Source organism: Paralichthys olivaceus, chromosome 16 (assembly GCF_024713975.1).
Source record: "Paralichthys olivaceus isolate ysfri-2021 chromosome 16, ASM2471397v2, whole genome shotgun sequence".
Classification (NCBI taxonomy): domain Eukaryota; kingdom Metazoa; phylum Chordata; class Actinopteri; order Pleuronectiformes; family Paralichthyidae; genus Paralichthys; species Paralichthys olivaceus.
In genome coordinates, this window is record NC_091108.1 from 22974423 (window position 1) to 23203801 (window position 229379).

The following is a 229379-nucleotide window of genomic DNA, read 5'->3' on the forward strand; positions in this document are numbered from 1 at the left end:
TAGACAGTTCCTTTTTATCTGAAAAACAAATTACAATGATTAGTCATGTTTTATCTGTTTAGGAGCATCCCAAATTATAGGTATTTTCTCTCTATGATTGGTCATGGAGAGGGCCACCCATGCCTTTATTTAATCTCCACTCTGTTCCTGTTGTTCCAACTATTTGTATGCAGGGTGGAGCCATAAAATTATTTCACTCCCTCAGGCAGTTAAAAACCCAGCTGCTCAGCATTCAATGGTTGTTAGAAGAAAAGCTAATTTCAGCTCTGTCTTATTGTTTCTTCACTGGTCACCAGTGAGTTTAAGAATGGATTTTAAGATTTTACTGATTACCTATAAGGCGTTTCATGATTCAGCCCCCAGCTTCACAGGTGAGCAGTTCTCTACAGTCGAGGGTCCTCAGCTCTGAAACTCCCTTCCTGATGATCTGAGGCAGCAGAGTCTCTGACTTCTTCCTAAAACATAGCTTTAAAAAAAGCCTTTTATTAATCCTAGTACACCATTTGATTACCAAGATATTTCTGCTTTATTATTGATATTGTTAATGTTTAATGCTGCTTAAAATACTGTATTTCAATGTTTTAATTCACTATTATTTGATCCCCTGATTTTATTTGAAACTGAATTAAAACATTTCATAACTGAGGCAATCATCCAAAGCCATTTGTAATTGTGTTTTGAAAGGTACTGTATAAGAAATGTATATCAATATTATTATTATTACTGGTAGTTGTAGTATACGCTCTGAAAAACATCCACATGCTTTCCACCTATCAACTACCATGGCCATCATCACAAAATTCGGCAACCTCAAGTGTGGCTATTGGTTGGGATGAAGACAAACTGTTCCACAGCAATTCACTGGCTGCTGTTTAGCAGCATTGACAACATGCTTTGGGCAACCAGTCACAGTGAGACGAGAAGTGAGCCAATAAAATGAGAGCTGATCATGGTATTAATTCAGTTTATGTTGCCTCCTTTTAAAAATTTAAAGCAAGGACCAATTAACCCATCAAGCCTGTAGCTGCTTTCAAAGAACCAAGATGATACATTGCTGGATTATTTTAGCTGAATAGCATCATGTTAAAGAGCTAAAACTGTTTATAAGCCTCCAAATTTCAGTGAATTAAATATACATTTCACTACTGCAACCGATGAGCTCTTCTCTGATATGGTTTCCTGGAATGTCAGCAACCACTTTCAACCTGCACAGAGGAGGGTCATGAGAGAAGATCAGCAGCAGCTACTACCCACATTGCAGAAACAAAGGAGCAATCTCAGTCAGTTTCTTAACAGTTACCACACACACCACTGCAGGTGCCGCAGGCTCTTTGTGACTGACATGCTACACAGCATCACTCTGACAGAGATTGTGTTTGTCACCACACCGCCACAACACGGGTCCTTCTAAGAAGAGGAGAAAAATGTCAGTTGTTTCAGTGAAATCTGGAAGTGAAAGATTTGTCCTCTGTCCTCTATTGCCACTCTGTTAAAGGAGAAGTTCGGTTTTTTTCAACCTGGTCCTTATTTCCAGCATATGGTATGTAGATCTACTCACCCATAAAGGTTTGGAGTAACTTGGAGTCCTTCGGACGCTTTTAGATCCACACGCGATCGGCGTATATCCATACAACGCAAGTGATTGGGGCATCCACAATACAGCCTCTAAATAACGCATTTTCTGCCGCGAAACTCTTTATTTACTATGAATCGCCAGCACTAGTCCCCTGTGAGTCCAAGTTGCTTTGTTTACATCCCGGGCTTTCACTGGGGTGACGTCAACAAGGCTGACGATCAGCTGTGTTTGTTTACACAGAGTTTGCTGCTGCTAGTTTTGCGCAACATGGCAGAATACTTATCAGGTGCATTACAGTACAGTATTTTTTTAAAGCAGCTGTGTCCTGGTGCTCGGGCGTATTCACTCAGTTTGTTGATTAAACAGGAAGACAACTTGCTCTCAGTTCGCTACGCTAGCTTCGAGGCTGCTCGTTAGCCCGCTGAAGTTAGCTAGCCTTTAACCGGGTGAATACGCCCGAGCACCAGGACATAGCTGATCTACATACCATATGCTGGAAATAAGGACCAGGTTGAAAAAAAACGAACTTCTCCTTTAATGACAACTCAAAGCATTTGATGCCATTGATCTGCTTTACAAATGACACTCAATAAGTGTAGATGAATCCATCTTCATGTTACAGAGAGACGTCAGAGTGTTGGTGCTGATGGAGCTCTGATTATCAGAAATGTGGGGCCACGGGTCTACCCTCGGTCTCTTGCTGTTTATATTTAACATAAATAACCACAGACTAGTTTCAAATGTTGAAACAAACTACTACATGGTTTTCTTTACCTCAGCCAGTGTCTCTGACTGTCATTCCATACAACTAAATGGAAATCACACAGCACAGTATACAATATTATATTTAACAGTATTAAATGTAAGACAAAGTATTATATATAACATGGTATCATATTTAAAATTCAGTATTATACACAACATACAGTATTATATGTACTGTACAGAATTATACACAATATTCAATATTTTATGTAACATTATTATATGCTACAGTATTCCACTTTATATGCAGTATTATTTATATCATACAGGATTATACACAACATACAATATTTAACATACAGTATTATATATTACATACAATATTGCACACAACATACAATATTATACATTACACAGTATAATATATAATATACAATGTGTGCGGATGTCATGCAGGTGAACAGTGCAGTCATGTTCATATCGGTGTAATCCCCTCTTCAAAATGAACATGATGAGCTGTACTGTTACAGTTCAGGGCCTTGCTCTTCATTAAAATCATTCAGGTTAGGATGCTTCTGTCAGGCTAAAACAAGTTTGTTGAGTGATTTCTTCATCTTTGATTGGTATATACATACATATCTATGAAGCATGATGAATCTAATCACTTAGTTCAACTTCAGGAATGGCTCCCTTGCTCCCTGTTCAACAGTGGATAGATTTCAAAATCCTACTAACTTAAGGCCCTCAACTATCGTGCCCCATCCTATATTAAAGAGCTCTTAACCCCTTACTGCCTCTGCAGACCACTTCGCTCCCTAAACTCTGGACCCCTTGTAGTGCCTAGAGTTACTAAGAGTAGAATGAGTGGTAGAACTTTTAGTTACCAAGCTCCTCTCCTTTGGAACCAGCTCCCACTCTCAGTGAGGGAGGCTCTACATTTAAGGCTAGACTTAAAACCTTTTTTGATAAAGCTTTTAGCTCAACCCTGAACTATAGTCATCCATAGCTATGCTGCTAAAGGCCTACACTGCTGGGGGATCACCCATCAGGCACCAGAAACCAGCACCTTCTCTCTTCTTCTCTCTTTTTCACTCTCTGCCTGGTTTATTTTGTTATATCTTATTACATATCTCTAACTCCTTGGGTCTTCTCCTCCCCTCCTTGGTCCATACTGTGCGGCTCTCCGGAGCCTGTCCTGGCTCGGGTCCTGATGAGGAATGGACCTAGTGAGGTCGCCGGTCTGTTGCAGGGCTGACATGGAGGGTCACACAACCACCAGCACTCTCACCTGAGGACCTCCCACCTTTGGAGCCATGGGTCCACCTACTGCGCATGTTGGACCATGAGGGAGGCAGGAGTGCCCGGGGGGACCACCGCACCCTTGGAAGACCATGCAAATGTCCATGTTGGGATTCCCGGGCTGGATTCAAGCCATTGACCTGACACTGTGACTCAACCCCCCCCTTTATTTCCTTTTGTTCCCATATATTACTTGTTCTTTCTCCATCACCCCAACCGGTCCTGGCAGAGGCCGTCCACACCAAGCCCGGTTCTGCCGGAGGTTTCTTCCACCTGGGAGTTTTTCTTCCCCGCTGTTGCTCATGCTTGCTCGGTGTGGAAAAAGTTGGATTTTGTGTTTCTTAAGATCTTGGACTTTTGTGCAGCACCCTGAGACAACTGTTTGTTGTGATACTGTGCTATATAAATAAATTTGATTGAATGATTGAAGAACATCATGGCCTGGATGACCCAAAACCTCTTCTAAATTCAGACAAAACTGAGGTGGTTGTAATTGGCCCTAAACATCTCAGAGAAACACTGTCTGACCAGATAGTCACCTTGGGTGGTGTTAGTTTGGCCTCCAGCTCCATTGTGAGGAACCTCGGAGTTACTGTATGTTCGACCAGGACATGTCATTTGACCAACACATAAAACAAGTCTCTAGGACAGCTTTTTTTCACCTGCGCAATATTAAGAAAATTGTAAACATCCTGTCTCAGAATGATGCTGAGAAACTAGTCTATGCATTTGTTACCTCTAGACTAGATTACTGTAATTCTTTATTATCAGGATGTCACAGGAAATCTGTAAAAAGCCTCCAGTTGTTCCAAAATGCTGCAGCACGAGTGCTGACAGGAACTAGAAGGAGAGATCATATTACTCTTGTCTTAGCTTCTCTACATTGGCTCCCTGTAAAATTCAGAATAGAATTCAAGATCCTGCTCCTCACATTTAAGAGAGATAATGTAAATGATGATTTGGCGCTATACAAATACAATTGAATTGAATTGAATTGAATTATATCTTGAGTACCAGTGTGTTCTTACTTATAAAATATATATCATATGAAATAAATGCAAAATAAGCAGATAATTGAAACCATGATCAGTGCTGATGATGTGCTTGTGGTTAGATGTGGTAGCTGTGTTGGGAAACCTTTCTAGGGTCACATTTTATGTATGTTCCAGCAGTATTGGTGATTTTATTGTGATATTTTGTCATCACTTGGATTCAGTCTGAAATGCCTTGAGCCTGAACCATTTCACGGTCAGTAAGCTGCAGGTTAGAGCTTAAGGAGTAGCTGCTCTAACAGTATCAGATGGATTTTAAGCAAGAACTGAAAAATCCAGACTGTCAAAAAATCAAATGTGTGTCTGTAATAAACAAACCTATATTGGAGATTGAATAACAATCTAGAGATAAAAGTCATCCACTCAGACAACAATTCAAATTACATGCGCACTTCTGATCACCCTACCTGACTGAACTCTCATTTCTTGTTTTGTTAGTTTTTTTTCACTCTAGCTTCACTCCTTCCCATTGCTCTGTTTCCCACCACTGCTCTCAGCACACCGACACCATATCACCAATCAGTCACCCATTATATATACACCTGCTCACACATCACTTCCCTGCTACCATTAATTCCTTGTGTCACCCTCCTGAGTATGAACCATAGACTGTATATAAAGAGGTATGAACACTGCCTCTTTTCGTTTCTAAGACTGCCTATTATCTCTAATTTTTTCTGCCTTGTTTTGGTTTTGACTTTTTGCTTGTTTTTTTTTTTGCTTTGGTTTTTGATTATGTGATTGTTTTCCCCTGTGGATTCCCTGTAACCTTTGCATTGCTGACTGCCTTCCCAAGAATGACCTGTGTCTGCTTTAAAACTCAGATTGTTGATTTGAACTTTGAACTTCACAGCTCAGGAGACATTACTCCCTGGTTTGAAAAACATTGATCAAAGTGGAGCAGCCAATGAAAATGTGTATCTTATGGTTCTGCCTACTGATGCAGGTTCACATGGAAAATGTAATGTTGTGACGTTTGCAAACAATCCAATTATTTTCAACGGCTCTTTTGTATGAACAAAGGAACCGAGTCGTACTTGAGAGCCATTCTTTTTATCAGTGTGCCCTAATTTCATCCACAGCCCTAAATGAATAAAAACAACAACAGTTACTCTAGGCGATGGATAAATGCCTAATATCTGAACTATGTGTGATTTGAGATTAAAAAAAATTACGTAGGATTTTTTTTGACCTAGCATTAAGGTGACAAATGGTTGTAAAGTGAATACGGTTTCTACTTTACAAATCATAAATTTTTCGGTGATGTAAAACATCATTGTAATGGCATCACATTGTGTAATGTTTACAATGCAGATTATTGACATTAGGTCTGGCAATAGCAGTAATTTAGGGCTGCTAAACCACACATGTAAGAAGAAATTATATTAGTGGGTTTAGTTCTATATTCCTATTGGTTATTTTGCAGATAAACCTAGTAACACCCACCCCCTTCTAATGGTCATAATTCCCATCGTTGTGAAGATGGATTTATTTGGCTAACAGGCTCATGAATGGCCCCACACAAAGAAAATGGGAACCTATTAGTAAAAAACCTCTGCTGATGGTACATTCTGTGCACTAAAATATAAAGCCTATGTAAACCATGCTGTGATCCCTGCTGACAGAGGACAGATGAGCAGACTCAGAGCTTCACCCAGAGTTCGTCTCTTAGTGAGCTGCTACTGCCACCCTGTGGATGTTATTTCTTTGACTAGCCTGACGTGGGAATGATGTGTTCTAGTTGTATTAATGGATTTTGGATGTTGAGAGTTACATGTCAGTCAAAAGAAATGTGTAAAAACTGTATGTAAAAGGCTCAGTCTATACATTTTACATCTCATATGTCAAAATGAAATAAAGGATGGGATGTCCTCACAAGTAGTGTGCCCTCCTCAGGCTGTTATGTGTCCCTCTGACCATGTCACCTATTGCTGTAGGCACATACAGCTCCCTTCTGTCACAATGTCCCTCTCCAATGTCTATATCCAGGAATTATAAAAACAGAACACATGGTTCAAGAGAAGCAACTGAAAATACATTCTTTCAAAAACCATATGTGAGACATGGTGAGTGAAAAGTGGAATGACACACAGTAGTGGTTTTCACCATACATTCAGCTGTCAGATCGCCACTGCTGTTAAACAAAATTTCACAAAATGTCAGATATGCCACCCCCAAAATGACAGGCTTGTCTGTTTAGACTTATAAATACCAAATGTAGGTACAATAAAATGTAATTAACATTAGATGTATATCTTCAGTCTACAGAGCAGAATTTTTTGACGAATGTTGTGATAATTATAATAGATGTAATAACAACCTCCTCCATGACTCAACAGCTACAGTGAACAAAGAAGCCTCTGACCTAGTGTCAACATATCCAACATAACTGAATGTGTTTATTTTCTTTCACCGGCAGGGGGCAATGCTGCACAACTACTGGGGCTCCAGGACTGAGCTGACTACAAAGAGTCAGAAGATTCAGTGCAGCGTACAGGTGATATTAGGCTTCAGGTTTAAGTCACTGAGGTGTAGAAAAGCTACTCCAGATCTTCATGCTGGTATGATCAATCCCTTATACACAGAGTAGTGCTGAAACAATCTATTTGTGTAGTTAATTATGATTGATATCAGTGTTTTCAATCAACCAAATTTATTTATATAGCACGGTATCACAACAAACAGTTGTCTCAGGGTGCTGCACAAAAGTCCAAGATCTTAAGAAACACAAAATCCAACTTGTTCCACACCGAGCAAGCATGAGCAACAGCGGGGAGGAAAAATTCCCAAGTGGAAGAAACCTCTGGCAGAACTGGGCTCGGTGTGGACGGCCTCTGCCAGGACCATGGCTCCAAAGGTGGGAGGTCCTCAGGTGCCTGATGGGTGATCCCCCAGCAGTGTAGGCCTTTAGCAGCATAGCTATGGATGACTATGGTTCAGGGTTGAGCTAAAAGCTTTATCAAAAAAGAAGGTTTTAAGTCTATAGCCTTAAATGTAGAGACCGTGTCTGCCTCCCTCACTGAGAGTGGGAGCTGGTTCCAAACGAGAGGACTAAAAGAGTAACTAAAAGTTCTACCACCCATTCTACTCCTAGTAACTCTATGCACTAAAAGGGGTCCAGAGTTAAGGGAGTGAAGTGATCTGTGGGGGCAGTAAGGGGTTAAGAGCTCTTTAATATATGATGGAGCCTGATTGTTGAGGGCCTTATAAGTCAGTAGGAGGATTTTGAACTCTATCCTCTGTTTAACAGGGAGCCAGTGAAGTGAAGCTAAGACAGGAGTAATGTGATCCCGTCTTCTGGTTCCTGTCAGTACTCGTGCAGCAGCATTCTGCACTAGCTGAATGGTTTTTAAGGATCTGCTGGGACATCCTGATAATCTTGGCAGTAGTCTAGCCTAGACGTAATAAAGGCATGAGTCAGTTTTTCAGAATCCTGTTTTGACAGGATGTGTCTGATTCTCTTTATATTACGCAGATGAAAGAAAGCTATTCTGGGGGTTTGACTAATTTGTTGGTTAAATGACAGATCTTCATCAATGATAACTCCTAGGTTCTTCACAGTGGAGTTTGGAACCAGGTGAATATCATCTAGGTTAACCGACTGGTTAGACAGAGTTTCTCTGAGATGCCTAGGACCCAGGATTATGACCTCAGTTTTGTCTGTGTTTAACAATAAGAAATTCTGGGTCATCCAGGCCTTGATGTCTTTAAGACAGTTTTGAAATCGAATTAAATGGTTTAGTTCGTCTGACTTCATAGATAAATATAACTGGGTGTCCTCTGCATAGCAGTGAAAAAGAATGTTATGTTTTCTAAAAATATTGCCTAATGCTAACATGTATAAATTAAAGAGTATTGGACCAAGAACCGAACCTTGTGGACTCCATGATTAACTTTAGTGTATGATGAGTATTCATCATTAACACTAACAAAGTGGAATATATTTGATAAAAAGACCTAAACCAGCTTAATGCTGTCCCTCTAATCCCAACCTCTTGCTCTAATCTTTGAAGGAGAATGTTATGGTCAATGGTGTCAAATGCAGCACTGAGATCTAACAGCATGGAGACAAGACCCTGGTCAGAAGCTAGGAGAATATCATTTGAAACTTTTAAAAGTGCTGACTCTGTACTATGGTGCATTCTAAATCCAGACTGATAGGCCTCCTGCAGGTCATTTCTCTGGAGGTGATCGAGCAGCTGATTTACAACGGCTCTTTCTAAAAGTTTAGAAGTAAATGGGAGGTTTGATATAGGCCTGTAATTTGCTCAGATACCTGCATCTAAGCTAGGCGTCTTTAGCAGAGGCTTAATTACTGCTAGTTTAAAAGCCTGTGGTACATAGCCAGTTAATAAAGAGCTATTGATAAGATTCAATACAGTGCTGTCGACTTCTAAGAAAGCCTCTTTAAAGAGCTGAGTAGGGATGGGGTCCAGCAAACAGGTTGAAGTTTTAGAGGATGAGACTAAAGAAGATAGCTGTGAAAGGGTGATCTGGGAGAACTGATCTTTACCGTGAGTCTAGGTCTACACTTTTTTCATAGGTGACAGTTTGTGACTGAGTGTTTGGGGAGTAAAGGTGAATTTTCTCTCTGATAGTTTCAATTTTATCAGTGAAGAAGTGAATAAAATCATTGCTGTTCAATGACAATGGGATTTTTGGTTCAATAGAGCTGTGGCTCTTGGTCAGCCTGGCTACAGTGCTGAAGAGAAACCTGGGGTTGTTCTTATTGTCCTCTATTAGTCTAGAGTAATATGAGGTTCTGGCGCGTTGAAGAGCTTTTTTATACACTTCAAGGCAACTCCTCCAGGAGGTAAAATTAACTTCAGAACGGGCAGAGCGCCACTTCCTCTCTAACCTCCGTGTTGCCTGTTTTAGGGTCCGAGTCCCAGAAGTAAACCACGGAGTGAACCTCCTCTGATGAATTCACTTCTTTTTCAGAGGAGCAATACTATCAAGGTTTGAAGTGATGAGGATGTATTATCCACTAAGTTATCGAGTTCTGCAGGAGCGAGGTTCAAAAGATTATCACACGTTTCATTTACGCATGGCTACTAGATTCTCAATATCAATGCCATGTGTCAGTATAAGGTCTAAGGTGTGGTTTAAGTTATGAGTTGGTTTATCTACGTGCTGACTGAAACCAAATGAATCTATCAGAGAGTTAAACGCACCTCTAAGGCAATCATTGGCTTCATCAACATGAATGTTAAAGTCACCCATGATGATGACTTCATCTGCACTAAGGACTAATTCTGACAGAAATTCTTCAAATTCATATAGAAACTCTGTATAAGCAGCGGGTGGGTGATAAAGGATGGTTAAATAAGCAGGTTTATGTTGTTTGAGGGTTGGGTGGGAAAGACAAAGGGTGAGGCTTTCAAACGATGTAAAATGTTCTTTAACTCGAGGGGTAATTGTAGAGTTACATATTGCTGCTACCCCTCCACCTCTACCTGTACTTCTGGGAATATGTGTATTAATTCAATTAAATTTTATTTATATAGCGCCAATTCATAATTTACATTATCTCAAGGCACTTTAACAATATTAACATAGAGAAACCCAACAGTTCCCACAATGAGCAAGCACAGGCGACTGTGGAGAGGAAAAACTCCCTCATTAACAGGGAGAAACCTCTGGCAGAACCAGGCTCAATGTGGGCGGTCATCTGCCTCAACCGGTTGGGGTGAGGAAAGAAAAGTAAGGGGGGAGGAAAGGAGAGATGGGTGGAAAGCGGGGGAGAGAAGAGAGAGATGAGGTGGAGAGAGAGAGACCGGTAACAATTTGGCACCATCAAAATCAAGGCTAACCATAACAATAACAATGTATAGATCTACAACATGACTAGATATATTAATAAATTGCTGAGTTCTTGTAATAAATGAAGACAATGGTGATGGTGGTCGTTGTGGTCCTGTAGTCCCGGTGCCGGAGTTATCTGAAACGAGATAGAGAGAAGAGCCAGAGGGACTATGGGAGGACAAAGTGACACTTTGACATGATGACATGTTAAAACTAATAAATAAATAAATAAATAAATAAAGAGGTGTGGGGGGGCAGAGAGACAGAGGGAAGTGAAGAAGTGCTCAGTGCATGATGGGAGTTCCCCCAGCAGTCTAAACCTATAGCAGCACAATTAAGGGATGGTTCAGGACTCACCTGATCCAGCCCTAACTATAGGCTTTGTCAAAGAGTAAGGTTTTTAGTTTTACTTTAAATGCTGAGACAGTGTCTGCCTCCCGAACCCAGTATTACTGTGGGTTGGAGGTGTAGCTTAATTTAGGATCACAAATTCGTCCTGTTGGAGCCAGGATTCTGTTATACAGAATAAATCATTTCTGAAATTTCTGATCACTAATCAGGTCATTGATCAGTAGAGATTTGGACCTGAGTGATCTGACGTTTAGTAAGCCACATTTAATTTTACTATGTTTAGATTCTGTGGCATGGGTTGTCTTGATTTTTACTAGGTTACTGTGGACTGCAGATGTAGGTGACTGATCCAGAAGCGCAGAGAAGTGTCTGCAACTCAGCTGCCTGGTCTCGACTCTGAATTGTCAAGTTAAATAAGTTATAATATTTCTAGCCATAAGAGAGGCTCCATCCAAAGTGGGGTGGATGCCATCTCTCCTCATGAGACCAGGCTTTCCCCAGAATTTTGGCCAATTGTATATATAGCCCACATTATTGTCCAGGCACCACTTCGACAACCAGCTGTTAAATTGATGCATGCGACTAAACATGTCATCACTACTTATATTTGGAAGGGGGCCAGAGAAGATTACGGTGTCGGACATAGTTTTGGTATCGGACATCGATTTAACATTAATTTTAGTGACCTCCGACTGATGCAGGCGGGTGTCATTACTGCAGATGTGGATAATAATCGTATTAAATTTAAGCCAGCAGTTTAAGATTTGACTCTATGTCTCCAGCTCTGGCCCCGGGGATACACTTAACTATGGTCGCTGGTGACGTAAACTTCACATGTCTTACTACGGAGTCTCCAATGACCAGAGTCGTGTCCTCAGCCGGTGCGTTGCTGAGAGGGGAAAATTGATTGGAAACACAAATGTGATGGTGGTGTGCCGGTGGCTTTGATTTAGCGCTATGCTTCTTTCCTCGGACAGTCACCCAATCACCCTGACTTCCCGGCTGCTCGGGAACCGCTGGGGGGGCTGAGGAAGCTAACGCTATTGCTACTGGGCTCACACCATCTACCGAGGACAAGCTAATGCTAGCCACTAAAGGTTGTGCCTCAATGGTGCTGAGTCGTGCCTCTAGCTGACTAAGCCTCGCCTCCAACTGAATTTACTGAATAAACTACATTTAATACACATATCTTTACCACTAAAGGAGGCAGAGGAGTGGCTAATCATCAGAAACACTAAGCAAGAAAGGGCAGGAGAGGGAGAGGAAGAGGGGGAAGCCATGGCTCCCGCTAAACCTAGGAGCTTAGTTTGCTAACCGGCAAAGAAATTACGCTTCACCGATGTTTAGCGTGAGAGTGGCAGGCACGAAGCAGGAGATAAAGGTCATGATTGTGTATAGATACAGAGTTGATACGGAAACGTTTTCAGAAAAATAGAAATATAATAGGGAAGAGAGCAGTATTCAGAACAGCGACAGACACAACAGCGATAACAACAACCGGAAATGACTCCATACGCTCATTGTAGTACGTCAGCAAATGTGAACTAATGACAGATGTTGTTTTTGGAATTATTGATGTTACTGAAAACACCATTTAAGGTCTTGACCTTCTATGTAAAGTGCCTTGAGATAATGAAATTATGATTTGGCACTGTACAAATAAAATTGAATTGAATTGAATTGAATTATATCTTGAGTACCAGTGTACCTGTGTGTTTTTACATCACATGAAATAAATGCAAAATAAGCAGATAATTGAAACCATGATAAGTGCTGATGATGTGATGATGTGTGCTGGGAAACCTTCTTAGGGTCACATTTTATGTATTTTATGTAGTATTAGTGATTTTATTATGATCTTTTGTCATCACTTGTCTGAAAAAATAAAGCATTAAAATACTATGAGCTGTAATGAATCGTCTTTAATTGGGGTTTAATAAATCCCAGTTCCAGTTTGAGGCAGCAGGTGGAGTCCGATTGACATTGTCCCATGCAGTTTGTACTCCACTGTTTGACTTGACTTCTCCACAGAGAGCATGAGCATGTCTGAAGGAGAAGAGAGAGAGGGAGGGGACATTTGACTTTTATCCATCCCTTTATTGGTCTTTTTTTCATCTAAAATATGAAAAAAACACAAGCAAGTAAGTTTGGGTAGAAACATACATACTAGCACCATGTATATTAATCCCATCCATTCAATCTTCATACACAAAACAAAAAATGTTTCCACTCAAAAGTTGAGAACTCTTGATTCTTTAGCCATGTAGAAACAGTATCCTGGAGATTCAAGCTGCTTATCTCCAAGGGAGTTTTGTACAAGGACTTCCAGCTGCCTATTGGGGATGATCCTGGCACCAATTTATCAAACCACCTCGACTCCTGAACACCAGCTAGGGATGCTCTGTTGAGAACGTTTACAGTCACAGCATACAGAACAGACCCTTCTTCGGCATGCTGGGGAAGTCTGGTAAAAACAGTAAGTTTGTGAAATTTCCAACCCATCTAGATCCAGGAGAAACTTATTTGCTCTATGAGGCAGCAAAGATGCCCCAGGTGCCAGAGCAAGAGCATGGAGGCAGTAAGATTGCTATTTACCAAGGCCCTCCCCCTGTAAGATCACTGGGGTTGGACCCACGCCCATTGAGAAAATCAGGCACTGATTTTTTCAGCTAAACCCTCCCAGGTCCTACTCTTAAACTCATTGTTCCCCAGAAAGACATCAAAACATTTTATCTCTTCTCTGCTCCAATATTGGCTGGTCTTTGTTGTTTCGCTGTATATGTAAGTATAAGACCATCACATTTTGATCAGTTGACATTTGCAGAAGAAGCCTGGTCATAAAATGCGATATCTGTTCAGTTAGAATTAGAATCGGCCATCATTCTGTTTGCTTATGAAAAACGAAATGGGAAAAGGCCAACCAAGTGAGATCCTTGTCTAAGGAGGAGAGGCTCAATATCCAAAGCATATAACATCCCAGACAAGGGACATGCCTGCCTGATGCCTCCCTGAACAGGAACTGGTTGGCCGACTCCTCCCCCACTTTCAGTTGAGCTCATAAGACTTGATAGTGTAATCCCTCGTTTAATCAGCACTTGGTGATGGTTGGGGAAGGGGGAATTGCTTCACTTGGGTCTTCAGGTGGGCACCCTGCTTCACTGGTGTTTTGTGATAGGCCCACGACACCTCCACAGGGCTTAACGGCAACACCTGGCATCCCAGGTGTGCCCCCCTCCGCTTTTACCCTTGATGGTGGCTCCTGAATACAACAATATCATTTTCAAGAACTATCAACTCTATCAAAAGATGTTGATGCTCAATAGAAAAAAATCCCATATCCAGCTCCTGAAGTTTCACTGGTAGTATCCCAGTGTCCAAACAGTTTTTAAGAACTTCATAGATGTCTTTTCCCAGTAGGGTCCAGAACCAGAACACAGATCACAGCTGATCTGTTCAAATGTGATGTTGGACTCCAGTGAAGCAGACTCTGCGTTACCCAGTCGAGGCAGCCCCACTATCTCAACCACACAATCGGTGTCACAGCTGCCAGCACTGAACAGGTCATTGTTGAAATCTATTGCTAGCTTCCTCATCTCAGATGTCCCAGCTGTTACAGACTCAGTCTGGAATCAAGACTATGACAGCTAAAAATCATATCCAGTCTGACTGCACTTACCCTGTTACTCCTGACCCTTACCCATGAGCACTGTCTAGATTGTGGATGTTTAGTTCTCCATGTGTGGAGCAGATCTACTTGTGTTACAATAAAAGACAAACAAGGCTATGGGAAGACTGTGGATGGGGTTCCTCACTGGTCCACAGAAAATCTGTTTTGAAATCAATTATTCAATTATTTTTTAAACTCAGTGAAAAAGATAAGTCTCTCTGCACCTTGATTTGGAGCATATATGTCCACAAAACTGAACACTGCCTTCCTTTACTGCCCTAACAACTGAACCTTTACTACATCTGTACAAGATATAACAGTTGCATTTGTGGTTGTTCAAAACAGGATCGCTAGCCATGCGCTTAAGTTAGAGCCATGACCAACAGCATAAGGACCCTCTCACCATAAACCCCAGTCTACTTCATCTTTAGAATTGGCATTGTGTGTCTTGCAAAATTAAGACATCTATGGGTTTTTAAGTCATACTCAATTTCTTCACATAAAACCTGGCTTTTGGAGATTCTGTCCCTCATTGGTGCAGTGGCCGCAGGAGTTCTCTGAAGCGTTACTCACATGGTGCTCCTTAGACTGACTCTGTCCATATTTCCCGACTGTGAACAAGCAGCCTCTTGAACAGCAGCACCACCATTCACCACTCCCATGCAGGCAGAGCTTCCCGTCCTTAGAGACATCTCATCTTGCAGCCACCATTGGTCATTCTGATCCGCGGCTGGGATGTCATCAGGGCAAATAAAAGGACAGCTACCCTTCTGCTTCTCTCTCTTTGTAAGCGACCCAAGGGTCAGCCCAAGGATTTCAGCACCAGCGGCCACGACACAAAGTGTCAGCAGATTTTGTAAACAACAGGAGCCACAGACCAGAGTGAACATTAAGGGGCTAATTCTTTCTAAAGATCAACCAGTCAGCATTCATAGTTCACTGGACTTCGAACAGCACACAAAAGGTCCCTTTCCATGGACTTGGTATCTTACTTGGGCCTAGCCCAGCATAAAGTAATAAGGCTATACAAGAGACTGTTTTACCTTGTCAGTGTGTATTGATCCAAGTCAATGTATTCAATGAACATTATTACTATGTCTGTTATTTGTTAGTTGATGTTGGTATTTTCCACCAACACAGTACATCCAGTACTTGGTCTTGCGACTAACCTCTCCTCAAACCTGGCACCCATATCCAATTTTAACTTGTTATCTTTGAATAAACGTTTCTAAATATACATGCTGCCTGTTTATGCCTCTTTAATTGTGAATTAGCCCACTTCTACACTGCCACAAACTCAAAATCCTTCAACTACTGATACTACTGATATGGTGATTTTGGTTACTGTTACTATGCTAATTATAAAACTAAGTTTCATGATTTTATGGGACTCAATTAGTTACTTGGCAATCTTATCCCAACTTTAATATTAACTAAAATGTTTATAATTACTGTAATGTGAACATTACATATTGTTCTGATTCACATTCACATTTATTTTGAACATATAAATGCCCAAAGGCATAACAACAATGATGTGATTATCAGGCCGGACTATCCTCACTCCATGCCAGACTGGTGGAGGATGCCATTCCTTGCCAAACCACAAAACCAATATCTTGGTTCAATCTCAAAAAAATGTTTTCTCATAGGTCCACCACCACAACAGACATGAGAAGAGTAGGAAACAGTAGAGAAGACCAAAGGAGTGAAGGAGAGGGTTCAGGAGGAGAGGAGGAGACAAGGAGAGGAGACAAGATGAGAAAGGATAGGGCACAAAAAAAGAAGAGACTGCAAGAGTGAAGGAGAGGAGTCAGGAGTAGAGAAGGGACAAGAGGAGGAGAGAGATGTGGGAGAAGGAGAGAAGACAGGAGGAGAGAAGGAAAGGGGAGGAGGGGAGCAGAGGAGCATACATGAGCAGCACGGTCTGCTGCCGCTTCATTCATCTTTCCTTTGTACACGGACAGCACCGCACCGCGCGTCATGGCGCCACACCGGTACACACCGGGAAGATCAGCTATGGTTCATAGCGAGACGGTGGCTGCGGCTGCAGCACCAGGGCGCTACTATGGTGAGTACCAGAGCAGTGTGACGGCTGACAGCTTCACACAGCGACACTTTGAGTCCAGTGTTAGGACATTATGTGATACGATGAATATGCACTGCGTATTTATCATTAGTTAAAAGGGCTGATGGATTGATGACGCTTCCTTATCTACATCGGTCTACAAGCCACTTTAACAAATAACTTCCATTAGACCACAAAGCAGGACTTCAACACCTGGACCCCCACACTGTCTCAATGAGCGCTGACATGACGTGAGGATGGTTCTTGACTTCCCTCTTGAAATGTAAAAATAACTCAAAATAAAAGCAGGCGTGTGTGTGTGTGTATGTGTGTGTGTCAAGTATAGTTTTCGACTGTATTGTTTTGTTTTTCAGAGTTCAAGTTTAGTAGCAAAGACTGAAAAATACAAATATCTTTCATATGTGAATTTAAAGTTGGTTTTTACAATGAAACTCCCAACCAGCTTGTTAAGCAACAAACCTGAGAGATGAGGGAAAAGCTGATTTTAATTGATTGAACCTGAAATGTCTGCAAACCTCATTCAATGAGCCTGCATAAATACTGTAATCAAGTGAGACATTGGACAATAATTGGGTGTTGCATTGTTCCTTCAAAGGGTTGTTTAAAGCTCTGCCTCAGTCATCCAGACAGCCACAGATAAATCTGTATTCAACTCTATTTTCACAAATAAAATGTGTTTGCTGTGCCTTTGGTTTATATAACAGTCAGGGGATGCTGTATGTTTAGTAGGATACTGAGGATTTCTTATGAGTAGCTCAAAATAGCCAACAACTGCGGGGTTTAGGTGTTGGTGCATTGTAAAGAGCAGACCAAGGCTATTTTGGTCAGCAGAAAGATAAAGATTACCAGAGTATTACTTCACTAATGCCATCAGCTGACCTCAGGTCTGTTTACCTCAACAAAGATGCTGCTCACTTAGCCTGCCTTCTTTTCCACTCACTGCATGCTCACTGTATCAAATATAACATTTTGAATAAAGAGAGAAGATTTTGGCATATCAAACCAACCGACGATTATTATTAGTGATAATATTTTATTATCATCCCCTCTCTATTTTCCTAGTTTGTGACTGCTGATAAAACCCTGAGGTCAACTTATCTCTCACTGTGTGTGTTCGGGTGGGTGGGTGTGTTTACACATTCAGATGAATTCCAGTAGCTGTAAAGCGTTCACTGCCTTATCATTAACACCTCAATATCTAGCATTACAAACCTCAGGTAGAAAATAACTGCAACTTTATTCAATCATGGTATTATTTATGTTTAAGTGATATGTGGACAATTATAGTGCTATGCAGTGTACAGATTCAATATAAATGGTGCTCACTGCTAGAACAAAAATTTTAAAACAACAACAACAAACTTTTCAATAGACAGGTTTAATTTTTGCAAGCTGCTGATATTTCTGTCACTTTCAGACCTGAAGTTTGGTTTAAGTAGTCCAGACATTGTGGCCTTTTAGTGGTCTATTTCATGTTCACACTGATCTATTACATATGAACCATATGAGCACCCGGAAAATGGGTAGTGTCATGGACCAGCAGGTACCTGAGAGGACAGTTTGGGTGGAGGTTTTCCACATCATCAGCCCAACATGAAATCCTGTGTTGAATCAAATTTCAGTGAATGAAACTTAGTCAGTGGGTACCAGCCATCTGGGGACCCTGATAGAATAGATGGTATAGTTGATGGATGGATAGAGACTGTATTAGACTGTAAATTGACTACAGGTCATGAATAATGAGACAGAAGGAAAAGGGACTTTTATTGCAACACATAGGGGCAGGGCACCATCGTTGGAATTGCTTTTGACTGTTATTATCAAAGTAAGTGCATGGTGATGCATTGTAATCAGACATCACCATGGTTATCAATTGTACTTGCAAAAATAGATTTTCAGATCTTCTAAGATGGCTTTGATAGTAGGTTAACATTGGAGTTCCTGATACAATCAAATACGATAAATATACAGTGAATGCGAATAGACCACAAAAGCAAAGTGTGCTTAGCAGCTGACTCCTATTCAGATGGTCATAGTCCAGTTGTTTAATGAAACTGACAGCTTTCACAGCAGCCTAAAATCTTTGGGTCTTGAAAGAAATAATACTTGCTATACGCAAAGGAAACCATGATTATTAGGTCAGCGTTACACCATTTATTGAAAAGTGCACCTTCCTTGTCAAATCATGGAGTGAACCATACTAAACTTAGTGTTTAGCAAGTTATAATGGAAAGTTTTGAATAGTTAATTTGTGTCAATGCAGGTGTTATTGTGCACATCCATTCAGGAAACAGCTACGGTATTTGCTGCTCAGGTGAACTCAGTGGTTTAATGATGTTAGGGTCACAGCAGGGATCATGCAGAATTCAACAAGCTGTGATCTAAAAAACAGTCTGAAGTGAGTAATATCTTAAAGAATGTTTCTTTCAGAGTCATGTAAAAGTCTCCTGTCATGAGAGACAATTGAAACATTCTGTGGAGAAGATGTGCAGAGTGCAGTCATGTGCAGAATGGAGAGAGAAAACTACTCAACAACACTGATATTTAATGACTGAATATTCTGTGTTAGTACATTTTACCTTTGGTTTTAGTTTAAAAAATGGCCCCCATGGGAGTTTTTTCTGAGCTACTTTGGAGTTCTTTGACAAAAGAATTAGATTTAGCCTCACATTACGTTTTTTGTACCCTTGCATTATTTTACCTTAAAAAATGTTTAAACTTTTCCTGGACAAAAAGAATTTCACACAAAATTCCCACAGACCATTCAGGGGCTCAGTATAAATGTATAGAAGGATAAAAAAGACAAGGTAGGCTAAATGATTGCTTTCCTCTCAAATATCTTCACCCAACACTGTTAAAAAGCTGTGTCTGAAGATTTGATGAAAAAGTGTTTAGAGATTCTGAATCCTTTTAACCCACGCAGGCAGACAGCTTTCACTTCAGCACCAATAAGACACAAGTGAGAGGATCTGAAGGAGCTGACAGCCGTTGATTTTCAAACCATTAGAGAGACGAAATGGTGCAAAAACATTTAGTGATTTAAAAATCAATGAGAGAACACATCTATGTACTGACTGATTCCACGATTGTCTCGAGAACCGTTCATCACTTTCACACTTGTCATGTGTATTGTTAATGGCCCAGGGAAGTGCAGTGCTGAGTTTGGTGCGATGAGGACATGAGATATGCTCAATATCAATAAAAACAGGCAAACCAGTGCTCTATAGCAGTCAGTGTGGGGCTCAACAAGATTGATTTTATTTCAGCATATCAGGAACACAGACAGAGCACGGCTGATCATTCTTATGGCAACAGCATTCATAGATTCACTTCCAGTTTGGCAATTTGTCTTCGAAGTAAAAGCACAATGTTTGTTTTGTTGCTGCACTGCTTTATGTCAACCTGCATTACAGAGCTTTTATATGAAAAATTTGCTCTCAAGATTGTGTGCTAGGTCTCTGAAATCTCTGAAATTGCAATGTAAAAACTGCATGTAGCAAAGTCCCTTGCCAGGAGCTGTCTACCAATGCAACCAGACAAAGACGACTTTGTTCAACATGTTTATTAACAAAACCACACACATGAGCAGTAATAAAATTCAATTCATGAAAAACATTGACCAAAAAATTTTCATTGCAAATAAACCAAGTAGGATAACACTGTGGCGGTGGGGTATGGTTAGGGCGCCAACTGCTGGACAACAGGGAGGAGTGGCTCAGCCGGTGATCCGACAGCTGTGCAGAATCAGGTGATCAGGCAATCAATAAGAGCATGCTGGTAACCTGGTTCTGCTCTCTCTCTTGTAGTAGGCTGGTGTCCTGAGACCGGAGCAGCGGGCAGACATGTGTGGATGTGTGTGTGTGGGTTGAGACACCCGTGTCAATATATATGTGTGTGGTTGCCAGGAGAGGCAACCTGAATAAAGACATTTCAAACGCCATTCTCTCCTCCCGTACTTTCCTGGAGTGGGCCGAGTAATCCCACAAACACAAAGTTTTCTTATACCACTCTGCACCATAGGCTGTTTATAAAACTCTCTACACACAATGTCAAGCCTGAAAACAAAAAAATGGACAGGCCATGGTAGAACTGTTGAATTACTAAATATAATTCTGAATTAGCTCTGGAGCATTAGCACAGCCCATTTCAACAGACAAGATTGGAATGGACACTGACTTCGATATTTAAAAGCTAATAGCTTTTTTAAACCACATTCAGAGTGGATGTATCTCTTCAGGTGAGGTGGGGTGATGTTTATATTACTTGCCCTGCTCAGTGACTTTAATCCTGTTCACTGTGCATGTCATGGTAATTCTTTACCCCTGACCACAGTGGTACAGTCACAATCCTGTGAACTCACTGGTCCTCACACAATTTTTAAAAGCCACATTTTAGGGTTTTGGAGCTGTTTTTTTCACATGAAAAGCATCTTGTCCTTGTATGTTTTCCTTAGTTTTTTCTTTTTGTGAAACATTAGTAAATCAAAAATGTTTTTGCTTATCTGGCAGAAACGGGCAAACACCAGTAAAAGCAAGTATTCTCTTGGTTTTTAGTAATTGTTTACTAAAAACCTCTGTGCTTGATCTTATTCTATGATTTCTATGATTGATGGACATTTATATATATATAATTCTGTCCTCAGGAAGTGTGAAAGATACATTCTACATATAATATGTATATATGTGTGTTACTTGTAATGACTGTGGGAAGCAATATGATATTTTATTCAAACACACCTCACATGGTATCTTTTCCTCTAAAATGTGTCTGAAATGTTGATAAGTTCAGTAAGAGCATTGGACACTTTGTGTACTTTTATCCTCCAGCTGTGATTCAAATCTTGTCTGGATGGGTCTGAAGACACATCACACAGCACAGTGAGAAAGCTGGAGAGGAAAGCATGGTGTAACTTTTTATCACTCTGGGAGGGAAGTGGTCAGTCAATATTTTGATAAAGTCTGTTAATGTGAGACTCACGACAATAGTGATTTAAACTGCTGCTTGATTCTGATTGTTATGATTGTAACATATACAGTATTGTAAAGTATTCAGACAATTTCTCTCAATCGGCATTTGATCCTGTGGCTAAAATCTAAGTTTGATCATTTGATTTTAGATTTTTTTAAATGGATAAGTCAATTTTGTATATTACTAACTTGCAACAGCAAATACTTAATATACAGTACTCTGCATTAAGACACATCAATCAGCAACAATATTAAAACAGTTTAAATGTTGTGGCTGATTGATGTTTGTTAACAACATGATGAGTGTTATGGAAGGTTTCTGGAAGCTGGTGAAAGGAGAACACTATGCAGTAGATTTTAATGTAGACTTGATGCATCAAGGAGACCATAAGCAATTGTCACCACCCCGTCTGAAGATGTCTCCCACAGCATCCCCATATATCTTCCTCTACTTGCGTCACCCATTCTAACAGCACATCCATGAATGGCAAGAATGGCTGTTACTCTATATATTACATGTAGGTGTTTACATTCTATTGGATAGTTCAGCCTAAAGTATATATTCCTAAATCACATTGTCCTTACATCTTGCCACTGGTTTAATTTAGGAAAGAGTTGAAGTTGGTGCCTCTCTGTTTGGGCGCATCTGAGATAGGTATGAAAGTCCCCAAGCATGCATGCTACAAGGTACTTCTATTTGTCCCTTTATCTATGACCTGACCTTAGGCACTGCAAAGAGAGAAATGGGGGTGTGTGTGGAATTAGACAGACCCCACTCTCTTAATGGTGTACAGAAGTAATATACACTGTATACATACTATATAGTGGCATATACAGTAATGTGTGAGGATGGTCAAAAATTCCTCAACAGTAAGGAGCTGCATTTCATTTGCTCCCCGGGCGCCTTCATGGCTGCCCACTGTTCAGTGTGTGGTCACTGTGTGGATTGTGTTCCGTGTGTGCTCCGTTCACATGGATGGGTTAGATACAGAGGTCAAATTTCCCCATGTTTTCATGTTGCATGCTGTGTGTGGGACCAAAAAATAGGAATCTTAATCTTCATTTGATTCCCTACAGGATATTGTTTTATCATTGTGTCAAAGTAACATTCAGTAAAAGCAAAGAGGTGATAGTTTGACAAACTTCTTAAGTTTCATTGCAGATCATCCATAGGTGGAGTTGGGAAGGGTCTAAGCTAGCTGGTTGTGATCTGTTGATTGCTTGTCAACGTTAGCAACATTTCCACACAGGAACTTTCCACAGGAGCTAGGAACCCTGGCAGGAAATTCATCACACCACAGTGACCAGAGGCTAAATTGAATTTTGGGGAAATATTTTCACCCCCTCAAAGTCCCTGGTTAGGGGGTAATTCATTGTACTAAAGATGCCTGATTGGTGAAGCAATACACTTTTTTATTTCAGCTGGTCAGTGTCCACAGTAGCTTGTAAAATCTTTTACTGTACTTTGAGTCTATTATTTCAGGGGCTTTGAATATGCTTTTTTACTAGTGTCTGTCTCTTTTCTGATCAAGAGCAGCACATTTTGAATTACTGTTGTTGTGAACTTGCTCCATTTATATAACAACATTATATGTTGTTGTATAGTTTTCTGCATTACTGCTGCCTGGAGGACTGGAGACAAACAGCTTGTTGTAGCCATCAGTTTTTTTTAAACCTTAGCATAGTATGTTATGGTTTGTTGTGGCTGGACCTGGAAGCAGACACAGAGATGAACAGTTTGTGAATGAACAGAGTCTTTAATGAAACAAGCTCGTGACAGCCAGGCAACAGGCTGAAGGCTGGTGGAGGGTGAGCAGTAGCGAGGGCAGGCGGGTTGAGCTCTGGTGATCCTAGGTTACAGGAAAAACAAAGTTAGTTGCGTGCGGAAAAACAAGCAAGAGGTTCTTTTCTTAGAAAACACTGTAAAGCACTATAAAACACTATAAGCCTCCGAGCGAGGCTCCGCTACTCCCGCCGCCCCCTCGACAGTCTCGGGCTCTGTTTCCCCGGTGAGCACTGCAGACAACTCACATTTCCCTACCGCACGTGAGCGCGCCGCTCTCACCTGTCCCCGGAACCCTGGCCAATCTGTGCCCAAAATCAGGGGGTGCGTGAGACGGGAACTAACCCCTGCCTCGACTCTATGTTTTTTTCCCTTACATGAAATTAGCAGAGTCACCACTGGGTATTCGTGAATATCCCCATGCACACACCTCACCTTCACCCATGAAGCCTCCATCAATGCCCCTGTTCGAACAAAGCACTGATGGATCATCGTCTGATTACAGCCCGTGTCCAGCAGAGCTTGGTGTGTACCCCCCTGTATACATACCGGTATATGGTACGTCTCTCCCGGGCCGTGGGAAGAGGCTGGCGCCCTGCAGCTGCCTCACCTCCATCAGCAGGCATTCCCTGCCGAAAGTGGCCCGACTGGCCGCACCGCCAGCACTCCTGCCCCGGCGTTTGAGGAGCCCCCCATGGTGCCGGTTGACAGGATGCGTAGGCTGGGCCCTGAGGAACAGCCTGAGCTCTTTCATTCATCATCAGTCCACCGGGCAGGGCTGTCCCGCCTGGTGCTGGGGGGACTTGCTTTCTTGGGGCGGGTATTGGGCGCCCCGCCGGGATTGACTGCTGCCGGGCTTCCTCCTTCTGGCTCCTCCGGGGAAGTGAGAGGTGGTCCTCCGCCAGGATGATCGCCTGTTGGATGTCCCCGGGGTGGTGGCACTGGATCCAGTTGGCCGTGGAGGTGGCCAAGCCGGCGATGAATTGCTCCAGCGCCACCGGCCCCACGATGTCCTCCGAGTTGCGTCCCGGCTGGAGCCATCTTCTCGCCACATCCAGGAGCTGCTGCACGTGGGAGAAGGGGCGGCCGGCTTCCTCGAAGGCGAGGCTCCTGAACCAGCATCGGTGTCTCTCTGGCGTGCAACCCAGCCGGTCCAGGATTGCCCTCCTCAGTCGGTGTTAGTCATGCCAAGAGGAAGCCTGCAAACTGTGGGCAGCCAGCTGCGCAGCACCGGTGAGCAGTGGCAGCAAGCGCACAGCCCTCTCCTCCAATGGCCACCCGCAGGCCTCTGCCGTTCCCTCGAAGAGGTCCAGGTACGCCTTTGTGTCGTCTTCATCGGTTCATACGTTGTAGGGCCACCGTCGGCGGCCACTTTGGGATTCCTTGGCCCACTCCGGGAAAGTACAGGAGGAGAGAATGGCGTTTTAACACAGTCTTTATTCTGGTGGCCTCGCCTGGCAACCAGACACACATATATACAAGGGTCTCTCAACCCACACACACATCCACACACGTCCGCCAGCTGCTCCAGTCTCAGGAACCCAGCTTACTGCAAGAGAGCAGAACCAGGTTACCAGCGTGCTCTTATTGATTGCCTGATTACCTGATTCTGCACAGCTGTTGGCGCCCTAACCATACCCCGCCACCACAGCATTTTTCGGACTCTTCCAATTGAGGTAAATGACAATCAATTCAGGGAATGGGACAAATGGATTTCTCGGTTTATTTGGCAAGGAAAGAAACCGAGGATCTGATTTAGTGCCTTACAGTTAGGGAAAAGAAAAGGGGGTATGGCGCTTCCTTGTCTAAGAAATTATTTTTATGCTTCACAGCTAGCTCCTCTGTTATATTGGTGCAACTGGGAGTATGAAGCCAGATTGAAGGAATTGGATTTTGGAATGTCTAATAATTTTTTTCCTGACAGGCCATAATTGCTGATAGAGGACTTGGAGAGAGCTTGGGACTTGGGAGCTGGAAGAGATGCAGGATCTACGATTTGTCAAAATCTTTTAGATGGTGTGCTTATGATAAAGAATTTTTTCCCAACAGAGGGGATAAAAGATTTAAATCCTAGATAGGAAAGGGGCTAATAACCTATCTCTCATTTATACACAAGGGGGTGCTGAAAAGTTTTCAATCACTGCAAGAGGAACAGGGCCTACAGCACATTTTTTATAGATACCTCCAAGTACGACATTATTTCAATCAGAAGTTTTCTAAAATTCTAAAATCAGCCTTTAGTTCAATACCACATAAGTCAATAACTAGACTATAATTCTCTCTTTAATGCTAAAAATGAAAACACCCTGTATGTCAAAGAAAAGTGGGCAAAAGAAACTGGAAAGGGAATTTCTGAAGAGGCTTTGGGGGAAATATGCAGATTTCAGTGGTCCTCCATTGATTCCATGGGTTGCAGAGAACACTGTTGGAAAAATATGACAAGATTTTTTAAGACCCCCTACCAGGAATAATACAAGAATATGAATTTGGCATGTTGGATAAAATGTGGCTCATAGAAGGCAAATCATTTCCATATATTCTGGGACTGTCCCAATTTAAAATTCGAGACTCTTTATTTGGGACAAATTTTGTTTTTGTATCAGAGGAGGGATATAAAGCTGTCGCAGGCTCTTCTGGCAGCAAGTAAAAAGTCAATAACAAGAAATTGGCTAAATCCAGGACCACCTATATTGGAAGATTGGCACAGCATAATTTTGGAGATATTGAAAATGGAAAAACTAACCTACTCTTCGAGTGTCCAAAAACACAAATTTTACAAAATTTTGGATAAATAGATTGAATTTATAACCCCAATGCGAGCAGACTTCATAGAAGTATTTTTTTCTTTTTCTCTTCTCAAAGCGAATTGTAGAAATGTAATGGTTCATTTCTTTATAGATGAGTTTTTAACAATGGGTGTGATGGGCATATGTAATAAGGTGAAATGTAAAAGCTGCATACTGATTGAAGTAAAATGGTAAATGGTTGTATTTATATAGCGCTTTTCTAGTCCTCAAGACCACTCAAAGTGCTTTACACTACAGTTTTTCCATTCACCCATTCACACATAGAGTGCTTCTATAGCTAGCACTTTTTGTTGTTCTATTGGGCAGTTTGGGTTCAGTATCATGCCCAAGGGCACTTTGGCATGCAGATGGGAAGACTGGGGATTGAACTTCTGACCTTCTGGTTGGAGGACGACTGCTCTACCCCCCTCAGCCACAGCCACACCAAGTAGCAATACATACAAGTAATTAAGATGATACATATGTTTCTATCATATAGATGTGTGAAAATATCAAATGAAAAAATTATTGAAAGACAATGAAAACATTTGCATATAATATGTTATATTGCCTTTTCCAAATAACATTTTAAAAAGAAAGATATACATAGCAATATAATCAGGATAAACCACACTAGAACTAGGAGATCACATAATATCACAAATGTAATGTAGTGATTAAAATGTGAGACTAAATCCTGTGCAAATTCCACGTGTTTGTTTACCAGGCCAGGCCCTTGAGTAAATTAAGTTACTATAATGTTTATAGTGTGTGGATGTGTCAATATGGTGAGATGTATTTAAATCAAGTACTTTAATAACCTAGATCCTATCAATCATCCAGCCCAGAGAGAGTGCTAAGGCACCCATAGATATAGAGTGATGCATTCACACCAACTCAGTTGTCCACTTCCATCTCCCAAAAACCATACACAAATGAGCAGAAAATGTAAATGTAGAAATCAAAGTACAACCAAAACCAAATGCTGTGGAAGCCATGGGGGAGGGGTAGACTGGCTGAATATCCATGCTTATATTCTGCAGCCAACCAGACCTTATCAGCTGCCAGGGTCCACTGGAGTGGAGATCTCTGGGATGTGAGGGCTGTGAGAGGGGCGACCACTGAGCTGTAGTTCTGGATTCCAGATATTCAGGAGGGACTCCTAAAAGGCCATACATCTTGAGAAAAGTGTGAGATTTATAGTAGAGGAGCAAGCAGAATGAAGTCACACAGCATGGCAGAAGTTACTCCACTGTAATACAGCCCCAGTCTCCCATTCTATGTGAGGGTTGTGTTTCTTCAGCCATGGATAGCCCCAAGTAACAGGTTGCTGAGGATCACTGGAAATCAGTGGAAAGTAATCGTCTTGGTGGAGACCGAGTGGATCGGTGAGGTTGACCCTGGGAGCAAGCGAAGCCGGACCTCTCCTTCTGCCATTCAAAGAGATGTCTGTCAGTACGGATGGGGAGAGCAACTAGGGCATCCATATCCACTGGGGGCTCCCGTGCCGCCAACTCGTCCTTAATGCCTTCCAACAGTCCATTTTAAAAGGCATCAAACGTGAGGGTGCATTCCACTTACTCACGGCTGCACAACACTGCGGAACTCGATGGAGTAGTCTGTCACTGTATGCACGACCTGGGTGAGGTTCAGCAGAACCCATGCCTCTCTATCAGGGAGTGGTGTGGTCAAAAACCTTAAAAGAGCTCAATGGAGAATAACTCGACCATGGCACAGGAAGAAGAATGTCTCTCACACTCAGCGGTTCCCCATACCTTGGCTCAGCTGGAGAGGAGCAATATATGAATGCTACTCGTGATTGTTCCGTGGGGAGGGAAGAAGGGCGGAGGTGGAACATAAGCAAAATATGGACCAGGAATTACCAACAGGCTCCAGGAGACCTGAATAGCATTCTGGGGGCGGTAATTGTGCCTCTGAAGCCGGAGATGAGTGAGCTGGCCAACTGGTTGAAGAAGGAGGAACAGCAGCAGGCTCGGAGATGGTGAGCCTCTGTAGATGGTCACGGACAGATTCCAGGCTGATGTTGAATAGTCTCCACTTGAGCCCTCAACTCCTGCTCGAGAGGGTCTGAGTCAGCTGGGTTCATACTGGCCAGATTATTCTGTGACGACTAGAGACAGAATTGAACCCAAGAGCATGACAGCAGACAATCTTAGGTGCAGAAAAGGTGATTTATTCACCAGAGATCAAAAAAATATCCAGATAAAAGTAGAGGTCGAAACCAGAATATCAGCCCTACAGCAAATAAATCTGACGGGGCAAGTGAAAGGGAATCCAATGTCCGAAAAGCGGTAGTAATCTGATCACGAACGGTAGCAGAATACGGGAAATTAATGATTGAGAGCCAGGCGGAGAGTTGCGACCGAACCAGTATAAAGACACATTTGGGGCAGCTGTGGGAGTAGAGTGGTTGTCCTCCAACTAGAAGGTCAGCAGTTCAATCCCCAGTGTGACAAACCATCTGCTACACACCTACACTTACATATTTTGTGTCTTCTAGGAGAACCGCACAAGTTTGATCCTTCCTTCAGAGGTCCAGTCTGCAGAAGGTAACTACCTCCCCCCTTTTATTTACATAAAGCAGCAGGGTTTATGGATTCTGTCCTGAATAACATGATGTTTTGCCCAGCTCATTCATGAAATATTGTCTTCACCATTATTGCCATAATATTTTAGAAAGGTCACTCCTTATTGTCTTCTTAAGGGAAAAACAAGCTGTGCAGTACATCTGGTCTGCAGTGATTCATACCATCTGTCGTCTGCTGAGTCTCAGCTTATTAACACCCATCAGTGATGCCAATGAAGAATTAAACTAAGAAAACTATTGAATTATCTGAATTTGTGTATTTTCTTGTATCAGTTTTTACATTTCCATTCCATCCTGTGCAGATATTAGGTTTACCAGCTAAAAATGTCAAAAAACTGGAAAGATCTCTACTGATCTCCACTAATGTTTAATGATGTCTTATCATGGTTAATGGATGAAATACTTCTACAGCTTTTAGTTTTAGTGATAGATAGTGTTGTTGGTTAAATGTATATAAACACTTTGTATCTGAAGTCAGTTAACTTTTTCTGTATTAAACTGGTCACATTTTCACAATTACTCGTTTGGATCTATAATTGCATCTTTAGGGTTAGATGTGACTAAGATGAGATGTTTAATTATCTCTCATACTATCTATCTCATGCTGTTTTCTCTTCACAATCAGCTTGTGATGATTCTCAATTCTAGTCAGTATGTAAACACTAACTGATAGTTATAATGGACGTATAGAGACTTTTTAAAAATATATTTTCTGCTGTGGTTTACAACTTGTTTCTTGTCTGTCTCTTTAGAAGCTGCACTGATGTCTTGTGTTGTTTGTTCTTCGTTATTGTCATCCTCTCATATGTGGCCCTGGGGATAGTGGGTGAGTGTACACCCACACACACACACAAGAAAAACATGCTCTCTGGTTAATACACACATGGTCTTTGTTGTTTCTTCTTGATCTCAATCATGCTAAGCCACACACAACATAATATCACTACTGTGTTTGTATACACTTCAGGAACAAAATTTGTTTAGCCTTGTTGCCAAATGAATATGTATCAACTGCTATTTCCAAGGTTACAAACCTAAACTACACATTGATATTATTCTACCAACAATGAAAAACAACAATGTGTAATGTAAAAGAAGTTGCTCATAGTAATGAAACAAAGGACAACTTGAAGCACAATAACACAAAAGAACAAATAAAATGCAGAGGCAGTTATCCCTCTAACCTGACGCACACAGGTGTACTGCACATTTCATTGGAAACTTTATTAAAACTTTATTGGAAAAAAAGAGCGAGCGGTTTTTAAAAGTTCTTGGCAGGTGATTGGATGAAGCATTTGTGTATGGCTGTCTGCCAATTAGCAGTAGAGCAAAAACATCTTTTCTATCAAGAAAGGCCTTCAGTGTTGTTTTCTGCTCTTCTTTCAATTAAGAAATACTCCCCAGTTCTGATGTAATTGATGTTGGAACAGCAGCTTCATCAACCTCTTTAGGGGCTGCCATGTTTGTTGTCTCTTCCTGTTGTAACACCTAAGATATGCCCGTTAGTGCCAGTACTTACTCTGTCACAGGACAGTGGTCTGAACCACAGCATTATCTTTCTCTGTGTTCACTCTGAACTGAGCGTGCCAATTTAACTTAAAAAGGCCACCATCAATGTAGCTACATCAGATTTTAAATCAGATTTCAATCAGATCTTGATGAACACCGAAGACACATATCATAGGTGTAACTGTCTACAGTGAACTTGATCTCGGTTTCTAGGACATGAAACCCAGAGACAAATTCAAGAGATTCCCCCTAACTGATGGTCATAATAATTTATCAGATGTTGTGTGTAAGGTTACAGCTCCACCATCCCCAAATGAAATTGATTATTGCTGCTTCAAGTGTTGAGATCTAAAAACGAGAATGCTGCTTGTTATTCATATCACAGAAGAACTATCCAGGGTAATTACCACTGTCACCCAGTGTCCTCAATGATCTTACTTTTCATTGGTTTACTTAGGTATCAGAGCAGTGAAAAAATACATATTGTAATGTAATTACTGATCATGTGTCTGATCATATTGAACAGATAATTAAGAATTACTCTCTTTTTCTGTCCTTCCATTCTCTCTCTCACTTACTCGTTTTTTTATTGTGGGAGCTGGTTTCCCAGCTTTCTTTCCTTTTCTTTCTTTTTCTTTTGTGCCTCAATCACATTGATTGTATTAGTAAATAGGCGTTTGGTAGGAGGGAGAAAAAAAGACAGGAGAGAAAGCAAGAGAGAAAGCAGGGAAGTGAGAGGACTCACATCACTGCAAGGCTTTTCTATGTTTTGCCCTGAGACACAGAGAGAGCTCACAAACTAGGGCTCTATTTTAACAATTTGACCTCATGGAGTGAATGCATTTAAAACATGGGGGCTGCACACCCATATTCCACTAGCATAAGGATGAGATCATCTTTGTCTCAATAGCCAAGCATTAAATCTCATTTTCTAGTATGATATCAAGGTGGAGTTAGATCATGGAGCTTCTTTCGTACAGAATTGTTGAATCCTGACAGTCTGAATGAGAAAACCAAACACTCAGATCTGTGCATGTATCAACCTATATCAGTTTGATTTGTTTAAGTTCCACCTAAACCAAGCCTCAAACTGAAATAGCGTGCTTTTCCTTAACCTTGTCATGTCAGTGAAAAAATAACTGAAGCTACTGATTGAAACTGTCACAAATAGAACTGAGGACATATGTACCTACATTTTTACGACGACCTCTGCAAGCCAGCAGGTGTGATTCCAACTACTCCAATTCCTTTTACCTTAAGTGGTCTCATTTTCATATGTGTGTATCTGTGTGTGTGTGTTGCCTCATATCCAAGTATGACCTCATTCCTTTGTTAGTACATGGCAGATGCAGTTACACAGCAGTCATCCATTTGTGTGTGTGTGTGTGTGTGTGTGTGTGTGTGTGTGTGTGTGTGTGTGTGTGTATGTGTAAGGGGAGGGGGGTTACTGGTGACATCATCCAATAAATAGGATTTGAACCCGCAATTCCTACTTTGTACAGACAAGCATGCACTTACCACACAAGTCTTAATTTCTACACATACTCCAACACGTGCACACATACACACTTGCATATGTGTTCTTATCTTGTGTGTGATTGAATGGTAGTCTGAATAGAGTGCATGCACACAGAAACACACATAATCACACTAACAGGTGCACACACTAAAACAAAGACAGTTTCTAAAACCCAGCTCTGCTACTACCAGACATGGATGACATCATTCCTGATGACATCAGCCTCATTCTCTCATGCATAGCCGCTGACTGTACTTTGTACTTATACCCCATCTCCTTTATTCCTCATTCCTCCCTCCTTCCATCAGACACACACCCATGCACACACACACTCACTCATGCATGCATACTTGCACGCAACCACACACAAATCCTTCTCTGTTGTGTTGTGCAAATTCAATAAACAGTAAGAAGCAATTATTTTTCTAATATTTTTCTTTTGACATTTTAGTATCATAAACATTTTCAATATCAACATAAATGTGTAATTAAATATATAAATATTAAGATATCAGATAGTTCGCAATAACCACACTGTGTAAGTGCTTATTTGATGCAGACTGATGCAAATACACTGTATCTTCTGTCCATCTGCCCAGCCTGGTTACATGGGGACCCCAGGAAGGTTCTCCATCCAACAGACAGCTATGGCCAGTTCTGTGGGCAAAAAGGAACTCCCAATGCGTAAGTCAATGTTTTTACACCCTCGCCGTTTGGTTCCACAGTCTTTTAAACAGCTGTGCAGAACATTAATATCATTATAACCTGACTTGTTTCAACCTGACTTGTTTCATAGGTTCACATGAAGTTACTCAAGACATAAGGGATAAGAGATTAGTTTTATTCTGTACTTTCCTGAAAATGTGATTTAATTTAATGTAATTTTATTCTGTGTCGACAGAATTGTAGTGTGAAGGTTGAATTTGGGAAATTTGGGACACATTAGCTGTACACTTTTTATTTCCTGGTCTAACAAAATCTAGTCAAGAGCCCTTCAATCCTCCAATCGGTAAGCTCCCCAGGACAGAGATGTTTCAAAAAGCATAGAAGAGTGTCTGTCCTGTGGCCTGCATCCATTGGTTTCTCCAAATATGTGGAGAAGACCATGGGGTGATCGTTTCATTCCCTTAATAGCCCTAATAGAATGGCAAGTTAATGAATGAATGATCTGTTATTGTAGCTGATTGAATTTTAATAATTGTAGTTGATTGAATTTTAATGAATTGTTTTTAGTTTGATACACCTTTACTGTAATAGAAAGTTTTAAATGAATACTGCAGTTTCTTTATTTAGGCTCGTGTTCTTTATGAAGGGGGCACGTGTTTAAAGAAGGTCAAATAGATTTCAAATACAATATTAAACATTGTTTCAAATAACAACATACATAAAAATGTATCTTGTGTGTTAATAATGAGTTGTGAGATTGGGGGGGGATGTTGGGTCGTTCAGTGGATCTGAGGCTCAGAGTGAGCCTGTGCCCAAATAGGCCTTTTTCACAGCAGACATTTTGACAAGGCATTGAAGGAAAAGCGCATGTGAAAACATTAAATATGTCTTTGTTCACTTCAATAATATTTTTTATGATTTACACCAGAGCTTGTCATGCTGTAATTGAGTGAATTTAAAATGAAACTCAAATGTACAGTTGTCTTCTCTTCTTTCTCGTCCACATACTTTAACAAGAGATACTGATTCTCTTTGTGACAGGTCCAAAATGAAACTTCTCCTCATGAATCTGATGCAACTACAGTGATGAATGAGACTGTTTTGTTGGTGGGCTGCAGGAGAGCGATAAGTGTGTTTTTGTGTGTGTGACTAAGAGATAAAGACACACATCCTTTTAGAAGGTGCTTCCTTTTTGTGACAGACTGAAGGGTTTGCTCTATCTATTGAAAATATTCATATGATATGAACAGTAAGTGGCACAGCACAGGAGTGGGTGGAGGCGGAGCTCCGGGACCTGTGTGTGTGTGTGTGTGTGTGTGTGTGTGTGTGTGCTTGTGTGTGTGTGTGTCTGTCTGGGAGCACACACATTTTCTCTTGCTCCTGATATTTCACATGATGGCCCGATACGTCGCTCACATTCACATTCATCGTATATAAACTGACTCATTCAGTTTATTGTTCATAAAAAATATGAACGTGTTCATGCACATGACAGCTCTTCTTGAATGGCAAGATGATAGGCAGGGCTTGATTAGACCAAAGTTCAAACTTGGACATCAGAGATGAGTCACACTGAGGTGCCAGCTGCAGTCATCGGGCTCTGATGGGTTTAAAAGTACGTTAACTGCCTTGATGAGTCATAATCATGTGCAGCATGCTGTTGACCATGAGGTTGTTGGAAGATTTGAATAGTTGAGTGAAATGTTGCTGTTGTCAGTGGAATGATTTGCTAATAGATGGTTTGGTGTCTATGGACCCAAGAAGGGGAGATTATATTGGGGTCAGCTCGACCTCTGAAAGAACAATGTTGTATCACTTGTTTTGACCAAAAATGGCTGCAGTATGGGAAATACCAATTCCAGCATGTGTCTTTATCTGGCCAAAGAACATATGTAAACACACACACACACACACACACACACACACACACACACACACACACAATGACACAACAGTACAAGTTCTAACCACTAACATGTAGCAGCCAGAAAACTGCAATCTATGTAATGAAGAGATAAATATGGAGGAATGACTTTTAATGGAGAGGAAATGCAGAGATTTTGGGAATGATGTGAAGCTGGGGGTCAGGCCGTGCAAAGAAATGTAGGACTTAATGTGACTTCTTTTGAATGTACAAGTCCCTCATTATAGTTTCTAAAATTAATTAGTGTCTTAAAGGGATAGTTCACCAAAAAATGAAAACTCACTCATTATCTACTCACCACTATGCCGATGGATGGGTGGGTGAAGTGTTCGAGTCCACAAAACACTTCTGGACACTTGAATGACATCACATGAGCAGTATGGAGGCATGTAATGTTTTTTCTGTTGGTTTATTACGTCTGAAGAAGGACTCACCATTGACTTCAATAGTATTAGATTCTGCTCTAACAAAGTATATCCCTGAGACTCCAGAAGTGTGTTCTTTTTATTAATCAAGGGCCTAACCAAGCCTTGTAGTTGGCTGATGTATTTTTCTTTTTCTCTAGATAACTGGCTACAGTGTAGTTTGACAGTGGCTCTACAGCTTTTCCTTTTACACAAATCTACAATGAATGTTTTTCTCCAGTTTTCACTCTCACAATTGGGCACACTACAGTTTAGCAGTGAGATATTTTGCTAATTTACCTGTCAAACTTCTTATTTTGCCCTTACCTTACCTAGATGATTTTGTATAATGAAGAAAACACAGTCCTGCTTGTTCCAATGCCTCAGTGAAAGAAATTATATATAATTTAATGTCTGTTTGCACCCAGCTGCAAGTAGTCACACAGCAGCTATTAGGCTGTATTTCTTGGCATTGGTGCATTTTCATCAAAAACAGCAGAGAGAAAAGAGAAACTTATGCAATTTGCCACTTAATAAGCACCATATAGAAGTGGGTGACATCTGCTGCCACCAGGTGCTTTTGAGCTGCCTATAGGCAGTCAGATGAGGATGTATGAAGAGTGACTTAGTTTTCAGACATAGTTGGTTTATTATTTTCAGTTGCCATTTATAAGTTTAGGCAACAAAACTAGTTTGTTCGGTTTAGGACCAACATCTGTGACCAACATGTCATTCTTACGAAATAGGAGGTCAGATCACCATGTTTATAAAGGTATTACCCTGCTAAACAAAAATTTCTTCTTTCTGCTCTGCTATTGCTTGCAAATATAGAAAAGTGAAGCAGCATTGTTAGAAATAGGCTAAATAACTCTGGCCTTGTCAAAGGTCACAGAATGATCACATATGGTATTAAACACTTTTTTTGCAGGAAGAAACCCATCCTATTCTACTTCAACATCTTAAAATGTGCCAACCCAGCTATACTCATCAACCTGCTGTGCCCCACAACACAGGTATCTTCACATAATACCACACACAGCTCCTGATATATCATATCAGTTAAACATTAAGATAATTAACCTGAGGACTCAGACACAGAGAGGACTCCATACCTAAAACACAAATTTGAGGCTGAGCTAAAGTAGCTTGATGTTTATGACAGTGCACATGTCCATAACAATAGCTAGATATCTTCCTGAATGCATTAGCAAACTTAACTATCTGTGTTAATTTCATTCCAGATGTGTGTGTCACAGTGCCCTGACAAGTTTGCCACCTACAGTGAGACGCAGCTGCAACACAAACTCAACAAGAGTTACTGGGAATACTATAAACAGTTCTGTAAGCCTGGATTTAATAACCCTGAAAAGGTACTGATGCTGATATAAGTCATGCATTTATCATTAAGACACACATGATAAACTATTGTTTAAAAAAGCATCTTTGCAGGTGATGTACTTAACATTCATACCAGCAGCTCTCTCTTGGAACTTATGTTTTAAATTATTTTTCTCCTTTGTGTTGGTGCAAAACGCACAGAACACATCAATTCACAAAGACCAGCAGAACACACACACACACACACACAAAAGCATGCACAAACAGGTTGTTATTCTCACTTTCCTGTCTGTCCTGTGTTTTCCAGCCAGTATCTCAGGTTCTAAGAGATGAGGACTGCCCCTCCATGATCATACCCAGTAGACCATGTAAGGATTAGACAATCTCCCACAACTAATGCAACATTTCAACCAATTACTGTATGTCAGTGTTTACATTGAATGGTAGGTAAGAGAAGTCCACATTTGACAAGCCAAAAAATCTAAATAACTATCTACTCACTCAAATAAATCCTCACTATTATAGAATGTATTTACATAATGGATGGATTTGCTTATCAGCTTAATATTTCTTCCCCTGGTATAAAAGCAGTTTCAGAGGAGTCATCAGAGTTAGACAGTAGGAAGTTAGACAACATCAGTGTGCTCACAGTGTATTAGTATCACTCTCATCTTTGTGTATTTATGTTTGTATATCAGTTCTCCAAAGATGTCTACCAGACTTCACCACTCTGAATGGGACTGTGACTATAGCAAACAGAACTAGGTTTAAAGATGCTCTGGAAATTCCACACAGTGTCAGTGAACTCCAACATGCTACCAAGTACTGCAACTTATTATTTTACTCATTCATTCATTTTTATGAACTCATATACAGACTTCATATCTACAGATTAAGTAATTTCTCTCTCCACTGAGCAGGACTATAACAGGACTTGTGGACACTAAGGAGATGGGCATGAAGATAATGGAGGATTATTCTCAGTCCTGGGCATGGATACTCATGTAACTACAAAAACAATATACAACATTTGTGGAAAACCCCACCATCTACTCTGGTCTCAAGTGTATTTAGGCCACATTTAATATTTTGCCTGTATGTACACTGTTAGTCTTTGAACATACTTATAAAAGTCAAATTTCAGAAGCAGTTCTCCTTATGTCTACTATCCTTATAAAGTTTTTACAGTTTTCCAAGTACCCACCATCATTTACTTGTCACTGATAGATTTACATTGTAAATTTACCTGATTTGTTTTTATACCTGATGGTCAATAAATGTAATGCAGAGACTGTGGTCCTCCCCTGAGACAAAGCTTGGAAAAAGACTCCTGAGTTTGGTTGAATTTAGTTTCTTGATGCCTGTGTCATGATGACTGTGATCTGATTCCATAGGCAATCGACAATTGAGCAAAACATACAAGACAGATGTTAGCATAATAGCATTCACTGCTTGTTATGATAGTAACAGTAGCTAGTAGTTGCTGTTGAGCAGAGGTTACGTTAGCCTTTATTAAACCATATGATTTTTCCCTGCACTTTAAAACCTGCTGACAGAGGTCTGCTGATATCCCTGGCTGTTAGTCTGATCTTCATCCTGCTGCTGAGGTTCACAGCTGGGTTGCTGCTGTGGACTACCATCATCACTTTCATACTACTGCTGGCATATGGTGTGTACTCTAGTAGTTTTTAGAATCTGGCTGTCGTTATCTAATCATGCTGGGAGTACATGGGCTTAGCATCTATTAAAATTAATTGTAATGTGTGTGTGTGTGTGTGTGTGTGTGTGCATGTGTGTGTACAGGTATTTGGTACTGCTCTATGGTCTGGTCCCAGCTCAAACACACACCAGGCTCTGATGTTGCCATTACAGAGGTCGGCTTGCAGACTGACCTACAGGTCTACTTACAACTCAGACAGACATGGATCATATTATGTGAGTCTGTGTTTCGTCAGAATTAGGAATAGAAACTGCTCATAAGAAAACTTTTGTGTAGTTTCAGTGTTCTTAAAGGTCCAGTGTGTAAGATTTTGGTGAAAGGGAACTATTGGCAGAAATTTAATGTAGAATAATCCTCATGATCTTTTCACTAGTTCTTTTCATCTAAATTGTATGAAGTGTAGTTTTATTTATCCCAGAAAAGGCCCTGTATATTTAAATACTTTATATTTACATTGAGGGGACATTCTCTACGGAGGCCGTCATGTTTTTTCATTAGTCCAGACTGGACAAACTAAAAACCTTTTGAGTTTTTATGACAACTGAAGTCTACCACAGATTCTTTTTCATGTTTGGAAGGAGAGGGTGAGGTGAGGGATGTTCAGCTGCAACATGCAATTTCAACACTAGATATCACAAAATTCTACACACTGTACCATTAAATTAAGATCCTAGCTTAAGAACTTCACATCTCAGGTACAAGGTACAACTCTGGAGAAGATCCCTTTTCTTTAAAGTAAGATGAGTTCATGTGCTCTCTCTCCATCACTTTGGTGACTGAGCAGCACATATGTATCAATCTAATCACCTTATACAGTTAAACAAGAAATCAAATGTTGATGTTGTCTTCCTTCTTGCACAGTTCAAATTCAATCCTGTTTAATGCAACTGACTGCAGAGAGGGACTGCTCAGAAGTGCCAATAAAACAAATACTTTATTTATATATTTTGTTTCCAATGTGATTTCTTTTCAGTGTCCATCATTTTTTCATTTTAATGGGACTGAAGTATCATTTAACACCAACACACACTCTTCAAAAGACTGAGAAGCAGCACTTGTGATTAGACCAGTCTGCTTTACTCATGTCGTTTTGTTTGCAACAACACTGCAAGAAGTTGTAACTTTATTACAGAATTTATTTAAAAACTGATTTATTTGAAACAATGCCTGTGACTTCATAAAAAAAAATGTTTCTAGTCTAATCATTTCCAATGATATAATAAAATACATACAGTATAATCATTTGCATGGGCCTACATTTGTCTCTGTTGTTTAACTTAGAAGGTAGCTGTAGTTATTCAGAAGACGGTCACAAAATATGTTTAATGTTAATCAAATAATTTGATGCAAATACATTTGTTTTTGTCAGTGGTGTCTCTGGCAGTGACTGAAGCTTCCATCTTGACAATGTTGATCTTCCTAAGGAGACGAGTCCGAGTGGCCATTGCCCTGCTCAGAGAGGCCAGCAAGTATGATGAAAAATCATTAAAAAATGACAAATTATTCGCATTTTTTAATCTGCATTATGGTGATGGTTGTTTTCTTGATCTGATCTTGCAGAGCTATCGGTCACATCATGTCCACACTGCTCTTTCCAGTTGTCACCTTCCTCTTGTTGACTGTGTGTGTCTCCTACTGGGCAGTTACTGCCGTGTATCCTTCATTCACATTACAACATTTCTTGTTCAGAGCTTAGTGATTTATTTGAAGGACTCACACCAATTTTCATATGCAGTGTTTTTGGATTTTTATATCATTAGCTGTCCAACCAGCCTATCAGATGGCTCTTTAACCACCACTGTGAAACCAGTTATCTTGCATCCTCAGGTGAAGCCATCTACAAAGTGATGTCTCCTTATGTGAGCTGCCCCTACACCAACAGTACATGCAATCCTGAGGTACAATATATTGTGTTTGATTTAGTTTCTTTATCGCTTTGCCTTTTGTAGTCAAAATTGTCATATACAATATTTAGAAGTGAGCGGATTCATAAAGGTGTTAGGACCATTCAGTAAACTGAACAGTCAAACTGCATTTTTCCATATTTCCAAGATATCTACAGCCCATTTACACTGATAAAATGTCAAGAAAGCAGCTAGAAATTTTGTTTCTTGGCTCATGCTGTATACATCAGACTTTTCACCTTTGAAAAAAGGCAGCAACATAAACTCTGTGAAATTTGGTAAAGCTTTGTAAAGCTCAAAAACACATTTGCTAAACGCATGTCCTGAAGACAGGAGGCAAAATGTATTACATTTTTTCGCTAGTGAATGTAATTGACCTGCTGCAAAATCATTAATAAGTAAAGTTCATCCAATAAAGCTCTGTCTCTGTCAGTGACTATATTTATTGGACAAGAAGTTGCAACAAACTATTAGAAAGATATTATTTATATTTTAATACATTCATATTTGCACATACTGTAGGAAAGGTATATGGTGTGTCTTGTGCAACCGTTCACATTAAGACAACACACACCCTCAGTCTCCACACTATAAATAATAATATATTAATGGCTGAGATGTGCATTACATACATTCACTGAGAGACTGCCCTGTGTTCTCCCCTCACGTCTCTGCCAGACCTTCAACAGAACCAACATCTCCACATCAGTGTTGTGTCTGGGTTCTCAGTGTCAGTTTGCCTTCTACGGTGGGGAGACGTCCTACCACCGCTACCTCTTCCTTTTGCAGCTGTTCAACCTACTTGTCTTCCTCTGGCTGGTCAACTTCAGTCTGGCCCTGGAGCAGTGCACCCTGGCAGGGACATTTGCAAACTACTATTGGGCCAAGAGGAAGCCTCAGGATATCCCAGCATGTCCACTCTTGCTGTCATTCATTAGGGCTGTCAGGTCAGGACATTCTCTCAGGACCATCGTCTGTCAGACTGTATGGAAACAAATTGGTCTAATCCAAAGCTGGAAATAAGAGTCTTGTGTTTGTCTATCTGCAGGTATCATATAGGGTCTCTAGCTTTTGGCGCTTTAATTCTTTCAGTTGTCCAACTTCTGCGGATCATCCTGGAATACCTAGAGCAGAAACTAAAAGGTTTACAATTACACACATACACACACACACACACACACACACACACGTATAGGTCTATATGGTGAAGTAATACCCTAGCTTGCCCTCCTTCTGACTTCGACACTAAAATAAAGTCTCAACTCTCAAACAGCCCTTAAAAATCATGAGGACTGACCAAAATATCCTCTCAAGGATTGTTTTGAGCTAAATGTAGACATGTAGACTCAGACACAGTTTCTCCTTACTTCCCTACTTCTATAACTGCTACTACAATCACTGAAATGGTGCTCTGCTTTTATCCTTGCAGGTATTGACAACAGCCTGTCCCGGTTCATGATGTGCTGTCTAAAATGCTGTTTCTGGGGTCTGGAGAAATTAATTCGCTACTTGAACCATAATGCTTATATCATGGTAAGCTGGTTGAAGACAAACAAACCTTTTTTAGCAGGAGTATTATGAATAGCACCGATGCACTGTTCATTTTGTCAACAACAATATCAACAGTCTCTTGTTGCTGGGACCACTGTTTTGTCTTTTTTTCCACCAGGTGGCGATCTATGGTAAAAATTTCTGTACCTCAGCCAAAGAGGCCTTCTTCCTACTGATGAGAAATGTGGTCAGGTAAGGAGATCAGTTCACTTGCCTCGGTTTTTGGTGTGGATGCATTTTGCTGTTTAGGATAAGTGATCCTGTGTGTTGCTTTCAGCTATAGACTGTATATAAAGATGGATGACATGACACACAACTCTGCAATGGGGAAGCCAAATCATCTTGATTTGCTGCAGTACTGGTTAGCAGATGGGACATGAAAGTACATGTTGAATAAGTTTTCCCAAAGATGATTTCGGTCGGTTTGTGATTGGTTTGAATTTGTTATTTTAAGCTATAAAAACCTGCTGAAGAGGAATGATTGACAGCTTAAACTGACTCGCAATTGGTTGAGAGTGTGTTTCGGTGGGACCTTGACACCACGTCCACTACTGTGCAGACTCTAAATCCAAATGATGTTCTACGCTATTTTATCCTGATTTAGCTTAATTTCAGACTATAAGCAGAGGTCATGTCTGTGCTGATTTTCACCGTGTGGATCATGTGTTAGACGAGTGGTCAGGCTGAAATTTCTCACTCCTCCAACAGGGTTGCAGTTCTAGACAGAGTGACAGATTTCCTGTTGTTTCTGGGCAAATTGCTGATAGCAGGAGGAGTTGGTAAGTAAAGTCTTGCATCAGTCATACCATGCTCAGGTTAAATGTTACAGTTTAAATAGTCAGTTGACAGTGATGATGTGTTATAGCTGCATCTTAAGGTGTATGTTTGTATGTGCGTGCGTGCATGTGTGTGTGTGTATGTGTGTGTTTTACAGGCGCAGTTGCCTTCTACTTCTTCACTAGGAAGATCCCTGTTATCCAGGAAGAAGTACCCCATCTCAACTACTATTGGGTCCCCCTACTGGTCAGACTCTCTCTCTCTCTCCCTCTCTCTCTCTCTCTCTCTCTCTCTCTCTCTCTCTTTCTCTCTTTCTCTCTTTCTATATTAAATGTCTAAACATTAACCTAAAACTGATTCTTAGGTGAACCCTTAAATCTAGTCTTAAACATTTGAACTTGTGAGGACCAAATAAAATGTCCTATGGTTTTGAGCCACACATAGGAACCTACCAGGTCAGTGTTGATTTGTGTAAAAACAACACCCAACAGTGTCTGGGTTAGATTATTTCTATTTTGGAGCATGTTTATTCAAAACTAATACAGGGTTTCTGCAGGTCATTAAAAAGCATTAAAAGTCATTAAATACATTTTGCTAAAATTAAGGCCTCAATGGCATTAAAAAGCATTAAATCAGATTTCCAGAGGCATCAAAAAATTTAAAAAATACTTCAGATATAGGATCTACCTTGACGAAAAAAGGAGCCGTGCACGGACTTAAGAAAAAAGCATTGGAAGATGAGCTGGGAGAACTGAAAAAGAAAAAGGCAGTGTTGACAGAGATGTGCGCCAGCCTTCAGAAGGATGCTGATCAACTCACTGAGAAGGCCGAAAACAAATCTGGCACACTCATGGCTCAGATGATCACAAAATCTAATACTCTAATGAGGAGATACAAGAACAAATGCCTTGAACTGAAAAATGTTGAGACAGAGTTGGAACTAAAAGCGAACGAACTAAGGCACATGCACTAATTATCATGCAAAGTTAAATCCCAGTGATTTCTTTGTTATGTCAAGTACTGAACTTGATGCAAACGTTATGTTCCAGCCTTCAAGTTGAAAGTTTCAGTTTTTTCCTTCACTCTCCAGACAGATCAAATTGTGGGTTGTGTATTCAGTGTCAGGACAATTTTTTGAAATTTGAATTTTTGAAATATGTGCAAATAAATGTTGACATTGTAAGCTGTCTCATGAGCCATTTCAAATTCTTTATAGAGTGACAGTTTATGTCAATTATTTAGATTCTCAAATATCTTATATTATCATTGTCATATGAAATGCTTGCAATTTAATTCAGAGTTGGATATGGATATTTTGTGTGTGTGTATATAGGTAAGTATGCACAGGTATAGTATTTGCAGTTAGTCATGGGCATTAAAAATGTTTGAAATGGCATTAAAAAGGGCATTAAAAAGCATTAAATTAGATTTGCTGGTACCTGCAGAAACCCTGTAATAAGAATTCAAAAAGATTATGTTTAAGCTTTCTTATCATGATGAGATCTGCCATCAGAGCAGCCCCTCAGCCCTGTTGTAGCTTCTCTGAAGTATATCTCTCACATTAGACTGTGGTGATTGGCGCCTACCTGATTGCACACGGATTCTTCAGCGTCTATGCCATTTGTGTGGAAACACTCTTCCTCTGCTTCTGTAAGTACAATACTGTCATTGTGTTTCCAAGTACAGAACATACCTATATCAATTCATACTGTCAACTGAAAACAAACTGGTTTAACATGTTCCAATGGTTGTAATGGCACCATATTAATAAAACAAAATATATATACCACTTTATCTTTTGAGGGCCAAATTCACAGCTATGGTCAATTTAGGGTCTTCAATTCACTTAGCCCATATCTGCATATCTCTGGGACAGGGAACCTTCTTGCTGTGAGGCAACGGTGCTAACCACCACACCATCAAGCTGCTCATGTAGATAACTATGTTTTACATACTTTATTTTTAAATTAAAATTAAGTATTCAATTTATGAAACCTTCACACCAAAGGAAACAGTGCACTTAGTAAGCGTAACAAGGTGTGTAACATATCCATAATTTATTTATAGTTTGTTTTAGTCATTCTCTGCAAATTAGTTATTTTCAGAAGACAACAATATGCAACAACAAAATACCACAACATACTTATAGCGACAAGATTATGCAGATAGATCTCAAAGTGATAACAATTCTCGTGGGAAAATTTTAATTAGACTTTGATAAAAATTTGCTCTGCTGTAGTTTCACATCTGCAACTCCTGCATAGAACCAACACAATGACACACACACACACACAGAGAGAGAAAGAGAGAGAGAGACTGGGGCACTGAATTAGTTTACGCGGTATTATCATCGGTGACACCCCTACACTGAAAACAGTGCCAATTAGTCTTATGCAATTATAGTGGTATCTCCATCCAGAATGAACAGTTTTTCAGTGTCAAAATGAGTCCAATCACATATAGATATACTTATTTACTGTGTGATGTAAACCATTGGACCTGACAAGAAACACACAAACTATTTTAAACTGTGTAACTGTTTTTCATTACAATTGTCTTAGAACATTTACAGTACCACTGATGTGCCCTTTGGAACTTATCAGTAGCCTAATTTAGCAGGAAAATCACACACGGTTTAAATGGTTAATGTGTTAAAATACCTTGAATTTTCTTTTCAAAATATTACTGATACATGCTTTCCTCTTATGCTTTGATTGGATGTTTCAGCCTATGTTTCAACAAGTCACACATTCTACAACTGCTCTGATTTGACCAAATCTTATAGCGTTTTTCATCTCTTTTACACCAAGCTGTTTAACAGCACTAACCTCTGCTTCTCTCCTTGTTTCCTCTTCATTTATTATCACCCTGCTGTCCTGCTCTTCTTCCTCCCCTCCATATATCTTTATGTGACGTTGAACCTCAATCTCAACCATTGATTCTCCCCAATTCCATCCATCTTTCCCTTCATTAATCCCTGCTTATCCTCCCATGCTTTCTCTTGATCCATCCATCCATTTATTGGGCCAACCAGGTGATGACTTGGAGAGGAATGACGGTAGTGCAGAAAAACCTTTCCTCATGTCTCCAGAGCTGCATAGAATCTTGGGAAAACCCAGTCCGTTTCGATGATATCCCTTCCTCCATATCCACTCCATCAGCAGCCAGTCTGCTCAGCTTTGGTTGGCTGGTCCCTATATGTGTCAAGATGTAGCAACGTGTTTAAATGTCAGAAAAATAGGGATGCAAAACATTTAAAACCTAATTGATACTAAAAAAAATTATAAATATAAGTTGAGATTCATTTTTATTTTGTACTTAAGGCAGCTGCTTGCATATCTGTACTAGAGGCCTCTGACGTGTCTCTGCTGCACCACTGCAGTGCAGTTACTGAAACGAATGAATTTTATGACTCTGTGCCATTATTGGTCTGACAGGGTCCTTCAATGGAATATTTCAACCCTTGAATGAGAAGGGTTTTTTGTATAAAGACTCAGTGTGTGTGTGTTTGAATAATTCTTATTTATACCTTTATGTGTTATGAATGCATGTTTTAAACTGGTTTGTAAAAGCTAAAGTGTGTAAAAAACTGTTGAGATGGAAAAGAATGTGGTCTGTGCAAATAGTTTCACCTGACATCAAAGTCCAGAGCTCGAAAAGGTTGTCTCTGTCACATTTAGATAGTAAAAAAGTGGGCAGTTTCATGCCCATCTGCATGGAAGACAAACATACTGTTAATGCAGTTCTGTTTCCAACCAATAACCACACAGTTACAAACTATATGTTCTTCATTTTTGTTAGTAGTATACCCATGAGGTCATCAGGAGTTTGTAGTTCTGGATAGAAGTGCTCATTTTCAAGGCCTGCTACTTATTTTATGATGTGACAAAGGCAGTTGAACAAATTCTGCTTAAGAGATGAATTAACACAAAAGAGTCATAGATGATTATTGATTGTCCATATTTCACAGCAGCAGGAATGAGATGAGAGAAATAATGTTCAGTTTCCCTCACTATGGGTAAAGATGGGTTAGGGTTAGGGTTTTTTTTCTATGTAAAATCAAGGTTAATGTATTGACATCTCACTATTTATACTCCCTGTTCATTTTATAAGATTGAATAATTTTGTATTTTGAATGCAAGTTTTTTTTTTAATGTGTGAACTGATCAAAAATAGAATATCACTGTCATTTCTTAATTTAAACAATGTCACTAACGCATTTGTCCTGACAACTTGAATGAATGTATATTTTTTAAATAGCTCCACAATGTAATTAAAAAATAATCCGCCCGATTTTTTGAAACTATGAAATCCACTTATATCTAACACACAAGATCAATGCTATTCCAAAAAAGGCAATGCACAAGGCGTTTTTCAAATCTTTAAATCCATCTTGAGTGATTTGATGTGAAGTGAACAGCCTGGCATTAGAATGTGTCTCCACATGTGTTTCCACTGATCACTTGTAATCAGATCCCACTTCCCTGTTTTACCTGCAAATAAACAAGTTCATCATTTCGATTTGTTAAGACCAAATTATGCTGTGTGTGGAGGGGGAGGGGGGCAAGGAGTGGCAAAGCAAATGAATGCAATGTGTTCAGTGAAATAAGTTTACTCATTTAAAAAAAACTGAAAATCAATTTGTGTTAATATTGCAGAATCAAATAATTCAATGTAAGTGAAACAGTGAGTAAAAATACATTGGATTCATTCAGTCGGAGGACGTCAACTGAGTAGCCTTCATATGTGGCCCAGGACACTTTAACATCCACACATCTAGAAGACTGTGACCACATGCCACCCAGACCACTTCCAGATGTCGTTTGAGAAATGTTTGCAGGGTTGTTTTTTGTTTGTTTTTTTCATTGTAGTGCTGGACCAGGAGATGAACAGTGGATCATTGGCTCGTCCTCTTCAAAGACATAAAGCTAAAAGAAAATGTCATACACTTTAATTGAGGGGTAGAGTGGTCGTCCTCAGGCCAGAAGGTCGGCAGTTTAATCCCAGCCTTTCCCATCTGCATGCCGAAGTGTCCTTGTGCAAGATGCTGAAACCCAAATTTCACCTCATAGAAAAAACCCTCCAGCAATCAGACACACATGACTGTTTGGTCTAAATGCACAGTGCATTCACATACCCTTCAGTGCACTACAGTCTACATACTTTTATACGCTTATATATATACATGCGCTAAACCCTCTGGTATCCCCAGAAGGAATTCTGGGAAACTCCTGAGCCGCTCACTCGTTTGTGTTCTCAATGTCAGGATGTCAGTTGATTATGTGGAGTTCTGTACATGTCTAAAGCAGCTATCCCTAGTTTAATATTATCAACCTCACCACCCTTAGGACATATAGCTTCTCTTACAAACTGGATGCTTAAAGATTTTCTCCACCTCAATTTTGATAGAACTCAGGTCCTTGTGATTGGCCCTGGTGGGGTTTTTTTTGTTTGTTTTTGTTTATCAACACCAGTCTCATTTCATATCAAGTCCAACTTCAAAAACCTGTTTATTATATATTATAATTATTCTTGTTGGCTGCCTTTTTAAATCAGCTGGTCAAGGCTTATTATCTGCTCCCTGTTGCTGTTTTAAACCCAGGTGACCATGTACCTATAAATGTGTGTATTTTATTACATCAACTTTTGGTCTCATCTCAGTTTACTTGGAACCTCAGCAGAGGTGATATCAAACAAGTACTTGGTACCAGGTACAATCCAAAACTCAGGAAATACTTGTGTTTGTGAAGCACAACCATTCGAACATTTTGATTTCAATGTATCTAAAAAGATTAACTTTCACGGATGGAGAATCAAACCCAGTCTCCTATGTGACAGGCAGGGGAAACTCACTGCTATACTTGGGATATATATTATATATACCTTATAAAGGAGATGAATACTTTGTCCACCACAACATAAAAGGCAGACTAACAAAAATGATTATGTAGAAAAGAGAAAACACTGAACACATAAAACCAGCCCAATACGTTTATAAGTAGTGTTGCAGGGATTTGGTTATATGAAAGGCTCCGTAAAACCAATGCTTCAGAAAGTGTACATGTGTTTATTTCCATATCTTTTTTCACACTGTATGATTTGAAAAAAGCATCATGTTTACATAAATTATTATTGTAATCCTTTTTTTATAAATGGAGGCTATTAATTAGCTCTCTTAGACTCTGTCCAGGAGGATAATATTGTGTTATGATAATTTTGCTGTTAATGATTACATAAATAGCCTAAAAAGCATATTGCAAATATAATGATCAATTTTGCCATGGCACATTAATTTGTGCACTTTGTAGGCCTAATGTCACAGCCAAGGAGGAAAATGGCCCTTAAAAGTCTTAATTGTTCATGTTTTTAGACTGAGGAATTTGCTAACAAGGGGGACCTCTGCTGGTCACTTTCGACCATTTTATCACTATTCGGGAAGGAGGACACGATTGTTTTCTTAAATATTTAAAAAACGATCATTCAAATTGTACTTGCATATTCATTCACAATTTGCCTGAGATCTTAACAAGGTGCGCACTCCTGCAGACGTTACATTCATAGAGTTAGGGCAGGGGTATTTGCTTTCTAGATACAGTGGTAAAAGTGGGACTTTGGATATTATCATGCAGTGATAACGCCCAAGTGCCTAATACTGGTTTCAGTGTATATTTTTGAACCAGTGGCTTTCCTCAAAATGTCAATATTAATATTTGGTTGTTAGGTATTGGTAGTAGATATGAACCAACTGACAAAAAAGTAAGCATGACCATTATCTGTACCATCTCCACTATGGCTAAAACATGTATGTCTAGTGCGTGTGTGTGTGTGTGTGTGTGTGTGTGTGTGTGTGTGTGTGTGTGTGTGTGTGTGTGTGTGTGTGTGTGTGGACCCCCGTGCAATAAAAGCCCAATTATCACGTGACAAAGGCGCGATAGTATGGTCGTCATGGAAACGAGCTGCTCGTCTGACAACGTCTGGGCTCGCGACTGCAGCTAAAGCGACTGAGCCCAAGGAACCCAGGATTTATTGGACGTAGTTTCCTCTGCGGTGAGTAAAGATATCCACGGTGTGAGTGAATTGAGCGTCGTCGAGAAAAATAGGGATGCCTGCTAATAAATAAGAATAATAGCTTCTAGGGGTGGTTGTGTTATCGGCCTCATCATTACCAGTGTCACTGAAAACAAATTATGGCAGGACTTCCGTTCAGGCTATTCAGATTAAAATTAAGATTCACATTGCTGAATATGTAAGATCGTGCACATTTGTGTCCGACGGGGGTGAGGTGGTCAGTGGTGGGGTGGTGAAAGGAAAACATTTAATATATTAATAAAATTGCGAAAGGGTGATTATATTTATACATACCATTTTCAATTCACCTTTTATTTTGGAGGAAGTGATCTTGTACCATAGCCTTGTACTAGATAACTTCATGATGCTGCAGCTGGAAGAGCGTCTTTAGAAACTGTATAAGACCGAGCTGTGTTCCAGAATTCAACAGACAATACAGCGAAAGGTTTTTAAAAGACAAACCAGCAACTAAGTGCATTTTGAGAGGCCTTGGTATAACACAAATTTCAGTCCAGCTAACTGTTGTTACATATTCGCTCTCAGGTCGTCATGCAGGAGTACAGAAATGGAATAATGTCGTTCCCACCACCCATCAGCAGAGACAGGGCCATCTGGGAATTCCCAAAGGTAGAATCTTTGCTCCAGTTACATCCACATCCTGTCTGTAGTTAAAACGGTATAGGAGGTCCAGTCTGGAGGATGTTCAGTGTATTGGGAAAGTGTGACTTCTATACCTACACTAACTAACTCTGTCAGATTGTTAAATCAGATCACAGCGCAGGGTAATTACTGTGCATGCTGTTACAATCAGCGACCCAATCAAAGCCTCTGTCAGCATGTCCTTCTGCTCTCTGTCTTCATTAAAATTTTTTTACAGCAGTTTAGTTTGTTAGGAGGAATCCATGATGTTTGGTAATGCTGGTTCTCAGAGAAACTGTTATTCGCCTGAGAACCCTGCCACTATAGTCTGTAACAATTGTCATAATATATATATATATAAATATATATATACCTTCCATTGTTACTGACATATTAAAGTCTAAAATTGTAGATGCTGAAAGAGAATACTATTAGCAGGTCAAATTAATGCTTACGTCTGTTTTTGGGTGACATACAAATCCACCCACAGTGTTGTGTTCCTGAGTGTGAGAACCAGAAGTGAAGCAGTTTTTGAGGCATCTTAAGTGGTTTTCTTGTAACGATGTGAGTTAACCCAATTTATCCTAACCCAGTTACACTGTAACATTCCCATGTATGAATATAAAACAGGCACAACTTGTGGAACCATGTTAGGAAATAAATTGCTTTCCATAGGAACATAAAGTACTGACCAGTCACTTGTTCACTTCATTTGCATTGCTTCTCCAGCTGTTCATTACAAAATAAGTACCAGATGTTTTAGCCATAGTGGAGATGCACAAATATGGTCATGTTTATTTTTTGGTCAGTTGGTTCATAAATTCGGTCCAGACTGAAATTTCTCAACAACTAAATAAATAAAAATATAAAAAATACAACCATTTAACTATTGGATGCATTGTCAAGAAATCTAAAAAGACATTCTTGGGCCACAGAAAATTAATCTTCCAGACTGTGGTGATTTCTCGACTGTCCTTTAACACCACCTTAAGGTTCACATTCTTCATCTCAAATGGAAGTGTCGAAGTGGTGATTGCAGGGATCACCATTAAATCTAATACAGATCTGTGTTGCACAAAGGAGGGATGATTTCTGATGATTTTGTTGAATCCCTGAATTTAAATGTTGTTTAATGATAACTTTTCAATTATCCTTGAATATCTCAGTCTCTACCTGATGGATTTACACACAATTCTGTACAGATATTGATTAGTTTGATAACCAAGAGATTTGGTACAAACATGTCTCCTCAAGACAGATGGTTATACACTTTTCTTTGAGCGCCATCATCAGGTCAAACCTTTAGTTTTACCACTGAGTTGTTTGCATAGCAGAGCTATTTAGTGTTTTAATAACATGCATTAAATGACTTTGTGATCAGTAAATCATCCTGTTCTTTTCAGTGCTACACACCTGAGGCCTCTATGCAGCTGAAAAAAGACTGGGATGTTCAAGCTAAAGTAGCCTGTAAAGACAGAGCTGCCAGGCATCAGCCGTGAGTCTCCTGTATTGGTTTGATGCATCATTCTTATTTTTTCTCAATATCATATTTCAAAATCATGTGTCTCTTGTATTCTTCAAGGTGGGACAGACAGAAAATGTCAAAAGTGGTGGTTGTTGGAGACCTCAATGTGGGGAAGACCTGCCTCATTAATAGGTGCTAAATAGATATTTAGCCAGTTAAGACCTACATAATTATATTTTTTAGATCACAATATGAAAATAAGAAAACATATAATATAATTTAAATCATAATAAAATTGCATGATAAATGTGGTGGACAGCATGTGCAAAACATATATATATTTGACTTGGTTTTGCTGTTTTCAGGTTTTGCAAAAATGTATTTGAAAGAGACTACAAGGCCACTATAGGAGTAGACTTTGAAATTGAGAGGTTTGAAATATCTGGAATACCTTTCTCCCTTCAGATGTAAGTAGTTTGAATTCCCCTTTCATAGAGTATGTAACCTTAGAGTGCTTTTTGTTTTTGACATCCATATTTAACATACTTTTTTTTTTTTATAGATGGGATACAGCTGGGCAGGAAAAATTCAAATGTATAGCGTCTGCATACTACAGAGGCGCTCATGGTAAGACATTGCAGTATTAAGTTATATAAAAAAATAAGAAACTAATAATTCTGAAATGCATTGTTCATCTTTTTCAGTCATTATCACAGTCTTTGACATGGCAGACATTAAGTCCCTAGATCACACACGGTAGGTATGATTATAGCTTAATCTCTGGGCTTATTCTACTAGTGTAGGTCTATAACTAATTTTAAGTAGCTACATTTGATTTGTTGACAACTTTTATATAAAATTGGCGGCCAGTAGTGATGAACCTAGTACAAATTTGGACAGGTACACATTTTTGTCCTTCAGGTTCGGAGCTGTAGCACATTCAGTTTGAAATAACTTTAATAATATATAAGAATTTTTTTTATTTTTTTTATTTCACATCTGAATCATCCAAATCTGCTGTAGCTTTTGGTCCAGTGTATCAAAGTTTTGTGTTTCCTACTCCCTGAGTTGCCAAAAATTCAGTTTAATTAGCCATGGAAAACACAAGCAATTCACATAGTATAGAAGAAAGAACTGAGCTTCAGCTACAGAAAAACCTGTTCCTACTTTCTGAGCCTCTCTCTAATTATATTACACTGCTCAAAGCTAAATTACATTGAGCAGTTTTTTAATTGTAAATTTGAACCATAAAATAATTAAAGTTGCAATCAAACCACACGCAATAATGTCTCTGTGTAAAGCTCTATCTGTGTGTGTGAAAAAAATCACGACTTCACTTATTTCCACTTATATTGGAGCTTTCAACTGCATCTCATGTGGCAACACATCAGTCAGGAGAAGGTTTCATCATATGTAGCAGTAATCTTGCTACTTAGAGAGAAGATGTGACAAAAAAAGCTACAGTAAAAATGTATCACCTCACTAAAGTACCTGCAAGAATTGTAAATATCCAGTTAGAATTTCTTGTATAGGTCAGGAGGCTGATAATCAGGTTAATGTTACATTTCACTTAATTCAACCATCAGTCATTTAAACAGCTGAACAACCTGGAGAGAGTTAAAAAGTTTCATTAGCTTGCCAAAAGATTTTGCACAGTTTTTGTTAATCATTGTCTGCACTGCAGTATATGTAATTTAAAAAAATAGCAATTAATTTTGTTAAGGGTAACTGTAGAAAACTCATACAAACAGTAAAACTGCAACAACTGCAAGACCTTGTTGCAGTGTAAGATAATGTTAAGTTGTTTTTCAGCCAATGGTTACAGGAGGCCATGAGAGAAAATGAGCCCGACACATGTCTTATCTTCTTGGTTGGCACTAAGAATGACCTGCTGGTGAGTATATTTTATATTACATTTAAGTTTTGCAGATTCAAAATTTTTCTTTCTAATACCCAATTTTCTTGTTTTTCAGCCCCCAGAAGAAAGAGAGAGAACAGAGAAAGATGCCATTAGACTAGCCACAGAAATGCATGCAGAGTTTTGGGCTGTTTCGGCTAAAACAGGTATAATCAAGAGCTGACACTTCAGTTGTTGTTGTATGGTACTTTGAAGTGCATCCAAGAACAGCAGAAAGCCACTGTAAGAACCTTTGCTCTTTTCTGATACTCAGGGGAGAATGTACAGGGGTTTTTCTTCAGGGTGGCAGCTTTGTCTTTTGAGAAGTGCATACTGAAGGACATGGAGACTGGGATCCCTGCTAGCATCGGACGAGGAGACGGTATCAGTAAGTAATGACTCTTAACTTCCAACAAGCAGAGATGAATATTATAATGTCTTGAGGGTATCTCAATATTTTTCTTAATTTTTTTTTTTTATGACAGTGTCAGATTATGCAAAACTGGACGAGGCCACATCCCAAGACACTAAGAAAGGCTGCTGCTGATGAAAAGAGGGACTGAGAAATGTTAAAGAGAGCAAAACCAGGCAAAAGCTGTGTTCTGATTTTTAGCTGCAGTCGTCAAAATGACAAACCATTGGCCAGACTGAAATGTGCCTTAGTTCTGTTTTCAAAATAGAACTTAACAAAACAGTCATGTACTCTGACGTTTGCAGAGGGTTTGATTTGTGTGCATTCTTAGAAGTCATTGTATGAATGTATTTGGACTGAAACCGCCATTAATGGATTATTTTGGTTGATATTAAACATTATGAATTTGATTCTTTTCATAGCATAAAAGTCCAAAATATGTTTAGTGGAACAAAATGTTTAGACCTTGAGAAGCTTTCCATACAATTGTTATAACCAATATTTGATTCTGATCATGTTGTATTGTTCAGTTCTGCAATGTTTGGAACAAATTCTATTGCGTACATCATTTAAGATGTAGACAGTATTGCCTAGGCAGATAGCATGAGGGACATAAGGCCAACGTCATCCCTGGTCAAACCGTTGAATGGTCACCTATAGCAGTGGTCCTATAGGATTGTCTTTATGACTGTAGTATATATATAGTTGCCTATTGTTGTGGAATATGGTCTCATCCACTATTATAGGTTGTACCCTGATAATTTTAGAGGGTTGAAATCCGAGAGGAGCTAAAACAAATGTTCATGTTTCCTGTCAAGTAATAAAAGTGTAGATGAGTCTGCTACAAACACATCTTGATATAATGGACAGCTGATGTAAGCAACTGTGCATTTATAAGACCAGTATTTTGTCAAAGCCCACCATTATTTAATAAAGCAGTTTATAAGCCGATTGGACTCTTCTGTCTGGATAATATTTTAGATTATTAGGAATGAGTTTGCAAAAACATACGGACTCAGGCTTGGTTTTACGTGATGCATTGGTCCAGACCTCTAAACCAGAGTGATTACACACAATAAGCATCATCATATGTTAAATTTCAACTCGAAAATAACACTGTCAGAACAGCATTTATTTTGATATTGTATATATGTAAAATATGTTTAATATGTTCACATATGTATACATATATATTAGTAATTTCGGGTAATTTCAGTGTATGCTGGGTTATAAGTAACAAAAACAAAACATGCAGTTGAATCCGCCAAAAGAAGCGAGGGTGGAAATGAGCGGAGTGAGTCCTCTTGCTTCGCCAAGATACTCTTTGAAAAGACGCACACCAATCACGTCACATTTCCGTCGTTCAGGAGGAAGTAATAACACTTGGCAACTGTTAGCCAGCATACCGCCTTGTATTCCCACGCTATAAACGGTAGTTCGATCTTATTTCGCCATATTGGTGTATTTTTCAATGCAAGCATTTATTTGTGTCGCTATCTGTCGATATGTTTAGTTGACTTGGTCCCCTGGCTGTAAGTTGTCTCAAATTAGCCACATGCTAGGCTTGTAAACGTCAACATCCAGTGGCAGGTCGAGCTGTTGACGAGAGACTGTTCAGCTATTGTTGACTGGTATATGTGTTCACTGGCTCTACCAAGTCTGTCTTCGTCCATTAAATACTTACGAATAATTATATAGTATTTACACATGTCGTGAATTTCTCAGAGCTACAGTCTGTCAGGCAGCTCATCCCTGTTCAGATTTATTGTATCGTGGATATTTTGGTGTCAGCAACTTTAGTTGAAACAAATCAATACTTTCCAATGACAAAGCGTCTTACCAACTCCACTGTAAGACTGAAAGCAAAGCAAATCAAATGTATACCACGGAGTTACAACGCTACATGTAGTAATTTAGTAATATCGGGACAATAAACTAATTTATTAAGTATATACATACCATGGCTGGTGTTAGTTTGAGAAGTCAGACATGTTTGTGTTCCTCAGGAGCTTTATCATGAAGACCAACAAGTCATATAAGCTCGTGCTGCACAAGAAAGGTTTTGCTGGAAGTGGTAAGTGGTAATTTTCCCTACTATTAAATTAATCTTTTCTTTTTGAAAGATTTATATAAGGATTGTATTCATTCTTCTCATATTGTTTCTCTCTGAGAAGATGATGAGTTGGTTGTCAACTCAAAAGTTTTCCCTCAAGTCAGTCTTGGGGATATAATTGAGATTGCGCACCCCACAGATGAATACAGGTGAGCTTGCATGATGTATTGAGTTGTGTATACACACAACAGGCATGTTTCAGCCTACTTATGCTTCCATCACTGAGTCTTAGTAAACTTGGTTATTTTGAATCTTCCAGTCCTCTCCTGCTGCAAGTGAAGAGCCTTAAAGAGGATCTACAGAAAGGTAACTAATCTAACTCTATGTAAGAACATGTCTGCCATATTTCAGGAACTAGATTAGGATATTTCGAGTTAAACTAAGGATCTTTGGGTCCCTACAGACAACTGGTTGTTGCTGCAACAATAGAGCTGCAGAAAAAGCAGTCCAGTACAACAGCCCTACAGCTCATCCTGCCTTTGTGACACTGATGTACAGTGGTTCTTTGTGGCTAGAGATGTGCACTCAACCCTGTGGTCATTTTGAGACTGTAGTTGGTATTGATACTGTTTTTGTCGCATTAAATAGTAGTGTGTTTGTGTTATTTTGTTCACACCCACTCAAAATACAGTAATTGGATAACCATACAATTACTATAACTGTTTGATATTGTAACTGGAAAATGTAAAGGTTTTTGATTGTTGCCTTACCTGTTCAGCACCTATGATGGATATTTTATTTATTCAGAGACAATCAGTGTGGACCAGGCTGTAGCACAAGCCTTCAAACTCCGTGCATACCAGGATGTCATTGTAAACATTGTCGACCCAAAGGTACGTTTACTCTATGAGAACTCTGCAGCTCCTCCACAGGTCAGTTACTGTAAAGAGAATATCAAATAGTTGTGTCTGTGCAGGATGTAACACTAGACTTGGTGGAGCTGACTTTCAAGGACCAGTACATTGGCAGAGGAGATATGTGGAGACTAAAGAAGAGCCTGGTAGGGCATGTAAAAGTGTACATATCTGGCTAATGTGTGATAGCAAATGAGGATATAACTGTTTATATCTTTACGACAGGTCACCACATGTGCTTATGTGACACAGAAAGTGGAATTTGCAGGAATCAGGTATTAAACATACTCATATATACTCCTTTTACATAAATACATTCAGTAGGAATTGAATATAGAATCAATTTGAGTGTAAACAAAAAGAGTGGAAATGTATGCAGATAAGACATTTAAGGTGTTCCATCTCAATCTTCCCTTTAACCTTTTTCTCTATTATCATGTAACATGCATGTTTTTGATTCTTTAGAGCCCAGGCCAGTGAACTCTGGGTAAAAGGAGAGAAAGTGACCTGTGGTTACATCAGTGAAGACACCAGGGTAAGAGTCTCAATAATAAACGGTTTTGAAGGCAGATACTGATGTTCTTGATTATACATAATTGATTACTAATACTGAGCATTCAAAATGTTTTGATTTGGCCTTTTCATACAACAAGAAGTTGGAACTTACTCAGTATTAGGGCTGCCACAGTGAGGAATTATTTCCAATCATAATAAACTCATAACAACAGTGGTATTACAGATTACAACAGACATTTTAGAGGAAAAAAACATGTTGGTCCAGGATCTGTAGATCACTTACTGAGATCTTTATTGTTTCTGCCGAGGGCTGTTTTCCATTAATTGAACAATTATAACTCACTTACATAAGTCACCACAGTCTTTACCTTGAATGATGCCCTCATTTCCCCTCTCATATCTTTGAGACCATATATCAACAAAGTCATGTGACTGACCTTAGGAGTCTGGGCTCGCCACCCATAAAGCACCCCGGTGAGCATGCCTGAACGCCTCAGCCCGTTCTGAGTGACAAGAGATAGTGACGGTCATCATTCGGTCTCATAGATCCATAGTTCCATGTTCCATGTGTGGCTGTGGCTGAGGGGTAGAGCGGTCATCCTCCAACCAGAAGGTCGGAAGTTCGATCCCCAGTCTTCCCATCTGCATGCCAAAGTGTCCTTGGGCAAGATACTGAACCCCAAACCGCCCAATAGAACAACTAGCTATAGAAGCACTGTATGGGTGAATGGAAAACTGTAGTGTAAAGCGCTTTGAGTGGTCATCAAGACTAGGAAAGCTATATAAATACAACCATTTAGTTATAGTCATAACTTATGATCTATTTCGACCTCACTCAGACCGTCACCCAGTGGCGGTTTGTCAATAGTGGGCGTACGGCAAAGTAAATTTGGCCAATCAACAGGGCGGTACACACGAAACAGCATAGCAGCCGCCAAATTCGGTACAATCTCTTCTCCAACCTCCATTCGAGAGGAGAACTTTGGTTGAAAAAGTCAGAGTTGTCTGCACCAACCAAATCTGCCTCTGTGACATCATGGCAGATGATATAGCTGCACCAATGTCCCTTGTAAGTTGGGAATGAGTGACAAAGGCAGTCTATCACGCTTATGCTGTCCTGGTCCTCAGCAGATTTCCTAAGAGTGCATTGCCCAAACGGGCTGCTTGTGTGGCTGCATTATAAGTCCGACACAGCAGTCATTCCGACTTATCACATTCTTTCAGTGGACAGCTCTGGACCCTGAGGCGTTAAGGCTTAGACTCTCAAAAAGGGAATTTTGAGCATAGAGAGAGAGACTAAACCACATTCTCCTCCTGATAGGAGGGTAACATTAGATTACATTTCATTTAGCTGACGCATTTATTCAAAGCAGCTTACAAGAAGTGCATCAACCATGAGGGAACAAACTCAGAAAAACAAGAATCAAGTAAGTACAATTTGCTTAAAAAAAGCCAAACTACAAAGTCTGATCATGTAAGTGCCATATAAGTGCAACTATATATATATATATATTATATTTTTAGGGGAGAATTGGTTATTAGACATCATCTTCGTCACCAAGGTGTAGTCGGAAGAGATGTGTCTTAAGTACTATTTTTTTTAAATGGATGCAGGCAGCCACTGGTAACCTGTGAAGGGAGCGGATGCCCAGAGTAGTGTGAGTGAGTTTAGGTAAGTTAAAGACCAGTCGAGCTGCTGCAATCTGGATGAGCTGCAGCGGTCGGATAGCACTAGCGGGTACACCAGCAAGGAGGGAGTAGCAGTAGTCTAGGCATGAGATGATCAGAGCCTGGACAGCAGCTATGGATAGGAACTAATAAACAGGATGCTCACAGCTGGCCACAATGGTGAAATAAATGTAATTCATCTGAAAAAAACCACTGTTGCCTGCAATGAAGGGAGGAGAGAACAAAAGCCCAGCCACTGCGAACAGGGTTTGAGGGAAATAAAATTAGCTGACTGTATTTTATGCAGTGAAAACAAGTAAACAAGTTTTTATCCAGGGTGAAAAAACTAAACAAGAGAGCACAGAGGTGAAAAGGGGAAACTACCTGGGTTCAAATTCTGTTTTTGGGACAAATAAAATGAAAGGTTAAATCAAAACTCACCTCTACTCCTTACTGTGCGCAAACACTTGAGGGGGGGTTAAAGAAACTATATCTATTCTATATCTCTTCATAAATTGCCTTAAGGAAGAGAATTTAGCAATCAAGTTTCCAAACTTTGAATTTAACTTACTCCTGTAAGAGAAAAACTGTATGGAAACAAACAGCGTGAGATAAAAAACACTTAAACGAGGCTGCAAGCAAGAGTAGTTAATACATGGTGAAAAAAATTCAGCTGCCTGAAACAAAAGAGCAGATATTTAAAACCCTCTGACTCTCTCTTAGAAAGGCGGAAAACCACATTACATTCTCAGGGACACAAGGCACATGCACAAAAGTGACAGATTAATAAAAGTGGAGTCCCAAATATATACCACTTACCTGTAGGTCTCGGATGAGGCGAGTGAAACAAAGAGGAGGTGTGCTCAACGGGGAGCTTTATGGGCGGCAAGCCCAGCCTCCTAAGGTCAGTCACATGATTTTGTTGAAATATGGTCTTGAGGATAGGGAGATGAGGGACTCATTCAAGGTAAAGGCTGTGGTGACTGAGGTCGAAATAGGTCTTTAATTAGCACCACTGTTTACTAATGGGAAATGGATGTGAAGTGATCGAGCAAGCAGAGCTCTATATGCTTCAAAAACTGGCTTTTATTTCTGCTACAATGACTGATTTCTCTGAAATCTCTTGTGATCCTATGACACAGGTGGTGTTCAGATCCACATCTGCAATGGTGTACATCTTCATCCAGATGAGCTGTGAGATGTGGGACTTTGACATCTATGGTTAGTTAAACCTCTCTGATTGGTTCTTCACACTTTCTGAGCTGATATTGTCTGAATATATTAGTTTTTTATTGAGATACAGGTTCTCATGTAGCTCTGAAGGAAATGTTCTTATTTGAATGTGTCTGTCTCAGGTGATCTATACTTTGAGAAGGCTGTAAATGGTTTCCTATCTGACCTTTTTGCCAAGTGGAAGGTTTGTGATCTCCTTTTATTTGTCTTCGCAATTCTTAAAGGTTCAGTGTGTAAGATTTAGGTGAAAGGGATCTATCGGCAGAAATTGAATATAAAATAATCCTAGTGATGTTTTCACTAGTGTGTTTCATCTAAATTGTATGTTTGTTTGTTTTTTTACCCTAGAATGGGCCCATTACATTTAATCACTTGTTAGGGTTATGTGAGGAGTATTCAGCTGCGACATCCAACCTTATCACTAGATACTACACACTGAATCTTTAAACATTTTTGTTATATTTTATTGTTCAAGTTATTATGATTAACAAAGCAATGTTTAATTTTAATATAGGAGAAGAATTGTAGCCATGAGGTGACAGTTGTTCTTTTCTCACGAACATTCTACAATGCTAAAAGTATAGGTGAGTCTTCTTTCTTTATCACCACAATGAGGCGTGATGATGTGGGGATGTTCATTTATCTGAGTTATCATGTTGCTCAGATGAATTTCCAGAGATTTTGAGAGGCTCCATCAGACAGGATCATGAGGGACAATTTTATGAAGACTTCTATAGGTAGGCATACTACCACAGTACTATCAGCTATGAATTAGAGATCAATAGAATTACAGACTATACAAAGTAACTTATGATGACAAATAACTGTTTTGTGGTCAGGGTCGTGGCTCAGAATGAGAGGCGGGATGAGTGGACCTCTTTACTGGTCACGATCAAGAAGCTTTTCATCCAGTACTCTGTCCTGGTGCGACTGAAAGAAGCAGGTAGTGAGTGAGTGGAGCATGTGGCTGAATAATGGATCTTTGGATAAGGTGCCTGTTACAGCTGAAACCGTGTGTTTTTTTTACTCTCATGCCAGATGATTTTCCTGTGGGTTATAACTCAACTGCTGCTCAGGGAAACTACCTGGAGGCCATTAACTTGTCCTTCAACGGTACGTCCTCTTATCCTTGTAGAACTGTGATCAAGTATATTTAGGAACCTGGTTAGGAAAAGATTAGTTGATATCATAGTTAAGACTTTTAGGATTTGTTGTAATCATTTTGCAAATATACTAAGCACAATTTTTTTGAACATATTTAGATCAGCATGGATAGTCAGCATGAAACGTCCTTTGTTTCAATTCACACTTTTCACTTTGGCCTGACCTTTCTGTTCATTGGTAACAGGTGCACTTATTACAAGTAAAAACCTGTTCCAGTCAGGAGAAATGTCTTTCACTCATTATTAACTAGACTAGAAAATCAATAGCTGAGAGTTTTCATGTCTCCAACAGTATTTGACAAGCACTATATCAACCGAAACTTTGACCGCACCGGACAAATGTCAGTTGTTATTACACCTGGGGTAGGAGTGTTTGAAGTGGACCGTCTACTGATGATTCTCACCAAACAGAGAATGATTGACAATGGTGAGTGTGATGATCCGAACACTTGTCCAACACAGAGCACTAAAGGACCATCATATGAATTTATATTGTGTTGTTGACAGACTGACTTTTCCCTCTTTAGGTATTGGGGTAGACTTGGTGTGTATGGGGGAGCAGCCATTGCACGCAGTACCATTGTTCAAGGTAACATATCGACAGTATCAGTCTCAGTGTTTGCATCAGGACTAATACTGTACCTGTTTGTCACTGTACATTGTCATTTCCTCTGTAGCTGCACAATAGGATGACCTCTGGAGACTCTCGTGTGGGAGATGACTACAACCTGCCCCACTGGATCAACCACAGGCAAGACATGACAATACACACCATTGCACATGTTATGCAAAGGTGAGATCAACTTATATTTATCTTCTTTTGTTCTTATTTTTCCCTGCTCCCAGCTTCTACACATCCAAAAGTCTGAACTCTTGTAGCTCCTTCACCCCTAGAATCAAACTGGCTGGTTGTAAGGTACCTTCACATTTTGCAACAGTTAAAAAATTCAGAAAAGGTTTTCTGCATGTTTCAATATCATTCAAATTATGAATATTTCTAGATTCATGCTGAAAAATTCAAGAGCAGCAAAGACCACAGTGAGTTGTGATTGTTTATCTCTCTGACATCGTTTTAATTTCTTGAAGCATGGATTTGATAATGATTTCATCTTGCTCTTTCAGCTCTCTGTGCTCCAAAGGACTCTGATAACAGCCTGCCTATACAGGTCGACTATGATGCCTATGACGCTCTGGTCTTCAGACTTCCTGGTCCTTCGCGAATTCAGAGAAGTACCAACTTCAGGTGTCTAAATTTCCTTCCATTAGACACAGTGGAGATAGTTAGATTTTCTATTGAGGTTTGAGTCCTATCTAATAGTAATAATGACAATGTGTCTTTCAGGTTGGGTCGAGACAAAGAGATGAGTGGGAGGAAGAGCTGGGGCTCCGTGGACGTCAGTGCAGGGATAGGGACATCCCCTCCCATACGCTCTGGGGGTCCTGAAGAAAAGCGTAGCCTGGCCTCTGATGATAGTCTGGGCCCAGTGTCCAACATGTTGCTGATACCTCGCATGCCTCCTGCCCAATATGAAGTCAGCAGTTCTCTCGGATACACAAGCACCAGGGGTAACAATTCCAGGGTTTAGTCTAACCCTAAAACCTTGTTACTGATTATTGCAGCTAGATTAGTTTAGTATACTTGATGTGTTATAGTGAGCTCCATCTTTTACCTCCCTTAATCCCAGTTATGTTGTGCTGTGTTGTTAATCGGTGGTTCAGAGTTGTTGGAGAAGATGATGGACTCTCAGCGAGACTCCAGTGCCCCGGGCAGGTTCACAGTGGGAAGTGCGGAGTCGACGCTGCACATCCGTCCAGGAGGTTACACTCCACAAAGGGCTCTGATTAACCCCTTCACACCATCCAGGATGCCCATGAAGCTCACGTCTAACCGCCGTCGCTGGATGCACACTTTCCCTGTTGGTGAGGTGACACAGAGTCCTGCACACACACAGTGCCTCTGAGAATTTATGGGAGCAAGCTTATTTTAGTAGATTGCTTATTTCGACTACTTGTATGACTACAACAATTTCAACAATTTCCCAACTGGGATCAGTAAAGTTCATGTACATCATACCACCTTTCCTCAAACATTTACAGGGGAGTCTGTAGTTTGTGGCTAATTCAACCTTAATTTATGATTTATTGAGTAGATAACAATAGTCACATTTTTAATGTGCCTGTTAGTCTGGTAGATATAAGGTAAGGTATAATAAATTGCCTCACGTGATATCACCTTGAGTTTTGGCTGGGTCTGAAGACTACACATTTGTAGTTTAGTGGTGTGGAGATAGAAAAAGGTAGTCTACCAGAGATTTCTGTTTTGCTCTTCCTCAGTTTCAGGCTACATGCACCCTTATTGGAACAAAAGTCTCTAGTGAACTGTCGGAGGTCAGATTGCTTTGTAGGTAATATTAGATCATTAGGTTTGGCCAGGAAAAAGAATGCATGGCAAAAATATGTTGTTTGTTTTTTAAACTCGAGCTCTAATTGTGATCTCGACAGTCACTGTATGTCATGAAAAGTGCCAATTGTGTGTTCTATTCAATAGACAATCACACAGTGAAACACAATGAAAATTGGGCAAAATAGCATAATATCATAGCCTTGAATTGTTCATTTCTTTTAGCTGTGATATTTTGTCATTGTACCGGGGTGTCTATAGATAACTGCTGTGTATGAATAGATTCTTAAACTGTGTTAATTATCTGTTGTTTCTAAATGGTTCTCATTCATTATCTTGCATGCAGAAGAGTATTTTTTTCACACCCATGTGTGTATGTGTGCGATGCTGACATCGCTGACATCCATCTAAGCAGCTTATTGTATGTGCCACTTTTGCTCTTCAGGTCCTTCTGGAGAGGCCATCCAGATCCATCACCAGACCAGACAAAACATGGCTGAACTGCAGGGCAGCCAGCAGAGAGATCCTGCCCACACGTCTGCCGAACTGCTGGAGCTGGCTTATCACGAGGCCACTGGAAGGTGACACACCTACCGCAAGGAATAATGTTTCTCTTTTAAACATTGTTCGCAGCAACACATAGTAAGGTGAATGCTTGTTATTTGTATGTTAATTTTAGGCGAATAACATCTAGACAAGCAGGAGAGGGCCTTTACATTGGTGGAGGGACGGATGAGTTCACTGGAAGCCCAGGGAGCAACAACAGTGGTGATATATCTCGTCAAACAATTGAACACATATGCTTGGGAATTGGGATAAGTGGTCGCTACTCCTTTTTTTTTTTTTACAGTGCATCAATGAATAAACAATGAAAATAGTCATTGTTATAAAAATTTTAACTTTACGGCTTTTGCTTTAATCCTAATCTCTGCACAGGAACTCTGACTAACCATGGTTCCTCCTTTGAAGACTTTTCCCTCGTCAGTGCTGATCCAAGTGAGTCTATGTTGCCTTCACAAAAACAAAGACATGTCAATTGATAAGTGGCAAACATTGTCATGTAGCTGAACATCAGGATGGGGCTGATATTCTTTATCACCAAATGCATGATGGAAATAAACCTTCAGAGGTGTCTTTTACCTGTGAGGGCTTATTCAGCTTCAGCAGGCAGGTTGCTCCAGTGAGTGTCTGTCTCCAGGGGTCGCAGGTATAACCAACTCTTACAGGTCATGTGATTTGGGGTTACCCTCCTCTTCTCCCTCTTTATCCTCTCTTTGTCTACTGGAATATTTTCTCTCTTTTTTTTCCGGGCCTCTTCCTGTTGATCAGTTACTTGATTCATCAGATTAAATTTTACCTGGTCTTCAAATCCCCCTAATTAACTGACCTACACCAAGACCTGTCTGCATTCAAGAAGCCTTGTGTGTAAATCTCTCTTCTGCATGGTGGTGTGTGTAGTGCATATTTTGCTTGATATGACTGTAATTGGGTGCTTCTGTAAAACAAATCTCTCTCTTTCACACAGTATGTTGAATCGAGAGTTTGCTCGCGATCTGAATGTTTGCATGATGTCTGCTTAAATTCACTCTAGTCACATTAAAGTTAACACTTCTGATGAGCTCAGGACACATTTTCCACTGCTTCTGAGTGATCACAGACTGTCACAAGGCCATAATCTGCATGATTGATCACTGCTCCACAACTACAGGCTCCTCAGGAATCATCAGCAGGGGAGATGAGGCCAGTAAGAATAACACTATACTTGTTTTTTCTTCCCCTCTCTTTTACTTTCTTTTTTATGTCATGTTGTGTCCTCCTTTTCACTCCTTTCCATCCTCATGTCATCATCCTTTCTACTCCTTTCTTCTCATCACTCTACTGTGCTTCCCTGCCCCACCCCCTCCCCACACACATGTACCGCTCCACTCTGGGTACATGCATTTGTCTTTGCTGTGGGGTTTTTTTGTTTGTGCGTATGCATGGCGTGGGTGCTCCTGAAGCCCTGCTGCTGTCTGCACCCCCGACAGTGCCCAGCTTCTGCTGCACAGTAGGGGTGGATTGGAAGTCTCTGACCACACCAGCCTGCCTGCCCCTCACCACGGATTACTTCCCTGACCGCCAGGCACTACAGAACGACTACACCGAGGGCTGCTACGACCTGCTGCCGCACAGTGACCTGGAGAGGTAGACATCATCATGTCATCTGAGTAAAACAGTCTGTAGCTTTATGCTGCAACTGGCTAGCACATTTAATATCTTTTTAGAAATGCAGATGCTCTTCACATGCTTACTTTAACTATTTATGGGCATTCTACTTCTGTGTTTTAGGGTATTTCATCGACATTTTCTTATTCAAATTCTTGGTTTTTATTTTTTATTTTTATTATGTATTCTAGGTTTTTATTATTTTTTCTTTTAATATGTCTTTTTGTGTTTTTATTTTCTAATATGTCTTTTTATTATGTCATTAGTGTACCTGCTGCTATGACAACTTAATTTCCCCCATGGGGGATTAATAAAGTCATCTATCTATCTATCTATACTCAAGGAAGTAATTTCCCTTCAAGGCCCCCCTCGTGTATTTTTTTCTTGGGAGCAGCAGTAAGTGGTGGAGAGTGAGCTTTCTTCTGCCCTGTACTTTTCATCCTAGGCAACACAGCCTGGAATTAAAAAAAAAAAAGGATTTAGTCATGTTTCTGTTTGTTGTTAATATTTTCCAAAGATCACACGTGAATTGAGGACCAGTAAATGGCTGTTCCTAATATTATAATACAATTTCTGGACATTGGAAAAATAACATGAGCATTACAAAAACCTCACCTTAAGTTTTGCAATTACTGCCAATCAAAACCTCACATCATGCAAATATGAGTCTCTCTTGACCAACATCAAATAAATACCCCGTGTTTTCATATTTCTGTCTCTCCCCCAGGCGAGAGGATGAATCTCCAGTGATGAGTGCATCTCAGGTATTCGAGGAGTTTATCTGTCAGAGGTTGATGCAAGGCTACCAGATCATTGTCCAGTCCAATTATCGAAAGCCACAGCCTGCGGTAGCCATGCCTCTTGGCAGCAGCCCTCTTTACTCCAGAGGTACGGTTTCTGTACATACTATACTACATATTTCTTCAAAGTCCCTTTCATTATTTGTTGTGTCCATTGCTTGAAAATCTTTTCATTTCCATATTTCAGGTGTTGGATTTGTTCACATTTCATCAGATACAATTCCCCTCTAAACCTCTCATTATTTAGATAACTGCCTCAGGTGCAAACAGATCAATTTGTTTTGCAGTAATTCATCAAAAAAGCAAAGAAATGTGTAACAACTTAGTCAGGATAGATACTGACCCAAAGAGGTTAAATACCTGAGGCTGAAAGCTGCCAAAAGTCAGTTGGAACTGAAGAGGCCTCTTGTATTAGAGGATGAAACGTCTTCAAGTAACACAAGTCCAATTGCCTATGTCTACTTCTACAACTCCTGTAAAAAACACTTTCCCAACTTTAACAGCAAGCTCAACTATTCAGATGACATGGATATTTGTAATGAGTGGAAGAGAAAGTAGCTCTTCTTTTGTTTTCAGGGCTGGTGTCTCTGCGTCGGGCGGAGGAGGAGGAGACAGTGTACTGGCTCAGTATGGGCCGGACCTTCCATAAAGTTTGTCTCAAAGACAAAATAATCACTGTTACTCGCTACTTGCCAAAGTAAGGCCCTGATAATGTCTAACACACATTCATGCCATGTGCAACCTCTAATGTGTCTATGAAATCTTAGTGTCCAAAAGAGTTTCATAATGTGTGTGAGCGTGTCTGCATGTTTCTTCATGCATGCATACTTATGTACGTGTGTGTGTTTTAGGTACCCGTACGAGTCAGCTCAGATCCAGTACAGTTACAGCCTGTGTCCTCCACACTCTGATGCTCAGTTTGTCTCCTGCTGGGTGGAGTTTTGCCACGAGAGACTGGAGGAATACAAATGGAACTATCTGGACCAGTACATTTGCTCTGCTGGCTCAGAGGACTTCAGGTCCACACACACACACACACACACACACACACACACACACACACACACACACACACACATGCATGCATGCATTTACACACTTAACTAGAAAATCTCTCCTGCCGAGACATTTTGAATGGGTGCCTTGTGCTCGTTGCTGCCGCTCGCACGGAGAGACACATATTATCCAGGTTTAAATGAAATCCAATTTCAGAGAGACATTTCCTTTAAGAGGAAGGACAGAGACCCTGAGAGAGAAAGAGAGACGGTGAGAGCAAAAGACATTTCCAAAAGATGCTTGATTTTATAATCATGCATGATCCAGGCCGGTGACAGAGAGACTTGACCAATTTCATCGAGACAGAGAGAAACCATGTTTTAAGGTCTTATCACCATCCATGGCATTTAATTAAAAGAGTTCACCCTTCTTCAGGCTTCCTGGGTACATCCTGTAACTATTTGGGGGTTTTATTTTGAAAATCCAGACTCCTTCGGGCTCCTGGTAAGGTCTTGTCATCATCCAGGACTTTTATTTTGAAATACCAGCGTCTTTTAGGCTTCCTGGAAACATTCAGTAACCATTTCGGCGTTTTATTTTGAAAATCCAGCGTCTTTCAGGCTTCCTGGGAACATTTTGTCACTATTTTGGGGGTTGTATTTTGAAAATCTAGCTTTTTTTACTCTTCCTAGGAACATCCTGTAACTATTTGGGAGTTTTATTTTGAAAATCCACTCTTTTTCCGGCTCCCTGGGAACATCGTGTAACCATCTGGAGGTTTTATTTTGAAAATCCAGTATCTTTTAGGCTTCCTCGGAATATTCTGTAACTATTTGGGGGTTGTATTTTGAAAATCTAGCTTTTTTTACTCTTCCTAGGAACATCCTGTAACTATGTGGGAGTTTTATTTTGAAAATCCAGGCTCATTACATGTTTCCTGGTAACATTCTATTATAATGGGGGGGGGCTATTTTCAAAATAAAGGCTCTGTACAGACTTCCTGGTAACATCCAGTTACTATTGGGGGGGCTTATTTTCAAAATAAAGGCTCATTTCATGTTTCCTGGTAATATCTAGTTACTATAGGCGGGGGTGGCTTATTTATAGACTTAAACATAGGCTCTGTACATGTTTCCTGGTAATGGGGGGGGGCTTATTTTCAAAATAAAGGCTCATTACATGTTCCTGGTAATATCCAGTTACTATGGATGGGGTGGGGGGGCTTATTTGTACTTTTATTTAAATTTTCAAAAATGAAGCAAAAACCACCAACCTCACCCGGTCTTGAACCCAGACTCACGTCACATGATGCAAGTGCCTTAACCACTAGGCCAAAGCAGAGCGTGGTGAAAATTTAGATTTTAGTAAATTTAAAGAGGAGACTTTCCCTCTGTCAGTCTATGGGGTTGCTATGGATACTCACTGATTAGATGAGTTTGAGCTCAAACAAATGCTTCTAACTCAAAATCTATAACTCCTATCTGAGAAATAAACACATTGTGAGAGTTAAGAAATGAGACCGTAAGAGCGATTTAGAAATTTTGTTTTCTCATCAGGAATCATTTTTTGAGATTAACATTGGAGTCAATGGGAAAGCCAGAGGGCTGTACTCTAGCGGTAGTCTTCAAACAAATGCTTGTAACTCAAAAACTATAAGTCCTATCTGTGAAATGAAAACACCGTGAGAATCCCAAGACTTCCCCGAACGTACAGATCTATTTTATTGGGGAGAGCTCAGAAATGAGACCGTGGGAGCGAGTTAGACATTTTTTTCAGTTTTTCTCCAAAAATTAATATGGGAGTCAATGGAGAAATGAGACCGGAAAACTTTTGCGACATGTGTGCGTAGGAAACAAACTCTACTTTCACCAGATGTAAAAATCATGTCTGTCGGACTCCGTTTGTGGCTAGGAGAAGTGTTTAAACACCAAAAAAGTGGCTGAAAAACGCCCGTTTTTGCCCTATCGCTCTTTAGGGCGAGAGACCTTGAGTCCCATTTGTGGGTTTTGGCCGCGTTTTCGCGATTTTTGAGCGAAGTATTGGACGAAATTCTTAGAAAAGTCATAGCACACCATTCAACGTATTTCAGCATGTATTTTTATAGGTCTCGAGTATGTGCGATGAAATCTGTGGGAGGAGTAGCGGGACAAAAAAATGACGGAAGAAGAACGAAGAATAATATGCCTGGAATGCTCGAGCAATAATAATATAAGTGCCAATGCATTGCATGGGGCGAAGCTGGGGGCGGAGCTGGTGGAATACTATTGGGAATAAACACTGGTGTCATGCTGGTGACAGCTAGCGGCTGGAGGCATTATGTTTTCTGGTTGACCTTCTCCAATTCTTGTGAATGTGATATCTTAAGAACGCCTTGAGGAAATCCTTCAACATTTGGCCCAACCATTCACTTAGACTCAAGGATTAACTGATTAGATTTTGGTAGCCAAAGGTCACAGTGGCCTCCCAATATATGTTTTTCTTGTGATATCTTAAGATCAACTTGAAGAAATGTCTTCAAATTTGATACAAACATTCACTTGGACTCAAAGATGAACTATAAGATTAGAGTTTGATGGTCGAAGGTCAGAAGGTTAAGGTCACGTAACCTATCAATGTTGTGAATGCAATATAATAGGGGAGCCCAAAGGGATTTTCTTTACATCTGACACAAACATTGACTTGGACTCATGGATGACCTTATTAGAATGTGATGGTAAAAGGTCATGGTCACTTTGACCTCAAAAAACACTTGTTTTGCCTTGTGAATGTGATACCTAAGGAACACCAAAAGTGAATTATTTCAAATTTGGCACACATGTTCACTTAAACTCACAGATTAACTGATTCAATTTTGGTGTTCAGAGGACAAAGGGTGATTTATAAAGATTTCACTGGTCAAAGGGTTAAGGTCACAGTGACCTTATATGAATCTGGGGAAAAATGTATGTAGACAGAAACTGCACTGATTGGCAGAGGCATGCCACTGCAGTACAGTATTTCTAATTTTAAAGTAATTCCTGAAAATAATTTAACATTTTTGTTAAATACCATGGTTTTCTTTTCTTCTGCCTCCCCAGTTTGATCGACTCTCTTAAGTTCTGGAGGACACGCTTCCTTCTGCTGCCTGCTGGAGGTGCTCGCCGAGTGGCAGATGGGGAGGGCCGCTGGGATATTTATGGGGAGGGAGCAGGTGCTAGGGTTGGTGGTAGCGGGGAGTGGGTACTGCTGGATGGTTTCGTCCGCTTCCTGGAGGGTCTCAATCGCATTCGCCGACGCCACCGCTCTGACAGGATAATCAGGGTGAGACGCTGTGCAGATGTCTCCTCACTGTTGGTGTTTTGATCTATTTATAACAGACCACACATAAATGAACTGTGATTATACATTTGTGTCTCATAATTGTCAGTCACATTATTTTGAATTGAGAATGGCAGAAAGATCAACGTCTGGGTCCTTCCATTGGTTTAAAGTAACATTTACCAACTGAACATAGTTTTTTTGTGAAGATAAAAAATATTTCTGTTTCTGTCACACTTTTAAAAGAGGAATGCTGTACTTTTCACTTCATTACTACATTCATCTGACATCTATAGTCACTAGTTATGAAATATGAAATTGTATAAATTGATTCGACAACCCCCCCCCCCCCCAAAAATTTAACTAAACTAAGGTTGGCTCTGCCTTGAAAATCAACCTTTGAATGTAAAACTTATCAAAGTACTTTAACCTGGTCTCAGACATTCTACTGTACAATTATAAAACACTAACAAGAGCAACTTTCTTAAAGGACATTATGCTGATAATACTTCAGTACTTTACTTTGACGAATATTTGTATTCTTACATCATTAATACTAATAATGATATTGTTTTATTTAAGTTCTCTATAAAACAATATTATTAACTAATTTAAAGGGATAGTTCACCCAAAAATTTAAATTCACGCAATATCTAATCACCACTTTGCCGATGGAGGGCTGGGTGAAGTGTTGGAGTCCACAGAAGAACACTCTTTGGCTGCAACACTGTTTAACCCTGAAACTCCAAAAGTGTTTTGTGGACTCAAACACTACACCTACCCCTCCATAGCGGTAAATAGATAATGATTGAATTTTCATTCTTCAGTTAACTATCCATTTAAGTATTTTTAGATGCTGATGGACATTTCCCTTGTTTTTCTTATATTTTCTCATAGCCAAAAGGCACACCAATGAAAGGACTGCAAATTACAAGTCCTCTCCCTCCATATCCTTCTGAGCCTGTGCCACAAGGCAAGAAAGGCACATCGGCTTTGTCGGCCCTGCTGGAGATGGATCAGAATCAGAAGTGAGCTATCCCAGGGACTGCAGGCCAACACGTACAAGCATTATAGCCATGAATCTCAGTCACTATGTTTTTTCTGCATCCTGTCAGGACACTGGAGGAGCAGCAGCAGCAGATGAAGCCCTCAGCAGCTAACAGTGACCCTACCACTGTTGCCACAGCTCCCACACATATAGACAGTCCCCGCAAGGTAAGCGTCTTTTCAATGAGTTGAGCGTTTTTTTTCTGCTTCTGCTGTTAAGCTTTTGCTGACACACCTGGATTTATTGTTATCAGAAACAGGCACTGTTGATTTTTCTTTGCTGGTGCTTCACCATCGGGCTTTTGCTGTTGTTTTGCTCCTTTCATCTGTATTTTTTCCATGCCACTTTTCTGTTGTCTCCTTCTCTTACTGGGCTTAGGGTGTTTGATCCTGGGTTTCGTTCTTTGTGTATGCTGACAGGATGCTGCCTTTATTTTGGATTTTATACGTAGCCCACGCTCCTCCTACATCTATCACTCTCAGGTCAGTTATGAGGTCCCTGGGCATCGCTGAAGTTATGTGTTTTGGTGTATGTGCCTTTTTGCTGCAGCTCCTCTAACTACTCTATTACTGCATGAGCATGCTGTGCAGAAACACTCAATGTAAGAGTCAATCACCTCTGACTAGTAGTGTTCCTTCCAATCCTGTTTTTGTTGAGTGTGTAGTTTTTGTCCAATATTGAGCTGTCTGCAGGTTTAGATTAACATTGATAGCTGTGATACCAGGATCACATGTAATTCATGTCTTTGTGATGATTCAATCTGTGTAAAACCCCACAGCTGTGTAACATGGCTGCAAGAGGTTAACTTTAAATAGTTTATAGAGGCAAAAATAAAGAAAAACAAGTCCTGATCAGTCCGAGTTTAGCCAATAGGATTGAGGAGGAATTTTTTCTATAATTCATAGCTGCAGTTATCAATATCCTGCTTTGAAATTCGAACAGTTAATAGCCTTAAATCTAAAACAGGGAATCTGCAGGTCTTGGAAAGAAAGGTACAATATGTATCTTTTACACTTTAAAATATCTTAAAACAACTAGACCTATGTTATATATTTTTTTGAACTGTGTCTCTACATCATCACAAATGTCTCCTGTAATTTTCAAACAGAAGTCTGTTATTTCTATCAAGTCAACAGTGTGTGTTTAATTTGGCTACCTGTCAATGGCATCATATCCTTTGAGGGCATGAGTCAGTGTTGTTTGTCTGAAGATGGCCCAATTTTGGACGTCTGGATAGCGGCAGCTTGGCTCACAGCCCTTTAGAGATGCCCTGTGTCTGACAAACAATGCAGATTTTTAACATTAGGCTGCTCTTCAGTGTTTTTTACTTTAGATAATTCAGTCCCTGAACCATTAAAACTGAATTAATAAGGATGAATAATCATAACAAGGAGGAGCTGAATGCAATAATGGCAACAACTCCCATTATCGTACACCACTTTAGTAGAACCAAACTCTCTTTGGTTATTGTTTCAGATGCACCTAGTGGCAGAAATTATGTAGTGGCAGAAAGTGATGTCTAACATACATTGAATTTTTGAGACAAATGGGATTGTTATGCTGCAGAAGAATGTTTTGTCCAATATGATCTAAAACACCTTCACTGTTGCAGATAGGGAGCTCACCCATTCATGATGGGTTAGTGTTCATTCATTATTATTATTACACATCATGAGGAAGTGCTCAAAGTTTGGTTGGTATAATCATGAACAATTTAAAAATTATTGAATAACCTGGTCAACCATGTAGAAACCCTGGATAGTCCAGTTCTGGACAGTAATTAATCCTGCTTATAAAGTGTGATCCTGGAATCACTAACATGCACTGTATCAGGACTCATTCCCTCAGATAAACTTTTGATGCTCACTCATCATTCCATGCACGATATCAGGACTGAGTAGTTAAATAAGCATATTTTCTCACATCGCTCTGGTGGCATCTATATATGCTGACAATTAACATCCTCTGTCCTTAACCCTCAACAAAAGAAAGGAAAAACTATTAAACAGAATGTAGGAACCTCAGAGAGAGCCACGTGTGAGGGATCCCTCTTTCAGGGTAGGCAGAAGTGCAATAGATGCCATAGATTATTTTGGTTAGAAATACATTTCTTTGAGGTTTCTGTCTCAACCACAATACAATGAAAGTGAATGTAATCTTGTTCTTGAAGGAATTTAGCTAAGTTCACTTATTCAAGTACTTGAATAAGTGAACTTAGCAAAATTCCTTAAGTACAATTTCAAGAACATTTTCAGAAACACGAAAGACTGACAGATAAAATCAATTGCATGGATGGATGTCATTAGATGTAAGTGAGAGGGAAATCATTCAAACATATAAACTGAAACAGCTCATTTAATGAAGTATTTTAATTGTGTAGTTGCCTGCTGAAGTTAACGAGGCTGCAGATAAGGGAGTCCAGCCTGGAGTGACAGGTGGAGCAGCAGCACTGCCTGCAGGAGAGACTGCAGCCATAAGCAACATAGATACCAGGTAACTGTTTACTTAATGTACTGTAGGGACTCCTCACAACTGGAACTAAATGTCTCACATAAATTATCATTCATATTTTTATTTTATGCTACAAAACTCGTATATTTAAGCTGTACTTTATGGATTCCTGCGCCAGTACTATAGTTTGTCCTCAGTGAGAGTAGCTGATAAGTTGGCTGAAAACTTAAATAGATGATTTTTCCCGCTATCCTTTTGCGCTGATCTGTTCACAGTGGCCAGTCTGCAGCGGGAGTCCTCTCTCTGTCCTCCTCTTCACCTCCCTTGGAGATCCTGGAAGCCATCAAACATCCCACGTAAGATTTTATATTGTTTGTGAGTACTGTTGGTTGCCATTACATCAGGTCACAAAATGTTCAGTTATTCTTTAACCGATTTGACACCTGTCAGGCATTTTTAATTTTGACATGGTTGCCATAATCAGTAAGCAGTTATCTTATCACTCCATATTGGGGTTCTTATCTTGGAGGACCTTCCAGCAAGCATTGACATAGTTAACTACCGTATCCTGTTGACCACAATTTCTGATATGGTCATTTTAGGCAAAGTGTGTTCTTCATTTGAATTATGCAACAGTAGTCTGCAACTGATTATTTTTACTCAGACTGACAGAAATTAACAGGTGTTGTATGGTGCAGATGTCTGTCATGGCAACAACATTCATAAAATCACATACTCTTTTGCAATTTGTCTACAAAGTAAAAGTACATTTGTTTTGTTGCTGCAATGCTTCATTTTGGATTATAGAGCTTTCTTTCTGAAAAATTGTAGGTCAGAAGTTTGTTTTGACTGATAACAGACCCCCGAAACAATACTGCTGACACTGCACCATCTCTCACCTGCTCCATTTTCTCCATACTCATGAACAAGACACCAAGTTAATTAAATTCCTCCCAATGGGGCAGCAACCCACCCCCAACCATGGTCTTTGAGGTTCTGATTCTCATCGTAACCACTTAACACTGCCCCAGTGCACACTGGAGATCACTGTCTGATGAGGCCTTCAGAATCACATCTTCCAATGAAGCAGGAAAGCAATCCTGAGGTTGACAAACTGGACGCTTTCCTCACTCCGGCTGTGCCTTGAAATCATGAATATCACAAATAAGGATTGGTGATAAGGCCGAAAGCCTAAAAGCTCACATCGCTCCACATCGCATCAACCTCCACTTGCTTGTCATGCCTGCCAGAATCAATCAATCATTCAATCAAATTTTATTTGTATAGCTCATATTCACAAATCACAATTTGTCTCATAGGGCTTTAACAAGGTGTGACATCTTCTACCCTTAACTCTCAACAAGAGTAAGGAAAATCTACCAAAAAAAAAACCTTTAACAGGGGAAAAAGAACGTAGAAACCTCAGAGAGAGCCATATGTGAGGGATCCCTCTCCCAGGATGGACAGAAGTGCAATAGATGTCACATGTAATGGAGAATGTCAGAAAAATAAGAGTAATTGCAGGATTGGTTAATATAAATAGTTTGTAGCATGATGGAAGGTAAATGAGTTGAGGAATTATTGTCAGTAATGATAGAGTATCTGAGACATATTCAAATCAAATCAAATCAAATTTTATTTGTATAGCCCAAATTCACAAAACACATTTTGCCTCAGAGGGCTTTACAATCTGTACAGGGAGTGACACCCTCTGTCCTTAGACCCTCAGTTCGAGTGAGGAAAACTTGCCCACAAAAAAACCCTTTTAACAGGGAAAAGAAGGTGGTAGAAACCTCAGGGAGAGCCACAGAGGATGGATCCCTCTCCCAGGACGGACAGACATGCAATGGATGTCATGTGTACAGAACAACGTGATACAATATTGTAAATCAAGCTGTCTTGTTGTAGTCATAGTCCATGATCAGCAGCCATCACGATTGGGATACACCATCATAAACCATCATCATGATTCACCATCAGCTGCCACCTCGATCATGGTCCACCACTATGATTCAGGCCGAGGTCAAGCCTGGACCAGCTCTAACTATAAGCTTTATCATAAAGGAAGGTTTTAAGCTTACTCTTAAAAGTAGAGAGGGTGTCAGCCTCCTGAACTGAAACTGGGAGATGATTCCACAGGAGAGGAGCCTGATAGCTGAAAGCTCTGGATCCTACTCTACTTTTCAATACTTGAGGAACAACAACAACAACAACAACAAGTGTCTGCTCTTGCCATCCCTGTACACATAACATGCCGAAGTAGCACTTACTGTATACTTCTTTACTTCCTATCCTTGCACTTCATATTTAATTTAACAGTCTAACTTACTCCAAAACCTCTTGCTTTACTGATTATTAAATGTGTTGCTCCTAACTTTGGATAAACACAACTGCCAAAAGTGTCAGTAATGTAATATATTTGAAACATGCCTCTAATTTTGCTAGTTAACTTGTTTACCCAGTTAGTTTTGTCAGATAGCAGTGTGTCTGTGCTGTCTGGTATCACAGGACAGGTGTACAGCTGCTCCCAGAGCAGAAAGGTCTTCCACTCAACTGCTTTATCAGCGCTGAGGTTGTTCATTGGCTGGTCAACAATGTGGATGGAGTGGATACACAGGCAATGGCTGTGGATAAAATGCAGGTAAGTCCAAATTTTTCTTGCACTGAATGAAACATGTCATAAGATCAAGGAAAGATTTGCACATTCAAAATGAGTAAAAGTGTAATTTCTGTTTGCCAGATTAATTGAAAACAATTGAAATCCAGCAACATCGCTTGAAGGTGATCAGAAAGTGCAGCCAAATATACAGTATTTGTAGTAGAAAACAAAGGAAAGAAGTTTAGGTTAAAATAGCCGGATGAATACAAGAAAGCACTTAAAAATGCCAGAACCTCTTATTGCTCATTATTAATCGAAGAAAATAAGAACAAACCCAGGTTCCTCTTCAGCACTGTAGCCAGGCTGACAGAAAGTCACACCTCTACTGACCCATTTATCTCTCTAACCCTGAGAAGCAATGATTTCTTTCAGAGCTTCTTTGAAAATAAAATTATAACCACCAGGCAAAAAATCCACCACCTCCTCCCAATGAATAGCACAGATATATTGTCTAGTCCAGAAACCATAGAACCACCTGTAGCCCCAGATTTATATTTGAAGCATTTTTCTTCTATTGACCTTCCTGAACTGACCTTATTAGTTTCATCATCTAAACCAACAACTTGTCAATTAGACTCTGTTCCAACTAGACTTAAAGAAAGTTTTCCCCCTAATTGACAATTCCATATTAAATCAGATTAATATGTCTTTGTTAACCGTTACGTACCACAAGCTTTTAAGGTAGCTGTAATTAAACCTCTGCTTAAAAAGCCTACGCTTGATCCAGAGGTTTTAGCTGATTATAAACTGTCGTGGCAATTCTGCAATCCCACTCTGACAACGAGGAACGAGACAAAAATCTCTTACAGTATTGTCACACTTTAATGCTCAGAGCATGGTGCACAAGACAAAGGTTAGTTTGTAATATGCACACCAATGAGAAGCTGTTCTTGCTCTTTATACATTTGGCTTGTTCCTCTCCTTCTGGTTGAGGTTGTTTCTTAGCAAAAGGTCAGGATCTTCTGATGACATCAGGGCAACAATGTCTTAGTTGAGGCAATCAGGTGAAGATGTTGCACAGGATTCAGCATGATCAAGGTTACATTGTAAAGATTCAATCATAATCAATCATAGAGGAAATGAAGATGAGTACATTCTGCATGATCAACATGTAACATTTCCCTTAAAAGACCCACAGAAACAGCACTATTGAAAGTCACTAATGACCTTTTCATGGCATCAGATGATGGACTTTCTCTGTACTCGTCCTGTTGTATCTTAAGTGCAGCATTTAACACCAGATCATACGATTCTGGTACAGAGACTGGAACAATATGTAGGGATTTAAGAAACTGCACTAGACTGGTTTTAATCATATTTATCAGACATATTTCAATTTGTTAACATCAACAATGACCCCTCCATGCACATGCAAGTTAGTTATGGAGTTCCACAAGGTTCTGTCCCTGGGCTGATACTCTTCACCTCATATATGCTCCCCTTAGGCAACATCATCAGAAAGCACACCCAGCTGTACATTTTTATGAAGCCTGATGAATTTAATCACTTAGTTCAACTTCAGGAATGTCTCAAGAACATCAAGGCCTGGATGACCCAAAACGTCTTACTTCTAAATTCAGACAAAACTGAGGTTGTTGTAATTGGCCCTAAACATCTCAGAGAATCACTGTCTGAACAGATAGTCACCTTGGATGTTGTCAGCTTGGCCCCCAGCTCCACTGTGAGGAACCTTGGAGTTATGTTTGACCAGGACATGTCATTTGACCAACATATAAAACAAGTCTCTAGGACAGCTTTCTTCCACCTGGGCAATATTAAGGAAAATTAGAAACATCCTGTTTCAGCAGGATGCTGAAACACTAGTCCACACTTTTATTACCTCTAGATTAGATTACTGTAATTCTTTATTATCAGAATGTCCCAGGAAATCTGTAAAAAGCCACCTTGATCCAAAATGCTGCAGCACAAGTGCTGACAGGAACTAGAAGGAGAGATCATATTACTCCTGTCTTAGCTTCTCTGCATTGACTCCCTGTAAAATTCAGAATAGAATTCAAGATCCTGCTCCTCACATATAAAGCCCTTAACAATCAAGCCCCTTCATACATCAAAGACCTGATAACACCGTATTATCCAAATAGATCACTTCGTTCATAAAACACAGGCTCTCTTGTGGTTCAAAGAGTCTGTAAGAGTAGAACAGGAGGTAGAGCATTCAGCTACCAGGCTCCTCTCCTGTGGAACCAGCTCCCACTCTGGGTTCGGGAGGCAGACACCATCTCTGCATTTAAAGTTAAACGTTCCTTTTTGATGAAGCCTATAGTTAGTTCTGGATCAGGTGAGTCCTGAACCATCCCTTAGTTATGCTGCTATAGGTCTAGACTGCTGGGGGAACTCCCATCATCCCAACAATAACACTAATTAGTAATTAATTATTATATGAATTGTTGCTGCTATCAATAATAATCAATAACTTCTTGACATTGTTATTGTTTTCATTTGAACTAGTCAGATCTGATACCTGAAGTGATCCCGGTCTCTCTTACCTCACTCTCTCTACCTCCTCCCCCTCCCCACTATCTCTCTCTCTTCCCTCCCCTCTTTTCCACCCATCCCTCCTCTGGTTCTAGAGGTTTCTCCCTGTTAATGAGGGAGTTTTCTCTCCACAGTCGCCAAAGTGCTGCTCATTGTGGGAACTGTTGGGTTTCTCTATATAATATAAGATTTGAATGTCTTTACCTTCTATGTAAAGTGCCTTGAGATGATGTTTATTATGATTACATTATATTATGAATACAAATAAAATTGAATTAAAGTAGTTTTAACCAACTGTCCCAAAGTCACTGAGGTTTTCATACTGTCAAAATGTAATTGCTGCCATGTTTTATCTAAGTACTGAGGAGTGTCTGAATATCTAAATAAAATCTAAATGTCATTGCATGGGTTCACTCCATCAGAAAGGAAAAAGCTGCCCTTTCGAAATGTTGTATTAGGGTTGTGTGTGAGCTAATTTCGCTATAGTAAAAATTTAGTTAAGTATAATAAACACAATAGATGTATGTGTTTAGTAATGCTCTGTTTCTGTCTGTTTGATTTGTGTAGAAAATGCTTGATGAAGGTTTGGTGGCCCATGCTTCTGGAGAAGCAATGCGCACCTTCGTCTATGGTTTCTACTTCTACAGGATTGTTGGAGAGAAGGATGGTAAATGGATTTAAAATTCTTACAGGGCCTGATTTTATCTGTATAAGTACAACAAGTACAAATTTTTCACTCTAAAATGTCACACAGCAACATTTGCACCATAATGCATCTCGAAAATGAAATATTAAATTCTGCTGCTACAGAGGCATTGATACAGGATTGATGTGTCGCTATAGTCTGACACCTCCCATGTGCAGATTTTGTCAACATGCGCACTGCTTCTTCACATGGCTGCAGGGATTTACTGACCTGAGTGATTAGGAAAAAATATTTATTTACATTTCAAGCATAACTGTGCATTTGACATAAGTATTTTGTTTAATTACCAAAGTTGCAGCAGTTTGACATTCACCATAAACGTGTTTTGTTGAAATGGACACATTTTCCACTGAAATGCCAATGACTCGCTGCACTGCCTCATTTAAATTCCTTCCCACCTGTTTGTGCCTCTCTTCGTGCATGGTGCGCTCTACACTTGGTTGCGAAATACCAGATGCACAAAGGCACCATCATGACAAAAAGGCTCATGGGCTCACAATTTTAATCCTACTTTTATCTCAAATAGTACACCATACTTTGCCATGTATATATCTGTAATTGATATGAGTTAGGTAGAAAAATAATATGATTGTTCCCATGTAGAAGTTTTGAGAGGGTGTTGTCATGGCAATCTCTGTCCTCTGTAGTGCCAACCACCCAGCTCCCCCCCACAGCACCTGGCGTTTGGTCCACTGCAGCCCTGGAGGACTTCGCCCTGTTCCAGAGAAAGTGGTTCGAAGTGGCTTTTGTGTTAGAGGAGCAGCAACCCTGCGACCTACCGACCTTCCTCCTGCCCTGGCTGCCCAGCCGGCCAGCCTCCTACGCAAGTAGGCACAGCTCCTTCAGCCGCAGCTTTGGAGGACGCAGCCAGGCCGCTGCACTGCTAGGTACACCCAGCCTGATCCTCCCAACCCACACCACATAGGAGACATGGTCACCTCCCTCATCCAGTCTGATGCAGATCATACTCAAGTCTACTTCGACTGTGTGGGTCCAGTATTAGCATGTTTCACAGAGCAGAGAGAGGTCGTTTTTTTCAGCCATCTTGGTCATCCAAAAACTACAAGAAATTCTAATTGTTTGTTCTACTGCCGCTGATGATTATTTCTGTGTACATCATGGCAGTACATTCTGCTCTAGCTCATATCTACCCATCCCATCATTTGGAAGGATATTGACCACGCTCAAGTGAGCTCTCAGCCTTCAATATAACATAACATTCATCTTCATCTACCTAAGGCTCATTGTTTTTCTTAGTATTCATCAGTACTAAGCCCTGCAGAGAAGGACAGTGGACATCCTGCTGAATTGTAACTGTACATTAAACAGGAAGGAAAACACAAATTTAAAGGAAAAGAAAAGTATTGAGAAACAACAGAGAAACAGAATGAAGTGCAGTTAAATAAATAAGGTTGGCAATGCAACTGCAAAGCCTGAAAACTATCAAATATATTGTTAAGATGAGATGAAGTGAAAACAGCTTTAACAATTAGCCAGCAGACATAATTAGTTTGAATAATGAGAGAGACAGCTGAGAAAGCAAAACCTACCACTGAGTTTACTTTATTGTTGTGGCAGTTGTCAGAGAGACAGTTCTATTGGATGGAGATCAATCTGTGGGCTTCAATATTTTCTCTATACAGATGACATATTTGCATAATCTTTTGCCTCCTCAGTAACATTTTAATGATTGATGTAGGCCCTAACCTGTGGTGTTTATTTCCCAGGCTGAAAATTAGACCCACTTTGTCCCTTTTTCACTTTACTTAACGTACATAAGAAGAATTTTACAGCTCATAATGCTTCCACTAATATGATCTGAAGAGAAATAAGTGCAGATCAGTTGCTTGAATCCCTCAAAGTTTGTAAAATATACAATGGTTACAGTAACCATTGGTAAGTCTTTGCTACAAAAAACAAACCAAGAACAATGAGCCCTACATGTGTATAACTACCACAGACATTAACACTCACCACAATTGTTTTTCATCCTGCTCACACTGTTGGAGTTTTACCCTCACCACAGAGCTGATTCCATGTAGCATTTCATCTTTCCTGTTCTGTGATACAGATACTGGACTCAGCACTGATGACAGTGGACTTTAGATCTGCAATTAACAGCTGGTTGTGTTTCCAGGTGTAGAGCATGTTAAGTGTCTCATAGTAGTAGTTGTGTTAATCTGCCCACAGAACCCCCCCCCCCCGTCCAATTAGTGCATGCTGGGCGGTTAGTGTGTTGCTGATCACAATGCATCACATTGTGACTATGTTTCTGCTCTGGCTCCGTTCTTCCATCATATAACTGCTTAAACATACTACAAGCTTCATTTGTCACCTCAGCTTATTTAAAAAATGCTTGCACATTTTAAAGCAACAGCTTTAATGCTTGCTGTCATTGTCTATTGACTGTATTCTCTACTTATTTGTTCAAGTTGTTATTTGTTATAGCAGGAAACTGCTGTTTGAACTGGGAGAAACATACATTAATGCTTTTGCAACTTGTGTAACGTGCACACACATACACACACAGCTAGGAGAAAAAGTGGTTAATTTCCACAATAATAACAAAAATAAAAATAACAACCTAGTAACCTTGATGGAGGGCTTTAACAAGGTGTGAGATCATATGCCTTTAACACTCAACAAGAAAAACTAGGACACAAAAATAAATAAATGTGAAAACAAATAATTTGTTCCTTATTTATTTCCACATTTCTTTATTTATTTTCACATTTATTTCCACATTTATTCCCTTATTTATTTATTATCTTATTTATTTCCACATGACTAAACATTCCAAACATTTTTTCTTTTAACTAATTCAAGATAACAGTAGATCGGATTTGAAGAGCTTTAGGGGATCAATAAATATCCGTAACATCGCTAACTCAGTGTTGACAGATTTGAGCCTCTTTCCATTCCTCCATCTGCCTGCCTATCATGCCATCCTCTCCTCTTGTCTGTCCACCTTTCTCTCTGGCTCCTTCTTCCCTCCAGCTGCTACAGTCCCGGAGCAGAAAACAGTTACGCTGGACGTGGATGTTAACAACCGCAGCGACCGTACTGAATGGTGCAGCTGTAATTACCATGGAAACTTCTCTCTCAACGCTGCCTTCGAGATCAAACTGCACTGGATGGCTGTCACTGCTGCAGTGCTCTTTGAGATGGTAACTTGATAATATCATAATTTCCTTTCTTATCAACTTGTTGCTGAATTTTGCAGCAGTTCTTAGATACTACCCATACAAAGATTTATAGAGTTGACATAGTAGATAGTACATAATACAAATCCTTGAAAGAAAACACTTAACCCAATGTTAAGTGGGGCGGCTGTGGCTGAGGGGTAGAGCGTTTGGAGGATACCCTGTAAATAATAAATTGGGGCGGGGCACTGTGCCTACACTCTGTGGACCAAATTGAGCATGTCTTCTCCTACTTCCTCTGATAAACTACCACAGTGGTCAGCAACTGGGTCGAAGTTGCAGCAACATTATTTCAATATTTTTATTTCCCAATATTCTCTGTAGACATTCACTGATGTCGCGGGTGCAGAACTCTATCATGGACAGTGGCTAAAGTGCTTGTTGGAACTGTTGGGTTTCTCTGTAAATTTTAAGGCCTCACCCTTGAAGATTTGGCACTGAAAATTCAATTGAATACAGATTTTTTTAGTTTTTTTCCATATATTTTGTGTAGCACTTTGTAACCTTGTTTAAATAAGTGCTATACAAATAAAGTTATTCTTATTAAAAAAATAACACATGTCTATCCTTTGACTATTTTGGGTCTGAGGACTTCTGAGGAATCCTCAGGCCTTTAAAAAACGCTCCACTTATTTGGCACTGCATTCCTACAGGGACCCCTGGGGTTACGTGGTATGTGGGAAAACTGATTAATAAACCAAGCATGCAGATTTCTACCAGACATTTTAATGATTATGAGAGCAAGTTACTTGAAAATAAAATATAACTTTCTTTGTCAATTTCATCAGTGTTGATGAGAAATTAACCGCTCTATATTATTTTAACATTTAGAGTCATCAGTGTTGCATTTATTTGATATGATTGATCAGACTTTTGCAATGTCCTGCCTTCAAAAATCTCTTAATAGCTTTGAAAGGCACCTGATCCAGAAAAAAATTAAAACAGTGATAGGATTTTAGTACCATATTGTATATTGCCATGACATTGGGTACCTCATAAATTGAATCAAATTGAATTCCTGGTGATCAGTTTTCTGTTCAGAATGTGAAAACTGAAGCTCAATATCTTAAAACCACTGATTGCAGATAGAACCTTGTAATTTGAAAGCCACTTTATTTGCTCTTTAGAGAGCCATACAGAGAATTAGAGATAAATAATTACATAAAATACTTGTTTAAGTTGAGCTTATGTGTTTGTTTGTGTCACTAACAATTCACCTTGTCATAGAGATTGTCCCAGATTGCAACCATCGACTGGAGGATTTTGAAATTAGACTGTAGTCAAATTTATAACAACTCTACCGAAATTCAAGGTCTCAAACTGCCAGTCTTTAATTAGCTGTTGTCTGTCAGGTTCAAGGGTGGCATAGGAAAGCAGCCTCGTGCGGCTTCCTGTTGGTTCCGGTGCTGGAGGTTCCTTTCGCTCTGACATCGTACCTGTATGGAGACCCACTGAGAGCCCAGCTCTTCATCCCTCTCAACATCCAGTGTTTGCTGAAGAACGGCAGCGACAAGCTGTTTGAAGGTAAAGAAGCCCTTAGTCTGAATGCTGTGTGTGTGACGTGTGTGATAGTGGTTCATTATCTGTGTGTTGTCACATCTCTTAAAGGTTTTGAACCAGAGACATACTGGGAAAGGATGCAGCTCTTTCAGGAGGCCATACTGTACAGGTTGTAGCTGTTTTCTTGTGGTTTTCAACACTGAAAGTTAACTTGGACATTATATGTGTGCTTCCCTCCTCAGCAATGGTTACTACAGAGTAACTTTGGTAATTTTTGGTAGAGAAATTATTATAATTCAAAGAATAATTTAACTTGAGAAAACCCTAGTCTTCTGTCATAAGCTGTCAGCTACTGATTACGGGTGCTCATCAGTCACTCACCCTTTAAGTAAGACCTCCTTCTCACTGACCCCTGCTTGGCTACCCTGTTACCCATGCCTTGCTACATCTGGTCCAGATATTCACCTGGACTTACGGTGGCCTCACAAAGTGCATTGTTTGATTTGTTATAGCAATATCTCTGGAACACCTTGAGGAGAATCTTTTCACATTTGGCGCAAACATTCACTTGAATTTTGATTTGATTTTGGTAGCCAAAAGACAAAAGGCAGGGTCACAGTGGCCTCACAAATTATGTGTATGTTTTTCTTGAGTGGGATTAAGATCAGCTTGAGAGAATGTTTTCAAATTCAATACGTTGAGTTCAAACATTAACTCATTGGATTTTGGTGCCTGGAGGTCAAAGGTCAAGGTCACAGTTACCTCACGTCCCTCTGAATGTGATATCAGGACTGCCCATTGGGAATTTAATTGCATCTGGTACAATTCACTTGGACTCACTGATAAACTGAATTGTAATATCTCAAGACTGCTTGAGGGAATTTCCTCCCCTTTTGGTCAGTTGTCACTTGGACTCAAAGATAAAGTGATTGTTTCAGTGGTCAAAGGTCACAGTGAAGTGTAAGTGACCTATGAATCTAGAAAAAAAGTAAGTAAGCAAAGGCATCCAACCACAGTGCAGTAATTCTAGTTATTAGCTTTTAGCCTTTATTGTTAGGTTGCTAACTTTTGTCAGATCAACAGTTGATCGACAGTAGTTGATTGAATTGATATTTTCCATCTTAAGTCAAAGCTTTGTAGTTATTTTCTAGGTTTCCTTCCTGTTCTCTTTTTTTTACCTGTAGTGCATATGTTTTTAATGTAGTTTATATATTTTAACATAGTAGTTAATGTTATTTATCCCTTAGCGTCCTTTTTTTAAATCTTGACCTTACTATGTAAAATTCCTTGAGATAATGTATGTAATGATTTGGCACTATACAAAAAAAATTGAATTGAATAATTGAATTGAACTTTAAAAAAATTATACATGGTAAATGGTCTGTATTTATGTAGCACTTTTCTAGTCTTGATGACCACTCAAAGAACCTTGCAGTATAGTTTTACATTCACACACACATTCATACAGTGTATCAGCTTTGAGCCTTTGTGGGTTTTAAGGCGCAGAGACATCTACACACACACGCCTGCTGTCAGAACACAATCATTTCCGCATAGGGACAGGACACACGCACGCACGCACGCACACACACACACACACACACCATGTGCAGCAATTTCTATAGACAATGTGGGTTTCAGTATCTTGTCCAAGGAAACTTTGGCAGGTGGACTAGGGAAGACTAGGATGGAACAACTGACCTTGGGTGGGTGGCTGTGGCTGAGGGGGTAGAGCGGTTGTCCTCCAACCAGAAGGTCGGAAGTTCAATCCCCAGTCTTCCCATCTGCATGCCAAAGTGTCCTTGGGCAAGATACTGAACCCCAAACTGCCCAATAGAACAACAAAAAAAGTGCTAGCTATAGAAGCACTGTATGTATGAATGTGTGTGTGAATGGGTGAATGGAAAACTGTAGTGTAAAGTGCTTTGAGTGGTCTTCAAGACTAGAAAAGCGCTATATAAATACAACCATTTAGAGGATGACCACTCTAACCCCTGAGCCATGTGTGTAAAATAATATTGTATCTTCGATTGGAATGAGGCACAAATATAACTTCAAACCAAATGTTTTTCGAAATGTCTAAGTGACTCAATGTAAAAATGTTTCTCTTTCTTCCAGATTCGGCTTTGTGCACGACAAGTTTTCTGCTTCTGCTTTTAATTTCCCATCTGAGAACAAACCCCAGTACATTCACGTTACAGGTTTATTACATCAAATTACATCATAATATCACACTAACCTTTTGGTCACTCGACATCATGAAGCTTAAATCCCACTTGTTTCCTTTTAGGAACCTTGTTCCTACAGCTCCCATACTCTAAGAGGAAGTACTCGAGTGGACAGCAGCGCCGCCGCAGGAACTCCACCACCTCCAACAGCCACGGGCCGTTCGGCAGCGAGGAGCAGGTCGGTTACTACTGGGCCTACAACACCATGCTGACCAAAGCCTGGAGGACCGGTGTGCTGGGTGACGAGAGGCTGGCTGACCGCCTGCTCAGGGACTTCACTGACTTCTGCAGCAACAAGGACAATAGACTACTCAACTTCTGGGACAGCTGCCAGGAGAAAATGAACACCAGCGCTCCCTAATAGGAGATGGCTGGAGGGAAATTTTATGTAGAGGGGAATAAAAAGACTGAAAGATTAGAAGTTTTTTCAACTTATAGTTTTAAGCAGTATTCTTGAATTTCTTAAATATTGACTCCGGACACAGCAACAAGAAGGAATCAAACACTTTGCTGATGTAGAATATTATTCAAATGTATTGTTGCTGCTGATTCAAATGAATGAGTCAAAACGATAGACTGTATATAAAGAGGTCAAAACTGACAACAGGCTGTAAATCAGACATTTGAGCATTAAAACAGATTGCATAAAGCTTTATACTTAACTTTAAACCTTCTTTCAGATGAACAATGTCTGGAAAGATGACACTGTAGTGAGCAGTTTATTCAGAGTAAAATGCAAACTTTGAGCTTGGCATCACAGATGTTTACTGTGTAACAGTAATGTATTCATTTATAAATAAAATACAGCACATTCCTTTAAGCAGGCCTACTGTAGGCACATTAAATCAACCAATCAATCAAATGTATTTATATAGCACGTTATCACAACAAACAGTTGTCTCAGGGTGTTGCACAAAAGTCCAAGATCTTAAGAAACACAAAATCCAACTTGTTCCACACTTGTTCAGCTGATCTTAATCTTTGTGTCATTGATAGTTTTGTTATCGTCAACAAAATGAGATGCAGCGGGAAGTGTCCGTCCATGTTACATTCCGGGACCCTGAACTGGGTAACACACCAGGATAGCCAGCCAGAGAAAGTCAACTCATGAGCCTTCACATGAAAATCAGTAATAGATATGAGATACATTTCCTGAAGAATGAGGCTTATTGAATGGAAATGAACAGGCCCAGCAAGAAAAACAGTTGTTTATCCACAAGGTACAGTAACATTTCAGGTCTTGATACTGAGTAAAAGCAGATACTGGTTTTAGAACTAGGACTGCAGCTGCGGCCACATCGTGGATCACGATGGTGGATCACGCATCAGAGTGATGGCGGATTTTGGATCATGTTGGCAGCTGATAGCGGATAGTGGCAGTGGGCCATGATCGAGGTGGCAGCTGTTTGTGGATCACAATAGTGGATCCTGATAGCGGCAGTGGATCATGATGGATGGTGGTGTTGGTGGATCCTGATTGTGGTGGCAGGTGATGCACTGTATGAATGCGTGTGTGAATGGAAAACTGTACTGTAAAGCGCTTTGAGTGGTCAAGACTAGAAAAGCTTTATATAACAGCGCTATATATCAGCTATATAAATACAAACCATTTAGTGATGAGTTGTGACTGTAACAGAAATGGTCTGTGTTTATGTAGCAGTATTCTAGTCTTGTTGACCACTCAAAGTTCTTTACAGAGCAGTTTTTGCCATTTACACAGTGCATGGCCGTCAGAGGCAATTTTGTGGTTTAGTATCTTGCCCGAAGACATGGCATGGAGAAGCGGAAGCTTATTTAACACTTTAAACAGGTCTCTAGAAACTGGCATATAGTTGATTTTATAATGCTGAAATAAATAAATAAAACAATAATTGGTGCAATATGACAAAACTGAAAAGATAATGCAAACACAAAGATTAAAGTGAAACATTAGTGCAATGTTGAGCTGTTACATTGATGTGATTCGGTGTGTAGTGTTTGGGTGGATATCCAAGAAAAATGGCTGAAAAACTAGAATCAATTTAAGAAGAACAAAAGAATTTGATTAGATCCCAGTTGAGGTGAGGTTGAAACTATAGTATTTGCTGAAAGTTTATTAGTTAATCTTTTCTTCTCATGATGACCAGTATGTGCTTCACATGTAGATATGTAACTAACAGTTGGGAATTTCATTCAAACACAGACACATGATGCGTATTTAATGTCCCTTTATGAAAGTCTCATCAGAGCAGCAAAAGCACAAGAAAGGCAAACAAAGTCATTGTAAATGAGATAATGAATGGTCAAAGAAGTTTTGGCAGAACATGACTTCTCAAGGGAGCTTTCACACAGCTCCCAGTCAAACATTAATACCTACTCTGATTATTTACCTGCATGATTTCCTTTTATTAATAATAACATATTATATAAATTCACATATTACACTATTGATCCCTTTAAAGTCTGCTTATATCAAATGCCATTCTGCTATTCATGTGTCTTTTGATTATAAAAATAATTGTATTCATTTTCCATTTGGTCTGATTATAAAGAGGTAAAACACAAAAAACTAAAATAAGATTACCCAAAACAATCACAAGATCTCCCAGCATGCCTCATTCCTACCATGCAGCAGAACAGGCTTTACATGAATGTCAGCATTTCTTTAAAAAACTGCAGCGCTCTAGTGAATTATTCTCTACTGGGATTCTTGTGTCCAAAAAACCAAGTACATGAAGCTTAGCGACTCCACAGCCAGTGAAGTGAGTCTTTCAGTCAGCAGAAAAAAAGCAAAATTTCCCTGCCTATGTTTGCTCCCAAAGTCACCCAAGTTTGAGGTTCATTTGTTTTTTAAGTGTCATCTGTGCGTTCCTTCTTTTTCTCATCATGCCAGTCTGTGGAGTTAGCGGTGGCTCTTCATGAGACTGACGGTCTGTAAATGTAGTGGTTTATCTATGTATCCTTCTGTGGGGGAAGATGTAGTGCAACAACCTGTTATTAACGCAATTAAGCGTTCTCTGTCACATCAGCATAACTGACAAGCTGGCAGGTAGAAATAATTTGAACTGGTCCACACATAATGAGTTCCCTTTTGTTTGGCTGATGTTCCTTATCTGCTGATGAACGATCGGGATCACAGTTCCCATCGTCATGTGTATTGATCCAGCTGAGGTGAGCTGAATTTTCATTTCTGGGTGAACTATCCTTTTAAATGCGACTGTGTCTCTATGTTCAATAACGTCTGGGATCGGTCAATATAGTTTTGGGGAAAAGTTAATAAATTGTGGGAATGGTCAGTTGCTGAAAGGGTGAAGATTCTGCCTGTTTTCTTGCTCAGCCCCTAAGCTTAAAATCTAAGATATGAAGTAGAGTAGAGCTGTAGATCGCACAGCTGTCCCATGAACGGCTGAGCCTCTCCTCCCTGTCCAGCAGTTGGCACCCCAACCACACCCTGCCGCCACAAGCAGCCACTCAGGAATTTACCTGGCAAACTAACATGAATCAGTTTGCATCTTTCAGTTGCACTGTGATGGAGAGTCAGTTTCAGAGGTATTAGTTGATTCTGGCTGCATCATCAGAGATGACATCATCAGAGATGACAAGCAAACCACCTGCATAGACAAAGAGAAAGAGAAAGAGAGAGAGAGAGATACACATAGGTAGTAAAGGACTAAGCACACAATAAAGGAACAGCTACAATGAGTCTACTTCACTAAAGTAAACACACAAACTGTGTATTTGTGTGGTTGTACAACTCACGTGGTCTGATGCTTATTGGCCAGATGAGGATGGAGCAGAGAGCCAAAGCTGCGATGACAGCCACGCCTCCTGTCACAATGACCATGATGTAATGATAGAACCAGACACAGGCCTGACAACACACCACAGTGCTGAGAAAGAGCGACAACACATGTTACAGTGTGACTCACATTTTGTGATGATATCCCTCTGAACAACTTTGCATACATATTCTTATTTTGTCTATTCTAATATTTATCTTTCATTATTTTACGACAGAGATGACAAACTCAAGGCCTGCGGGCCATTTCCGTCCTGTGGTATAATTATATCCGGTCCGCAATATAATTCATATATCTATCTTAACTGGCCCGCTGGTGCGCAGTGCCCGGCTAGATGCACGCGGAATGAGCGCCCCTCCTCACCTGCCGAGTATTTGATGTTAGTAAATTATTTTTCCAGTGTTCCAGAGATTCCAGTGCCTGCCTCGTCAAATTCCCCCACATACTTTTCTCCTGTGATGAAGATGAAAAAAACCCAACACAGGAGTTGTCTCACTGATGCACACCTTCACTCCATCTTGAGGGTTTCCACAGCAAAGAACCTAACCCAAACATTAATGAACTGGCTAAAAAAAATAAAAGAAGAATCTATCCTACCTAAATGTGCTTTCTTTTTGCACTTTATTCGATATCCTGTCTATCCTGTTTGTTGACCCTGTTTGGCCCTCTCTGTGATTGAGTTTGACACCACTGTCAATATTAAGTTTAGAAATCTTGTGTAGTGCAGTGTGTTTTGTATAATAAACACATAATGTTGTGGTTAAAAACATGCATTAAAAGGAGGAAGTTCTATGTCAGCATTGAGAAGCAGGTGTCTGACAAACATGACAGCTGTTTTGGAGCTGCCATGGAACTTTATTATTCTGTGTGTGTGTGTGTGTGTGTATGTGTACTAACTGGCAAGGGTGTAGTGCCTGAATGATCATCACTGACACTCCATTAGCCAACTTATCGGTGAAACTCATGGCTCCATAAACGAATGCTCCACTTTGCTGCAAAGAGAACAACAGAGAGATGAGGAGAGTGTACGCACACACACACACACACACACACACACACACACACACCCACACCCACACACACACACAGTACAGTACAGTACAGTATGAACTAGCGCCTCTTACAGTCTGATCGGCAATGAGCTCAGCAGTCATGGCAAGCGATATGACCAGGATGGTGGCTGAGCCTGCGCCCAGCAGCACAGCTGCCCCGTACACCCGCTGACCCATCCTGTCATCCAGCAGCACCCAGTAGGAGAAGACCATGATCAGCAGCAGGCCCACAAAATAGGTGAGCTGGACCATAAAGAGACACACAAATCCAGCTCAGGTCAAATGTAAAATTATGCTCTGGCTTTGACAACAGAGAAGGAAATCGACTGAGAAGGTATCAACATACTGAAAAGTAATTAGTAGTTTTTTATGTTTGTACTCTGTTGAATGTAAATGGTGATAATAGACTTTCATTCTAGACTGTTCCTGTCCCCAGACCTTTCTGAAAATTACTTAGAATTGTGTATAATTTCTTTACTCCATAAAGCAATCATGACTTAATGGGCAGTGAAAGTTAAAATTTTAAATATTATTCTATAAGAGTCAGTTAATGTGCATGACATTAGATCTTCATTTGAATGTTGCTAAATTCTGACGGCATGGGCTTATGTGACATTACACTTTTCCCTCCCACTTCAAACCAGCGAGAAGAATAAAAAAATACCGTAAAAGTTAAAGGTAAAATAACCAAAACTTGTGTTTCCACACAAGTCCATCATTGTTTTCTCAAACAGAAGTCGTTTGAGAAAAAAAAAATTCAGGAGCGTTTATACAGTATCTGCCTAACTTCTGCATTTAATACATCACAAAGAATTACTTTCATGATCAGTCAATCTGCAGATTATTTCTCAAATAATGATTAATTGTTTGGTCTATAAAATATCAGAAAATATTTTTAAAATGCCCATCACAATTACCAGGAGCTCAGATTCAAGTTAAAGCTAAAACAGAAGTATATTTGGCATTTGCTTAAATAATTAAAGAAACTACTTATGAATTATCAAAATAGTTTTATACCCATGTATCCACATGTTTATAATACAGAGCTCCATCCACATGTGAATGCTTGTTGATGGGACATTTTGAACCACTATAGTCGAATGTTAACTCAAAGTCTAGTTCTGATCGTCATGATCTACTACATAGCCACCTGTGTGTGTGTGGGTGTCTTTGTGTGTCCAGTTTTTCATCAGACTTAGAGGGAATATTACCTGGGAGAGTATATCTAGATGATTAACTTTGAGATGATTGGTCAAAGGTGATGATCAACAAAACAAAACCCAAAAAACACACTTTCCACGATAATTGGAAACAATAGACACAAACAACGACAGTTAAAAGCTTATAATGTTCAGGAAATTATTCCCCATCATATTTATCATATGATAAATGAAGAAGTCACAATGAAGAAGTCACAATGAATTCAGGAAATTACATCATACATAGTTCCAAAAATAATGTGAAATCAGTCTGACAGACTGAACTATTTTGAGGTTCTACTTACACATTTTCCAATCAGTTTAGTCAGAGGCTTCATAACGAAGGAGGACAGGAAGCCACTCATGTACATGACTAATGGGATCGTCGCTATGAACTTCTGTTGGAGGAGATGAAAGACAAACATTTTCAGGAAAGGATCCTTGCATGCAAATTGACAAATGTATGAATAAAACAGAGTGAATTTGGGTTACCTTATGCAGCCCTAGAGTATTAATAAGATACATTGAGATGTAGGTCTGAGACAGATTAACTATCAACCTGGTGGACATGTAGAGTAAGGCCACCTACAGAGACACACAGTGACATACACTTTCAACAAGTGACAACTCACTCTACACTCTTATGTTTCTACTTTATGAAGTTCTGCAAAACAGATGGCAACCATCAAACTGCTAAAATAGGAACTTCTAATTGCAAAATACTTTTCTACCCACTGCTGACTAGATGAGTAGCTTCAAGTGAAGCTTAGGTCAGATATGATTAAGATTTCCTACCTGGTAGAAAGAAGGCTGCTGCAACCAACACTTCCACTGAAGCAGAGATGAGGGGGTCTTAGAGTGAGGAAGCTCACTTGTCTCCTCTTCCTCCTCCATTCTCTTCCTCACATCCTCTCCTCGAGCCTCCCCTTGCCTTGACTCTTTGGTTCCCAAGTGGAAGAAGATGGAGAAGAGTGCACCGATACCAAGTACAATCAGAGCCAAATTCTGTCATTAAACACAACATAGCAGTATTTCAAGATCAAGTCTGTTATACAGAGGTAGGTGGTAAGCTAAGTAAATGAAGCATGTCAGAAACCGATTGGTAAAACATATGACAACTCTCTTGTGATAGACACAGTGTTATTAAATGGGATTAAACACACACATGTATAAATATATATATATATATATATATTTAAATCTTAACCCCTCTAATCCTTATAAGGAAAAGTGATATTCCTGCTTTCTGTTATACTGACACTCTGATAAAGATATCTTATCAAAAGGTCAACCATTAACCTATTATGTCATTGACCAAGGCTTCACTTCTCAACTCTTCCAGTGATTTCACTGGGCTCAGTTCCTGCTTAAGAATATTTAAACCAGCTCCTTTATGGTATCCACCACTCCACCATCTGTGTCCACGCCTGTCAAGGTCCCTGTCCCCCTCAGGGAATCCAATTAAATAGCAGCTAAGGGGAAAAGCGGTTGTTCTACAATCAGAAGGTCGGCAGTTCGATCCCAAGCCATAGAACAAAAATCTGTTGCTAATAGATCTGTATGCTTCCAGGTGACAGACTGGCAGGCACTTTGTGAGCCCCATGGAGATGACATCGACAGAAATTACATTGACGGGTTGGCTGAGTGCATCACCGATTATATCAACTTCTGTGTGGACACCATCGTCCCAACCAGGAACATCAGCTGTGGGTAACTAAGGACATAAAAGCCAGCCTGAATGAAAAAAAGAGGGCCTTCAGAAATATATTCACCAGGGATGCACAAACAACCCCCCTTCAACAGTCTTGACTTTCACTGCTGAGCAGGTGAGAAGAGAACTGAAGAAACTACACACAGGAAAATCAGCAGGCCCAGATGATGTGAGCCCCAGGGTCCTGAAAACCTGTGCCTCACAGTTGTGTGGAGTTCTTCAGCACATCTTCAACATGAGCCTGAGTCTCCAGAGGGTTCCAGTGCTGTGGAAAACGTCTTGCCTCGTCCCTGTGCCAAAGAAGCCGCGATCCAGCGACCCTGAGGACTACAGACCCGTGGCACTGACGTCACACATCATGAAGACCCTCGAGAGGCTCGTCCTGCAGCAGCTCCGGCCCATGGTTCAACCACTACTAGATCGCCTTCAGTTTGCCTACCAGCACCGTCTAGGAGTGGAGGACGCAATCATCTACCTGCTCAACCAAGTCTACACCCACCTGGACAAGCCGGCAAGCACTGTGAGGGTCATGTTCTTTGACTTCTCCAGTGCGTTCAACACCATCAGGCCGACGCTACTGGGTGAAAAGCTGACATCGATGCAGGTGGATGCCCCACTGGTGTCCTGGATTGTGGATTACCTGACTGGCAGACCGCAGTATGTACGTTTACAGTGCTGCATGTCAGACAGAGTGGTCAGCAACATTGGGACTCCTCAGGGGACTGTCCTCTCTCCCTTTCTATTCACTCTATACACCAGTGACTTCAGCTACTGCACAGAGACCTGCCACCTTCAGAAGTTTTCTGATGACTCTGCAGTAGTAAGATGTATCACTGATGGGAATGAGAGTGAGTACCGGACTGTGGTGGACAACTTTGTCACATGGAGCGGTAAAAACCACCTACAGCTCAATGTGTCAAAGACAAAGGAACTGGTGGTGGACTTCAGGAGGTCGAAGGGGCCCGTTACCCCTGTCACCATCCATGGGGCCAGTGTGGACATGGTGGAGAACTATAAGTACTTGGGGGTGTACTTAGACAATAAAGTGGACTGGTCAAAAAACGTAGACACGATTTACAAAAGAGGCCAGAGCCGTCTCTATTTTCTGAGACGGCTCAGTTCCTTCAACATAGACAGAACGATGCTGCAGATTTTCTATGTGTCTGTTGTGTCCAGTGCCATCATGTTTGCTGTTGTCTGCTGGGGCAGCAGCTTAAAGAAGAAGGACATTAATAGACTCAACAAGCTAATCAGGAGAGCCAGCCATGTCGTTGGGGGGGGGGGGGGGGGGGGGGGGGGGGGGGGACTGGACAGTGTCACAGTGGTGATGGAGAGGAGAACTTTGTCCAAAGTAAGGACAATATTGGACTTTCCATCACACCCTCTCCATAATGTCTTGATTAGCCTCTGCAGCTCGTTCAGTGACAGACTCATCCACCCACGCTGCTCGACAGAACACCACAGGAAATCCCTCCTGCCTGTGGCTGTCAAATTGTACAATGACAACCTTTAAAGTATAAAGATTAATAATGTATACTGTGTATACTGTGTATACTGTGTATACTTTAACTTTAACTTACTTTACTCATACACAAATGTAAATCTATAAATACCTGGTCTTTATTTCTACATATGTATATCTATTATTTCTTTTAGCCTTACTTGATTTTTATATTGCTATGTTTATACCTGCTTTTGCTGTTTCACCTCTTTCTCAGGGGCTCTGTAACATTTTAATTTCTCTACGGGGATTAATAAAGTACTTCTGTTTCTGATGAATGTGTGTGTGAATGGCACTGTTTTGTAAAGCACTTTGGGTGGTCATCAAGACTAGAAAAGTGCTATATAAATACAAACCATTTAACATTTATGTAATCCACAGGTCTTCCTCAAGTAAAGCTTATGCATTGATGTTCAATGAGTGCTGTCTTTCCTGATTGATGAGGATGAGGTTGTGCATGGACAACTTCCTCAGCTTAGAGCTCCTTTCATCTAGAGTTTGGCAACTGCACATAAAAAAACACTGGTTTGCTGTGTCTCCCAGCACAGTCTCAAGAACATGGAGGAGATACCAGGCAGTTACACAAGGAGAGCTGGACAGGGCCGTAGAGGGGCATCAACCCAGCAGCAGGACCTGTATCTGCTCCTTTGTTTTGAGAAGAAACAGGAGGAGCACTGCCAGAGGCTACTGGTGTGCATGTTTCTGAACTAACTGTCAGAAACAGACTCCATGAGGGTGGCATGATGGCCTAACACAGCCTAGCACAGTGTAGTTCAATTGGCAATCACCAGAGAACACCAGAATTGGAAGGTCCACCACTGGCGCCCCGTTCTTTTCACAGGTGAGAGCAGGTTCACACTGACCACATTTGACAGGTGTGAAAGGGAGAAGTCGTGGTGAACATTATGCTGCCAGTAACATCATCCAGCATAACCGGTTTGGCTGTGGGTCAGTGATGGTCTGGGGAGGCAAATCCTTGGAGGGTCGCACAGACAGGACAATTCACGCAAGAGGATCAGCCTGTGATTTCAATTTCAATTTTTTACTTTGAATTTCGGTGTGGTTTTGAATCCAGTCCTTAATGGGTTGATGATTTTGGGTTCCATTGACCGTTGTTAAAATCAGTAAAGATTTTCAACTTGAGTATTTCGTTCATCAAGATCTGATGTGTGATTTAAGTGTTCCCTTAATTGTTTTAAGCAGTGATATATATTTTTTGGTCAGTAATACCAATATGTGTTTTACATGTACTGTATATTAATGTTTCAGACACTTTATGTGGGCAAGTCCCTGGTCTACAGACTAAACACTGTTTTTCTCATGTCACACTACTTCATGACTTACACTATTTCTAACAGAAAATTTAATCTGCACATTATCCATATTATACATCTCATCTACACATATTGTGATTTCCCACCCTTCACACTTTTCACACCCACTTATGCACAAATACAATTATCATATCATGCTCTGTGCTGCTACACTTTCATTATTATACTATATTTATTAATTTCTATACAAACAATATTTCTGTTGTGAAATGTGTATATTATGTACATATAATGCATTTTGATTTATTTATTTTATTGCCATATTATTTATTTTTTTGGCCACGTCATTCTGACTTGTCTGCTGCTGTAAGTGAATTTCCCTGGTGTGTGGATCACTAACATTTTATCTTATCATACTTAAAGTACTGCAAACCTTAACAAGTCAAGTACTGTCAATATCTGTCAGAGTTCAGTTTAAGTAGCTCTACCCACTGCTACTGAACATTATTAAATGTCAGGTGATGCTCCTCACCCTGAAGATGGGGATGTCTGCTGGTCCAAGTGCATCGCTGAGTGTGTCACCGTCCTCACTGGCTTGCATGTGAAACAGCAGGTAGGCCACAGCGTACACTGTGATGTTGGCAATCACTGTGAATGCATATCTTCAAACACACAGGGAGAGACAGTGGATTCAGGACCAGCAGATTACCCGGCTTTGTTTACTGTTTGTGAAAAAAGCCTACCTGTATGCAGTGAGCTCTACTTTAGCATGCTCACAGGTGACCAGCTCTGGAATGAGAGAGAGGTGGGAGATCTGCGTGGCCGCCCAGCCAAACTGAAAGACGATGATGAACGGGATGAAGTAGGTCAAGCTGACCCACTGAGGGGTAAGGGAGTTGCAGCCCAGACACTGGTTGAAGATGAAGGCAAAAGACAGCACCACACTCAGTGTGCCTTGACAACACACAAAGACAAAGACCTTTTGAGTGTGGTGGTATGTTGTGATTTGGTTCAATACTAACAGGCTAACAAATCCACTGAAGTCACTCTCCACATTTTGAACTTCCCTTCCGCATGTGTAATTATATTAAGATGCAAAGAGTCACCATACTCACAAACTAGTTTATTAAGAACACCTAGTTAAAACGAATGCATTCTAATAAACTTGTCCTGCATTGATCCTTAGTCACAGTTCAGTTTTTGTTGAGATTATTTTGAAGAGGTGATGGTTCAGATGTAAGATCATTTCTGAGAATGTAGTAGAGCTGTATTGTGTTTTGTTATAGTGAATAGACATAGACCACTGGAATTAGTTTAGCAGTTCGATTTATAATCAACAGTAAATATTTGAGGTTTTATGGCCTTGATACAACCCAAATGTATCTAATCTACAGATCACTAAAATCTACTAGTATGCTTCTCTGTCTTTTTTCTCTGTCTCAGCCATACTACAGAGCACTGTAAAACTAACAGGGATATAAAAACTAACAAAATATGAACTTTGTAGACTTTTTACGATCTAGCTCTCCCTGTGTGCCTGTATGTTTGTCACTGGGCAAACATAGTCATTAAATAACTAAAGGATGGATCACCTCTGGACCACTTCGTATAACCCTTTGAGAGCTGTACTTACACAGTCGTTAGAGTATGATGTGACCTGCTCAATAAAGTATGGAAGAATTTACTAAGAGAGCAAAGTCCAAACAGCAGACTCATGTAACATGGATACCCCTAATTGCAGCATAGCATGTGCATGACAGACAAAAACAATACGTACATGTCATTTTACACAGCAATATAAATCAACTGAAACACTTTTGGTGATACTCATTTTCAGTTTAAACATTTTGTATCTTTTAATTTTGTCTCTGACTTACCAACTAAGTGCCATGTCTTCCTCCTGCCATAGTTTCCACAGCCGGGGGTTCTGTCAGACTCGTAGCCAATCAGAGGTGTAGAGAGAGCATCAGCCACCTGCCCCACCAGCAGCAGCACACCTACAGCACAGACACAGTCTCATTGACACAGAGTACCAGTGGGTGCATGAGCTCTGCTATGCTGGTGTCTCGATATAAATAAAGAACATTATAAGCTGCGCTGCATCACAGATGCAGGAATGACTTACCCGCGTTTGTGTTCCGGAAACCCAGCACAGAGTGGTAGAAGACCAACAAGTACGTGAACCACATAGATGCACACAAGTCGTTCAGAAAATGTCCCAACGCATAACTGAGCTTCCTGGGAGCAGACAGGGACCTCTCATTGTCCGGCATCTTGAGACCACAGGACACTCTTCATTAGCTAAAAAAATAGCTAATGTCTGGTGGTTTGCTCTTATGGAGAAGGTGGAGACAGCTTGATGACGATAAACCCGGTTTCACTTCCCCTTCTTCACGGCACAACGAGGACGTACTGTGGTGTGTGTCATGTTGTCCCTTGGGGGGACAGAGACATGTCCCTTCCACCTAAGTATCACTGTGAATGTCCTGTCATCCGGTGATGACGGAGAGCGTTATCAAAGTCACTGAGAATCGCGGAGACACATAACGAGACTTCACACCGCCCCCACAGTACGATCATAACACACAACCAGTGGGGGTTGGAAAATAATCTACTTTTAAAGCACGCAGAGTACATCTGAGAAGAACACACACGTAAACAACAACCCTGAGCGAATCTGTGCTGATGTAAGCATCAACGGTCACGGAGACACGGACCAATGACAACTTATCGTTGCTCATAGCAGCCAATAGCGGAAGTCTCACCGGCTCCGCTCCCTCACGTGACCAGCAAAAGATCGTGTATGAGAGAGAACTAAATCCTGCTTCGCAATAAAAGAAATATGACAAATTAAAAGCTTGTAGTCGAGAGGATCGAAAAACAAACGTCATGTTAACTTTCTGTCACACAATCATATTATTATTAAATATATCAGAGCAGAATTCAGCCTCTAAAGCAGGATAACACTGTCTTGTGCTCCAGGAGTGAAGCACCAGCTGTTTCCTTACTCTGGAGCACTTCGTCATAAGGTCACATGAGTAATGCTGGGAGGAAGTGTTATTTGCAGACATTTGTATGTAGGCCATCCAATGTGTAAGTAAGTCACAATTTTAACAGTAGTTAGAGGACATGCTGAAACACTGCTAGAGGATTAGGGCCATGTATCATCATTAATGTCAGAATTTTAAGAAAAGAAATCTATATGTCTAATCTAATCTCCAACCCTCTTCCACAGAGTATACCAACAGAAAATATACAATATTTCTTCTTAACCACAAAATTCATCATACAAAATATATGGTAATTTTCCTACAATTAAAAACTCAGTCAAAATTCCTTTAGAGGTTTTTCAATGGTCAATCAGTCTAAAGGTTTACTTCAAATAGCTGTTAAGTATGTCACATCACATGACATCCGCTTTGCTCCACCTGTTTATTACCTTAATATTTAACTGCTTATACCCTTAGCTATACTTAATGCTTCTGTTCACTAATGTTAGCATGCAAAAATACTAAACATGTGCACACTACCTGCAAAATATTACCTGCAGCATGTAAGCAAACCCTGCTCCAAACTATGTCATGGTAATCACAAAGGTCCCATTTTATTTAACTTTAAATTCATCCAGTATATAAGACCTGAAATAATTAGTTGAAAAATTAATCTTGAGGTAAATCAACTGCCATTTATAAATGTTCTTGTTTCTGCTTCTCCAGTCAGAGCATTTTATGTTTTGCCGTGTTACCTTATTTCAGACTGAATATTTTTGGCATCAAACAGATCACACAAAACAACATATTTCAAGACATTACACTGGGCTCTGACACGATAAATCGATTAACTGAGAAAATAATGCACAGATTAATCAATAATGAAATACTTGATAGTTGCAGTGTTTTACTGAATTGGTCAAAATGGAGTTGTGGGGGTAATTTACAGGTTTGAAATCAGGCTTTGACTGCTGAGGATAATGATTTGTCCATCATAAAATTTTGTTTCCTTTATAACTGCTCCTTAACAGAGAGATGGCCAGCGGTATATTTTTCTGGATTAGTCCTTTTCTGTAATCTCACAACATTTATACACTTTGTGTAAATGTTCATTAAGAATAATGCTGTTTCCTGAACAAAGTCCCGATCTGGGCAAAAATATATCTCCTAAAACACTTCAAGATATTGTTAATGATTCCCTTAAATAATGATCAGTTTTTATTTTGTTTGGTTGTTTTTTAATGTAGTTATCTGACTTTCCATCCTCAAACCCAAAGAGGAAAAAATAAACATCAGAAAATTAAAAATACAAGTTAATAAAAAATAACATTTTGAGGAACACACTAGAATCTATGAAACAAACTTTCTGAACAAGTCAAAAAGAAAACACAGGATTCAAATTGCAGACAGTCTTTTTAGTTACAAATTAAAACAGAAAAAAGCATAGTTTTTACATAAACATCTCTTTTAAACTTTTGACTCTGGTGGATGTGAGGTTTTCCTCTGAGGGGTGAATGCATCTGTCAAGTACACTGAGCCCAATTTGTTGCAGGAAATTGAACACTGTGTACTTCCTTTTACCCCGGGGAATAAAAACTTTATCGACAATGTGCGAGAGCTGCAACCTTTTGTCTATGGAGTCTTTTTATGATGAGCTCAATACAGTGTGCAGTGTATTTCTACATGTGTGCATGTGTTTTGTGTGTGTCTGTGGTCTGACAGTCTACTTGCATCATATCCTTTTGTTGTCTTGTTGTCTGTATCTCCTCAGAAATACATATCTCTCTCCTCTGAACCAGTCAGCAAGGAAGAAAAAAAACTCAAACAAAAAAATAGTCAGCCAGTCTGCAAGGAAACAAGCTGAATCCTCACTGTCAGCCAATTGCCATGCCTTTAAAAGTCTATCAACTGTTCATTTGTGGTCACAGCAGTATGTGTTGATCCAGTTTTAGTTCAGAATGTGATCATAAATACAAGAAGAGTCCACCTCTGGTTCAGTTTAGTCCACATTTAAAGCTCCTGGTGGAACAGCATAGTCATGTTACTGTATCTGATCAGGTCAGAGTAGCAGATACCAGGAGGTCAGCTTAGAATTTTCTGCTGCCTGCTGATCAAGCCAGTCTATGCTGACTCACGGCAGACTATAGGACCCCCATTAGCAGAGGAGGAGGGGTAAAAGGGGATTGACGAGAGAGAGAGAGAGAGAGAGAGAGAGAGAGAGAGAGAGAGAGAGAGAGAGAGAGAGAGAGAGAGAGAGAGATTGTAGAGAGATTATATGAAGAGGATGACAGAAAGAGGAGGAGAAAGAAATAGTGAAAAAGAGAGCAGGTGTTTCTCTCTCCTCTCTTGTTTTCATTTGTGTCTCTGGAGAGCTTTCCTCTTCCTCCTCTTGAAGAAACAGCAGCACCTGCAACACACACAAGATTATTTTATTTTTACCAACTTTAACTTAGACGTTCACATTAAGCAACAAATATTTCATGCGGGGCCATCAGAAACCAGGTTTTCGGGGATTTTAATGGTGTCTCCTAATATTACTTTTGTTCTTCCTTCTCAAAACATATTAGTTTGGTTGATTGATGGATTTAGTTCTAAGTTTAAAACAACCCTGCAGTTCTATGCCTCTGTCAACTAGTGCTGTTTCAGTTTGCATAATTATTAATAATTACCTTCTGAATTAATATTTATGATGCTGGATAAGCGGGCCATCGATTCTTCTACCGTTGAAAGTTAAAAAAGAATATGGTGTGTTGTGATAATCTGCGGGGGCCGGAATTCTCTCCTGACTGCAAGAGTGTGTGTGTGTGTGTGTCTGTGTGTGTGTCTGTGTGTGTGTCTGTGTGTGTGTCTGTGTTCCACTCATCACACACAAACTGATAATCAGTCTCTTCATGTCTAGTCTCATGTTGTTTGTCGGTGTTTATTGTTCTTCCTTCTCAGTGTTTCATATGCATAATTTGTATAAACCTGCTTTTTATCTGTAGCATTGTCACAATTACTATTTTAACATGGTCTGAAGGAGAAATATGCAAGTGCATTGCAACAAGAGAGGTCATGCAGCTGTGTGTGTGTCTCCTTACTTGGTATCATCAGCCACTTCCACCTCTGCGTTGGCTGTGATTGGTGCGTTTGAGTGTCCTGCAGTGGGGTCATCTGTATTTAGCTCCCCATTGGTTGAGCTCATCACCTGAGGTGAGAAATGGAATGAGGAATGAACATAGATTGTTCCAACGACATCTAAGGATACATCCACACTAATACATTTTTTCATTTTAAAACAATCTCCATCCAGGCTGACACACCTAAAAACAAATCACATTTCCCATCACATACACTGACCATGCCTGTGCCATTGTACATAGGAAGCACATTGTCTAGGCTGCAGTTGGTTGCTTAGTTACAGAAAATACTATAAACAAAAAAGCAATGGTGAAAAATAAGGGAGCAGGGATTTCTTTTCTTGGACAAGAGACAAGGTGGAACTGTTACTGACAGTGTTATTAATGCTTTGTATTGACCACTGGTAGGTGAGTCATGACTGATAAGGAAGAGAATGGGGGAGTCATTGCTTCCAAAAGTCTCTGTGTCTGTGAGTTTCCATACTAAAATGGGGCCAGTAGGGTGGATGCCATGTTTTTAAAAACTGAAACATGTTAGTATGGACATAGCCTAATTGGGGGAAAAAAATTAAGATTTCCATCAAGTCCACACTAGGGCAACCAAATTTGAAATTTCTATTAAATATTCCCATGTTAGTGAACAGCTGAGGTTGTGAAGAAACAGAGGTCAGCCCTGCTGCAGAGACAGAGAAGGTCATGCAGGCAGACGCATAGACAGGTAGGCAGAAAGACAGGAAGCCAGCAGAGCTAACCCTTCCTCTCAGTACCTGGACAGACCCGCCCAGCCTATCAGCAGTGAGATGGGAGCCCAGCAGCTCTTGATTGGTCACTGGAGTGGGCTGGGACTCACTGCCTTTCCTCTCTGGAGACTAGAGGAGATGGGAAGCCAATTGCAGGAGAAACGACAAGGGATACGAGGTGTAGGGAAAAGGTAAGAGGAAAGGTGAAATGGAAGGAATTTGTCATGGAAAGTTGATGAGATAAGGGTGGAATAGCAGAAGGAAAGAGACAAAAAGGAAAGCAGAAACCCAAGGGAGAAGTTGAAAGATAAGCCGGTGGAGAAGAGGAGTGGTAGGGTGAGGAGCAGAACCGCAAGGAGAGAACAGAATGAGGTAAAAAGGAAAAAGAAAACAGAAACAGTGAGTTTATAGTCAGTATATGGGTGGAGGAGCAACAGGAGGGTGAGCACTTCAGTGTGCAGTGCAGTAAGAGTGCACAAGTGGTGCCAAGGGGGCAAGAGATTATACATCCTCTGAGTTTCTGTTCCCTCTACCTCACGTGCCTTGTACACGTTTGATGGGTCTAAATAGAGCACAATGATTTGTGTTAACCCAATTTTTGTCTCCCGTCCTGTTATTTGACAGTGTCAGTGTTGCAGTGGTGGGAGCCCGGTTGACTCTAGAAGTTCAGGGACTTACTAGAGTACTCCAATACTGCAACACTATCAACACTATCAACACTAATGCATGTAATTCTCATTAGTGTGATTTTCATCAAATTTGTTCACAAAGTTTAATAAAGGCCCTTGGTGTGTTTGCTGCATATTTGTAGTTGCATATACTTAATTGGCTAGACATTTAAACTACACTCATCCCCTCTTCCCAACATTTTGTTGTTGATTGATGGGAATACTTACAATATGTTGTCTAAAAGGAGACATTGTGTCAAAAGCAGAGAAGAGAGGCCAGGGAACATAATTTTCTTGTTTACAATATACACCACAGTAAACATAAAGACTGTAACAGGTTTGACCTCAAGTTTCACGATCTGAGCTGTGATGCACATCTTTTGGTACACGGTAACTCCCCTGCCCGGACGTGGCTATATGCCGAGTACATCATTGTCAATGATGTGCTCACTGGTGCCTAGGATGTCGTGTTAAAGGAGTCCTGGATCCAGTGCATGTACTACTGACATCCTCCGTGAAGAGGCACAACAAAAAAAACAGTTGAGCCTACAGGAGATAACGGATACTGTAGTGCGTACACAAACTAATCTATATTTTGAGACATCTCAAAACATCTTCCATCCTATGAGAGTCAATTTGGTAAAACACTTCAAATATTTTACACATGTTTTACTGTAGCTAGTGCTAACTGTAGGTAATAGTGGCATTGAGGTAATGTAATCCCTAACCCCAACAATGAGGTTTTCTACTTAAAATTCAAGTTTTTTTTAAATTTTGGAGTTAAAAGCCTTAGTTTGGATTGCTTCATTATACTTGCAACCATACTGCTATTTTCAGTTTTGACTGACAAAGAAACCAAGCAAACTATCCCTGTAAAAAGGCTGCATTTCTCTACTATCAGATGCAGCAAACAAGAAATGTCAATGCTGAGGGAGCAGCAGTGCAAGGCAGGACTGCCTAATGTGGCCAGCTTTGTGTGTGTTTGACAATTTACTCAGTCTGTTTCAAATATTCAGACCCTACCTACACTGACACAATTATCTTTCATGTTTGTCCAGAATGAGTTTGTGTACCTGGTTTTTGGTCTGTGGTGCCTTCTCTCGGTTGCTCGTTTGAAGTGCAGTCTCACTGGCCACTGGACCAATAGGAGTGGGCTAAACATACAGGAAGTGAGGTCAACATGGGCTCAGTGAAAGGAAATATACTTTTCTTATGTTGACTTGATAACCTATAATTGATGTTATTGATAACACATTTATACGTTTTACTAGAAGCCCTGTACAGTTAAGTCTTGTGTTATTATAAAATATATTTACAACAAATGTAGACACTTGAAAGCATCATGTGACAGTAACTTGAGCAGGATTTTGCACTGTTCAAATTATCACCACAGAGTCAATTGATTTAGAGAAAATTTGACAGGTGATCTGAATGCATTGTCCCACTCACTGAACACAGCCAAATGTATGTAGATATATTTTTCTCAGGATCCCTGATCCCCAAACCAGTAACAAACGTGCCAAACTCCTTTTGCGATTCTTATTGGTATTTTAAATGTTTCCTCGCAGAATATCGTAGATTAACACTGATTTCTAATAGCCTTCACTGCTGCAGTGCCTTTGTCTAGAATACTCCATTTGAACTCTTGGCCTAACTGCCAAAAAACCTAGTCTGCCCTGACTGGTCAGCTCACACTTTTGTGTTTTATCAACCACTTAGAGCATTTGTCAAAAATGTCACATCCCTTACCCAGGTGTAAACTGACAACTAAGAGCTGTTCACTTTTGATCGGATCACTTCAGACAGATGTTGATAACAGTTGTGAACAGGGTCTTTAAAGCTGTTTTTGAAGGATTATGTTTTTACATAAGATGCTGTAAAGGTCCAGTGTGTAAGATTTAGGTGAAAGGGAACTATTGGCAGAAATTTAATGTAGAATAATTCTCATGATGTTTTCACTTTCATCTAAATTGTATGAATTGTAGTTTTAATTACCCAAGAAAAGGCCCTTTATATTCAAATATTTTATATTTACATCAAGGGGGTCCTCTCTACGGAGGCCGCCATGTTTTTTACATTAGTCCAGACTGGACAAACTAAACACCTTTTGAGTTTTTATGACAATTAAAGGCTACCACAAGTTCTTTTTCATGTTTGGAAGGAGAGGGTGAGGTGAGGGGTATTCAGCTGCAACATGCAATTTCAACACTAGACATCACATAATTCTACACACTGTACCTTTAAAAGCATTTGCTTTGCAGTTCAGTCACTGCAGGGTCTATCCTGCTTTAAACTCATCTGTTCAGCTCAAACAGCTCACTGTGTGTGTGCTGTACAAAAGACCCACTTCACACTAACCAGTGGCTTTCCAGTCCAGTCATACTGGTAGTCAAAGATGTATCCATTTCTGTCAAAGAGGTCTGTGAAGAGTTTCCTCAGATAGTCATAGTCCGGTTTCTCGAAGAAGTCCAGCCGACGCACGTACCGCAGGTAGGTGGCCATCTCTTCTGTTACAAACACACAGGGACACAAACAAGCACCCAAACCCCAAGCCATACATGCACAGATTCATACACAGAGACAAAAATTTGATCAACATATGCTAGCCTCAGCATGCTGTAGCCTATATACCATAGCTGCACAGAAACAGCCTTTTTCGTAAAAGTACGCGTATACAAACCTGGGAAGTTCTCACAAAGGATCTCTATTGGTGTATCTCTCTTTGTGTCTCCTATCTTCTGATAACGTTCTTTCAGAGTGTCAGCCTAATAAGGAAAGAAACAGGGAGAAGTATATTCATAACAGGCAATGTATGGATGCAAAGAAAAGTAAAGACAGATCCGCACATGAAAGGAAGCAAAAAATCACAGATGACTGAACCAGTGAAGTAGGGCTGCACGATATTAGGTAAACATGCGATATGGTATAACCTTGGTGAATATCGCGATGACGATATGTCATGGCGATAAATAAACATAAACAGTCCCTGGCTACGGACGCAGGGACCACAGACAGCTCCACAGCCTGAGGGAGAAGGTGCACAGTCCGGCCACATGCAGCTCCACTATGTCCACTCACATTGTTAATTTGGAGTCTATTCATACATGTTTGTACCGTGAAACACTTCTTACAGTTATTACAAGCTTTGTTAGTTTACTGCTCTGCTCTGTGTCTCAATCATTCGCACTGTATGCTGTCAATGATTCATTGATGGAAAACTAACCCTTACCATGACAATGATCAGAATACCTTTATTTTATTATCTAGGACAGCAGGGCTCCATGTGATTGGCCAAATATATTGACATGCAGAGAGTGAATGCAACAGCAAATGAAAAACCATTAACAGTTCAAGCCATCTTTTGCGATATATATATTGCGCATGCTGATATACCAATGACGACACATTTTCAATACATCAAGCAGCCCTACAGTGAACACAATATGTGGTCAGCTATCTCCTCACCTTGAGTCCCTGCCAAGGTAAACTGCCTCGCAGGAAGTACATGAACATATGGCCTAGTGCCTCCAGATCATCTCGCCTGCTTTGCTCTGAAACAACACAAAGAACAACCACAAAGGCTTCACTGGTTGGACTCTATTAGCAGTGTGGTTTATTACCTCTGACACAAGAAACACATTGTACACCTATTCTGGTACTTACAATACTACTGCTGTGAGTGAGGGGCCTGTTATATTTATTATGGTCTTATGCTTTTGTGGTACTTAACCACAAGTATGGTGATATTTAAAAATGGTAAAATGCAGACAACCTTCACTTCAATAATTTTGGCATCGGACTGCCTTCTGAGATATTACAAGAACTTTGTCAATGCACTGATTACATGCTGTCCTGTTCAGAAGTTATTTTATTTTATTGAATTAGCTGGCAGTCAAACAGCAGCTGTGAAAATGTCATGGTAAACTTTGATTTAATCTTGTCACTGCTTTTAAGTTTTGGCAAACACAGTACAGAATGATTCCCCTTCGCCTCTACAAGCCATGTGAGTTATTAGTGCCAGTGAAACAAGAGCCATTAAGCAGCCTGTGTACACATCTGGATTGATTAAAACATCTGTTCTGTTAAAAACATGGCTGAAATGCAGTGTGGATTTACTAAAGCTGCTTTCAGACATGCACTTAACCCTGCAGTTTCTTCGTATTTTCTCTGGAGGAGGTGCATGTGTGAAAGCAAAAGTCAGAGTGAGAGGCTACGGATTATTTGCAGACTTTCTCCACCTGGCCGCCTAGCATAAAGTCCATAGAAATTTAGGAAAATGTGATGTGTGAACACAGCGGGGATCACCTGCTGGATTAATCGCAAGCGAGAGGGGGGGTTGATGGCGCTACTAACACGCGAAAGACACAAATTAATAAAGCTAATAGAAAAGAAATTTCTCCTGGTGAAAAAGCACAGTCATAAACATAGAAAACACAGACGAAGATGTCAAGAAAGTTTGTGGCGATAAGAGACGAGACAGGTGTCTGTTTTTGTTTTCAAGAAAATTACATCTACGAAGCAGAATTAATACACCACTTCCGCATCTGCACCTCCCCTTGCCTGAATAATGTGGAGGATTTGCAACATGCACCTTCACCACTAGATTACACTAAATTCTACACACTGTACCTTTAACGAGAACAACATCACACCTAAAAACGTGGGCAGCAGTGCAGATGTCTGGAACCAGGTGATGGTTACTTACTGCAGAAAGCAAGAGTTGCGAACAACAGGCGCCTGCAGTTACTATGGTCCTGTTCAGTTTCTAATCTGCCTGCCGACCTGAGATCTGCATCAACAGTGTCAAGTTTCATAAGCAAAATTAAAAAATGTCTGTTCTCTCAGGCCTTTCCCTGATTTTCTGTATCTAGTCTGTCCATGTGTTATGCATGTTTCTTGTTCAGCTGCTGTGTAATTGTATCTTATGACTGTGTGAGTTTTTATTGATATAAATAATAGGCCAATAATATTTCACTTATTTTTATTTCTAGTTTAAATTTCTCCAGATTAAAACATGACTATGATATTTCCAAGACACTTCTGAGACACATGTTTTAATAAGCTCTTAATAGACCTTAAATACCTTTGGTTTGGGTGGTACATACTGTATATGCATATGTGACCTGAGTGAGCAGCTCACCTTTCCCCAGATGTGTATTGATGCTCATGTATCTAGCCGTTCCAGTGAGGCTCTTGTGTTCTCTGTATGGGATGTGTTTTTTGGTCTCTGGGTCTATGTATTCTTTAGCCAGGCCAAAGTCAATGATGTGGATGGTGTGCTGCCGTTTGGAGCCAGGTCGGCCCACCAGGAAGTTCTCAGGCTTCACATCTCGATAGATCAGGCTTCTGGTGTGGACAAACTCCATACGCGTTATCTAAAGGACAGGACAGAGTACAGTAAAAAAAAATGCAAAATGGTTCCTTTAAAAATGAAAGCTAGGAAAATCCAATGAAATCTGGGGCAAGTTTTCCCTTGAGTATGTGTGGTCCAGGCTCATGTTGTGGGGAGTTATATTTGTTTACAGAGTCACATTATGGGGACGAAATTTAGAAGACATGTTTTAAGGTTAAGCTTAACTTTATGTTATGGTTAGGGTAGGGGTTAGGCAAGTAGTAACTTTGGTTAAGGTTAGGCTAAGTCTACAGGTAAACAATGGAAGTCAGTGTGTGTGTGTGTGTGTGTGTGTGTGTGTGTGTGTGTGTGTGTGTGTGTGTGTGTGTGTGTGTGTGTGTGTGTGTGTGTGTGTGTGTGTGTGCCTTACCAGTTGTATGGCTATCATGAGTACAGTCTTCAGAGAGAAGGTCCTGTCACAGAGGTCAAACAGGTCCTCTAAGCTGGGTCCCAGTAGCTCCAGTACCATAGCATTATATTTACCACATGGTCCAAAGTAAAATACCTGGGGTACACCCTCTGGATGGACAGATAGAGAGAGGCTTGTTAATGTTTGGTTAATTATGAAATTATTCACTCTCACAGTAGAAAAGGAAACAGAAGAGACTGTGGTTCCTACCTGAACTTCCTAGTTGTTTGTAGAAGCGGTATTCTAGGTGCAGCTGTGGTGCTCTGGACTTGATGGGTTCCTATGAATGAGGATGTACATTTTTTAAATCACATAATGGAGGCAAAAAAAAAAAGATTGAAAAATCCAAAGTAAGCCTTTCTTGTGACAACACTGCCATATGCCAGGGTAGTCAAGAGCAAATATTTCAATACTGATATATAATATACAATAAGATACACTTTCCTATCACCTTTAAGTTCAATTCATTTATTTTATTATGAAATATGGATTAGTAACCATCATATCGATAATAAGCGCTGCTCTACAATATAAAGAGAAATGATTTTTACCAGTTTAATAGCCACGTATTCATTGGTGTATAGGTTCTTTCCAAGTCGCAGCTCTCCAAAGTTCCCACAGCCGATCTTCTTTCCTACCCGGAAGTTTGGTCCGACCATCAGAACTCCAGAGTTTGAGCCAGCACTTCGGCCACCGTGTCCTGACCGACTCCCTGTCTTCACAGACATCCTCTTACCCTCCTCTGTTTCCACCTTCCCTCCACCCCCACCACCGCCGCCTCCTCCACCGCCACCTCCTCCCCCACCTCCTCCCCCAACTCCTCGCTTGTCAAAGTCCATCAGTTTGTGGTAGCCTGGCCTCTCCACGGTTAAGCCGATTCCATGCAACCAAAGCAACCACCAAAACAATTGCCTAGTGGCTTCACTAAGAGACTTCGGGATGATCTGCGCAGGGCCAGACTGTGAGTGGGGTAGGCCAAGACAGGGCTGTGGCAATGAAATGGGACAGATGTGAGATGAATTCAAAGGAAAAAATTGGATCACATAAAGGCCCAGAGTTTAGTTAGGCTGAGCTAGAGTGCTTAGTGCTGTACAAAAGTGATGAGAACTGAATTGAGTGAATGATGGAGCAAAAATAAACAATGGTTATTTTTGGTTGGGTGGATGGATGACTAAATGAAAGAGAAATGAAAAGATGGGATAAGGGAGTACAACTACAAAGTTTATACCCCCTTGTAGGGGCCAGAGATAAAAAAAAAGAGAATAATGGCATCAACTGTCATCATACGTAGCTAGCCATTTGCTAACATTCTATTAGAAACTGAGACTCCACACTAGCTCAGACGTGCCCAGGCCACCATGACAATGTTGTCAGCACAATATCCATACACCCAAACTTAGTAGGACTTTGACAGCAGGAATTAACTTATAAAAAAACTGAAAACTTCAGAGGTTTCTCTTGTGTATATCTGATATTTGGTTATGACCAAATACTTTTGTTGTGTGATTCGTTGCCATAGGTGTAAGCTAATTGGTTTCAAAGCTGCTACTAGACCTCTTTACATGTCCACTGTCATATAGATGCTGATAAATCTGTCGCATAACTGCTTGGTCCAATGGAATAGCAAGTGAAGTGTTGGCCCCCGGGTAATGTAACACCTGAAAGAGTAACAAAAAAAAAAGATATTTCCATGATTTGCTTTTCATAAGATGTCAATCATATTGTTACATTTAATATGTAGCTAGTAGGTGATCTGACAATTTTATTTTGTAATCAATATGACCAATCTTGAAGATGACAGGAGACTCTGATACAGGATGATTGCATCTGTCTGAAAGAGCAGTGGTCATAATAATGAAATGGTATATAACTTGTAAAACAATAAACAAAGTGGAAAACTTGAATCAATTTCCTCTCACAAATATTTGAAAAACTTGCTGCCAATGTAGGGTATACCCACCATGTATATTTGGTGAGTCAGACTATAAAACATCAGAATGACTAACTACTAGATGGCAGTGCTGTTTTGTTAAATTACATTACATGTATTTTAATTCATTGCGAGCTAGCAGTATGGTGGATCAAAAGCTGGTGCCTGAAAAGGATTCAACTTTTCATTTGTGTGGAAATGGTTCAGCGTTGCAATCTGATAAGTTGTCTTTGTTAGGCAACAGGGGGAAATAATACAATTCTATCTATTTAACCACACTAAAAAGAAGCATCTTGTGATTCATTCATTTCAATACAACCACAGTCACTTGTGTCTTACAAGGAAAAAAACAGTCACTTACCAATGCATTACAAATCAAAAAATCTGCGCATTATGATGTGATCATGTTCTATTCTAGCTAAGGTTATGGCAGTTTAAAGCATGTTGGCATTCAAGACCATTATCCCTGCATTTTCTGATAATGTTCCAAAACACTTCTTATGTCACAGAATGCTCGACTCAGTCTTCAAGTACTGTATCCCATAAATGTTCAACAGGACTGATGGGAGGAGGAATATCTATGACAGTGAGGACTCCTTTTACCTCTCTGGTTTTTAAGTTGTGTCAAATGTTTGAGGAATTTTGGCATCCTTATTCTACTGCAGTAAGAATCCTTCATTGCAAGGTGAGGAATTAAGAGGAAAAAGCAGGAGAGTTTCTTGTCCTTGGTGTGGGTTTAGTTAATTCTGTGCTGCAAAAAAGGCAAAACACCCCAAGAATATTGCCACCAATGACCAATCATGTTTCACGGGATTGACACACCGCAGTATCGTTCACTGTCACTTTCAGCACCTAGCATATACCTTTTTGTAGCTGCCAATCAACTCATTAAGGCCCACCCAGCATTGTTTCCCTAGTTGAAAAGTGGTCTGAGACCACTAACCTTCCTTTGACAGGACTTTTGCGGAGTCTTGCATTCGTTATTTAGCAATTTCAGTAACTGTAATAAAGATTATTTTCTATGTCTCAGGGAACAAAGCTTAGTGTATTTTTTCTTCCGATGGTGTGGTCACTTTCTATCTCCTTGGTTGTGCTTTGGATAAAACCGAACCAGTTTCTGCAAAACATTTTGGGCCACATCCCTACTACTACATTTTTGTTTAAAAACATATCAACTCTGCTACATATAACCCTGCCGTCCACACTACTCCAGAGTTTTAGAACCACTAAAACTGAGAAGTTTGGAAACACTGTTGGCCCTGTTTTAGTTTGAAAAGTCTGGCAAAGCATTTTAATCTGGATTTGCAAAAACAGCTGTTTGGAAAAACTGACTAACAACCACTTGCTGATTGGGTGTTTTCGGTCACAATGTAGCATTCTCTGATTCCTCAAGCTCCTATCACCCACTTAAAAGAAAATAACCAGCAGGAGCCTCAGTTACCAGTGTAGAATGCAACATGGATAATCAATTACAAGCATTGCTGACCCTGTTGTCTTTGCTCACAGCTGCTGTGCGGTTAAATTCTGCATTTTATAATGATACAACTGCATGCATCAGAGACGAGCTGTTATTGGAGCAATCTGTGTGAACCAGCAGTCCATCCAGTGTGTAAGATTTAGGTGAAAGGGAACTATCGGCAGAAATGTAGAATAATCCTCATGATGTTTTCACTAGTTCATTTCATCTAAATTGTATGAATTGTAGCTTTCTTTACCCCAGAAAAGGTCGTTTATATTTAAATACTAGGGATCGACCAATTATCGGCACAGATTTTCAGCATTGTCCCACCCACAGCACCATCTGATTGGTTACACACAGAGCCAGGTAACAGCCAATCAGCAGTGAGAGCTGTGCATGCACACTGCTCACACACGGCAGAGAGGAGAAACAGTTTTGACAAGAGGAAAAGCTACGGAGAGCAGATATATGTTTCGAAGGTAAGTTAAGGCAGCAAAGTCTCCTGAAATTGTAATAAACATCCCAGCCCTCTACAACTCACAACTACTAGTAACGTTACTGTGAGCCCATTAACGTTATATAAACATAGGCGGCAGCTCTGCTCGCTCGCAGTCCCTCCAGACGGGCTGCTGAACATATCGATATGGAAATAGTCCGTGATAGTAGACATATGTGTGTGGGTTAGACATCCAGTCCGGTAATAAGGGGTCTCTGTGGGTGACGTGAGCTGAAGGTAGTGGGAGTGTATGTTGCGAGTTTAGGGGGCATGTCAGCCACAGTCGAATATTAATTTTCCCAATTTTTATATTCGAATAAATATTCGAATTTAGAATATTCGTTGACAGCCCTTGTGTGAGAGAGAGAGAAAGAGAGAGTTGCTGCTGAGCCTTGGAACTCCCTGCATCTTTGTTTTAAAATTCTAAGAAAAAAAACATGTTTAGTTATCTGAAAATCTGTTTAATAAACATATGCTTAAAGGCATTTAAACAAACTTAAGTGTTGGAGTTTGTATTATTCAAAATTTTGACGCCAATATTTTCACTTTTACTGCAAATGAATATCGGCTCCAAATATCGGTTATCGGCCTCCTTGACTACTAATAATCGGTATCGGCCCTGAAAAAACCATATCGGTCTATAACTATTAAATACTTTATATTTACATCGAGGGGAACCTCTTTACGGACGCTGCCATGTTTTTTTACATTAGTCCAGACTGGACAAACAAAACACCTTGAGTTTTTATGACAATTAAAGGCTACCACAGTTTCTTTTTCATGTTTGGAAGGGGAGGGTTAGATGAGGGGTGTTCAGCTGCAACATGCAATTTCAACACTAGATATCACAAAATTCTACACACTGCACCTTTAACTAAAAGCAGTAGAACTATGGAACATGTGACATAATTAATATGTAAACACTAGGGTGTAAAACCTAAAGATGAGTGACTATTCTTTAATTAAATATATTTTGCTGCATCGACCAAATACGAGAAATCCCAAGTTTGTTCTCCTCTTCAACATTTCCATGTGCACTGAAACTTGTTTTTTTTATTATACAAATGATAAAATATTATGGTAATTTAAATCATATTATACAACTGTAGAATTGAAAGTAAAATTCACAACTGATTATTTTGAATTAGCATTTCAGTTGTCAAGTGTGCGCAAGCGTGCTCTTCAGTGTGCGTAGATTCTGTTCTTACATAAGAACAAATCCCAGAGAAGAAAACATTGGTGAATGTCACAATCTTTGAATAAGTCGGTTTTAAGAAGACATTGTTAAGAACTGTTGGTGGGTGAGGCCCAATGCTAGTTAGTAAGCTATGATCTGCTGGAAGCTTGAGGCACAACCTTATTCATAACAGGTTAACACTGGCTGCAGCACAGAATACGCTTCTGATCAGTAGTTAAGTTGGTTAGTAACTACAATTTACTTTAATTTGAGTACTAATGTTGAAATTGAGCTGGATCATAAATCATTTTTTCTTCAATTTACATGATGTTACGTTTTTACATGTATTTTTAAGCACCAAACTAAATAATATAACAAAATATAAAATCTCAGAAATTAGATAGAAAGAGAAAACAATGTCAGGTGCAACAATTGAGGGACATTGTTTAATCAAAAAATTCAGAGCAGAAACCAGCTGACAAATGTTCTAATAGAAAAACATGCCAAATCTCTACAGGTCATTGTCTTACATTTCTGTTTTCTTCTTCTAATAATAACACTCAACCTGGCTACTCCAATTCCTTCCTTCTCACCTCTCAGTTTTCCACTACACTCCATTCTTTTCTTTCAAATTACATTATTATTACATTTCATTTGGCTGACACTTTTATCCAAAGCAACTTACAATAAGTGCATCAACCATGAGGGAACAAACCCAGAACAACAAGAATCAAGTAAGTATATTTTGCTTCAATAAGCCAAATACCAAGTGCTACAAATCGAGTCTATCTTCACTCCAAGTCTTCTCACAAGTCTCCCTTTTCCTCTGCTCAAGGCCTCTCTTTCTCTTCCTGCTGTCCATGGTGTGACAAGCTATACATAATAGAAATGCACATCTTTGTATGTATTAAATACAATATAACGAGATGCAGTGCAGGATATATAATGTTGTTTTACAAGTTGTACACAAGTGGCTAAGTATTACACTAATGTATTGACTTAATCTAATTGACTGATTAAAAACTAATCAAACTTTGTTATTTGCATAGAAGCATCCTCCCATGTCTTATTTGAGTCAACTCAAATTCAAAATAAGTTAAGTCATATCGGCGACAGGCACGTTTCTGAACTGGCAATGTGAGTGCTGAATATAACAGAAATATAGCAAAGCAATTACAGATAAAGTCAGGTCAATTAACTGAGAGTTGAAGGAACATCATTTCAAATAAATGTCCATGAAGAATTTGTGTCCTGTAAAAAGAATAAACTAAAGGAAAGAGTAGTCACAAAATACTTAGAGCACAAAGTAATACATTATCAAATTAACTAATATAATCGTGACATGGAGGACACAGGGCGAAGGATATCAGTGAGGGGAAGGAAATGTTCAGATAGTGGACAATACTGAATATGTTGACACATCTCCTCTGATGTCATTAAAAGGAATTACATGATCTATGAGCACCTTTTTGGACAGGATAGCATGTGGACTCAGAATGTGTTTTCCTTATTTCTCTTTTGCTACAAATGTCAAATGGTACCACTGTATTCATTAAAACAATCAGAGTAATAATTACAAGAGGGGCCACATGATAAGTGCCAGTTATAAAAGCCTGTGCTAATACCAACCAACCTATGAAAAAGTGGGATTCTTGGGTAAACACTTCCACCACAGGACTGTGAGACCTGCAAAATCTGAATCCACAATAAAATTAAAAACGTTCTTCTCCGACTGAGGTTAGATTTATGCCTTCAATTACATCCCATGTAGCAGGTCACATTTTTTTCCCTCCCACTGAGGCCACCATCTGGACTCACAGCAAAAATCAATGCTACTGTAGATGTCACACATGAGAATGGGTTAGACCTACACAAAGTGAGATGGACACTCCCACACGCTGTCTTTGACCACAGCTAAGAGAAGAGTTTGCAACTCTTACATAAGTACAATCTAAAAGACTGAGACTGAATTTTCTGTCTCTGGTAAAAATCTACTTCTTCCTTCTCAAACAAGACCTGCAAAGGAACTCTGGAGAAGAGGGTTCGGACTCTGTCTGCAGTTCTCCTTTCAAACATGAACATCACAGAAGGAGGTTCACAGCAGCAACAAATTCTCCACAGGTTTCAGGTGAGGGGTAGTGCAGAGGCAGGACATAATAAAATTATTTCCGCTGCAGAGGTCACGTTTTTGTTTACATCACATCGACACTGGCGGCTCTTATCTCCAAAAACTCTTTTAACATCTTCATTTGTGTCTTCCAAGTGGGTGGGTCTGCATTTTAATCAGGAGAAAATTGTTTTCTTTTTTTCTTTTCAGTGTCTATCACATGTTAGAAGCATCATCAACCCCAAACCCACTCTCTTGTTGTGATTTCTGAGGGGGATCTCCTATACTACTACTATACTAGCAGCTATTAAGAAAGAAACTATTAACAACACATATTTTATTTATTTAAAAAAGCATAGGGTCACAAATTATTGAGTAAGTTGAACCTACTTTAATATAAGTCATGCAATTAATTGGGAAAGCTTCTAAATAATACAAAAATAGCTTGGGCATACCATAACAACTGAACAAATACTTTACAGTAAAACTACACTAGAAAAAAAAATGATATGGGATTGACAAGATTATTTGTTGCACACTAAAATGAAGAAAACAATGTTTTATCATGGTCTGCTCATCTGGAAACATCAAAGTGAAGGTTCACTAACCTAACCAAATAATATGCATACATTACATATTACAGGTCTAACCTTACTTCCTCTGAAGCAGAGAAAACAGATTGAACAGTTTGTTCACTGACACAGAAGACAAGTTTCTAAGGTGTGCCTATCTATACATATATACAGATTTTTCATCTGTCCAGAGACTTGCATTGTATCACAATCCTGTTTACTTGAAATTAGTCATAAAATTATCTGACGGTAACAACATGGCTCTCGTCTCACCACCTACACTCAAATAATTAACTTGCCTGCACCTCCTTATACTCGTTTCAGGATATGACTTTTGTAAGAAGTGAATACGTTTAAGCCATCTTAAGAAACTGTAGATTACAGCTTTGTTCGAGATTCTCGCTAGCTGTCACCATTTCAGTTTGTAGAGAAGAGCTGCTGAGATGATGAGCTGAATGGCTACAGGAGCTATGGAGCTAACCGTGAGCTGCTATGGTGCGACTGCAGTAGATCTCGCAGCAGAGGAGTAGCTAATGTTCACTCTAATAACTTTACGACTGCGATTGATGCTGACGTTACCCGTTATTCTATTTTGGAACATCTTCTAGTACGGTGTTATTTGCACGTCCAACTATTGATCGGGCAACACAGGAAGTTATGTTTAGGCCACAGTAGTTTGAGTGTTTGGCCTCAATGTAGCTTGACAACGTTAGCTTCATTGAAACAAGTTTGACGTGAGGGAACTGTGGCAGCCAATTAAGCAACGTAATGTGTCGAAGAATACATCGACAATTTTAACGCGTAGCAATAAAGGGGCGAGCTAGCGTGTCATTTCAACCGCTAGCTACATCGCTAGCGTTTTCTAACCTCTGTGGTCGCAGCTGAACGCCTCCTGGTAGAGGCTAACGTTGGCTAGCATGTTAGCCAGCCAGCTAACTAGCCATGGTTGGCTAACGCTAAATTTATGCCCATACATACAGCCATTCACAAACAGAGCTAATGTAACTAACAGGTGTGTGCAAAGTTCAAAAAGCAGCTTACATACCTAAACAGACTTTAGATGTATCGCTATGCCTCTGCCTAAAATTAATTGTTCTCGATTCCTTCGTCTCGTTTTCCTGCTCATCTCTTTTTTTCTGTGGATGTTTGGCAAACCAGCTGAGAAGCCTCGACAGTGGCCGTAACGCAATGTGCGTAAGTGCGGACAAGAAAGTCTTTGGAAAAGCAAAGAGCGGGCGTAAACTGCTTTAAAGAATATCGACAGGAAATCTCTTGTGCGCGTAAAATGTGAGAAGGGGTCACGCACACTTGGGGAAATAGTTGTTTTTACTTTCAGTACCACTTGTTCAAATGACAATATCTGCATTTTGATTTTATGTATTATTAAAACATACGCACTATAGATACTTACAGTGATTTCAATACTTTACATGTCAACTTAGTTGCTACAAAAAATAAAGTCACTACATGTATATTTTGGTTCAAATTGCTTTATTGAATTACATTTCATTTAGCTGACGCTTTTATCCAAAGCAACTTACAATAAGTGCATCAACCATGAGGGAACAAACAGCTCCAAAAAGCCAAACTACAAAGTGCTACAATATAAGTGACATATAAGTGCAATGAAATATATACATATACACATATAACATGTTTAAGTAATATCTAAGTCAGAACCCACATGAGCTACATTATAATATATATTTTGTCTATGTAAACACACAGATTGATTTTATGTCACATCTGTATCATTTATCATTTGCTAGTTAAATATCACTAATTTATATGTCTGAAATACTGCTCAGAACCCTCATATATGGGGTAATATATATATATATAAAGAGAGAGAGAGAGAGAGATGCTTATAAGCACATATATACTGTATATATACTTTTGTATTTTTTATTTTTACTGATGAATGGTAAAACTGCACTGTAAATCACTTTGGGTGATTTGCTGGGTAACAAACATCCAGAAAGTCTTGTTTTTAGTGACCTTGAGGTGGTTTGATTTCTCAACTTGTGTAGAGATGATGAGGATCAGTCCATGGTGTGTCAGCACACAGTGACCTCACTGTTAGGTAAGGTTATAGGTGTGACCCTGCATTGAGGAGTCATTGAAACACTGTTTTCAGCCAGGAGTGACGTTATGTGTCAAAGTCAGAAAGATAGTAAGAACTATTGATGTCTTCTAGGATGGCGTGTCCCTCATCAATATTACTTCCAACCCCTAACCCTTTTTGCTATCAAGTGTCAATTTAATTAATATATTTCAGTGAAAGACAACTGTACCATTTACTGCACATTTGTTTTCTGGTAATGAATTATAGATGAAGTGTTTGTAGTTGCAGAAGTATAACTAGAAATATAATCTTAGCATATTCCACTAATGAACAATGACACAACGGCAAAATAAAGTTAAACACTTAAGTGGCTATTACAGTGTTCAACATTTGATAAATCAAAAACATACAGAAAAGTTAAAAAAAATCCTATGAATAAAGTGTGTAGACTACTGTAAATAATAAATGACAAATCTATGAATGTGCATGTTAGAATGACCATTAACGGCTGGGTGATGCAGGAAAAAACAAGCAAGGACATTCAGGTATATCCATCAATAGGAGTTTTTATTCCTTACAGCAAGGACAACATGACAGGCTTCCAAATAGATGATCCAAGCTGCCCACATAATGTACAACTGAGGCTTTAAATACTGTGTCACTGATTAACATAATTGGAATATTCCATTAAAAGGTGTTCATTTAGTCCCAGACCCCTGCTAACGCAGTTGACACAATATAATAAATTTATGCAAACAGTATATTTACAGTGGATACCCTCTAATGCACTTAAGTCATCCCAAAACTATATCCCCACCTTCAAATACTATAAATATAAATCTACGCCAACTATAGAGCACCCCCATGCCTATCCTTCCACTTGGTCCCTCCCGGAACGTTTATTTGTGGTTCGTTTCCCGGGGGACTGTTTTGGATGGGACACCCTGGAGCAGACAGAGGAGAGGACGGTGAGTCTTTATACGCACTTCAATAAACATCTACGTCACACCGACGCCTTAACAACATATATAGCACACAGAATTACCTAGATGCACACACATTTAACTTTAGTCCATCAATAATGACTCTGTTATATCTGACGTCGTCGGCTTCTGAATCTAACTACCTTCTCTTTCAGACGGAGCCGACTATATGCCGCAGCATCCGCAAGAAGACAGCTCAATCACTGGTCAAACTATCACACACAACGATAAATAATGAGTTGCTAGAAAATGTGCAAATATACAATGTGCAAAATGTTCTGTGCAAATATACAATGTGCAAAATGTTCTGTGCAAATAAAGTGCAAATACAGTTATAAAAGTGCGAAGTGCCGTTATTTATGTGTATCGTTATCATAATTGTTTAAAGTGCAATAAATACAAATCCCCATTTGGCCAATATTTACAAGGCATACGACTGCAGGTACTAGTAACAAAGTTCCCTTTGTTACATTCCGTCCCCCCTCTCCTGAAGAAGAACAGTACCTCACTCTTCAGAGATTCTGGACAAACAATCTGCCACCACATTGGACTTCCCTGACCTGTAGCAAACAGTGAAAGTCATATGGCTGTAGGGCAAGGTACCATCCCGTGATGCACATGTTAGCGTCCCTCATCCGATGCAGCCACTGTAGAGCTCGGTGATTGGTTTCCAGGAAGAAATGCCTTCCCAGCAGATAATATCTGAGGGTGTCAATTGCCCACTTCATTGCCAAGCACTCCTTTTCCACTGTTGAGTATCTTGTCTCTCTGTCAAGCAGCTTGCGACTCAGGAACACCACTGGCTTCCTTTCTCCCTCCACCTCCTGCAGCAGCACTGCTCCAAGGCCTACTCCAGAAGCGTCTGTTTGCAGGGTGAAAGGTTTTTCGAAATCTGGACTGTGGACAACTGGATAAGTAAAAATGCTCTCCTTAAGGTCCCTAAAGGCCTTTTCGCACTCATCAGTCCATTTCACCTTGTTGGATGCTGAGGCTTTGGTCAGGTCATTCAGCACTACAGCTCTGTCTGCCAAATGAGGAATAAACTTCCGATACCAGCCCACCAAACCCAGGAAACCTCTCAGCTTCTTGTTGGTGGTTGGAACAGGGAAAGAATGGATGGCCTCAACCTTCCCCAGTTGTGGTTTAATCTTCCCAAATCCAATGACATAGCCCAAGTACTCTACCTCTCTTTGGGCCACAGCACCCTTGTGAGGGTTGATGGTAAGACTGGCTGCTCTGATTTTCTGCAGGACCTCTTGCAAGTGCACTCTGTGCTCCTCCCAAGACTGGCTGAAAATGACCACATGGATTTGGTGTTTCTCCCAGCGGAGTGTGTCACTTTGGCTTCCTCTTCTGGCTGATGTAAAGACCTCTGCCAGGCGGGATGCTTCCTCCGCTGTTTTGGGGTCATGCTCTTTGATCCAGATCTCTAGCTCTGGATGAATCATTCTCAGGAACTGTTCAATAGTATCTGATATGGCCTATACAGTGGATTTGTCTGGCTTGACCCATTTGGAAAACAGATCCTTCAGGCGCACATACAGATCTCTTTGTGTCTCATTGGACTCAATCTTTAAGGAACGGAATCGTCTTCGGTAGGTATCAGGTGTTATTTCATACTTGGCCAAAATGGCTGCTTTAACTTTTTCATAGTTCTCAGAGTCTTTAATGTCCATTAAAACATACGCACTGCATGCTTTGCCAGTGAGTAGGGGAACAAGACGTACCGCCCGCCCATCTTTGTGCCAGCGACATACATGTGCCATCCTCTCAAACGTGGTCAGGAAGTGCTTGATGTCGTCCTCTGCCAAAAATGGCAGCAACTTGGGTTCCCTTGGTGGTCGGAACCCAGGATTCATCTGGCTGGTCATCTCACCTGGATAGTTGTCGTCATCATCATTCCTTGCCGGAACTGACTGTTTTCCATAGTGTCCTGCTCTAATCTGTAGTCATCTCTCGTCAGGTTCACTTGATACTGCATATGTTTCCATCGCTGCTCTTGACGAGAGGACTGGGTCTCCATTTGCCTATCTCTTACTGCATGAGACCGAATAAGGGATTTTACCAGACCTTTCAGCTCCTCCAGCTGCCCCTCTTCTAATGTGCCAGGTTGCATGCTCCATCATCTGGTTCTTCTTGTCCCTCTTTCCCAAGCTTTGTATTTCTGGTCAACATTTTCCTGCAGCGTGTATCCCACTTCTGACACCAATTGTTAGAAAGACCATTAACAGCTGGGTGATGCAGGAAAAAACGAGCAAGGACATTCAGGTATATCCATCAACGTGAGTTTTTATTCCTTACAGCAAGGATAACATGACAGGCTTCCAAATAGATGATCCAAGCTGCCCACATAATGTACAACTGAGGCTTTAAATACTGTGTCACTGATTAACATAATTGGAATATATCATTAACAGGTGTTCATTTAGTCCCAGACCCCTGCTAACACAGTTGACACAATATTATAAATTTATGCAAACAGTATAAAACTATATCCCCACCTTCAAATACAATAAATATAAATCTACGCCAACTATAGAGCACCCCCATGCCTACCCTTCCACTTGGTCCCTCCCGGAACGTTTATTTGTGGTTCGTTTCCCGGGGGACTGTTTTGGATGGGACACCCTGGAGCAGACAGAGGAGAGGACGGTGAGTTTTTTTACGCACTTCAACAAACAACTGCTTCACATGACACCTTAACTACATATATAGCAACCAGATCTACCTAGATGCACACACATTTGTGAGCTTAGAGGAGTGCCCCCACTGGAGGACCTGGGACCTGGCTGACTCGGCCACAAAAGTGTGTTAGGTACCTGGGTCAGGGTCTGGGTATTTGGCCTCCAAGGTCTCCACCTCCCATGTGGCAGCTCCAACTACACAGGAGGGGGGAACGATGGTTTTGTAGGTTCCAGAACGGTATGTGAGTGTGTAGTTGAAGCGGCCTAGAAACAGCGCCCAGCAGGCCTGGCGAGAGTTCTGCCACTTAGTGGAGCGCAGATAGGCAAGGTTCTTGTGGTCCATCCATACGATGAATGACTGTTCGGCTCCCTCCAGCCAATGTCGCCACTCTGCCAGAGCCAATACCACAACTAGGAGTTCCCGATTGCCTACGTCGTAATTCCTTTCTGCTGGGGAGAGACGACGGGAAAAAAAAGCACAGGGATGCAGTTTGTGATCTTGGGGGGTGCGCTGAGACATGACTGCTCTCACCCAGGCATCCACTTCCAAACTGCAGCTTGGGGTCAGGGTGAATTAATACTGGTGCACTTGTGAGGAGTTGTTTGAGTGTGTTGAATGCAGCTATTACCTCAGGAGTCCAGATGAAGGAAACCACAGGAGAGATGAATTGGGTGAGGGGAGTGGCCACTCGACTGTAGTTCCAAATGAAGCATCCTTAGAATTTGGCGAATCTGAAATCAATGCATGGGCGGAGTGTTTTGTCTTTCTTGGTCATGAAGACGAATCCTGCACCAACAGATGGACGAATGAGTCCAGCTGCAAAGGAATCTTTAATGGTTCCAGTTTGGCCTCCAGCTCCACTGTGAAGGAACCTTGGAGTTGTGTTCGACCAGGACATGTCATTTGACCCACATATGTCTCTAGGACAGCTTTCTTCCACCTGCGCATATTAAAAAAATTAGAAACATCCTGTCTCAGAAGGATGCTGAAAAACTAGTCCACACATTTGTTACCTCTAGACTAGATTACTGTAATTCTTTATTATCAGGATGTCCCAGGAAGACTGTAAAAAGTCTCCAGTTGGTCCAAAAAGCTGCAGCACGAGTTCTGACAGGAACTAGAAGGAGAGATCATATTACTCCTGTCTTAGCTTCTCTACATTGACTCCCTGTAAAATTCAGAACAGAATTCAAGATCCTGCTTCTCACATATAAAGCCCTTAACAATCAAGCCCCTTCATACATCAGAGACCTAATAACACCGTACTATCCAAATAGATCACTTCATTCACAAAACACAGGCTCTCTTGTGGTTCCAAGAGTCTTTAAGAGTAGAACAGGAGGTAGAGCATTCAGCTACCAGGCTCCTCTCCTGTGGAACCAGCTCCCATTCTGGGTTCAGGAAGCAGACACCATCTCTGCATTTAAAGTTAAAGTTAAAACGTTCCTTTTTGATAAAGCCTATAGTTAGTTCCAGATCAGGTGAGTCCTGAACCATCCCTTTGTTATGCTGCTATAGGTCTAGACTGCTGGGGGAACTCCCATCATTCACTTCTCTCTGTCTCTCTGCCCCCACACATTCATTTATATGTCAATGACTATGTCACTTTGTACTCCCATAGTCCCTCTCTCTCTTTTTCTCTCTCATTTCAGATATCTCTAACCCCAGAACTTCAGGACAACAAATATTACTATTATTATGTACAATATTTCAGTAAATAATTATTATATGACTTGTGCCTGTTATCAATAATAATTAGGTTAATAAGCCCCCCCTCCCCACTATTACTCTCTCTCCCCTCTTTTCCACCCATCTCTCCCCTCCTGCCCTTTTTCTTTGCTCACCCCAACTGGTCGAGGCAGATGACCGCCCACATTGAGTCTGGTTCTAGAGGTTTCTCCCTGTTAATGAGGACACTTTGGCATGCAGATGGGAAGACTGGGGATTGAACTTCTGACCTTATGGTTGGAGGATGACCACTCTACCCTTCAGCCACAGCCACCCCAGCTGCTCATTGTCAGAACTGTTGGATTTCTCTATATTAATAAGATTTTAAGGTCTTGACCTTCTATGTAAAGTACCTTGAGATCATGTATATTATGAATTGGCACTATAAAAATAAAATTGAATAAAATTTAATTTAATTGAACAACCATGGATGGGAGACATTGTAAAGGTGACGAGACGGGAGGGGGCGCCAGGTAGCAGATCTATAGCCCAGTCCTCCTGTGTGGAGGCAGAGTCTAATCCTTCAATTTACAAAAAAACTTCGCTAGATTGTAATATTCAGGAGGGATGAGGGTGAGAACATGAGGCTCTGGTGTAGGTGCTGGGCAGTTCTGAGAGGGGGCCTATGCGTTCTGCAGGCATTTGTGATGACAAAAGGGGCTTCAGCTGATAACGGAACAGGTGGACCAGTCAATGTGAGGGTTATGCATCTTCAGCCAGGGCTGACCAAGTACTATGGGGGCATGAGGGGAGGGAATGGCCAGTAACTTTAGCTTTTCATGGTTGTTCGCTGACAGCATCAGTTCCATTTGATTAGCCTGGTGGGCCAACAACCTGCCATCTAGAGCATTCACCTTGCGGGGAGAGGAAAGGCTTCCTTGGGGATGTTGGCCTGGAGAATCAGAGATGTATCGATGAAGTTGTCATCCGCTCTGGAGTCTAAGAGGAAGTCATTGGGGACTGAGCACCAGCAGTGGCGGTTGGTCAATAGAGGGCACTAGGGCAGTATTTGATTTATTATTTTATTTTAAAAATCTAACATTAGCTATGATAAATTATTTAAACAAGTGTTCGAACACACAGTCAGTTAAGGGGCACTAGAAAAGTCGTCTATAAAGCAGAGCAGAGTTGTAGCCAATAAGGGACTATTGCTGGGGAAGATATGCGTATGGCAAAGTAAATTTGGCCAATCAACATCATCAAAAATAATGCCCAAAGGGCACTTATGATTGCGCCCCAAGCCCGGTCCCTCAGTGTCATGGTGGAGAAAATCAGATGGTACCTATGACAATGAATGCCACAGGTACGCACGAAACAGCATCGCAGCTGCCAGATTCGGTACAATCTCTTCTCCAACCTCCATTCGAGAGGAGAACTTTGGTTGAAAAACTGCGAATTAAAGAAATTGGACCAGATGAACCTGATATTAAAATCAGCCAACAAGCCAGCGAAAAAGGTTAAACGTACACCTGAGGATTTTCCCGTCACTGGTACAGCAGAAAGGCGTGGCTAGCAGGATGTATAGAGTATGAGTCATTAGATATCCAGCAGTATATGGCACCTCCTTTCATTTTGTCTTAAAGGTCCAGTGTGTAAGATTTAGGTGAAAGGGAAGTATTGGCAGATATTCAATGTAGAATAATCCTCATGATGTTTTCACTAGTTAATTTCATCTAAATTGGATGAATTGTAGTTTACTTTACCCCAGAATAGGCCTTTTATATTTAAATACTTTATATTTACATCTCTATGGAGCCATGTTTTTTACATTAGTCCAGCCTGGACAAACTGAGTTTTTATGATAACTGAAGGCTTCCACAGATTCTTTTTCACTTTTGGAAGGAGAGGGTGAGGTGAGGGGTATTCAGCTGCAACATGCAATTTCAACACTAGATATCACAAAATTCTACACACTGTACCTTTAATAGTGTTTGTTAATAGCACTGTATATGTTTCAGGAATGTGTACTTGGTAAACACTAGTAACCAGACTCAGTCTGTAGTCTAATGATGCATACTCTACTTACTCTCTGAGCTCAAGGGCAACAACTATTAATAATTTACATTATTTATCAATCAGCTGATAATTATTATTTTTGTATAATTTATTTTGATTTAGTAATCTAAGTTTAGTTTTTTAAGTTAGTTTGTGCAGTATGCAATATACTGTTGGCTATCTGTTTTTGTGTAAATGACTGACATGTTTATTATTGTTTATTGATTAAATAAATACCTACTATTTCACAAAGAACTGGTATCCTGCAGTTTGTGTTACTGTGGTAGTATGAAAGCCATATGGTTCACTCAGTAGATCAGACATAATTACCTGTATGTATTTTTAAACTAAACACTGTCCCATTTTAGAACACAGGACAAGCTGGAGAATATCGCTTGTATGTTCTACCACACTAATTAATGTCTCCCACCAAGGGGTTGGCATTAATGGAGTTCAACCGATGGAGTTCTACAAATGACCAATGGAGGGCAGCATCCAGGCTGCCGCAATTCCCATTAAATGAAGAAGAAGTAAAACCGCAGAAGAAGAACGTGAGTATTCAATATGGCAGCACCCTATAGTTGCTCTTGATGAGCAACAACTAGGTCAACCTCAGTCTTGAGATTTTTATCAAGAATTACACCAATGCTTCCCGAAACGTATCGGTGGTTCAAGGCGGCTCTGTCGCCGTTTTCTCAAACCACCACCTTAAAGGAACTGAGACAGTTGTCTGCACATGGGGGAGCCAGTCGCTTAGAGGCCCGGAGACTCTTCTGTTTCAGCCGCCGTCTGGCAGCCAAGGTCCCCCGTGCGCGTAAACCCAGGGAGAGAGTGGAGATCCCCGGGCTGGAGATGGTCACTTACGCGGATAGGATGCACTATGTTCCAGGGTTGGCTAGGCCTGTGTTCCCGGCGTGGGAGAGGGACTACAAGGACCCGAGATATTACAGATCTCCTCCGCCTCACGACATGCCACTGTACAAAGAGAAACCGTGCTATATTTACAACCAGAGGACCAGTGCACTGGAAGGTAAAGTGGCCAGCGCTTACTAGTATTCATGTTTAATATTACTATCAATACTGTAATAATAATGACGTGATCGCGGCCGATGCGCTTATTGAATCTCATATTCCTGACTGGTTTTAGGAAGGCTGTGTTAGTTTTAAATTGAGATTTGAGTTGGATTGTATGATGATTGGAGGATGATTGATCTGCCCACCTCCGCACATTTTATATTGTTAAGCTAATAACAGAAACCACCATATATACATAAGCTGAAATTGTCCTGGGTATATGTTGCATGGATGTTCGGTAATAAAAACCTGTCTATGAGTTTGTATGTTTGAGATTTTTATGAATGGATTTTGACTGAATTCTATACTTTTTTATCATGCATAACGTTGACATGATTATAAATCCAACCTGAATGTAACAAGAGTTGACTTGACCCTCTGTCCCCCATTCTCTCCCTCTCAGGTGTGCGACAGGCTCTGTGGCTGACCAAAACAAAGCTGATCTCTGGTCTGCCCCCTCAGCTCATCTCAGTGGCCAAGAGTCCTGCCAATCAAATACCAGATCAGGATCAACGGGTTCAGAATGCCATCAAACATGCCCGTTTCTGGGACACAACAGAAGAACGGCCCGGAAAACCAAAATACAGGTGTAACTGCAATTCATTTATATTTTGCCAAGACACAACATGTCAGAGGTCTCCTCCTCTTCAAAACAAACAGACCCACTGATTAAATTAAATTAAAATAAAACAGAAATCAACAGCTACATGTAAAAAATATGTTTTTCAGACACTGTTCAGTGGACTAGTGTTGTACCGGTACCAACATACATCGGTACTTTTCCAAATAAAAAGCGAACACAAAAAATGTCATTATTGACTTTATTTTAATAGAAAATCTTAGAACCATAACATTATGCATCAGTGAATCAAATAAAATACCACAAAGACAGGCTTACATTTTTTCCAGCGCTACTTTTGTGGAGAGTGAAGGGGGCTGGCGTTGCTTGCTTTTAGCACTGAATGTGGCTTTTTTTCATGGGTATGTAAGTTATTACCTGTCATTCTCTGAACTCCTTGTGCAGGTCTGGGTTCTTTTCCTTCAATTGTTTTGTCAAGATGGAAGTGTTTCCACCCTTGGCCACACATGGCTTCACCGTGCTCATTTGTTTTCAAGCCGAAGTAATTCCATGTAGCACTTCGTGCACCTGGTTTATCTACGAGTTGCTGCGTGGTGATGGTTGCAGCAGCTGCCATTCTCTCTCTGCTCCGGTCTCTCTCTCTCTTTCTCTCCTTTATCTCTCTCTTTCGCCAGACTCCTGCTCCGTTTGCTGCTCGCTCACTCGCTCGCCCCGGCTTGCTCGCTTCGGCTTAAATTGGTACGCAGCGACGTAAAAAAAAAAAGTACCGGTCTTATCCAAGCGCTGTATATACCATTTTAAATGCATCAGTACCCCGGCACCAATTTAGTACCGTTATATCGAAAAACCCTACGGTGGACACAGCATATCTCTGAGGGGATGAGATTCGGGGGGCAGTGAGTCTTTGTTCAGTGTGTTTCTCTGATAACTTTAGATCCAGATGACTGATGACTAACATCCTTTGTCTGGTTCAAGGTTATAATAAGTGACAGTGTTGTAAGTAATTGACTTGAAATCAACATTTTAATGTCTGGCCATCTGATGCTGATGGAGAACTCAGTTCACTGTTTGTTTGTGTTCCTCCCCAGCAACACTCTGCTCACTAACCTGATCCACCTGTGTGCGACTCTACAGTCCAGTCACCCTGCGATTGGAAGGAGGATCTTTGCTGAGAAGTACTCATTGGCAGCTACATGGAAAAGAGGTGCAGTATTATACATAAGAAGGTGTTTTCTGATGCACACACAGCACAGAATGTAGGAGGAGGAGCAGCAGCAGCACATGTATTAATGTTTGGGCTCCTGCACAGAGGACAACTCTGCATTGATACAGTGACTGAACATTATCATGTTTTCTGCTAAGTTCATAGTTTAAGTGGGTTTCCACCACAGAATAATTATAACCAGCACTGTTTCAGGACAGACGCAAGCAATTAAGGTCTGGTCGTCCTGTGTGGGAGGCTCTGTTGGAGTCTGACTCCTCCTCACTCCTCCTCTGACCTGAGCTCTCTTTACACTTTAACAATAAACACCATCATGGATCACAAGTTATTATGACATGGATCGACATGATGGATCAACATTTACTTTGTGTTTGTTTGATTCGCTCTAGACTCAAAATAAGGGGCACAAAAGAAATATAAAAAGGCAATAGAATACTTCTTTTTAAGTATGTACAATATATACACCTTATTACTGTAGTGGTTTGTATGAAATGTTATAGGTAAAGTGCAGTGGCACACAATGATTGTACAACCAAGTAAAATCAGTTTTGTCCATAAGAAAAAAAAATTGTACATAAACAACAAAAAATATTTATATTATATTATATTGCGATATATATTGGTATATCTACTCTGGGGATATAACTGATTGTTTGTGGCAGTCTATCCAATAGTTCAGCTCTTTCAGTCAGACTCTAAAGCCGTTTTCAGATATGACCCATATAAAATCTGGAGAATTGGCACCGTAGTTTAGTATTATGCACAACGCAGCAGGTGGTTCACAACAGCAACAAATCTGCCTTATCCAGACGAGAGGTGGAGCAGCCGAGTGCAGCAGACAAAGGGAGAAAGTGATGTATTAACTCTGCTGGGTACCCCCCCCCCCCCCCCAAAAAATTAGAATGTATGCGTTCTAATGAATTTCAACTTCTTGGATACCAGGTGACGACTTGTTCCAGATCAGGGGTCAGAACGGTTTACTGCACAGCTCCATGGATCCTCTCCCAGCAGTGTCTGGGAAACAGGAAGTTGAGGACACAGCAGATCATGTGCTGGAAACCTTCTATCCAGTCTCCCCTACCATTGACCTGCAGAAAGTACATGTTTACAAAGACGAGGTGAATTGCACAGGTGAGAAGAGTCCAAGTCCTCCATGTCCTCATCATGGACTAATAAGAGAGGTTGAGCATAGAACAAGGAGTGTCATTTCGTCTACTGTTGAGTTTGATTTATTAAATTGTACCGCTCCCATCCGATCAGGTTTCAGGGGGGACCACCCTTACCCTCATGCCCACACACTTTACTTCATGGAGGGATCTGATGCTCACTTTAAGCTCCGCCCAGAAAAGTTCAGAGCCAGCATGCTCATGTTCACCTTTGGAAATGCTCTGGCCCATGCACACAAACTGTATGGGGTAAGGACGTGGACTCTCACCAGTTATACTGTAATACTTGAGATATATCTTTTTTTTCTTCTGCAAAAAAACATAATTTAACTTCTCTCTCTGTCATTGTGTGTGGTCTGTGTGTGTTAGACTCAGCCCCAGCAGGTATTAGATTGTCCTATAACAGTACAGGCAGTGGGGACCAATGGTAGAATTTTCCAGTTTATGGTTTTCCAGCTCAACACCACAGATCTGTCAGGAAATGAAGGCATCAAGAACCAGGTGCTTGATCGTCAATTTCTTCTTTTCCCTTATCATAGTTATTCATAATTATTACCAGTAGTATTATTATTATGTATGTGCCTAATGTAATGTTAGCCGATGGAGGGGTAGGTGAAGTGTTTCAGTCCACAAAACACATAAGGTGATTCAGGGGTAAACACCATTTAGCCCACGGGACCTAATGAAACAACAGAAAAAACTTAACATCCATACTGTTGGTGTGGTGTCATCCAAGTGTCCGCAAACGAGGTAATTTACACTGATTTGAAATGCTAAAAAAGTAAGTTCTCAATCTGAAAATCCAAAATCTGCAACTGAAAACTATACAACACCAAATATCAAAATATGTAAAATGTAAAATATGTATGTAAATATTTTATTAAAAACTACTACAGAACTGAATCAAAATTATATTTAACCCCAAAAACATTTGAATACATTGTTTTTGTATTTTTCAAAGTTCAAGATCAAAACTTGGACTTTCAGTTTAAATTTATTTTTCAAATGATCAAAACTATTGGCCTGCATTTGGCTCCATAACATTTAGACTTAAAACATTGTGTAAATGACCTTGTTTTGAGTCGAATATGAATGTCGGGGCTTGCGGACACTTGGATGACACCACACCAACAGCATGGAGGCATTACATCTGAAGAAGAGGTCGCGATTGACTTCAATTGTATTGGATTCAGCTGAACGCTGTTTACCCTTGATACTCCTGAAGTGTTTTGTGTAATCAAACACTCCACCCCTCCATCGGCATAGTGATGAGTAGATAATGAGTGACCCTTCATTTTTTTTGAGCAGTTTACTTATCTAAGATTCACAATGTTTAGCCAGCTAAAAGTGAATGTCTTGTCTTCTCCATGTCCACATGACAATTGCTGAAAGTTTTACCATTTTATCCCCTCGGCTGATGTCCATCAATTAGTTTTTCATCATTTTGTTTCTGGAGCACAACTTGTAAACCATTTGTATTTTTTTAATGGAATTTCATTGTCACATTAACACTAAACTAAATATTATTTTATAGAATCTTGTCCTCATAACAAATTGCCATCAACAGTTGATCCATCTGTCATTTAACTTATAATGACAGTCAAAAATTACCATCACATTAAAAAGCCCTTTTTTCTTTTCCATGTCCATGTGCCTAATTGTATTAAAATCTGTCTGCCCCTTGCAGGTGTGGCTTGATGAAGATGTAAATCTATATGATTTTGCAAAAGTCCGACCACTGATCAAGAAGAAACAAGTGAAGGTAATGCCCAAGTTTTTTACGCCATATTCTATCATTAAAGCTGATCTTGTACTAGCTTCAGGCTATAAAATCTTCTGATTTTTAATGGTTTAGGAAACGAAGGCATTGATTCCCTCACAGTTAATCTAAAAATTAATTTGAACATGTGCATGTTTGGCACGGCCCACCAGCTGTTCTCCCACTCCTGCATAGCTGCATTGAGAGTGAGTGCAAGCCTCTGGACTTTCTGATGAGTTTCTCTGGTCAGCCCCTTAGTAAAACTCAGCCGATCACCGATTTTCAAAAAGCCTGACCTGCCGATTCCGATTTTGGCCGATACCGATTTTTTTTATAACTGACAGCATACACCTTCAATGTTTGAATCTTATTTTATTGAAAAACAAACAATACAATAAAAATTTGTTGCACATGAGGTAGTTCTCTCATATATAACTGAAAACAATACAGCATTGTGTATTGTTGCTGTATTGTTTTCAGTTATATATGAGAGAACCACCTCATCAGTTCCTTTAATCTGTCATTTTTCACATATTAAAACAGACAAAACTTGTGCAACAGGTTACACTGCAGACCTGTTTTAAGCCTCTTACCAAAAATAAAGTGCACAGCAGTATTTTGCTTTTACAAATAAATGAAATCACAAGGTTTGAGGTAGTTAATAAAATACTAAACTTAGAATAAATTACAACAATTTACAGGACAAACTATCAAAACAACTTCAACCACCAATAAAGTGTCCTGAGTTTTTGGTTTCCTTGTAGTGCAGATAGAAAAAATGCCCAAATGCAGCAACTTTGTGGCTATTTAAATATTAATCTAAAAATATATAACCTGCAACAGCTTACAGGCCAAAATCTCCTAAAAGTAAAACATTCAACAAAAAATAAAGTGCAGCATGTGTAATTTTCAATAGTCAACAGGTAATAACAAGAATTAACATGGCACAGGTAAGTTGTTCTCACAGACTTATTGCAGTCACTTGTACATAGATGGCAGGTTTTTCTTGATTAACAAAAGAATTTCTGCCTTTTCACCAGACAGGCGACTTATTTCCTCATCTACTACATGTCCAGCCAAGCTAAACAGACGCTCACTTTCAATGCTTGTGCATGGGGCAGAGAGATAGGCTCAGGCAAGTGGAACAAGATGAGGGACACGTTTTTCGTTGAGCCTCCAGTAGGCCAATGGGTTTGGCCTGCTGTCGATGGGAACCTCAGATAGGTAGTTCTGTACCTGCACGGCTGAAGGGCTGGCCAGCTGTTGCTCCTTCTCAATGTTCTCCTTCAGGATTTCATTGTGAAATGCAAACAGTAGACTACACCTTTTTGCTGCAGGTGCATCTATGTCAGGAGGTCCCAGTTCAGTGGATGTTCCTGCGACAGGTCTCTCATCCACAGGTGTGTGTCTGGTCTCCCCCTCTGCAAATTTGGCCAAAAGGAGCTGTTTCACTTCATCCTTCACCTCTGCTGAGAAGTAGCGATTCTTGTACCTTGTTTTGCATAAACAAAGAAAGATGGGTCAATCATTGTGTTTTGTATACACTATCAATTTTTATGACCTGCATGTAAATAAAGAAAAACATATCAATAAAGCAATTTTAATTTTTAATTTGGTTTTGTAAATGTAGTAGTAGGCTAATAGTAATTATGGCTAGAAAATACAATATTCATAGTTACTTGCCTTCGATCAAGAATAGTGGCCAAGCTGTACAGGGACTCATGCTCAATATTGCTGAATCTTCTCACAACAGCCTCCAACAGTGTGGCTTTGGCTGTACCCACACCACGGTCTGTGTTTGCTTGCCTCTCCAAAAGCCGTTTGAGTGCAGTGATCGCTGGAATGACATCTGCTGCTGTAGCTGTTGATGAGCTGATCTCCTTTGTGAGTTCCTCAAAAGGTGTGAGGATGGTCAGCACATTGTCCATTAGCTCCCACTGGTTTGCAGTGAGTGTGACTGGTAACTCGTACTCAGCAGCATGCACGTCTCTGCTCCATCAGCGACTGCAACATGCAGACCGTGCTGTTCCACCTAATTGAAACGTCTTGTTGCAGTCGCTTCCTCGGCTGACCTGACTGTGTCTGTATGTCGTAGAGTCAGGAATAGGCGAGCGATGAATGCATAAAATGCCTGACAATTCTCCTTCTCGTTGCCACAATATCTGTGATGCTGCGCTGCGCTTGCTGTCCCTCGTTGCAGTGTGTGTGCCAGGCAGGGCAAACTTTTCAAGTTGGCATCATCATCCAGTGCTTTGACCATATTACGAGAGTTGTCCCGTAAAACAACGTGAACTCTTGCATGACCGATTCCCCACTCATCCAACATAGCCTTAAACGCTGCTGTTAAGTTGGCAGCAGTGTGAGACCCTGGCATTTCTTTGCAGTGTAGTACTTGCTGAGGTTCAAAATGTTTGTCTATCCACTGCGCAACATGGACATTAAACTTACATTAGAAGTCCAGATGTCTGTTGTAAAGCTGAGTGTCTTTGCGTCGGCTTCTAGCAGGCTGCGGGTGTGTCTCGAAACTTGGCCGAACAACTCCGGTAATGCAACGTCTGACAAGTATCTCCGACTCGGCATATCATATCGTAGGCTCAAGTGCTGCATCAGGTTTCTGAAACCTTGGTCCTCAACAACCGAAAATGGCTGGTCGTCCAATGCAATGAACTCCATAAGTTTCCTCGTAGTAGCTTTGCTCTTTTCATTGCTCATAAGCGCTTACAGCGGACCGCAGCCTGGCTCTTTGCTCCCGGTAGCTTTTGCTTTAGCCTTAGCTTGAGTGCTAGCTTCAAATGCTGCATACTCGGCGGAGTGATGGTTTCTTAAATGGTGAATGAGGTTTTTTGTGTTGAATGATTTGATTGTGGAGCTTCCACGACTTATTTCGGCCTTACATTTATTGCAAATTGCGATCCTTTGCTCTCCTTCTTTTACTGTGTAATTCTCCCACAGTGACGACGACATGCTTGATTGAGTGTGCTCCGGATGACTATTGTTACGTCGTAGAGACGTGACCTGGTGGGCGGGCCTGTCAGTCAGCCCTCTCTCACGGCAGAGGAGAAGGGGACAGTGGCTGACTTTCAGACCTTTGCGGAGGTAGATAAGATCGTTAGATAAGATCGGTTTCACATTAAAGAATCGGCCGATCGCCGATCCCGCAAAATTAAGGAAATCGGCGTCGATCGATCGGGCGGCCGATTGATCGGTGCACCCCTACATGCACCAGATGCAGAAATTGAAAAAACAAATAATACAAATATGACAGGGTGAAAAAACAATGCCATATTCATAGAAAACAAAGACGAAGATGTCAAGACTTTGGTGATACGAGCCATTGTCAGTGTTGATGTGTTGTTAACAAAAACATGTGATCGCTGCAGTGGAATTAATACATTGTGTAGCATACCCTCCGAAAGATGGTGAGACTCGACTGATGGTTTTAATATTTATTGCTGTTCCAGTAAAATCAGCTCCGTAAACCAACGTGAGAACTAACAAATAAAGAAAACAAAACAATCACATTTCTGTTTCCATTTTACATCGCAATAAACAGGCGGACAAAGTAAACACAGTTTTCCAACACAAATCAGCAATTAATGCAATATCACCATAAGCACACAACACACACCAACCTTGTGCCTCCTCGGGGGGTTGCTAAAACATGCTCTTAGTTGCCGTTACGGTTTTATTTCTTTATTTTCCTTGTTTACCGTAACTTGTACCGCTCATTCATTCCCTCGCAACGCAACACAGGAAGGAAATAGAAAAATAGTGCTTTTCAAAATAAAATATCACTAGACCTATTTAAATCACTCCAAATCCAAAACGGGCACAAATGTACATACACAAGCAGATGAAATTCCATATTCTTAAATGTATACATAAAGAAATCATGTCAAATGCATCTAAATCAAATATATGTTTTTCACAATTAACCTGTAAACTATGCCAGCTGCCCTCTGGTGGACAAAACGAGAAACAGCAAAGCAAAAACCAAATGGGTTTGCTACACATTGCATCCTGTCTCTGCCTGCTGTGCCATCTCTCACCTTAATGCTTAAGAAATTCCTGTGTTGCTGGGAATGTGTTTTAGCGGATAATCTCCTGCTGCTTTGTTTTTGTGTGAAAGGCTTACTCCAGAGAATGTTCAAACTCAATTCTGCGGACATCCTCCGCAGTTCATGTCTGAGCTGCTGCTGACTTTGTCTGAAAAGGAGAAGGGGAGAGCAGTGGTGTAAAGTTGTAGTGACTCTGATTTGTTCCCTTGTGTCTCCCTGAAAGGTACCGGCTGGTCTAGCGGGATACAACCCTGAAACATTCAGCAAGTTCCTGGCCCTGTACATGCACGGAGCTGTGTAGGACTGCTAACCTCTGAAGCATGTGCCTTTGTATTTATCTGGGATCTAAACCAGTGTCTTACTATAAAAAAACGTATTTCTTTTAGACGATCAATGACCTGCTTCATGGCATATTCTGATTTCTGGACAAGAAAAGTTGACTGCAACTACAGCTTCTAATTAAACAAACTTGCCCCAACCCTGTTAAAGTTCAGCCAATAAAACTGTCACTCTTAGTTTGTATCTATTTGTTTCTATGGCTTTTTGTGTGAAACTACTTTTACAAATATGTTAAGATTGTGCATGTGATTTGTGCATAATTTATAGTACTCACAAATACATGTTTCAATCCACACACAAATGTGCAGCAATAAACACATTTAAACCAATTTTACAAATGCACACATAACAATTTAAATAAATATTAATATTTTAGTTACACGTTTTACTTAAACTCTAAAGACCTGATCATTTTCTTTCGAAAATCTTTCTGAGTAAACAATTGTCTAATAAAAGTGTATGTCATTTATAATTTCAAATGGGGTAAGGTTTTTCACCTGTTGACAGAAGTGCTCCTTAGCGCTTATTTAGAATACATACATTTATTGTTTAATTGTAATGTGATTTCAGTGGGCCACTGCCAAACGTTCACTTTGATTCAAATATGCATTGATTAGATTTTGGTGCCTGGAGGTAAGGGGTCAGTGACCTCACGTTTCTGTGAATGTGACATATCAGGACTTCTATAGGGGAATTTCATTATATCTGGCACAATTTAATTTGTCTCACGGATTACCTAATTAGAATTTGAAGGTCAAAGGTCAAGGTGATGGTGGCCTCAAATAATGTTTTTGGCCTCTTGAAAGTGATATCTCAAGACTACTTGAGGGAATTTTTTTAACTTAATTTGTCACTTGGACTCAAAGATTAATTGATTACCTTTCATGGTGACATATGAACCTGGAAAAACATAATGTAGAATATAGAAGATATGTTAACAGAAAACTGAACGGGTTGGTGGTGGCATACAACCGCAGTGCGATAATTCTAATTGGATAAAGTAATTCCAAGTACATAAAATGAAGATTAAGTTATTCTATTAATGCTAATCAGATTCAGTTTTGCTATATACGCACATGATAATATTGTGTTAATAATCCAGTGCTTCCTAAATCATGACACAAATGCAGCCTGCAAACACTAACATAACATAGTAAATGTTAGAAATGGCATATTACAGTGCAAATCAACCCTGTCCTCTACAAGCTCTCATTCATAATTCACATCATGCTTTTTTATCAGTCCACCTAGGAAATGGCTCTGATCCATTCCCGACAGTCTCCTGCAGATATGTTTAGACATCCAGCGTTCGCTGTGTCCATGGAGGACATGTGAGGACTAGCTCAGTGAGGAAAACAATTCTTTGGGAGAAAAAGTGACAGCATCCTGGATGGGCTGTGAAACACGTTATGACTGGTTGAGAATGGTGAAACAAGTCTGACATAACTATGTTCTCCAGAGAATAATAATTCCTTTAGTCTAATTACTCTGCAGTAATAAAAAAATCCCCTATAATGTGCATATAAACAGAATAGGAATCTGCTATTGACTCACTGTGTTAAATTGCCATTGTTATGATCAATTCATATAAATTCCTTTTCTTTTCATTCATGTTTCATCAAAGAGGAAATAATCAAACCATTCACTTCGTTTTCCATTTCAATTATAATGTGGCATTCAATTTATAAAAAGTGTAGCCCTTGTTGTGCAAGCTGACTGTTAACCTGGTGAGATGGAGCCATAGGGTGGATCACAACTTAGTTACGTAAAGTCGATACACGCCCACAAACACACGCTCTCACACACACTCACAGACACTCACAGACACACAGACGAAGAGCAGCCAGAAGACGATCACTACACACACACTCACAGGTGACCATAATCAGGTGAGTAAGATCTTTGTCAGGGTTTATCAAAGTTGTTTCCAAAATGAAAACAACTTTGTAGAGTTTTCCAAAGTTATAAAATACAAATACCGGAAGTAGTGTGCTTTGCCTTTACCACTCTAAAGTTTCAGACTGGTTGTCCAATTGTTTTGCTGTAAATCTATTTTTTTCCTTTTTAACTTATTGTTATATTCTTAATTCTTGTTGTAGTTTGTTCCATTCCCCCCGTTTATTTGGAGTAATTGTGATGCTGAAGTGTATATATATCTATATCTTCAATTTCAGGAGGCTCATGCAGGTTATAAAATCATACCAAACTTTCAAATGTTATTTAACATACTTTTTTACCACTTAGTTTTGCAGTGTCCCCTTAACCCTATTTTTTTCACATTTGGCTGGTTCCTCTGACAATGTAGACACCAGCACAGTAGGCTACCAAGGCTTTTAATGTGAAAGGGATCACCGGAATAACATTTGACAGATCATGCTGTGTATGTTTGACTTGACATAATTGCCAGCTGTATGTGTGTAAATAATCTTAAAGGTAAAGAGCTTAATGTTACTTTTTACTAAGCGAGATGGCACTAAGATTAGCAACCACTTGAACTAGCTAACACAGCTAGTTATGTGTGTGCATGATGGTTACTACAGACTATAACTTGTCTTTTGTGCTACTAACTAGAGAGCTTTGGGAGACTTTTGAAGTAAGTTAGCAAACATTAAGTTACGTGGCTAGCTAATGGTTAGCATAGCTTAGTAGCGTCGGGTTTCAGTAGGTTTGGGTTAACGACCAGTTCACTGCTGCTGTCAGAAGTTGTGCTGTTGATGTCAACCGCTGCTCTGCATGTGTCCTGTATTTACTTCCATCAATATAAGAGTCAGACTGTCATGCAAAATGAAGTAAGCTATACTCTGAACTCAGGAGAGCTGACACTGATTTGAGGATTGAGGGGTTTTAGCGTAGATCAACCAACATTCATCATAATATTGGAGCTGAAATGTCAGTATGTATATTTAAATGTGTCTAGTATGTTACCTGTAGCTACACACACGGTGCCGCGCCTGTAACAACGTTGTCAATGACACATTCATTACCATGTTTTCCACATCTTTACACATATTAGAGCCTAACTAATACTGCCTCGACACTGTGTTTGTAGGTTAAGCTTGTGACGAAAACAAATCAGCTTTTAAAGAAAAGAAACATTCAACTGAAAATGAATCATTGTACAGGAAGCTAAACTACAGCATGTCGCAATCATTGTCATGTGAACACTCAACTGATGTGACCTGGTGACTCATGGATTGAGGACATTGCATTTCAAAGGAAGGATAAAATAGAAAAGTTACTGCGCTGGCTCTTTACCTTCATGGTTAATGTTGAAATGTCAGCATGTCGCCTGCTGTCACTCGAGATGATTTTCTGGGCAGATTGATGACTTAAGCATTTCACTTTTAATTTTCTTTAATCTGACAAAACAAGCTTAGGTAACCTAGTCTTATTGGTTACTGCTGGTCATCAAATGCCCATAAGGTTATGCTATGGTTCACCTCAGCTCAGAGTGACTGGTGCCAGATCGAAGGTAAGTCATGTCCCTCTTCCTCGCTTCAGGCCCTGGTTTATAGTAGCCTTCCTTTCTCCCCACCAAGTTTCACATCTAATCCTATAGTGATTGGCACCTTGAAAATCTAGGCACAAATTAGGCGTCACTCCGGCTATCTTACTCTCCCTCAGACAACTCCTATTTGTAATAATTATTTATTCATGCCTGCTAAAATTGACCCTCCCTTTGATAGGAATGGCCTCCGATGCTTGAGTGATATGTACATAAGTGGCTTATTTGCAAGTTTTGAACAATTGCGCACCACCTTTAAATTGACATATCTCTTATTTTTATAACCTCCTATCTCCATCTATAGACTCTGTGGTTAACAAAATTAGGGTCAGATGTTAGAAGAACTGCAGATTTCTTTGTCGGATGACTTCTGGGAAAAAGCCTTGTGAGTGGTCAATTCTTCCACCAGTAGCGCTAGACTTAGCCTAATACATTTCAAGGTATTACATAGAATTCACTACAGTAGGGCCAGGCTTGCCAAGATCTACCCGGGCAGATTAGATGAGGGATGCAATAGATGTTCACAGACCCCTTGTGACTTGACCCATATGTTCTGGTCATGCCCCAAATTGTCCAACTTCTGGCAGTCTTTTTCTGATACAATCCCAAGGGTTTTGTGGCTGAGGATCTGTCCGTCCCCTCATATGGCTATTTTTGGCAGACCCCCTGATGAAATCAAAGCGACGGCGACTCAGGCTAATGTCATTACTTCTCTGATTGCCCGAATGCCCGTTTGAAGATTCTGCTTTTGTGAAAATCGCCCTTACCACCCTCATTTAAGGCCTGGCTGTGCGATACTCTGTTCCTCTTAAAACTTGAGGAAAATAAAGTTCACACTCAGAGATTCCTCTGATAAATTTGATTCTCATTGGAAGCCGCTGATCAATTATGTTAACTAGCTCTCCCCTGGAGAAATGTCACTGTAGTGTTTTTTTTACTTTCCTCACCATACCTCACTGTCTGCCTGCCACAAACAAACACACGTTAGGGACATCTGTGCTCTAACCCTGTGACTTCAGTTTTTTAACGATACTCAACTCCTGTTGCAGCGTCCTAGGTGTCAGGAACTACTGACCGGAGACCGATTTAACTGATTAATCGGTCTCCCTCTATTTTTATTTGTTTTTGTTTTTTGTCTGTTTTGTTTTGTTTGTTTGTTTGTTTATTTATTTCTTTTGATTCTGCTATGCTAATTTAATATATTTGACATTATTGACTAAGTTACATAGTCAGGCATTGACTTCCTATATGTGTACACTTGCACTATGGTTTGAATTGATCGGGAACTTTGTTCACTACGAAAATGGAAGGTGGAGACATTTATTGTGTTGTATTCTGATACTGTACTGACCATTCTCTTCAATAAAATCTATATAAAATAAAAATCTGATGAACAAGACAGGCCTAAATTCATTCTACCACTTCCCCCAGGTTTAAAGATGAGTTCTAGAATGTCAGGTGGTCTGGTGAAAGATGAGGAGGAAGAGGAGGAAGAGGAAGAAGAAGGAAAGAGTCTGAACCCCACAGAGGTGAAAATGAGTCAGATAGTGATGCCATGTCACAGTAACCATCGTCAGGAGCTGAGCGTGGGACAACTGCTCAAGTGGATGGACTCCACTGCCTGCCTCTCAGGTGAGGTGTGCGTGTGTGAGAGAAAGAGAATATTTGTCATGTGGTGTTGTGTTGAAATGCTTTTATTATATAGTGGAGAGTGTGTCCACTGTGTGGTGTAACCACAGTCCAGACAATCAGTATGTGAAATATCTCTGTTTCATATGAGCAGCTGAGCGACATGCTGGAAGTCCCTGTGTCACTGCTTCGATGGATGACATCCACTTTGAACAAACCATCAGGTAAGTGTGTACACAAGTGTGGGTCCTTCTAAATGCCTAGATTGTGTGGATGTGTATGTACAGTGTATTTTCATATTCTTGTACTTTATGTGTCTTTGTTCAGTGTGGGTCAAGTGGTGAACATCAAAGCAAAGGTCAACAGAGCCTTTAACACCAGTATGGAGGTCAGATAAGTTCACATTATGTACCTGTTATATAGTGTTGTTTTACAGCCAAGCTTGGAATTTGTATTACCCCAAAATACAATACTTATGTCCCGACCATTCATTTTTACATATTCCATGTCAGGTGGGTATACAAGTGAGCTGTGAGGACCTGTTCACTGACCGTCACTGGAGAGTTTGTCATGCTTATGCCACTTTTGTAACCCAGCGCACAAACACTGGAAAAAAGGTAACTGGCTGTTGTGTGAACCTTCCTAGCATCTAAAAATGTGTGGGATGAGGCGTGTGTGTTTTCGTGTTTGATACAGTCAATGGTCACATTTACTGATGCTACCCCTACAGATGATCTTGAAGCCCATTGTACCTCAGACTCAGAAAGAGCAGGTTGAATACAGCGTAGCAGCTGAGAGACGGAGGGTGAGGATGGTACATGATGACATCATCAGAGATCTGCTGTCCCATGGCTCGATCCAGCAGGGTAGGTGTGATCTACATTTCTATGTTACACTTGATAGCAGACTTCATTATGGTGTAACCTCATCCCTAAGTCTGAACTCCCTCTTCCTGGAAATTCCAAAAATGCCTTTAGAACTCAGTACGTATTGCCTTCTAAAGAGATGGACTTGGGAATGAGCGCAGCTTTCCAGATTCCAACTCAATATCAGTCACTGCTGGCGACCACCTTAAATTAGAGGTTGTTAACTTTTTCATATCTACTTTATATAAATGTCGTGAAGTAGAGACATCCCAAACGGTTGACTCTAGGTTAGCATTGGTCCAAAATGGGTTGTAACACTGGGTGGTGTTATGAGCCTATTTGACCAATAAATAAAAATATTTTTTTTAAATAAATTTTGTAATAAATGTGATATTAAAGCATTTCTGTATTTCATCAAGGAACATATACTTCCATTTACAGCTCAAAAAAGTGTGCAGGTACAGTCACTGTTGAACCTGTTGCTAAGGCCTCCAATTGATTACTAAGTATGAGTATCAAGGCTTTAAAACGGTCACTTTGCTTGAGGTTGTTCGTTTGAAGGCTTGTACAAATTCTATCAATGCTTTTAAGCTATTAAAAACAGTTAGCCACACTGTTGTGTCTTCACATACAAGCACACACAAACATAAACAAACACATGCACACACACTTAACTCAGTCGCACACACACACACACATTCCTGGTAAACCAGATACACACCAGGGCACCAAATGTGAATTAATCCTATGCTAAAAACAGTCCTAAAAAATTTCCACCAATGTTAGTATGGTGTCATTAAAACTGCAGTGATCATCTTTATTAACCTTTGTGTGTGTGTGTGTGTGTGTGTGTGTGTGTGTGTGTGTGTGTGTGTGTGTGTGTGTGTGTGTGTGTGTGTGTGTGTGTGTGTGTGTGTGTGTGTGTGTGTGTGTGTGCGTGCGTGCGTGTGCGTGCGTGTGCGTGCGTGCATGTGTGTGTGCGTGCGCGTGCATGTGTGCGTGTGTGTGTGTGCATGCATACATGCTTGTGTGTCACAGTTAACTCAGCAGTAGACAATGCAGTGGCAGCAGAGAAGACCAAGGTGGAGAGTGTTGAGCTGGTTCTACCCCCACATGCTAACCATCAGGTGATGCATTTGTGTATCTGTCTTTTTATTAAGTGTATGAGGTTTCGTCTTCTGTTTTACCAGCGCCAAAAGTTAATCCCATTGTTAAAAAATTAAGCACCATATATTAAAAACAATAAAAGACCACTGTACCCTCAAACCCACCACTGACATCCCCTACCCCCCAGTCTGGACTACACATCACAGCCAGCCAGGTGAGGAGAGAACTGGAGAGGCTCAAACAGAGGAAAGCTGCTGGACCGGACCACATCAGCCCTCGTGTGCTGAAGGCATGTTCCAGCCAGCTCTGTGGAGTTCTCCAGCACCTCTTCAACCTGAGCCTACACCTTCAGAGAGTGCCAGTGCTCTAGAAAACATCCTGCCTGGTCCCAGTGCCCAAAAAAGGACGTCCTGCTGCACTGGAGCACTACAGGCCGGTGGCACTGACCTCTCATATCATGAAGGTCATGGAGAGACTGGTATTGGCACACCTCAGACCGCTGGTGTGCCCATCACAAGACCCCCTGCAGTTTGCATATCAGCCCCATGTTGGGGTTGATGATGCAATCATCTACCTGCTGCAGAAAGCCTACTCCTCCCTGGACAGACCCAACACCTCAGTCCGGATCATGTTTTTCGATTTCTCCAGCGCCTTCAACACCATCCAGCCCAGACTGCTGAAGGCCAAACTGGAGGGCACGCAGGTGAGTGCTCCCCTCATCACTTGGGTCGATGACTATCTGACGGGCAGACCACAGTTTGTGAGATTACAGAATTGTGTGTCTGATCGTCTGATCAGTAACATCGGGGCCCCCCAGGGAACTGTACTGTCCCCCTTCCTCTTCACCACATACACTGCTGACTTTAAGCACTGCACTGAGTCGTGTCATCTGCAGAAGTTCTCTGATGACACGGCCATTGTGGGGTGTGTTGAGGGCGGGGGGGAGGCTGAGTACAGGGACCTGGTGGACCGCTTTGTGAAGTGGTGTGGGGAGAACCACTTGCAGCTCAACATGGCGAAGACGAAGGAGATGGTGGTGGATTTCAGGAGGAACAAGCCCCTGCCCTCTCCTGTCTGCATCAGTGGGACGGATGTGGAGGTGGTACCTGCATACAAGTACCTGGGTATCACACTGGACAATAGACTGGACTGGTCCACCCACACAGAGGCCGTCTACAAGAAGGGCCTGAGCCGGCTTTACTTCCTGAGGAGGCTCAGGTCCTTCAATGTCTGCAACAAGATGCTGTAGATGTTCTATCAGTCTGTTGTGGCGAGCACCATCTTCTTTGCTGTGGTGTCCTGGGGTGCGGGCATCAAGACAAAGGACGCCAACAGACTGAACAAAATCATCAGGAAAGCGGAGTCTGTGGTTGGCTCTAAGCTTGTCACCTTGGAGGAGGTGGTGGAGAACAGGATGCAGGCAAAACTGCTGGCAATCATGGACAATCCCTCTCACCCCCTCCACAAAACACTGGACAAGCTAAAGAGCAGCTTCAGCCACAGGCTCATTCAACCCCGCTGCTCTAAGGAGCGATACAGGAAATCGTTCCTCCCAACCGCAATAAGACTCTATAACTCATCTACCTCTGTCAGAGCCACCATCACAGAACTGCACTAATATACCTGTCACCTTTGCACCATGTACCCTGTACTACACTCCGCCCCATATACTGGAACATTTACTTCTGTGATATGTGTTAATTTAAACCATTTTGATATTACAGACCATTTTATACAATAATATTGTCTTTTGCACACTCTGTCTACATATTCTTACACTCATAGTATATTATATAATCTATTGTATAGTCAAGTACTTATATTTATACCCTACTATATAGTATATATCATATCATATTATATCATACTCTGTATATTCTCTGTATATTCTTCGTATATATAAGTCTATATACACATATTTATACATGTACATGTTATTATTATTATATTATTACTACTACTATTATTATTATTATATATACTGTTGCTGCCATTATTACTATATACTGCTATTATATTGGTATAATTACTATCTATATAAATATATATTATGTTATATTGTATATATATATACTGTACTACTATTTTTATATACTGTCTAACAATAACATTACCATCATATCATCAGTACTATTACCATCATATTGCCACTGCACGTTATCTTATCTACCTATTCATCTTGTGTTTCTGTTTTTATTCTTTCTACCTCAATATTTTATTTTTTATTCTATTGTATTGTATTTTATTGTATTCAAATATACCAGCTGCTATGACGACTTAATTTCCCTCCGGGGATGAATAAAGTAATCTATCTATCTATCTATCTATCTATCTATCTATCTATCTATCTATCTATCTATCTGTTGTGCAACAATTTTAACATCCAATGTTCTGTCAAAACGAAGGCTTTTACTCACAAACCTCATGTCTCATCAGTTTTGTGTTATTGTGTTGAGGGGTCATTTTTGGAACTGTCACTGACTAATCTCCCTTGTGTTTATCTGATACCAGGTGAATACATTTGGAGGACAGATCATGGCCTGGATGGTGAATGTAGCTACGATTGCTGCCAGGTACAGTCACTCGCAAAATGCCACCAGAGTTACAGAGGTTACACACATTAATAGCCAAACACACGCTCAGTCACATATGTACCTGGGTGTTGGACATAAATGTGTTCATCAAAAGGAAAAGCTTACTTTGCACTTTGAAATATGGCAGCTGAAATTGTTGATAGATTAGCATGCTGTTTTCTACTAACCCTGTTTTCCAGCAAACAGAAAGGCAAACTTGTGTACTGGAAACAGAATTAATGTATATGAATATGATTTAATCTTACCTTTACTTTACTAAAATGTATTCTCGTTGCATTAGATTTATAAATTTCACATGTAGGAGTGAGGTTGAAATAGTTTGCGAACCACTGATGTAATTTAGCTTGGATTAAATCCATTCATTCTTACCAGTACATGACAGTGTCCTCAAATCTTCTTTTTTATCTTGTTGGATCTTCTCTTTATACAGTCGTCTGTGTCAGGCACATCCGACTCTTCGCACCATTGACATGTTCACTTTCAGAGGTCCTTCTCAAGTTGGAGACAACCTGCTGCTGAGGTCTATAGTCAACAACGCCTTTAAAAACAGGTATCACTGTATACACAAGTCAGAAGGTAGAACTGATCCACATGGTGAAAAACAGGTCAAGATAAGTATTTTACGTGTCCTGCAGCATGGAGGTGGGGGTGCGAGCAGAGGCCTACCAGGAGGAGGGACCCAACAGACACATAAACTCAGCCTTCATGACCTTTGAGGTGCTTGATGACCACAGGAAGCCATGTATGCTGCCATGGTTACGACCTGAACCCCTAGTGAGTTGAGCAGCATAATGAACTATAGTCATATTACAGATAGAGTCATGCACATAATCCTGTGATTCTGAAAAGCACCATTCATTATTCTCTGTAGTGTCTGTTGAGGTTGCAGTTTTCTGTGGTGGCATGAAAAATAATAAATTTCTACTGACTCTAAGCAAGTGATGACAAACAAAATGTGTTCTGACTTGCATATGTAACAAACAAGGCTGAGGAAAAGAATGTTGTATGTCTTTACTTAATATAATGTCTTCCATTAGGTTTTTCCAAGTTTATACTTAAGGCAATACTTGTTTTGAATTCAAATCTTACAAATGCATATCCAATCAGTTGTAAAATCAGTAAGTAATTGATTCTTTTTTTTTACGATTTCATTCATTTAATAATTTATTTATTTAACCACCTGTTGGCAGTGGTTATAGTTTTATTGTTGCCTTGCATTGTGAGATAAGGAAAGAGTAAATCCATATTACTCTGTCCAGTTTAAAGTGTTTTTTTCAACGCTCCTGAGAGGAACATTAAATTTGAATTGAATTAAACATTAAACATATTTGGCCAATAAGAGGCTGAGTACCAGGCTGTAAACACAACATTGATACTATAATGGAACCTGAACTGGAAGGATACAATTGCAGACCAGAAAACCACCATAATAAGCTGAAAGTACACACAGCTAGGGATTTGCCCTGATGTAACCCGTGACACTAGTTTCAAAGAGATGGGATTGAAGAGTTATGAGGGTTTGGTTGAACAAAGATCAGAGCTATAAAACTGAATTGACTTGACAAGTGATAATAATATTTGATGACTAGGACACAATAAAGCTTTGAAGGAGCAACTTTTTGTTCGTTGACACAGCTTTTATTACATTGGTATTGATACAATTCAGCTGCGGGGTGAATTCTACTTTATTTAGAGGTTATTATATTCATTGAAAGATAATAGTAAAAAATCACTCAACCAAACCAGACAAGAGTAGCAGCATATGTGACATTTGGTGGGAAATGTGCTGGTTTGCCTTTTGGAAGTAGCTATAGTGTTTTCTCAATGATGCAATTTTTACAGTAAAAGAATAACAACTAAGACTTGTACTTATTTTAAACATAAGGAATGCTTAGGAAGAAGCAAATAAAATTAAGAGCCACAACCACACTGTATGGCTCAGGCTCTGAGAAAATGTTACTAATCATCTTGGGTCTAATGGTCGATGGATAATGTGGGATGTAGCCACTGAAGATGTGATCTTTTGTAAATCCCCCAACTCACCATGCCCCATTTTGATAACAACACAACAATGTGCTAAACTGCTTCTTTTTGTGTGTTCTTCTCTCTGTCTATCATTAATAGGAGGGGGAGAGGAGGTTTCAAGAAGCCATAGCCAGGAAGAAGATCAGATTAGACAGGTAGGCTATATATACATTTCTGTAACAAGCACATAATAGTATTCATTTTAGTCTTATGTTAAAAAAAAAAACATAAAAGTGACTAACTTATTTATGCCAAGACATTATTTTTTTAGGTTGTCTTTCCATCTCATTCTTGTGAACATGGTACAAAAAAAAGAATACATAATAAAATCAATAGTGGTGCCATTATTTTGACTATTTCACATCAATGCACCAAGGATTGTCTGATTATAGCCTTAACTGTATCTAGGTGGCCCCTCTGGCAGCGCCGCTCTGACAGCGCCCCTCTTGGCAGTGCCACTGCATCCAGGCACATTACGCAGTGCAATAAGAGACTCTGCTCCTCTGCTCTTTTGTAATCACTCACGAGTTGAACTGATCTTAACAACGAAACCCAAAACACAGTTGTAATCTGCGGGACGAACTTCTCTCCTGTGTCTACCTGTCTCAGTCGCTCTTCACACAAACAAAAACCATCACATTTATTTAGTAATAAATCAATGATGTTGAATCATGAATTTGGATAATTCCAGTCACTTTAACCCAGATGTCCTGGCTTTGCGCATCTCATCTTGTGTTGTACATTTCTCATAATGACAGCTCAAGCAGGCCACTACTGGAAAATTACAATAGAGGAATTTAATAATTAAATAACTAGATTTGTTTGGTCAAATGTCAAAGGTCAAAGTCATGTTTACTTCACAAAACATGTTTTGGTCTTTGGTCTACAGTGCTGCTAGTGGAGCTCTTTTAAAGCTGTGGGCAAACTGTATAATTCTTTAGGCCAATGCCAGACAGGGTTTAAGTTTATTTAGATCATTAGATCAAAGGTTTGTTTTTCCTAAGTTTCAATGAAACTGTCATGTGCCAGTCACCTCACAGTATCAAAATGCTTCTAATATCTCTTGTTTCAGGAAGTATATAATTTCTCGTAAGCAGGGTGAGGTCCCTCTATCTGTACCTTGGGACCCCAGAAACCAGGTGAGTAAAAAGGTTCTAAATCACTCAAATAACATTACATTTTATTACAAGTGCATTCTACCATGAGAGTACAAACCCAGACCAGCAAGAATCATGCAATTACAATTAGTCTTCAAAAAAGCCAAACTACAAGTGCTACATGTAAGTGCAGTATATAATTGCAACTAAACTTTTTTTTTTGTTTTCATATTTTTTTTTATACAAACACCAGAGTTGGTGATGGTTATTAGACATCATCTTCTTAACCAAGTTGTAGTCGGAAGAGATGTGTCTTAAGTCGAAAGATGTGTAGACTTTCTGCTGTCCTGATGTCAATGAGGATCTTGTTCCACCATTTAGGAGCCAGGACAGAAAACGGTTATGATTTCGTTGAGTGCCTAGCTGTCCCTCGCCCTGAGGGAGCAGCAAGTTGAATGGCCAATGCAGAGTGGAGTGGACGTGCTGGAGTGTGGTTTAACCATGTCCTGAATGTAGACTGGGCCTGATCCATTCGCAGCATGATATGCAAGTACTAGTGTCTTGAGACGGATGCGGACAGCCACTGGTAACCAGTGAAGGGAGTGGAGGAGCAGAGGTTAGCTGACACTAGCAGGCAGACCAGCCAGGAGGGAGTTGCAATAGTCTAGGCATGGGATGACAAGAGTCTGGACTAGAACTTGTGCAGCCTTCTGAGTGAGAAGGAGATGTATTCTCCGGATGTTGCGCAGCATGTATCTATACGAGCGGGTTGTTGCAGCAATGTAGGCGGTAAGGAAGAGTTTATTGTCAGGTGTCACACCCAGGTTCCTTGCGGTCTGGGTGGGAGCTACCATAGAGTTGACGATGGTGATAGTAGGGTCATGGGTGGGAGAGCCCTTCCCTGGAAAGAAAAGTAGCTTGGTCATGTCAATGTTGATTTTCAGGTGGTGTGCGGACATCCACTGAGAGATGTCATTCAGACAAGCAGAGATTTATGAATGCTACCTGTGTTTCAGATTGGGGAAATAGAGGATTAGTTTGGTGTCATCTGTGTAGCTGTGGTAGGAAAAGTCATATGAGTGAATTACAGAGCCGAGAGAGTTGGTGTAGAGAGAGAAAAGGAGGGGACCCATGACAGAACCTTGAGGGACCCAAGTAGTGAGTGGACAAGGTTCTGACACAGATCCTCACCAAGTTACCCGGTTGATCATTGAGGTAGGAGGAGAACAGGGAGAGTGCAGAGCCTGAGACACCCAGATCCTGAAGGGAGGAAATAAGGATCTGGTGATTCACCATGTCAAATGCAGCAGAAAGGTCTAGAAGGATGACCACAGATCAAAGAGAGGCTCCTCTAATAGTGTGAATTGCTCAGAGACAGCAAGGAGAGCAGTCTCAGTCGAGTGGCCTGCCTTGAAACCAGAATGGTGAGGCTCAAGAAGGTTGTTCTTGTGAAGATAGGATGAGAGTTGATTAAAGATAGCACGTTCAAGAGAAGAGTGTTTACTCTTGCATCCTTAAGAGAGTTAGGGAAACAGTGGGTTGACAGGGAAGTGAGAAGTGTGAGAAGGAATAGGCTCAAGGGGGCAGATGGTTGGGCGGGCGGAAGTTGCCACCAGGGTAAGAACTTGAATGGGAAAAGGGGGGGAGAAAGAGGAATGAGAAGGTGAAGATGTTGTTGATGGAGGGGTAGTTTCAGAAGGTAAGTTGAAGGATGATCGTATGTCATCTATCTTTTTTGTAAAATAGTTTAAAAAGTGGCTTGGTAGAAGGGCAGAAGGCGAAGTGGAAATGGGGGGGTCAAGGAGGTTGGAAAAGATTGAAAAGAGTTTTTTGGGGTTGGAAAAGGAAGATTGTATTTTTGTTTGATAAAAATAGCTTTTGGCTGCAGAAATAGAGGCAAAGAAGGAGGAGAGAAGAGACTGATAGGTGAGCAGCCATTTCCTTTCTAATAGTCGCATAGTGGCTCTGTCGGCGCGCACCGAGTCAGACAACCACAGAGACTTGTAATGACTTGTAGTAATCTGTGAAAAGATGTTTAAATAAACTGGTGCCAGTTCATTTGGGTTGTACTCAGACAATTAAAGAAGTCCATTGTCCACGCAAAATTCACGTTCAGGATTATTAATTATATTATATAATACTATTTATATTAATAAAAATACATGTGCTTCTCCTGCAACCTATCTTCATGTGCTGCTAAAAAAAACATGTCGCTTCCTGGTATTCCCCCTCATTAACACACCTGCTACATTTATTTTGAATACTATCTAAAAATATAAATATAAAAATGACAAATTATAAACATAATATATCAAACTAATGAAATAGCTCATACATCACTCATGATTAGATATTGACAATTACGTGCCGTTGTTGTACATTAAAATACACATTAATAATAGCTCTGTGTAGTGGGGGGGTAATACAGCATCCCAGGGTATTTAAAAATAGCAATGGTGTCTGTTTCATTACCATCATAAAAAAATTCTGCTGTGCAATGCGAGCATATATATACTGCATAATATAATAACACATTAAGATGGTTTGTCCTGCACCAGATTCTATTAAAATGATGAAAGAGCTTTTTTTAAGCCATCTTACTCTTAACATGAACTAAAGTTGTCTCTCAATATTAATTGACACACATCAGTAGGTTTAATAGAGTTTTCAACACAAATGTTAACAATGTGAAGAACAGGAGAGAGAATTCTCTACAGCTCTGAGGAGGAAGCGTTGGCCCCTGGTCTTACACTGATCTCTAGTGACAAAAGTTAGCAAATACAGCTCAATCTTGATTTGAAAACATTATGCATCAACATTTGCCAGACCGCTGTGGCTAATCCGTTTGAGGAAAAAGTCACAATTCTAACGATGAAGGTGTTATGAATATTCTGAGCCCATTTGAGCTGTATATTGTAAACCAGCCAGGTGCAGGGTGTCAAAGTATAAAACATGTAACTTCCTGTCGCCAGCAGGTGCTGCATATGGATCTGATCAGGTCAGGACTGTGATCATTTGAAAGAGGTTTGAGGCTGATTGGACATAGCACAGAATTATAATAAATCCCTTTTTTTTGGTGATTCATCACTTACACACTGTTTAGCATACGCTAAATCTTTTGACAACTTTGAATCTCCATGAAGTTGAGAGGACACTCACTAAATTTAAAACTGATCCGATTAAAGCTCTAGGAGGAGTTTGTTCAAATACAACAGAAAGGCCACTTAAATCAAAATAACCGACTTCCTGTTTTGCCTATCAATATATATATATTTTTTTTTTTGTTTGTAATTATATTCAATTAAATTAAATTTGTATAGTGCCAGTCTGCCAGATCATAATATACATTATCTCAAGGCACTTTACAGAGAAGGTCAAGACCTTAACATCTTATTTAATATAGAGAAACCCAACAGTTCTCACGATAAGCAGCACTTTGGCGACTGTGGAGAGGAAAACTCATTAACAGGAAGAAACCTCTAGAACCAGGCTCAATGATGGCGTCAGCTACCTCGACCGGTTGGGGTGAGCAGGGGAAAATGGGGAAGAGAGGGGAGATGGGTGGAAAAGAGGAGAGTGGGAGAGAGAGGTGAGGGAGACCAGGAACACTTGAGCACCATCAGATCTCAGCTCTGACTAGATATAATGAAAACAATAACAGTGTAAAGAAGTTATTGATTATTGTTGATAGCAGCAACAATTCCTATAATAATTAATTACTAACAATAAAGTATTGTTGTTAATAATAATAATAATAATAATAGTTGTTGTCCTGCAGTTCTGGAGTCAGCGATACCTGAGAGACAGAAAGAGAGAGAGAGACTATGGGAGAAAAAAGAAGCATAGTTATTGACATGTATTAAAATAAATAAATGAGTAAGGGGCAGGTGGTCGATATATGATAGCTAGATGAATTGGTTTATGTGATTTCAGGCTTGGATGGATGAGGCTGATTTTAAGATTTTCAAATGCATCTCTGCCCATGCTTCGAGGAATATGAGTATTAGTATGGGTGGGGGGCATTGCTTCATTTCACCTACATATTCACTATTTTGCAGCCAGATTTTGGTCAGACATAGTCGATCGATTTGATGATCAGTAATAACACCATTAATAAGTAACGATTTTGTATTGAGTGACCTGATATTTAATAAACCGCATTTTATACTTCTTTTTTTGTTACTGATATATTGGTTGTGTTAACTTTTATTAGTTTGAATGTACTCCTCTCCTGCTTACTTTTGATTTAATGATTTTAGGTGGTCGGGGGTTAGACACAGTTTCTATAGGATATGGTGAAGTATATCATGAAGGTGACTTCTCTAATAGAATTGCAGAGAAGCGTGTAAGACTGCGACTCTGACTCCTGGTCTCCACCCAGAAAAACATTTAACTGTGGTCGCTGGTTCTAATTTCAAGTTTCTAAGAATAGAGTCACTAATAATCAGAGTTTGTTCCTCAGCGGGTGTGTAGCTGAGTGGAATAAATTTATCAGAGACGTGAACAGGTTGGTGGTGAACCAGGGGCTTCGGTTTAGGACTACGCTTCTTATTTCACACAGTCACCCAGCCGACCTGGCTTTCCCGGCTGCTCGGGAGCTGCTGGGGGGGCTGGAGAAGCTACAGCTACTTGGCTCGCACCGGCTAGCGGGGACTGGCTAACTACATCAGCTAAAGATTTACCCTCCATGGTCTCCATCGCCTCCATACTGGTGAATAAGCTACATTTACTACACATACCGTTATTGCTAAAGGAGGCAGAGGAGTAATTAAACATCAAGCACACTGAGCAGGAGAGAGCAGGGGAGTGAAAGGGAGAAGCCATCGTTACACACATGACATTTGAGGAAGATTGAACAATGTACACTGAAGTTACAGCAATTTTGTGTTTCAGGGTGAATGGTGAAATTTGACGCCACGCCACGAATACACTGATCGATGAAAACTCACAGTCTCCATATGAGTGCATCATCAATGTCTCAAGACCCTTTTGACAAAGTTTGACATGTTTGTGGTCAATGGACGGGGAGGGAAAAATCAAAGTGTAAGACATGTAAAAAATAGACATTTTCAGTTGCCACCAGGGGGCGCTGTGATTTTAAGATTTCTGTGTAGATGTCATCAGGCCAGGACTGTTGTCATACGTCCAGTTTGGAGTAGATTGAACAATGAATGTCTGAGATACAACAACCTTGTGTTTTGATGGCGAGTCATCAGAATTTGATGCCACGCCACCTTCACACCGTGTGACGACAACTCAAACATTTAACAGCTTTTAATCTCCATGTTGTTGAGATGACACTCACTGATTTTGAAGTTGATCTGATGAAAGCTCTAGGAGGAGTACGATTTTGTATTTCATTTTCAAAAACAAAATGGCAGACTTCCAGTTGAGTGTGGCAGAGTCACAAGAGGCTTTTATGTGCATCTGGGAAAGACCTGGTGGTGGTTTTTGAGTTTGATGAATTTCCCAAAAAAGCAATTCTTTTCTATGAAGAAATAGAAGAATTAACACAGTTTCAATAGGGTCCTTGCACTGTCATGCTCGGGCCCGTCACCCCCAAGAAGAGTTGTTCGTTTGGGACTCGACAAAAGGATATCGGAGCGTGCCCCCACGTCCATCGGGTGGCATGGTCCTTGCACTGTCGGTGCTCGGGCCCTAATAACAAACTAGTTCATGTAGCACCTTTTGTCCAAAAATTGCTGCAGAACATATTTTTCAGCAAAGAAATTACATGCAAGTGTTTCACATAATAATCATAGACAAAATAAACATAAAATCGTGTAAAAAACATGAATAACATGGGGTGGGAAATCAGTTGAAGTACCCCATAGCCACCTTGTGGCAGAAAACGATACAGCAGCAGTTGGCAGCTCCCCCTGCAATGTCAATTTTAAACAGTAGGTAAAACCCTTTATGAAATCGGAGGAAATGTGGGTAGGTGAGCCCCGTGGCATCATCCTTTGCCACAATGGCTCCAAACATGGGGCTTCGCACAGCCAGATATGGTATTGTTACTTTTCAGCATCTTTATTATCCACTACACACATTAGCTAACATCAATCAAACATAAACGTGGCTTCTCAGCTCAGACCCTCCCCCATGTGTCTCCGTGTCCTCTCGTGTGTCTCTGTGAGCTTCGCTCATGTCCCGTGTCTCAGTTCTGAGTCTTTTGAGGAAGCTCCACTGCTGCCTTTTGTACTTTTGTATGTTAAAATGAAAATTAGTTTACTTTTAGTCTTTGATATCTGAAGGAACACAGAACATCCAAACCAGTGTAACCAAGTATCTCTACTAGTTTCTAATTGTCTTTTTCCAGTCCAGCATCCATATTATTTAAGGTACAAGTTCCCCTGACTTTTAAAGGGAATAGCAATATCGTTTATGGTGCTTAAAATACCAAGTTTATTTAAGTACAACCCTTTTGAGCCATGCACCTGGTACAGGGACATTTTTTATTGCTGTTAAACAGAATCAGAATCATAAATACTTTATTAATTAAACTAAAGTGTATTTAGACTTGTCCTAAATATATTAAATGAACCTTTATAATTAATCAAGCACAGTGAAAAATCAATGATCTGTCTAAACAACAAGAATTGAGTCTCTGGAGGTGGATTTTCATAATGTGCAAAATTTTGCATACGAAATTTAAAAAACCTGAAAAAGTATGTCAGTGTATGAAACCATGTTTAATTTGTAAAACAAAAAAATTAGGCTTTTCTATGGAAAAAGTATGTGATATTTGTGACTGTCAAGATATAGTGTGCTCATTCTCCTTTACATCTTACAAACACTGCTTTTGTGCTCTTGAGCAAAACAGGATTGACGGTAAATGTATTGGCTTGTACCAAAATTATGTTCTCTGCTCCAGATGTGTAGGTTTGTAGGTGATGCTTTCTGTTGCATATCTGTGTGTGTTTTCCAGGTGTATCTGAGCTATAACAATGTGTCTGCTCTGAAGATGTTGACTGCTAGAAACAACTGGCGCCTCAGTACTGAGAAAGACAAGGTATCTGCTGTTCACTACTTGAGTAATGTTGTTTTTTCTATGTGAGGTTTGTTGCTATTCCACATGAGGAGCTAGAGGATTCAAGAGATTTTTTTCCCAGGTTCGTCTTTACACACTGGAGGAGAAGTCCATGCTGAGTTTCAGGGTGGAGTCAGAGGTGGATGTTCCTGCTCAAAGAGCCTTTTGTCTTTTGGCTGAGCTAAGCGACAGACCGAGCTGGGACAAACATTATCAGTACTGCTTTACACACACACACACACACGCATGAAAACCATATTTAAAAGATCATGGAGGATTTTAGAGGAAACAGGTGTTAGTGTCTCAGAGCAAGGAAATCATTCTAATCCAACAGATCAATAATTCAAAGAATGTAAGGAGCTGCAGAGGAGTACTAAGTTGTAAGGAGCTGATGGTGATCAGGCAGATACTCCATGGTAAAGAGATGTTTTGTCTACAATTGCAATGCAATGCAATTTTCAAATATAGGGATAGTTTTGTTGTTGTTAATAAAAACAGAAGAAGTTTTCCCAGTGAGGATTGTAAATCTAATAGCACAGTACATCACTATAGTCCTGTGCAGAGCAGTTTCCAGACCAGATGGTGATAACTCCTGAGTTTCCCATTTGTTATTTTGATGAGCATCATAATTTAACATGTTACAGTTACACATTTCTGCACAATTTGCTGGGAAGAATCTTGATATTTGTTTTATGTTCATACAGAGCCTGCTGAGGACTGTATGTTCTACTATGAAGCACAGCTCAAAAGAAACCTTTTACATTATTATGTATGTATGTAGAAGTGTCAAACATTTTCTGATCAAAATGTGATGGAACAAAATTGAGTCTTAATCTTAGTCTGGACACTGGATTCTTTCAGATCATGGGCTTTGTAAATACAATTTGATTAATTATTGATATGTATATTTAGTGTCTGGGTGAAGGTATGATCCATCAGGGTTGAGGTGGCTTCGCGTTTATAGAGATCATTCAAAAGAGATAAAATGTTTAATTTACTAAGCAAGTTTCTGCTTGGTGAATATTGTTACCTGGATAAAACAAGTTAAATGTTTCCCCCTTTATCCAGTCTCGATGCTAAGCTAAACTAATTAGCTTCTGGCTATAGCTTCATGTTTATAGTGCAGACATGAAAGTGATATTAACATTCTCTTCTAACTCTTGGTACTTGGAAAAATGCATACTCTTTTTCCAAAATGTGCAACTGTGCCTTTAACAAAATGCTTCATATTCTTTCACTTGATATCACATAAATTACATTTCTATCAACATCTCTCAAGCCATTTTTACAAACTTATTGTCCGGACATTACTGGACTTTGCCTTTTACATGGAAGGCTTCACAACAACAGAAAATCTCCAGAGTCAGATGAGGAGTGGTGCCTGTGTAGGGCATGCAGGAGGCAGGATATATTGTATAAATTTCGCTGCAGATATCATGTATTTTCTTGGTCTGCACATTGTCACCAGCATAGGCCCTTATCACCAAAAGCTCTTAAATCTCATCGTATTTTTTCAAGTTGATGTCTTCTGCATCTTTTTTGTGTATGACACCTCTTTTTCAACCTGCAATTGTTGTATTCTTTTTTGTTTTGAGAAATGACATCAAGATAGCCACTTACTCATGATACTCTGGACAGTATCCAGCTGTATTCTTATATGGGCTTACTCGGCTTTTACAAGCAGGGAAACTCTTCCCTGCGAATAATTTAAGTAGAACACATGTAGTTCACTACATGTCTAAAAGCGGCTTCTGTGTCCTTTCCTAAACCAGGAAATGTGAGCTGATTCACAGAGTGGATGATGATGACTTCCTGTATCATGTGGTTACTCCATCAGTTCATCGTGGTGCTGTAGGTTCCCCAACTTCCGTCAGTCAGGCAGAAGGAATTCTCCAGGACTTCATCTTATTGGCTTCCAAGAGGAAGCCGTGTAGCAGTGGGTGTGTGGAGTGACTGTCTGTAAGTTCCTAGCAGCAGGTCAAAGATCATACACTCCAAAAGTCAGTGTTTGTTTTTTCCTCCTCAGAGATCCATATGTTATTGCTCTGCGTTCAGTATCTCTGCCAACTCACCCTCCGACTAAAGAATATAACAGAGGGGAGGTTCTGTGTGCTGGATTTACCATCCTGGAGACCAAAAACAACATGTCTCTGGTGAGACAAATGTCAATTTTAGCTCTGTAAATTTTTGCACATTTGCACATATCATTGTGACAACTTTAACTATTATCATGTGGTTCTTTTTCCAGATCAGTTACTATAACCAGGCGTCTCCAGAGGTCCTTCCCTACATCTCCACTGATATCGCTGGCCTCTCATCTTCTTTTTACCACACGTTTTGCTCTTGTAGCCAGTACCTGACTCAGAACAGGGTGCAGTTTGCCTCAGAGGAGCAAACTGAGTAAAACTTGTCACGACAGCAGACAACAAATAAAGACAGACCACCCTGTGAGATTGAAGCAGGCGCTCTCTCTGTCAGTGGTACTCCAGTCAATGGTACTTTTCAGGACAGTTAATGATAATTGCTTTCTTAAAACCTTTAACAGACATAGAAAAAGATAAATTAGAAAAGATTACAATAAAGTGAGTTAAGTAAAACTATGCACATGCGCAATACACATATTGTTTTTAATACACACAACTAGTTAGAAGACAGACCTAATTATAAAAAGTCTGATTCACTATTAAAGGTTTAGTTAGGAGCAATGACTATTGCAAAAGTGAAGCCAAAACATCTTGATTGCCCCCTGGTTGCTATCTGCAGGACAGGTCATCAACCCCACCAAAAAGTTTAGCAGGTGGGCACATTGATCTAACTGAAAAGTCATAGCACACGTGAACCACAAGTTTCTGTCATTTTAGCAAGTTCTCATAACACTGATGTATGTTCAAGTGTTCATGTTTCTTATATGTTTGGTTTTAATTATTTGATGTTATAAAATGTTGAAAACAGTTTGGTCGACAATGAAACTGACTTGCAATTGATCAGGTGGGTGTAATGATGTGTATCTAGGATATTTTTATTTAATTTTTTTACAGTGGGAGGGTGTGATGTGTTGTCCATCTTTATAAACAGATGTTGATTTGGACACAGAATTGTCATCTGCAACACGCAGGGTCAGATACATTTTTCAGTCTTTTTTGTGATATATTGCAAATGCTCATAATCTCTATCTAGGTAAACATGGGTATTACATTGAGACATACTACAGTGGCATTAAGTGGGGTGAATTGTCTGCATTTGCTAACTTCAGTTGCCACAAGCAAGCTTCTATTATAGGAATTTTATTGTAATTCAAACGATTTAAAATAAAAGATGTTTGCTCTGTGTTCTTCCAATCTGAAATTAAATGTTAACTACATAACAGTATATAATGATTTGATTGTGTTGTGGCATTTTATCTTGGAGTATAAAGAATTAATAGAAGTGACCAAAGATTTTTTGTGAGTTTTATTTCAAGTTAATTTTTGCAATCAAACTTTTGTGACACATTTTATTTCATCATTTAATTTTTCATGACAGTTTAAACGGCTTAGTGCTTAGAGCAGTTGTCCTCTAATCAGAAATCTGGGTGCTCGATCCCAGTCCACTCTTGTCTGCATGCCTACAACTGTCCTTGGGCAAGATACTGAATCCTAAATTGCCCCATACTTAGAGAAAGTGCTACACATACTGTATGAATGTGTGTGTGCGCTGTGTTTGCAAAATGTTTTGTTTGTTTTTAAAGTTTTGGCATGAATTTAGCTCCAGCTAATAATGTGAGTTGGCTCCAAAGAATTCTAACATTATGAATGTTATGTATGCCTGTGCACTATAATGTCACATTCATCCTAAGTTAAGACTGGTCAGAGATCACATACAGGTTTGTGTTTGCTCTCCCCGTTTGCTGGGTCGTAAGTTCTTTCAAAGCTTCAGCATTGTTCTTTGTGTCCTTCTCCACTATGAGGTCACATCTGTTCATCATTCCCATGAGAGAGTGAAGCTCCTCCTTTCTGTTTGGCAGGTATGCTTTGTTCAAATACAGCCCCACCCTCTGAGACAAGTTTGCCACTGTTGATGGAATCTGAGGAGGCCAGTTCTGCATTTTTAGGACGATGGTGATGTATGGAAACAGCCTCTCTACTGTGGACACATACTTCTGAAAGACGGAGACAAGGTTTAAAGGGAGAAAAAAACACTATGTAAGGGATTGGAAGCATACAGAAAGTATCAATACTGTGTATAGAACCAAACTTTTCTCATAAAGTCATCTGTTATCAGTTTTCATCATCCACTTCGTACTCTGTATGTGTTTTTGCAAGATGGATTTCAAACCAAGTAGTTCATATTTTGTAGATCATTTTTAAATGCAAGCTATGCATGTTAATATATAAACTGATGATGGCAAACATTGGACATTTGTCCATAAAATAAGTATAAAACACCACACAACAGTGACCTTTCAACATAATATTAAATGTGGCAGCTTTGCTGCAGGAGATAGAGCGTCCACTAATCAGAGGGTTGGTGGTTTGAACCCTGTCTCTGAGCTTCCTTAAGAGAAAATACCTTTGTTTTTCCTTTGTATAAATAAAGTTTGTAACATCTGGGCTGGTGGAGAAGCCCACAAAAATGTACTGTAAAATACTGGGGACAGATATTACTTACATTACTGTGATGCTGATTTACTGATAAAGATTTGCTTATAGATTTTCAATATTAATTTTATGATGTCATTGGCCCTCAGATGCAGCCTATAAAGAATGCAGCCTTTGTTGCTAACCCAGATTTTTGTTATGTCTCATCAGTTATGTTAAGTTTATTCATGGCTATGTTGTTAGTACACCATGTTTGTGTTAGTTCATGTCTAGTCTTGTGTGTTTGGGAGCACTAGGTGTTAAGTTAAACTTCACTCATGTCTAGTCAAGTCGTGCACTTCCTGTTTTATTTTGGTACTCACCTTTCCCTCTCATTTCAGACCCTGACCCTTTGTGTGATTTCCCACCTTCGTGATCGTCTTCCCCGCCCCTGATTGGTTTCATCTGTTTCCTACTTCCTCTTGTATAAATAGTCTTCGTCTCCCTTTGTCCTGTGCCAGTTCGTCTTGTTCTGTGCCCACGATCAAGTGAGATATTTTGCCAAGCCAAGAGTAAGCCTCGTTCATGTTTTGTATTTCTTGATTCTCTCTTACTTTTGTTAGAGTTTTGTTACTTTGTTATCCTCTTCGAGAGCGCCTTTTGTTATACACCTTTTGTGATTGGAAATAAACCTCTTTTTGTTATATCCACGTCTTGTCTGAGTCGTGCATTTGAGTCCACCAGTTTTCGTGCCTGAGGTCATTACAAGGTAGGTACCTTTAAGTCATTGCTGCTCAGGATACCCTCCATGCTGATCCAAACAGGCCTGTAGAGCATGTCTCTGCTGTAAGCTGAATGCAGTAGTTTGAGAGAAGCCTCCAGAAGCTGCTGTGTTGGGATTTTTAGGTGAACACCCCAGGGTGCATCAGTGCTGTGCCCAAGCAGCTGCAGGACATTCTGCACACATTCACACACAGTAGGCCTCCTTTACCTAAATGTTAACATTAATACATCAGTGATCATTATGGAAATATAACATCTGCACAACTGTACTACTAAATTATACATTCAAATTCCACAAAGCCATACCACATCCCCCAGAAAACATCCACTGTGAATTTACTCAAACTCAAATCAGACAGCATGTGGATCAGTCACTGTACTGCATAAGTGTGTTGACTGCAGCTCTAAAATATTTGGACCTCCCTAACAAATACATAAACTACCACATTATAGAGTAAAGCATTCCTGCGCAAATGTAAAAAGCTTTTTTTACTCAGATGATAAATAAATTGGTTTCGGATGGATAGTTGAGGGGAAATTTGACATTTCCAGAATAGTAACCATGTTTTTCCAGATTGAACATCAAACCAGAATAATGGTGACAACGAGTGAACTTCATGGTGGTGTCTGAGTCAAGAATTGTGACATAAATTTACATAAAGACTTGGATGGTGTCAGTATGTTTGACCAGGACATGTCATTTGACCAAAACATAAAACAAGTCTCTAGGACAGCTTTCTTCCACCTGCGCAATATTGTGAAAATTAGAATCATCCTGTTTCAGAAGAATGCTAAGAAACTAGTCCACGCATTTGTTACCTCTAGACTAGATTACTGTAATTCTTTATTATCAGGATGTCACAGGAAGACTGTAAAAAGCCTCCAGTTGGTCCAAAATGCTGCAGCACAAGTGCTGACAGGAACTAGAAGGAGAGATCATATTACTCCTGTCTTAGCTTCTGACTCCCTGTAAAATTCAGAATAGAATTCAAGATCCTGCTCCTCACATTTAAAGCCCTTAATAATCAAGCCCCTTCATATATCAAAGAGCTGATAACACCATATTATCCAAATACATCACCTCGTTCCCAAAACACAAACTCTCTTGTGGTTCCAAGAGTCTGTAAGAGTAGAACAGGAGGTTGAGCATTCAGCTACCAGGCTCTTCTCCTGTGGAACCAGCTCCCACTCTGGGTTCAGGAGGCAGACACCATCTCTGCATTTAAAGTTAAAGTTAAAACGTTCCTTTTTGATAAAGCCTATAGTTAGTTCTGGGTCAGGTAAGCCCTGAACCACCCCTTAGTTATGCTGCTATAGGTCTAGACTGCTGGGGGAACTCCCATCATCCACTGCGCACTTCTCACCTTCTCTCTGTCTCTCTGCCCCCCCACATTTTTTTATTTTAGTATGTCACTAACTGAGTATTTTTTTTCTCCCATAGTCTCTCTCTCTCTCTCTGTACCTTTCTGTCTCTTTCTCTTTGTCTTTGTAGGTATCTCTGACTCCAGAGCTGCAGGATTCAGACAACAACAATTATTTTTATTATTACTATTATATGAATTGTTGCTGCTATCATTACTATCATTTTCAATCCAGAATTATCTCTCTTATTGTTTTCATTAAAACAAATAGTTTGTCAGAGCTGAAACCTGATGGTGCACAGCTGTACCTGTTCTCTCTCTCATCTATCTCCCCCTCCCCCCTTCCCCTTCTCTTCTCTCTCCTCTTTTCCACCCATCTCCCCTCTCCTAACCATTTTTCTCTGCCCACTCCAACCGCTCGAGGCAGATGGCTTCCCACATTGAGTCTGCCTCTACTCGAGATTTTCAGTTATTGAGGGAGTTTTTTCTCTTCACAGTCATCAAAGTGCTGCTTATTTTGAGAACTGTTGGGTTGTTCCATACATTTTAAATTCTCAACCTTCTATCCAAATCCAAATGAAATGTTTCAATCTATTCCATCCATCCATCACCTATAGTGCTTATCCTTTGAGGGTCTCAAGGGCCGAAGGTGGTGCTGAAGCCAATCCCAGCTGACATTGGGGAGAGGTGGGCCAGGGCACCAGCTTATCACAAGACTGACATAGAGACAAACAACCATTCACACTTGCATGAGCATATGTGGTCAATTTAGTCTCCAGTTAACCTTATTTGCATGTCTTTGGACTGTGGAAGGAAGCTGGAGTACCCACAGACATGGGAAACATGCAAAGTCCTATCAGAAAGGCCCTGATTGGCTGTCAGGTTCAAACCCAGAACCTTCTTGCCACAAAAGCAACAGTCCTAACCACTGCACATACCTGCTGCCGTTGTGTCAATTTAAACTACCTACTAATTCCACAAATGTATGTCTCTCTGTCTTTCTATCTGTCTGTATTTGGAATGCATATCTTGCAAACCATCCAACACAACAGCCTATACTTGGCATGTGAAGTCTTAGCGTTCCTGGGAAGTACGGTGTCAGATGTCATGTCAATACATGTGATACGTTCAAATTTAATAAAAACTGAATAAACAGGTGTGATGGCCTCTGGCCATTTGAGAGTCCTGGTTCTGTCCTGCCTGTGTTTTCTTTCAGAGGTACTGGTTGCCTGGCTCTTCCCTCCTCATTGAGAAATTGTCGTCAATTGGACATGTCTTCTTCTATTTCCTTAGATAATCTACAGCAATGGTAAAAAATTTGGTCAATCTGTGAGTCAAAATCACAGTGAGATCACTTAGATAATTTAACTGACAGACGCATAGGTGCTAATCTCCATCATGGTGAAAAACATTAATAGAATCAATTCCTGTTTGGCAATTTGTCTTCAAAGTAATAGCACAGTGTTTGTTTTGCTGCTGCAATGCTTAATATATCAATCTGAATAACAGAGTATTTATTGTGAAAAGTTGTGAACTTTTGAATATTGTAGATTGTGTTGATTGAACAGTCATCTGAAATATGCAATATATAAAAATATAACACCAGTTAAGTCAATCATGATTGTATAAAGGCTACACACGAACAGTAGTTTAGTAAATTCAGTGTCTTTTTATGAAAAACAATGACTTTAAAATCTTCTCTGCAGATAAACCAGGTAGGATGAACTAACTTAACTCTGCACCATAGACTGTTTATAAAAAGCTCTACACACAAAGTCCAGCATGCAAACAATAAAAAAGTCACAGTATATTGTAGAACTGTTGAGGAGGAGTCACTACAGTTTATTTACCTGCAGTGTGAGGGTCTCTGAACTCTTTCCAGAACTTTCCACCAGAGGCACTCCCAGTTGGCTGCTGTCAGAACTCACCTGAACCACCAACATTCCCCCAGTCCCATCTAGACACACACAACCAGACAGAAAAGGTGAACAGAATAACAGCGTCATCACTTTCACATTAATGTAAGTGTGGTTTAACAATAACAGTGCACGTGGGTTCAAACTTGTTTGACAGAGCCACTCTTTCAAATGATGATATTCTGATAACATATGTGTACGTAACAATTTTTCCAATTAGAAATCTAGACACTGTACCTGTGAGCTGAGCCATCAGGGAGGTCTGATCAGTGACAGTAAACCAGTGGACAGCCACGCTGCTGCACTGTGTGGCTTTGGACAGGAATTTGGTGTTTGAGTTGTGAGTTTGACAGAGGAAGTCCATCAGGTTTCCCCCGGGGTAGAATCTCCTCAGACTGCCCTGCTGACCTGTAAACACATTCAACACATCAGTAAGTAGTAGCAAACTTCTGATCAAAGAGTTCCAACCTTTATATTCTCACTCACTTTTCATAGCTGACTTTTTTCTGCATTCCTTTTTTTTCCAAATCTTGGCATTTATAAACAAATCTTTTCAATATTTATTTAATAATACTACATTTATTAATAATAATTATTCATTATTTTTCACATTTTTATCCAAACAAACCTGAGTCCCTTTTTACACTTTTTGCACATACACAAAATGTAAACACGACAAACAACGTAACTTATGTTTTATGAAATTGCAGATATAGTTCTGTCAAATCTGTTTTGATGTCTTCATGATGAATGAAGAACTTGTGATTTAAAATCCTGACCTGTGGTGGAGCAAGTTAAAGCTTGACCTGAGGGTAACACATAAGTAGTCAGGCCTACGTATGTTTAATTCGGTATGTATGGGGAAAGTTTTATTGATTAACAATTGTAACCCATTAAATGAAAATGTGTAGAATTTTGTGATATCTAGTGTTGAAACTGTATACCTCACCCTCCCCTTCCAAACATGAAGAAGAACCTGTGGTAGACTTCAGTTATCATAAAAACTCAAAAGATGTTTAGTTTGTCCAGTCTAATGACTAATGTAAAGAACAGCCTCTGTAGAGAGGGTCCTCTCGATGTAAATATACAGTATATATAAGTATTTAAATATAAAGGGCCTTTTCTGGGGTACAGAACACTACAATTCATACAATTTAGATAAAATGAACTAGTGAAAACATCAAGAGGATTATTCTACATTAAATTTTGATCCCTGTCATCTAAATCTTACACACTAGACCTTTAAGTATGTTGACAGACATTCTTCTCTGTTTCAGCTCTACATATCAAACTACATGTCCATTAAAAAGTGGGTGACTGCTCCTGTCTTACTTGCAGCTTGTTTAAATGCAGACAGTGTTGGTTCATATATATCATAGTAGACTCTGGCAGGGTGGGTGTTGTCGCGGATGAACAGCAGGTCGCTGACATTTGGATGGATTGAACCCTGCCACAAGGTCAGACTGAACCTAGAGACAAAGTCACAACACCAACAACACAAGCTCTGTGTCACAGAACTGTGGACTGTCAATGGCAACTGAACATTCATAATTTTCTATGCCCTACCATCCGTAAAAAAAAAATTGACTTCAGAGAGTTAGAAGAACAGCGTGGGACATTTCATGAACAAAGAGAAAATGTTTCTATATTTGAAAATTAAATCCCTTGATTGATTTCAGACAGGGGCATACTACAGATGGAAATTGTTACCGTGGTGACTGGCTGAGGAGCCAGCTGATGTGCTGCCAGCCACTGCGGACCAACAGTGCATGGACTGGGAATGTCACCTGAAGAGAAGTCAGAGAACTGTCACATACAATGAGCCATATAATAGTCAAGCATAGTTGATAGAAATACTTGAATAAGTATGGTAACTAAATATTGTACTGAAGTTTCTGTCTAAGTTAGCAAGCCCTGCAAGTAGCCACTACGTCTTTGTGGACATGCTCTCAGTGTCTGATCTGAAGGACTGATCAGGACGTCAGCAGCCTTTGATTCTTGATAATACTAGATAGAGTATTAATCCTTAATAAAGAATTCATGGTGACCAGAATTAGGGAGGTGCTGTAATACCAAGAGTCCTGTGACCAAAAAGTCTCCCAGGCTGGTATCGAGGTCAGGACAGGACGGAAGAGGCGAGCAACAGAGGCCGTAGATGTAGCTGAGTCACAGTTAAGGCACAAGAGTGCAGTGTCTCACAGAAGGGCTGGACTGGGTAGTAGCAAAACACCTCGCTATGACAAGGCACAGGGGAAAGACAGGAGGTCGCTGGTCCAGGATGAGGTGAGAGAGTCAGTCAAGGAGGAGCGAGCCAGCAGGATGGTTGGGATGTGGCAGCAGGGAGCCTAGACAAGATATGGGCTAGCGGTGGAGTGCAAAGTCTCATGGGCCAAGCTTTGGAAAGCCCAGCCCTATCGAATAAAATTCTTAATCCAGGCTGTTCATGACGTTCTACCAAGCCCATCCAACTTTTTCTGCTTGGGGAAGGTGGACCAGCTTACCCTCTGTGCCTGGAGCACATCCTCAGCTGCTGTTCGAATGCCCTGGGCTAGGGGAGATACTGCTGGCGCCATGACCAAGTCCTGAAGGCCATAGCAGACACTATCTGCAAGAGCCTCTGTGCAGTGAAGAAGACGGCTAAGAATTCTGAGTTAGTTGAAGAATGCCAAAGCAACAGGGGGAGAGTGAGGTGCGAGCCCATTGAAGTGGGATGCAGAGGGTTTGCAGGCCAGTCCCTCTGCAGGGCCTACAACATGCTGGGCATCACAGGAGCCGGTAGGCAAAGGGCCATCAAGGTGGCCACCAAGGCAGCAGAAGTTGCATCAAGGTGGCTGTGGAACAGGAGAGGAGAGCTATGGGTGGGGTAGCACTACCTGGACAGGGCTTTATCAACCCCGGCTGGGTCACCTGATTGATGAAAGATTCGAAACCTATTGACCCCAGGTCACTGGGTGTTTCTGACGATGTATCCAGGTGAATTACAAGGTGATGTATTTCACAAGATGACCCCATCTCTTTGCATCCTCACCTTTTGTGGGAAGTCTCTGATCAAATTATTCATATCCTCCACCATGGACCTTGTGTAGGTTTCAGTGAAAAGTGGTGGACCATAGGCTACCTGTCAGAAACAATGTATCATTAGTGTTAAATCACAACCATTAATGTTAATGATACAGAGAAGAGAAACCTTGCTACTCTTAGGTCCACACCCCAGTGATGCAAAAGATGTTAAGCTTGGGCCCTGAGTATGTGTGAACTTAAAGACCAAGTTGATGATGACATCAAACCAGTTTATCCTGTAAAGTTAATTTGTCACCTTTTGGCCTGAAAAAATTAGCCGACCAAAATATACAGAGTTCATTGATGAGGACCTACTTTTGCTCTTTGCTCTAAAAAATGTCATCTGACTTCTTTCTTTGCTCTCTTCAAAATTACTGCAACCACTTCAGGTTGCCTTTCAACAAAACATAACTACGAGTCAGAGTAAGCTGCACAGACAACTTATCATCTCTGTTTTACAGGACAGCATCTTGCCCAAGGACACTGTGGCATGAGCTGGGATTTGAGCTCCTGACCTGGTTGGAGGACAACTGTTCTACCCCCTCAGCCACAGCCAACATCAAAATCCTGTCTAAGTAGGTCTAATTAAATACACTGAATCCTAATCAGATTGTGAACATACAGATTGTGATACCTTCCATCCAGGAGACAAAGTCACATCTGAAAACTTCTCCTGAATCAACTGCAGAAATCTATAAAAGGACAGAAAGAAACAAGAGGTAAGAAGATTAATGAAACCACGATGCTTGTTTGGCCTGTATTTGCACACCATTCTCATTACTTTAGACTCCATAATACTTTTTATTCCCTGCAGCATTACAGTAGATGATTAATACTTCACTTTTAATAATTTACAATTAAGGGGGTGTTTCTTATTTGGCAATGTGGCAATAATAATAATACAAAGTTATGAATAGCACAGTCCTGATTATTATTATAAACAGGTTCAAAGCAGGCTAGGGGTTTCCTATTTATTAGTAGACTGTTAACCATCAAATTGAGGCAATTGTGCAAAAAAGAAAAACTAAATTCTTTCTTACCTTGTTCCATTAACTGGAGGCAGAAAGTCTGGTACATTGGGACCTTGGAGGATGTCTGCATTAATCCACACAGGCCGGTTTATTCCTTGGCTGTTGTTCTTTTGACAAAGCAGGTCTAATGACAAACCCACTGATTCCAGGGACTTAAAATCCAACTTCACGCCTGCAGAAACATTATAAACTTAAAAACTTTACTTTTTACAGTTTTCAGTTGTAAATTAAAACACAGAGAGGTGAAATGTATATAGTGTAGTACACCCAACAAATCTGAAATGTATCAGCCATAGATTATTAGGGCCTGAACACCGACAGTGCGAAGGTCGTATTGAAACTTAAGTGATTATTATTATTTTTAGGCAAGTGACTTGCCTTTTTGAGGGCTTAAACATACATTAAAACTCATGAAACTTTGCAGAAAATTCAAAAGTGTTGGACATTTACATATTCTGAAGTAATTTTAAATGGGTGTTGCAAAAAGCTGCACAGCGCCCCCTAAAGTGCAGCCCTGGCAGCACGATTGACCGATATGTAAAAAAATTGGTATGTTTTTTTTTCATTACGAAAAGAAACCTCTCTTGGATCGATATGCTAGACCAAAGAGGAAGTCGGTCATTTTGAATTAAGTAGCCATATTTGACCATTTACATGTGTTGTATTTGAAAGAACTCCTACATGGAGATTAAAAGTACCTTGATTTTTTAATGTGCGTCACACGGTCTGACCGTGGCATGGCAGCAAAGTTTGATGATTCGCCTCTGTGCATTGTCCAATCAGCTTCAAAACCTATTCACATGATCACAGTCCGGCCCCATATGTTAATATTGACTCATCATCACAGCGCCACCTGCTGGCTACAGGAAGGGACATGCTTTATACTTTGATGCACTGCTGCTGGCTGCTTTACAATATACAGCTCAAATGAGCTCAGACAAGCGATAAGAACATGGTCAGAATTGTGACATTTCCTCAAACTGTGTAAACATTGAAGTAAACATTGAGGTTCATCCTTCGTCAAAGGAGACAAAGTTGTCATATCTCCACTGTGCATTGTCCAATCGGCAGCAGAATTATGTCGCATATTCAAAGTCCAGGTCTGAAAAGCTCCATATGTCAATATTAACTCAGGGTCATAGTGCCACCTACTGATCAGCTTCAAAATTAAGTTGTTGTTACTCCACTGTGCATTGTTCAATCGTAACCATTTAAAACCTATGATCAGAGACACGGACTGAACAGCTCCATATGTCAAGACTAACTCAGGGTTATTGCGCCACCTACTGATTCGCCATGAAACAGGATTCGCTTTTTAACTCCACTCTGCCAATCGGTACCAAATTTAAACCTCTTATTAACTTCACGGCTTGTACAGCTCCATATGTCAATATTACCTCAGTGTCAAAGCGCCACCTACTGATCAGTATGAAAATGACACATGTTTTTTTTACTCCATTGTGCATTGTCCAATCGGCACCAAAATTCTGTCACATGATCAGAGTCCAGGCCTGAAGAGACATATTAGTCTGTATGTAGTAATGGTGATAGTAATGGTGATAGTAATGGTGATAGTAATGGTGATAGTAATAGCGCTACCTACTCGCAACAGGAAGAAAGACTTGTTTTACAACTTTAATTCAATTTACATAAAATTTGCACCTTGTGGTCTGCACTTGATGGAGTGGTTTGGCGTTGCATGACGGATGCAGGAAGTGAAGCATTTATCCTTTATGTGCAAAACACACGCAACACTGAGCCTTTTCCCCTGTCCCAGTCCTCCCTCCCCCACGGCAGCATCAGGCCCGCAAGTGCTTGGGCCTACACAGTGCTGCTTCGCAGCCCCAGATTAAATTATTTTTTATTCTAATCTCGAAGACAAACTGAATGACTGGTTCTGGTCTTCTGCAATCTTTGATGTCTGAGTCCACAACCTTTTTTTGAAGCCAACACCACATCCAGCCATTGGTCCAGTGTGTTATCACTATAGATCTCAGGGGGGTGGGCCATGATAGGGATTGGCTTTTCACTGGGTGTCCCATAACCATCCAGAGTGACGTCAGCCTCCAGGATCATGGCATCACCTTATGGTGAGATAAAATAAGAGATAAAACGGTACATTATTTTCAAATCATGTATTTCATGTTGTGTTAGTGTGTATGTGTGTGTGTTTACTTGCTAAAGCTTTGTTCATTTCCTCCTTTTTGTTGGCTCTGTGAAACCAGGTGGCCAATAGGCCGTCAGGTTTGCTAATTTCACCGGTCTGAACTAAAAAGTCCAGCATGTGTCCACCAGTAGAAAAGGATGGATGAAGAGCTGAGGAACCTGATTGGAAACACATATGTATGTGGACAGTTCATCATTTGGCTTTGAGTCATTCATAAAAATGAAATATATTTTCTACAAACAACATGGAAAGTAAATTTAATTTCATATGTACAATTTGATGTGCCGTGTAGTTTTTTGTTACTTTTGTTTTCTCAATTAAATTCTATTTGCATAGCGCCAAATCATAACATACATTATCTCAAAGTACTTTACATTTTGAGGTTGAGACTTTAAAATTATAGAGAAACCTTAATGTTCCCAATGAGCTGCACTTGGGGATTTTTGAGAGAAAAAACTAACCCTAACCCTCAATAACTGAAAGAAACCTCTAGCAGAACCAGACTCAATGTGGGCATCCATCTGCCTTGTCTTATCTCTCCCTAATTACCATGGTCCACACCAGCTCTTGTGTGTAATCCTGCGAACTTTGACTATTATAATAGAATTATGTTTTTTTAATGGGCTGGCACCCATCATGGAAAGTAAAGCTGCTGAACTCTATGCCAAGTTTATCATTCATATGATATCATCTCTATCAAACAACTTACTCAGACTCTGAGTAATATGAACATACAAATGGCAAGCTCTACCTGTTTGACCTACCTGTTTGTTGCACTGAAAGGCTCTTTGTGTTTTTTCAAGGATAGTCTCTCTAAATTAACTTTATGTACATAAAGAGGTAAAATCAATAGAAATTATTTGGTTCAATATTTATGAATGACTGTTTTGGGGATTTCTATATACAAAGTTACTGTAACTGAAGATTGCTAGACTAGTCCTAAATATCACACTAACTGCTTTTTGTTAAGTGTTTTTATAAAGCCATGAAAACAATTCACACTCAAAAGATTTCTCTCCTGATTTTACCTTTAACATACATGTACCAGATACTGACAGTGATAATGACTTGACTTGCATTAGTGCATAACATTGTGTCAACATCTACTCAACATGTGTTTGAAGTCATGCAGTAAACATTTTCCGAAATAATATTTGTACTTTAAAAACTGATAATGTGTTTTGAATGTATAGCTGTCAAATACATGTAGTGAGGTAAATTTGATTAGATTTTCCTGAGTTCAAAGCAGCATAGAAGGCAGTAACCAAGTTATGCTAGTTAAGTATCTCAAAATCGTACCTGAAAACAATATTTGAGTACTTCTGTATTTTCCACCTTATCATTTTTTATGTAATGTGTTTGAGAATGTACCTGACTCCTTAGTGAGCACCACAGCCGTGACCATAATGATAATTAGCAGGAAAAGTGCAACAGTCGCTGACACCATGATCATTTTTTTCTTTGTGATAAAGCCCAAGTATCGCTCCTGCTTTTCCATTGGTTCTGAGCCTTCATGGTTAGACTGCCGAATCCTGGAGGAAAATCAGTTCATAACAATGAGGAACAGCAAGTTTTAAATTGTGTAGCTTTGTAGGTGGCCTAATAGTTAAGAGTGCAGTGTTTGTTTGTCACCTACTTGTTTTGACTTTGCTCTGTGCCTCTGCCAGTCATATCCTGTCTCCAACTTTTGTCACCTTTTTCCATCCTCTCCTGCTTAGTTAACAAATGACAGAGACAATGGACAGGGTATTTCTTTCCTTGTCATTTATTTGAGCCTTATCTAAAGAGCAGAGATAACAAGGCACACATGCTCTCTTCAGTCTCTTCTCTTCCCCCTCAGCCTTGATTGATCTAATCGGAACTCCGGTCTAAGGTCAAGAGTGAGTAACAGTGTGTCCTATGTCCTGATGCCTTGAAAATAGCTTTTAAAAAACAAAAAATATTTTTTAAGGTTACAGTCTGTAACATTTTTACCCACTGCTCTTTTGTGAGAAACAAATTAATCATAATATAATGCAGTTATTCTCAACCAAGGGTCCCCCACAAGACAAAGGTTCTCAATGTAAATCTGAGGGATCACAAGATGAATAAAGGTCAATAAAGAAGAAACAATAAATATGTCTCAAGAGTCTACTGTATCTAATGTCTTTCCTATAAATTAGATATATCTGTTACTTTAGAATTGTTTACCTTCACAGGGTGTGTTGTGGTTAAAAATTAAGTTCCAATCGTGGTCCAAAAGTCCAAAAAATTCAGTCCAATAAAAGGCAGGAGAAGTCAACTTAAAAGCAGCAAAGTTTTATTGTCGACAAGAAAACCTGAGAGCATTCAGTAGCGAGCCGGAGCAGCATCAGAAAAACTCTGACTATCAGTCGTGTTGCTCCGTTTTATCTATCATTAAAGGCCACGCCTTTTACTAATCTAACTGGTCTATCATTACATCTATCAATCAGGGTCTGACCTCGTGATCTAATCTTATTGGTTAGGAGGAAAGTCTAACATTGCGACCTTCCCCCTGGAACGTCTCCAAGCATCAAGGTTACTTTAGTACGTTGGACTTAAGTTTACCCCTAGAAAACCTCCCAACACCTGGGTTGCTTTTTTGCCTTGGAGCAGGGACTCCTCTATGGAGGGCCCCCACCGTACCATGAGGAGTCTCTTTTTCTTGTCAAAGTTTTATTTACTCTTGACACCATTACATCTGTCCAAACCGTTTACTATTTTTACAAGATAGTTGTCTCTGATTTGATACCATAATATTTCATTTTGTCAGATTGCCCTTTTTTAAAAGATTAACATTCCTTCACACAAGTTATACATACACTACATACTGATTGTTACACATAGAGTATATTATTTGATTCGTCATTGCTGTGTTAAATTTGTTGGAATCATCAGTAATGATGTTTCTCCTTATACTTCAGCACACATTAGATTATAGTGCAGATTAAAGGTATATGGTGACATTCATATTGTGACATTGTATAGTGACCAGAAATTACACTACAGGTGAACCATGAATATGGTGAAATGCTTAGACAACATGTGATTGATTATAGGCGGTCAAACATTTTTGTGATTCAATTCAATTTTATTTTATTTGTATAGTGCCAAATCATAATAAACATTAACCCAAGGCACTTTACCTAGAAGATCAAGACCTCAAAATCTTATTTAATATAGAGAAACCCAACAGTTTCCAAAAAACAGTCTAGTGGCGTTCCATTAATCCCTACATGTTGTTCCAGTCTCTGTAACAGGATCTTATGATCTATGGTGTCAAATGCTGCACTAAGATCCAACAGGACGACTATAGAGACAAGTCCATCATCTGATGCCTTAAAAAGGTCATTTGTGACTTTCAATAGTACTGTTTTTGTGCTGTGATGGATTCTAAATCCTGACTGAAATTTTTCCAGCAAACCGTTACTATCTAAGTAATCACACAGCTGGTTAGCAACAGCTTTTTCTAGGATTTTAGAAATGAGCGGCAGGTTTGATATGGGTCTATAATTAGCTAAAATCTCTGGATCAAGAGTGGGCTTTTCAAGAAGAGGTTTAATAACAGCTACCTTAAAAATGTGTGGTATGTAGCCAGTTAACAAAGACATATTAATCTGATTTAATATGGAACTGTCAATTAGGGGGATAACTTCCTTTAATAGTCCAGTTGAGACAGAGTCTAATTGACAAGTTGTTGGTTTAGATGATGAAACTAATAAGGTCAGTTCAGGAAGATCAATAAAAGAAAATTGGTTCAAATATAAATCTGGTTCTACAGGTGTTTCTATGGTTTCAGGACAGGACAATGTATCTGTGCTATTCATGGGGAGGAGGTGGTGGATTTTATCCCTGATGGGGATATATATAATTGTATTTGTAAAGAAGCTCATGAAATCATTGCTTCTCAGAGTTAGAGGAATAGACGGGTCAGTAGAGGTGTGACTTTCTGTCAGCCTGGCAACAGTGCTGACGAGGAACCTGGTGTTGTTCTTATTTTCTTCTGTTAGTAATGAATAATAAGAGGTTCTGGCATTTCTGAGTGCTTTCTTGTAATTTATCAGACTATCCTTCCAGGCTAGGTGAAAGTCATATTGACTGGTTGAACGCCACTTCCTCTCTAGTTTCCCTGATGTTTGTTTTAAGAAAATTAAACCATGGAGCTAATCTCCTCTGATTTACTTTCTTCTTTTTTAGTTGGGTGACAGTATCAAGGCTTGTTTTTAATGAGGCTGATATACTATTAACAAAGTTATCAACTAGTGTGGGAGTAAAGTTTTGATAACTTTCCTATATTGTACTGATACATAGCTGTAAGGTGTAGAAGGAAGCAGTTTTTTACATGTGTTCACAGTTTTATCAGATAAACACAGACTATAATAGAATGTCTGTCCAGAATCAGTGTAGTCAATAATTCTAAATGTAACTAAAAAATAGTCATACAGAATAGGGTTTTGGGGAAATATTATTACATCAGGTGATGTTCAAGGATACAGTTTTGGTCTATCCAAGGCAAAAGGCTTTGTTGCAATCACTCAGTTTTAAATAACTGGTGTCATCACAGATTTTTCTGTGAAGTATTTATCCACACAATTATTCTGTAAAATTTCTAATCCTGCTCACCCATCACAGCGCACAACAGCTGTGATTAGATTTGGCCTGCCATCACATTTACAATTTTCAAATTAAAAACAACTACAAGGCTGGGAATTGAAGTGGGGACAAAGCCCTCACTGGAGATAATATGTGTCTTAACCACAGGCCACCATGATGCCCTTGGAACAGTAAAAAAAAGAGTTCTTATAAAATATGGAGGCAGTGAAGTGTAAGTACTTTACTGACTGATGTGTTTGCATACAAAGGCTGACTGAAGATAGGGAGACAGACCAAGAGAGATTTTATCTTCAACCCACACACTTATGAAGTAGATAGATCACTTATTATCACTTATATTGACTGAACAATTATTTACCCCCCATTTATGCTTGTCACATTATGTCATAAACTTTGTTTTCTCACTCTCTCTCTCTTTAATAATAATAAATATATATATAATATATATTATATAATTAACAATTATAATAGTGTATTATCAGAATTATTGTTCCAATGATCTGCCTCTACATTATTACTATTTTTATTTTTATTTCATTTTTAAATTAACATTGCATCTCTGAGTATAACTTCTAATATTGTCACTATAACAACTAGTCTAAAAGTGCTTTAATACAACGGTTACACAACTGGTTCTGTTCTCTCTCAACCATTTGAAGTGCCTCGGGATGGTTATGTTCTGGTGCCGACACTGTCAGGGGCGTGTCATCTAACCTTTCTAACCTAACTAACCAATCATCACTCTTCATGCTGAAATCTAACTAATCAGAGGTAGGAAAGGGGAGGGTGTTCACCCACCTCGGGTAGGGAAAAAAAATTGGCATCGACAGTGTTGCATGGCGTCATGTTGCTATGGCAACGTTGTGGGGCAGATATTCAACAGTACAACAACGAGGAGAAACAGCAAGCTCAAATCGTGGCAGTGGCAGTTCGTAGAGGCATTTCTGGTGGCAACAGAAACTGCCACTGATTTGAGGCAGCTGTAACCGGTATATATCTCATTTAATAAATTACAAACAGCTGTGGTTACTCTCAGAGAGTGTGCTGCCTTCAAAGAGTTTGGCATCAAAGTCAGCTGCCCTCAAACAGTTTGGCATCAAAGTCAGCTGCCCTCAAACAGTGTGGCATCAAAGGCAGCTACCTTGAAACAGTGCGGCATCAGAGGCCGCTGCCTTTACTTATCAGTGGCAGTTTCTGTTGACACCGGAAGTGCCTCTACGAGCTACCGTTGCCACGATTTCAGCTTGCCCTTATTGACAATGTCTTCATCGGTGGCAAAAGAAGAAAGAAAGAAGAGGCGCACTCTGGTATTGAGGCCGTAAGTTGACATGTCATCAAAACAGGACAGTCATTGTAATCTAAGAGTAGTTTCAATCAGTTATTTAAACGTGTTTCAGATCTTCACGAACAGTAAATGTATTCGCGTCGGGAATGTATGGAGTCAACCAAGGTACCAGACACACCAGCAGCGTGCTGGGTTCGTCCAGCAGGAGAAGTTTCAGTCTTGGCCGCGGAAGCAACGTTCTAGAGAAGAGCGCCACCCACACTCCGAGACAAGATGCTCGGGTAAGTTTACACATGTTTGGAACAGCAGTCTAATGTAGAAGCAGTTACTGTATGTCGGGGATAACAGGATGACTAATTGTCTGCAGGTGTTGGATGAAGAGGACAATGATGTCACTCCTCAGCCGCTGTACCAGTCTGATCCTGTAGCAGTACAGGTCAAAGGCAGCAGGTTCTTTGTGGAGGAAATCTCTGCTGGATCAGCATCAGACCAGATAACAGCCACAGGCAGCTTCACCAGGCTCTTCTCCAGGTGGCACAACAGGATACTTGAATATTTATCACAAGCATCAATTATGAATCAATCAGTGTTGGATTTATTAGTAAGGCAGATGATGCAGTATCAGACAATAGCAATTTTATCTTTAAAATATAATGTGTTGCCACAGGGTTAAGAATGCTCCAAATGAAATGAACACAATGGCACTTTATGTTTTTTTACTTAAAATTGAACTACATTTTTTTTCTCAGGTCACTATTAGGAAGTAGCAGGATATCCAGCCAGTCTACAATAGACTCCATGACTGAGGATATTGAGGAATCATTTTCCAAACGAGACATGCCTGTCAACTTCCCAGGTTCATAACAATATTCACCTTTGAGAAGAATTATACACACACAAACATGCATGCTCACAATGTCCTTGTTTTTGTTCTATTGTTTGTTGGCATAGACGGATTATCATGACCACGGGCCCTAGACACAAACTCGCCACAGGCCCCCGCCTACACACGCAAACAGTGCGCGCGCAGAGGCGCTCTTCCCATTACGCACATAACAATACCAGGCAACACGCACACAAAATTACTGTCATCCAAACAGATCACACAGGTGCTTGTATGCATCAATGCTGTGTCTGAGACAGCTGACTAACTTATCGATAGCCACATTGAATGTTCTATTTGTAATTTGCTTTTCCCATCAAATACCGCATCTTTTTGTGCGCTGTCATCCTCAAATCGTTTGCACTTTCTGGTGCGCTGGAGGTCATATTTGTACGTCTGGCATACGCCTGGCACAGCTAAGTCTTCATTTTCAAAGTCTGTGAAAAGACCTCTCTGTGCTGATGCAAAATCACGCAGCGATATAGGAAGGCGCACAGCTGTCATGAGCTCTATGTCCGCTTTTTGGAGCTGTAAACTTGTCAGTTGGAATCGAGTCAGAATGGATGGAATATGCTGCACCAAAGCGGCATCTTTCGCTTCTTTTTCTTTCCTTTGTTTTCTTTTAGCTGATCCACTGAGCGCCCGCTTCTCCATTTTAAAAACGCAACCCCCAGCGTACGGACATCATTGTGTCATCACACATTACAATTCAAATGATTTTATTATCATACTACATTTTCCAAACCACATTCATTCCAATATTTTATTTTAAATTTTACCAAAAAAAACCCAACAAGTCTGAAGGCCCTGGGCACACGCCCACTTTGCCCATGCGGTAATCCGTCTATGTTTGTTGGTCTTGATCACTTTTCAACTAAATGTAGTATAATACAGTTACATGTTATAATGACTGTGTGTCTGTGGCAGATAGCTTTAACATGCTGTATTTTTTGTTCTTTTTGTTTCATGCGTTTTGTCTCTTGCCAGATGTGAAAGGGAAGAGAGACACTGCGAAAGAATTGGTGACAGAAGAAATGTTGAAAGAAGTCATAGACGTCTACATTTCTGAGACAGACAACATTTCACTGCTGGACATACCCTCCTCTGTTGTGTCAGTGGATGCTGATGATGCAGAAGCTATCATGTAAGCAAAGTTGTCCTCTTCTTGAATTTCCTAACCACTTTTATTCTTTTTTGACTGAAGAAGAGAGTCTATACCATGTGATACATACTAATACAGTACTGCAGAGACATATGTATTAAGAAGAAGAAGAAGAAGAAGATTTACTTTTATTGTCACATTAACACTTTACATGCATACATGAAATTGTTCTCCGCATTTAACCCATCCAGTTGGCACCTGTCGAAACATGCACATGCATAGAAACACACACATTGACAGATGCCATGTACACACATATACTGGAGCGGTGGGCTGCTGTTGCCAGCGCCCGGGGAGCAGATGTTGGGGGGTGGTGCCTTGCTCAACGGCACCTCAGTGGTGGCGAGCGGGAGCGGGGATCGAACCGCCAACCTTCCGGTTATTCCTGATCAGTGACAATTTTCCTATGTTGACACATATAGCTGTGAGTTGAATTGATCAATATTTATCTTTTGGTTTAAGTTGGTGTCATTTTCACCTTGTTATTACAGAGAGAGAAACACTCAGTATGCTGAAGTTTGCAGAAACAGAATGGGCAAGGACATGGAGCGATCAATGCAGACACTGAATGGATCAGTGAAACACAAACATGTCCAGATCGATGGCATGGCAATGGTGGACACAGGTTAGGCTCATTATTTTTTCTCACAGCTTACAATCTTAATGTTGCATTTATTGATTGTTGATATGTTGTGTCTTGTCCAGTGTATCAGAGTCAGAGGCAGGAAGAAATGTATCAATTCCACTGCAGCGATCACATGTATTTGTTTACAGCACATCAACACCAGTGTTGGTTCTCACCTTCAAAATCTCTCATGACATCTTCGTCTGTGTATTCTATGTATATGGCAGCGCTTTTTGAGATATTTCTCTTTGGTATTTTTAATTTTTGCGTTGGTCACATTAGAAACACCCCGACTCACATGTGTTCAATCCTGCGTATGATCTTCTGCCGTTTTCTCACATCAGTTCCTCTGGACATTCTGTGGACTTTGTACTAGGAGACTGGCTGGAGAAAGTCTGCGGGAATTCCATAGGGTCTCACTTGGACATTTGCGTTTCGACATACAGCCCCTCCAGAGATAGTCTGGAGGATCTGCTGAGTTCAGTGCATGTCTTAAATTAGCAATAGTCAGAGAGCAGGTGAACAAAGTCCAAAACCCTTTTTCCAGTGTCTAAGATAAAGTCATTGCTTTGTACAAAGCCCTATGAGACAAACTGTGATTTGTGAATATGGGCTATACAAATACAATTTGATTGAATTCGATTGATTGTACTTAACCCAAAGATCGTCAGTGGTCTATAACAGAAAAGTATTAAATATGTAAAATATTCAAATTTTAGAAGATGAAAGTAGTAAATGAAACTCAAACTTATTCTTAAGAAATTAAGAAATTATGAATTGCGATAATAAGTAATCATTGCAATTTTAGTTTGTACCTACTAACTTACACTTACAAATAGAGGAAGTTCTTTGTTTCATCTGGACTGTATACAATCAACAATTTATTGTTGTGTTCCCACAGCCATGACTGTCAGCCCCTGGGACATGTATGACACTCTGCACAGCCCTGAGCAGGATCACACTGTGCACAGTCCTGAACCAGAGAAGCTTAACTATCCAGATGCTGTCGTTTACATTAGCAGAGGTGCAGAGAGGAGCATGTTATTGGGCAGCACCGCCAGCATAGGTAACAATCACAGAAACTCATCAATAATACTGTGGATGATTTACTAGTGTACATTTGACAATTGACAATTTAGATAATCTTAAGGCACTTTACATCGTAAGGTTGACCCTTACAGAGTTATAGAGAAACTCAACAGTTTGAGGAAACTGTGGAGAGAAAAAAACCGGAAGAAACCTGTAGAACCTCTAGACTCAGTGTGAGCGGCCATCCGCCTCAACCTGTTTGAACAATCTTCCTGTAATGATTCAGATTAGGGTTTGCAACAACTGTTATGTATTCATTTTCTTAAATTTCTCTTCAGCCAGTGCTGCTGGCTCACTGAAGGCTATGGATCTGTTTGGAAACCCCTTGAATTCTGACCTGCAGATCATTATGCATTCAGAGAAATTCCAATACTGCTTACTGGTAATGGAGAGGGGCATCCTTGGAAATATCTTTCAACCTAACCTGGCTGTATATAGACAGCTGCCTGTACTGGAAGGTAACACACATTTACATACCCTCTTTTTTCCACTTCAGAAGTTCAGAATCACTGATGCACAAACTGTGTGTACAAGTAGTAATGCAGGTAAATCAACCTGTTCAGTGGTCAGACCCATTTGTGACTGTGATCTCTGATTGTTTCAGACCCAGACAGTCCAGCGAAGCCTGGGACCTTAGAGCAGAGGAAGGAGGATGCAGAAAGCTGTGGGTCTCCTGCTCTGCAGCATCTGTGGACTTTCAGCTGTGAGCTCAGCATAGGACGCAGTGTTAGCTGCATGGCCTGGAACAAGAAGAACCCGGTAAAAGCTAGGTAGCTGTGTAGGAGGATGATATACCTGTTCTAAGTCCTGCCAGCTAAGCTCTGCTAGGTCAATTGTTTTTTATTCCAGGGAAAATAGCTTTCACTGAGCACAGCAGACCTATTTAATGAATGAACAAACCTGATATCTGGGTTGCAATCATGAAGTGTATGTAAAAATGGATGACATGTCTCCACTTCCTCCAACTATCCAGAAATTATGCTAAAATATCCTGTATATGAACGCAGTAGTAATTGGGGGATGGGACCGTAGTAGGGAGGTCCTGTTAATACACACGCTCAACCAATCAGCCAGCTATAAGGAGGCAATGATATTTTTTGGCTTGACTTTTGGGGAGCAGTTATGTCATCCCTCTTTATATACTATCTGTTGTTGTGATTCAAAAACTATGGAAGCAGGGTAATCCAGATTTGCAGATAATCGGTTGTGATAAATACATCCAACATACAGTGGAGGTAAATTGAATTTTCAATTGTGTTGCATGAAGGGTGTAAAAAGTTAGATTTGACAACACTAATGGAACTTTGCAGAGTATGACAAGTGTCCTTGTCATAATTCTCAGAAAACCTTTTTAAGTAGTTTTCATTGGATCTCATTGAGGTCTGCATGATCTAAAGTAACAGTTTTTCACCATCTGCAGAAACAACATTCTGTTCAGATGCTATTAGAAAAAAGTGAGACAGTAAATAATTTCTCTGCCTGGATGTTAAATATTTGTACTATTCTAATGATTAAGACATATCTTCATGTGCTCTGTTAGGACCTACTAGCTGTGGGTTATGGTGAATTGGATAGCAGTGACCTGAAACCTGGCCTGGTGTGCTGCTGGTCTCTCAAAAACCCCACAGTAAGTCTTTCTTTTGACCTTTATGGGTTCATTAAGACCTGTCTGGGACCTTTTTCACAGACTTCCAGGCATCACACTATCCCAGTCAGCTGCGTACACAATGTTTAGTGATAGGCAAAGTAATGTGGGAGTTGTGATATGTACTCATCCGCAGTGGCCGGAGTGTGTCGTCCACTGTGACAGCGCTGTGACCTCTCTGGACTTCTCAGCCAACAACCCCAGTCAGCTGGCTGTGGGGATGCATGATGGCAGCATCGCTATCTACAATGTACAGAGTCAAGACAAAAACTTTCATGTGATCAGTAGCAGGTGAGGACTGTGTGTGTGTGTGTGTGTGTGTGTGTGTGTGTGCGTGTGCGCGCTTATGTGTGTTTGTGAGACAGTGCAGCTATGACATGAAGCACAGATAATTAAGCTCTTTTTGATGCTACACACAATATTTTTCTTTGTGTCATTGTTCCTGTGCAGCGAGTGTCCTAAAAAGCACTTGGGTCCAGTGTGGCAGCTCAGATGGACTCAACAAAAGCTGAGTTTAACAGGAGAGGAGAAGGGGGAGGCGCTCTTCTCTGTGGCTGGTGACGGCAGGATCAGTAGCTGGTTCGTCCTCAGCAGTGGCTTTGATTGCATAGGTATGTGTAGTGAGCAGCAGGCTGTGGTTTGTGCACTGTCATCTCAGCTCATGGTGCATAGTGATAAAGACAATGAGTTTACATGGATTCAGATTTAACCCATTCATAAACCTGATGGAGTTAATTTTTAGATCTCACTCTTTTTTTTTTAGCTATTCTATAAATACTTTAAGCACTGATACACCCCCTCTATTTATGGTAAACACTGTCTTATCTCTTAAATGTTTTAAATATTGATGTGCTCTGTTACACAAGACAAAAAACATATTTGAAAGGTTGAAACTCTACTAAGAAATTGATTGAGAGTTTTGCATAATGTTTTGAAAGGCTGAAATTTATTTTTCCTTCTTAACTGCAGCAGACCAATTGTCTGAAAAAAGGAGGCAGGGGCAATTGCTACAATGACCTTATTTTGTGTTTGCTCTCTGCTGAAGTACAGACCAAGTCACATGTTGTATACTGGGTTAAATGTTTTTTTCTTTGATAGTTTTTCCTCTCTCTAGTCAAGGTTTGTGGACAGAGGATGATTTATAAATATAAATAGATTTTGATTTATTGAAACATTTATTGAATAAGGACACTACAGCTGATTGCATTTGAAAATGTATGATTTGACATTTCCAATGCTATGAAAACGTGTTCATATTCATACTTAGCTTATTTGTAAAAAACATACTACAAATGATAAAACATTTGGTGTATTATTATTACATGATTATCCAAATCAGTGCTGTATCTTCTGTTGTAGACATTATGAAGCTCAAGAGGATTCATAATATAAGGAAGAAGGCTGGAGGAAACACAGACAAGACGGAAAGTGTTCTGTCTGCACTGACTCCTGGTCTGTGCTTTGACTTCCATCCAACAGTAAGTTTGAAGCCTTAGTGCAGCCAGGCTGACAGTAGTTGATGATTTCTAACATGTTTATGCAGTTACAGTTGCACAGGATGTGTTTCTCCTACTTAAACTTATGAATGAATTATTTGACTGTTTTCATCATATTATCAGGACTCCAGTCTCTACTTGGCTGGAACGTGGGATGGTCACATCCACAAGTGCTCCTGTTCCAACAGTCAGCAGTTTCTGGAGACTTTCAAGAAACACTTTGTGAGTCCTTTTTGAGTTGAAAAGCTCTATTACGTCCTGATTTCAACTCCTGTAGCATTTCTTTCTGATGTTGCGACTTTTTGTTAGGTCTGTGTAGCAGTTATTACCACTTGTTCTGGCTTTCTTTCTCTTTTACATTTTAAAACCTGTCAGATGCCATATGAAACTTATATATACATATTTATCATCTGCTTACCGTGAATTTAGTTGCTTGCTGGTCCCTTTGCACAGGTGAGGTGGATGAATGTTTGCATGTATATAAGGTGGTCTTACATCCAGTTCAAATCAAAGGTAGCTTAACATATAACAAATATAATTATGTACAAGTTCAAAGTAGCAAAACAACAAAGTAATTAAAGATTATCAACAAACTTAGGAGCGTGCGGTTGAGAACTGTTTCTCTGCGGTCTTTATCCTTGGTTGCACACCTGGCTGAATTAACCTCTTGCTGCGCATCTGCTACATCATTGGCTGGTGTTAGTCTCAGCCCATCAGCTACAGCCAAAACATGCTCATTAAACCAAATGGCTCCAACACCACTACTGTGGGTTGGTCAGTTCACAAATGTTTTTTATGAAGCACTTTGTGCACAACTATAACACAAATAAGTCTGCACTGGTTTTTCCTGGGTTCTCTGGTGTGCAGCACCTGTCACTTTAACTACTACAAAACTAAGGTTGTCCACTTGTTGCTGATGTTGTTATTGCCCTGGCTTTTTGTTCTATATCCTGGGCCACAGGGTTGAGTAACAGAGAAACTCTAACTTTGATATCTTTCTCCCTGTAAGTGTCCAGTGAACTGTGTCACATGGTGTCCACTCAGTCCTGATGTTTTTTTGAGCTGCTCCTCTGACTGGACCATCCAGCTGTGGAAGCAGGACCACCTTCAACCCGTGTTAGGCTTCTCTTCCCAGAGGGCAGTGTGCGACATCAAGTGGTCCCCAAAGTGGGCCACTGTATTTGGAGCTGTTAATGAGGGACAGCTCGAGATCTGGGACCTGAATTCAAGCATGTGAGTCAGACTGTGTAAGAACCTGACTTATTCACTTTCCTTAAGCCTTTCATTTCTCTGACATATCCCGTGTTTTTCTTTCAGCCTCGACCCAGTTGCTGTGCAACCTGCTGCCACTAGTGTCATGTTGAAGACCCTGCTGTTTGCCTCACACTCAGATTGTGTCCTGGTAGGAGACAGCAATGGACAAGTGACAGTTTACCAGATCAAGAACCTCAGTGTGGGAGAGAGCAGCCAGGTAAAACTGTAGCACAAGTGGCCAGGTATACTAGTAAATGCTCTGGGTACCCCAGTATGCAGTGAGTAGAGGATTGTTGCTCTCTAAGAAGTTTCCATAATCATCAACTTTCAGTTACACTGAGTCACTTGAATAACTGTAGTTTATACTGCAATAGATATCACTTGTCTGAATTTTCCAGGATTATAATAACAATGTGGCATTTACACACTGACATATCTGACCTGAGGCTGAAGTTAATTCCCAAGCCCTACCTTTTAAATTTTACATAGTGTAAATGGGTTATTTTACATATCTTTCACCAACTCTTTCCGATGAACACGATCAAAGACACCGTAGCCCACATTCATGGTGGCTAAATTTTTCTGGAAACATAAACTCAACTTCTTATCCTGAACACATAAACATAGAAATCACACAAACCAAGTCAGAACATTAATACACACATACTAAAATAACATCCAACTATATTTAACCAGGACACTTAACAGCCCCATAAGCCTTTGCAGCCATGCTGTCCAATCAGAGTGATATATTGGTACAATATAATTTTATACATCGTATGGCACTGCTGGGATTCTTTCTTGATCTTAAAATGTTTCAAATAATAATACAAATATTTCCAGAAATATGATTTTTGGAACTGAAATTGAAGTAGGGCACCAGAACAGCTACTACATACACTATGCATGGACAGTGGGACAAAAGCATTATCTTTAATAAAACATTAACATTTAAATGGGCCAATTCTCTGGTAACTTACAATGAATGTCAGGATATGTGGCAGCTGTGGCTCAGGAGATAAAGAATATGTGAATATGACTTATATTGTAAAGAGCTTTGAGTGGGTGATAAGACATATATGTGGATATTTAAATACTGTTCATTTATTCTTGACACATCTGCATTTTCAACATATGTAATCTTTGACTATTATAGAAATGCTATCATGCTGCTGTGTGTTAATGTGCATTAGTTAGCTGTGAGGCATTAAATGCAGTTTAGAAGTCAGTCAGAGACACAGATATCTGATGGTCACTTTACATGAGAACCAAAGGTGTCTCTGCATCTTTTCTTTCAGGTGGATATTCTAGAAGACCTCATCCGCTCTGCAGCTTCCAAATAGAAAGAAACCATTTGGCTCTCTGTCTTGAATAGAGGTATAAATACCAAGAAATTAAGTATACATTGATAAGTAACACACAGTAAAGACATGTTGGATTCAGTTACTGTTAAAAGCAACAGTTTAAAGATTTTTTAACTGAGCTTGACAAGAGAAAGAGGCACTGCATATGTTTTATTGCTTTATGGTGCTTAAATCTTCAGAGGTCACTTTGTTTTGTGATGTATAGTGCAACCCAAGAGATTTGTGGTTGTTTTTCACATTACATTTTGTCATTAATATGTTCAGTTGCATTTTCTAGTTTTCTACTCTATTTTCTTTTATTCTATTCTATATTAAATTTTTTTTAAGCAACATCCACATCCACCTACAACGCCAGTTGCTCATTAACTCATAACCCTCTCATAATTTGCAGTATGTGCTGCTTCAGTCATTTTCCAGCATTTCCAAAGCTTTTCCAATATTCAAGAAACAAAATAAAAGTGAATATTCTAAACCCATACAGAAAAAAGTATTATTATTATTATATTGTTTCTATGCTTTGTTTTGTTTCGATAAATTAAATTTGATTGTAAGCTGTACATACTTTGCAATTAGCTGACAATGTATTATTATTTTTTGTTGAGAAACATTTAGGGCATGATCTACTAAAGGTACTCGGGTTTTAGGGCCCGAGTGCTGTGAAACAGCGAAGGGACCTATTGTAATGGAAGGAGTTATTATTATTATTAGGGCCCAATCGCTGTGAAACAGCGGAGGGACCTTGTATCCCCCCTTCAGCCATGGGGGATACAAAGTTTAAATTATCTTTTCCAAGGGCTGAAGGGTGTGGGCGTGGCTAAGCAGCGAAGTTTGTGTAATGGCGTTTGTGGTTAAATCACTTATAACTTCTGCATACATTGTTAGATCATGACCAAACGTCATAGGGTGGACGCTGGACTCGGCCTGAACGCGTACATATGCACATAGCGACATATATCATAGCGCCACCTACTGGTTATTTGCCTGTATTCACATTTCATGTGATCGATCTCCTCCTACAGATTTCATGGTAATGTCTTCAAACTAGGTCAGGTTACTCTTCAGCCATGGGGGATTAAAAGTTAGTAAAATCTTTTCCAAGGGCTGAAGGGTGTGGGCGTGGCCAGGTGGCAAATTTTGTGTAATGGCGTTTGTGGTTTGAAAGACTTATCATCATCACAAGATCCTGAAACTTGGCACACACATCCACGCTGATGACCTCATACGTATGTAAAGGCTATCGTGTGTGGGCGGAGCAAAATGGCTCTGTAGTGCCCCCTTCAAATCTTCAAAACTCCCTTGCCATTGGGGTTAGTTTTGCATAGGTGGACGCACAAAATAGCCTCTTGACGTCATGGCGCCAGGTCCACAGAAAGTTGGCCATTGTGATTGGAAGACGCATTTTGACGCCATTTTTGCCTGTTTCCACACCTCACACATGATCTAACTCCTCCTAGAGATTTAATGGAAATGTCTTCAAACTTGGTCAGGTGACTCTTCAGCCATGGGGGATAAAAAGTTAGAATTATCTTTTCAAAACTCTGAAGGTTGTGGGTGTGACTAGGCGGCAAAGGTCGTGTGATGGCGTTTGTGGTTTGAAAGGCTTATCATCATTGCAAGGTCATGAAACTTGCCACACGCGTCTACGCTGACAACCTCGTAGGTATGTAAAGGGTATTGTGCGTGGGGGGAGCTGCGTCACATTCCGAGTTGTGTCAGGTTCTGAGTTGCAAGTACTCGGGCCTGTTCAGTGCTGCTTGCAGCCCTAGTTTATTTTGTTCTTCCCTTTGTTCACCCTTCTCTTAATTTCATTGGTTCTTCTTTTTGTTTTACCTTCAGCAGTTACTTTTTCGCAGATACTCTCCCATATCGCGTTTCTTTGAGTTATATTAATATTTCTTTGCTGTAGCTCAACATCATGTTTGACACCTCCAATTAAACGGCATTGAATGTCACTTTGCGCTTGCGCTCAATGTGCTCTCTGTAATGCTCCATAGCGGAAACCAGTAATGCACGCGAAACACTCATTTAAATACTACTGCCTCTACCATGTTTGCACCTGTTATCATATGCGCAATTATTTTTAATAGATCACCTGCAAAACACCTACCAACCAAATGTGCAATCTGTTATACTGTACATGCAATTTAGCACTCTATATTTGGGATCTTAGTAGATCAGGCCCTTAGTGTATTACAGTTTTTTTCAAGCACTTAAAAGCGCTTACCCATACTTCAGATACTTTTTCTAAGCACAGACTCACACCTACAAACCACAATTGGCCAAATGGATAATTTTCTTCTCAAAAACACATTTTGTTAAATATATACTAACTCTTTATTTCAAAATAGAACACATCTTTCTCTGCACACACTAACTTTACCAAAACATTGGAAATCTGACTCAAAATGAAATTATTCTGTCAAAGAATAACTCTTGTTTTCACTTCACAAGCATGCAGTCAATCAAAGTAAACCAGGTTTCAAAATACTGGCTATTGCTGACATTACAAAAACTGCATAGACTTTTATGTTTCAGTTTTACAGGTATTTGCATGCAAAACATCCAATCCACTGTGTTTACACAAAATGTCTTGGTTGGGAACTGTATGTACACATGTAATGTTCACATTCAAAAGCATTCCAGAAAAAGTCAGAAAAAACTGGAGAAATACTGTTTACAGTATGATAGAACAGAAAAAGTTTTACAGTATTGCTTACAGTGAACAAAATATCCATGAAACACACAAGAGCATTCTGAACAAAAAAACAACAGCAAGAAGCCCAGATAAAAAGGGGGTGAACTAAAAAAAGCACAAAATTCTTGTATCTAATCTGTGCAATCTTCAGGGTTAGTGTAAATTCAATTATTCAATTGTTTGTTTATTATCAGCTGAGATATATTGTTTTAGAACTGATATCATTGCAGACGAGATTTTTAGACTGTTTGGAAAATTGTTTTTGCCATTGTGGAATGTTGTGTGTTAACATTGGTAAATAATACGAAAACAATCCATAATTTTGTTGGGCGGTATAGTTTGTCTGTTGTGGAAAGCATTGTGGAAATGTGTTCACTGACTACATATTGTGTGAAAAAGACATGAAATGTGTGAATTGTATGGCCACAAAAGGCCGATGCTGTACTAATTGTGTTTAGAGTTTTGAAAATGTGACCACTGGTTGGACAAATGCTTGTTAGCGACTGAAAAAAACTGTAATCTTCTTATAATAAGTGCAGTTGCAGTTAAGAGTTACATGACCTTGTTCCACTCCACTGTTGATGTTATTGTTCCATTGTTTCCATGGGGTGTTACATTAAAGGAGGATACAGATGAAACACAAACTGCATAACATACAGTACACACCCATACCTTCACTTACTGCTCACCATGAGCTCAACCACCACTGTAAAAACCTTAGTTTTGAAAAAAGTTGAAACTCAGTCTGTTAAAACAGCCGGAGCTGTGTGTGAGAGCCACTCCCTGACATCAGAGTATAACTTATGTATTATATCAATAAATTCTTGCTGGATGTCTAACATGGGTAAATATCTTCCTTTCTTGCAGGTGACCTAATGAGAATATACCCACCTATCTCACTAACACCTTTCTTCAGAATCAGACTCAGTACATCATAACATCATTCTCTGTTGCTCCATCACTACAGGATACCTGACACAGTAGTAGTGTGCCGTTCTCTAGAGTGTGAGAAGAACACATCTTCACATGCAAATACCCTTCATAATAGCTATACCACAAATGTCGACAAATACAAATACTGCTTTTTAAGGTTCTTCAAACCCAGACTATTTCAGACTCAAACTTGAATAGAATTTGAAATAGAATTTCAATGGTTAAAGTAGACTCCAAACCACCCAGCTGTGGAAAGAGAAAGATAGACTTTTATTCAAACAATGTGTGACTAACATACATTTATAGACACTAAGCAGCTGGAGAGGATCAACTATGATGGATAGTTGAGTAAGCCTGTGCAGATTTGATGATTTTAACAGAATTTCTGAAGAGAGAGTTCTGTTGACTAACTTCAATTGCATTTTATGTGTTTTTTGTCTGGACAATGTTTTTTAGTATTGTTTTATGTTGTATTAAGATAAATGATTATGAATGAACATTTCAACAGTATTAGGAAGAAGTGTCGTGCTTTAGGGGCCACACTGTACACCTATGATTGGATTTTGCCAAGCTAACTGAGTAGTAGATGGATGAACTAGTGAAAATGAAGCATGCAAGTATGAAGCAACTGAAATTCTATTCCAAGTGCAAGTTCACTCACTTTTGTCTGTTTTCTCCTATCTGACAGTTTAGTTTTTATCATGTTTTTATGTTCACATTTTAAAGCCTGCAATAATTTCATGTAATTTCATAACAGACATCATCCCCAGGCTCATTGTTTGTTATCGATAAGAGGATATGGTGCCAGTCCTTAAATCACATGGTTAAAATGAACAAGGACCCACAACCATGATGTCGCACATTCACCATCTTGAAGTTGACTTTCTTCTGTGAATCCCTGTATTAAACACTACACTATTACTGTGAGAGAAAAAAAGAGAGGTATCTCACGACTGATACACTTTTTGCGGCCTAGACAGCCACAGCATGTTGGTGGAGACCTGGTGTGGTTTCTGACATGAGTCATGTCAGTGAATTTTAGCCGGCCTGGTGCTGAACAGACGGAGGCTGAAGGGGCTGGGGAGAGAGACACAGAGACAGGGTGTCACACTGCACTTTTGATCCAGATGACTGAGTTGGTGAAAAAAAGACACTGACCTCTTGAAATGAGCGACAGAGGAGGAGGAGCTCCGCACAATCTTTTTTGAGGAGGCTGAAGAGGAGAAGGAGAGGGGGGCTTTGGGGGACGTAGGGGGTGGGAGGATCGAGCAGAGAGAAGCCTTTGACAGGTTTAACCTGAATAAAAAACACAACCATGAATAATGGCTTTATATGATCATGATGACACACAAAAAACACTTACTGACATACAAAAGTAGAAACTTTTATTCACAGTAACATACACACAAAACAAAAATAAACTGTACAAATGACTGCCTTCCCGGAAAGAATAAATGAGCACCTTCATGACGTCTGTCTCAACGATGTTTATTTGTACAAACTGTCATACTTCACCCTCCCACTAGGTGTGCCTGGACCTTCCACCCTCTCAACGTTTAACCCTTAATTACTAAGACTTCCCTGCCTCCCTATTCTTGTTTCTCATTCCCCTCATCTGCTTAGCTATTTATACCTGCTCCTTAGACTAGTAGCTGATATCTCTCTGTTTCCTTTTGTGCTGTCCCTGCTATGGTCTCCTATTCCTGTTTCCTCTGTGAAGTTACCTGTTGTCTCTACCTGCACTAGCCCCACTGTGTCCTCCATTTGTGTCCTCCACACACACACACACACACAGAGCAGTGTACCTTGAGGAGGATGAAACTGATCTCTTTCCCTTCAATTCTCTCAGTTTGTCTCCCTGTGTCAGATTACTTTCTTTGCTGTTATTCTACACAAACAAACAGAGAGAGGGGTGGGGGGGGAGTATAATCAATTAATGATAAAAAGATAAATATAATGTAAATCAAATGTCTATTTATAGGTTAAAATTCTTCAAAGTCAAAGTCAGCCTAATTGTCAATTTCTGCAATACATACACAGACATATTGAGGAATTGAAATTGCACATACTCTTGGTCTCCCCAGTAACACAAATTTAAGTAAGAAAACAGTAAACACTGAATAAAAAACGAGTCTTAATATAAGAAAATATTAGAAAAAATATTAAAGAAGTATAAATATAAAATATATACTATTTTGTGCAAAAAAGTAGCAAAAACGATAAACATCCCCTGACCTCATCCATGCTGTATGAATTGTAGAGGGTGTTGTTGATTGACAGGTCATCCATGCTTGAGATGAGGCAGGGCATGGTTTCCTGTTTCCCTTCCTCAGAGTCAGGGCCATGAGTCTGCTGACGCTGCTGCCAACGACTCAGCCTCTGCTGAACCAGTTTCTGTTTGGAGCGATAGACATCACCCTGGACCCACAAACTGTGCTGTTTCCTACACACATACAGAAGAGAGACAACGGGCCATTCAACCAGAAAAAAAACCTGTCTTCCAGCATATAACATTTTATCACCATTTTAGTAGCACTACGACAAATCACCTAGTAAAAGGAAATTCTTTTGGAAACAAGCAAATAACCTGCAATACACTTGCTTCCCTCACAAGATGAATGATATTCAAGATTTTAAACTGAATGAGAAGATGTAAAACTAGTCGTTTTAACCATGTAATTAATTAACTTTTTGTAAACACACACACACACACACACACAACGTCTCTAGAAGGAACCTTGAACCATTCGTATTGAAGAGGGCCTGATTGTGGAGCCAGAGAAAGGTAGATTTTGTTTCCTAATTAGAAATAATTTATAATAACACATAGTGGTAATTTTAGCCTCAGCTTATCTTGCTCTACTCAGCTGGTGTATTCTTTTATTTTTGTGACAATGCTTAAAAAGGAGAGAAGAAAGTGAATGTTGAGGCAACGGAACCATGAGATATCATATATTATATATTATATAGTATAATAGAGTATTGTAAACATGTGTTTTGATATATTTGCACTAATTCAAGCTGTATACATTTTTTTGGTTTATTATTTTATAATTTTCATTTTATATCATTATATTTTATATCATTATCACAAGTTGTCTTCTTAAGTGGACATATGAGAAAATATCTTTGGAAAAGTTGTGTTGAAAAAAGTTTTTTATACCAAAAGACTATCAAAAACACTTAATAAATAGATCCGGATTGAGGCTGTCATAATTCATGCATGAAAGTGTTCAAATGCATTTCGTATCCATAATGTATCAAAATATGATTTTACGCTGATTGCATTTACACCAGGTATTATTGTCTCAAGTATCCACATAAAGATCTAACTGAAACATGCTTGCTCTGTCTAGCTCACATTAGATCCGTCAATATGCTTTTATCAGACAGAGTAAAAAGCAGATACTTGGTCTTGTCTTCACCCCTCCCTTATGTGTTTTGAGTGAGGTATAGCTGCTGCTATCTCACTGATTTGAAACAGCAGCTCGTGATAATTCTTTCCACCCATGTCGTTTTTGTGGATTTTATGTGGATTGACACCACAGATGCATTTACACCTATGCTGACTTTGGTCACAATCCATCCTCAATGCATTTACATGCGTGGTCTAAAATGGTTAAAACACATATAATGGAGACCTGACTCACTCCTCTAAGAAGTTCTGTTGTGGGCCAATGATGGATCCAGGCCGGCAGATTCTGATCCAAGCAATGGATTCAGCTGCAGTGAACCGGAAGTGCTTCATCAGGTGGCAGCCAATGAGAGTGCCTGTACGGCCCAGGCCAGCTGTGTTTGGATGGAGTGTTTAAAGAGAGAAGGTTTAAGTTAAAAGTTATAGGCGGAAAAAAAAAAAAAAAATTAACGTTCAGTGTGTAAGATTTAGGAGAAAGGGATCTATTGGCACAAATTAAATATAAAATAATACTTGTTATGTTTTCACTACTGTGTTTCCACAGATTCTTTTTCACTTTTGGAAGGAGAGAGTAAGGTGAGGGGTATTCAGCTGCCACATGCAATTTCACCACTAGATATTACTAAATTCTACACATCTAAAGTTACAACATACTATTCTATATTTTGTAAGACTTTCCATCTTTTATGCAGAAGAACTGTCTTTAATTGTGTAAATAAATAATGAAACACATAAACATCCACTCCTACCTTTACAGTGCACTGCCACAGCCCCTTCATTGCTTTCACACACATGCAGAAAGCGCCTGATGATGAGATCAGAGGGAGTGGTCCCATCCACGAAGAAGAGATCATGGTGGTCAAATCCTGCATCCTCAAACCGCCTGCTGTCATATAACTTCCTGTTTAAACGGACCACGGATGTGATGTCATTTTGCTGAAAGTATGCAAAGTATGCTTCTGGTGCATGGAGAGGATAACCTGGAAAAACAATCAAGATGGACTGTGATTTACTGGCACTCTGTTACAGTTGTATTAATTAATGACATGGGACATTGCCATTCAAATAATTAGTATCAGACTGATCCTGGGTGGACAGTGTATATACCTGTGCTTTAAAGGGAAGGTTTTTCAAGGGGCTAAACTCACCATTCTCTATCTTACTGCGAGGGTGTGGGCTGCTGAATGCCAAAATCTTCCCTGGTATGATCCAGTTCATATCCCCGTTCTCTACACGCTAAAGCCATGGGGACAACAGAGGGAGACGTGGTGGGTGAGAGAATTATGTCAAAATTTTAAAATCAATACAGGTGTTACTAAAATATGATATGATATGATATTATTTCTAACAATCAATAAAACTGAGCTAGAGCTGTGTTTGAATGATTACTGCATATATTTTTTCTAAAGGACCACTGGTAAGATTTAGCATTGTCAAGTTTTAATACAAACAATGACATTTTTAAAAGTAGTGTGTGTAACATGTACACTGCATAACAATAGTGAAAGGCTTGATATGATTTTACATATACAATAATGATCATTGTATAAAATTGCATTGACACAAAATGATTTCCCTTCCCTCTGTAGGTGTGTCTCATGCCATTCAGGTGGCTCTGCAGAGGTAAGGCCAGGAACAGCTCACCACCCCACCTGCAGATCATTCTGCCACCACCTGCATGCAATTGGTCATCACATTCAGTATATCTACGCTAGTTACTCTCCCACTGATCGCCAGATTGTTGCCTACACTACAGTGGTAGAATTTTTTTCAATGTGTTATTTGATCACTTCTACTAACTTCTTCTTGTGCCTAAAGTGGATAACTACTGTCCGGTTCCCCCTCCTACTTACCTCACCTGCCAAACCTCCGAGGTAATCCTCAGCCATCCGCCATTGCCTCTCAACCCTCAACCGGTTTCAATAAACGCCTTTCATATAAAATACATGACATTATTTTTTTTTAAATGCGGAAAGATTGAATACAGGATTCATTATTTCTATCCTGTGCCATTGCTACAGTGTTTTTACTTGATAAATGTTTTGAATGTCATCCCCCACTGAAAACAGAGATAGCATGAGATGATTATTTCACAATGATGTGGTACCACAACATCAAGATGATTTGTGGATGTGATCATGAAGATTTATTCAATTGAAGCTGTTGATTTCACATGTAAATGTCAGTGTTCTCCAGTGAGTCCCACTCACGCTGAAAACAGCTGAATGATGTCTTGTGTCTTTGACAGAGCTTTGTCGAGTCTAAGAAAATAACCTGGCCATAATTATGCAATCAGAGTTGGTCTTGGAAATTATACATTTATAAATAAAGAATGCAAATAATGGTAAATTAAGGATCTAGCATTTTTTAGAGCTTTATTCATATTAGGGAGCAAAATCATTCTATACTATATGCTTTTCAAACCTTTCATTTTCATTCTATGTTTGTCACAGTTCATCTCTGCCTCACCACTCTGCACCAGCCTGCTTCAATCTGTGCTCTCTGCTCTGCTCTGGCTGCATTTAAGCCCCAGCTCCACTCTCACTCATTGCCAGATTGTTCTCGATGCTTGCACCAGACTCTCCAGTGTTTCTCTGATCTCCCGGTATTGACCCTGCTTATCTCTGAACTTCCTGCCTGACCGATCTCCTGGTAATCAACTCAGCCTTCCGTACCCGACCACGATCCTCGCCTGTCCCTTTCAGGATTCTGCCTGTCTGCTCCCGTGGCTATCCAGTGATTACCTGATTCTGCTCTGCATAGAGAGTGTCACTCTCGTCTCCTCCGTGGCATCCTGCAGTTCTGTGGCTCTGACAATAAAGTTTTTTACCAACGATACCCGCCTGTCTTTGTGCTGCTATTGGGTCCAAACCACACCCGTTACAGTGTTCAGTGTACTATGGTCATGTAAATGTGTGTGACTTGCTAGTATCTTTTAAGAGCAGGCAATGTCACCCTCGCTCAGGCTGTTTCATTATCATTGAGGGTGGCCAGGCTTTTGCTGCTATGGCCCCTCAGCTATGGAACTTCCTGCCAGAAGAGCTCAGGTAGGCAAACCCAGAATCTCCTTATGGATCTCTGGATCTTTATCAGACTCAGACTTGTAAGGCCTACTTTATTTATATATTTTTATGTTTTGGATTTGATTTATTGCATATGTTTTATTGTAAAGCACTTAACTAACGTAACTTTGTTTTGAGAATTAACTATAATTTATAGTGTATTTATCATATGTAATATTAATGCAATATATGGTGAATTGTTATTATTTCTGTTGTTGCACACAGTTACTTGGATGTTTTTATGGGCATTGTCAGTTTATGATATAATCCTCCTCACCTCATAGTGTTCATAATCCTCAACATCGAAGCTGTCAAAGTCCAAGAAACCACACAGTAATGCCTGGAGGGGAGAGGAGAGGAGAGAGAGACTGGCTGTAGTAGATAAAGTCTGATACTGTGATGTAACTTCTCTCTGTATGACCTGTGTTTTTTTCTCTTTAAACTTTTGTAAGAGCAAAGGTTTAAGAATAAGCACATAATAGTGAACAGAAAGTATCTAGTCTCTGACCTCTGTGCAAACAGAGACTACTTTTTCAGGGCAGCTGTTGTTTTTTTCTCTGATGAAGTAGTTTTCAAATGTATCTTACATCAGTTTATAAATGTACTAACTGCTCTACTGTGGTTAAGTCAGTCATACATCATTGTTGTTTACCTTGCATATTGCTTTTAAGCAGTCAAGCACAGAGAGGTTGAATGAGCACTCTCCTACTGCAGCATCCCTGTTGGCCACAAACACACACACACCATTATTTATATATGATGATTGACATCAGATGTTTGACAAAACAGCAAATCTCAGGTTTTCAGGCAGATTCTGATAGTCAAACAACTCCCTGTTTTACATATAGTGTGTCAAAGCTGTAAGTATACCACAAAAGACTAATTTCCTTTTACAGTCCAGTTGTAGTGTGTTTTTGAAGAGTCTCTCTCTCTCTCTCTGTCTGTCTGTGTGTGTGCGTGTGTGTGTGTGTGTGTGTGTGTGTGTACCTGAATGGCAGATATGCTGTGTTGTTTCCTGAGATAAGAGTCCTGTAGGCTTCTTCTGGACTTCTTTTTAAATAGATAACCTGCAGGAAAGAGGCTATACTGTATAACAAATAATTGATAGATGGACAGACATTGAGATGGATGGAGTGATTATTAATTAATAAATGGAGATATATTTACAGCGTAGGCACCAATAAGGACAGCTGCATTTGCTCTTTTCTTCTGGTCATAACAGGTAAAATGAACCAACTTCTTCTTGGATATTGTGAAAGACTGATGTGATAGAACAAAGTCAATGCCAAATCAATAGTATTCGGTAAAAACATCACTGTGTACATGTCACTGCTCAACATATTACATGAGACAAATATGCACACTGCTTAGATTGCCTGAATAAATGTTGTGCATGGGAAAGTTCTGTGTTACCTTAAGCTTCTTATTAAGTTTGCAGCAGTATCTGTACAGCATGGCCAGGTTGAGGGGCCCAAAGTCAGCGTAGAAACTGCAACATACAGACACACATTATTCACACAGCTATATAGGCTGATAGTATCAAATAGTGTTACCTTCACATATAGGGCAGGATAATCATGACAGATGAAGACTGACAAAACTGGCCTCATGTTGTTCTCTTTTCCAAAAAGTTAGTGTGGAGGTGAAGGGGCGGAGAGAGCACCTTCACCTGCACCACAGAGGATCAGTCAGCACAGGTGAGAGCTGTTAGCTGATTGAGCCTCAGACTTGAAAAGGCAGCAGCAGAGCTGCCTCGAGAACACACTGGGGAAGAGACTGGACTAGCCACTGAAGTTGAGTGTTGGTGTAAGTCTCAGTTGGATATTAATAAAAGATGTTGATGAGCACGCAATGGGTGGACTGGTTTGTCTCTGGCTGTCGTGGTGGGAACCCCGTGGCATGGTCGACTGCCACAGTTAGTTTTTATTTTCTGTATTTCAGTCTCACACTATGATCACAGTGAACACTATGGGTTGTTAAATTAGAGGACACTGCAAAATCAGGAGATCCCTGAGATGAAGAGGAAGTTTAAGTTTCACAGTGGCAGACTGTGGATTTTTCAGTATATCTTTTGAAATGTTTTTCCTTTTAAGGCAAAAAGGATCCACCACATTAACGTAGCAGAAGTAGGAAATGTCAGGTATGTGTGAAGATAAAAAAAAAAACTTTTAAAATTTCCAGTCATTGACTCCAGTAAATGATCTGAATATTTCTTCCATAAGTGCTTCTACAATCACAAATAAACATCTAATTTACTGTTGATTATCATAGACCAGTGGAGCACACGCCCTGGTGTATTTTCATAATCTGCTGCTGCTAAGGTCATTAAGACAGTCTGAATTTGATATGTTCAGACTGTAATGACATCCTATTAACATCCTGGATTTTGCAGCTTGATCTCAAGGGAAATTCTTACTTATGCTATTTGCATTGCAGGATATAGCTTATTTCAGCTGTTCCATGTCATTGAATGTGTTTCTCCTTGTTGTACTTAGCCAATTTAATCAGCAATGGTGTAAAGGGTGTGGTTTGGACCCAATAGCAGCACAAAGACAGGCGGGTATCGTTGGTAACAAACTTTATTGTTAGAGCCACAGAACTGCAGGATGCCACAGAGGAGACGAGAGTGACACTCTCTATGCAGAGCAGAATCAGGTAATCACCGGATAGCCACGGGAGTAGACAGGCAGAATCCTGAAAGGGACAGGCGAGGATCGTGGTCGGGGACGGAAGGCTGAGTTGATTACCAGGAGATCGGTCAGGCAGGATGGTCGGAGATAAGCAGGGTCGAAACAGGGAGATCAGGCAGAGAAACGCTGGAGAGTCTGGTGCAAGCATCAAGAACAATCTGGCAATGAGTGAGAGTGGAGCTGGGGCTTAAATGCAGCCAGAGCAGAGAGCACAGGTGAGTGGAATTGGCTTGATGAGAGGGGTGTGTCTGATTGGCAGATTGAAGCAGGCTGGTGCAGAGTGGTGAGGCAGAGATGAACTGTGACAAATGGTCTACAATTGTGTTGAGAGACTGTTATGTGGCAGGCACATGCAACTAAAAAAAAGCAAAAATTTCTCTCTAGTGATCTCTACACAGCATCCTCTGAGCTCATACAGAAGAATTTGTAAGGTGGAGGCAGTTGAGCAAAAATGGACACATGGTAGTGAAATAATTAAGTTTACTGAGCAGGATATCAAATGAGCACATGATTGCAAATAATGACAAATGTCATGGAAATAGTACTAGCAGTAATAATCAATTAATAATGTTTTATTAAATCCACTACATTTCCATCAACTTGATCTTCATCTTCTTCCCCTTCTCTTTCCTCTTTCACCCCCGTCTCCCAATCAGGTGCTTACCCTGGTAACCTCCGCCTGTCCAACCAACTGTCCCCTTGACCCCATCCCCTCTCACATCCACCACCTTTTATTTTGTCTTAAAAGTGTTTGATAATAGCACTGTATATGTTTCAGGAATGTGTACTCAGTAAACACTAGTAACCAGAATGATGCACTACTGACTATCTGAGCACAAGGGCAACAACTATTGATAATTTACATTATTTTTCAATTGGCTGAGTATTATTATTTTTGTATATATTATTTTGATTTAGTTTTCTAAGTTTATTTTTTTAAGTTTGTTTGTGCAGTATGCACATACATGTTTATAATTGTTTATTGATTCAATAATTAACTACTATTTCACAAAGAACTATCCTGCAGTTTGTGTATAGTGGGAAGGTTACTGAAAACTGAGCATGGCATCGCGCAACCCCACCAAGAATATTTTTCACCAGCCGCCACTGCTGCCAACATTACTGCAACAACCCGCTCGTGTATTCTCCTGATGTTGTGCACTTTCCCTTCTCACTCAGAAGGCAGCTCAGACTCTGGTAATCTCAAACCTATATACAACTGCAACTCCCTCCTGGCTGGTGCAGCTCATCCAGAATGATTGATTAATAGTTTTGCTTAATTTCTATTTCTATGTCCTCTGGAAGCCTTTGAGGTCAGATCTTTGAAAATGATGCTAACAATTCACCTATTAATTAATTAATTTGTTTAATGTTGGTGTTTATTTTTACTTACTACACTTTTTTACACAGTTCATGTGTTTACAATATATTATATCATCTAGACTTGACTATGTTTAATGTTATGTAGCCACCACTGAATATTTGATTTGTAACAATCAAAAGTGAATAAAGAGAAGACACAACATGAATGGGGCTTTTACATTTCATGGGTTTTCACAGTAATTATCTGTCAGCCCACCTCTTTAATGTCTCATGTTTTTTTGAGTAAGATTCAATAGTTTCATGCCTCCTCCCCCACACTTCTATAATGAATATACGCATACTTTATAAACAGAAAGAATAAACTGCCTCCTGCTTTCATGTGTTCCCATAGGTATATTCCATAATCTATCAATGGTTTAGTGTGTTCATGATAAAAACTGATTTTTAATCCAAAAACTGTATTTAATCCAACTGGCACACTCAGCAGATAAGTCTAAAGCCTACGGCAGCTTTAAATGCACAGAAATATGAAAAAAGACAACCATGGATTTTAAGCTATTAAAACCAAAACAATAGGCTTTTATGTTTTCTCAGGTATAAAAACATCACTTTTTAGTGCATTGTCATTTCAATTTGATGCTAATGGAGGAAGTACCAGGTCAAACACTATGTGCTGCAGACCCTGGAGGTAAAAATGGTAGACTGCAATGATTAAGTGTCCAGTCTGACTGGTGTCATTCTGTATTTGTCCTAAATCCCTTTCCATCATAAGGCCACAGCCACTGATCTCATCTTGACCTACATCTTTCAGTGTGATCATACACTGGCTGAACATGTGTAGAGCTCAATGGGCTTCACTCATAGGCTCATACTCAAATGAACAAATCTCTCTTTCCTCATTAGCCTGCGTTGATTCATCCCATTTAGGGTACAAGCCTAAGGACTAAATGTCCTGATTCATTCAGAGAGAGTGGCTTACTTCCAACACAAGCAATGTTCTTGTTTTAACAACAAAAAAAATTAACACTTTATATTAGGGAACACATATCAAACATTAACTAGTTGCCTATTAGCATGGATATTAGAGACATATTGGCTATTCATTAGTCATTATAAAGCACTTATTAATGCCTTATTTTATTCTGCAACTACTCTGATTAACAGTTTTCCCTTAATAACCTCCTAATTACTGCTTATTGGTGGTAAGTAAGGAAGTTGTTGTACATGAATTACAATCAAGTGCTTGGATATGTTCACTTTGTGTGTTCCCTAATATAAAGTGTTACCAAATATTATTCTGAATGGACTACAGATCCAGTAGTTTGGTCATATCATTAAGGATGGGGAAAAAAGAGAAAAAGGGAAAAGTACACTAATCAGCCAAAACATTATGCTCACCTGCCTGTATGCTGTTGGTCTGACCCAGTGAGGCATGGAAACAAACCCTTCGACTTTAACCACATTTCCCAACTTTTGGGTAAAACGTGTCGGAATATACCAGTGATAGGCATAATAAACACATTGTCAAATGGTCACAGTTGGATTAGGTTTAGATTGAAAAACTACTTGATCAGGATTAGGTGGAAAATAACTCCTTCCGATCTTTGGGACCCTCATCATCACAGTGATAATAACAAACATGTGGTTAAAGTTGGGTAATGGTCTGGAGCACACCATGAAACTCAAAGCTCCAACCAGTTTTCAGTCCAGGGCCCTTTGACCTTGGTCTTTACAACTGCCTATTTCTTTCAATTCCAGCATTATGACTATGACAACAAGCTGTTCACCTACCACCTTATACATATACCACCTTATACTTAGACCTTTCACAAGATGATCAGCATTATTTAATTCAATTCATATGAGTGGTCATGATGTTGAGGCTCACTTGTGTGAGGAAGATATTTGAAAATGACAGAAGAGAGGAAGATTAGGATTAACCATGACTGGACTAAATCCTTGGCATGTTAGACACAGAGTATGATGTCCCTCATTCTTCAGAGACAGAGAGCATCTCTCAGTTTGTCTATTAACACCATCTTCATCCAATTAGCCCCATATTGCACTGTTTTGAAGAATCTGCATCTTATATATTTCTCCACTCATTTCTCCACTCCCTAAAAATATCTTTGTTGATAATGAATGATAATGTTATTTATTTATTTATTTATTTATCATTCATTCATTATTATATAAATTAAAGCTGTGGTAATTAATTATTTTAAAATATAGGACAAAATGGTGAATATTGAAGTTCTTTTCCATAATTTAAGTTAACTACCATTAGATGTTAGCAGGTGTTAGCGGCTACCAGTGGATGTTAGGGATAACCTCAGTTGTACACCTTAGTGTCATCAAATATTTGGTCTTGTAATCAGCGATACAGGCCAAAGTTGAGGGTACGCCAAGCGGCAACATCCCGGGCTGAGCGCTGAGGCCAATACGGAAGTGCAAATAACTGCAGTTCACTGGGTGGCCACTTGAGGCTGGCTCCAAGAGCCAGTTAAAAAGCCAGACTTTAGAGCAGAATTAAACCTGTTTACAGCCTGGTTCAAAAAACGGTTTTAGTCTCAATCAGTAAGTTCTTCCTCCATGACAACTTCCTCCATGACTAACTCGCTCGTTTAGATAATATAGAGGTTTGAAATTATGAATAATTATCACTTGATTGACACGTGACGTCACCGTTAGCTCTTCACTCTGGCTGTTAGCCTGAGGTCTGCTCGGCTTCACCTGAGCTAACAGGCTAATCCCCGTCACCGAGCACGAGCGGAGTCTGTGGGGGAGTTTTCACTCACATGTCGGATGAATATCATCGTTTGTTGTTCGGCTGATTGTCCTGGCGGAGAAGTGGAAGACGTCTGTGCTGCAGTGTCTGTGGTGAGTAAAGTACTGTCTTTGATTTACGTGTCAGTAGTGATGAGCAGGTATCATTGTTACCTGGCTGGTTAGCTTAGCTCCGCTAACCTCCAGGCAAGATACCAGCAGTAATGGCGATGCTAACGGGAGGGATGGGAGTTATTAACCCGACATGAAGCGTCCACACAGCGGAGAGAGGAGCATTAGAGTTCATGGTGATAAATCTTTTAAACTGAAGGCGACTGTGTGTTTAGTGAATGAGCTCCACCAAGTCAGATATCTAACGTTATGTAAAGTTGTTCAGCTCGCCAACCTATTTGGCTTGACTATGTTACTGTGGGTAACTTCAGTATTAATGTTTTATTAGATAATTGTTTCAGAAATAACGTTAGTGCAGCTGCTGCAGTGTGAAACTTGTTGAGCTTGACTTTATTTATGAATGAACAGTTTACCTACCAGGTATAGACCTGTTTTCATAACTTACTAACAATTAAAGCAAATTATTGCACATGATGCATTACATTATAAATGCAATACTTTTAATGTGAAAGAACTCCATACTGCACATTCATTGTAGTAGACTGTTTAATCCCAAACCATATTCAGATACATATTTGAATATCCACAGAATATAAGGACACAGACTTTGTTTGAAAGTAACACTTATCTCTGCAATAATGCCATACTTTTATGTTTCCTGTCATTTTATTAGGGACGGACGAACCTGAGGGACACAGCTGTGCTGACCGTGTTCTGTCTCTTATGGCAAAAAAGAAAAGACAACACTTTTTATCTAAGGTTTATCAAATCAGAAAGTAAAAGATGAATATTGTTGTGATAGTGTTAATTTTACCAACCATAATGGATATAGAAATTGACTCAATATTATTAACATGTTGACCAGCCTGAAGCTGCCGATCTCCACCTTGTTGCTGCTGCCACAGTGGATTCTGAGGACATCAGGTGTTGCAGTGCTTCATGAAATGAAAAAAGTCATGTTAAAGGATGTTTTATGCTAAAATCATTGTCAAATCTGTAGATATTAAGGAACAGAGGAGAAACATGATAATTTACAGATACTGTACAATACAATAATTACAATAATTTTGACACATGTAATATCAGCTGTGTTAAGCAGCCAAGACGGGTACCTACAGTTTATTCTGTGTTCAGCAGGTGGAAGCACCACAAATTTCAGCCAAACTGATGTACTAAAAGAAATAAACATTGTATAAATATATAAAATGTCTTTCTACCACATCTGTAATATTCAAGGGTGATAATCTCTCACAGTGCTGTTGATAACAGTCCACTTCAAGTCCCTCAACTTCTCACAGTGTTAAAACAGATACATATATAATAAATATGAGCACTGTTTACAACAGTGGTGTGTGGAGATTATAATCACATCTAAACTGTCATATAATTACACATCTGCACTGAGTCTAATTCACTGTGAATTCATAACAGGCTAAAAAAGAGGTTGTAATAGTAATGGCGGTTATACAAGTCTGTATCACATGCAGCTTATTAATATTAACTTATTAAAATTACAATCAAATGACAAAACACAACTCTTTACTAAAGCTAGTTAACTTGCTTCAAACTTCATTAGATGTGTTAAATAAACGGTGAATTACCACAACAACATCAAAAACCACTTGAGGCATGTAAGTATATGTGGTATGATTATAATAATAAATAAATCAATAGGTTTTGTTGTTGTAAAGTTTCAGTGTAACTTACCTCTGTTCGGTTCGATGTTAGACCGCGACCATCCCGGAGCAACAACACCGCAGTGATAGCCGGTTAGCAGTCGCGGGTAGTATTTAGCCTAGCTCCTTAGCCTGAGCTAAGCAGGTAACGATGAGCTCTGTGGGCGTGGCTCAGTTGTCAGTCTTCACTCGGCCCGCCTAGCGTCCACACGCGCGCCTCCTTTTTGCCCATATATGGGTTAGCCCGGAACTAGGAGGAGTCAGGCCCCGGCAAGATGGCGCCGGGTGAAACGCCCAGTACGAGCCTCATTTTCACTCTTCAGAAACCAACGGGTGACGTCACGGACACTACGTCCATCTTTATATACAGTCTATGGGGTACGTTGAGGCTTAAGGTAAATCTGTGGCAGTACTGTGAAAGGCATGTGGCCCACTCAGTAGATCAGACATCATTACCTCTAGGTCTTTTTAAACTAAACACTGTCCCATTTTAGAACATAGGACAAGATAGAGAATATCCCTCGTATGTTCCAAACCATTAATTAATGTCTATCACAAGTGACATATCTTCCCTTGTGTATCATCAGATGTTTTGGCCTTTTAATCACAAGACACCCTCTTCCAGAACCACAGCGTTCTGCAGTGTGTGATGTTTCTTTTGTGGTCTTTGAACCTGATGGTTGATGTTACATGGAAACCCCTGCAGCCAACCTCCACATGGCAAACAACTGATTTCCAGCCATGTAGCTCTGTGCCAAATGCCATGTCTGAATACTGGAGCCTTTCTGTCCCTCTCTGTCCCTGATGAAATTAATATTCATGGCTTTGGAGACATTTTTTATTTGAATAACTTTATGATAACAGGGTCTCATCAGCAGTGTTCATTGAAATATTATGTGAAGGACACTAATAAGACTGCTCCACTTTTTGAAGAGCTCGTAAACAGATTTTTCGTTGTTTTAAGCAATCAATAAAGAGCCATTCTATTCTAGTGATTTCTTTACTGTTGTTTAAATGTTTAGTGTAAATTATTATACTCTATACATTGGACTCATAGTATCCCATAATTACATTATGCATATACATTATGAAAAGTAGTGTATGGTCACTAGCCAAGCAATATATACCATTATGCATTGCACTCATGCAGAATCAAAGAAAAATGGCTGACAGATGAGAGGAGAGAGAAACTTGTGAGCAGTCTTACAAATGTAAGACCATTTCTTTCATGCTTTTGACCTAAAAAAGCATTAAGACAAAGTCTAACTGGTAAGGGTCTTGAAATTCCCCCTGCTTTATAATTTGATGTCATTTTTTGCATGTATATTTTGTATTTCTCTCAATAAAGCTAGCGTGTCAAATATAACAACAAAGCAACACCATCTTCATCATGATGTAACGTGGTTACACTAACTCTTAGTTTGTTTTTGTTTTTATGTTTGGTTCCATGTCTCATCACTAACTCTCCTGTCATTTCAGGGCCTGCCTTTCTTCCCTGCCATGCAATCATCTCATTTCCCTCACTTGGTTTTCCCCACCCACCTCCTCACCTGCAGTCCATTTGCTCATTAGTTCCTCAGTATATATATTCCAGTCATTTTCACTCGATCCCTGCCAGATTGTCTTGTGTTGTTTTTTGCCAAGCTCTCCAGTATTTCCACTTTTGCCATCTTGTTCTGACCCTATTTCGCCTTCTTGGACTTCGGATACCTGCCTGCCCCTTGACGGATTTGTTTACCTGATTTTGATCTCCTGGTTTTGACTCTGCCTGATTCTTGGACTGAATAAATGAATCTTCCCTTGCAACTTGCCTGCCTATCGTCGTGCTATTGGGTTCTCCCTTGCCAGCACCAGTGATTGTGACACATGACCACACTCCATTGAATAAAGTCACTGAATCACTGAATGATCAAATTAATTTCAATAATTAGGTTAGCTGACACCTTTTCCTATATTTTCTATAGCAAAGCAATAATTTTTAACGACTTACAAATTTATAAGACTGTCCCTGAAGCAGAGGCAAAGTTCTATAATGTTACAGTTGTGAGGCTTGTTCTCCAGTGGTCACCCAGAAATTAACACTGCAGTATAAAAACACACTTTACTCCACTCTTGGACAGATAGTTCTGTTCAACTCAGTGTTCATGACCATGGCAGGCTTTGTGGTCAGAAGTGTTTATTTCCTTGTCTTTATGTGGACCTCTGTACCTGGCTCACCGCCTCCAGCCACATCACTTTGCCTCTGCCAGCTCCTTGTTTGTCTGCCTGCTCAACTCCTCCCATCTCATCCCTGCATCTAGATCCACTTTCCCCTTCCGCTCACTCCACTCTGGCTCAAAACTCAAAACTAGAGGCAGATTGATATGGACTACTCCTTGCTTTCATATCAGTGACACTAAAGGCCAGTATTAACCACACCACAAACACTTGAGCAACATTGGTTTGCATAGCACAGGGATAACAGACCAGACATCACTCATTTTACAAAATATTTAGTATTGCTAAGAGTGGTTGGTTGAGATTACCTGATGATTCTCAGTCAGGTATCTATGAAGGATGTAATAATGCTGTATAACGACAAAGTCTGAGCTGACTGACAAGCGTTAATGTGATCCAGCTGCTTCACATAGACCCTTACCTCTCATATATGAAATCGTCATCTGTGCTGAAGTAGTGTGTATTTGCTGTGTTCTTTGGTTTTACACGAAGAGCAGCAAAGTACAGCCGATCTGTGGCACAGACAGGCAAGCAGGCAGACAGACAGACAGAAAGAAAGAAAGAAAGAAAGAGGGTAATTACATTATTGACAGGTTTTGTGCGTTCAGCCGTGTTTGGCCGCAGAGCAGATCGTCAGGCATACTACTTAGCAGAGAGTAAATAGGGACATAACATTTAAACTTGTAACAAATGGAACACATACATTTCCATGTACATTATTTATGTTGGAAGTTGATTATCATTGTGACTGAGCAGATCCCACTGAGACAGTGTAATCTTTCATTTAACTCTGGTGCCAAAGAGCATGTTTTCAAATATTGTCACCTCACTAAGCCCATTCACACAACTTCTAAGGCTATTGTTCTACTACAAAATATAATTGCTCATGAAACCTCAAAGACTGAAGGACCTTTTAAAATGTGGGTGCCACTAATGGCTTCATAAATTAATATTAACTAATTTAGTTATTATCTTTAAAAAGGCCATTAAAAGAACAACCTTTGCATTTCAGTTGCCAGGTTGTGACAAAAGAGAATCAATTTGGCATACAGTTTTAACACTTAAATTCATGAGGACTACCTTGCGCTGGTAAGCATATGAGTCACAGTTCATGTATTAACTTTATAACAGTAGATTTGATGGACTGTCATGCAAACAATTTTCTGAACACATTTGATAATTTAAAACAGAAATACTGGCCTCACCCTTCCCTTCAAACCATGTAGTGGATTAGCCATAACAGACTTTAGGCAATGTAAAGATGAAAGTTCCTTTCTGGTGCCAATGTTTAATTTGGGCTACTATAGAAACACGATGGACTCCTTTTCTTCCCATTTCTGTTGTTAGTGCCACCTAAATCCTACACTCTCAACCTTTAAAACAGATAAATGAATCAATAAAATACCATTGCTCTTACTGAGTTGTATTCAGTTATTACAATTAATTATTTTAAAGTCTGAGTCCCCCACAAACGCAACAAACCACCTGATAGGTGTGGGCTACCGTAAGTTAAGGTTTAGACCAATGGAACCCATTAAATATAAGCAGAATCAGCTAGCTGTATACCCATTATCCTCATTGTGTGCATGGATTTACAAACAATCGTTACTGTTATACTTATAATAGGAGTTATTTTTGTATGGTTCCTGTGTGGATTTATAGTTTTTATTCATAATGGATTTTGAGGATAATGTCATTGTGAATGAGATTCTTTTGTAAACTTGTTTAACAGTATAATTACCATTAATCTTGATACAGTAAATGTTATCCCTGTGTTTAGATTTGAATGAGTTTACACTCAGAAGAAGTAGGGTTTTTGATTAATGATTGATGAATTGATGAATGAGTTATACAGTTAATCAGAATCAGAATCAGAATCTTCTTTGTTGCCAAGTAAGTAACAGGTTACATACGAGGAATTTGACTTGGTGTTGTTAGGTGCAAAGTGGTCAATAAAAAAATATAATAAAGTAAATATACATTAAATACTCGTAATGTACACACATTGAAGGTATCCTTGTGACATTCGTTATAAGATACGATAAATAAGTGTGTCACTTACCTTTAATAAATTCTGACGCACAGTAAATCTCATAGTCCTCTGCCATCTGACTCACTTTCTCCTCCACTGTTCAGATAACATGTAATTACAAATAGTCCTATCCCAGTCTATATGGAAGTGAAACTGTTTTTCTTTGGGTCATCTGAGGCCATGTCATACCAGGTCCACTGTCCATATTCAGTGTTTCTGTCATCAAATTACTATGTCAAAATAAGTATTTAACTGACAAACTCCAGTCCTCTGTCCCCACTGAAAAGGCTGTACACCCCACAGTGAAAAAGTCTCCAAAGTGAAATCCAGCCCACACCTTCCAGCTCCCCTCCCTCAGTTGTCTAGAGACTCTGCTCCAACTCAATCAGACCCTTCACGTCAGAACTGAGGACATGAAGCAGGCTGCAGAGTCGGAGAGCGTGTTAATCTCTCTGTTGCACATGCTCTGTCTGTGGCCACACACACAACCATAGACATGTACCTGTAGACGGTAATCCCCCTTTTCGCGTTATGACTATTTATATAATACATTTGAACGTTGCTATAAAACATACTATTTCCAACTTTGTGGTTACATTTGTAGTGTTTTCTCTGTTGTTGTTTCTCCATAATAGTCTATGAATGAATTCTTGCTCATCTAAGCTATTTGAATTAAAGTAAGACCATACCTACATAGTATTGTAGGGCACATTACAGTATTTCCTTTGAATGCCTTACACTGCAGGCTGATTCGTCTGTCCAGAGGAATGTAGCTTGCCCCTGTCACCCAAGGGTGTGGAGCCGAAGGCCCATGTGCCAAGAGTCTGAGCTCTCAGATTGCCAGACTGAGCAGTGAGTTTCAGCTATATCTGCAGTTACATCACACAGTTGTACAAGTGTCTGAGATGGTGATTATACAATAAGTGTGAAACAAAAGTCAGTTATTTGTAGAGACACTAATAGGCCTAGTTTTTTTTCAGTGAAGTGGTACAATGTGGGACAACACATGTTGGGCAGGGACTCAATTGTCAGTATGCTGTAGTCATTTAATACAATATATACTATGTATGTTATAAAGCCATTTCCATCATTATAAACAGATGTATTCAAGGATAGCAGACATATTGGTTGGAGTTCTCTTTTCATTAGGACATCGGACATCGTGGGACTAGTGTTAGGCGTCAAAGCAGTGGAGATTCTTTTAACTTCAGTCTGCCAGAACCAACAGGTGAAACTTTTATTTTGACCAATACCCTGGCTAATGACCAAAAAACTGTCTAATCCATTAACATACTCATCTGCCTAATCTGGAGTTTGTATTTAGTGCTACTGAGCAAATTAATGAACACTTTACATGTGCAACATACACATTTAAGCATGTGAGTACTTTAACTAAAACTGATGTTAGCATTTACCTAAAATTGCCACAGTGTCATACAGCCTTAAAAGCAGCCAACTTACTCAAAGGGTCAATCAGTGTAATCTTTATACGTCAGAAGAGAGCACCAGGAGACATTTATAAAGCCTTCATAAAACCAGACCACAAACAGATTTTTTTTTCATTCCTTTGGTAGCCTAGGCTCTAATCTGCAAAAGGAAGGATAAGTAGGATAAGTGTGATAGTGTTAGATGTTGAAGATTAAAATATTTTTTGGTTTCATGTTTATTTTATGTAGGTACTTTCTGATTAAATGGAGCAGCATGTAATAAAACTTTGTGACGCTCAATGATATCATATTAACTTAATCTTTAATGCAGTGACCTTACATTCTGTCTAACTTCAAACATGCACTCAGATCTTTGTGTGTGGGATGTAGTTCTATTCATGGATTGAGCTTCATCTCTTCTTGTTAGCCAATTAGACATCAGATTAACAGAGGGTAAGGGGTGAGCAGGGTCATAGCTGGGGACACCCACAACAAGACCATGACACACAAGATCCTAGTCATGGTTTATCATCAAAGATTTTCAAGCTGAAACTCAAACTGGGGGGAATCAACCAAAAGGTTTAGGTTTATGTTATAATAAATGTATCAAATGTTATATAATATCAAACTGGTTGTAATTCCAGCTTTTTATTTCATTTTGAAATGCAGGGGGGGGAAAAAAAAACTACCAACGGCCATGCTTTTGTTGAGGTTTGCCTTAAATGAAGAGATGTTATGTTGTTATTAAGGTTTATGTCTCAAGTTGTAATTCTGCTAATGAAACGCTGCTCTCTGCTGTTCATCCATATAATAACATCTGTGGCTGCTCAGTTACACCTCAGTCTTTCACATGCATTGTTTTATTTGTAACCTCTATTACAATACTAACACACATCACCACGTCATTATTTTTCTTATATCACACACACATGCGTGGAAGAACCATGTTCAGATTACCTAAGATGGATGTGAAAAGTCTGATCTGGGTCTGGCATGAAATAGAGAACTATAGATTTAACTTAAACTTAAACTTCCTTTATTGATCCCACAAGGGGAAATTCTTTTTACACTCATTTTTCATTTTATACATGCAGTTTAGGGCTCAAAGACATGCAAATTTTGGAGAGAGATTGTAGAGTGATGGGCAGCCCCAGGAGAAGCGCCCTTTGACTGATCTATTGTTTTCCTATCACAAGTGTTAACACTGATGCACCATGCACATGTATTAGTTTAGTCAGGTGTTATGGAAGCTAGGGCCCTCCAAAGGGTCACAAGATGAATGTCGGTGGTTGTGAGGTAATTAGTGGGCGAGGTACAAAGTACAAATGTATTTTCCATTGCACCAATTAGTTTTCAGTTTTTGAACTTATGTACATATTATGTGATCTCTTTGGGATTCAAATAGTTTTTAGGGTAAAGATGTTTTTGGTGGAAGAGAAATGTGACAAGAACCCCAAGTACACATTGTTTTGTGAAGGCAAAGGGTTTGAGATCCACTGGTTTAATCTTTAAGCATGTGTTGCCTTTTATGTATGTATGTTTTGTAATACCTCAGTGTGAAAGGTAACTGTAACAATGTTGGAACTAAGACACTCGGAGAACGCACAGGGAGCCAAGGGATAAGGCAAAAATCAAGGTGCAATAATTCAAGCAGACAAATCCAAAAGGAAAAATAAACAGAAAACAGAGACATGGCAAATGTCATTAGATGCAACAATAGGAAAAACACGAGAGAGATTAGTACACAGATGGTGTATGAAGTGTGTATATATACTGAGTTCAGTGGCAGCTAGTGAAAAATATTCTTGGTGGGGCAGTGCCGTGCCATACTCAGTTTTCAGTAACCATCCCACTACGATTTAACACAAACTGCAGGATACCAGTTCTTTGTGAAATAGTAGGTAATTATTTAATCAATAAACAATAATAAACATGTCAGTCATTTTTACACAAAATCAGATAGCGAACAGTATACCTCATGCTGCACAAATTAACAAAAAAAAATCTAAACTTAGAAAACTATATCAAAATAATATATATAGATAGATAGATAGATAAAAATAATCAGCCGATTGATAGATAATGTCAATTATTCATATTTGTTGCCCTTGTGCTCAAATAGTAAGTGCATCATTAAACTACAGACTGAGTCTGGTTACTAGTGTTTACTAAATACATATTCCTGAAACATATACAGTGCTATTAACAAACACTATTAAGACAAAATAAAAGGAGGTGCCATATACTAGTGGATATCTTATGACTCATACTCTATACATCCTGCTAGCCAAGCCTTTCTGCTGTACCATTGACGGAAAAATCCTCGGGTGTACGTTTTAACTTTTTTGCTGGCTTGTTGGCTGATTTTAATATCAGTTTCATCTGGTCCAATTTCTTTAATTCGCAGTTTTTCAACCAAAGTTCTCCTCTCGAATGGAGGTTGGAGAAGAAATTGTACCAAATTTGGCAACTGCGATGCTGTTTCGTGCGTACCCGTGGCATTCATTGTCATAGGTACCATCTGATTTTCTCCACCATGACACTGAGGGACCAGCTTGGGGCGCTATCAGTATCGCCCTTGGACATTATTTTTGATGATGTTGATTGGCCAAATTTACTTTGCCATGCGCGTATCTTCCCCAGCAACAGTCCCTTATTGGCTACTCGGCTCTGCTTTATGGGCGACTTATCCAGCGCCCCTGAAGTGACTGTGTGCTCAACACTTGTTTCCCACACATTTCCACTGAACATATTTATTTATATGTTATACAATACACGTTATTGTGAAATTCAAACACATAAATACTTATATAATTTATCATAGCTAACGTTAGTTTTTTTTAATAAAAAAATAAAAATAAAACACTCTCCACAAGGGAGGGCTGCGCCCTTAATTGACCAACTGCCACTGATTGAGTTACTGATGGTGATGAAGTGCTGGTGAGGTGAGAGCTGTGGCAGCAACCTGAACAATGGGAGGAAGTGAAGCTGTTCATGAACATAGTGAGTGAATAACAAAATTAAACAGGAAGTTACAAACTAAAATACATAAAAGTTAAAGAACAGATGTTACAGTAACAGGTTATTATAGCTGCTAAAAAAATTGAAGTAGAAAAGATACTTTATTCTGAAATGAGGAGTAATAAACAAAAACGATCAACAAAAATCAGTTATAAAAAGAGTCATAGTTATTTATTTAACAAATAAGAAAGGATGATGGTAGAGGAAGAGATGATGAATGAGGATGTGAAAGAGATGAAAGATGAAAGGGAAGGACAAGAAGAAGAAAGAAGAGAAAATCATGTGGTCAAATTTCCTACTCCAGCCTTCAGCTGATAAATGTGTCTGATGTGGTAACACAAACAGTAGAGAGTCATGTTTGATTGACGTGTCATTAAACTTTCCAATCAGTTCTTCTCCAGCCATGTTGCCAAAACAACTTTTTATTGATTCTGTTCAGGAAGTGTGATGTAAAACAAGTTTCCTTTTGGCCAGAAATTTAATGTCATCTACCTGAGTCTGTGTGGGGAAATGAATGGAAACATGTCATGTTTTAATTATGGAAAATCACTGTAACACAATCCTCCATCACTGAGGCCACTTCAGCCTGTCAATGCTGGACTGACTCCCAGTCCGACAGCACTGCAGCTGTCAAGGACTACTTTCACCCTTAGAAATCAGAATCAGTTCCCAAAGCAATTTCTACTGAAATGTCCTCTTACAGAAAATCTGTGTCATTCATTTGATCTGGCAAAATTCCTTAAGGAGCGGTAGGACAGCAGTCCCCAAACGTGGAAGCAATCTTACAACCCTTACACTATGTTACTGCTGCTGCCTTGTCACACTGACATGTCACAATTTGACAAATTCCCATTGTCCACATGTGCTCCTGGTTTCTGTCCTGTATCTGTCTTCAGTTTGAAAATAATGTTTCTCTCTTAAATGAATAAATCATCACCGTTGCAGCCAAATTCATAACAGAGACAAGGGGGATGATGCCATCAATAGAAACAATAGTGATATTAAACTTCATGTGTCATACAGTCATGCAACAAAGCAATGTAACCTTGCTAATGAGGGCACATACAGTATCTTACATAGAAAATGGGAATAGGAATAAGAATAACAATGCCTTTATTGTCATTGAACAGAGGGTACAATGAAATTATACTCCACTCCTTCACAGTGCAAACATATGAGTACAAATGAGTACAGAATGGCTTTTTTTTTTGGTTGTTTCGGTTGGAAATGATTGATGTGTAATTTAATGAAAAACTTGGTGCTGAACACAAAATGTGTTTTGAAAGAGTGAAATCCCAACAGCTGGATCATTTTATGTTGTGCCACTGGTGTTGACTTAAAAATTAATGTCATATCTATGAATTGTTTTTACAGTGCCACTGTGGCAAAAGCAAGGTCATTCAATTCAATTCAATTTAAAGTGAAACCTGGGCCTTTATCCAGACTAAGTGGCTCTGTGGAAAACTGAGCACATAGACAACAGAGATCATGACCACCCTGGAGTTTGAATACTCCACCACTGCACTTCAACTGGAGTTAAGTATGTGTCATGAGCTCAGCCTGCTTGGAAAAACTCTGCAGGTCTCTGGAAGAATAAATAACTGCCTCCAGGCCAAGCATTTTCAGAGTGACTAAAAGTCAGGATAAATCTACTTAAATTCCACTTCAATATTTATCATAATAATTTTTAAAATCTGTCTCTTATGAGCCATCCAAATTTACAGAAATGCAATATTAGATTATTCAAGTACCCCTGTGACTTTGCTGTATTGTAACAGCAGAGCTCAGCTTTAATTTGACAGCAACAATGGCCTGGTCCATCATAGCCACAGATACTAAAGCTGTCATAGGAGCTGTGATGCATGCAAGCACAAGATATCTTTTTGTGAGATTAAGTCATGATGCAGATATGAGTATATGACACCAGAAAAAGTTAAATCACTTTTAAATTTGTAATATCTGGTCTAACTTGAAATGTCCTATTGGGTTAGTTTCAAGAGAAAATATATATCCTTATTTAACTGTCTTTGTTTTATACATTGGAAAATAGAGTAAAATAAAAGAAATAGAATTGAGATTTTGTATACTGAGTTGAATCATCAAAATTTTTAAAATGTCTTGACTAATGAAGAAGTTAGTGGTTGTTAGCAGCAGGCAAACTTAAACAATGTTAACTGATGAAAGGGGAGGGATGGGCCTTTGTCCACCTTGAGCGGGAAAATGTAAGACAGTAAAGACACCACCATCTCCATTTGTTTCACTACTTTTTTGTCTTTATCTTTGCAGGACATGGTTGACAATTTATTGTGTCGATAGAGAGCACCAGAGAGAACTCTCCATTTACACGGATACTGTGTCTCACAAACCAAGAAGTGCAAACCACAGGGCCAACAATGCAAGCAGTGATCGTAGATGCAAATTGTGTTTTTTACATTTCACAGCGTTGCTCTTTTTTACAGCTTATATGTGACTGATAGTCGTAATGAACATATCTGAACATATTTGAACATATTTGATGCTGTTTATTTTGCAGTTTATGCCATCCCTCTTCTCCCTATAATACAGATAAACTAAGACAGTGCATTGTGTCCCTGTAAACCAAACTGCTGTATAATGAGAAAACAGTGCAGATCTAAATTGTAGCATCAGCTGAACATGAGGCCTATCTTGGTCTCAAGGGCAAAAAGGGGAGAAGGGAGAGAAGGAGAGAGAGAGAGAGAGAGAGAGAGAGAGCATCTGTCTGCACGGTGACGTCACTCGCCTCATCCCATCCCTCTGTGCGTAATCCACCGCCCGCCCGTCCGCACTGTCCGGGAGGATGAATCCTAACACTTTGATTTCATTGAACAAATCTATCTCGAATATTGTACCAATTATCCAAGATCATTTCTCAGCATCCAGGCTGTGAGAGAGGAGACTGATAAGACACTGAGCCTCATTCAAAAGAGACTGCTTTTTATTTTTCCGTCAGAAATATGTTCTTTTTTTGTCCTGGATGACAGGATGTGGAGAGGAGAGGGAGGATGTGAAGGCTTCGGGATGGATCCTGGAGGAGATCATGCGACATGGAGACGAGCAGCTCCGTGTTTCACTGCCGATATCGACGCTCACAATTTAGGCAAATTCTTTCCTGTTATTTTTTAAAGCATGTTTTATGATAAGAAGTTGCCTTTGTGCGCAGAACAGGCTTATGTAGGCTGCGTCAAACGGAGTCTTCCTAATGTAAACTGATATATTAATGTATATCCCCTCGCTCCTTTCTATTGAATTGAACCTATTGTGGATTATTAATGTTTGGCAAAATATGGTGGTTTAGGCCTTGGTGGAGCATATAAGCTAATGCTGCATAGCCCGGCCCACACACTGCAATAATCTGCTTCAGTCAATGTCGGGAGGGGTGACATGAAAACAGTCTTATATAACATCCCAGGAAGAACGTTTTGTCTGTGTGGACTTGTCAACATTTGGTTTATTGTCAGTTTGTTAGAACTGAATATGTTTGTTTTTTTATTTACTGAAATATACCAGCAGGGACAATGTGTCTGTAGAAAACTACGAGTACACTGCAGTGCATGTAGTTTACTAAGGTTTTTTTTTTAAATCCACCACATCCAATTAGACGATAATAATTTTGTAATACTGTGAACTATCTTGGTTATATTTTCATGAGGAAAAACATTGTGCCACCATTTGGCACGAGCAAGGAGGAGGAGATTTCCATAAAAACACCTTTTCCCCCACAATTTGCTTCATAAAAAATCTCTTATCCATCATTATAAATGCAGACTGTGCTCCACTCTGTAATGGCTGCCTGCTTGATGTGTCCTTGACATGTCATGAAAAGGAGAGGTGGAATATATTGTTGGTGTGTGCATGATTCCTATTGCTGAAGCAGACTGTGTTAGGCTGGGAATGTATAAAGAGTTAATGGCTGCCATAAATTACAGAGTGAAAAGGAAATGTTCTGGAGGTATGTGTGTGACCTTTCCATATATTATCAGTCAGGAAGGCTTTTGAGAAAAATTCAAACACACTTTTTGTTTTTTTCTCTTTACAGTCTCTTGTTATTTATGCACATTTCCAAGATGCCTGTGAGGTGACAGTGCTACAGAATTTCAGAAATACATGCTGTACACCTGAATAGATTATTTATTTTGGACATTCCACAGAGATGAGTGATATTCAGAGCAATACACAGTTAGTAGAAACACAATAAATGCAAAGTTTAACCTCAGCAAATTTTCCTCAAGGTTATTGTCCCTGTTTGTCTATGACTCTGGGCTCCCTCTCACAGTGTTCACAGTGGACCTTGATTTAAAATCAGTCAATTAAGGCACGCGGTGAATGCCAAGAGAGGCGCCTCACTGCTACATAATGGCAGGAATGCCCTAAAAGCTGATGTACGTGTTGATATGCCACTCTGTGGAATGTTATATGTATGTAATGTATTGTACTGTACCATGCTCTGCTATGTTGAGAACAAATGTTTTTATGCAAAATCAATTTAACAAATAATGTATTTTTTTTGGATCAATATAAATATGTTAAAATTACATGTTTACCGACTGCAACATCAAAATGATTCTTAGATACTATTGCATCAAAAATTATAATCTGAAATAGGACATATTGCATAGTCAATTGTGGTACTTAAAATATACTTAATAATGTTAATACTATTGAACCTTCATTTTTTTAACACAATACCTTTTCCTTTGTACAGAGTACTTTTTCGTAGTGCTACTTCTAGTTGGTCAAAGATCTAAAATGTTCCTCCACCATCGTTGAGACTAAAGGTGACAAGATTTCATATTTTTACATAATTGAATTTAATATTGGTTTCTGAACACAGCTATCAATGTCTTACTGTACTTGATGTTTTTATCTGATGTTTAAGGACAAATAAAGAAATTATTTAATTGTGAGAAGTGATGTTTCTTGAGCTTATAAAGAAGACCTGAGCTCAATGACACCAGGGTTAAAGCAACCCGATGAGATGTGAAAAGACCTGAAAATATTATTATGTATTTATCATAAATGTATATTTTAAAAAATATGTTTCCATATTTCAGTCAACTCCAATTTATTCAAAACAGTCCACGATCACCTAAAAGCTGTTTCAATGACAGTAATTAAAAATTAGTGTATTTTTTTCTATTTTCCTTACATTACATAATGAATATAGTACCTGTCTTATACTGAACCAAACAAAGCTGGTGTATTCCCTCACTGTTTGATTTTATAAGTAGCTACCAGAGTTCTGAAATCAGAGGAATGATGTGTAACACAACAGTGTCGACATCATTCCAGGCCTTTTAAGTGGACATGGATCTGGCTCTGAATGAAAATACAATTTACACACACACAAATAAATATACTCTATATACAAATAAGAATAATACAAATACATACACATACAAAAATGCAAATTCCTGGGAATAACTCTGTTTACAATTTCTTTTTAACTACAGACAACAGGTATTTTACATCTGAACAGCCTTGTTATAAAAGACAAGCCAACCTAATCTAATCTAATCTGGCTGGCTGTTAATCCTCACTAATGACTGCTCTACATTTAGTCCTGCTGCCTCTCTGGATATTTCCACAGGCAGTAGCTCATATAAGATACACTGTGTTAAATCAGTGTTTAGGCCCTGTCAATAAAGTCCTTTTTTTCCCAGAGTTATGTTGTATTACACAAACACACATATTATGTAATCCGACACTGTGTTTATTTCTATCGAAACAGTTACATGCTCAAATATAACTAGAGTTCAAATTTTGAATTACATTTTATGTAACAAAATGATATGGTAACTGCAACTAACACAGTATATTTTAAAGTCTGAAGTTGCTGTGAGTATTCAATTTGTTACAATGTAATTTAGAAACAGAGGCACATGAGGTAAACCTGTGTATCATTATGCATATAAAATGAATTAGTTACTATCCACTCAGGATTGAGAAATCCAGATTCTCCTCCAAGAAACGAGATTAGGGAAGTTAAAGAAGACAGTATTGCAATGTATTGCAAAAACTTGAATGCATTTAAATGTATCATAAGCTTCTCTTGATATATGCTATGCAAACTATCAACTGAATGTTGCCTCCCCCAAGTAGGTTATGTTTTCAGCCCAATCTGTTTGTTTGTTTATTTGTTTGTTTGTATACCAGAGGACTTGGTGGAAGGGTGGTAAATGGGCCAAGCAATAAGTCACTAACTTTTGGCATGGATTTGGAATGAGGGCTAGTTACAGGAATTTCTTTAATTTTCTTAAAAAATATATATATATATATTAATTTATTATGTTGGTGTGTGAATAAATTTTATTTAGTAACAAGTCAAATAGTTATGACTACCTTGTAATTATTTTAGCTTGTAATCAAATTATTTTAAATCAAAATCATAACTAAAAGCAAACTAATTGCTTCATGTTAAACCCTATATGTATGTGAGCCATACACAACTGATAAGGGCTTGTTACATGACCTCTGGGTGGCAAAACAGGCTCAAAGATGCTATGAATAGAACTAAAGCCAAGTCAGTTTTCTTTCCTTTAAATGGTCTTATCAAACACTCACTCTCTCTCTCTCTCTCTCTCTCTCTCTCTCTCTCTCTCTCTCTCACACACACACACACACACACACACACACACACATTCACACACACATATAGATAGACAGATAGATAGATGGAAAGATCTAACTTCCAGTGAACTCAACACACAATACTTACTGTCATTCAATGTTTGAATATTTACTTTTGATATGGGTTTTGTAAGTTTGAAGACACTGCAGTGATCCCCAAGAATTAACAACAGGACTGCTTTCCACCACCTAAGACAGGAATTGGTGAGTAAAGGAATGAAGACAATAAATATGTATTCGAATGTTGTTGTTTATAATATTTGATAATTAACACACTAACCATCTTAGTTGCAAATAATTTTACATCAGCCTTGACTACTGCTACTGTGTGGATTCACCATGAATGTGCAGAGCTGTTACGTAAATTACATTACAGAAACATTGTCAGAAAGAACCATCAAGGGATGCAACGTATTAAAAAAACACAAGGGAGTGCTGTTGTTCTCATTACCAACAACCCTATTAACAGAAATTGCAACAGTGATATAACTTTATGATCAATTTTATCAAAACAAGCCACAATAGCATTAACATGTGCATTATTTACTGAAATTAATGAATGTGAGTAGAGGGTTAAATAATTAGCTTATCTGTATGCAACCAAAACAACCATCTCTGAAATACAGAATGTAATTCCATTTAATGTCCAGTGTGTAAGATTTAGGTGAAAGGGATCTATTGGCAGAAATTTAATGTGGAATAATCATCATGGTGTTTTCAAGAGTTTGTTTCATCTAAAATGTATGAATTGTAGTTTTCTTTACCCCAGAAAAGGCCTTTCATATTTAAATACTTCATATTTACATCTAGGGGGTCCTCTCTACAGAGGCAGCCATGTTTTTTACATTAGTTCAGACTGGACAAACCTTTTGAGTTTTTATGACAACTGAAGTCTACCACAGGTTCTTTTTCATGTTTGGAAGGGGAGGGTGAGGTGAGGGGTGTTCAGCTGCAACATGCAACTTCACCTCCACACCCCGTTCCCAAGAAGCAGAGGATCACAGGCCTTAATGACTACAGACCTGTCGCCCTGACCTCTGTAGTAATGAAGACCTTTGAGCGCCTCGTGCTGACCCACCTCAAGACAATAACCAACCACCTCCTCGACCCACTGCAGTTTGCCTACAGAGCCAACAGGTCCATTGACGACGCAGTCAACATGGGACTCCACTTCATCCTCCAGCACCTCGACTCCCCCAGCACCTACGCCAGGATCCTGTTTGTGGACTTCAGCTCCGCATTCAACACCATCACCCCAGCTCTTCTCCGTGACAAGCTGACACAGCTGAGCGTGCCTGAGCCCACCTGTAGGTGGATCTCTAACTTCCTGACTGACAGGAAGCAGCGCGTGAGGCTGGGCAAGCTTGTCTCTGAGTCCCGGACCATCAGCACTGGAGCCCCACAAGGTTGTGTGCTCTCCCCTCTACTGTTCTCCCTCTACACCAACAACTGCACCTCCAGCCATCCCTCTGTCAAACTCCTGAAGTTTGCAGACGACACGACCCTCATCGGATTAATCACCAATGGGGACGAAGCCGCCTACAGAGAGGAAGTTAACAGCCTGGCTTCCTGGTGCAGCCAAAACCACCTGGAGCTGAACGCTTTAAAAACTGTAGAGATGGTGGCAGACTTCAGGAGGAGCCCAGCCCAAACTGCCCCCCTCAGCCTGTGCAACTCCCCAGTTAAAACAGTGGAGTCCTTCAGATTCCTGGGGACCATCATTGCACAGGACTTGAGGTGGGCGGAGAACATCACCTCCATCACCAAGAAGGCCCAGCAGAGGATGTTCTTCCTGCGGCAACTGAGGAAATTCAACATGCCGCAGAAAGTGATGGTTGAATTCTACACAGCCATCATTGAGTCCATCCTCACCTCATCAATCACCGTCTGGTTCGCTGCCTCCACTGCCAAGGACAAGGGCAGACTGCAGCGGATCATAAGGTCAGCTGAGAAGGTCATCGGCTGTGACCTGCCGGCCCTCCTAGACCTGTTCCACTCCAGGACCAGTAGGAGAGCAGGCAAGATCATTGCTGATCCTTCACATCCCGGTCACCACCTGTTCCAGAGACTTCCCTCCGGAAAAAGGTTTCGGGCCATCAGGACTAAAACCTCTCGCCATCTGAACAGTTTTTTCCCCGTAGCAGTGGGGCTCACAAACAAGCCCCCTGCATCACACTGACTCTGCACCGCACTGACTCTACCCCACCACACCCCACCCCCTGCACATAATTTATAATTTATTACTTATATACTACTGGCACTATCACCAATCTCTGCACCTTCGCACAGCACGTGCCCATAACCCTGTTACTCTGTTACTGTATATATGTATATACTTTATTTTATTTTATTTTATTTTATTTTATTTTATTTTATTCTATTTTATTTTATTCAATTTCTTATATATTGTTGTTTTATGTACATACGTAGTGCACCAATGACACCAAGGCAATTTCCTGTATGTGCAAACATACCTGGCAAATAAAAGAATTCTGATTCTGATTCTGATTCTGTACCTTTAACAAATTTAATTTCCCTGCACTTTTTCATAAATTCACCCAGACAATTTATTTAGCCACTCAATCTATTTATTATATGATTCTATCCATAGAATGTATAGATACAGTGTTAACTGGCTAAGTTAAGTGGCTTGTTAAAGAAAAGTATTCATAATGGTAATATGATTCAGTTCAATTCATTTTTATTCAATTTTATTTATATAGTGCCAAATCATAATATACATTATCTCAAGGCACTTTACATAGAAGGTCACGACCTTAAAATCGTATTAATATAGAGAAACCCAACAGTTCCCACAATGAGCAAGCACTTTGGCGAGTGTGGAGAGGAAAAACTCCCTCATTAACAGGGAAAACCTCCAGCAGAACCAGGCTCAATGTGGGCGGTCATCTGCCTCGACCGGTTGGGGTGAGCAAAGAAAAAGGGGGGAGGAGAGGAGAGATGGGTGGAAAAGAGGGGAGAGAAGAGAGAGTGATGGTGGGGAGGGGGAGGAGGGGGAGAGAGAGAGAGAGGTGAGAAAGACCAGGAACACTTGAGCACCATCAGGTATCAGATCTGACTAGTTAAAATGTAAACAGTATCAGTGTAAAGACTATTAATTATTATTGATAACAGGCACAATTCATATAATAATTAATTACTGAAATATTGTAATGAATAATAGTAATAATGGTAATAGTTGTTGTCCTGAAGATCGGGGTCAGAGATATCTGAAATGAGAGAGAAAAAGAGAGAGAGAGACTATAGGAGTACAAAGTGAAATAGTCATTGACATGTATTAAAGGTACAGTGTGTAGAATTTTGTGATATCTAGTGTTGAAATTGCATGTTGCAGCTGAACACCCCTCACCTCACCCTCTCCTTCCAAACATGAAAAAGAAACTGTGGTAGCCTTTAATTGTCATAAAAACTCAAAAGGTTATCAGTTTGTCCAGTCTGGACTAATGTCAAAAACATGGCGGCCTCCGTAAAGAGGGTCCCCTCGATGTAAATATAAAGTATTTGAATATAAAGGGCCTTTTCTGGGGTAAAAAAAAACAACAATTCATACAAATTAGATGAAACGAACTGGTGAAATCATCATGTGGATTATTCTATATTAAATTTGCCAATAATTCCATTTCAACCAAATCTTCCACTCTAGACCTTTAAAATAAAGAAGAAGAAAAAGAGTGTGGGGGGGCAGAAAGACAGAGAGAAGTGGAGAAGTGCTCAGTGAATGATGGGGTTTCCCCCAGTAGTCTAGACCTATAGCAGCATAACTAAGGGATGGTTCAGGACCCACCTGATCCAGAACTAACTATAGGCTTTATCAAAAAGGAACATTTTAAGTTTAACTTTAAATGCAGAGATGGTGTCTGCCTCCTGAACCCAGAGTGCGAGCTGGTTCCACAGGAGAGGTGCCTGGCAGCTGAATGCTCTACCTCCTGTTCTACTCCTACATACTCTTGGAACCACAAGAGAGCCTGTGTTTTATGAACGAAGTGATCTATTTGGATAATACGGTGTTATCAGGTCTTTGATGTATGAAGGGGCTTGATTGTTAAGGGCTTTATATGTGAGGAGCAGGATCCTGAATTTTATTCTGAATTTTACAGGGAGTTAATGGAGAGAAGCTAAGACAGGAGTAATATGATCTCTCCTTCTAATTCCTGTCAGCACTCCTGCTGCAGCATTTTGGACCAACTGGAGACTTTTTTCTAGAGGTAACAAATGCATAGACTAGTTTCTCAGCATCCTTCTGAGACAGGTTGTTTCTAATTTTCTTAATATTGTGCAAGTGGAAGAAAGCTGTCCTAGAAACTTGTTTTATGTGTTGGTGAAATGACATGTCCTGGTTGAACATGACTCCAAGGTTCCTTCACAGTGGAGCTGGAGGCCAAACTAACACCATCCAAGGTAACTATCTGTTCAGACAGTGATTCTCTGAGATGTTTAGGGCCAATTACAACCACTTCAGTTTTGTCTGAATTTAAAAGTAAGAAGTTTTGGGTCATCCAGGGCTTGATGTTCTTGAGACATTCCTGAAGTGGAACTAAGTGATTAGATTCATCATGCTTCATAGAAATGTACAGCTGGGTGTCGTCTGCGTAACAATGGTAGTGTATGTGGTGCTTTCTGATAATGTTGCCTAAGGGAAGCATATATAAGGTGAAGGGTATCGGTCCAAGGACAGAACCTTGTGGTACTCCATGACTAACTTTCATGTGCATGAAGGGGTCATTGTTGAAGATAACAAATTGAATCTATCTGATAAATATGATTTAAACTAGACAGTTGTAAAACATAAGTCAGTTACAAAAAGGCATTCTGAGAAAATGTAATAAGAATTGGAGGCCCTTGTTCAGAGGCCGAACCCAGATAGTTATTGTTTTTGTCACCATGATTCATTATAAGCTGAATAACCAATGTATCATTTGGCTGCCAAAGATCCTCCTGGTCCTCCTTACTGACCAATCAGCATCGTTAGTTAAAACCTGGTGTGTCACGGGCAAATCCTCCCTTTCTATAATAATAATTTAGGTATACTTACTTTATTTCATTTAAATTGTTATATATATTTGATACTAGTAGTGATAAATTCAAAATAAAATGTGGACCTTTTGATAAGAATCAGGTATCAGGGATTACCTCCCAACTGCTAACTGGGTGCAATATAATGGTATGTGCAGGCTCCCTGTGGACAGGCTTTGGTTAGTGAGCAGTGGCTGTATACTATTTGTACAAGAAATAATGAATTGTAGGATATGATGAGTCCAACATACAGGGTATAAAAACACTTAAACATTTAGACAGCACAACAAAATGGCATTTGTGACAAAGACCCAGCATCCATCCACTGCTGTGTACAACATTCACAACACAACACTGAAGCTGTGAACCTACAGTATATGCAGCGTTCAGTCATTTCATACCAGAGATTTTCATTGTTTCTTTGTTATATGTCCAAACTCACAATAAAATATAAATATGAATCATTAAAACCCTCTAATGTCAATGTAATAAATATTAATCCCCCTACTATACATAACCATGTCTGCTTCGTTTTGGCTCCTGTAAGTGTTTCCAGCAAGTGATGCACCATCACACAGAGGATCTGTGATGGACGCTGTCTACCAGAAATTGCCCGGCCCCATTAAGAAAAGAAAACCAGTATCAATGTCATCTTACCCCAGAGTGACTAGTGACGTCATATGTGTGGCATTCAAGTGTTATTGGAAAATATATATACTGTATATATATATATATATATATACTGATGACTGTTGTAAACACACGTGAGACAACATAATTAAAATTAAAGAAAAATTTAAATGATTCACCATCGATTTGCATCTTGTCATGATAACTTGGGTCAAAACATCTACCTATTAATTCCACAAACATCTGTCTGTCTGTATATATGTAGAACACATATTTCGTGAGCTGTTCATCTTAATGGCTTCAAACTTGGCATTTCAATTATAAATTGCTTTTATTTTTTAAAATTGTGAACTTCACGATTGCTAAATAGACCTCTGATATAGCTGACAACCAATATATGGAAAAATAATACCAGTTAGGTAAATCATTCATTCTTATACATAAACACCCATGGGTAGTAATAAAGCTTGTGAAAAATATTGACTGTAAAATCTGGACCATAAACCAAACAGTATGAACAAAAGTTTTCTAACTTTATTCTGTACCATAGACTGTTTATAAAAAGCTCCACACACAACATCCAGCACACAAACAATAAAAAGTAACAGTATATTTTAAATCTGTTTAAGGAGGACTCACTGATGAAAAGGAATAAAAGTTTCTCTGGTGCATTAACACAGGTTAATTTAATAAAAACAGTTTTAGCACAGGCATTGCAATAGTCTCAGGTAATCTAGGTGGATTTAATGAAAGTGGGATGCAGATTGAAAGCTTTTTGAAGTTTGCCAGCACATGATAGTTATTTGTTATGAGAGTCATTAACGAGAGGTTTCTCCAATTCTAGTCAAGAAAATGTCCATGTCAGCAATATGAAAGACAAGTGTGTAAGGGTTAGGGTTCAGTGTGTATAATTCAGTGACATCTAGTGGTGAAGTTGCATATTGCAGTGGAACACCCCTCACCTCACCTCACCTCACCTCACCTCACCTGTCCCTTCCAGACATGAAAGAAAACCTCTGATAGCATTCTGTTGTCATAAAAACTCAAAAGGTGTTTAGTTTGTCCAGTTTGACTACTGTAAAAAACTAGAGAGGACCCGCTCGTGATTTAAATATAAAGGGGCTATTCTAGGGTAAAGAAAACCACAATTTGTACAATTTAGCTGATACAGACCTCTCTTTTTAAAAACTCACCTCTTCCAATTGGTGTACTAAGTATTATTTTTTTGTATTTACTTGTTCTTTTATTAGTCTTTTGTGTATTCATTTGTATTCATGCTTGGTCTGG

General features: G+C 39.8%; 11 protein-coding genes, 2 long non-coding RNA genes and 1 pseudogene across 57 annotated transcripts; 8 read left to right on the forward strand and 6 right to left on the reverse strand.

Moving 5' to 3' along the window:
* Positions 1-11070: 11070 nt before the first annotated feature.
* On the reverse strand, positions 11071-12068 carry LOC138405153 (uncharacterized; annotated as a pseudogene).
* A 4170-nt stretch (positions 12069-16238) lies between these two features.
* slc44a5a (solute carrier family 44 member 5a) lies at positions 16239-46521 on the forward strand. 2 transcript variants are annotated; one of them, XR_011238745.1, is made up of 23 exons: positions 16239-16526; positions 28602-28650; positions 29441-29514; positions 32316-32400; positions 35639-35723; positions 35952-36080; positions 36356-36416; positions 36747-36870; positions 36969-37052; positions 37605-37717; positions 37852-37983; positions 39138-39237; positions 39329-39421; positions 39579-39666; positions 40351-40619; positions 40721-40815; positions 41102-41205; positions 41342-41415; positions 41932-42002; positions 42158-42246; positions 43566-43650; positions 45035-45210; positions 45324-46521. XR_011238745.1 is itself a non-coding variant. In XM_069511087.1 (22 exons), the coding sequence occupies exons 1-22, from the start codon at positions 16439-16441 to the stop codon at positions 45130-45132; spliced, it is 2190 nt and encodes a 729-aa protein (XP_069367188.1). In that variant the 5' UTR covers positions 16240-16438; the 3' UTR covers positions 45133-46521. The 2 variants fall into 2 exon arrangements, 1 of the variants encoding a protein (XP_069367188.1); XM_069511087.1 differs by having other exon boundaries at positions 16240-16526; positions 45035-46521.
* On the reverse strand, positions 22998-24469 carry LOC138405137 (zinc finger protein 24-like; the record flags this gene model as incomplete). Its single annotated transcript, XM_069511624.1, has 2 exons — positions 22998-23361; positions 23844-24469. Coding segments are annotated over 2 exons (807 nt in total), but the record flags the coding sequence as incomplete, so codon positions are not given.
* Positions 46522-48893: 2372 nt separating the features above from the next.
* On the forward strand, positions 48894-54432 carry rab36 (RAB36, member RAS oncogene family). 4 transcript variants are annotated; one of them, XM_069511089.1, is made up of 11 exons: positions 48894-49047; positions 49612-49695; positions 51111-51202; positions 51290-51364; positions 51538-51639; positions 51735-51799; positions 51877-51928; positions 52985-53066; positions 53146-53236; positions 53344-53457; positions 53555-54432. In XM_069511089.1, exons 2-11 carry the CDS (start codon positions 49618-49620, stop codon positions 53614-53616), a joined length of 813 nt encoding a protein of 270 aa, XP_069367190.1. In that variant the 5' UTR covers positions 48894-49047; positions 49612-49617; the 3' UTR covers positions 53617-54432. The 4 variants fall into 4 exon arrangements, with proteins under 4 accessions (XP_069367190.1, XP_069367192.1, XP_069367193.1 ...); XM_069511090.1 differs by lacking the exon at positions 48894-49047 and adding an exon at positions 49309-49513; XM_069511091.1 differs by lacking the exon at positions 51290-51364.
* A 376-nt stretch (positions 54433-54808) lies between these two features.
* depdc5 (DEP domain containing 5, GATOR1 subcomplex subunit) lies at positions 54809-87838 on the forward strand. Of its 14 annotated transcripts, none has more exons than XM_069511082.1 (44): positions 54814-54913; positions 55488-55555; positions 55656-55743; positions 55854-55900; positions 56342-56427; positions 56511-56594; positions 56674-56723; positions 56914-56983; positions 59775-59853; positions 59988-60049; positions 60380-60449; positions 60530-60602; positions 60705-60808; positions 60904-60978; positions 61321-61455; positions 61556-61617; positions 61706-61779; positions 61875-61944; positions 62030-62066; positions 62151-62271; positions 62371-62594; positions 62748-62948; positions 63875-64010; positions 64109-64197; positions 64366-64425; positions 65138-65173; positions 65457-65613; positions 66362-66522; positions 67011-67131; positions 67286-67453; positions 70508-70730; positions 71625-71755; positions 71843-71942; positions 72195-72257; positions 74156-74268; positions 74502-74582; positions 76735-76867; positions 79949-80048; positions 80735-80914; positions 83085-83254; positions 84643-84814; positions 84899-84959; positions 86909-86991; positions 87081-87838. In XM_069511082.1, the coding sequence occupies exons 2-44, from the start codon at positions 55498-55500 to the stop codon at positions 87377-87379; spliced, it is 4707 nt and encodes a 1568-aa protein (XP_069367183.1). In that variant the 5' UTR covers positions 54814-54913; positions 55488-55497; the 3' UTR covers positions 87380-87838. The 14 variants fall into 14 exon arrangements, 9 of the variants coding, with proteins under 9 accessions (XP_069367187.1, XP_069367183.1, XP_069367182.1 ...); XM_069511081.1 differs by having other exon boundaries at positions 54815-54913; positions 80735-80974; XR_011238740.1 differs by lacking the exon at positions 76735-76867 and having other exon boundaries at positions 54811-54913; positions 80735-80974.
* Positions 87839-89208: 1370 nt separating this feature from the next.
* LOC109643304 (major facilitator superfamily domain-containing protein 12) lies at positions 89209-100514 on the reverse strand. Its single transcript, XM_020108379.2, has 11 exons — positions 99660-100514; positions 99412-99531; positions 98278-98488; positions 98067-98196; positions 93844-94053; positions 93541-93633; positions 93354-93446; positions 91922-92092; positions 91695-91789; positions 90757-90887; positions 89209-90608 (listed from the first exon to the last, which is right to left on the reverse strand). The coding sequence occupies exons 1-11, from the start codon at positions 99805-99807 to the stop codon at positions 90550-90552; spliced, it is 1461 nt and encodes a 486-aa protein (XP_019963938.1). The 5' UTR covers positions 99808-100514; the 3' UTR covers positions 89209-90549.
* Positions 100515-101739: 1225 nt separating this feature from the next.
* Positions 101740-119880, reverse strand: LOC109645903 (casein kinase I-like). Of its 4 annotated transcripts, none has more exons than XM_069511088.1 (12): positions 119639-119880; positions 111404-112510; positions 111063-111132; positions 110814-110962; positions 110192-110426; positions 108517-108602; positions 107732-107816; positions 107410-107555; positions 106125-106205; positions 104411-104512; positions 103605-103711; positions 101740-102931 (listed from the first exon to the last, which is right to left on the reverse strand). In XM_069511088.1, the coding sequence occupies exons 2-12, from the start codon at positions 111689-111691 to the stop codon at positions 102877-102879; spliced, it is 1404 nt and encodes a 467-aa protein (XP_069367189.1). In that variant the 5' UTR covers positions 111692-112510; positions 119639-119880; the 3' UTR covers positions 101740-102876. The 4 variants fall into 4 exon arrangements, with proteins under 4 accessions (XP_069367189.1, XP_019967155.1, XP_019967145.1 ...); XM_020111596.2 differs by having other exon boundaries at positions 107410-107558; XM_020111586.2 differs by lacking the exon at positions 104411-104512.
* Positions 119881-121565: 1685 nt separating this feature from the next.
* Positions 121566-121981, forward strand: LOC109646670 (uncharacterized). Its single transcript, XR_002203929.2, has 2 exons — positions 121566-121626; positions 121797-121981. It is a non-coding gene; the product is annotated as an uncharacterized lncRNA (long non-coding RNA).
* Positions 121982-124237: 2256 nt separating this feature from the next.
* On the forward strand, positions 124238-138430 carry mrpl37 (mitochondrial ribosomal protein L37). Of its 5 annotated transcripts, XR_011238754.1 has the most exons (11): positions 124267-124293; positions 128418-129079; positions 129527-129710; positions 130792-130907; positions 131868-132056; positions 132186-132340; positions 132461-132592; positions 133779-133853; positions 135188-135250; positions 135604-135734; positions 138132-138430. XR_011238754.1 is itself a non-coding variant. In XM_069511107.1 (10 exons), exons 2-10 carry the CDS (start codon positions 128695-128697, stop codon positions 138207-138209), a joined length of 1377 nt encoding a protein of 458 aa, XP_069367208.1. In that variant the 5' UTR covers positions 124263-124293; positions 128484-128694; the 3' UTR covers positions 138210-138430. The 5 variants fall into 5 exon arrangements, 4 of the variants coding, with proteins under 4 accessions (XP_019967983.2, XP_069367208.1, XP_069367207.1 ...); XM_069511107.1 differs by lacking the exon at positions 135604-135734 and having other exon boundaries at positions 124263-124293; positions 128484-129079; XM_069511106.1 differs by lacking the exon at positions 135604-135734.
* Positions 138431-139253: 823 nt separating this feature from the next.
* Positions 139254-161530, forward strand: LOC109645005 (acyl-coenzyme A thioesterase 11-like). Of its 16 annotated transcripts, none has more exons than XR_011238752.1 (19): positions 139254-140136; positions 143184-143384; positions 143536-143605; positions 143709-143769; positions 143894-143998; positions 144112-144247; positions 145286-145374; positions 147866-147927; positions 148379-148498; positions 148584-148722; positions 150073-150128; positions 151046-151112; positions 155632-155781; positions 157999-158082; positions 158183-158316; positions 158805-158869; positions 159873-160040; positions 160127-160253; positions 160349-161530. XR_011238752.1 is itself a non-coding variant. In XM_069511100.1 (18 exons), exons 2-18 carry the CDS (start codon positions 143192-143194, stop codon positions 160502-160504), a joined length of 1917 nt encoding a protein of 638 aa, XP_069367201.1. In that variant the 5' UTR covers positions 139790-140136; positions 143184-143191; the 3' UTR covers positions 160505-161530. The 16 variants fall into 16 exon arrangements, 9 of the variants coding, with proteins under 9 accessions (XP_069367201.1, XP_019966074.2, XP_069367198.1 ...); XR_011238751.1 differs by lacking the exon at positions 139254-140136 and adding an exon at positions 140588-140680; XR_011238749.1 differs by lacking the exon at positions 139254-140136 and adding an exon at positions 140598-141719.
* A 190-nt stretch (positions 161531-161720) lies between these two features.
* On the reverse strand, positions 161721-177816 carry fam151a (family with sequence similarity 151 member A). Its single transcript, XM_020110546.2, has 14 exons — positions 175165-177816; positions 174611-174684; positions 174346-174506; positions 172983-173132; positions 172742-172891; positions 170817-170979; positions 170411-170468; positions 169745-169834; positions 168427-168503; positions 168049-168185; positions 166954-167124; positions 166651-166757; positions 163434-163613; positions 161721-162238 (listed from the first exon to the last, which is right to left on the reverse strand). Exons 2-14 carry the CDS (start codon positions 174676-174678, stop codon positions 161936-161938), a joined length of 1815 nt encoding a protein of 604 aa, XP_019966105.1. The 5' UTR covers positions 174679-174684; positions 175165-177816; the 3' UTR covers positions 161721-161935.
* An 889-nt stretch (positions 177817-178705) lies between these two features.
* Positions 178706-188727, forward strand: dnai4 (dynein axonemal intermediate chain 4). Of its 2 annotated transcripts, XM_069511093.1 has the most exons (17): positions 178706-178906; positions 178986-179154; positions 179241-179404; positions 179623-179729; positions 180744-180900; positions 181410-181543; positions 182445-182609; positions 182911-183090; positions 183237-183391; positions 184173-184259; positions 184414-184568; positions 184728-184888; positions 185637-185755; positions 185897-185995; positions 186783-187006; positions 187091-187244; positions 188326-188727. In XM_069511093.1, exons 1-17 carry the CDS (start codon positions 178848-178850, stop codon positions 188368-188370), a joined length of 2334 nt encoding a protein of 777 aa, XP_069367194.1. In that variant the 5' UTR covers positions 178706-178847; the 3' UTR covers positions 188371-188727. The 2 variants fall into 2 exon arrangements, with proteins under 2 accessions (XP_069367194.1, XP_069367195.1); XM_069511094.1 differs by lacking the exons at positions 178706-178906; positions 178986-179154; positions 179241-179404 and adding an exon at positions 179825-179982.
* A 3539-nt stretch (positions 188728-192266) lies between these two features.
* LOC109643886 (dual specificity protein phosphatase CDC14AB-like) lies at positions 192267-211759 on the reverse strand. 5 transcript variants are annotated; one of them, XM_069511104.1, is made up of 15 exons: positions 211363-211398; positions 209722-209812; positions 201160-201321; positions 199910-199985; positions 199664-199756; positions 199484-199563; positions 199149-199215; positions 198774-198836; positions 196583-196670; positions 196184-196414; positions 195670-195808; positions 194255-194462; positions 193825-193907; positions 193178-193315; positions 192267-193096 (listed from the first exon to the last, which is right to left on the reverse strand). In XM_069511104.1, exons 4-15 carry the CDS (start codon positions 199949-199951, stop codon positions 193048-193050), a joined length of 1281 nt encoding a protein of 426 aa, XP_069367205.1. In that variant the 5' UTR covers positions 199952-199985; positions 201160-201321; positions 209722-209812; positions 211363-211398; the 3' UTR covers positions 192267-193047. The 5 variants fall into 5 exon arrangements, with proteins under 5 accessions (XP_069367205.1, XP_069367202.1, XP_069367206.1 ...); XM_069511101.1 differs by lacking the exon at positions 201160-201321 and having other exon boundaries at positions 211363-211757; XM_069511105.1 differs by lacking the exon at positions 211363-211398 and having other exon boundaries at positions 201160-201230; positions 209722-209804.
* Positions 201329-206487, forward strand: LOC138405074 (uncharacterized). Its single transcript, XR_011238755.1, has 2 exons — positions 201329-205389; positions 206081-206487. It is a non-coding gene; the product is annotated as an uncharacterized lncRNA (long non-coding RNA).
* Positions 211760-229379: the final 17620 nt, after the last annotated feature.

Coding starts and splice junctions, on each gene's coding strand:
- slc44a5a (XM_069511087.1), top strand. CDS start 16,439: ATGGCGCCACACCGGTACACACCGGGAAGATCAGCTATGGTTCATAGC. Junction 32,401..35,638: donor CAAAAAGGAACTCCCAATGC/GTAAGTCAATGT, acceptor CTTTTTTTGCAG/GAAGAAACCCATCCTATTCT. Junction 37,053..37,604: donor TCCTGGGCATGGATACTCAT/GTAACTACAAAA, acceptor ACCTGCTGACAG/AGGTCTGCTGATATCCCTGG.
- rab36 (XM_069511089.1), top strand. CDS start 49,618: ATGCAGGAGTACAGAAATGGAATAATGTCGTTCCCACCACCCATCAGC. Junction 51,365..51,537: donor AAGACCTGCCTCATTAATAG/GTGCTAAATAGA, acceptor TGCTGTTTTCAG/GTTTTGCAAAAATGTATTTG. Junction 53,067..53,145: donor GCACTAAGAATGACCTGCTG/GTGAGTATATTT, acceptor CTTGTTTTTCAG/CCCCCAGAAGAAAGAGAGAG.
- depdc5 (XM_069511081.1), top strand. CDS start 55,498: ATGAAGACCAACAAGTCATATAAGCTCGTGCTGCACAAGAAAGGTTTT. Junction 56,724..56,913: donor GTGGAATTTGCAGGAATCAG/GTATTAAACATA, acceptor TTGATTCTTTAG/AGCCCAGGCCAGTGAACTCT. Junction 60,450..60,529: donor CTACAATGCTAAAAGTATAG/GTGAGTCTTCTT, acceptor CATGTTGCTCAG/ATGAATTTCCAGAGATTTTG.
- LOC109643304 (XM_020108379.2), bottom strand. CDS start 99,807: ATGCCGGACAATGAGAGGTCCCTGTCTGCTCCCAGGAAGCTCAGTTAT. Junction 98,489..99,411: donor GAAGACATGGCACTTAGTTG/GTAAGTCAGAGA, acceptor TGTGTTGTCAAG/GCACACTGAGTGTGGTGCTG. Junction 91,790..91,921: donor AGCTCATTGCCGATCAGACT/GTAAGAGGCGCT, acceptor TTCTCTTTGCAG/CAAAGTGGAGCATTCGTTTA.
- LOC109645903 (XM_020111596.2), bottom strand. CDS start 111,691: ATGGACTTTGACAAGCGAGGAGTTGGGGGAGGAGGTGGGGGAGGAGGT. Junction 110,963..111,062: donor CAAACAACTAGGAAGTTCAG/GTAGGAACCACA, acceptor CTGTCCATCCAG/AGGGTGTACCCCAGGTATTT. Junction 103,712..104,410: donor GGCTGGGCGGGTCTGTCCAG/GTACTGAGAGGA, acceptor TTCTCACCTCAG/GTGATGAGCTCAACCAATGG.
- mrpl37 (XM_069511107.1), top strand. CDS start 128,695: ATGCTTCCCGAAACGTATCGGTGGTTCAAGGCGGCTCTGTCGCCGTTT. Junction 129,080..129,526: donor GAGGACCAGTGCACTGGAAG/GTAAAGTGGCCA, acceptor TCTCCCTCTCAG/GTGTGCGACAGGCTCTGTGG. Junction 132,057..132,185: donor AGACGAGGTGAATTGCACAG/GTGAGAAGAGTC, acceptor CCATCCGATCAG/GTTTCAGGGGGGACCACCCT.
- LOC109645005 (XM_069511096.1), top strand. CDS start 141,674: ATGCTATGGTTCACCTCAGCTCAGAGTGACTGGTGCCAGATCGAAG. Junction 141,720..143,183: donor TGACTGGTGCCAGATCGAAG/GTAAGTCATGTC, acceptor CACTTCCCCCAG/GTTTAAAGATGAGTTCTAGA. Junction 143,770..143,893: donor CCTTTAACACCAGTATGGAG/GTCAGATAAGTT, acceptor ATTCCATGTCAG/GTGGGTATACAAGTGAGCTG.
- fam151a (XM_020110546.2), bottom strand. CDS start 174,678: ATGGAAAAAGGTGACAAAAGTTGGAGACAGGATATGACTGGCAGAGGC. Junction 170,980..172,741: donor GGTGTTGGCTTCAAAAAAAG/GTTGTGGACTCA, acceptor ATGTTTCTGCAG/GCGTGAAGTTGGATTTTAAG. Junction 168,504..169,744: donor TCAGAGACTTCCCACAAAAG/GTGAGGATGCAA, acceptor ACTTCTCTTCAG/GTGACATTCCCAGTCCATGC.
- dnai4 (XM_069511093.1), top strand. CDS start 178,848: ATGTCTTCATCGGTGGCAAAAGAAGAAAGAAAGAAGAGGCGCACTCTG. Junction 184,889..185,636: donor CAGTGGCTTTGATTGCATAG/GTATGTGTAGTG, acceptor CTTCTGTTGTAG/ACATTATGAAGCTCAAGAGG. Junction 187,007..187,090: donor TGGGACCTGAATTCAAGCAT/GTGAGTCAGACT, acceptor TTTTTCTTTCAG/CCTCGACCCAGTTGCTGTGC.
- LOC109643886 (XM_069511101.1), bottom strand. CDS start 211,408: ATGGCAGAGGACTATGAGATTTACTGTGCGTCAGAATTTATTAAAG. Junction 199,757..199,909: donor AACTTAATAAGAAGCTTAAG/GTAACACAGAAC, acceptor CTATCACATCAG/TCTTTCACAATATCCAAGAA. Junction 196,415..196,582: donor TCGCAGTAAGATAGAGAATG/GTGAGTTTAGCC, acceptor TTGTTTTTCCAG/GTTATCCTCTCCATGCACCA.